Genomic DNA, 286892 nt, shown 5'->3' with positions numbered 1-286892 from the left:
GTCTGGGTATGTTTCGATACGATCAACACGACTGCTACGACTGACATCAATATATGATAAGACATAATAGTATCACCACCATTACTTCAAGATTAAAAGCACGATTTCAATCACAGCACGAATGGTAATAGTGGGAGCCTAGCATAAAAAGAGTATGCTGTAGCGCCGTAAGAAAGGGTAAATAAAAAATGTCATCGACGCGTTTGACTTGTTTTCCATTCACATTAACATGCACGTGTCAATATTCAAAGATGTTTAAATTGTGCTTTTATATGCGACATTTCTGAGAAACAGGAGACATACAGTTGAGGCGGAAATTGCAAATTTTTAAGTTATATTTTTAAAATTTATTAAAATAAAGCCTGAAAATAGATGGTATCCATAAACAGTCCTACCTTGTTAAAGAATAATCCTATTAATCCTATAACTCACTATTGCCAGCTGAGAAATTGGCAAAAATATCATTTTCCTCTTCATTTTCAAACTTTCAAACGTTTGAAAAAAGCTACTCCATGGTGGAGAATAGAAAACAAGGGAGGTAATTGGGAGGTAATTGTGTTATTTCCTGTGTAAATGAGTTTTAAGTGTGAGAATGACACCTATGATCGTATAATTGTGAGTTGACAAACTATTGAGCAAAAGACAAAGAATTTCCGCTTTAACTAACTTATAGATACATTACGTTAGATTCAGATAAAGAGCTGACCTTTCTTGCTATAATAATAATAGTTCAAAAATAGATAATCCAAAATAAATATATTGAAAATTTCATTCAAGTTACTTTTTCGCTGTTTGTAGTTTTGACAAGATGTGCGCATTGATTGTTTATTATCGTAACCAGGCCCGTAGCCAGCTTGCTGGCTGCGGAGGGGCAGTGAAGTTTTTAGGGGGTGGGGGCACATGGCATAGTCTACAGTAGGTATTTTAGAGCTATGGTCATCAATTTTTTTTCGGGGGGGGGGGGGGCAAAACATTTTTTCAGGGGGCTCCCCCCCCCTTGCCCCCCGCTGGCTACGAGCCATGGTATTGTATATTCGAGATTTATCGTGGCTTCTCCATTTTTAACTTAAAATCGCCGAACCATTTTAATCTAGTTAAAATCTCGAGCATCCGATGGCATCGAGGGTTGATTATGGGTTCTGACATGTTAATAATTATGTCTAATTAATAATTTATATAACATTTAAGACCCAAAGAATGCCCTGCAATAAGCAAATTTTGCTCTTGAATAAAGTATCTTTAATACTGATTTGTCAATATATAAAATGTTATAAATTCTCAACAGGCACAATCAACAGTATATTTGTATAAGCTTCAATGATCTAGAATAGATATCTGGGTTCTTTCTTTCTGATATCTTTTTGCCGCTAATGGATGCAGGGCAAGAGTTCCGATGGGACGAAAATCCGAGGTCCCGTGTACACATTGGCGTGCACGTAAAAGAACCCATGACAGTTGGAATTCGATATTAGAGTGGACCGTAGTGTCGCTGACAAGGCAAAATTTCCGTCATGCCCACCTTCATTAATATCCCGGTATCGGAGCAAAACACGTTATTTAAACCCCATGTCATTTTCATTGCCGGGAATGACATTTGGTCAATAGTTCAGAAACATATGCAGCGGGAATATAAATATCACAAACTGCTTAAATGTAACAAGTTACAAAGTGCACTTTTTATTCCGGTTTGCCATGTATGTTGTAGTATAATTCAGAGCCTTATAAATCTATGGTCAAAAATTTAATATCGAAAGGAACAGTCTAAGGGAGGCAACTCCTTTTTCAATGTCGTAAATATTTTCCAGAGAAATGGTCATGAACGATAAAGCGTTGGGGTTTTTTTTTGGTCAAACAGTTATCCTTTTTTGTGACATTGTTTACAATTTAAGAAATTGAAACTAAGTAAATATTGCTCTAGATATCGTTTCCCAGCTCTTTATCGACTACGGTACCTCAAATGGTGTCAGAATAAGAAATAAACAAAATTATAATATGGAGACATCGTACGTACGTAGACGTTAACAGTTAATCTGGGTACATTAATATTGACATGCTCTACTTGAAATCAACAAATAATTAACTACAATTCAGTTTTAACAATTTCTAGTCAGCGTAGAAGAATTAAAGGGAATTAAAAAGAAGTCTGGCAAAATATTTTACACGACACTTACAGTTACAGGTGAGGCTGGCTTGTTTGTATCGCTAGCAGATCTAGAGGATGACGAATGTTGTGAATTTCAATTCATTATATCTTTGTAAATACTGAATGGAATTTATCCACGCACAGTACGTTGATCCGGCTACTCTAGGGTTAGGGTTAGTAGTAGGATTAGTAGTAGTAGAAATCTTGTGAAATCGTGTATAAGTCAAAAGTAGCCGGGTCAACGTACTAGGCCTTTATCCATTTTTGGAGACTATCAATGACATAGAGCAGGCTACATGTTATCATGTATCCAGTTGGATTGCTCTTAAATTGATATAGGGCAATGGGCCTGCGAGATGACATTTGAACTACGGTAGCGCCACTACCAGAATTACCACCATATTGGAATGACATACACAGAGAAAATACATTCAGTTATTTCAAGCTGTAGAAGAAACCATCTCATCTGTTAATCAGACTACTAGGCCTTACCACCGTTTTGGCCTCGAACTACGCTCTAATCCTATATATGCACCTAAATGAGCAGAAATATTGTATCAGATCGAGCTTCTAATTTTATCAAATTTTCGGGTCTCCCACCAAACTTGACATTGTTTCCACTGGAATTACATGCCTGTCAAAAAACTTGTGAAACAATAGAGCAATCCAATGTTTAGTAGGCCTATTTATTTGTTCAACATACACATATCTTTTGTTCAAATCCTAGAATCACAATTTTATCCAGATTGTTTGAAATTATCACCCGTTATTTCGGACCATCTGCTACTCCTTAACCAACCTGATCACCATTCAAGTTATTCTATAAAGATACATTATGGGAGATTAGATAAAGAGCTGGCAGTTCTAGTTATAATAGTTAAAAACTTGATAATGTAAAGGGAATTTACTGAAAATTTCAATTTAGCCTCGATTGTCATTGTTACTGCTGTGATGATAATTAACAAAGTCTCGATTATCCATTTTTGCGGTTAATCATCAGTAGGCGTTGAACAGCAGATTGGATTCAAATCCAAGGATAATCTGAACCAAAATATTTTGGTACGATAATAAACAAAGTCTTGGTCATCCATTTTACGTTTAATTATCCATCATGAAATGTATTGAAATAAGTAAATATCACAGGCTAGCGATGCCATCTAGAGTAGATTATGGTCTTTTCATGTTAATAAATGTCTAATTAATAGTTTATATAACATTTTAGGCCTAAAGAAAGACCTGCAATAGGCAGATTTAGCTCTTGCATAATATATGTTTAATTAAATAATTTGTTTAACTATTTTATTTACAGGTATGATGAAATTCTGACCGAACTAATATATCATTCACTATTGACAGACATGATACACCCGGAATTTCGTATGGATTGAAACAATTTTATTAGTATGATGGCATCGTTATCTATTGAAATCCCATCAATTACGTCATCTGAAGTTGATGAGGTTTGTCCAGGACCTAATCTAGAATTCCCAAGACTTGAAGAAATGCCATCATATGAAGAATTCTTTACAAATTATCTGCTTCCCAACAGACCGTGTATATTTGGTTCAGCAGTAACATCCAAATGGCAGAGTAGGAAAGATTGGGTCAGCTCTGTTGATGGATCACCACATTTAGAGTTTTTTAAAGAGAACTTTGGTAAATATTACATTTTTAGAATTTAATTTGGTATTAAAGGTCACTGGAAAAGCTTCATAAATCTTTCAAATAATGCAAGTAATTATGTCAACATATCCTTTCCATAAGTATAACACGAACCCGAATGTCAACAGGTAAATTTCAACATTAGTAATTTCCACTGTTCTCCGTGAGTAGTCATAACTTTCTGTCAATAAACAATCCGTGACATCATTTTAGTCCTTCTGCTCATATTCTAGTCTATATTTCTATGGGGAGAAGGACTACAATGACGTCACAGATTGTTTATTGACGGTAAGTTACGACTACTCACGGAGAACGGCAGAAACTAACGTTGAAATTGTTACACAAGTTTACAACCACGGTGGCTCAATAAGTAAGATGTTGGCTCGCTAACCTGGATTTCCTGTGTTCGATATCAGTGTTGTTCGAGATAGTTCATCAGGATTTTCTGGTGTGGTTCCCCCATGTCATTGGCTAACCTTGTCTACACATTGTCGTGCACGTAAAAGAACCCATGGCAGTTGAAAATCCTTATATTAGGCTGTAGTGCCCTTGTTCCAGTAAAATTTCACTCACATCAAAACCATACTGTATGTCTTCATTAGCGTTATTCGAGCAGAACAGTAGGACGTTAAACCTCATTTCATTTCATTTCGTTACACAAATATTATAGAGAACACTAAAATTTTGCTTGTCTGCTCTTTTGAGGCCATAGAATAATGATTTTTATGAGTAGTCAGTAGACGATGGGTTATATATTCAATCTAGTTGGGGGTGTAAGATTGAACATACAATAATTCAATAACTCATTTCTTCTTGATATAATCTTATATTCTGTAACAATACTTAACAATAATAATATATACATATAATACTGACCCACAGGCTAGGTAACTTAATAAGGAACAGCATCTAAGAAATAACTTATCAGAGACCTGCCCTTCAGTATGTCCTCTGCCTGCGTATACTAGCGGATAACCTGGTACTCCCCGGGTTGTGCCCATAGCTCCGAAACTGGAAGTGTTAGGCGAACGCCACCTAGCCTATGTTACTCCCCGGTCACAGCTACCCCTATTCACCAAATTTCAGCTTCGGGACAGCTCTAGTATAGGTACCAACCCTGAACAGACAAACAAACAAACCACAGTGACAAATACTAGTATACATGATTAATGTTATATATTTAAACATATTATGCAAGAGCTAAATCTGCCAATTGTAGGTCTTTCTTTAGGCCTGAAACGTTATATAAACTTTTAATTAGACATTAATTAACCTATCCAGGCCATAATCAACTCTTGTTGTCAATACTAGCCTGCCATATTTTTTGGGGGATTATGATCCGATTTACTGCATAACTTTCATTCTCGATTTAACGATTAAGTGGATAATCAAGACTATGATTTTTGTTGTACCGACTTTATTAATGATGATTGAGGCTATAAAGAACTTTCGATCGCTTATTTCTCGGTTCATAGTGGATCAATTTGACTGAAATTTTCAGCAAATTGCCTTTACATTATCTAGTTTTTAACTATTATAGTGCGAAATGCCAACTCGTTATCTAATATCCCATAATGTATCTTTAAGGTGATATAACTGTACCTGTAGCCGATTGTGGAAAGGAAGAATTTTCATCACATCCTAAAGAAGACATGACTTTATCGGAGTATGTAGATTATCTAGTTCAATATAAACAAGATGGATACCCTGAACATGAACGATGTCTTTATTTAAAAGATTGGCATTTTATAAGGTAGGAATCCATACTAAACTTAAGCTGTCTGTCTATAACTATCCCCTCTTGAGAACAGACACTAAGCTAGTTGACCGACATTTTAATTCCTAAATTGTGAGAAGTATTTATTTTGCTTCCATTTAATAAAATAGAAAAGGTTTATTTAGTCTTTGTGAGTTGTACAGATGTGAAAATGCAGGGTTCCCTCGGTCCTTGAAAATCCTTGAATATCCTTAAATTCAAAATTTCATTTTCAAGGTCTTGAATATCCTTGAATTTCGCGGAAATAGGAAAATATCCTTGAATTTCAGTTGAGATCCTTAATTTTGTTTCAAATGTCTTCAATTCCTTTTAAATATGAGATTATAACGATAGTTGGTAATGTTTTGGTTATTTTTAAGATGAAAAATTGTAACTTTAGGCTAAAAAATCTCCTTGAAAATCCTTGAATTTGACGTATATTTATCCTTGAATATCCTTGAAAAAATGTTTGACGAAGCCGCGGGAACCCTGAAATGGAGTAAAAATGCATAACAGAATAGAATACTAATTGTTGGATATGGCAGCCATTCAGGGCAGAGATCTATTGTTGAAGTAGATAGTTCACTGTGTGTGGAATGTATAAATCCTCTCACACGGAAGTTTGAATTTATAATGAACAGGTCCGACGAAATCGGGGGGGGGGGGGAGATGTTTGTCTTTGGCTAGCTACAATCGCATCCCTCCTCCCCCCAATTTTGTTCAACTGAGTTGTATGAATGCTTTCATGTGGAATTCTGAACTAACAAATGCAATACATGGAGTTTATGGAATGAATCTGACATTAGGCTACATATAAAAAACACTTTTTCTCAGATGTAATGTTTATAGATTTTGAATGGTAAGGCTTTTCATAAATTTGCCAGGAAACAACATGAATGAAACTTGAAAGTCAAAACATGAAGTAATATTTATTCATCTCTATTACAAAAGAGTTATGAAAAGAATGTTAATGTCACTGAGAGATTTATACAGTTCTATAACTAAATATACTACATCAGACAATCCCTGCAAGTGAGTTATTGAAATGAAATTTACCATGTGTTAATTACGAATTGACCTAGTTTGTGTCAAGTGGACGTTAAGCTCCATTTCTCTCTCTCTTTGTACCAAATTGATAATTTATGTTTCACTGAATTAGGAATTTTTGGGGGGTTGGATGGCTGAATGGTTAGCGTGCGCGCGCTGTATCATAAAGTCTGTCATTGAGTCGACTGGCGTGGTTTCGAATCCCCGGTTCTACGTGACAAGGAGTAGGGTCGCCTGTCCAACCTCGTGGGTTTTCTCCGGGTCCTCCGGTTTCCTCCCACTGATAAAGACCCCTACGCGCAAGCGAATTATTAAAATAAAATTGAACCATATGTTAGTCCCGAAATTACCTAGTTTGTGTCCAGTGGAATTTAACCCCATTTCTTTCTCTCTTTGTCCCAAATTGATAATTTATGTTTCACTGAATTACTTTATTCATGATAATCCATTTTCCTTCCAGAGATTGTCCAGATTATCATGCTTACACAACTCCAGTTTATTTCTCGTCTGATTGGTTGAATGAATTCTGGGATATTCGAGAACGAATACACGATGACTATAGATTTGTTTATATTGGACCAAAAGGTTCTTGGTAAGGTAATGTCTTAACTGACACTGTTAAACATATATTATACAAGAACTAAATCTGCCTATTGTAGATCGTTCTTTAGGCCTGAAATGTTATCTAAATTATTAATTATTTATTTAATTTCATCTATTTTGGCTATATCAGATAATTTTATCCACAAGAATTTGAAAATGAGAAGAAATACATTTAACATTAAAAATTTTAGCTACGGTACATGACAAAGGAAGTATGAATGTTTTGGAGTATTTTACATGATAGAAGGCATAATGTTTAGGTTTGGATTCTCAGAATTCTGTGGGGGTTGGATGGACGAATGGTTAGCATGTGCGCACTGTATCATGCGTTCTGTCATTGAGTCAACTGGCGGGGTTTCGATTCCCCAATTGTACGTGACAAGGAGTAGGATCGCCTGTCCAACTTTGTGGGTTTTCTGCGGGTCCTCAGGTTTCCTCCCACAGCTAAAAACCTCTACGCGCATGTGAATTATTGAAATAAAATTGAACCATATGTTATTCCCGAACTCTCTCTCTCTCTCTCTCCTCTGCATGTCATGTGCTAGTCATCATTAGCCCAGTTGGTGCAGAAAATGTTAAACCCCATTTCATTCATTATTTCATCTATTTTGGCCATATCAGATGGAAGCATAAAGGTTTTTGAATATTTTACATGATAGACAGCAAAATGTTTAGGTCTGGATTCCCAGAATTTTGTAGTTGATGCACTTGAGTTTATATTTGATATTATTTCAGGACACCATTTCATGCTGATGTATTCCGATCTTACAGTTGGTCAGCTAATATATGTGGTCGGAAAAAATGGATTTTCTTCCCACCAGGTGAGTTGTGTCAAAATAACATAGAGGGGGAGCCACGGTGGCAAAATGGGTAAGACTCTGGCTTGCTAGCCTGGAGATCGCGGTGTTGGCCGAGTCTTCCAGTTTCCTCTCCCACTGATAATAAATGGAACTATATGGTAGTCCCTAAATGACCTGGTTTGTTTGGAGTCGTTGGATGGGACGAAAAACCAAGGTCCCGTGTACACATTGCCATGCACGTAAAAGATTCCTTGGCAGTTGGAATTTGATATAAGAGTAGGCCATAGAGCCACTGTCCGGGTACAATTTCCCATCCGAACAACTAGACAGCTGTTCTTGTCAGGCCCTCCGTCCTGCACCCGACACACGGTAGCATTCATGTTTTGAATAATATTTATAGATGGACCTGTTTCTGAAATAGGAGTATCTGGTTGCTTTATGCAGCATTAAAGACAATTTGAAATAAGAATATCTCAATGTTTCTTTTAAGGTGGGGATCACGGTGGCTAAGTGGGTAAGACGCTGGCTCGCTGGCCTGGAGATCCCTGCATTGGCCGAGATAGTTCATCCAGATTTTCCAGCGTGGTTCTCCCTTGTCAGTGATGCCGGATGGAGGGCTTGACAAGGACAGCTGTCTAGTCGTTCGGATGGTACGAAAAACCAAGGTCTCATGTACACATTGGTGCACACATAAAAGATCCCTTGACAGTTGGAATTCGATATAAGAGTAGGCCGTAGTACCGCTGTCCGTGCAAAATTTCCCTCATAGCACACTGTATGGCGTATGCCTGTCTTCATTAGCCCAGTTCGGAGCAGAACAGTCGGACGTTAACCCTATTTCATTTCATTTCTTTTAAGGCGAAGAGGAGAATTTGAAAGATAAATTTGGTAATTTAATGTATGATGTCAATGCAAATATTGATCCATCTCGATATCCAAAAGCAAACCAAGTTCACCAAAAGTTAGAAGTTATACAAGAATCAGGGGAGATAATCTTTGTGCCTAGTGGTTGGCACCATCAAGTTATAAATCTAGAGGATACAATTTCTATTAATCATAATTGGTTAAATGGTTGTAGTGTGAGGAGATGCTGGCAGTTTATTAAATCATCATTAGTAGATGTTGAAAGAGAGATTGATGATTGTAAAGACATGGAGAATTGGCATCAACAATGTCAGGTGAGAGTGAGAGAGAGAGAGAGGGAGGAGAGAGAGAGAGAGAAGAGAGAGAGAGAAGAGAGAGAGAAAAGAGAGAGAGTGAGAGGACCCAGAGAAAATCCACAAGGTTGGAAAGACAGCCCAAATCCTTGTCATGTACAAGTGAGGAATCAAATCCACGCCATTTGACTCGATGACAGAGCTTACGATCTAGCTTAAATCATTCATTCGGCCACAACACAAAGGGTCCCAACAAAACATAAAGATAGAGGAAGAAATGGGGTTTAACATCCACTTGACACAAACTAGGTCATTTCGGGACTAACATATTTCAATAATTCGCATGTGTGGTAGGGGTCTTTAGCAGGGGGACGAAACCGGAGGACCCGGAGAAAACCCACAAAGTTGGGCAGGCAACCGACACCACTTGACTCAATGACAGACCTTATGATCTAAAGCACCCATGTGACACCGTTCAGTTAACCAACTCCCCCACTGTCAGGTGAGACAGAAATGAAATGAAATGGGGTTTAACGACCTACTCTTCAGCACCAACCCCGGCTAATGAAAACTGGATGGCCTACGTCTGTCTTCATTCGTGTCTGTTTTCAGTAGCCGTGTTGGTGCAGAAAAGTAGGTCGTTAAACTCCATTTTAGAATAATCAGACCCCTTATACACAAGCAAATAATTGAAATAAAATTGAACCATATGTTAGTTCCAAAATGACCTAGTTTGTGTCGAGTGGACATTAAACACCATTTCTCTCTCTTTCTTTCTTTAGAACATATAAAACTTTAGAACTAGAACTAGTAAGCGTATTATGACCTTGTTTGTGGACATTAAACCCCATTTCTCTCTCTCTTTCTTTCTTTAAAACATTTAAATCTTAAGAACTAGTAAACATATTATGAAGTATTTTGTTTTTGATTTCAGATAATATTAAAAGCCAGTGGTGGTGTAGATTATACAGAATTCTATAAATTCATGTCAACCATCGCAAGACATAGAATTACAGCTATAGAAAACTGTATAGAAAATACAAATACAAAACAAACAGTAACAGATCGCACTATTTTACCGACTTGTGATACCTCCGCTAATAACGACTCCACAGATACAAAACAAACAGACACAGTTCTTCCCCCTAATAGTGCTAATAACTGTTCCACAGATTTGCAGTCACTAGATAAAAATAGTTCAAAAAATAATCAAGGATTTCAAATTTTAGATTTGTGCAAAACAGCAAAACCGTGTGAAAATAAAGTTTACGATAAACGTCATTGGAGATATTTAAATATTCATCATGGTGTTTTTGATTTACGGAGAGTTAAAGACATTTTGATTGACATGTCACAAGATTTTAATTTTCAACAGATCTGTAATAAAGAACTGAATTCAGATGAATTATTGACTGAGATAAGTTGTATTATAGATAAAGTCACTTAATTTCCTATAATTACAGACAAATAACAATAAGAATCGAGGGGGTGGATCAGTGATTCCTAACCAGTGTGCAGGGGCTCACAGGTGTGCCGCAAGATCTTCCTAGGTGTGCGGCAAAATTTTGAATGGCACACCAAGACAATGTGAAAAACCATGTGATCCCAATTGAGTATTGACTGGTGTCTACTGATAAATTCATAGCTGTGTTTTTCTTTATTTAGTTTGAGTCATTTTATGTGTCTATGACTAGTCTATGTCTACGGTTGTATGCCGTCTATGACTTACCATGCTTTTATTTTGCAAAGTTCAAATATTTTTTATATATATTTAGCCAGGTGTGCCGCTATTTTTTCATGTGTTTCAAAAAAGGTTGAGAACCACTGGGGTGGATGGTCGAGTCTAACACTCCCTTAAAAGAGTAGCAGCAGAGGCTGGACCGGCTGGTAGTTCTGTACGTGTGGCTGCTGAATCAAACGATGACACCAGTGAGAGAGCAGACAATAACAGATATTTAAAAATCCCTGAACAACAGAAGTACAAACCAGGGCCCTCAAATAGGCGGAGTCTGAAGGGGGGCATATGCACGGGGGTGACACTTCTTGGGGGGCAGCCAATTATTCTACTAGCCTCCTTGGAGACTGCAATAGCAGGGTTGGATGGCCGAATGGTTAGCATGTGTGCGCTATATCATATGGTCTGTCATTGAGTCAACTGGCGTGGTTTCGATTCCCCGGTTGTACATGACAAGGAGTAGGGTCGACTGTCCAACCTCGTGGGTTTTCTGCAGGTCCTCTAATTTCCTCCCACTGCTAAAGACCCCTACGTGCAAGCGAATTATTGAAATAAGATTGAACTGATGTTAGTCCCGAAATGTTACATGAAATGTCTTTTACCTGAAAGCATTATGAAGATGAAATGAAATGAAATGGAGTAGAAGTCCTACTATTATGGAGATCTGCATTTGTACTGCTGTTGATCAGGGATTTTTAAGTAATCTACTTTTTTACAGCTTTTAGTATCGTTAGAAATCTACTTTACAGCTTTCAGTATCATAAGAAATCTACTTTACAGCTTTCAGTATCGTAAGAAATCTACTTTACAGCTTTTAGTGTGTTGATGGTTAGTGCAATAAGACCCCCCAAAAAATAACTGTGTTTACAGTTATTTGACCTCCATAAATAGGTCGATCGGTAAACCAGTTTTTAATTATTATTTTTTTCCTAGTGTTTGTATAATCTATTTCCTAGCATTTCTAATTGAATTAAAGTGTTGGATTTTATCATGAGAAGAAATCACCTAGACCGAATTATAGCAATCTTATTAAAATACAGATCCTATTTCGTTTCGTTTTTAAAGTTCAAAATTTCGTTTTACTTGTCTTTACTACACTTGGATCTGGAAGAGTTGTTATTTAACTCGTGTTCTGAATGGTGTCAGGGATAAGTCAATGAAAGGTCTGTTACGGCGAGCTTTAGGCGTGTTTTGCACGGTACTGTGGGTAATCCACTAGTAACAATTGGTTAATCAAATGTCTGACATCATAAGGTCATAAGTCGGTCTTTTGACCCCTGACGTGACCTATCACTATAACTTGTCAGATCTTCATGTAGTGTAGGCCATCGAAAGTATAAAAAAACAAAACGAAATATAGATCTGTATTTTAATCAGATTGAGAACGAATTATACCAATCTGATTAAAATACAGATCTATATTTCGTTTTGTTTTTTTATACTTTCGATGGCCTCTACTACAATCAGCATTGATGTTTCTAGGAGGTTACCCATAGTTTTGTGCACCTCACGCCAAAAACTCGCCATAACAGACCCTTTGATTGGCTAATCCCTCACATCATTCAGATTGCATGTTATATAACAACTCTTCCAGATCCTATTGTAGTAAAGACAAGTAAAACGAAATTTTGAACTAGAAAAAAACGAAATGAAATAGGATCTGTGTTTTAATCAGATTAGAGTTATAGGGTCTAGGAAACAATTTTTCTGTAAATTACATGAATAAAAAATTATTTATTGTCATTATTTGTTGTATTATCTTTGAATATTAGTTACTATGGGTTAGGGTAGGGCCTACTGCTTGTAAATACCCATAGCCTGAATTCAAATATGGTATGAACAAGTCAGTCTGCCTTTATCTGCTAGATCACTTATTTACAATATAAGCTGGGGTTGGGTAGCTGAATGATTTAACACACACATGATTTAGATCATAAGGTCTGTCATTGAGTCAAGTGGCGTAGTTTCAATTCCATGTTTGTATGTGACAACCTCATGGGTTTTCTCTGGGTCATTCAGTTTTCTCACCCAGTTGAAGATCCCTACTCGTAAGCAAATTATTGAAATAAAATGGAACCAGAATGTTAGTCCCAAAATGAACTAGTTTGTTGAGTGGACCGTAAACCCTATATTTTCTTTCTCCCCCTCTTGATGATCCAACCTCAGGGGTTTTCTCTGGGTCCTCCGGTTTCCTCCCGCTGCTAAAGACCCCTATGCACAAGCGAATTATTGAAATAAAATTGAACCATGTGGTAGTCCCGAAATGACCTAGTTTGTGACGAGTCTAACAGATCGTAAGGTCTGTCAAGTTGCGTGGATTTGAGCCCACACGACGTACGTGACATGGAGTAAGGTCACATGGCCAGGCTTGTGGGTTTTCTCCGGGTCCACCGGCACTCACTGCGCAAGCGAATTATTGAAATAAGATTGAACCATATGTTCGTCCCAAAATGACCTAGTTTATGTTCAATGGACCTCTCTCTCTCTCTCTCTCTCTCCTCTCTCTCTTTCTCTCTCTCTTGATGAATTCACATCATGGAGACTACTGCGACTCTGGGTAGGAATAAGAGTTTAAATTCTGTAATTACACACTGATTAAACACTCAACAGAATCCCTAAGCTATTCCACTTTAAGACTAATGCAGTAAGCATATCAAAGACTAATCACACAGTTTATTACTAAGGATTAAACATACATTATGCAAGAGCTAAATCTATCTATTGCAGGTCTTTCTTTAGGCCTGAAATGTTATATAAATTATTAATTAGACATTAATTAACCTATCCTGGCCATAATCAACTCTCGGTGACATCGTTAGCCTGCGATTTTTACTGGATTTCAAGACATTTCATGATGGATAATTAAACGTAAAAATGGATGACCAAAACTTTGTTTATTATTGTACCAAAATATTTTGGTTCAGAGCGAAGCAATTTGACTGAAATTATTTTCAGTATATTCAATCTGTTTTCATTATCTATTTTTTAACTATTATAGTGAAAACTGTTAGCTCTATCTAAATCTTAATTAATGTCCCTTTAATAATGTTTACTGTTAAACTCTAGTTGGGACGAAACATCAAGGTTCCCATGTGCACGTAAAAGAACCTTTGACAGATGGGGATCATGTGGCTAAGTGGGTAAGACGCTGGCTCGCTAGCCTGGAGGTCGGGTGTTTGATCCCTGCATTGGCCGAGAAAGTTCATCCAGATTTTCCGGCGTGGTTCCACCTTGTCAGTGATGCAGGAGGGAGGGCCTGACAAGGACAGCTGTCTAGTCCTTCGGATGATATGAAAAACCGAGGTCCTTTGTTTACATTAGGATGCACGTAAAAGATCCCTTGACAGTTGGAATTCGATATAAGAGTAGGCGATAGTGCCGCTGCCTGGGCAAAATTTCCCTCACAGCACACTGCATGGCGCATGCCCGTCTTCATTATCCCAGCATAGGAGCAGAACAGTAGGACGTTAAACCCCATTTCATTTCATTTCCTTGACAGATGGAATTCAACATAAAGATAGGTTGTAGTGATGCTGCCCGGACAAAATATCCTTCATAGCACACTGCATGACTTAAGTCCCATACTGTATGGTGAATGCCCGTCTTTATTATCTAAGTTAGTAAACGAAACAACATAAAACTAATGATTGGTGGTGTAATGTTAAAGGGAAATAACTCTTCATGTCATAAATATTGCAAAAGCAATATTGCTGAAGAACTCCGTGATCATAATAATTATGTCGAATTCTTGGAGTTAAACCATTTTATTGAAATTATATCCAATTGGATAATATTTCAAATTCACTTATAAGCATGTCAGCTTAGGCCAGATGACAAAAATATTTGCAAAATGAAAGTAGGCCTGGTCAATAAAATGTATTGATTATATGACAAGAAAGTATTTAGGTTAAATAAATATTGTAATATATGGCCTATTGTAATATTAAACAATATAAAATCAACATGTGGTATTATACTAGGTTAATCGCTGTTTGCTATTTCTCTGAGATTTCCGCTGGTCAGACTAGGCCGTAGCAACATAGTCAAAAAGGGGATATCCTAGATAGAGAGAGGGAGAGAGAGAGAGGGGGAAGGAGAGAAAAATGGGGTTTAACGTCCACCCGACACAGGCTAGGTCATTTCGAGACTAACATATGGTTTAATTTTATTTCAATAATTCGCTTGCGCGTATGGTTCTCTAGCAGTGGGAGGAAACAGGAGGACCCGGAGAAAACCCACGAGGTTGTACAGGCATCCCTACGCCTTGTCAAGTACAACTGGGGATTCGAAACCACGCCAGTTGACAGGCCTCATGATTCAACGCGCACGTGCTAATCACCCCCCCCCCCCCCCGATAGCCTAGTTAGCCTAGTGGTCTAGAGGGTCGATTTTGAGCTCGAGCTGGCCTATAATACCCGGCTTGCGGTTATGATTTCGAACCTTGATGTGAGCGTATATATCTACTCCGGGTACTCAGGTTTCCACCCACAGGCAATACGTAGGCCTACCCCCTGCTCTAAGCTTAATAATACAATTAGTCAACTTATCTCGTTAAACACCGACGAAAGAAGAACCCAGCATTTCATCGCATACAAACAGTATCTAGTCGTTCTGATGGGTTTTAAAAAAAACGAGGTCCCTTATACACGTAAAAGACCCAATGGCACTGTAATTCGATATAAAGAGTGGGCCTTAATTGGTTCTGCTGTCTCCATAGCACACGGTATGGTGTATTCATGTTATATGTTTAGTGCTGTACTAAAACAGAAATTAAAGCCGTATTAAAATAATATGATACATGTTTTGTAAAACATACTGGTCAACAATTCAAAGTTATGTAATCCCCCCACCCCTACCCAAGAGCTGTTATGAACACCGCAGATATTGAAATGTGGAAGCAGCATTATCTTCATGTTGCAGGGGAAATTGGAAGATTTAATTCCTAAACGCTTGCAGCTATTTCTCACGTGGCAATAACAGACAAGGGTCAAGATGGGGTCATCAATTTAAATACAATCGTGTCTGCCAATGCTACAATTGGCAGCTACTGGCCCTGGGCCAATATTTTACAATGATCGTCACGATAGTCGATAGAATGATCAGACAAATCTGTAGTAGTCATGCAATATCAATCATAACAAGGCTTATTATAAATTCTACTATATTCTCCCTACTTTCTATGATTAACTTCTATTTATGTTTATGGATGTTTATTGTATATCACTTTGTTTATTGATGTTTATTGTATATCAATTTGTTTATGTTTATGGATGTTTATTGTGTAACATTTTATTTATTTTTATGGATGTTTATTGTGTATCACTTTGTTTTTTATGTTTATGGATGTTTATTGTGTATCACTTTGTTTATTGATGTTTATTGTGTATCACTTTGTTTATGTTTATGGATGTTTATTGTGTATCACTGTTTGTGTTTATTGGATATAGCTTTAAATATTTGATCTAAAAGGTTTAACAATTAACAGATTATTTGTGAAATTAAGAGAGAGAGAGAGAGAGAGAGAGAGAGAGAGAGAGAGAGACGTCCATTCAATACAAACTAGGTCATTTTGGGACGAACATATGGTTCAATCTTATTTCAATAATTCGCTTGCGCGTAGGGGTCTTAGAAGTGAGAGGACCCGCGAGGTTGGACAGACGACCGTACCCCTTGGCACGTACAAACAGAGAATCGAAACCACGACACTTTACTCAATGACAGACCTTAAGATCAAATCTCCCGCGTTAAACCGTTTTTTTGGGATTGAACCCCATTTCTGTCTCTATCTCTCTTTCTCTCTCCTATAAGATCGTTGATGATGAGTTGATTCAGATGACATCGGCTCCACGACTTTTATTTTTTCTGCTTTAACCCCCCCCCTCTCTCTCTCTCTCTCTCTCTCTCTCTCTCTCTCTCTCTCTCTTAGAATATGAAAATTTATTACAGAAAATAGTATTCGTCGGAAAGCAGATGAAGTGACGTATCGTCAATTTTTAGATTTTTTGATGTTAATGGTTTCGGGGAATTTTGGTGTTGCAGAATTCAAATTTGCCATGCTATATAATTCTCGTATTAATATGAAATGTATGTGTAATTAAAGTTAAATCGAATGTTCGTATCGATCGAACTTCACCAATTAACGTCACTCAATTAAATATAACCATTACCGTCTAAAATTTCTTGACTCCGAAAAACAAATTTAATTGATATTTAATAAGCTGTAATGGATTTTTGTGTGAAATATCCAATTAGCTATAACATTACAGCTCTAAAAAAAAATTCTGAAATTACGGTTTGCAAAACATTCAATATTTTATTCATATTTTTTGATATTGTAATGTATTTCGGTGATAGCAATTTTCTGTATTTTCCCAGAATAATGACGTTAAATATTTACGGTTTCGTAATGCCCAACATTTATTGCATAGTAATGGTTATATATAGTGTACAATGTACAGAAGCTCTTGAATCGTATTGATTTTTATATTGATTCATTTTAGAAGAGCGATGTAAATTATGTTGCTATTATTGGTATCTTCTTTTTTGTTATAAAATGCCTCCTTGAATATATCTCTGCAGACACATACTAAACTTTAGCTGTCTGTCTGCAGTTAGCTCCGCCTGAGAACAGACACTTAGTTAGTTGGCCGACATTTTAGGTATCGAAAACACTAAGTATACTTTGAGAATTGTGAGAAGTATGTATTCTGCACCCATTTAATAGAATTGTGTGTATGACAGATGTGAAACGGAGTAGAACCGCATAACAAAACAGTATACTAATTTTTGGATATGGCGGCCATTTACGGTATAGATCTATTCTCGAAGTATGAAGTAGACATGGTTCTCTGTGTGCCGAATGTTGCCGACTTGGATATTATGTGTAGGATAAAGCACGAGACCGGGGTTAAGCTGGGGAAATGAAATGAAATGGGGTTTAACGTCCTACTGTTCTGCTCCTAACCTGTGTTAATGAAGACGAGCATACGTCATACAGTGTGCTATGAGTGAAATTTTGCCCGGGCAGCGGCGCTACGGCCTACTCTTATATCGAATTCCAACTGCCAAGGGATCTTTTACGTGCACGCCAATGTGTACACTGGACCTCGGTTTTTCGTCCCATCCGAACGACTAGACAACTATCCTTGTCAGGTCCTCCATTCTGCATCACTGACAAGGGGAAACCACGCCGGAAAATGCTGGGGAAAGAAAAACTGAAGAAAATAGCCCGATAAAAAGAAAAACCGAGGTCGGGAGGCCGTGGTCTTTTCTGAAGTCTTTCTTCCCCAGCATAACCGAAGTCGAGGATTTTATCTTGCTTATAAACCGTCTATATTTACGTGTATGTAAAATGAGAATATCCCAGAATTCCCACAAGAAAAACCTTATATCATGTTTTCTTATGAAAAAAAAAACCTACCCTGGAAGAATAACCCACTATACAGGTTTAAATAATATAGAATATACCCCAAAGATCAAAGAGATTCACCGTTATAGGTTTATAAAGTGTTTTAAATGAGTATAATATTATCTAATTCATCGCCTTGATATTCGACCCAGTTAAAGTTCATGTCCATGCCGTGCAATTTAGCCACTGTTGTTCGTAAATCAGATACGGTCAATGCCAAAGGTCGCCTGGAGAACTAAATTGAAATTGATTTTGGCGCGACTATTAATGCTACTATAACGGTCATAATCCGCAATGGGTGAGAAGAAGAGTACACATTGCTTGTAGCCGTTGTTTGGTTTGGGTTTTTAATCGAAGCCAGATGCCCTGGACACGATCAAACGATTTTTAAATCAACACAATGCTTTGTATCCATCTTATCTTTCTGCATTTTAAATTTTTGGCGTTCTCTTTGATGATAACCTTTTGTTCTGTTGGCGATTCTGCTAAAACATTTGCACTTTTGGGATGTTTATTCCAGATCAGTTTCTAAGATAAAATATAAAACATGGAGGATATGGAATAGTCGTTATATTTCTTCATCAATAATAAAAAAAACAAACACGGGGCTGTGGAATTTAGCGATTGAGCACAATGAAAACACAACACAATTTTTATGGAAACACTCACTGGTTTCAGGGGCGGATCCAGGAATTTTTGCAGGAGGAAATTTGACAGTTGACAATGCATGATGCCATCATCGTCTCCAAATTACGTAGGCATACATACACACTGAGCTTTTTAAAGAGAAAAATGCAACACCCCGTTTGACGTCAAATTTTATTATGAATTAATGGATCACGTGTGTACCCCCAAACCCCCTCTGGATCCGTCCCTAGCACGACGTTTCGACAAGAGTTCTAATATAGTCATTATGTGCTTGATAACTAAGCGAACACGTGTCGACACGTCGCGCCACATGTGTTCAAATCAGTGATTGTTTTCCGTATAAATTTGTGTAGTGTTTTTTTATATATAGTTATATGACCAGGCCCGGGTTTCACAAAACATTCTCAGACTTAAGTTAAGTATTTACTTTTAATATAAAACTTTTTTGTTGTTTTAATGAATCAAATACATCAATAAGAAACTATGTGCAAAGTTTTGTGTTTTTGGATCAAAGATATTTCTCATAAACAGTGATTGAAAGTGAGGTAAATTCTTAACTTAAGCCTGATAATGCTTTGTGCCAGGAATTGAGAACAAACTCTCTCTCTCTCTCTCTCTCTCTCTCTGTCCGTCTCTCTCTCAGTGGCATTCAGTAATTGAACTGGAATGTAAAGGTCACAATTCTATGGAATACAATTACTGCTTATTACCGAGTGAAGTTTCGACTAAGCTTCTCTAGTCCCTTATCAAGCAATGTTAAAAAATATTGTTTCATCTTCAGTAATAAGCAGTAATTGAGACCTGTGCGATGATTCGCCTCTCCCAGCCAGAGGTAGGTAACATGTTGAGGTCAATGGTCAATATCTTATAGTTACCTGTGTTGAGACTAGACTAGACTAGTACCTATAGACAGTATATATAGACTTACTATAACACTTACCTGTGTTGAGACTAGGATTTACACCTGTAGGTATTGTTTACATCAATATATACGTATAGACGTTTACCTTGATAACATATATCACTTCACTGGTGGTATTTTAGACATTGGTTCTCTCTGTCCATATTGCTATACTCCCAAACTAAAAGCCATGATCGTAATTCCCGGGGCGAATCCAGGAATTTTTGCAGGAGGAGGATTGCCAGGTTCCTGAGACAGTGTATCTTGGGTGTGTATGGGGGGGGGGGGGCACGCCCGCCTCACCCACAACGCCTTGAAACGTTTTGGGAAATACATCTCTCTATCGTCTTTTTCACGTATATACATACACCCAGCAGGACAGCCCCCCCCTCCCCGAATCCGCCCCTGAATTCAAATTTCGCAAATTTATGTGGCGCACCATTACCCACAACAACAACCGAAGTGTAGGTTTAAAGCCTGTTAAAAGGTTGAAACTGGTGTCAAATAAATATTCAGATTCACGTCTTTTATAGTTCAAATTTCGCACATTTCTATGGCGAACCAAAACACCCACCACCAACTGAATGGATGGGGGAGTATAAGTTAAAAGCCTGTTAAAAAGGGTTAGGGTTAGGGTACTGTTTCTGTCCAAATTCCGTAAATGTTGATGTTGAATCCGCACCAGTGTGCCCCGCACTCGTCCCGAGAGTTACCCACACCCACCCCTATCACCATGGGAAACCCTGTGTACGTCTCTCGGTAGTACACCATGTACACTTACCAATTAAATGTAATGCGATAGAAAAAAACCCTGCAAATAACATAAATAACAGCCTAGAATATTTCTTCAACAAGAATTACGCAAGACTGTGTTATCTGTAAAGCAATGAAGGAATTCACATCTGGTTTATTAAGCCCAGTTCTACCATGCATGCAACTGGAACATATTTTTTACTGTAGTTTTCAACCGAGGCCACGTGTCTCAGATTTGATCAATAAATATTTCTCTAGTTGCCATCGCGTGTCTAGAAACACATTTCTTGCTGGCATGCTGTAAAACGATATTGTAAAAGTGTGTCAAGATAAAGGCCCTTGGTGAGAGACAATTTTACATTGCAACTTGGAAACACGATAGTTTAAAACACGCCAATTTACACGATTATGTTTGGTTTAAAGAAAAGATAAAAGGCCTATGGTGAGAGACAATTTTACATGGCGGATTTTTAAATTGACGAATTATCAACTTAGAAGTAAGATGGCTTAAAACACGCCATTTTACACGATATGTTTGGTTGAAATGAAATGAAAAGAAATGAAATGGGGTTTAACGTCCTACTGTTCTTCTCCTAAACTTGGCTATTGAAGACGAGCATACGCCATACAGTGTACTATGGGGGAATTTTTTGCCTGGTCAGCGGCACTACGGCCTACTCCTATATCGAATTCCAACTGCCAAGGAATCTTTTACATGCATTACAATATGAGACTTCGGTTGTTCGCCCCTGAATTTGAGAGAGAGAGAAATGGGGTTTAACGTCCACTCGACACAAACTAGGTCATTTCGGGACTAACATATGGTTTAATTTTATTTCAATAATTCGCTTGCGCGTTGGGGTCTTTAGCAGTGGGAGGAAACCGGAGGACAGGGAGAAAACCCACGAGGTTGGACAGGCGACCCTACTCCTTGTCACGTACAACCGGGGATTCGAAACCACGCCAGTCGACTCAATGACAGACTTTATGATATAGCGCGCACGCTAAAAATTCAGCCATCCAACCCCCCTGGAGGTAATAGATTTGCGACATTATACTTAGTCAAAGCTTAAAGATGCATTATGTAAGAGCTAAATTTATTCACATGTCAAGTCCATAATCAACCAGGCCCGTAACTAAGGGGGGGGGGGGGAGGGAGGGGACCCTTCTACAAAATGTTTCGCCCCCCCCCCCCCCCCCGTGAAACAATTGTCGACCATAAAAACAATAGATATACATTGTCCGTCAATTTTACAGCATCCCCTGAGAACACCCCCCCCCCCCCGTCGTTGCTCTGAGCTAGTTACGTCCCTGTAATCAACTCTCTAGAGCATCGGATGGTGGCAACGATAATCGTTACTACACCGTTCTTCAAACGGACATAACTCTTCGCAGAGTGAAGTAATTTGACTGACTTTTTCAACATATTCTCTTTTCATTATCAATTTTGTTAACCATTGGAGCGAGAATTGTCAGCAGCTCTTTATCTAAATCTTACATAATTCCCCTTTAGGGTTCACAGACAGTGTAGCCCGCGGTGTGTCTTTTCCTCAGTCAACCCGTGTCGCAATATTACACTTAATGAATGTCAGTCGTCATAAATCAACACTTTCAGTGATCAATAAATACTCTCTTCTCACGAAGTAACATTAGCTATAAAATAATTGGCCCCAAGTCTTCATCTACTTAAAATATTGGTAATTACGCCCCAGGGACAACTAATTCATCAATATAAATTGATCATATCTAACTTTGATGTTAAAGACAAATACTCCACACTATTTTAGAGGGTACCCTTTTAAAAAAATGTACTCGAATAATTTTATTTTATAAAATAAACATGCTAGAAGAGAGAGGGGGAGGGGAGAGAGCGAGAGAGGGGGGAGAGGGAGCAAGCCGGTGGACCTGGAGAAAACTCACAAGGATAGACAAGCGACCCTACTCCATGTCACGTACGTCGTGTAGGCTCAAAACAACACCACTTGACAGACCTTAAGATTTGTTAAATCATTCACACCCCACCGCCTTTAAAAGTTGCACTTGTATAAAAAAAATTGTTAGCTTCGTGAATCTCTCAAAACGGTAAGTGGTAGCATGTGTACTAAAAAGATTCAGCATACCCTGTCTTGTATACGACACTCGTCCATACTATCGGTACATAATTTCTGATTTAAAAGTATAGCGAAAATTATAGCATTGTGTTCTGTCTCGTGCACGATGCCTATCACTGCTTATAACTAAATTATCTCCATGTTATAGAAAATTTTTGAGCATTGTGCCCTGTCTCGTGTACGATGCCTATCACTATTTATAGCTAAATTATCTCCATGTTATAGAGAATTTTAGAGCATTTTGCCCTGTCCCGTGCACGATGCCTATTACGATTTGTAGCTTAATTATCCTTATATTATCCAGCTATATTGACTGTTAAAGGGACAATAACACTCTTGCTGGCTTGACAGCTCCAGAAAATAAAAAATAGCCTTATTCTAAGTACTAGATGTGTTAGTGTCCTACCTGTTGTGTAAATTAACCATTAAATCCTATTTTACTTGTCCAGAGGGTTCAAAAATATTTTTAAATCCAAGTCACATTTGAAAAGCTTTACGTTAGGCTTTTCAAATCATTTAGTTGAATTTTTCCAATTTTTTAAAGGTCACCGGAAAAGGTTCACAAATTTTTTAAATAAAGCAGGTAATTATGTCAACATATCCTTTCCATAAGTATAACACGAACCCGAATGCCAATATTACCCGCAACAGGTAAATTTCAACGTTAGCAATTTCCGCCATTCTCCGTGGGTAGTCGTAACTTTCCGTAAATGTGACGTCATTTTAGTCCTTCTGCTCATATTCTAGTCTATATTTCTATGTGCAAAAGGACTAACATGACGTCACGGATTGCTTATTGACGGAAAGTCCCGACTACCGACGGAGAACGGCGGAAATTACTAATGTTGAAATTTACCTGTTGCAGGTAATATTGACGTTCGGGCTCGGGTTATACTTATGGAAAGGATATGTTGACATAATTACTTGCATTATTTAAAAAAAATTTGATGCTTCTCCGGTGACCTTTAAATTAGGTGTGTTAAGATGACACAAAGTGTGTTTGTTGACCAGAATAACGATTGGGACATAATATTCAGTTACAAAAAGAGTGGTATTGAGCCTTTAAGGTAGGCTACATCACAAGGACAAAGACAAATAGCCTAGTATCGACCGTTGAATAATAGATAAATCAAGTATTTCATCTTTCAGTTGCACACTAGGATATGAAATAAACGCAATCTCTAGTTTCCATTCTGAGCCTTTCGTTTTTTAACGCATTGTTAGTTGAATGACACTAATGTGACATAATAGATTTGTGTTTCTTTAATCTTGACGTCACTGTGTAATAATTCACAGGCAGCCCATCATCCCCACGCTTTCTTCAACACTTTAGGCCATATTAGTTTGATTTTCTGTTCTTCGGAACACCTTTCAAAAAATGTCCTTATTTCTTCGGGGAAGGACCTGGTTGTGCAATACAGATTTATATTTCGTTTCGTTTCTTTTTGATACTTCTGATGGCCGCTACTACATGAAGATCTGACTCTAAAATGAGTAAAAGACACCACTTCTGATCTGACCAGTTTGTGTTACTTCGTCCAATGTAAAAAATAAAGCTCGTGTTATGATGTGACGTCACACCACGTAGACCTACACTGCACTCGGCAAACCTCAGCAGACCCTAGTACCCTACATCTAATCTCGGCTGCATGACGAATTCCCCCATTGAAACTACTTTCAAGTTCCCGGATTACAAAAGGCGTCGCCCATGAAGACGCCTGTGAAGAGTGTTTTATCATACGAAGTTTTCGATGTCTGAAGCTATTTTCAGTCAAGTTTATCCCCTTTTCTTCAAACAACGGACAACTTTGCAACGAAATATCTACACACTCTTCGAACGACGCAATTTTGAGAACTTCTTTCTACACGCGCCAAGTTTCCCTAATAAGTAAACAGGTAGCTGCATCGCAATTATATAGGAGTAGGTACATATCACTTACCGTCATACGGGGGGGGGGGGGTGAATGGCTGAATGGTTAGCGTGCGCACGCTGTATCATAAAGTCTGTCATTGAGTCGACTGGCGTGGTTTCGAATCACCGGTTGTACGTGGCAAGGATAAGGGTCGCCTGTCCAAACTCGTGGGTATTCTCCGGGTCCTCCGGTTTCCTCCCACTGCTAAAGATCCCTACGCGCAAGCGAATTATGTAAATAAAATTAAACCAAATATTAGTCCCGAAATGACCTAGTTTGTGTCGAGTGGACGTTAAACCCCATTTCTCTCTCTCTCTCTCTCATCGTCATACAGCCGAGGCTAGATAGGCTACCTGAGTCTGCCGAGGATTGCCAAGTGGGACATCCAGTACACATTTAAAAGAAGGCCTTCGCATTAACCCTGTGAAGCAGATTGTTCAATACCCCGAACAACAGAAAATCGCACTGGTGTGGCCTTAATATCGATTTTTGAATCTTTTTAAGACAGTCTCCGGTTTTATATCAAAGGAGGAAATCCCAGGAAATTATAACTTGTTTCTCTTTGCTGTATCATTGTTCAAATTGTAGACGACGTTGTCACGGAATTTAGATATAAACTATAAATATATAAATAATTAATATATGTAACTTGACATCTGTGTGGAATAGCTTTGTTTAACGTCCGCTTCCACCTAAATAATATCGCCGACAATAACAAATTATATATTGACGCATTATCAATGATGATTAACGCCAAATTAACGGATATTTGAATAAATATATAAATGATTCATATAAACTTCGCATTACATCGATTTTGTTCTCTCTCATTGCGACATTTTGTCGTGTTTAAACTTGGAAGTGGATGATTTAAGGCACGGAAGGATTGTTAGAGTTTATTACCTTTACACGCCAATTTTTTTAAAATGGTGTTGAAGCATGGCGTCGAGAGATTTTACTTTGTCTTATTTTACGGTTTTATTAAAAGAATAATTTCTATGCCCCGTTAGCTTTGCTGATGTTTTCAACTAATAAAGTGTAGGGGCCCATCCACAAGCTTACTGCTGACCTGCTATTTTACGGTTTTATTAAAGATACATTATGGGAGATTAGATAAAGAGCTGGTAGTTCTCACTATAAAGTTTTAAAAAAAGATAATGTAAAGGGACTTTGCTGAAAATTTCAATCAAATTGATCCACCCTGAACCGAGATTTTAGAGATTGAATCTTCGGCCTAGCCTCGATCATCATTACTAAAGTCGGTACGATTATCCATTTCATGATTAAATCATGAATGGAAGTCGAACAGCAAATCGGAAGCTAATCCAATAGACATCGCAGGCTAGCGATGTCATCGAAAGTTGATTATGGTCTGGATAAGTTAATTAATGTCTTATTAATAATTTAGATAACATTTCAGCCCTTAAGAAAGACCTGCAATAGACAGATTTAGTTCTTGCATAATGTATGTTTAATGTCTGTTCCTTGCTGATATATGATAGGTCTAATATCAAATAGGGGGGGTTGGATGGCCTAATGGTTAGCGCATGCGTTCTGTATCATAAGGTCTGTCATTGAGTCAACTGGCGTGGTTTCGAATCCCCGGCTGTACGTGACAAGGAGTAGGGTCGCCTGTCAAACCTCGTGGGTTTTCTCCGGGTCCTCCGGTTTCCTCCCACTGCTAAAGACCCCGTATACGCGCAAGCGAATTATTGAAATAAAATTAAACTATATGTTAGTCCCGAATTGACCTAGTTTGTGTTGAGTGGACGTTAAACTCCATCTCTCTCTCTCTCTCCCTCTCTCTCTCTCTCCCATAATGCATCTTTAAGAAATAAGAACATTACTTTTTAAGCGTTTGATTTACACCAAATATTATTATATCAGTTTTTGTGTGGAATACGTGCGTTCAATCGCCCTTCCGAACCATAATATCAAACAATTTCAATTTGTTTACCTTACGATTATAAAGTCTGGCATCTATTCCAAAGAAAATGATAGTTTATTTCTAATCAATATCGGTGCAATTTTATTTTTGCATACAGCCGAGATTGATCAATTTATCGCCAGAATTATTTGATAAACGATTTCTGCATGTTTTGAATCTTTCTATCTCGGGGAATTGATTATTAATAAGAAGCTATTTTTAGTTCTAGTAGACCAGGGGCCTGTTTCACGAAATTTTAACTAAGATAAAATCCAAATTTTAGTAATTTGATTGGATAATATTAGGTTGATTTTAGTGCTTAGCCAATTAAAATTGAATTATCTACTAAAATTTGGATTTTATCTTAAGTTCAGATTTCGAGAAACAGGACTCAGAGCGCATGTACGCTTCTGAACCCTTGATGTAAGAAATTGTAATGACATGAAATGAAATGGGGTCTAAAGAAAGATGGGACGAAAAACCGAGGTCTCCAGTACACATTGGCGTGCACGTAAAAGATCCCTTGACAGTTGGAATTCGATATGAGTAGGCCGTAGTGCCGCTGTCTGGGCAAACTTTCCCTCCTAGCACACTGTATGGCATGCCCGTCTTCATTAGCCCAGTTGCGAGCAGAACAGTAGGACGTTAAACCCCATTTCATTTCATTTCATTTCAAGTCGCTAACCTGTATATCAACCACAGCCTTCGACATTACAAACGCGACTTACTAGTCAATTTAAATCAACATTGATGTTGTTATCTTACCGTGAAAAGATAGGCTTCCAATATCCTATAATTGAAGACAAAATGACAATTTTAAAATTGGCCTACGAATTGCGGGCCAGAATGCTTTCGAGCGCTATTTGTAATGAGGCGACTCGATGAACGAGGCTAAACATACCCCACAGGAGAATACTAGCGGTGTAGACTGGAATAACCAGACGCCAAATACCCCCATTCAATTTGGACTCTTCGCGTATTTCGCCGAACATAACTGACTAGAAATTACAGTAAAAGCGGAAAAGATTGAATGTAAATCAGTTTATATACATTTTTGCCCCGACTGGGCTAATGAAGACAGACAAACGCCATTGTGTGTGCTATGAGGGAAATTTGGCTCAGACAGCGGCGCTACGGCCTAATTAATCGTATTTCGAATCTCAACTACCAAAGGACCATACGTACACAGGACCTCGACGTTTCGTCATATCCGAACGACTATACGATGTCCCTTGCCAAGAAACTGAGACAAAAATAAATTTAAAAAGCCTTTGCTCGTTCGTGGTATTCCAGATGGCAAAAAGCTGAAGAATTTTTAAAATGTTAGTCAACAATGATGATTCACTGGGTGTTATGATTTACCATGATTGTGGTACTGGAGCGGGTACTGTTTTTTTAATGGCAGAAGACTGGTGATAATATAAACAACTAAAGTAACGTTCTGCACCAATATAAAAACACTTGTTCTAGTTTTCAACAGGTAAAAGATTTTAAAGATGCAGTTTATGGACGATCGTACGATGAAAAAATACATGCCGCCATTGAGGAGATGACCACCGTCTAGACCCGTCTCAATCTGATTAAAACAAGGATCCTATTTCGTGTGTGTGTGTGTGGGGGGGGGGCTAAATGGTTAGCGTGTGCGCGCTGTATCATAAAGTCTGTCATTGAGTCAACTGGCGTGGTTTCGATTCCCCAGTTGTACGTGACAAGGAGTAGGGTCGCCTGTCCAACCTCGTGAGTTTTCTCCGGGTCCTCCGGTTTCCTCCCACTGCTAAAGACCCCTACGCGCAATTATTGAAATAAAATTAAACCATACGTTAGTCCCGAAATGACCTAGTTTGTGTCGAGTGGACGTTAAACCCCATTTCTCTCTCTCTATTTCGTGTCGTTTTGTATAGTTCAAAATTTCGTTTTACTTGTCTTTACTATACTAGGATCTGCATGAGTTATTATATTACCGGCATTTCGGTTGATGTTGTTAGGGATTAGCTAATGGAACGGTCTGTTACGGCAACTTCTTGGCGTGCCATGCACGGAACTGTGGGTAAACCACTAAGAACGTCAACACTGATTGATTAATCGTTGTCTGAAGCCGCTCGTACGACCCCTGACACGACCTTCAACTACAACTTGTCAGATCTTCATCGAGTGTTTATATAGATCTGTATTTTAATTAGATAAAACCGGTCTTTCTTGTAATCATTGTTTTGTTTTTCATTTTGAGTGAAGTCTGTATCATTTACAGGCCGGGAACTACACATGCTTCACAGCTGGTACCCGGATCCTTTCACTTTGTTTGCGTGTAATGCGGTCATCCTGCACTTACTCATGTTGCTAGATTAGTCAGAAATTACCGAACTTATAATAACGTTAATTCCCTTTACCACCGACACGTGAACAATAGCGTTGTCCAATCAGAGTCCGTGACACAAAACCACTCTAATGTCAATTATGACATTGAACGAACCTTGAACTTTGCAACTGGATTATCACAGGTAGACATTTTAGCTGGAAAGCGCGAGACTTGGTATTCGCGATGATATTTTCTATCGAGGAATCTGAGAAGTCTCCAGCCTCCTCAGTAGCCAATCGAAATTAGTGCCGAAATATGTAGGGTATTACGTGAAGGGTTTGATAAGATGCTATTTAAGATGACAATTGGAAATGACATGAAATGGGGTTTCACGTCCTACTGTTCTGCTCCGACTGGGCTAATGCTAGGTTCCCACTATTACGATTCTTGCTGCGATTGAAATCGTGGGTTTAATTGTGGAGAAATCGTGGTAATCCTATCAGATCTTATCATATATTGAGGCCAGTCGTAGTAATCCTGTTGATCGTATCGAAAAGTATCCAAACGTATTTGAAAGTACCAGATAGTCGACTCAATAGGGTAAATCCTATCGTAACGCATACCACGACAGAGGGAATCTCGCACAATAACAGCAGTACTCTTGGCGAACCAGCGTTTTACTCACTGAGTCACCGTGGCTCCTTTATATTATCAGTAACAAATGGTGCCAAATTTCTCCTTCCATCGCATCTTTAACTTAGCAGAACAGAATTTTTTTTTTTCTGTACTTCCCCCACCCCTTCACAACCTGTTTAAGTTATCTACTGACACACTTGAAATTAACTCTATTAATAGAATTTAGATGTTATCAAAGGCTTCCAGATCAGCTGTAACGGCAGTACATCAAGAAGATACGGTACCACAACACTATTTACTTACCGGCTTATGGTTATAGTTACAGACCTGGTAAAAACCTGCAATCGTAATCTTCAAACATTTGTGGCATTTGTTATATACATAAAGTGAAAGACATTACAATTAAAAATCAGGGTGTATCTTTGCATCCTTTACCGTGGAATAATATCCGATAGTATAAACAAAACCGTAAAGCTCAACTATATTATACAGGTAACAATTCTGCATATTCCTAAAGCAATGGCCCGAGAAATCCCTCTCTGTAATTAAACGAAACACTGCGAGGAGTATGTAATTCTGTGGAATACAATTACTGCTTATAACTGAATGAGCGTGCACGTAAAAGATCCCTTGACAGTTGGAATTCGATATAAGAGTAGGCCGTAGTGCCGCTGTCCGGGCAAAATTTCCCTCATAGTACACTGTATGGCGTATGCCCGTCTTCATTAGCCCAGTTCGGAGCAAAACAGTAGGACGTTAAACCCCATTTCATTTCATTTCATTTCATATAACTGAACGACGTTTCGACTGGTCAAGCGATGATTAAAAATATGAAAATATAACAAGACAATAATATACATGTACACAACCATAATTAGTTAATACTGACCAACCAGAGACACCCTTCTAATTACCCTGGAGGGAACCTGACTTAATTAAGGTGATGTCATTATAAAAGTTTTAATGCTAATAAAAACATCCAATACGGCATATATAGACCACTTTACCTGAAATTAACACATATTGATTAAACATACATTATGCAAGAGGTAAATCTGTCTATTGCAGGTCTTTCTTTAGGCCTGAAATGTTATATAAATTATTGATTAGACATTTATTAACATGAGAAGACCATAATCAACTCTCGATGCCTTCATGTGCGTCGGATTTTCACTGGATTTGAATCCGATCTGCAGCTCAATGCTCATTGATGATTATATACAAAAATGGATAATCGAGACTATGTTTTTATATTAAGTCTCTATCATTCAGAAAAATATTTTATGTTGAAGATTAGGAGGTGCTGTGTGACCGAGACTATCCCGACTTTAGTAATGATAATCGAGGCTATGCCTAATATTCAATCGCTAAAATATCGGTTCAGAGTGGATCAATTTGGCTGAAATTTTCAGCATACCCCCTTTACATTGTCTAGTTTTTAACTATTATAGTGAGAACTGCCAGTTCTTTATCTAATCTCCCATAATGCCCCTTAAATACAAGCACTTTGTTATGCATCTATCGTAGCAATGATCTCTGTGTTAAAATTAAATTGGGAATGTGTTTAACCAGTTCTATGTGATAATGGCTGACACCTTTAACTTTTAACTGACCCATTCATTCCTGGGTGTTTATGTCTACTTCCACCTAGGGTGATATCGCAGATAAAATTAATCCATGTCGAAAAAACCCGTGGAGCATTTGCTTTGTTTCTTGGTAAACTTTGACAGATAATATACTATAGGTATGCCGACACAAGCTGGTTTTTAATTGTAATGTTTATTAAAAAGCAATGGTTTCTTTTTAACCATTCTATTATCAATTAATCGTCTGGCGTATATATCTTAAGGCATCTATTTTTATAATTTTGTTCTAAAAGACACAAAGTGTTGTAATAAAAGTTTTCCCCTGATAAATAGAAAATTTTATGAGGTGTGATGTATAGTAAGATTAAGGCAATACTGCAGATAGGCGGTATCTCTAGGGAAATTAAATGAAATGGTACTACGGCCTACTCTTATATCGAATTCAAACTGCCTAGGATTCTTTTACGTGCACACTAATCTGTACACGGGACATGGGTTTTCCGTCCCATCCGAACGAATAGACGCTGCCCAGGATTAGACTGGCGATCCAATGTTTTGTCACGTACAAGCCGGGGATTGAAACTACGTCGCTTGACCCAACAGAGGGTAGGCGTAAAAGAAGAGTGGTCATAACGCGCGTAAAGGGAATCACGTGGCTAAGTGGGTAAGACGCTGGCTCGCTAGCCTGGGGGTCGGGTGTTCTATCCCTGCATTGGCCGAGGAAGTTCATCCAGATTTTCCGGCGTAGTTCCCCCTTGTCAGTGATGCAGGATGGAGGGCCTGACAAGGACAGCTGTCTAGTCCTTCGGATGAGACCAAAAACCAAGTTCCTGTGTATACATTGGAATGCACGTAAAAGACCCCTTGGCAGTTGGAATTCGATATAAGAGTAGCCGATAGTGCCGCTGCCCGGGCAAAATTTCACTCATAGCACACTGTATGGCGTATGCTCGTCTTCATTAGCCCAGTATAGGAGCAGAACAGTAGGACGTTAAACCCCATTTCTTTTCATTTCATAACGCACGTAAACGCTGGGGAGTTGCCCGGGTGCCACGAAAGCTTAACGCCCCTTCTTTGCTGAACTGAAAGGCATGTTTATTCATGTTTATTCATGTTTATTCATGTTTATATTTTTGAACCAGGAACTTGTCGCTAACCGCTTCTCATCTCGTTCTTGTTCTTGAGGTGAAGCTCTTCGAAAAAGCCTAAGGCTCCGTTAATTCAAGTCCAATCGACATGATAATTGGCATGCTTCTTCTTTGAACAATTCTGCATCGATTTTTGAATTGCATTCAACAACATGGTCAGTTCCTTGTCCATAGTACGACCTTATTCTTGTTATTCCTGTGAAGTGTTGTGTATGTAGGGACTCCAGTGCACTGTTTACCTAGGGGATCACGTGGCTAAGTGGGTAAGACGCTGGCTCGCTAGCCTTGAGGTCGGGTGTTCGATCCCTGCATTGGCCGAGAAAGTTCATCCAGATTTTCCGGGGTGGTTTCCCCTTGTCAGTGATGCAGCACGGAGGGCCTGACAAGGACAGCTGTCTGGTCCTTCGGATGATACGAAAAACCGAAGTCCCGTGTATACATTGGAATACACGTAAAAGATCCCTTGGCAGTTGGAATTCGATATAAGAGTAGGCGATAGTGCCGCTGCCCGGGCAAAATTTCCCTCATAGCACACTGTATGCCGTATGCTCGTTATCATTAGCCCAGCATAGGAGCAGAACAGTAGGACGTTGAACCCCATTTCATTTCATTTCATTTCTGCACTGTTTACCCGAGTGTCTATAATACTGTACAGCCCTACATAAAGGAATGTATAATTTATCAAGCGTGCAAGTATCATATGTGAAGCTGAATTATTGCCATTGTTCACACATATTATAGTTGATTGTGTAAAATATTAGTCATTTTGCATATAACAGAGTTCGATTGGTAGGCCACTCTAATTTGAGACACTCGGCAAATCTCAGATTCCGTTACGCTACATCTAGCCTCGGCTATGACGGTAAGTGATATGTACCTAGGCCTATACATTTGCGACGCTGTACCGGTTTACTTATTAGGAAAACTTGCCGCTTTTAGAAAGAAGTTCCCACAATTGCGTCGTTCGAAGAGTGTGTAGAATTTTCAGTGCAAACTTGTCATCGGATAAACTTGAGAGAAAAACAGCTTCAGACTTTGAAATCTTTGTATGATAAAACATTGTTTAAAGGCGTCGTCATGAGCAATGGCGTTGGTAATCCAGGAACTTGAAATTAGTTTTAATGGCGGACATACAGCCGAGGCTAGATGTAGGGTACTGGAATCTGCTGAGGTTTGCCGAGTGCAATTTGATATATGTATTTATACAAACGGAGTTCGAATGGTAGGCCACACCAATTTGATATATTCCTTTAAATGTAATGGAACATTAGGTCAAAACAAATTGATTATCTGTTATTCAGGAACACCTGTTAAAATTGTGATTTGTATTTCTTCAGGAAAAAGAATAATTTGAAAGCAAAAAGTCCATGTACTTTTTGCACTGTTCAATAACGTTTGGGAGATGCTAATTGTAGGCCGAGGTTCGGAGATTTCCGGAGTCCACCATGGCCGCTTAATGAGCATTTTGGGGAATAATAACCCGAACCCTAACCCTAATCCTTTTTAAAAGACTGAACATGGATCCAATTTACATTTTACCCCGGGAGCCACGGTGGCTAGGTGGTTAAGACGCTGACTCGCCAGCCTGGAGGTCGGGTGTTCGATCCCTGCATTGGCCGAGAAAGTTCATCTGGATTTTCCGACGTGGTTTCCCCTTGTCAGTGGTGCAGAACGGAGGGCCTGACAAGGACAGCTGTCTAGTCTTTCGGATGAGACGAAAAACCGAGGTCCAGTGTATACATTGGAATGCACATAAAAGATCCCTTGGCAGTTGGAATTCGATATAAGAGTAGGCGATAGTGCCGCTGCCCGGGCAAAATTTCCCTCATAGCACACTGTATGGCGTATGCCCGTCTTCATTAGCCCAGTATAGGAGCAGAACAGTAGGACGTTAAACCCCATTTCATTTCATTTCATTTACATTTTACCCCTCTTAAAAGGGTTGTTAGTATTCCATAAAATACCCATTTACATGTATATAAAGCGGCCATTGGGAACTCCGAAAATTCGCGAACCTCCCCAACCGGCTTACATTTAGCATTTCCCATAACTTTTAGTTCCAAATTTTAATTTTTTTTTTGATTTATCACAACCCCAAAGAACTGAAAAATAAATTGATTTAGCCTTACCCATACTAATAATATCCGAAACGGCAACTCTGTAACAGAAGACTATAATAAACCGAGGAGATGGTCTGTTAACTGGTAGTTATGCGAGGTGCTTAACCAGACGTGAGTTTGATTTAAGAGGTGTCAATGGTTAATCAGTCCACCTGGCACTTTCATAGTCTTCTAGTAGGAGAAAATAATCAATTACCTCACACCGTTTTATCTCCACTTCTTCTAATATATAAAGTGGGGTTGGATGGCTGAATAGTTTGCACGTGCGCGTTGTATTATATGGTCTGTCATTGAGTCAACTGGCGTGGTTTCGATTCCCCGGTTGTCTGTGACAAGTAGTAGGCTCGCCTGTCCAACCTCGTGCATTTTCTCCGGCTTTCCCCCACTGCTAAAGACCCCTACGCTCAAGCGAATTATTAAAATGAAATTGAACCATATGTTAGTCCCGAAATGACCTAGTTTGTGTCGAGTGGACCTTAACCTCCCCTCTCTCTCTCTCTCTCTTTCTCTCTCTCACTCTCATATATAAGTGTTAATGGAGATAAGGTGGCGCTTGTCTGCGATATCACTTCCGTGGAAGCGGACGTTAAATAAAGCTATTTCACACACACACAGTGGCTTAGTGAGCAAGATGGTGGCTCTCTAAACTGGAGGTAGCGTGTTCGATCCCTGTGTTGGCAGAGAAAGGTCATCAGGATTTTCCGACGTGGTTCTGCCTTGCCAGAATCCCCGGTTGTACGTGGCAAGGAGTAGGGTCGCCTGTCCAACCTCGTGGGTTTTCTCCGGGGCCTCCGGTTTCCTCCCACTGCTAAAGACCCCTACGCGCAAGCGAATTGTGTAAATAAAATTAAACCATATGTTAGTCCCGAAATGACCTAGTTTGTGTCGAGTGGACGTTAAACCCAATTTCTCTCTCTCTCTCTCTCTCTGCCTTGCCAGTGGTGCAGGAAAGAGGTCCTGGCAAGGGCCAACGTATAATCGTTCGCATGTGACGAAAAACCGAGGTCCCGTGTACACATTGTCGAAATAATAGTAGGTCGTAGCGCCGCTGCCCGGACAAAATTTCACTCATAGTTAACTAGCCCAGTCGAAGCAGAAAAAGTAGGAAGTTAAACCTCATTACATTTAATTTCTAAATTATAAAGCTCATTTAACACATTTTACGCACAGAAAACTATATACTATGAGAGTAGACCCCTGTCCTGCATGGTCGCCATATTATTCATTTTTTTCTTTACCTTCAAAAATTTCGCTCTTTTCAAATCCAATATAAGCCGCCTGAGCTTCGTGATAAAGATAACGATGATGATGATGATGATGAATTTAATTTCATAAATCGGGTCATGTGTTATTGATTTTTAAGATCTTATAATTCTACAGATTTCGTTACATTGTGTAATAAAAAAAAAGACCAAGAAGATGACATGAATGTCAGTGCGACTCTTCAACAAACGGGTTCCCCAATCTCGTTATTTATTCATTAAATTGTTTCCATGTATTGGTCGACCAGATACCAGTAAAAGAACAAATTACGCTCCATTCATTGATCTGTTTTCTGAAGTTGGCCATTGCACGGTGAACCTTGAAACACCGGACCTCAAGATCGAGCTCTGTTAATTCAAACCACATCAATATTGCGAATGGCAGGTTGAAGAATTACAAAGGCAGTTTGACTGACATGAGTTTAATTATTTTTTTCATCTTAACGTGTCCTTAAAGGGTTTCTGTATTCGTTACGTAGCGGAAAAGAATTAAAATTGGATCCGTTATGAATGGTTTTTGCTGCCCGCCTTCTCGTCTACAAGAAACTCTTCAAGCGTAATTTTGTACTTTTCATCGTTTACACTGTCACTCCATCGGAAAATTGATTTTCAAAAAACAAATTATACTTTTTTTGCCCTTATTTCGTGTGATAGCTTGTTTTGAAATTGTGCTACTTCGTATAGAATTGGGCAGTGAACAAGGGCGCTGGATTAACGACTAGAGCAGCCAAGACATTTTGTGCCAATCCTTCCATCTGTGCAAGGACATTAAATCAAATGAAATGAAAAGGCGTTTAACGTCCTACAGTGTGCTATGAGGGAATTTGTCAGGCCCCCCGTCCTGCACCACTGACAAGGGGAAACCACGCCGGAAAATCCTGATGAACTTTCTCGGCCAGTGCAGGGATCGAACCCGCGACCTGCAAGCTAGCGAATCAGCGTCTTACTCCTACGCGCAAGCGAATTATTGAAATAAAATTGAACCATGTTAGTCCCGAAATGACCTAGTTTGTGTCGAGTGAACGTTAAAACCATATAGCACACTGTATGGCGTATGCCCGTCTTCATTAACCCAGTCAGAGCAGAACAGTGGGACGTTAAACCCCATTTCATTCTATTATCACTGTTGGTGGAGAACAGTAGGACGTTAAACCCATCCCGGTTGGTGCAGAACAGTAGGGCGTTAAACCCCATTTCATTCCATTATCCCGGTTGGTGCAGAACAGTAGGACGTTAAACCCCATTTCATTCTATTATCACTGTTGGTGGAGAACAGTAGGACGTTAAACCCATCCCGGTTGGTGCAGAACAGTAGGACGTTAAACCCCATTTTATTGCATTATCCCGGTTGGTACAGTATTATATATTATCTACAGTAGTTCAACTACAGGAGTCTATCTAAACCTACTTTCCTGTTTAACATGTTTATCGTATTTATTATGTAAACTGATAGATACAGCAAAAAAAAATCACTAAATATAGAAAAAAACGTGTAAATATTGGCACCGTGCCCCGTCTGTTATTCTTAGCTTACTATTCTGGAGATTTTATCTCCTCGGTATCAACACTAATAGTTTATCTGATTACAGTTAAATCCTATTGCTATTTTATTGTTAATTCTCCGTACTGTTTATTATCTATAGAACCATACACTTGACGGCGATAGAATGTCAGATAGAAGTACTACTGCCATGAAACAACATTCTGTTGGTTCTTTGAAGCTATGTTTTAGCATTCTGCATACAGAGAACTAATTAATTTGAGAATAGATCTTTGACCTGAATGGCCGCCATACTCCAAAATTAGCATACTATTTTGTTCAATCTGATTAAAACACAGATCTATATTTCGTTTCGCTTTTTTTAAACTTTCGATGGCCTACACTACATGAAGTAGTAAAGACAAGTAAACCGAAATTTTGAACTATAAAAACGAAACGAAATAGGATCTGTGTTTTAACCAGATTGCTATTTTGTTATGCGGTTCTAATCCCAAGCTTGCATACGTGACAAGAAGTTGGGTCGCCTGTCTAACCTCGTGGGTTCTGGTTTCCTCCAACTGTAAAAGACTCCAATAGGGTTGAAATAAAGATATACGATGTGTTAGTCCCGAAATAACCTAGCTTGTGTTGAGTGGACGTTAAACTTCTCACCGGGTCCCCAGACACATCCTCCCACTGCTAAAGACCCATACACGCAATAAAAATTGAACATGTTTATAGCCCGAAATCACATGATCTCTCTCTCTCTCTCTCTCACTCTCTCTATCTCTCGTCTTCATTAGCTCAGTCGGAGCAGAACAGTAGGACGTTAAACCCCATTTCATCTCTCTCTCTCTCTCTCTCTCTCTCTCTCTGCCTACTAGTCTAGTGCACGACATCTGTCACTAAATAAAGCTTCGAGTAATTAACAAGTAATCGTTATTGCTGTCATTGATTTCTTCTGCCTGAAATAAAAAGATGTCCCTGGTTACTGATTTCTTTTCTGCCATATCATCCACGCTTCAACAAGAATCAGTGAAAATTGAATATTAATAATTAAGAGGGTTTATTAACCGCATGAAAACAGCTTTCCTTACAACAGAATCAAAAAAAATCGATGAACTTGAACTTTCAAGTAGAAGAATACACTGTCAAGGTTTTTGCATGGATTATCAAGTCATAAGTTGGTTGTTTTTGAGTAGATTATCAAGTACTCTTGAGATGATTATGAATGCTATTATGAGATTCTTCGTCTAGATACGAATTCCTATTCAAACATGGCCACTTCCATAGAGCATGTTTAATGGATTTGAAGCTACTTGTTGAACAGTGGATGTTAACGAAATGGCATACAATAATAAGAACAGGAGGCACTCGGCAAACCTCGGCAGATGTAGGGTACTGGAATCTGCCGAGGTTTGCCGAGTGAACAGGAGAACGACATAAACAATTACTCAGCATGCGCAAATGACTGGCATTCAATTGGAACTGTTTGCGCATTTCACCGAGCATATTTGATTAGAAAATACAATAAAAAATTAAAAACTGGATATGAATCACTTTTTATACACTCATATTACATTAATGTGTGCTTTTACAACCATTTTCGTCTAATTTAATTCAGGTTCCAAAGAATAAATCTATTTGCCGTAGCCTACAATGCCATCGATTAAAACATTTTTCTTCTCTCTAGAAGGTCAGCACTAAGCTTGTGGATGTACTCTATTTGTTGAAAACATCAGCAAAGCTAACGAGGCTTAGAAATTATTCTCTTAAACATACATTATGCAAGAGCTAAATCTGCCTATTGCAGGTCTTTCTTTAGGCCTGAAATGTTATCTAAATTATTAATTAGACATTAATTAACTTATCCAAACCATAATCAACTCTCGACGTCAACGCTAGTCTCGATATTTACTGGATTAGGATCCAATTTGTTACTCAACTTTCTTTCATGATTTAATCATGAATTGGATAATTGAGACTATGGGTTTTTTTTTATCGTACCGACTTTAGTAATGATGATCGGGGCTAGGCCGAAAATTCAATCGCTAAAATCTACTTGACTGAAATTTCAGCAAATTCTGGTTTTTAACTTTTCTGATGTCCAAAAGAAAGTTTACACACTAAAAGTATGACTAAGTTTTGTTTAGATTAAAAACATTTGATAAAGCATTACTGAGTTTGTATTGTCTCTTGCGTCCAAACTCAACCTTTCTAAGCAAAATAAAAATGTGAAACAAATTGACATTCTACCCAAATACCGTATACCATGGAAAAACAACTTTGGTTGATGCAGCACAAAATGCACTCTGGATACTTTCTTTTGGACATTAGTATATTATAGTGAGAACTGCCAGCTCTTTATCTAATCTCCCATAATGTATCTTTAATAAAACCGTAAAATACCAGGTCAGCAGTAAGCTTGTGGATAAACTTTATTAGTTTAAAAACATCAGCAAAGCTAACGGGGCATAGAAATTTATTCCCTTAATAAAACCGTAAAATAAGACTAGTAAAATCTCTCGACGCCATGCTTCAACACCATTTTAAAAAACATGGCGTGTAAAGGTAATAAACTCTAACAATCCTTCCGTGCCTTAAATCATCCACTTCCAAGTTTAAACACGACAAAATGTCGCAATGAGAGAGAACAAAATCGATGTAATGCGAAGTTTATATTCCCACAGGACGACTTTAAATTGATCCTGCGGCCAACATCAACACAAGCCAGTCTTAGTCTAGCTATATCCACTTGACTGGTTATTATTATGGTTATTACCCAACACACACCCCCTGGGGACACCACGCTTCTTACATCAAATAATTCAATGATCCGGAGTCATTTTCAGTTTTGCTGACTCGACCCAAGGCGACAATGTATGGGTTCTGCACATACCATAGCCAACATAATATTATATTTTATATAATATTCCGAGCACTGTGCAATACTTCGATTGCTGCTTACACAAGGGTGATATCACTGATAATTCCAGCTAGTCCAGAAATGATTCATCAAGCATGGTTAGTGATAAATGATAAGGCCAGCTGAATTTTTCGTCATAGGTCACGAGATGAAAACAGGACTAGCGTCAATCCCAACCCTAACCCTAACCCCGGACCTAGCCCCAATGCTTACCCTAACCCTAACCTACAATCTCGCCAACAATCACGTGTCCTAACCTTATTTACATCTCAACGACCATGACAAAATTTGAACTGGCCTTAACAAATAGATTTATCCGTCGAGCAGGGCATGCACAAAAGTTACTAGGACTATGCACATTTCCTCTGCTCTCTTACATATATGCTGTGGCTGGTTGGTTAAGACGCTGGCTCGCTAGCCTGGAGGTCGGGTGTTCGATCCCTGCATTGGCCGAGAAAGTTCATCTGGATTTTCCGACGTGGTTTCCCCTTGTCAGTGGTGCAGAACGGAAGGCCTGACAAGGACAGATGTCTAGTCCTTCGGATGAGACGAAAAACCGAGGTCCCGTGTATACATATGAATGCACGTAAAAGATCCCTTCGCAGTTGGAATTCGATATAAGAGTAGGCGATAGTGCCGCTGCCTGGGCAAAATTTCCCTCATAGCACACTGTATGGCAAATGCCCGTCTTCATTAGCCCAGTATAGGAGCAGAACAGTAGGACGTTAAACCCCATTTCATTTCATTTCATTTCTGTCCAACCTCGTGGGTTTTCTCTGGGTCCTACGGTTTCCTCCCACTGATAAAGACTCCTACACGCAAGCGAATTATTGAAATAAAATTAAACCATATGTTAGTCCCGAAATGACCTAGTTTGTGTCGAGTGGACGTTAAACCCCATTTCTCCCTCCCTACATGTTTAGGGTATATAAAACTGATTGAATATGGTTCAAGCTGTGTTTGTGTCAGACTTTTACCATGTGTACTAAATAATGTTCTATGTATTTTTGTTGATGTCTTTTTTATGGATTAATGTGTTGCGATTGTTGTAATTTTATATTAGTTGCAGCTCGCTTGGTTGAATTGTCGGGTCTTTTTTTGATATTAAAAAATATTAACACAAGTCGATTATGTAAACAAAGAACGAGGCTTACCGAGTGTTTATTCCTTTATTGACAAGTGTTGATATTTTTTTATATAAAAAATATAGAAGATTTTACATATACTATTCAAAAAAAGTAGGGGATATTTGATTTTGGGGGCATAATACTAAAATATGCAAATGACTACGAAAAAAGTCACTATAGAACCTAACAGAAGAAACATTTCCAGTTACATGTGACGCCCAAACGCACCAATAGCTACCGCATGGAATGCAGGTGATGCTTGGGATCATCATGGGGGTCCAACCCAAGATTTGCACGACTCTGACTTTGAATGTTACAGTCATTGTGGCATTGAATTCCAGCGTGGAAACATCAGTTTAATTGTTTTAGTGACCAGACAACAAATTTTGATATGCGTCGGCTTACCCAAAATGAAAGGTCACGTCCCCTTGGCATGCTACAGATCGGCACAACACAGGCGGTTGTGGCGCGGACGATGAATGTTTCTCAGTCTGTCATAAGCAGGCTATGGTCCAGATACCGTGATACACAATCTGTACAGGACAGACCACGCTCAGGTCGACCAAGGGCGACAACTCAAGCCCAGGATCGATTTATCCGTACCTTGGCCTTGAGAAATCAGATCAGCGCTCGTCTTCAAACAGACACTGGTGTGAGAGTGAGTGGCCAGACGATTCGGAATCGACTGCATAGGGGTCACCTTCGCGCCCGACGTCCTCGTGTGATCCCTTGTTTGAGAGATCATCACATTCAGGCAAGACGTCGTTGGTGTAGGGATCGTCAACACTGGGATAATCGACGCTGGAGCAATGTGATGTTTTCAGATGAGTCAAGGTTCACTGTTGATTTTTTGGACAGACGTAGGAGGGTGTGGCGTCGTCGAAACGAGCGCTTCCAAGACGTTAACGTCATCAGACATGATCGATTTGGGGGTGGTTCTGTTATGGTGTGGGGAGGCATCACTGTTGCTGGAAGAACGGCTTTACATGTTGTTGCAGGGCGTGGTACAGGCCAGTACTACCGGGACAACATCTTGGCAGTCCATGTTGTGCCGTTCGCACGACGTCATGGCCGCCGTTTCATCTTCCAGGATGACAACGCAAGATGTCACAGGTCCAGGATCGTTACAGGTTACCTCCAACAACAGAACATCACCACATTACCTTGGCCAGCACTGAGTCCCGACCTCTCCCCCATCGAGCATGTCTGGGACATGCTTGGACAGAGGTTACGTCAACGTCAACAACGTCCTGCCAATGTCCAAGAACTTGCTGCTGCGTTGCAACAGGAATGGGACAATCTGGACCAAAATGACCTTAGACGTCTCATTAGGAGTATGCCACGTCGGATCAATGCTTGTTTGGCAAACAGAGGAGGATTTACCCGTTACTGACTTGGTTGTGATGCTGTGGTAACTTTGCTGTTTGACCCCGGGTATCATTTTACCCTTATAATGGTCAGTCTGTGCCTTACTTAGTCTAACGAACATTTGGAATAAATCGATGAATGTGAACTTCATTTCATTTTGTCATTTGTTTCTTCGTCAGTTTCATTAGGTGACTTTAATAACACTTAAAAATCAAATATCCCCTACTTTTTTTGAATAGTATATTACACAACACTTTCTTACAGACAAATAAATAAATATAATTATTTGGTATAAATTTTATTGATGTAAATCGGTATCTCCTAGCTCAACAGAATATGAAAGTTATCACACAAGCGATATCTACTGTAGAGTGTGTTATTGGTGTCTTTTTCATTAAAATTTTTTTTTTGTTTTTTTTTGTTTTTTTTAGATTAGCTATATAAGGCATGTCCATAAAAAGTGCATGTGAATGTTTTTTACGGAGAGGGGAGCCACGGTGGCTAGGTGGTTAAGACGCTGGCTCGCTAACATGGAGGTCAGGTGTTCGATCCCTGCATTGGACCGAGAAACTTCACCCAGAGGACATGACAAGACACAACGTCTTCATTAGCCTGGTTACGAGCAGAACAGTAGGACGTTAAACCCATTTCATTCATGCACCCTGGCCACTCACCTTCGGGCCATGAGATCTTTGAAATGCCACTAATACACTGGAAGGTATAATTTTAACACTGTTAATTTTACTGTCTAAGGAATAGTGAGTAGCTGTTTAATTCTGTGATATTAGAATCAAGGGCGTTAGCCATCAACTGCCAAACCAGCAGGATGCGTTTAAAAATTTAAAAACAACCTTCTTAAACAGGAGTCTCATTTTATTTCCTATCATGTAAACTGCTTATCCCTTGCGGAAGAGGGGTTGGGAGGTCGAATGGTTTAACGCGTGCGCTTTACATCATAAGGTCTGTCCACTTTCATGGTTTTCTCCGGGCCCCTCGACTTCCTCCCACTGCTAAAGCACCGTACGCGCAATAAATGAAATGAAATGGAGTTTAACGTCCTACTGTTCTGCTCCTAAACTGGGGTAATGAAGACGGGCATACGCCATACTGTGTGCTATGATTGAAATTTTGCCCGGGCAACGGCGCTATGGCCTACTCTTATATCGAATTCCAACTGCCAAGGGATCTTTAACATGCACGCCAATATGTACACGAGACCAAAATTGAACCAGTTTATAGTCCGGAACACATAATCTCTCTCTCTCTCTCTCTCTCTCTCTCTCTCTAACTCTGTTATATATACCCTCGAGGAAGAGTGAAATTTACAATCGAAGTTAATTATAATCTTTGATCAAATAATAGAGAAAAATGTAGGTCATAGCTTTTATACAAATAAGTAAATATATATAAATATGTATAAGTTGTCTAAAGGTGGTATGTACATGTATATATGATTTACATCAGTTAGTAGAGGATTGTATTCCGTTAATATAACAGTACAACTTGTCTTAACCAGTCCAACCTCGTGGGTTTTCTCTGGGTCCTCTGGTTTCCCCCACTGCTAAAGACCCCTCAAAGAATTATTGAAATAAAATTGAACCATGTATTAGTCCCGAAATGACCTTGTTTGTGTCGAGTGGACGTTACCCCCCCCCCCCTCTCTCTCTCTCTCTCTCTCTCTCCTTGTTCTTCACTAGAAAACGAAGTCTATGATGAATGGGGTTTAACCTCCAGTCGTTAGTTATTCGACACAAATAGGTCATTTCGGGTTTAACATGGTTCTATTTTATTTCAATAATTCACTTGTGCGAAGGGATCTTTAACTGTGAGAGGAAACCGGAGGATTCGGAGAGGTTGGACAGGCGAACCTAGGCTTGTCACGTACAAGTGGGGCCCGAAACCACGCTTGTTAACCCAATCATCTAAATCGCAGATGGCGTTGATGTTTGAACTTAATAACTGTCATTATGATAATATATTCCAAATTTTATCAAAGTCCATTATGTAGAAGAAAAACTATTGCGTTTTAAAGCAACAGAAATACGGATCGCAATAGACTCATTAAATATGCATGGATAACGTTGGTGTTAGACACGTGACTGTGATGATTCAAATTTTGATCAAATCCACTGAAAATTTCGTGAAAGGTGGTAACAACTCTTCCGTTTAAGCGTATAGAGCATTTCCTTCCTTATAGATCACCGGAAAAGCTTCAAAGTTTTTATTAAATAATTCAAGTAATTATGTGAACATATCCTTACCATAAGTATAACACAAACGTTAGTAATTTCCGCAACGTTCTCTGTGAGCAGTCGTAACTTCCGGCAATAAACAATCCGTGGCGTCATTTTAGTCCTTCTGCTCTTTTTCTAGTCTATAGTTGTATGAGCAGAAGGACTAAAAATTTATGAAGCTTTTCCGGTGGAAATATATAGCACATCAATCCAATGCTTCATACTCCTTCATTGCTAAATCTATTTGTTAAGGTCGGCTCAATATTTGTCAAGGTCGTTGAGATGTAAATAAGGTTAGGGCACGTGACTGTTGGTGAGACTGTAGGTTTGGGTTAGGGTAAGCATTGGGGCTAGGTCCAGGGTTAGGGTTGGGTTTAGCGCTAGTCCTATTTACATCTTATGACCTATGACGAAAAATTGAGCTGGCCTTATCATTTAGCACTACTCCTCATTCGTGACTAGGTACGTCTTATTTTATTATTAAACAAATTATATCCTCTCTTTGAGTTATAGCAAAAATAGATCGCTGCCTCAAGGTAAACTCATGAACGAATGGAATGTTTTCCAGTTCGCTAGAACGACAATAGCCTTTGAAAAATTCCTAATTACTACACCTATTGACCTATCCCTTTAAATAACCTTCGGTCTTTTAAACTGGAGACAAAGAGCTCAGTGAAGCGATCAGTTGCAGAAATTGATTATTATGCCTGGTAATAAGAGGCTATCAGTGTCATTGTTTACCCAGTCATGGCAACTCCATTAAATTCATTCCCGTAATTAAAGGAGATTTCAAGCAGAAAAAATAAACACGTGGAAGTCATGTCATCTGAATCAACACATTATCAGCAATCTTGTACGAGAGACCAGAGAGAGAGAGAGAGAGAGAGAGAGAGAGAGTAACGTTCAATTTCATTTCAATTAAATTTTGTTTAACGATGTCATGGTTTAACGTCCTACTGTTCTGCATCGACTGGGCTAATGAAGACTGGCATACGCCATACAGTGTGATATGCGGTAAATTTGACCCGGACAGCGGCACTACGGTTTACTCTTATAACGAATTCCAACTTAAACGGGATCTTTTACCTACAAGCCACTGTGTACTCGGGACCTCAGTGAAAGACTAGACACTGTCCTTGCCAGGCCCTTCGTCCTGTGCCACTAACAAGGGAAAGCTACCCGGAAAATCTCGATCTCCTTTCTCGACCAACACCAGGATCGAACCCGAGATTTCCAGGTTATCGAGACAGCGTCGAAAGCAGTGATTCTCAGTGAGCCACGGCACACAGGTGTCCTGCAAGATCTACCTAAGTATGCCGCGAAATTTTGAACGGCACACTAAGAAAATGCGAAAAACCACGTGATTTTTTTATATATATATTTAACCAGTTGTGCCGCAGTTGTTGCATGTGTTCCAAGATGTGCCGCTGGCAACAAAAGGCTAACAACCACTGATCTAAAGCCTAGCTCACTATTGCGGGGGCGGGCAGTCTACGGGGGGTCGGGTGGAGGTAGTAAACTCGTGCGTGAGACTTACGCGCCACTTGCGTATTATGTTCGCCGCCGTAGGAGATCACAGACTGGCTGTGTAGAGATTTTGGTCCCGTACATACAACATTTTCACTCAGTTAATTGTGACTGGTCTGCGAACTACCAACCCTTGTGTGCCAAAACATGCACGGCGGACTGTGAGCCACTAATGGAAAGACCAATGTTAACGTATCTATATAAATGTATGTAAACATCTCAACAATTTATTAACCTATGACCTTGTTGTATGGCCAATGATGTACAACACCACCTATAAAAACATACACAGCCGTCAAATCTTGCCATATGGACAACAGATCCGATATAACTGACCCATGTAGAATCAGTTGAGTGATATATGTCCAAGGGTTGTGTTGATACATAAATTATGTTCACGGTAATTAGGTGTTGATGGTTTAATTGGTGCAACTGGGTGTGAAACTTAATGACGTTGTTGGAGGAAATCTGGGGTGCAGGGGTGGAGGCTCTAACAAAAATAAAACAACGTCTAGTCCTTCGGGTGGAGCCAAAAACCGACGTCCTTGATATTTAGAGCTTTCAAGTTCCTGGATTACAAATGGCGTCGCCCATGAAGACGTCTAGTGTTTTATCATACCATGGAGCTTATAATGCATTATAAAGTCCATGATCATACAAAGCTTTCAATGTTTGAAGCTGTTTTTCTTTCAAGTTGATCCGATTTTCTTTAAACAATAGTCAGGAGCAGAACAGTGGGACGTTAAACCCCATTTCATTTTCATTTTTTTTTTCTTTAAACAAAAAAAAAATTGCAATGAAAACTCTACACACTCTTCGAACGACGCAATTTTGAGAAGTTACTTCTAGAAGCCGCAAGTTTTCCTGTTAAGTAAACCGGTAGCTGCATCGCAATTGTATAGGTGTGGGTACATATCATTTACCGTCATAGAGCCGAGGCTAGATAGGGTACCTGAGTCTGCCGAGGTTTGCCGAGTGTTCAAAGCCCAACCCCAAACGGTTCATTTATCCACAGCTGTGTGAATCCGATACGGTAATCTATCTATATATATATTTGTGACTGTCGTTTGTCTGTCTGTCTGTCTGTTCGCGGTTGGCGGCTACACTAGGTCTGCCCCGAGTCTAAAATTTGGGGTATAGAGGTAGCTCGGACCGGGGAGTAACATAGGCCAGGTGGCGTTAGTCTACCACTTCCGGTTTCGGAGTTATGACCCCTCGAGCGAAGCCGGTCTGTTCGGGGTTGGCGGCTACACTAGGTTTGCCCCGTGTCTGAAATTTGGGGTATAGGGGTAGTTCGAACCGGGGAGTAACATAGGTCAGGTGGCGTTAGTCTACCACTTCCGGTTTCGGAGTTATGCCCCCCCCCCGGGCGAAGTCTTCTGTTCGGGGTTGGCGGCTACGCTAGGTCCGCCCCGAGTCTGAAATTTGGGGTATAGGGGTTGCTCGGACCGGGGAGTAACATAGGCCTGGTGGCGTTAGTCTACCACATCCGGTTTCGGAGTTATGACCCCTGAGCGAAGCCGGTCTGTTCGGGGTTGGCGGCTACACAAGGTCTGCCCCGAGTCCGAAATTTGGGGTATAGGGGTAGCACGGACCGGGGAGTAACACAGGCTAGGTGGCGTTAGTCTACCACTTCCTGTTTCGGAGTTATGACCCCCGAGCGAAGTCTGTCTGTTCGGGTTTGGCGGGTACACTAGGTCTGCCCCGAGTCTGAAATTTGGGGTATAGGGGTAGCTCGGACCGGGGAGTAACATAGGCCAGGTGGCGTTAGTCCACCACTTCCAGTTTCGGAGTTATGATCCCCGAGCGATGCCGGGTATCCTGCTAGTACTAAAATAAAACCAGACCGACACAGAAAGATATTTTACACGAACTATTCATTTCAAAAACAGTTTTAATGATTTGGGTTTATAAATTATTCGGCTAGGCCACACCAATTTGATGGAAAAAAACAACCACTTGAATCACACGAAAGAGTTGTTATATAACCCGCGTTCTGGTTGATTTACGGGATTAGCCAATGAAATTGACTGTTGTGGTGAGTTCTTGGCGTGCGGTGCATGGAACTGTGGGTAGACATTCCCTAGCGAAGACCAAGAAAAAGTTCTACTTTCCCAATACCCATCAACGCTGCAGATTGGTTAATAAATGTTTGATGTCATAGGGTCAAAAACCTCTCATGTGACCCCTGACGCGACCTCCCACTACGGCCATCGAAAGTATTCTAAACGAAACGAAATATAGATCTGTATTTTAATCAGATTGATGTCTTGTTTAAAAATTTTGAAAAATTCAAAATTTAGATCTAAAAGCTTTTGAACAGTGCAACCAAGTGCTTTTGGTTTTTTAATTAATCTTTTTCCTAAGAAAATAAGAAGCAAAATTTTAGAGGGCATTCACGAAGAACAGAAAATAAAAATGGCGTGGCCTTAATAGAAGAAATAAAATATGAAACAAAAGCTACAACCAGAAGAAAACAAAATAAAGTTTACATTTTAATCAAACTGTAAAAGAAATGTTATTGTAGTTTTATATACTGTAGTACAATAAACTTGCATAACATTGTAAATTGCCCAACGATAACTCGCTCAAGGAGATTCTTAAAAAATACACAAAAAACGTCCGTGAATGAAATGAGACGGTCTTAAAATCTGGATTGTCTCTGGCAGAAAATGGTAGATGTTTAACGTCCACTCGACACAATAATTCGCTTATTGACCCGGAGAAAACCCACGAGGTTGAACAGGCGACCCTACTCCTTGTCACATACAGCCGGGGAATCGAAACCACGCCAGTTGACTCAATGATAGGCCTCATTATACAGCGCGCGCATGCGCTAACCATTCGGTCACGCCCCCCCCCCCCACACACACACTCATATTACGTTAAAGGAACTAAAACGCTATTCTTTGGCAACTAGAAATGGACACAAATGTAATGTAATATGAATGTAAAGAAACTGATTTACATTCAATCGTTTCTGTTTTTACTGTAATTTCTAATCAGTTATGTTCGGCGAAATACGCGAAGAGTCCGAATTGAATGGCAGACTTTGGAGTCTGGTTATTCCAGTCTACACCGGTAGTATTCTTCAGTGGAACATGTTTAGCCTCGTTCATCGAGTCGCCTCATTACGAAAGGCGTACGAACGCATTCTAGCACGCGATTCGTGTGTAAATTTTAAAATTTTCATTTTATCTTTAATGACAGCTGTCTAGTCGTTGGGATGGGACGAAAACCCGAGGTCCCGTGTACACATTGGCGTGCACGTAAAAGATCCCTTGTCAGTTAGAATTCGATATAAGAGTAGGCCATAGTGCCGCTGCCCGGGCAAAATGTCCCTCATAGCACATTGTATGGCGGATGCCGGAGGAAAACAATAGGACGTTAAACCCATTTCATTTCATTTTCATTTTGTCTTAAATATTGGATATCAGAAGGTCACCTTTTCACGCTAAGATAACAACATCAACGTTGGTTTAAATTGCCCAATAAGTCGCGTTTGCAATGTCGAGGACAGTGGACGATATTGAGTTAGCGACTTTCCTCCTTTATAATAATTGCTTTTCGACCCATTTTCGTTGATTTTAAGGTTTCAAAGAATAGTACTATACGCCCTTTAAATTTCATTACGAAATAATATGTAATTTGGCACTGTCAATGTTTATAATCTATACAAAGGTTCTCCACAAAATAAACGATTGAATGTTTTACAAATGCCAATATCCACCATGTGTCGAGATAACATCGAGATAAACAGATTACTCCACGGCGCAGTGTGTTGTTCGTCGTCTTCAGCAATAACCCAAATATAAACGTAAAATGGCAGATGAGTCTAATAATATTGAAGTTAGTGCAAATGAAATTGAATGTTTGCATTAACTGTAACCGTCAGTTGTTCAGTTTGATTGTTTTTGTAAATGTCACGATCACATATTTATCGTGATAGGCTCTGATTACAAATATTATTGTTTATCTGTCAGGACGGCTTGGCTCTGTACTACTCGACTAGGTCATTTCGGGACTAACATATGGTTCAATTTTATTTCAATAATTCGCAAGCGCGTAGGGGTCTATAACAGTGGGAGAAAAGAAACCCTTTCTGATGATGAACAAATTGTAGTTATATTAACGGTATAAAAAACTGATGTAAATCATATAATCTATATGCACACCAACTGTGGACAACTTATACATATTTTTTGTATAAAAGTTATGACCTACATATTTCTCTATTATTTGGTCAAAGATTATAATTAACTTCGATTTTAAATTTCACTCTTCCTCGAGGGCATATGCAATCGGATTAAACCACAGATCCTATTTCGTTTCGTTTTTATAGTTCAAAATTTCGTTTTACTTGTCTTAACTACACGTAATGTAGGCCATCGAAAGTATAAAAAATTATGTGATCTCGGGACTATAAACTTGTTGCATTTTTATTGCGCGTATGGGTCTTTAACAGTGGGAGGAAGCCTGGGAACACGGTGGAAACCCACGAAATTGGACAGACCTTATTCGGCCACCCAACCACACTCTTTTGCAAGGGATAAGCAGGAAATGAAATGGGCTAATACATTGATTTAAATTGACAATAAGTCGTATTTGCAATGTCGAAGACTGTGGATGATATTGAGTTAGAGACTTGTATACTTTAACTTCCTACTTTTCTGTACCAACCGGGATTATGAAGACGGATATACGCGGGACCTATTTTTCGCACCATCGGAAAGACTAGACGCTGTTGTTTCCTACACCACTGACATGGGAAGAACAGGCTGGAAAATCATGGACAATTATCTTGTTAAACGCAGGAATCCTAGGCATCCTAATTAGTGAGTCTTACTCCCTGAGCCCCTGTGGCTCCCGTCTCATTTGGTGGCCGGATGGTTTGCATGTGCGCGCTGTATCATAAGGTCTGTCATTGAGTCAACTGGCGTGGTTTCGATTCCCCGGGTGTACGTGACAAGGAATATGGTTGCCTGTCCAATCTCGTGGGTTTTCTCCGGGTCCTCGGATTCCCCCCCCCCCCACTGCTAAAGACCCCTACGCGCAAGCGAGTTATTGAAATAAAATTAAACCATATGTTAGTCCCGAAATGACCTAATTGGTGTCGAGTGGACGTTAAACTCCATTTCACTCTCTCCCATCTCATTTGAAAGTCTTCATTGTAAAGGTCTTGAGTTGAACTGATATAAATCAGTTAGTTGTTTGATAAACACCAGAGATGGTGATAAGATCGTTTTAAAACATTGTTTCTCTGTGCGAGACGTCTTGCATCTCTCCAGCAGTAAGGGCACACCAATTGGATTATCTGTTCTTCGGGAACAATTGTACTTAATTTCAAATCTGATTAAAACACAAATCCTATTTCGTTTCGTTTTTTATAGTTCAAAATTTCGTTTTACTTGTCTTTACTACACTAGGATCTGGAACAGTTGTTATAACAAGCGTTCTGGATGATTTGAGGGATTAGCCAATGAAACGGGCTGTTACTGCGAGTTTTTGGCGTGAGGTGCACGGAGTGTTGGTAACCCACAGAAACAGCAATGATAATTGGTTAATCAAATGTCTGACGTCGAATGACCTCTGACGCGACCTGCCACTACAACTGGTCAGATCTTCATGTAGTAGAGTCCATCGAAAGTATAAAAAACGAAACGAAATATAGATCAGGGGCTTGTTTCACGAAATTTTAACTAAAACAAAATCAAAATTTTAGTAATTTGATTGGATAATATTAGATTGATTTTAGTGCGTAGCCCAGTGGTTCTCAACCTTTTTTTTGCCAACGGCACACTTTGGAACACATAAAAAAAATAGCTGCACGCCTGGCTAAATATATATAAAAAAATTGCAAAATCAAAACATGGAAAGTCCTAGACGGCATACAACCGTAGACATAGACTAGTCATAGAAACATAGAATGACTCAAACTAAATAAAGAAAAACACAGCTATAAACTTATCAGTAGACACCAGTGAATACTCTATTGGGATCACATGGTTTTTCGCATTTTCTTAAGTGTGCCGTTCAAAATTTTGCGGCACACTTAGGAAGATCTTGCGGCACATCTGTGTGCCGCGGCACACTGGTTGAGAATCACTGGCTTAGCGAATCAAAATTGAAGTATCTACTAAAATGTGGATTTTATCTTTAGTTAAGATTTCGAGAAACAGGGCCCTGTGTTTTAATCAGATAGCTTAATTTTCTTCTTATTTCTCCAGGAAAGGGGTTAATTTTAAAACTAAAAGTACTTGGTCGTGCATTCGGTCACTGTGACGTCACTGGCGTCTGAGGGGATTAAGAGTGTTATCGATTGGCAAAGTCGTTTTTACAGGAGGTCTCTTTTTGCGACTTTGAGTGAAGATAGTCGAATTAATTTTAATCAGATTGGTGTAAACTTGCCGTTAAGTGGATATAGTAACCATTGGCTATACGTACCGAAAAGTAATGTCGTCCACCTTATGTGCCCTTTAAACAAAACATCTTTTATGTGATTCAAATGGCTATTTATTTATCAAGATCACAAAGAATAGAAAATTTAATCGGTATGGCCTAAAACATTATTGTTTCTCGACGAGACGTCTTGGGTCCCTCCAGCAGTAACCAAAGTTCTATAATTGCCCAATTGAAATCCGTCTATAAATGGCTTGTCGAAACGATTCCATATGTCGATAGAGGGCATATCTAAACATATTGATGTTAGTTTGGTCGACAGTTGAAAAGATATGGGGGTTATAAAAACATGTAAATTTGAACCTATAGTTGTATATGGTGCACGTGAATGTAGTTGATATTGTTGTCAAGGGTGATGGAGTACATTCATCATTCTTATTGATAGCACCTGTCAATCATAATCAACAACTTGTCATAATAATTACTATCATATAGGTCAATTAATATGGCGCCATGATTCTGGACATTTTTAGAATTCATCAGAAATTCTTCTAATGGCTCGCTAATCTGGAGGTCCCTGCATTGGCCAAGAAAGTTCATCGGTATTTTCCGGCGTGGTTCCTCCTTGTCAGTGGTGCAGGACCGAGGGTCTGGCAAGTAACAACGTATAGTCGTTCGGATGGGACAAAAACTAAGGTCCCGTGTACACATTGGGGTGCACGTTAAAGATCCCTTGGCAGTTGAAATTCGATATAAGTGTAGGCCGTATAGCGCCGCTGTTCGGGCCAAATTTTCCTCATAGCACACTGTATGGCGTATGCCCGTCTTCGTTAGCCCATTTCGGAGCAGAAAGTAGGACGTTAAACCCCATTTCATTTCATTTTATTTCATTTCTAGAAATCAGGAAGTGGTGATTTTATCAAAATTAATGTTGTTCATTGTTAGGAAATGAAATGTAATGGGATTTACATTTCTGCACCGACTGGGCTAATGAAGGTCGGAATTTTGCCCGGGCAATGACCCTGCGGCCTACTCTTATTTTGAGTTCCAACTGCCATGGGATATTTTACGTGCACCAGTATGCACAAAGGACCTTACAGTGGTTTCCCCGTGTCAGTGGTGCATGATGGAGTGCCTCACAGGGAACAGTTAGTACGAAAACCCGAGGGCCGGGGTCTTGTGTACACATCGACGTACACGTAAAAGTGGCCTTGGCAGTTAGATTTCGATATAAGAGTATGCCGTATTGTTGCTGTCCGGGCAAAATATCCCGCATAGCACACTGTATGACGTATGCCCGTCTTTTAGCCCAGTCGGTGTAGAAAAGTAGATGTTAAACTCTATTTCATTTCAATTCACCACAGTGATTTAAGATATGGAAAATAAATTAGGTATAAAAATAGAAAGTTAGAATTTGTTGATTAAATAGTAAAATGATTTATATATATTTATATACAGCTAAATATAAAAGAGCGTGATAACCCCCGTGACCTCTACGTTATTTATATAACGAAAGCGATAAAATGGCAACATATTCCAGATAAAGGACTTTTAGATTGTTTTCACTGGAACTGATGCTGGCTGTATTGTTACAACTCTACATATATCACGTACACTTGTACAGTCAATACACGCCATTCTAAACACACAGATAACTAACTATCTACTTTGAGTATGGATCTCTGTTCTGAAGGCCCGCCATATTGAAAAAATCGCGCACCAAATCATGCGGCTCTAATCCGTTTTATACACACAAAGTCTAAATATACATTTTGGTCCAGAAACTGGTCGCTAACCGCTACTCATCTTGTTCTTGGGGTGACGCTTTTCGAAAAAGCCTAAGGCTCCGTCAATTCGACATGAAAATTGCCATTCCACATCGATTTGGTAAATTAGATTTTTGAATTTCGTCCAACAACATGGTCAGACTCAGACTCTCCCAAATTCTTAAACCTAATCCACGACCTAGCCCCACGCCTTACACTAACCCTAACCGTCAATCCTCGACAACAATCACATGCCCTAACCCTGTTTGGATCTCGTAACTTTGGGGAAAATATGCGTTTGTCCTTTTCAAATAGATCTAGACCTAGTTTCATGACTGTTCCTAAGCGAAGCCGATTGTAAAGAGACAGTGTAAGCTTCGTATGGGGTATAAGCCTGTCTGATTTATACTAATTCTTTAGGTGGTCTGATAAGACAGGCACGTTTATAGTAAATACCATGATACAGAGACACTCGTAGAACAAAAGGACCATTTTCCTGTAAATCAACGGAACTGAATGGGGTCAATGTCGAAGATAAACATCAATGGATGCGGATAAAAGGCGGTAAACTGATGCCAAAACAAAACGTTAAGAACAACATTAAAAGCCTGGAATTGATTCGTTTAGTATTAGATATCACATATCTTGAAAAGTTCTGAATAAAAACAAAATCCAAGGCGACGTGTTCTTCACGGGATCATATAACGTCAGACGATCTGGTATGTAGTGGGGAGTTATTTCAACCGCGGATGTGAGAAAATAAAGTTCCCACATTATTACCATAAACATTAGCTGTCTGGAATTGATTAGATATTAGATATTTTTTATAACACGACGATAGAAAATGAAAATAGATTGTGTTTGGAATTGATTCTACTTGTATTAGATATCATATATTTATTTTTATAAATCGACGATAGAAAATGAAAGTAGATTATGTTTGGGGTTGATTTGACTTGTATTAAATATTATATATTTTTATAACACAGTGAATGGAAATGAAAGTAGATTATGTTTGGGGTTGATTTGACTTGTATTAGATATCATATATTTTTTATAACACGGTGAAATGGAAATGACATTAGATTCACATGTTTGAAAATAATTTAAATTTCGGTGTCAAGGTTTGGGATGGATTATGTTCATATTTTCGTCTAAAATCAGCCCTCTTAGATACAGACGTAAACCAGACATCGTTGGTGATGTGAACCATATTAAGCGCATAAACTGTTGTTAATTAAAGCTTTTAGAAAAGTGGTCATATAGACCTGTTCCGCAATCCCTTTCAATAAAATATTGTTTAAGAAAAAATGTTAAATCTAGTCTAAGCTTGTTTTAGGTCTTGGAATCTCCGGGTAATGGCCATATTGTTTACATTCTTAGAGGTGGGTGCAGGAGATCCATTGCCGTGGTGGTGTGGGGACCAGGGTCAGACTGGGTGACGAAGGCCCCCGAACCTTACCCCTTAAGAGGTCCACGCTCTAAGGTTTTTCTGAGGGTCTTATACTCAGTCCACCCATGGTGGGCATTGAAAAGTAGAATTAATCGGATGGGGGGATGGGGGGGGGTACCCTTTCAGAAATCGATTTTGTATATTAAGTACTAGGTACCCATTCGTTCACCCACACTAAATTTTACCCAGACCGCTGTCCTGCGGATTACTCATATTTCTATTTTTCAACTGTCGGGGGATCTTTCGCGGGCTGCTAGTGTGTATACGGGACCTTGGTTTTTCGTCCCAACCGAACAACTGCGCGCTACATCATGCACCGGTGACATTGGAAAACCAAGCAAGGAAAGCCACATTACGATCACTTCAGGCCAGTGGTGTATAAGGGACCTCGGTTTTTGCCCATCTGCGCGCTACATCATGCACCGGTGACAAGGGAAAACCAAGCAGAGAAAGTCACACTACGATCACTCCCAGCTTGTGGAGATAAACGTAGCAAAACAGACCCTGCTAAGTGCTAAACATAGAACAGGTCTACACAATGTCAGTCAGTTTTATTGATAATTCTGCCATGCGGCTACAATTATATTTCACAAATACATGAAATCCACCCTGCTTTACAAACCCAATTAGAAGTAAAACCGTTCTCTTAAAAACAAGAAAAGTATATCTATACCACATTTTTTCAATTACTTGTTCTCGTATAAGACGCATTTGTTCCTTTTATTCACGCAACGAGCCTTTTCTTTGTTTTTCTAATGAAATGGATCTGAGAAATCGTGGTGTTATTTACTGGCGGCTATTTTAGTTTGAATTATTACAGGTTTTACTGGTTAATCTGCGCCAGTCTTATCACAGTTAAACAGAATGCCTCTTGTCAAAACATATGCTACTCTACTACATGCCTGCGTTCTCTACATGGATGGGTAATCTTTACATCTATAATATGTGTTCTATAACACTTGTCTATGATTTACAACTTTCACTGAAACATGTGGGCTATTGGAAGAGAGAGAGAGAGAGAGAGGGGGGGTTAATGTACACTCGACACAAATTAGGTCATTTCGCGACTACCATATAGTTCAATTTCATTTCAATAATTCGCTATCGCGTATAGGGGTCTTTAGCAGTGGGGGGAAACCTGAGGACCCGGTGAAAACCCACGGGGTTGGACAGGTGACCCTACTCATTGTCACGTACAAGCGGGGAATCGAAACCATGCCACTTGACTCAATGACAGACCTTGTGATCAAACGCACACACGTTAATCATTCGGCCATCCAACCCCCTGATTCAAATAAGATGTAGAAACCCCATTATCCTCGCAAAACTCTACTTCTAAGCATTGTATACATATCCACCACCTATACAAGTTGAAAACACCATTTTTAAACGATAAGGTTTAACGTCCATTCGACACACACCAGACTAACATATGGTTCAGTTGGATTGCGCGTAGGTGTATGTTGCAGTATGAGGAACCCAGAGGACCCGGTGAAAACCCACGCGGTTTCACAGGCGACCCTACTCCTTGTCACGTGCAACCTGAGAGAGAGAGAGAGAGTAGGATAATATTACTGTGTCAGTTTTTACATCTTACATATGTTATAATAATAATATAATAATACTGACCTTTACATACTCACACTAGTCTACAGGATAATGTCTACATCATACAAATCAACATTTTTATATGTCTGGTGGGTAAAGAAGGAATCAGATTTTTATACGATTAGGTCTAAATATTAAAGTCAACTGCAGATTTCGTCAAGATCATTTCGGGACTAACATATGGTTTAATTTTATTTCAATAATTAGCTTGCGCGTAGGGGTCTTAAGCAGTGGGAGGAAACCGGAGGACCCGGTCGAAAACCCACGAGGTTGGACAGGCGATCCTACTCCTTGTCACGTAAAATCGGGGATTCGAAACCACGCCAGTTGTCTCAATAACAGGCCTTATGATCAGCACGCACGTGCTAACCATTCGGCCATCCAACCCCCCAAAAAATTAAATTCTAAAACAATTTTTTAAATTATCAAGGAAAAAAGGTTATTATCTGAATAGAAAATATTTCCTATTTAGTGTGAATAGACACATGAAATGGGGTTTAACGGAAAATGGGAAGAAGCCGCAAATACTGCCCTGGGCCCTTATTCACGGAAACTTAAACTAAGTTACAACCGAAATTTTGAGAAATACTGCAACTTCATTGGATATATGCAAATTGATTTTACTGGTCAGCCAATCGAATTGCAGTATTTCTTAAAATTTCAATTGTATCTTAGTTTAAGTTTTCGTGAATAAGGGCCCTGACCAGTTTGTATTACTACGCCCAATGGCGTCTAACGTAGAACTATATGGGATGTGACCTTGGAGGTCGGTCATATTGTACAGTGGTTAAAGAAGGCTTTCGCATTACCGCTATGAAACAGTTTGATATTATATATTATGCTGATCTTTGTCATAGGTATTATTTGATTCATAAAATGGGAAATCTCGAAAAAAAATTGGGACCAACAGCATACTCATAGTATCCTTTTCATACCAATGGCGGATCTGACCTGATAATTAATGTCGGAAACATGAATTGATTTAATACTATAATAATATCCTTACATGGCTACAGAAATGTCGTCGATTTAAACCCAACAAATTTCTTTTTTCATGAATTCAAAGGCGCCTTATACAAGACTAATGAATCCACATTTCCTTCATGCCCAAAAAGTTGTTGAGAGAACCATTACGTGGTTTGATAATTCGATGAATTTTGATTATCCAATTTCCTGTAATTACATCATCATGGTTTCATCTAATCATGTCTATGAATTCTGGCTTCAGAACAGGAAGTAAAATTGATTCCAACATTTTTTTATAATTTGTGTGTTATTTTTTAAATCCTACATTTATTTCATAATTGGATAATCAAATCATACTGATCGCTATCTTGGATGTTGTTTATATTCGATCATCCAGTTTTTTACTTTACAATAACTCTTGAGCAAAGATGGCATTTCAGAGGCTAAATCAGAGGCTAAATCTATTTGTTAAGGCCAGCTCAATTTTTGTCAAGGTCGTTGAGATGTAAATAAGGCTAGGGCACGTGATTGTTGGCGAGATACATGAATCACCCATTCCAAAAAAAGGGCGTGTCAATGTTGCATTGTGGGAGATCGGTGAGCAAACTTACTCGTAGGCCGCCATTACTTTGCATTGGATTTCTCTGACCAAATTTCGAAAAACGCCGATTTTACGTTAATTGTAGTGATGGGGGATATTTCATATGATGTGATAGAAACACAGATGGTTGATGCACGTAAAGAATACCTCAGAAAGCACATTTTGAAGTATACAGATCGCAAAAAGGTAAAATTAAAACTTCAAAACAAACAGCTGTCAAAACTTAACCATACAGCAAGACTAATAATAGTAATTAATTTTAAAATATATAAATGAATAATACTGAACGTAATAAACATGTTTTTTTATTAAGCATTCTTAATGTACCCTGTGCTATTTATTTCTATGCAACACTGTACACTCATAGTTTGAGTATTGACCTGCTAAAAGTGACAGCGATCAACTGATTGATAGGAAGGCTGTTTGTTTTGAAGTTTTCATTTTACCTTTTTGCGATCTGTATACTTCAGAATGTGCTTTCTGGTGTATTCTTTACGTGCATCAACCATCTGTGTCTCTATCACACCATATGAAAAATCTCCCATCACTAAAATTAACGTAAAATCGGCGTTTTTCAAAATTTGGTCAGAGAAATTCAATGCAAAGTAATGCCGGCCTACGAGTGAGTTTGCTTTCCGATCTCCCACAATGCAACAGCGACACGTCCTTTTTTTGGAATGGGTGATTCATGTATTGTGGGATAGGGTTACGGTAAGCATTGGAGCTAGGTCCGGGGTTAGGGTTAGGGTTGGGATTAGTGCTAGCCCTGCTTACATCTCGTGACCTATGACGAAACATTGAGCTGTCCTTATCATTAACCCTGAAACAGCTAGGGCCGGTTGTAGAAAGTGCGGGGCTCAATTTGGGAGGCCCGAAGTTACAGGATATGAATACATTGCAGGATATGAATAACTTTAACTAGTCCTATATTCATTCATTATCTCCAGTATTAGATCAGGTGACATATCGCCCGAAACTAACAATCAAGGAAGGTTTGTGAGTTTTTCCCTGTCTCGTCACGACTATATTTACGATTGAGACAGGAAACAATGAATTTAGACCGATGGGTAGTAATGTGTCACTTTTATTACAATAATACGAAAATAAACATGACGCCCTTCATTGTATTTAGATACGATAAGAAATCATAAACACAGAAAAGCACTAACAAATCTAAGAATAAGCGCACATAAATTGATAATGGAAACAGGGAAATATTTAAAATTCGATGTAAACAATCGTTTGTGTATTTTATGCCAAGAGGTAGAAGACGAAATTCATGTTATAACAAATTGTAAGATATGAGGAAAAAAAGAACTGTTCAGATTAATTTTATTTCGTGAACCAAATTTTATAAACTGAATGGTTTACATCAATTTAAACATACTAATGATGAATAAAAATGTTTAGGAGCTTTTGTATATAATTCGTTCATGTCTTTGTAAAGTTGTGTATCTTTGTATAATTATGTACATTTATGTATCCTTTGTTTCGTGTATATTTCTATTATGTTTTTAGTTGCATATGCACATAATGTATTAAGTTGGGGGTTTTTTTATATGCAATTAAGTGTAGGCCGTATAGCGCCGCTGTTCGGGCCAAATTTTCCTCATAGCACACTGTATGGCGTATGCCCGTCTTCGTTAGCCCATTTCGGAGCAGAAAGTAGGACGTTAAACCCCATTTCATTTCATTTTATTTCATTTCTAGAAATCAGGAAGTGGTGATTTTATCAAAATTAATGTTGTTCATTGTTAGGAAATGAAATGTAATGGGATTTACATTTCTGCACCGACTGGGCTAATGAAGGTCGGAATTTTGCCCGGGCAATGACCCTGCGGCCTACTCTTATTTTGAGTTCCAACTGCCATGGGATATTTTACGTGCACCAGTATGCACAAAGGACCTTACAGTGGTTTCCCCGTGTCAGTGGTGCATGATGGAGTGCCTCACAGGGAACAGTTAGTACGAAAACCCGAGGGCCGGGGTCTTGTGTACACATCGACGTACACGTAAAACTGGCCTTGGCAGTTAGATTTCGATATAAGAGTATGCCATAGTGTTGCTGTCCGGGCAAAATATCCCGCATAGCACACTGTATGACGTATGCCCGTCTTTTAGCCCAGTCGGTGTAGAAAAGTAGATGTTAAACTCTATTTCATTTCAATTCACCACGGTGATTTAAGATATGGAAAATAAATTAGGTATAAAAATAGAAAGTTAGAATTTGTTGATTAAATAGTAAAATGATTTATATATATTTATATACAGCTAAATATAAAAGAGCGTGATAACCCCCGTGACCTCTACGTTATTTATATAACGAAAACGATAAAATGGCAACATATTCCAGATAAAGGACTTTTAGATTGTTTTCACTGGAACTGATGCTGGCTGTATTGTTACAACTCTACATATATCACGTACACTTGTACAGTCAATACACGCCATTCTAAACACACAGAGAACTAACTATCTACTTTGAGTATGGATCTCTGTCCAGAAGGCCATATTTAAAAAATCCGCTCATAGATAAATTATGCGTCTCTAATCCGTTTTATACACACAAATACTAAATAAACAATTTTGGACCAGGAACTGGTGGCTAACTTCGAAAAAGCCTAAGGCTTCGTCAATTCAAGTCCAATCAACAAGGATTTTTGAATTTCGTCCAACAACATGGTCCGACTCTCCCAAATTCTTAAACCTAATCCACGACCTAGCCCTACGCCTTACACTAACCCTAACCCACAATCCTCGACAACAATCATGGGCCCTACCTAACCCTGTTTACATCTCGTGACCTTGGGGAAAATATGCGTTTGTCCTTGTCAAATAGATCTAGCCCTAGCTTCACGACTGTTTCCAAGCGAAGCCAATTGGACACAGATCACCAAATATTCCTACGCCGTCACCCCCTACGCCGTCACCCACGAAGCAAGGGCCAAAGCTATTTTTAGTCTTCCTCTCCCTTTTCCTTTTTCCCCCTTTTGCATGGCGATTTTAGTTGACTTTTTGGTGTAGAATCGAGGAAAAGGGTTTGAAAATACATTTTCTGCCAGGTTTTGGTGAATATTCATAATTTTGATGCGGAAGGATACAAGAGTTGAGAGGTTGGTTAGGTTGAAATGTAAGGCCTGAAATTGCATGTTTACTTGTCTCTACTTCCAGCTTGTGTATCTCAAGTTTTTCATGAAGAACCTCATACGTGCTTTTGGGCAAGTGGTTGCCACATGTTGCTCCATCTGTGGTAGAAAGCGTTCTACCTAACGAAAATTTGGGAAAAAGTTAGAGCCGGTCTAAGATTCGAGAATTAACATTGGAGTCAATGGGGAAATCTTTAGTGATCTGTGTCCATTTGTAAAGAGACTGCGTAAGCTTCGTATGGGGTATAAGCCTGTCTGATTTATACTAATTCTTTAGGTGGTCTGATAAGACAGGCACGTTTATAGTAAATACCATGATACAGAGACACTCGTAGAACAAAAGAACCATTTTCCTGTAAATCAACGGAACTGAATGGGGTCAATGTCGAAGATAAACATCAATGGATGCGGATAAAAGGCGGTAAACTGATGCCAAAACAAAACGTTAAGAACAACATTAAAAGCCTGGGATTGATTCGTTTAGTATTAGATATCACATATCTTGAAAAGTTCTGAATAAAAACAAAATCCAAGGCGACGTGTTCTTCACGGGATCATATAACGTCAGACGATCTGGTGGTATATAGTGGGGAGTTATTTCAACCGCGGATGTGAGAAAATAAAGTTCCCACATTATTACCATAAACATTCTGTCTGGAATTGATTAGATATTAGATATTTTTTATAACACGACGATAGAAAATGAAAATAGATTGTGTTTGGAATTGATTCTACTTGTATTAGATATCATATATTTATTTTTATAAATCGACGATAGAAAATGAAAGTAGATTATGTTTGGGGTTGATTTGACTTGTATTAAATATTATATATTTTTATAACACAGTGAATGGAAATGAAAGTAGATTATGTTTGGAGTTGATTTGACTTGTATTAGATATCATATATTTTTTATAACACGGTGAAATGGAAATGACATTAGATTCACATGTTTGAAAATAATTTAAATTTCGGTGTCAGGGTTTATGATGGATTATGTTCATATTTTCGTCTAAAATCAGCCCTCTTAGATACAGACGTAAACCAGACATCGTTGGTGATGTGAACCATATTAAGCGCATAAACTGTTGTTTATTAAAGCTTTTAGAAAAGTGGTCCTATAGACTTGTTCCTCAATCCCTTTCAATAAAATATTGTTTAAAAAAAAATGTTAAATCTAGTCTAAGCTTGTTTTAGGTCTTGGAATCTCCGGGTAATGGCCATATTGTTTACATTCTTAGAGGTGGGTGCAGGAGATCCATTGCCGTGGTGGTGTGGGGACCAGGGTCAGACTGGGTGACGAAGGCCCCCGAACCTTACCCCTTAAGAGGTCCACGCTCTAAGGTTTTTCTGAGGGTCTTAAACTCAGTCCATCCATGGTGGGCATTGAAAAGTAAAATTAATCGGATGGGGGGTGGGGGGGGGGGGGGGGTTACCCTTTCAGAAATCGATTTTGTATATTAAGTACTAGGTACCCATTACTTCACCCACACTAAATTTTACCTAGACCGCTGTCCTGCGGATTACTCATATTTCTATTTTTCAACTGTCGGGGGATCTTTCTCGGGCTGCTAGTGGTGTATACGGGACTTTGGTTTTTCGTCCCAAACGAACATCTGCGTGCTACATCATGCACCGGTGACATGGGAAAACCAAGCAGGGAAAGCCACACTACAATCACTTCAGGCCAGTGTGTATAAGAGACCTCGGTATTTGTGCCATCCGAACAACTGCGCGCTACATCGTGCATCGGTGACAAGGGAAAACCAAGCAGAGAAAGTCCCACTACGATCACTCCCAGCTTGTGGAGATAAACATAGCAAAGCAAACCGGGAGCCACGATGGCTAGGTGTGTAAGGCGCTGGCTCGCTAGCCTGGAGGTCGGGTGTTCGATCCCTGCATTGGCAGAGAAAGTTCATCCAGATTTTCCGACGTGGTTTCCCCTTGTCAGTGATGCAGGACGGAGGGCCTGACAAGGACAGCTGTCTAGTCCTTCGGATGATATGAAAAACCGAGCCCCGTGTAAACATGGGAATGTACGTAAAAAATCCCTTGGCAGTTGGAATTCGATATAAGAGTAGGCGATAGTGCCGCTGCCCGGGCAAAATGTCCCTCATAGCACACTGTATGGCGTATGCCCGTCTTCATTAGCCCAGTATAGGAGCAGAACAGTAGGACGTTAAACCCCAATTTCATTTCATTTCATTTCATTTTTGCAAAGCAAACCCTGCTAAACATAGAACGGGTCTACACAATATCAGTCAGTTTTATTGATAATTCTGCCATGAGGCTACAATTATATTTCACAAATACACGAAATCCACCCTGCTTCACAAACCCAATTAAAAGTAAAACCGTTCTCTTAAAAACAAGAAAAGTATATCTATACCACATTTTTTCAATTACTTGTTCTCGTATAAGACGCATTTGTTCCTTTTATTCACGCAACGAGCCTTTTCTTTGTTTTTCTAATGAAATGGATCTGAGAAATCGTGGTGTTATTTACTGGCGGCTATTTTAGTTTGAATTATTACAGGTTTTACTGGTTAATCTGCGCCAGTCTTATCACAGTTAAACAGAATGCCTCTTGTCAAAACATATGCTACTCTACTACATGCCTGCGTTCTATACATGGATGGGTAATCTTTACATCTATAATATGTGTTCTATAACACTTGTCTATGATTTACAACTTTCACTGAAACATGTGGGCTATTCGAAGAGAGAGAGAGAGGGGGGGGGTAATGTACACTCGACACAAATTAGATCATTTCGCGACTAACATATAGTTCAATTTCATTTCAATAATTCGCTAGCGCGTATAGGGGTCTTTAGCAGTGGGAGAAAACCGAGCAACAGGTGAAAACCCACAGGGTTGGACAGGCGACCCTTCTCTTTGTCACGTACAAGCGGGGAATCGAAACCATGCCACGTGACTCAATGACCGACCTCGTGATCAAACGCACACACGTTAATCATTCGGCCATCCAACCCCCTGAATTCAAATAAGATGTAGAAACCCCATTGTCTTGACAAATCTCTACTTCTAAGCATTGTATACATATCCACGACCTACAAGTTGAAAACACCATTTTTCAACGATTGGGTTTAACGTCCATTCGAAACACCCTAGGGCCCTAAGTTACAACCAAAATTTTAAGAAATACTGCAACTTCATTGGATATATGCAAATTGATTTTACTGGTCAGCCAATCGAATTGCAGTATTTCTTAAAATTTCGATTGTATCTTAGTTTAAGTTTTCGTGAATAAGGGCCCAGGTCATTTTGGAATTAACATGGTTCAACTGGATTGCGCGAAGGTGTCTATTGCAGTGGGAGGAATCCAGAGGACTCAGAGAAAATCCACGTGATTTCACAGGCGATCCTACTGCTTGTCACGTGCAACCTGGAAATCGAGACCACGCCACTTGACGCAATGACAGACCTTATGATCTAAACCCCACACATTAAATCATTTGGCCACCCAACCACCTTTAGGTTATTTATCTCATAATGATTGAATGAGAAGTATATAAACGGGAGGAGAGAGTGAGAGAGGGGGAGAGAGAGAGAGAGGGAGAGAGAGAGAGGAGGGAGTAGGATAATATTACTATGTCAGTATTTACCTCTTACATTTGTTATAATAATAATATAATAATACTGACACTAGTCTACAGGAGAGAGAGGGAGAGAGAGCGAAAGAGAAAGAGAGAGAGATTATTTACATACGTTATAATAATAATATAATAGTACTGACCTTTACATACTCACACTAGTCTACAGGATAATGTCTTCATCATACAAATCAACAAAGAAGGAATCAGGTTTGTATGTGGTTAGGTCTAAATATTAAGGCCAACTGCAGATTTCCTCAAGGTCGCGAGATGTAAAGGGAGTTAGAGCATGTGATTATTGACGAGATTGTGGGTTTTGGTTATGGCTAGCCCTGTTTACATCTTGTGACCTTTGACTAAATCTGCAGTTGGCCTTTATATTTAGATCTAACCATTTATTAAATTCTAAAACAATTTTTTAAATTATCAAGAAAAAAAAGGTATCAGCTGAATAGAAAATATTTCCTATTTAGTGTGAATAGATACATGAAATGGGGTTTAACAGAAAATGGGTAGAAGCCGCAAATTCTGCCCTGACCAGTTTGTATTACTACGCCCAATGACGTCTAACGTAGAACTATATGGGATGTGACCTTGGAGGTCAATCATCTTGTACAGTGATTAAAGAAAGCTTTCGCATTACCGCTATGAAACAGTTTGATATGCTGATATCTGTCATAGGTATATTTGATTCACAAAATGGGAAATCCCGAAAAAATTGGGACCAGCATTATACACATAGTATCCTTTTCAAACGAACGGCGGATCTGACCTGATAATTAATGTCGGAAACATGAATTTATTTAATACTATAATAATAACCTTACATGGTTACAGAAATGTCGTCGATTTAAACCCAACAAATTTCTTTTTTCATGAATTCAAAGGCGCCTCATACAAGACTAATGAATCCACATTTCCTTCATGCCCATAAAGTTGTTGAAAGAACCATTACGTGGTTTGATAATTCGATGAATTTTGATTATCCAATTTCCTGTAATTATATCATCATGGTTTCATCTAATCATGTCTGTGAATTCTGGCTTCAGAACAGGAAGTAAAATTGATTCCAACATTTTTTTATAATTTCGTGTGTTATTTTTTAAATCCTACATTTATTCCATAATTGGATAATCAAATCATACTGATCGCCATCTTGGATGTTGTTTATATTCGATCATCCAGTTTTTTACTTTACAATAACTCTTGAGCAAAGATGGCATTTCATGTTCACGTAGCTAAATCAGAGGCTAAATCTATTTGTTAAGGCCAGCTCAATTTTTGTCAAGGTCGTTGAGATGTAAATAAGGCTAGGGCACGTGATTGTTGGCGAGATACATGAATCACCCATTCCAAAAAAAAGGGCGTGTCAATGTTGTATTGTAGGAGATCGGTGAGCAAACTTACTCGTAGGCCGCCATTACTTTGCATTGGATTTCTCTGACCAAATTTCGAAAAACGCCGATTTTACGTTAATTGTAGTGATGGGGGATATTTCATATTATGTGATAGAGACACAGATGGTAAATCCACGTAAAGAATACCTCAGAAAGCACATTTTGAAGTATACAGATCGCAAAAAGGTAAAATTAAAACTTCAAAACAAACATCTGTCAAAACTTAACCATACAGCAAGACTAATAATAGTAATTAATTTTAAAATATATAAATGAATAATACTGAACGTAATAAACATGTTTTTTATTAAGCATTCTTAATGTACCCTGTGCTATTTATTTCTATGCAACACTGTACACTCACAGTTTGCGTATTGACCTGCTAAAAGTGACAGCGATCAGCTGATTGATAGGAAGGTTAAGTTTTGACAGCTGTTTGTTTTGGAGTTTTCATTTTACCTTTTTGCGATCTGTATACTTCAGAATGTGCTTTCTGGTGTATTCTTTACGTGCATCAACCATCTGTGTCTCTATCACATCATATGAAAAATCTCCCATCACTAAAATTAACGTAAAATCGGCGTTTTTCAAAATTTGGTCAGAGAAATTCAATGCAAAGTAATGCCGGCCTACGAGTGAGTTTGCTTTCCGATCTCCCACAATGCAACAGCGACACGTCCTTTTTTTGGAATGGGTGATTCATGTATTGTGGGATAGGGTTACGGTAAGCATTGGAGCTAGGTCCGGGGTTAGGGTTGGGATTAGTGCTAGCCCTGCTTACATCTCGTTACCTATGACGAAAAATTGAGCTGGCCTTATCATTTAGCAATAACCCCTACTTATCACGAACAGGGACGGTTGTAGGAAAATGCGGGGCTCAATTTGGGAGGCCCGAAGTTACAGGATATGAATAACTTTAACTGGGCCTATATTCATTCATTCTCTCAAGTATTAATTCAGGTGACATATCGCCCGAAACTAACAATCAAGGAAGGTTTGTGAGTTTTTCCCTGTCTCGTCACGACTATATTTACGATTGAGACAGGAAACAATGAATTTAGACCGATGGGTAGTAATGTGTCACTTTTATTACAATAATACGAAAATAAACATGACGCCCTTCATTGTATTTAGATACGATAAGAAATCATAAACACAGAAAAGCACTAACAAATCTAAGAATAAGCGCACATAAATTGATAATGGAAACAGGGAGATATTTAAAATTCGATGTAAACAATCGTTTGTGTATTTTATGCCAAGAGGTAGAAGACGAAATTCATGTTATAACAAATTGTAAGATATGAGGAAAAAAAGAACTGTTCAGATTAATTTTATTTCGTGAACCAAATTTTATAAACTGAATGATTTACATCAATTTAAACATACTGATGATGAATAAAAATGTAGAAATTTTAAAGTGTTTAGGAGCTTTTGTATATAATTCGTTCATGTATTTGTAAAGTTGTGTATCTTTGTATAATTATGTACATTTATGTATCCTTTGTTTCGTGTATATTTCTATTATGTTTTTAGTTGTATATACACATAATGTATTAAGTTGGGGGGGGTTTATATGCAATAAAGTTTTTTTCTTTCTTGGGGATCACGGTGGCTAAGTGGGTAAGACGCTGGCTCGCTAGCCTGGAGGTCGGGTGTTCGATCCCTGCATTGGCCTAGAAAGTTCATCCAGTTTTTCCGGCGTGATTTCCCCCTTGTCAGTGGTGCAGGACGGAGGGCCTGACAAGAACAGCTGTCTAGTTCGGATGAGACGAAAAACCAAGGACCTGTGTATACATTAGTGTGCACGTAAAAGATCCCCTGACAGTTTGAATTCGATATAAGAGTAGCCAATAGTGCCGCTGCCGGGCAAAATTTACCCCATAGCACACTCTATGACGTATGCCCGTCCTCGTTAGCCCAGTTCGAAGCAGAACAGTAGGACGTTAAACCCTATTTCATTTCATTTCTTTCTTTCTTTATATGGCCAGTAGAGGTGGTGGTTTACACGGCCGATTCCAAAAGTTCATAAATCTATCTTCTTCGGGGGTTATATGCATTAATTAACAAAAACCGGGATTTATTTGTTTTATGAAAGCATTAAATTTGAGATACAAGAAACTGTTTTTTGAAGATGATGGTAGAATCATATTCATTGCAGGTTAGATTTTAAAAGACCGATAGAAGAAACTGACAGTTTTAAAAGTCCAAAGATGATTTTCAAAAATTTGGTAAATCTATCTTACTCGACATCAATCTTTTTTTTCCTGTGTGCATTAACAAAAACTTTATTTTCTTTTATGAAAGTATTAAATTTAAGATAAAAAAACTTGTTTTTTATGATGATGGTAGAAATATAACCATATCCAGCTAAGATTGAAATTGAAACCAGCTTTCTAAATGATACTACAGATCTTCTAGATGTCATCAGTGATATATAATCTAAAACCTCTCTACATCTGCATTTAAAGTAGACAGAACACGAAACAAATTTGACAATTTGCTTAAAGCCTCGTGCGGTGCATCATAAGGTCTGTGATTGACTCAACTGCCGCAGTTCCGATTCCCCGATTGTACGTGACAAGGAGTAGGATCGCCTGTCCAACCTCGTGGGTTATCTCCGTGTCCCCCAGTTTCCTCCCACTGCTAAAGACCCCTACGCGCAAGCGAATTATTGAAATAAAATTGAACCATATGTTAGTCCGGAAATGACCTATAGTTTGTGTCGAGTGGACGTTAAACATCATCTCTCTCTCTCTCTCTCTCTCTCTCTCTCTCTTAAAGCCCCGTTTACATTACAAAAAGTTTAAGTGTGCCAGGAACGGGTTCGTTAACGGCACTGATGATTTTAGTAGTGTAAACGGGTCAAACATAACCGTGCCAATCTGGACTACTGAAATACGGTTAGATCGATTTCACATGCACACCTGCAGATTTCGTAAAAAGGGCTAGCGCTAACCCTAACCCTACCGCAAGCCATAGCCCTAAGCCTTACCCTTACCCTGCCCCACAATCCTCAGCAGCAATCACGTGACCTAACCATGTTTACACCTCGTAACCATGGGTAAATTTGCAGGTACGCATGTGGCATAGACCTAACCTTCTCCGGTTATATCTTCATCGTGTAAACACTATCCAGTCTCAAATTTAATCTTATGAAAATTGGTATTAACCAACTGAAACGGGAAGATATACAATTAAATATTAAAGATGGTTGAAATTCCAAAATTCTTACAATCTTACAACAATTATTTTGTCAAATTCTGATAAACAGGGTATCTGGGAAGATATCGAGTTAATATTCACTATTCTCTATTACTGTCACTTTAAACATACATTATGCAAGAGGTAAATCTGCCTATTGCAGGTCTTTCTTTGGGCCTGAAATGTTATCTAAATTATTAATTAGACATTCATTAATTGATCCATACCATAATCAACTCTCGATGGCGTCAGATTTCTCCAATATTAAATAGATTAGAGCAGGTCCGCCATATTTTGATTCAAGCTAAAAATGGAGGAGCGAGACTTAGCTTCAACAACCAGTACGGTGGTTGAAGTTATTGCACATGTCTTGTCAAACCTTCAAACAAAGGCTAACATCTTCGCTCGCAATAGAGTAATTTGAATACAATTTTCAAATTATTCATTTTACATTATCAATTTTCGAACTGTTATAGCAAGAATGGCTAGCTCTTTATCTAAATCTTACATAATGTATCTTTAAGCTTTTCTTCCTGGGCTAATATTCATAAACTCGTCATATTTAGATTTATCTCGAATCAAGAAACAAATCATGTATAAGTGGCTTTATAATAACTTCATGGCACGTTCTTATCACATGATATACGTTCGTTAAGACACGCTCTCGATAAATAGAACGAAACTGATATTTTAGCATTTATGAAACTGGTCGAACTGTCTGCGTATAAAAAGACAATACCAATAGCTCCGTTCGTCTTAATGACTTGATGTACAGGGACCTGTTTCACGAAATTGTAGCAAAAGATAAAATCCAAATTTTAGTAGATACTTAAATTTGATTGGCTAAGCACTAAAATCAATCTTATATTATCCAATTAAATTACTAAAATTTGGATTTTATCTTAGTTAAAATTTCGTGAAACAGGCTCCTGGTCGAACTGATCGTGTAGAGACAATATCAATAGCTCCGTTCAGCCTTCGTCTTAATAACTTGATGTACAGGTCTCAGTAGTAAATAACTGACCGTGTATCCATTTTTCTTCAAAGGTTTTTCTGGACCATATTGACCGGTGCAGTTTCTGGGGGATATATTTCACGTCTGCTTATAATCTTCCCGCGTTAACGATCAAAGTAAACCTCCCTTGGTACCAGTATATCGTTACTGAGTCAGACGAACTGTCAGTACCGATCATTTCATTTGGGATTCCATCTAGATACGCGATTCAGTTGTACCTTGGAGCAGAAGACACATTCAGAGAAAATGCTTATTCGAATAATTTATGTCTGCTTTATTTGCGTAGAAGAATCGCGATGCCATCTTCTTACATGGACGGTTTCAGTTTTACCTTTGAGTCGGTTTCTAATAATATCATATAAGCGAATTATTGAAATAAAATTGAACCATGTTAGTCCCGAAATGGCCTAGTTTGTGTCGAGTGTGCGTTAAACTAACCTCTCTCTCTCTCTCTCTCTCTCTCTCTCTCTCACGGGGAGTTGGATGGCCGAATGGTTAGCACGTGCGTGCTGTATCATAAGGCCTGTCATTGAGTTAACTGGCGTGGCTTCGAATCCCCGGTTATACGTGACAAGGAGTAGGGTCGCCTGTCCAACCTCTTGGGTTTTCTCCGGGTCTTCCGGTTTCCTCCCACTGCTAAAGACCCCTACGCGCAAGCGAATTATTGAAATAAAATTGAACCATGTGTTAGTCCCGAAGTGACCTAGTTTGTGTTGAGTGGACGTTAAACCCCATTTCTCTCTCTCTCTCTCCCTCTCTCTCTCTCTCTCTCACACACACACACACACACACACTCTCTCTTACTAAATGTCATTGTACTTGATAACGATAAGAGGATACGTGTCGAAACGCTGTGCTTATATAATAAAACCTCTGATTGTTTTTCCATAATACTGTACGGGCAAAATTTCCCTCATAGCACACTGTATGGCGTATGCCCGTCTTCATTAGCCCAGTTCGGAGCAGAACAGTAGGACGTTAAACCCCATTTCATTTTTTTCCATAATAATTGTGTTCTGTTAATGTGTTTCTCAATGGCTAAATGGCACTAAAAGACTATATTATTTTAACAAGAACTCTTGGGTTTCTCTTATTAATAGTTTAACAAACATGAAAAGAGTGCATGCGATCTAAAAAATCCTTTGGTACAAACACAGACGAACTTAGAACCATTGTCTTGAATCTGGCGCTGGGCGATCTCGGTAAACTTCATCCATTGATGCGAAGATAGACATGCTGCCAAAACTTAGTATCAATGTATTGATTCTGCAATTAAGGGGCGATGTTCAGGAATCTGATCAGGGGAGGGTCCGGGATGGAGACCATGTCAGGTTTGAAGTGAGGTCTGGTGATTACTCAAGATTTTTTTTTATAAAATCTTAAGTTCTGAGACTATAGTCCTAGGGCCTGTTTCACGAAATTTTAACTAAGATAAAATCCAAATTTTAGTAATTTGATTGGATAATATTAGATTGATTTTAGTGCTTAGCCAATCAAAATTGAAGTATCTACTAAAATTTGGATTTCATCTTTAGTTAAAATTTCGAAAAACAGGGCCCTGCTCATTTAGGTGCACGCGTGTACTGGATTAAGGGGATGTCCTAACGACAACACCCCACCCTCTCTTGACACGCACTTGCTTTAAAATTTCACTGTAAATATCAATTTGATTGTTAGCAATTTATATAAAATTACTAAATTATACATCAAAAGTTATGGGATCACGAAACGGATATCATAATCATAATCAAAATAAAAACGCTCCTTGTTACTGTTCAAAATGACCGATCCTTCATTATTGTTCCTGACAGTCAAAGAGTCTAGGTGGTATGTTGACATAATGATCCAGACAAAAAGACATAATCGTGGGCTGTAAATGTCTTTATCGTTAAAGTATTTAAAGATAGTCTGACACTCGTTATCTTAAAAACCGTCTGATATAGAAAGAGAGAGAGAGAGAAATGGGGTTTAACGTCCACTCGACCCAAAATAGGTAATTTCGGGACTAACATATGGTTTAATTTTAATTCAATAATTCGCTTGCGCGTAGGGGTCTTTAGCAGTGGGAGGAAACCGGAGGACCCGGAGAAAACCCACGAGGTTGGACAGGCGACCCTACTCCTTGTCACGTACAACCGGAGATTCGAAACCACGCCAGTCGACTCAATGACAGACTTTATGATACAGCGCGCGCACGCTAACCATTTAGCCATCCACCCCCCCCCCCGTCTGATATAGGAGGGATGTAGTGTCACTGGGGCGCGGGGACGTCCGAGGGGCAAGGTGGTGGTTGGGAGCAGGTTAAGAAGATAGTCCGACACTCGTTATCTTATAAACCGTCTGATATTATAGGAAGGGATGGGGTGTCTCCGGGGGCACAGGGACGTCCGGTCCGAGGGGCAAGGCGGTGGTGGGAGGGGAGGGGGGGCAGGTTATGTTCTCCCATCCTAGGTTCCCCGGTTAGTGCTAAATGATAAGGCCAGCTCCATTTTTCGTCATAGGTCACGAGATGTAGATAGGACTAGCGCTAATCACAACCCTATTCCTAACCCTGGACCTAGCCCCAAAGCTTACCCTAAGCCTAACCTACAATCTCGCCAACAATCACGTGCCTATACCTTATTTGCATCTCAACGACCTTGACAAAAATTGAGCTGACCTTAACAAATAGATTTAACCCTGGTTCTCCCGACGAGAAACGTTTTGAAATTCTGGTGCAGAAACGATGAAATCTGACGTTTTCTGATCAGAACCATCTGGGTCCTGAGAGGCCTGTAAAGTGCTGAAATACATTTTAGAGAACATTCCAAGAAATTAAAGGCTGAAGGCCAATTTGCTTTGATAGCCCCATTGTTCCGGCGTCCATGGGTGTCTTTAGGACCAGGGAGAACAGTGTTCCAGAAAGATTTTAAAGGAGAAGTCGACGTTTTTAAACGGTCTCCTAAAAACTTCATTTATTAAGCTTTCAAACCAAAGAACGTGGTGTCCATAAATAGACTATATTATACCCGGTTTGAAGGTTTCAGGAGAAAACATTGAACCGTTTGGAATTTATCATAGAGTTTATTCATCTGACTTACTTATTTCAATGGTAAACAAAAAGGTTTTTAGGAAATTTTTGAAACAAAATGAAATGGGGTTTAACGTCCTTTTTCTGCATCGGCTAATGAAGACGGGTTATGTCATACAGTGTGTTATAAAGGATATTTTACCCAGACAGTGACAAATACATTATATATATATAGATTATAGCAGTCATACTTTTGTCTTAAATTTTATGACAACAATGATAACATAGGGGAATATTTAATCTTTTTTCTGGATGTCATTTAAAGAATAAAAAAAATATATTCAAATAGATGTTAACTCTCTCTCTCTCTCTCTTTCTCTCTCTCATTTAATGATACATTCTCTCATCGATTTTGTTATAAACTATCATGTAAACTACATGTTTGCTTGTGATTGATCAGTCGTGTAAATACTGAATAGTTCATCTTTTAACCATTTCTTCTCTAGATAATCGTATATATTGATCTACTATATCTATCGAGTTCTGGTTAGTAAGACGAGGACCGAGGATTCACAAATATAATAAGACAATATAATGAATTATAGACTGCATGACCAGTGGATTGACTGCACTTGACCGCTAGGTTAAGCAAACTGTCATAACCATCAATATTACATTATAATCACTACTGGACATCCGTGACCATTGCTGGAAGCAAAGGAAAGAAATCGAATTGTGGTCAAATCACCTATAATTATTGTAAGCCTTATCGTACAGTCTGTTCTTATCGTGTTCGAGCCACGGTGGGTCAGTGAGTATGACGCTGGCTAGCTAACCTCGGAGTCTCGGGTTCGCTCTTGGTTTTCGCCTAGAAAGTTCCCCTGAGGTTTCTGGTATGGTTTTCCAATGTCTGTGGTACAGGACGGAGAGCCCGATAAGCATAGAGTCTAGTCTTTCGGATGGGGCTAAAAAAGACGAGGTCCCATATACGCATTTCAAAAATAGTCAGTCGTAGCTTCATTTCCGAGCATAATGCCCCTCATAGCACACAATATGTTCGTGGCCGAGAAAGTTCATCGGGATATTCCGACGTGGTTTCCCTTTGTCAGTGGTGCAGGAAGGGGGCCTGACAAGAAGTGAAATGAAATGGGGTTTAACGTCCTACTGTTCTGCTCCGACTGGGATAATGAAGACGGGGGTCTGACAAGGACAGATGTCTAGTCGCTCGGATGGGACGAAAACCCGAGGCCCCATGTATACATTGGCGTTCACGCAAAAGATCCTTTGGCAGTTGGAATTCGATATAAAAGTAGGCCATAGTGACACTGCCGAGCACAATCTCCCTCATAGCACACTATATAGGCTATGCCCGTCTTCATTATCCAAGTCGGAGCAGAACAGTAGGACGTTAAACTCCATTTCATTCCAGCACAGTTATTACCCCTTTGGACCTAGGAATGGACACAAATGGGTAGCAACGCATATAATAATGTAATATTAATTTATATAATCTGATTATAGCGAAGAGTCCGAATTGAATGGCAGTCTTTGGCGTCTGGTTATTCCAGTCTAAACCGATGGTATTCTCCTACATGGGGATATCTTTAACCTCGCTCAACAGTTGCTTCATACAAATGGCACACTGGCTCGCGATTCGTCTGCCAATTTTAAAATTTTCATTTTGTCTTCAATATTGGATATCAGAAGCCAAACTTCACCAATGATGATTTCAAATGACAAATAAGCCGTGTTTGCAATGTCGAAGACTGGATAATATTGAGTTGGTGACTTGCCTCCTTTACGAAGTTCACTTACCCCACAACTCCGATCATTTTGAGACATAATATTATATTTGCGAATACAGTGAAACTAATTTCGCCCAGACAATATTTGCGTGAATTACTTTTAGAATTCCAATGGTAGGGTAATCTTTATCTTGTTATGGTATCAACGAGACGCACATTCTTTGCCAATTCCGCAGACTTGAAATCATTTCTATGGTGGCCATTGTTGACGAATGGTTGCCACAGTTTTCGTACCGGCATCTAGGATAAAACGAAAGGCGGACTAATTATTGTTAGTTTTATTTCCATCAAGAAATCAGTCTAGACCAATAATGATAAGTGGTTTGTCTACGATCTAATTTTACGGTCAATATAACAATATATTCACACCAATGTGATAATGATAATACGATGCCAACGATCAAACAGAGAGAAATGAAATGAAATGAAATGCGGTTTAACGTCCTACTGTTCTGCTCAGCCTGGGCTAATGAAGACGGGCATACGCCATACAGTGTGTTATGAGGGAAATTTTGCCCGGGCAGCGACACTATCGCCTACTCTTATATCGAATTCCAACTGCCAGGGGATCTTTTACGTGCATTCCAATATATACACGGGACCTCCGGTTTTCGTCTCATCCGAAGAGAGAGAGAGAGAAATGGGGTTTAACGTCCACTCGACACAAACTAGGTCATTTCGGGACTAACATATGGTTTAATTTTATTTACATAATTCGCTTGCGCGTAGGGGTCTTTAGCAGTGGGAGGAAACCGGAGGCCCCGGAGAAAACCCACGAGGTTGAGCAGGCGACCCTACTCCTTGCCACGTACAACCGGGGATTCGAAACCACGCCAGTCGACTCAATGACAGACTTTATGATACAGCGCGCGCACGCTAACCATTGCGCCCCCCCCCCCCTCCAGAGAGAGAGAGAGAGAGAGAGGGGGGGCGGTAAAGTCCACTCGACACACAAACTAAGTCATTTGGGTCTAACATAGAGAGAAAGAGAGGGGGGGCGGTAACGTCCACTCGACACACACAAAGTAAGTCATTTCGGGACTAACATATCGTTCAATTTTATTTATTTAGCAGTGGGGGCGGAGCGGATGACCTGGGGAAACCCCACGAGATTGGACATGCGACTCTCTCTCTCTCTCTCTCTCTCTCTCTTTCTTTCTCTTTCTTTTACGTGTAGAAAAGCCCCTTTAACATAAAAAAACTGGGGCTATAACCGCTACATGTAAAAGAAAACAATTGTTGAATATTAAAGATACATTTTATCAGACTTGAAGTTATTATTTACTGTTATAAAACCGTCCATTATTTTTCTGTCAATAGCTCTCTGAAGTGACATAAACAGCACTATTAACATGTGACAGTTATTTATAGTCAATAAATAGACTTGAGGATATAGATAGGTAATTAAAAAATATATATGTAATCATATTACCTGTCCTATGACTCATGTTTTCAGGTTGAATTAAAAGGCGTATAAAGAAAGCAGAATTAGCTTGTTTACTATTTACGGATAATTAAAAAATATCTGTGTAATCCTCTAACAATACTACATGAATTGCTATCACTCAAATGCTTGGCTGAATGATTTAACAGATGGTAAATCTGTCATTGATGCGTGGCTTCTATTTCCTCGCTTTTGGGAGTGGGTGGGCGAATGGTTAGCGGGTGCGCGTTTTATCATAAGGTCTGTCATTGAGTCGTGGTTTGGAATTCCCGGTTGTACGTGACTAGGAGTAGGGTCGTCTGTCCAACCTCGTGGGTTTTCTCCGGGTCCTCCGGTTTCCTCCCACTGCTCAAGCGAATTATTGAAATAAAATTGAACCATATATTAGTCCCGAAATGACCTAGATTGTATCGAGTGGACGTTAACCCACCCCCCCCCCCCCCTCTCTCTCTATCTATCTCTCCCGCTTGCGCTTGTACTGACAAGAAATATGGTCGCCTGTCAAACCCGTTTTCCTCCAAACTGCTAAAGGACCCTACGCACAAGCGAAATATTGAAATAAATTAGAACCATATGTTATATCCGAAATGACCTAGTATATGTCGAGTAGAGGTTAAAGCCACCCCCCACCCTCTCTCTTTAACTCTCTTTCCCCAAACCCAACCCATCTCTCTCCGTCTCTTTCTCTTTCTCCATCCCTCTCTCTGATTCATGTTCAAGACATGTGGGTTGAATTAAAGGGCTTATAAAGAAAATAAAATTAGCTTGTTTTATATCATGCATGACATAAAAACATTCTATTTACAAAATTTGTACATTTAAAAAAATTCAGCCCAATGGGGGTCGGCTTTATAAATGTATTAATATGTTAGGAAAAAAATTATAATAATTTGAAAGAGCGTTTAGATGCCTTATTTGGAAAGATCAGTTTCACATCTCGTTAAAATATAGAATACTGTAATGGGTGGGGGGATATAATTCGCGCTTTTATTCATTCGTCCCTTTATTAATTCCTTCCTTATTTTACTGTCCAGTGTGATTTCAATAGATTTCTTTTGCTCCTACAGCTAAAAGACTCTACTTGTAAGCGAATTATTGAAATAAAATTGAACTATATTTAGTCTCGAAATGACTATGTTTGTGTCGGTTACAGGACGGAGGGTCTGACAAGTACAGCTGTCTAGTCGTTCGGAGGTCCAGTGTACATATTGGCGTGCATGTAAAAGATCCCTTGACAATCGATAAGAGTAGGCCGTAGTGCCGCTGTCCGGGCAAAATTTCCCTCACAACACACTGTATGGCGGCGTATGCCCGTCTTCATTAGCCCAGTTCGGAGCAGAACAGTAGGACGTTAAACCCCATTTCATTTCATTTCATTTCAGTTTGTGGATGTTAAACCGGGATCACGTGGCTAAGTGTGTATAAGACGCTGGCTCACTCGCCTGGAGGTCGGGTGTTCGATCCCTACATTGCCCGAGAAAGTTCATCCAGATTTTCCGGCATGGTTTCCCCTTGTCAGTGGTGCAGGACGGAGGGCCTGACAAGGACAGCTGTCTAGTCGTTCGGATGGGACGAAAAACCGAGGTCCCGTGTACAAATTGGCGTGCACGTAAAAGATCCCTCGGCAGTTGGAATTCGATATAAGAGTAGGCCGTAGCGCCGCTGCCCGGGCAAAATTTCCCTCATAGATGGCGTATGCCCGTCTTCATTAGCCCAGTTTAGGAGCAAAAAAAGTAGGACGTTAAACCCCATTTCATTCATTTCGGATGTTAAACCCCATTTCCCTATATATTATAAATATATATATCGATAGGCCCTAACAAACGGTGGACAGCCGACTCATAATAGTTTTAATTGTATGATATATATTTCTTTTTTCTTTTTTTTTTCATGTATTTTATTGTTACCTACACGTTTGTTAATTGTATAAATTTAATCCTTAGATACTAGGCTTCTTTAAATGTTGGATTGCACGCGCATTCAAGGTTCTAGGTTTTATCCATAGATTTATTCTATAAACATTTATAACTCTATGGTTTTATCCCGTTTCCACTATCTGTAGAATGTTTTCAAGTCTGACGTATAGTCTGATGACTTATTGTATGCCAGCTTGATTTCAGCGTTATACATAGTCTCGGTCACTCAGAACCTCCTAGCTTTCAACGTACGAAGGATATTTGTCTGAATGATAGAGACTACGTAGTACACTGTCACAGGAAGTCGGCCATGTTTCTTTGTTAGAAAATGGTCGGTTAGAGGCACAATACTGGATCTTCAATGAGTTACTTTCTATTTTTCACTCGGCAAGCGGCTGCAGATTTCACTCGGCCAACTTCGGTTACTCCTCTACACCAAACCATGTTTCCAAACAGAATTATCTTTCCGTGACCCGCAAATTATATTTTTAACTGGTTTGCTTTTGGCGCAATATTCTGATGTTTAGGCTAACACTGTTTTTAACGGCGTCAGCTTCTTATATTTATTGGGCTACAAACACTAAACAGTTGTCTTTTATTTTCTGAGGAGATTTTCTGACCTGGGTAATGTAAATGAAGTTTGTTACTTTATAGTAGGCTAGTATTTGACTAAAACTGCATAAATCAAATCTTAATCATTCATAGATGTACCGATTGTAAATAATTTTTTTTGCTGACGAAGTCTTTTCTAACTTTTGGGGTAAGACTACTAAGTAGCCTACATTGAAATTAGTGCTAGTACAGTAGAAGTGGTCTTGGCGTCGGGTAATCGATATGAAAACAAGTCTACATTATAATTAGGCCTAGATATCTACCTAGTCCGACTTCATTTCAAGCATTTTATTTATACCCCTTAAGTTGTAGTAGTGACAGTTTAACTACAAGTAAGTGCAACCAACAGGGGGTCACAGTATCGTGACTCGTGGACTTGTCAGGAGTATAACTTGAGCCTGAGAATGATCAATGAGATACACACAAATGGATAAGTCTGATAATCAGTTAATAAATCAGATGTAACTTGTAAATAAAGGCACTGTATGACAGTGTATGTAGGCCTACATATGATATATATTCTAAATACTAATAAATAGGCCTAGTAGTATTGTTTTATTAATATTACCTATTTATTAATTAATAGGGTTTCAGGTCAAACTCAAAGTTTCAAATGATCAAAACGCTCTATATACCAGTCAATGCGTGGGATGGCACCAAAATAAGTGCTTTTCTGTCATATTTGAGTGACGTCATGAGTCATAAGCGGTATTTTCCCTTCAGAATCGCTATACTGGCTAGGCTCTATATAGTACCAATTTTAAAACTGAATGAAATCCGCACGTTATTGTCAGCTAAGATTTATTAAAATCATAATTATATATTATAGATCTAATTTCAAATATTATACTTAACTAATAGAATCAATTAAGCTTTTACTATCTAATATGGTCGAAGCTCAGGTCCTAAAAAACGCCTTTAATTTATGGTTTCTGTTATTCTTAAATAGATATTGTTAGGGACCTCATGCTGGAGGTTCGGTCGCATGATCATTTAATGTTCGAATTCTATACAAAATTGTAAAGTCTGAAGTTAGTATCAATGTAATTTGCTTATCTGGTCAACAAAGGTCCATTTACATTGATTTTGATGGAAAATTAGATCTGAATTACATATTACATATTTAAAGTTTATATTTCTTGATTATAAAGGTAGAATTTGAAATTATTTTTTCAGTGTTTTAAATGGGTTGGTTTTTTTTTTTGATGGCTTTGACCATTAAATTGAAAAAAATCAATGAAATGGACCTTTGTTGTGGTGTGGATAGGCTTGGGTGTAGGGGTGCCGGGAGCCCAAGTAGTGTCGTTAAAAAAGTATTAACATTAGTGTTACTTTACTCTTATTTTATGAAAGTTTTTTTCGCAAGTTGATTTCCTTTATTTTTTTAATGTAGAATGGTAATGAACTGCTTTTTTCCTTTTCTTTGCTTTATTTGTTCCGTTTGAATTTGATTTATCTGTTTAGTTTTTGATTGTTTAATTATTGTTTTTGTTAATTAAGTTGATTCTTTTATACTTTGTTTTTATTTTTATACGTCCGTCGTCCACAATTTCTTGTGAACGCTCTAGAGACTAAAGTTAATATCTGATATTTACTGCCAGAGTTATAGCCCTTGATCACTTTGATAAATCTTGTGAACGCTCTAGAGGCTAAAGTTAATATCCAATGGACTCCAAATTGTTACACAGTGTGTAAGGTCATGAGACGAAGAAGCCTAATGATTTTCAGCGATATCCGATAATTACTACCAGAGTTATGGCCCTTGATCACTTTGAAAAATCTTGTGAACACTCTAGAGGCTAAATTTAAAATCCAATTGACTTTAAATTTATACACAGTGTTTAAGGTCATGAGACAAGACGCCTATTGATTTTCAGCGAGATCTGATGATTACTGCAAGAGTTATGGCATTGATATGTGAGAGACATCAGTTTAAAGTCGATTCTGGTTATTATAATCTAATGTATGAACTTTGTGTTGATTTTACCAGCCTGTAATTGTGGTATCATAATTAATTGTGATTTTAACATTTTTTTTAGTTAACTATATTAAATGAATTCCAAATGTACGTGTTGGCGAGGGGGTACATTAATAATTATATGTTTTTGTAGTACATGTTCCTTGTTTTATAATAAAACTACGCCCTTTCATTTTTCAGAAGAAAAGTATAGAAAATATTTCCAATTATCTATCTTGAGGTAAATCAGTTTATTATTTTCATTAACAGTTCTTATTTTTGTAAATTTTTATGTAAATCAACTACTTGTCATTGGAGTGCATCTCAAAATTCACTTTCCTTATCTACATAAAGTTTATGTAATAAGTTATAGTGTGTAAATTTGAAGTAAGTTCATATGTTTTTTTATTAATTATTTACAGATCACAGAGATTGAATGCTGCAGGTCTTGTGTTTAGTGTATAGACTAATTGGTGGATGTTATTAACATTAACCTTTTAGCAAAGGTTAGCTTGATGATGTTACTGACTTTGCAGTGTAGTGGAAGATGTTAACCTAACTTTGGTAGACAACAAGCCTAACCCTGAAGTCAACGATGTACAATATGTCAGTGTCACTGTTCCACTACCAAACGTAACGCGAATATAAACAATACTTACGGGTACATGTATTTACTTTGATTGAAATGAGGTCAACTTAAAAATTTGTGTAGATGTGTTATTTGTTGTAACAGTTATATCCATAAAAGTTATATCCATAAAATGTAAATTGTATTTTCTCTATATTAGTATAACAGATTAAACGAAATAAGATTATTTCACTCATGACTCGTAGTCACCCACCATCGTAGAAGTGTCAACATATCGAGAACACGCATTCATGAACCATGATTAGTTGGGACAAATTAATAATGAGGAATACTGTTTTCAAAGGCCTTAAGACAGGAAAGTGGTTATTGGTCACAACATTCATGTGTCACTGCAGGGGAGGGGGTGGAGTCAAATGATAATGCATTCGTGTTGGATAATAAGGTCTGTCATTTAGTGAAGAGGCTTAGCTTCGTTTCCAAGAGTAGGGTCGACTGCATTCCCACTGTTAAGATTTCGAGAAACAGGGCCCAGATTCTCACATCAGATACTTGAACCACAGAAAAGGTTACCTTTCAGAAAATTGGCTCTGTAGCCTAAAACTGAATCACCTATATCTCGGTTCAGAGCAAAGCAATCTGACTGAAATTTCAGCATTTTCTGTTTCTATTATTTATTGTTGAACTATTATAGCGAGAACTGTCAGCTCTTATCTAATCTTACCCAATGGCGCCAATGCCCCTTTAAAATGCCCCTTATAAATCTAGTTTAAAATCCAAATATTTGTCTAAACTTTAGACAGACCTTATGATCTACTAGTATTCTCCAGTTGGTCAATTTCACTGCAAGTCAGTCAAAACGGCCAAACATGACTGGCGAAAATAAGACAAATAAGGTTGGAAGTACCTTCAAAACAAACCATGGCACTTGAATCAATGACAGACCTTATGATCTAAAGCATACATCAGACCACTCAACCACACAACTGGTAAAGACTTTAGACAAATATTTGGATTTTAAATTAGAAACAAAACCATACTGTTGAAGATGTAATTGAGAAAAGACATTAGACTAGCACTTATATTTATTAGCAAAAAAAAGCCAACAATTTGATTGGTTTTAGTGCTTAGCCAATCAAAATTGAAATTTCTACTAAAATTTGGATTTGATCTTAGTTAAAATTTCCCTACTTTTAAGTTCTGGTAAAATGTCCTTATGTGTCGGAAGTTCTGATTTGTCGACTAAACGAAAGCGACCAGACTGTCCACCGTTGGCTTTGAGAAATGCGACAATTTTGATCGGTGACATACTTTGCGTTACAATGGTGTACATCTGATTTCTAGTGGAATGATTTATAAAGCGAACTGGAACGGGGAGGTTATACAGTAAGCCGTTAATCTGGCGTGTGATATGATGAGGGAAAGCAGGTCCAAACAGTAGATCTTTTAGCATTTTAACTTTAATGAATTCGTCTAGTCGTGCCTGGGCAGCTTTTAAAATAAATCTATCAGCATGACGGTAATGTGGTTTTCTAGGATATTTCTTCTTAGCCTGTGAATCTGTTACTTCTTCCTTCATTTCAACATCTGTGTCACTGGTCTCAGTTTCTGAATCAGTTCCCTCAGCTGTAGTAGCTGTAACGTTTTCTCCTGCATCCTCGGCAGCTTTCTTCAACACCTCCGCTTCTTTAAGCAACGTATCAAAACTGACAGATTCTATCGCTTGATCAGGTTTAGTGTAAGCAGAAACCTGGAATGAAAAACGATTTACTAAGACATGATATCTAGGTTAACTTTAAATAATGGCATTCATCAATTAAAGGTCAAATCTGTGCCTAGCCAGGAAGGCATTTTTATGTGCAATACAAGAGCAGAACGAAAACCAAGGTGGCTCAGTACATGAGGTGCCAGCTCTGTGGATAAGCCATCGGCTCAGGGGTTAAGCCACCAGCTCAGTTGGTAAGACAATGTCTCAGTGGGTAAAGACCCACCTCTGTGGGTAAACCGCTGGCTCGGTGGGTTCTGACTCGGTGTGTAGGACACTGGCTCATTGATAAGAATCTGTTTTTAATCTGGCCAATGAAGTTCCTCAGATTCAAGGACATATCTTATGATCTAAAGGGCATGCATTAGACCACTAGACCAGCCCACCCATATATCAATCTTCTGGTGTTGTCACAGGATAACCCTGCTCAAGGGACAGGAACGTTGCTTCAGTGAAAGGGTGTAGAAATGCAATGCTTGGCTAAATTGGTTTTTATACGCCCACACTGAAATGTGGACGTATATTGCCGTCGCCACCGTCCGTCCGTCTGTCGGTACGTCCGTCGGTCCGTCCGTCCATCGTCCACAATTTCTTGTGAACGCTCTAACGCCAAAAGTTATCATCCAATTGTTTTAAAATTGATATATGTTGTTTTCATTAGTGAGATGAAGAAGCCTATTTAATTTCAATAACTTCTGTTTATTACGTCTAGAGTTATGGCCCTTGTTTCACTTTGTTGAACCTTGTGAACGCTCTAATGCCAAAAGTTAACATACGATCTTTGTGAAATTTATATGCAATATTTATGTTAGTGAAACGAAGAAGCCTATTGAATTTCAACAATTTCTGTTTATTACGTCTAGAGTTATGGCCCTTGTTTCACTTTATTGAACCTTGTGAACGCTCTAACTCCAAAAGTTATCATCCGATCTTTCTGAAATTTACATGCATTATTTAAATTAGTGAAACGAAGAAGCCTATTGAATTTCAGCAATTTCCGTTTATTACGTCTAGAGTTATGGCCCTTGTTTCATGTTATTGAACCTTGTGAACGCTCAAACGAGAAAAGTTATCAACCGATCTGTATGAAATTTATATGCATCATTTAAATTAGTAAAACAAAGAAGCCTATTGAATTTCAGCAATTTCCGTTAATCATCTAGAGTTATGGCCCTTGTTTCACTTTGTTGAATCTTGTGAATGCTCTAATGACAACAGTTATCATCCGATCTGTTTGAAATTGATATGCATGATTTAAATTAGTGAAACGAAGAATCCTATTGAAGTTCAGCAATTTCCTTTAATTACGCCATGAGTTATGGCCCTTGTTTCACTTTGTTGTACCTTGTGGTTGCTTTAACGACAAAAGTTATTATACGATCTGTATGAAATTTAAAGGTATCGTTTAAATTAGTAAAACGAACAAGCCTATTGAGTTTCAGCAAATTTCTGTTAATTACATCTAGAGTTATGGCCCTTGTTTCACATTGTTGAATCTTGTGAACGCTTGAACGACAAAAGTTATCACCCAATCTGTATGAAATTCATATGCATCATTTAAATTAGTGAAATGAAGAAGCCTATTGAATGTCAGCAATTTCTGTCAATTACTTCTAGAGTTATGGCCCTTGTTCTACTTTGTTGAATCTTGTGAACGTTCGAACGACAAAAGTTATCATCCGATCTGTATGAAATTGATATGTATTATTTGAATTAGTAAAACGAAAAAGTCTGTCGAATTTCAATAATTTCTGTAGATTACTTCCTGAGTTACAGCCCTTATTTTAGTTTTTAGAACCTTGTGAACCCTCAAACGACGAAAATTATAATGTCATCTGTATGAAGTTGTCTATTAAATGCCCCCTAATTACCTACAAAAGAACAAATATACAACAACTCTTGTCGACCGCTCGGACGATTTAGCTGCTGTGGGCGTATGTTTAGTTGCCTGGCAACCTATCTTTATATAATGTAGGCCCTATTTAGCTCAGGAATCCATAGCCCTAAAGCTAATTCAAGTATTCAATAGAATAACTTACCTCTATGACTGGTTGTGTTTCGTAGAGCTTAAACAAGATATCAGCTGCTGCAAAATTTCTAGAGCCTATCTTACTAAGAGACACTGCAGGTTCGGTTCCAACATCTTCCTTCTGTATCTTCATCTGACATCTTAAAGTAAAAAAAGAGAGAAATGGGGATTAACACTCACACAAAACAAACCAACATTTTTGGACTGACACCCAGGAGGTTTGACTCAATGAAAGATCTTATGAGCTTGGACCACTCAACCACCCCTAAAAACAAAAGAAGAGTAACAAGCAAACTGAACATTTCAAAATTTTGATCAATGGGACAAGACTAGATCTTAAAGCTACAATTTCATATTTGTTAAGTTATATTTTTAAAATTTATTAAAATAAAGCCTTAAAATAGATGGTATCCATACACAGTCCTACCTTGTTAAAGAATAATCCTATTAATCCTATAATTCACTATTGCCAGCTGCGAAATTGGCAAAATTATCATTTTCGAATTCCAACATTTGAAGATAGCTAATGCATGGAGGCAATAGGAAAACAAGGGAGGTAATTGTGTTATTATTTCCTGTGTCAATGATTTTTAAGGGTGGGAAATAATGCCCATAGTCGTATAATAGTGAGTTGATAACCTATTGAGCAAAAGACATAGAAATAATTATGTTTTGACTTTCATAGAAAATATGAAATTCTGGCTTGAAGGCTAAGGCCAGGAAACACAGCCTAAGTCTTACAGTTAAGGCCGGAAGACGCAAGACTACAGTAGGTCTTAAGAGATTCAAGACTAGGTCTTAAGAGACACAAGACTAGGCCTTACAGTTGAGGCCAGAAGATACAAGACTAAGCCTTACAGTTGAGACCGGAAGACACAAGACTAGGCCTTAAGATTATGGCCGGGAGACCAGACTAGGCCTTAAGGCAACTTACCTGAATACACGATCATCATTGTCAAAAAACTCCCATTCCAACAACATATTGTTGACAAAACATGAATGTTGTAAAATATAGAAACCTTGAACTTTACGATCTACTATCCAACTGACGTCCTCAAAGACAACGATATCCTTGGCTGGTAGTGTTGATATAGGTTTTCGGGTCCATTGTAAGCGATGAAGATTCAAACAGTTATCTTCCAAAATGCAGTTGCCCTTGACACGAAAGTCGATAACATCTGTTGCTGCTTGGTCGTGTGGTTGAAGTTTACTGTGTTGGGGGAGGATGAACTCGGGGTCACAGTTCGTGAAACCTATCGGGCTTTAGAGTAAGCGTCTGCTTGGGCATCTGTTCGGTTCTCTGCTTCACCAATCATGATGAGATGACCAGCTAGATAGAGGTTACAGAAAATTTTCTCCTTTTCTATTTCTGTGTTCATGCTACGACGGTATAGACAAATGGGCGTCAATTTTACATCGTTGAAAATTCCATCCAAGACAGTAATGATGGATGCAGGATGCGTGGCACTGCTAAGTTCGTTCATTTTGACAAACTGTTCACGGAGATCAAATGCCCTAGGATTTGGTGCTGCCTTTACCAAAGTGCTCTGAACCTGTGCTTCTGCTTCTGTTATGACAGACTGTTCGACACCATCTAAGATGTTGCCATGTTCAACATTCATGGTGGTCAGTCGTTCAACCACCATATTATAACACAATGACTTAGCAGTTTTTTTGGAAACTGAAACACCTGCACCTTGTAGTATGTTGTCAATAAAGTACATTCCCTTATGATAAACTTTCCCTGATTCAGCTTTACAACTCTCTACATCATATCGACAACGGACTCGACATTTAGCCACAGAGGCCGCCAACTCCATTTTGCTGACTGAATTGGTTGAAGCATATTTAGGATTGGTTAGAATATCTTGGATCTGTTTCAAAATAGATGGTGGGGGTAACTCTGCAATTGTTTCTTTCTCCATCTTAGCAACGGTCGAGTTAAAATTCTCCAGTTTCTCCTTGATAACTTTTGGGGTCATATCATCCTGGTTCAAAATTTCAGTGACAGGAAGGGTACGATAAAGTTCCACCGCCTTCTTGAAACATGACAGTTTGATTTCTTTCTTGTTGATGCCGATAGCTCTGGCTAGGAACACACCACCCAGATTAAGTCGGCCAGTGAAAAAGGATCCGTTCTTTCCTTGTACCATGCCATCGATCAAAAAATCTGGTCAAATTCCAACTTTACAACTCATCAGAGAATTCTCAAACAACTAAAATGAAATAAAATAGGATTTAATGGGAAAGAGAGGAAAATGGGCTTTATTGTTCACTCGACACTAGGTCATTTCGGGACTAACATATAGTTCATTTTATTTCATTAGGGGTCTTTAGCAGTGGAAGGAAACCCTGAGGACATGGAGAAAACGCACGAGGTTGAACAGACGACCCTACTCCTTGTCACGTACAAGCGGGTAATGACGCATTAACGCTTCGACCACCCAAACTCGCCCAACTGGTCTTATGTAGATGGGCAAATAAAAGAATTTTATACGTAATACATGCTTGAATAAAAATAAAAATAAAAATAAAGCAGAATCTGTGTTTTTAATGAGATTATTGTGAAAAATATTAAACATGCATTATGCAAGAGCTAAACCTGTCAATTTCAGGTCTTTCTTTAGGCCTGAAATCTTATCTAAATTATTAATTAGACATTAATTAACTTATCCAGACCATAATAAACTCCCGATGTCAAGGCTAGCCTTCGATGTCGACTGGATTACAATTCTATATGCTGCTATCGCTCATTGATAATTAAATCACAACAATAGACAATCGAGACTATTAGTTTCGAGGCTAGGCGAAACTTTCATCCGCTTAGTTTTCGGTTCATAGTGGACCAATTTGACTGACATTTTCAGCAAATTCCCTTTACATTATGTAGTTTTTAACTATTATAGTGAGAACTGCTAACTCGTTATCTTATCTCCATCTCCCATAATGTATCTTTAATAAATAAAACCTCACCATAATTTCATTGATTACTTTTTTTTCACTTCGTAAAAACATTGAAAGTCGTCGAATTTTTTCTGCTAGCGGCAATTTTGTGGCATCGATTGGTTCTGGGTTGGGTGTTTTGTGTACAGCGGCAGCAGGCAGACCTTTGTTATCAATGGGGCGTGTCTGGCAGCCTGGTAATGTTTCCCATTTCTTCTCTGTAAATAAACCATTAAAAAATGTAGTTTGTTAAAGCTGCATTTAGTAACTGTATTGAATAAACCATGACTAATATACCGGTGTATTAAATACAAGTTTTTTCACAGTTCATTTCTGACGACGTCTTGAAAAGTGTTCTCTTGTATTTATCAAGCCACAAACAAAATAAACTTCTAAATAACTTGTATTCTGAATATTGTTTAGTGCCCAGGTTCACTTTGCTCATTTCTGTTGATCAGCGGCTGGGGAGGGGGGGGGGGAATAGGTTTTACATTTAGATTCAGAACGAACATGATTCTTCTACAGCCATCCTTTTTACAGTGGTTACAACTTAAACATACAGGTTTCAAGTTTAACTGACTACCATGACTAGAGAATAGAATAACGTGATTTATCAACGAATTAACAGAATTTTAAAACAAAATTAAAAGCTTTTGAGCAGTAGTACAGGTAAAAATTATGTGTGTCAAAAAGATAAGCACCACCGTTTAAAATGAGGTCTGTTTGATATTTAACCATCAACAATAAATTCAGATGGTTTTTATTTGGAACCATGTAATATCCATCACAAAATACTTCCAGCATAAGTCTTGCCACTCCAAGAAGAATAGTATCAGGTTCCTTTGGTACCATGGTACTAATCAAACAAGAGGTGTTGAGGACGTGATCCAAGTGAGAGAGGGGGGGGGGGTTGGATGGCTGAATGGTTAGCTGTATCATAAAGTCTGTCATTGAGTCAACTGGCGTGGTTTCGAATCCCCGGTTGTACGTGACAAGGAGTAGGGTCGCCTGTCCAACCTCGTGGGTTTCCTCCGGGTCCTCCGGTTTCCTCCCACAGCTAAAGATCCCTACGCGCAAGCGAATTATGGAAATAAAATTGAACCATATGTTAGTCGAGTGGACGTTAAACCCCATTTCTCTCTCTCTCTCCAAGTGAGAGAGGGATACACATGACGATGGTTATCACTACGTCTCTTGTCTGTAATCCTCATCCTTTTCCTGACCAGATCATCTAATGGACTCCTATATTTTTCGAAATCCTCAATTAAAAAATATCTATTACTTAAATGACCAAATATTCCTGTCTTGTTTTACTTTAAGGTGGTCCTTAACCTTTTGTCAGTTGTATTTATTTTTATAACTTACTTGCACCACCGGCACTGTTTGCGGGAGTTTCAACACCTCCTATAGAATTCAACTCATTGTTAAAAATATAATTTGCGGGTCACGGAAAGATAACTCTGTTTGGAAACATGGTTTGGTGTAGAGGAGTAACCGAAGTTGGCCGAGTGAAATCTGCAGCCGGTTGCCGAGTGAAAAATAGAAAGTAACTCATTGAAGATCCAGTATTGTGCCGGTTAGAGATCAGGGCATAGAATTCAAGTAAACATCTATTTAACGATGGCTCTTCCAAGTTTTAGAAATATTGCATCATCGCCACAGATCGGCAGTAAAGCCAGGTGTTCTGTTCCATCGGAAACAAAGGGGAGTAGTCCATTTGTACAGTCTAGTCATGGTCATCCCAACTTCCATCCCGTTAAAATGGGTTCTAGACGAGATCGAGATAGTGGTATTCCTAAACCACCAAAACCACCGGACAAGCCACTCATGCCATACATGAGGTATAGTCGCAAGGTTTGGGAAGGAGTGAAAGCTGCAAATCCTGATCTTAAACTATGGGAAATAGGAAAAATAATCGGTGGGATGTGGAGAGATTTATCTGAAATTGATAAACAAGAATTTATTGAAGAATATGAATCGGAAAAATCGCAGTATAATGAAGCCATGAAGGCTTACCATAATTCTCCCGCTTATCAAGCTTGGGTCTCCGCTAAGAGTAAAGCTGCGGCAGAAGCAGCCATCGAAGAAGAGGAAAGGACGTCTGAAAGATCTGCTGAAAGACAAAGAAACTCGGCTAAGTCGAAATTGGAAATGCCTAGAATTAGTATACAGCCTGCTGAAGATGAGGATGAAACTGATGACGGATTTTCTGTAAAACACATAGCTCATTGTCGTTACACTAGAAATCATCGTTTGATAAATGATATATTTAGTGAAAGTGTTGTGCCAGATGTGCGTACTGTCGTAACGACAGGTAGAATGAGCGTATTAAAAAGACAGGTACAATCACTGACAATGCATCAGAAAAAATTGGAAGCAGAACTTCAGACTATCGAGGAGCGCCATGATGCAAAGAAGCGAAAGTTTATGGAATCAAGTCACCAGTTTCATGACGATTTAAAGAAGCTGTGTGATAGTAAACCTCAGATAAGTGAAGATATGTTGAATGGTATGGTAACTAAGGCTAAAGAAGACATTAAAAATAGACAGACTCAAATGGCGCAACAACAAGAGGAAGAAAGAAAAAAAGTAGACGAGAAAAGCAAAAAAGAAGAGGACGGACAAAAGGATGGAGATAATAAATCTAATGAAGATGAACGAATAGAAGAAATTCCCATGGAAACTGACCAAAATGTTGGACAAATTCATGCAGCAGATAAAGTAGAAAGCGTAGAACCAGATTCCAGTATGCCGTCTTTAAAGGAACTTCATGAAGAAAGTATGCCGGCACCAGATACAACCACTGATATTCCTTCTGAACAAAGTATGAATAATGATGATAAAACAGAAAGTAGAGTACACAGTTCAACAGAAGAAAACGAGGAAGTGGATGCTTCTAAAAAACATGAACAAAAAGAGACCCTTGTTAAAGAAGCGACATCATCAAGTGACAGCGACACTAAACAAGCAGAAACAAACAGTGGAGGAAATGAAAAAAGCTGAAATCAAAATCTCGTCATATTAACTATTAATATGGAACACCTTTACAAGAAAAAGAACATCCTTCTTGGTCGAACATTTGAGTGCTCTTAAAGTAGCTAAGTCTCTAACTCAGTATCATATCATCCAAATGTTTCGACATCGAAAACACAAATTGTTTGTCAAGTTAAATCAACATTGATGTTGTGATCTTACTGGGAAAAGATGGGCTTCTGATATCCAATATTTAAGACAAAATAAACATTTTATCATTGGTACACAAATCGTGTACCATAATGTGTTTCAGCGCCATTTGTAACAAGGGACTCAAAGAACAAGGCTAGACATGGCAAACGGTGACATCATATTCTTATCTGGAGAGCATGCACAATAACCAGACGCTAGAGAATGCCATTAAATTGAGACTTCAGACGTATTTCGCCGAACATAACTGATTAGAAATTATAGTAAAAACAGAAACGATTGAATGTAAATCAGTTTATATACGGTACATTCATATTACATTATTATATGCGTTGCTACCCATTTATGTCCATTTCTAGGTCCCATGTTATGTATTAGCGATTTAGCTCCTTTAAATGTATTGCAACCATAATTGTACTGATTGTTGTTTGGTCATTAGAGATAGGGAGGTTAATAGTGTTTATTATTATATGTTAATTACCACGATTGAGAGTATCAGCACTGAATATTCACTAGGCCAATACAATTACTGAAAGGGATGACATTGGTGCAGGTTAATTAGCTCGCAATATTAACCTTTTTTCCTTTGCCAATTAAATTCTAGAACATTGTTTTGAAGTAATAGAAAAATAATGAAAGGTATTTGAAGTATATCTGGATAAAAATATTTCCTATTTAGTGTAAATGGGTATATAAAATGAGTAAAAGGCACCATTCTGCCCGAAACAGTCTATGCTACTACACTATGTCATGTTAACAAATGATGCATCATTGAGCCAGTGATCGAGGTCGTATTTGATATGATGTAACATGTAGAAGGTGTACTTGAACTTATAAAGATCAGTCATTTTATACAGAGTTGGAAGTATGCTTTCGGAATATTGTACTTGTCTAATTGTGGTATAATTCTTGTATTTACTGTAATTAATGTAAGGTATAAAGATATCTTAAACTACCATTTCAGATGGATTCCCTGGTTGTATGTGACAGGGAGTAGGGTCGTCTGTCCACTGTCCAGTCTTGTGGGTTTCCTCTGGGTCCTGCGATTTCCTCCCACTGCTAAAGACCCCTAAGCGCAATCAAATTATTGAAATAAAGTTGAACCATGTGTTAGTCCCAAAATGACCTAGTTTGTGTCGAGTGGAGACTAAACCTCATCTCTCTCTCAGAGGGCCTGGTAAGGGACAACATATAGTCATTCGTATTAGACGGAATATCAAGGTCCTGTGTATACATTGGCGTGCACGTAAAAGATCCCTTTGCAGTCAGAAGTCGATAAAAGAGTAGGTAGTATTGCTTCTTTCCAGGCAAAATGTCCATCATAGCACATTGTGCAGCATATGCCTGCCTTCATTAGCTCAGTCCAAGTAGGGCATTAAACCCCATTTCATTTTATTTTCATTTTGATCCGAGTCGTATAATCATAATCATTTTGATCCGAGTCGTATAATCATGATTCTAGCAACACACAAGCATGGAATTACATAATAAAAGTAATCCATTATCACCACATTTTCATATTTTTATTTTGCTTTATTAGAAATAAATATCATTTCTCTTTCAAAAAAAAAAAAGGACAGTCATGATATTTTTTGTTTTCTGATATTAAACAGTTTAAAAGATAATTCCTGTGTATATTTATTACTGACAATACTTCAATCATTTTGGGACTTTGAATATTTTTCCTCGTCAAAACATCGCTTAGTATTAAACTCGGTAATTGTGTGTCCATAAAATTGTACCTTCGTGTTAATATGTTCAATTACTAATTGCCAATCAAAGAAGATATTTTTCCTGTGGTCAACATCAAATTGCTAAAGTGTTTTTTTATACTGTACGAACTACAAGGCGCCTTTCCTTGCAAAACCCTCCATTCAGCACCACTGACAAGGGAAACCAGAAAGGAAAATCCTGATGACATTTTTTGACCAACACCGAGATTTAACCCTGACCCCTGGTTAGTGTGTGTGTTGGGTGGGGGGGGGTCGAATGGTGTGCACGTTGCATCACAAAGTCTGTCATTGTGTCAACTGGGGTGCTTTCATTCCCCGGTTGTACATGACAAGGATTAGAGTCATCTGTCCAACCTCGTCGGTTTTCTCTGGGTCCTCCAGTTTCCCCTACTGGTAAAGATCCCTACGAGCTAGCGAATTATTGAAATGAAATTGAACCCTATGTTAGTTCCGAAATTACCTAGGTTGTGTCGTGTAGATTTAAGCCCCATCTCTCTCTCTCTCACCTTGAGTTTGGAAAGTTAGATTTCATGGGCATCAATTCATTAGACCTTTTAATATTTTATGTCAGTTAATATTTGGAATTTATCGCCAACAGCCCCCATACTAGTTCTCCCCATTGCTATGGAACAGGGTCATTTGTTGGGGTTTGCGTGGGGGGTGTTGACGACTCAAGTAGCGTGTTTTAGTATGCACATTGGTGAGAGCTTCTTTTGTTACCTTTCAATAAGGGGATCCACATACTAAACTTAGGCTGTCTATCTCAGTAGAAATATATGGGTACGGGACAACTTGTTCCCAGACAATATGTCCCTGGATAATTCATACCCTTGGACTATCCATCCCCTAGGACTATTCGTCCCCTATGAAGGTCAAATGGAGGAAGAAATTAGTAGTCCCCCCTCTTCTTGCCTGAAGACTACTTATTAAGTATATCAACAATCTAATTAAAACACAGGTCCTATTTCGTTTCGTTTTTTATAGTTCAAAATTTCGTTTTACTTGTCGTTATCATTGACATGTTCTGAATGATGTGAGCTATTAGCCAACGGTCTGTTACGGCGAGCTTTAGGCATGTTTTGAATGGAACTGTGGGCAATCCACTAGTAACATCAATGCTGATTGGTTAATCAAATGTCTGACGTCATAGGGTCAAAAGCTGCTCGTATGACTTCTGACACGACCTATAGTTAGAACAGGTCAGATCTTCTCGTAGTGTAGTCCATCAAAAGTATAAAAAAAATAAACGAAACGAAATATAGATCTGTATTTTAATCAGATTGGTATATCAACAGATAATTCTAAAGAAATTGAAGAAGTTGAAACTAACATTGTTTTATCATGCACAATAATGCATATTGATTTTAGTCAAGTTCAGGACTGACACTGAACAATACCAATAGTGAAGGGATAAATGGATGTAAAACTAACATCAAAACTGAGATTTAGGATAAATAGTAAAGATTAATTCAGTTTGGAACTACCACCATTGTTGTCCAGGGACAAATTGTCCTAGGGGACAGATAGGCAAGGGACGAACTGTTCCGGGACGAGTTGCCCTAGGGGACTAATAGTCCAGGGACAATTTCTTCTGGGGTACAAGCTGTCTGCCGATGAATTGTCCGGAGACTAATTGTCCTAGAGCCTTCAGAGAAAACTATATAAAGCTTAGAGCGTCGCCAAGTCTAAATCTCGCAATAGTGTTACTTCAGACAATGTGTACTTACTTATTCTGGAAGGCTTGATACCATTTCTCTTTTATTCAGCAAGAGCTGTGGAAGACCTACTCTGAATTCTTTACCGGAGATAAGTTTCTTGAATGATATTGTTGGTGATACAATGTAACTGTAGAAAGAATTGATCTAGTTTTTGTTGGGTGAAGGTTATACCCCATTTCTCTTTGTAGACTGCCGGGTTGGGTGGCCAAATGGTTAACTCTCTCTCTCTCTCTCTCTCTCTCTCTCTCTCTCTCCTGTAGACTAGTGTGAGTATGTAAAGGTCAGTATTATTATATTATTATTATAACATATGTAAGATGTAAATACTATAAGTAAGAAGGAAATATTCGCACAGTTTGGTATAAACACTATAGTATATCATCCTACACTTATATCTTTCATCTTCTTTCTGGGGTCACGGTGACTAAGTGGGTAAGACGCTGGCTCGCTAGCTTGGAGGTCGGGTGTTCGATCCTTGCATTGGCCGAGAAAGTTCATCCAGATTTTCCGACGTGATTCCCTCTTGTCAGTAAAGGACGGAGGGCCTGACAAGGACAGCTGTCTAGTCCTTCGGATGAAACGAAAAACCGAGGTCCCGTGTATACATTGGAATGCACGTAAAAGATCCCTTGGAATTCGATATAAGAGTAGGCGATAGTGCCGCTGCCCGGGCAAAATTTCCCTCATAGCACACTGTATGGCGTATGCCTGTCTTCTTCATTAGCCCAGTATAGGAGCAGAACAGTAGGACGTTAAATCCCATTTCATTTCATTTCATATTAAGCACTGTGTAGTATATACAGAGTGATAGATAGATACGTCAAGAAAGAAATATGGCTACCTATTTATATATATAATTAACTCTAAATATAGAAACTAGTACCATAACATCAATCAACAGTTCGGTATATTTATCTCATATAGGCTATACATTCAATAAGTACTTGAGGCTCCGCGCATTAACCAAGAGATTTCGGCTTCAACCCCCATGTTGACCAAGGAAGTTCCTCGGGTCTTTCCCCGCTAGATCTATTTCTTAAGACCAAGTCAAGATTTCGTTAAGGTCGCTGAGATGTAAATAAGGTTATGACACGTTGTTGGCAAGATTGAAAGTTAGAGTAAGCGCAAGGGCTAGGTCCAGGGTTAGGGTTGGAATTTGCGCTAGCTCTGTTTATATCTCATGACCTTTGACCTAAGTTGAAGTTGGTCTTATGAAATAGATGTAACCGCTCTCCATTTCCGTTCGTGCGTTCCTGGAGTTTTCCAATCTAGTTTCGACCTATAAGTGGTGAAAGGAAGTGTCTCGTTGATCGGAAGGGACTTTAAAACATCTACCTTTTGTAGAACTTTACACCACCCCCCCCCCCCCCAGACAGTTGGAAATTGAAACAAGACTAAGCGCCGCTGTCCGTCCCCACTGCCCAAGCACGCGACATAATGCTCGTCTTCTGTTCATTAGCCCACTTGGTACCACTGAAGTTTTTAGGGGGGGGCACAGTCTACAGTAGGTATTTTAGAGCTATGGTCGGGCAACTTTGTTTTCGGAGGGAGGGGGGCATTTTTTCAGGGGGCATTCCCCCCCCCCCCTTGCCCCCCGCTGGCTACGGGCCTGCTTGGCACAGAACAGCAAGGCGTTAAACCTCATTCAATCAGAATATTGTGACGTGCCCTAGATCAAATTATATTATATTATTGTCCAGTCAAATAAAAACCTATAGCATTTTGATTCTGTTAGTTGACCTTTCATCATCTTTCATAACAGTTCAAGTACAATTACAAAAGACATCCACATGAATAAACGAAGTGTTTTGTTTAGTTATTTCCGGTCTCTGTACTGAAATGTAAATACAATATTTACACGATATTATTAAAGGAAGACGTATTCAGTTGAAATGAAATGAAATGGGGTTTAACGTCCTACTTGTCTCCCGTCTTCATTAGCCCGGTCGGAGGAAAACAGTGGGACGTTAAAAAAAGACGGGCGGTACGCTATGTAGCAGTGTGCTGTGGCTTCCTCTTGTCTTATATCGAATTCTTTTACGTGCACGCCAACGTGAACAAGGGATCACCGAATGACTAGAAAGTATGCAGCTGAATTAAACGTTAAAATGCCATACATATAATAACATGTACATGTTTGTAACACACTGATAATTTATATGGACACAATTAATCCATTTCTTGATTTCTGGATAAAACTTTATCTTGGTTTGTGTCTGTTGTTCGGTCGATGATGTGTTTAAAGGTCGCATGGCTCTATTTTTTTGGAACCTTGAAATAGACATAGAGGGTTCTAAAAGCACATAGTAAAGATACATTATGGGAGATTAGATAAAGAGCTGCCAGTTCTCAATATAATAGTTAACAATATATAATGTAAAGGGAATTTGTTGAAAATTTCAGTCAAATTGGTTCACTCTGAACCGAGATTTTACCGATTTTGAATTTTCGGCCTAGTCTAGATCATCATTACTTAAGTCAGTACAATAAAAAACATAGTCTCGATTTTCCATTTCATGATTAAATTATGAATGGAAGTCGAACAGGAAATCGGAACCTAATCCAATAAACATCGCAGGCTAGCGATGACATCGAGAGTTGATTGTGGTCTGGATAGGTTATTTAATGTCTAATTAATAATTTAGAAAACATTTCAGGGCTAAAGAAAGACCTGCAATAGACAGATTTAGCTCTTGCATAATGTATGTTTAACAAAGTATTACTAAACAGTAAATTAAGCTTTAAGGTAACAAAACTGACAAGAACAAAAAACAGAACTCACTTTTTGTGAGAATCTATATTGTTGTTCTTAGTGTTTAGCGTCCGCTTCCACTGAAGGTGATATCGCAGAAAAGTTCGTTCGTTCGTTCGTTTCTAAAGTTTTGCGACCACTTCCACCATAGGTGATATCGTAGACAAGCAGAAAAGTTGTCTTATTTTCATTTTCATTATCTTAGCGCACGCCGGAGTACCCGGAGTAAACCCACCGGCTGAGAAGGCGCCCCTATCTTCACGCCACATACACTCACACCAGGGATCGAAACCACAACCGAAAGCCAGAGGTTGCCCAACCCGGCTGTGAGAATTTAAGCCTCTTAACTTTATTTGTAGTTATACCATTCAAATCCAAGTCAGCATGTTGTCTTAACGGGTTGTGGGAGTTGAAAATAACGTGTTTTTCATCAAGCAATTAGCGAGGATTTTCCACTGGGAAAACAAACGAGTTGCTAATTAACTAATTGTCTTGGGTTAGAAAGTTGTTAAACAAACAACAGGGTGAAAATATTTTAGATAAGGGCTAATTGCTGAAAGATTCAATTATCTATACCCAAGATTTACGACACTATGGGGGTATAAGACGTGCGAATGCATCTTTTCTGTCATGGAAGCGTAAGATAAAGATTTAACTATTTTAGGTTTGACGATAACTTAATATATAGGCCTTTGGCTGTTGTTAAATCCAATTCAGTTTATTGAATAAATTATTGTTTAAACTAATAAATAGGCCTTCGTTTTCCAAAAATATGGAACACTAGCAGGATACCCGGCTTCGCTCGGGGGTCATAACTCCGAAACCGGAAGTGGTAGACTAACGCCACCTGGCCTATGTTACTCCCCGGTCCGAGCTACCCCTATACCCCAAATTTCATACTCGGGGCAGACCTAGTGTAGCCGCCAACCCCGAACAGACCGGCTTCGCTCGGGGGTCATAACTCCGAAACCGAAAGTGGTAGACTAACGCCACCTGGCCTATGTTACTCCCTGGTCAGAGCTACCCCTACTTTCAAACTCGGGACAGCCCTATTGTAGCAGCCAACCCCGAACAGACCGGCTTCGCTCGGGGGTCATAATCCCGAAACCGGAAGTGGTAGACTAACGCTACCTGGCCTATGTTACTCCCCGGTCCGAGCTACCCCTATACCCGAAATTTCAGACTCGGGGCAGATGTAGCCGCCAACCCCGAACAGCCAGACTTCGCTCGGGGTCATAACTCCCAAACCGGAAGTGGTAGACTAATGCCACCTGGCCTATGTTACTCCCGGATCCGAGTTACCCCTATAACCCAAGTTTCAGACTCGGGGCAGACCTAGTGTAGCCGCCAACCCCGAACAGATCGGCTTCGTTCGGGGGTCATAACTCCAAAACCGGAAGTGGTAGAGTAACGCCACCTGGCCTATGTTACTCACCGGTCCGAGCTACCCCTATACCCCAAATTTCAGACTCGGGGCAGACCTAGTGTAGCCGCCAACCCCGAACAGACAGACAGACAGACAGACAAACGACAGTCACAAATATTAGTATAGATAGATAGATAAATGGTTTCTTTTCTTAATCTGTGTGTATTTTAAAAAAGTTTTTTTAAGGTGACTCTGGTCAGAGTGTTCCCAATGCACCTAGGCATTGAAGCGTTAAATATTCTCAAGAAATAGGCCTTCGTTTTGGAAAAAAATATGGAACAAAAATGGTTTCCTTTCATAATCTGTGTGTATATTTTAAAAAGATCCACACGTCACGCACCAAATCGTATTTTGAACATAATCGCAAATCGGTAAAAACAATTATTTTTCTTAAAAGAAAATATGCCTTCATTTTGCAAATAAATATAGCCTAGAACAAAAATTGTTTCACTTAACAATAATTGTGGGAGAAGCTAATTGAAGGCCGGTGGGGAGGCTCGTTAATTTCCGGCGTCGACAATGGCCGCTTTACATATAAATGAATATTTTGGGGAATACTATAACCCTTTTTAGAAAACAGTTTACATTTTACCACTCTTAAAAGGGTTAGGGTTAGTATTCCCCCAAATACTCATTTATATAAAGCGGCCATTGTGAACTCCGGAAAAAATCCCGAACCTCCCCAACCGGCCTACAATTAGCATTCCCCAATAATTGTGGATTGTAGAGGTGTACCCACCAAAAATTTATTAAGACCAAATAATACTTCGGCCATAAACTAAAGAAAATTGGTGAGTTTTATACGTTTCAGGAATTGAGTTAATCACGATTTGAATTTTGTATCTGACCTCAAAAGATGGACGAGATTTCGAGAAGCTGAATATTAAATAAATGAAATGAAATGGGATTGGGACGATTGGGTTTAAAACAAGTCTATGAAAACGCTGACAAATATTATAGAAGCACTTAGACGTGACACGACAATCACAAGAGGACGATCACTTGAATTGATTTGTATTCCGTTATGACATTCATTTTGATTTGCCTGCTCATGGTCTTTCTGTAAAATCAATATATTTCTGTCAATAATGTCTGGAATTAGTGGGTCGTGAACTCTTTAGGACATTCTATTCCATTTTAATGTGATAATTGGAAATTATATGAAGATGAAAATGTCCTTTCAAAGTCTAAATGAATATTTGGTATAACCTGAAATTATATTGCGAACCTAACTTTAAATCTGTCATTTGAATAAATAAATAATTAAAATAATAAAACACGTTGTACGGGCTAAATAAAACGACATTAGGCGCCAAGCAATGTGCCATATCGAATTCCAACAGTTACTGTCAAGGTTGTTTTACGTCATTGAGTCAAGTGGCGTGGTTTCGATTCCCCAGTTGTACGCGAAGAGGAGAAGGGTCGCCTGTCCAACCTCGTGGGTTTTCTCCTGTTTCCTCCCACTGTTTACGTAAGACCCTACGCGCAAGCGAATTATTGAAATAAAATTGAACAATATTTTAGTCCTGAAATGACCTGGTTTGTGTCGAGTGAACGTTAACCGCCCCCCCTCTCTCTCTCTCTCTCTTTCTCTCTCTCTCTCGCTCTCTCTGTACAGGTGACCTCGGTGTTCTCCCGGTCGGAACTACTATACGTTGTCCCTTGAAATAAAATGAAATGGGTTTAACTTCCTACTTTTCTGCACCAACTGGGCTACTGAAGACGGACACGAAAGAAGGCAAGTCAGAAAGAAATGAAGGAGTAAATAAATTAGACTTAGGGATTGTCTTTGCTAATATAATATGCCTTTGATTTCTTTTCATTGACTTTGATCAGGCTTGAAATTTTAATTACACGTGCTCTGGTTGAACGCGCCTGAAATTATTATCATTGAAAGTGTTGAAAAAGTCACACGATATTTCTATCATCACATTTCAATAGTTAATTTACAATATGAGAAATAAATCATCCTCAAATTAGTATATTGATAATAAGATAGAATTCAATTTCACAGTTTTCCTCCATTAAATACAATGGCGGGTTCAGTGGGTAACCATGACGACAGGGGACCGGAGATGACTGGAGGAAATAATTTAAGAAGAATGGGGAATTATCGCAGTGTCACCTTTACATTAAGAAGATCTAATTGAGCCCCTTCGTCCCCTGCACAAATATCATCCAGTTTAAGAGCAGACGTGCAATTACTGGCCTTTGATCTACTTGTGGGGAAATTATGGAGGAAGTAATAGATTTAAGTGTTATTTCCGACAGACTTATTACTTCTGTCACATATGGCATATTAAAGTCGCCATTATTGTTTAAATTAAATATCGTAATCTTGATTATTTAAATTCCAGAATGTTTCCTAGGCAGATTAAGAATTATTATTTCAAAGATCAAGAATGACGCGTGTGGATTCAACAGTTGTTTTTTTATTATTAAATTCCAGTCCTGAAATTATTTGGGGAATATTTTAAATTATAGAATTTGCATTCTCATTCTCGTTCTGTCTGTCTTATATTTTGGGTTGAAACTATGCCATTTAGAGACAAAATAAGATATGGGTAAACGCGGTTAGGTCTATTTGATAAGGCCAACTTCAAGTTTGGTCAAAGGTCACCAGATGTAAACAGGGCTAGCACTAATCCTAACCCTAACCCTGGACATAGCCCTAATGCTTAGCTTAAACCTAATCTACAATCTCGCCAACAAATCACGTGCCCTAACCTTATTTACATCTAAGCGACCTTGACGAAAACTGAGCTGACCTTAACAGATAAATTTAGCCACATACGCCCGTCATGCGATCGCACATTGGGACTAATCGATGTGACATACTAAACTTAGGCTGTCTGTCTACAGTTAGCTCCGCTTGAGAACAGACACTAAGCTAGCTGACCGGCATTTTAAGTCCTAAATTGACGATTTTAGTCGAAAACACAAAGTAAACTTCAAGAATTTTGTGAAGGATTTATTCTGCTTCCATTTAATACAATTAAAAAAAATTATTAAGTCTTTGCGTGTATGACTGATGTGAAAAAGAGTAGAATCTATTTACAAAAAAAGTATACTATTTTTTAGATATGGCGGCCATTTAGGGCAGAGATCTATTCTCGAAGTATGATGTAGATGGATCCCTGTGTGCAGAATGCCGACGTGAATGTAAAGAGTCGTTTGACGCGACTGATAGACCTACATAATTTCTCCAGAGGCACTTCAATTTAACCATACGCAGGGACTTGAATCATATTTTAGATATCAGACACTTCAACTACTTATCACTTATATCAAATTTTGTTTAAAGGGACAATAACACTCTTGCTGGCTTCACAGCTCCAGAAAATAAAAAAACAGTCTTATTCTAAGTACTAGATGTGTTAGTGTCCTACCTGTTGTGTAAATTATCCATTAAATCCTATTTTACTTGTCCAGAGGGTTCAAAAATATTTTTAAATCCAAGTAACATTTGAAAAGCTTTACATCAGGCTTTTGAAATCATTTAGTTGAATTTTTCCAATTTTATAAATTAGGTATGTTAAGATGAAATTTGTATCATCAATTAAATTGGAATATTGTAAAATAGTACAATTTGTTGACCAGAATAAAGATTGGCACATATTATTCAGTTACAACAAGAGTGGTATTGAGCCTTTAATATTTTGACGGTTATTTAAAGCTGTAAGTGACATAGTGAAGTGGATATCACTTGCACGTAATTTTACTACTTGTCCTTAGGGAGCATGTGTATTTGGTTATGGGGCGTGGGAGCCGCAGTGGCTTGGCGAGTTTTACTCACAAACCAAGTGGTCCGGGGTTCGTTCCTATTGTTGGTCGAGAAAATTCCCCTGGTTCCCAACCTGGTTATAACGCATTGTCAGTGACGCAGGACGTATATAGTCGTTCGGATATCGTGGCCAAAGAACCCTTGACTGGAATCCCCCCCACAAAAAACGCAGGACGTCAAGCCCCTTTCTTTGCATTTGGTTATGAAATGTATACATTAAATTTGTAGAGCTAGGGGCGGGTGGGGGGGGGGCATAGCGTTTGATCCGTTAATACAAACTATTCTTATTAAATTCAGTATTATAAATAACTTTACGCTTTTAATCGTTAAATAGACCCATCCGAACCGGAAGATGGTATCACCAGTCCACCCATCAATCCTATAATTTGCATTATTTGTTCCTTAGCACCCCCCCCCCCCCCTTTACTCTATTTTGACGGGCCGACTTGTAATAACATCAAAAATAGCAGGGGGGGGGGGTTGGATGGCCGAATGGTTAGCGTGTGCGCGCTGCATCATAAGGTCTGCCATTGAGTCAACTGGCGTGGTTTCGATTCCCCGGTTGTGCGTGACAAGGAGTTCGGTCGCCTGTCCAACCTCGTGGGTTTTCTCCGGGTCCTCCGGTTTCCCCTAAGCTCAAGCGAATTATTGTAATAAAATTAAACCATATGTTAGTCCCGAAATGACCTAGTTTGTGTCGAGTGGACGTGCAAGCAAATTGTTAAAATCTCTCTGGTCAGTACAAGAAAACCCAACCAAGTTAGATAATGATCAATACAAGAAAACACAACCAAGCTAGATGATGGCCAATACAAGAAAACTATTAAATTGTTCATAGACAATAAATCAATTGATGGTGAAATTAAGTAGAAAGTGTAGAGAGATATATAGGTTGTTGTAATCAAAGTGTAGGTCATCAACTCTATATATAACGACCAGCAGCCACGGTGGTTATGTGGGTAAGACGCTAGTCGTTCGGGTGGAACGAAAAACCGAGGTCCCGTGTATACATTGGTGTGCACGTAAAAGATCCCTTGGCAGTTGGAATTCGATATAACAGTAGGCCATAGTGCCATAGTGCCGCACAAAATTTCCACACTGGCGTAGGCCCGTCTTCATTAGTCCAGTCTGAGCAGAACAGTATAGCCCCCCCCCCCCCTCTCTCTCATTTAAAACAGTTAGTCATTAGTACCTATAAAATTTATAAACTGGAGGCTTGGTGTAAATTTGTGAACAACATAACCTGGTTACCATGACACACTTTTTATAGGGATTACTAACAGTTGTTATATCTTTTTGTCACCCGAGTCTGTCGGTTCTAACTTTTCTTGTGGATACTGTTCAAAAGTCAAATTGGCAGTTGGAATTGGACATAAGAGTAAGCCATAATGCCGCTGCCCTGGCAAAATTTCCCTCGTTTCATTTTGTTTTTCAAATTGCCCAATATGCGAAGTTTAATTATCATAATCAAAATTTTTAAGAGAAAGGACAACAAAGAGGCAAATGGAAAACCATTGTTTTCAAATTTTTGGGCGATTAATTAATTGTCAAATTTTTGGGCGATTAATTAATTTTCAAATTTTGGGACGATTAATTTTCAGATTTTTGAGCAATTAATTTTCAAATTCATTAGGATTGAGGCAGTCACTTTGTTTGAACATGATGTAAGCTCTTTGTGTATGTGTCAAAATAAATTTGATAATTTTCTATACGCGACATAATAATCGAGACTATAGTGAGAATGACTTTGCGTTGTTACTTGATGACAGGAAATTTTTACCTGGGGACAAATGACATACCTGTGTTGTGACTCATATTAAAGTTATTAGGTTCGTCGGGTTCCTATCCCGATTTAAGTGGATGGCTAGTTCATAATCTATTCATCTCTATCGCGACATATTTATAAATACTTTAGGTTTTATAGCCATTATTTATAACCATCTTAGCTTATCATGAGTGTTATATACGGTGTATTTATTTCTCTTTCTGTCAAACTGAAAACAGAAAACACCCATTGTTGATATCAGAAAATATTAATCTTTTTTTTTTAAAAATAATAACATGAAATACTTGATATTATAAACACGGCAAGTAGTAGAGTTTATATGTTGTATTTATTAATCTTTCTGTCAAGCTGAATCTAGAAACACCCATTGTTGACATCAGAAAATATTAACCTGGAATAAATACTTGATATTATATTCACGACAAGTAGAAGAATCTTTTACTGTGTGAATTACTGATTCCTTAGAGTTTATATGATGTATATATTTCTCTTTCTGTCAAACTGAATCTAGAAACGCCCATTGTTCACATCAGAAAATATTAATCTTTTTTTTAAAAAAAAAAAATAATAACATGAAATACTTGATATTCTAAACATAAGTACAGGGTGACCTTACTGTGTGAGCTACTGATTCGTTGGTGTAAAATATATGGTGTATTCATATTTTTTTTCTGTCAAGCTGAATCTAGAAACACCCATTGTTGACATAAGAAAATATTAATCTTTTTTTAAAAATTAACATGACACAAATACTTGATATTATAATCACGGCAAGTAGAAGAATCTTACTTTGTGTAGTACTGTTTCGTTTTCTTTCTGCCAAACTGAATCTATAAATACACATAGTTGACATCAGAAAATATTAATCCTTTTTTTTAAAAAAAAAAAATTAACACGAAATAAATACGGCAAGTATTAGAAAATGCCAATCAGTTTATTTTTAAAAAACTAACATGGTATAAATACTTGATATTCTAAACATAGTAAGTAATGCTCAGAAAAATGGCTACCAGTATCGGACAAATTAAAACCTGGATGGATTCAAATCGCTTGAAACTAATGCAGATAAAACCGAAGTTATCCTTTTTGGCTCCAAAACTCGATTATCGGACTTGTCAAATTTAAAATTCGACATGGGAGATGTGGAATTTCCCCCAACATCAGAGGTAAAGAATTTAGGCGTTTTTTTGAAACAACAAGATTCAGCTTCAGCTGCAACATAACCCCAGCTCTCCAAACCCTTCATTGGTTACCAGTCAGTGCCAGGATAGACTTTAAAGTACTCTGCCTAACATATCAGTGTGTCAGTGGAGAGGCTCCTGACCACCTCTGCAAATAATTTCAACGGTATATTCCAAAAAGACAGTAATATTGCGTTCAGAAAATCTCAATCAGCTAGTGGTACCAAAGTGGAAACTTGCTACCTTTGGACAAAGAGCGTTTGCTGTTGCTGTCGCTGAAAGATGGAATGCACTTCCAGTTGAACTCCGTTTTGTGACTTCTTTATCAACCTTCAAATCTCGATTAAAAACTCATCTTTTCAAAACACACTACAGAAATTGACAAAAAAAACAAACCCCCCAAAAAAACAAAACATAGAGTCAAAAGACTTTCGTATAGTTGTATGCGCTATGAGCACGATTTGTGGATTTGGCGCTATATAAATGGACATATTATTAATGCGAATCTTAAAGGTACAATATGTTAAGAACTAACCCTGTCTATTGAAGGTCTTTATTTTCGCTTCAAACATTATTTAAATTATTATTAAGATATTTATTCACATGACAAGCCTATAATCAACCCCGAGAGATATTTAAAATATATTCAGTTTTCATTATCTATTTTTAAACACTTATAGCAAGAACGGTCAGCTCTTAGTATAAATCTTACATACTGTTTCTTTTAAAAAAAACAAACGAACATGATATCCGCGACATATTGCTTACTGAACGCAATTTTGTTTGCTCCCTTCAGAACAAGTCATATAATCTCTGTCCCATCTTGTTCACTTCTTATCCGTGCTGTTGTTGTTCAACAGGTTTAACGTCCGCTTCAACCGAAGGTGATATCACAGACAAGTCTTAATTTTAGTTGGGGTCTTTCATGTAAGAGGTAATTAAAGGAGCATCATGGGAGATTAGAGTTAACAGTTCCCACTATAATAGTTAACAAATAGATAACGCTAAGAGAATATGCTGAAAATTTCAGTCAAATAGCTTTTGAATTTGAGGCTAGACTCGATCATCATTAATAAAGTCGGTAAGATAAAAAAAACAACAAAGTCTTGATTATCCAGTTTTACGTTTAATCACCAACCACAAAATCTGTTCAAATCGGCTAAATACCGCAGGCTATCGATGGCACCGAGAGTTGATTATGGTCTGGATAAGTTAATTAATGTCTAATTGATAATTTTGGTAACATTTCAGGCCTAAAGAAAGACCTGCAATAGGCAGATTTGGCTCTTGCATAATGTATGTTTAAATGGACGTTTATTATCAAGGGTAGGGGGTAAGAATGGCCTAGTACGAGGCTTGAAGATAGGGCGCCGTCTCGACCTTGTGCTTTACTCCGGGTACTTCGGTCTCCTCCCATACGAAAGACCCATTGCGCGTGCGCTAAGCATAAAAAATAAGATAACTTGTCTGCGATATCACCATCGGAGGAAGCGGACGTTAAACACTATTAGAAGAAGAAGAAGAAGAAGAATGGTGGGGTTTAATTATATGTACACATTTCGATGTAAATTTAATGGTATTGTATTTTAAATGTATGTAAACTTTGGTCTATTTAAAATTAACCTATACAAATTCACCAACTTTATACACCCTATTTCTTAGAAACACATGAATCACGGATTCGAATTTACGTAAACTAATTGATAAAGCTTAAAGATGCATTATGTAAGAGCTAAATCTGCCTATTGCAGATTTTTCCTTTGGCCTTAAATTTTATATAAATCATTAAACATACATTATGCAAGAGTTAAATCTGCCTATTGCAGGTATATCTTTAGGCCTGAAATGTTTTCTAAATTATTAATTAGACATTAATTAACTGATCCAGGCCATAATCAACTCTCGATCGGATTTCTCCAATATTAAATAGATTGGAACAGTTCAGCCATATTTTGATTTAATCTAAAAATGGAGGAGCGAGACTTAGCTTCGAACAACTAGAACGGTGGTTGAAATTATTGCACACGTCTTTTCAAACCTTCAAAGGCTAATATCTTCGCTGGCAATAGAGTAATTTGAATGAAATTATCAAATTATTCATTTTTCATTATCTATTTTCGAACTATTATAGAAAGAATGGTTAGCTCTTTATCTAAATCTTACATAATGTATCTTTAATTAGACATTTATTTGAGCCTATAACCAACTCTCTCTCTCTCACACCACCGGGTGATTTTGATTTTCAACCGATTTAAACACGATGGACTTTGTTTATTGCCGTAACAACTATAGCAATGACAAACAAGACTACACCGTTTATTGCCGTAACAACGATAGCAATGACAAACGAGGCTACACTGTTCTTCAAACGACAATGACTCCGCCCAGAATGAAGCAATTTGACTGAAATTTTCAACATATTCCCTTGTTATTATCTATTTTTTAAACTATTATTGCTAGAACTGTCAGCTCTTTATCCCCACCTTACATAATGCTTCTTTACTTTCCATGTAGAATGGCGCATGATTTCCTCTTTCTTTTATGACAAAATAATATTAGTAATGAACTGGTATTTTATTGGTATTACCAATGTTGGTGTATAATATTACCTTCCTTATATAATATACAATATACCCCAAGATCACAAAGAAGTCGGGGGGGGGGGCATGATCCTGAAGTAACGACTGCGAGTTTTACAACATCTGGCCGTTGCTTGTTTACTTCACAATTCCCGAACTTATAGCTATGTCATCTTCAGAAACGTGGGCAGTAGCGTCCAATCAGAGGTTGTGACATCGCGACCTCCGCGGAAAACTTGACATTGAATGAACCTTGAACTTTACAACTCGATTGTCACGCCTCTGGTCCCAGGTAGACATATTAGCTTGAAAGCGCGAGACTTGGTATTCGCGACGATCGAGGAATCTGATAGGCTCACACAGGGCTTGTACCCAATCGAAATTAGTGCCGACATTTGTAGGGTATTGCGTGAAGGCCTTGATAAGATGTACGTAGTTAAAGCGAAATCAAGCCTTCTATTGAAGATGGGGGAGGAGCGGGGGCGTTGTATCATAAGGTCTGTCATTGAGTCAACTGGCGTGGTTTCGATTCCCCGGTTGTACGTGACAAGGAGTAGGGTCGCCTGTCCAACCTCGTGGGGTTTTTTGCCGAGTCCTCCGGTTTCCTCCCACTGCTAAAGACCCTGCTAAAGCGAGTTAATGAAATTAAATTGAACCATATGTTAGTTCCGAAATGACATCGTTTGTGTCGAGTGGACGTTAAACCCCATTTCTCTCTTTGTTACAAGGAAGTCGAAAGACTAACATATTTTCTAATTACAATAATACCAAAATGAATCCATATTATTATCAATTTTCTAGAAAACGTACTTTCAAAATATCCATTTAAACACTAAACACTTGAAAGACAGATCACATATGACTCAAACTACAGAAAAAAATTACTAAAAAATACAAAAACCACAAAGAACACCCTCTAGCAAAATAAAACAAAAAAAACTATAGAAGATTGAAAATGGTCTGATAACCCTGAACTTCATTAGAAGAAAAAAAAATATCTTTGAAAATGATATTTAAAAAAAAAAATTGGCTGCATTATCTGATTCAAGGCTTTGCAGAACTGTGAAGCCATGTGGTGGGAACAAGCCTGGAAGCTATATGATTAGAAATGAAGGGAAATGAGTAGAGTAACATGTGGAAGTAAAGGATTTTCTTCAACAAACTAACATTGATTTATTGCTTCATCTAATCCTAATTAAAGTGTAACACCACCAAACTCTATAATAAAGATTAACAATAGTTTTTGCAATGTTTATAATAAAGATTAACAATAGTTTTTGCAATGTTGATAACTTCAAAGAGAAAAGAAATTGAAAGGGATTGGGGTTTAACGTCCTGGATTGCTGTCTTCATGTAAACGGCCTTAGTCATACATTGCGCTACAAGGGAAGTTTTGCATCAGACAGCGGCGTCATAATCTGCTCTTATTCCGAATTCCAACTGACTGACTAGACACTGTTCCTTGTAAGGGGTATAAATCACGCAGAATATACTGATGAACTTTCTTGGGCAACAACGGAATCGAAGACGCAACCGCCATAACATTTTTACAATCTTGATAACTTCAAAGAGTCCGTGAATATAAATGAAGGAATACTATGCAAAGTAGATAAACTCTGACTATTTTCGCGATGTATAGGAGAACGCTAGATCGGAGACTGTCTAGCACATCTGACGTCATATGTGGAGTGTGGGTTAGGGTTAGAGGGGAGGGGGCAGCTGGGACACGTGTCCAGGGGCCCAGGGCTTAGAGGGGCCAGAAGTTATTGCCGAGTAATGTTTTAAATTGCTGGTATAAATTAATGAACTAAATACACTGTTACTTGTTTGTAAAGTAGACGTAAACCGGTGACTTCCCAATGTAGGCAGGATTACGATCGGATTCTGTCAGTCCACTTTGGTGAATTGGTGAATTAAAAATTATAAGCCCCCTGTTCCGTTTGAAGCTCTCGTTAGCTAATTGGGGCCTAGTCTTGGCTTGTAGAACGGTACAATAATGGTGAGCATACCAGTCTTGAACGCTCTAGGCAGGCTGAATAGTTTATGTGATGAAAAATAAAAAATATTTTTTGATATTTTGGCGTCTGATGGTCAGGATTTCTGATTTTCAATTTGTTTGCTTGTTTAAAATTTCCTTCCAAAATTGTGTATTCTGATTATTACTACATCAGTAAAACTAAAACGTATATCATGTCCAACCTCGTGGGTTTTCTCCGGGTCCTCCGGTTTCCTCCCACTGCTAAAGACCCCTACGCACAGGCAAATTATTGAAATAAAATTAAACCATATAATAGTCCCGAAATGACCTAGTTTGTGTCGAGTGGACGTTAAACCCCATTTCTCTCTCTCATGTCATATGTTGTGTCAAATCTCGGTTTCTGTGTATTAGCGAAGTGGTCTTCAGCTACCCCAGATATACGCCAAAATGACGCTTTCAAAAATGTTCGAGCCCGGCGGGGGAGGGGGAGAGAGAAAGAGAGATGGGGTTTAACGTCCACTCGACACAAACTAGGTCATTTCGGGACTAACATTTGGTTTAATTTTATTTCAATAATTCACTTGCGCGTAGAGTGGGGGGGGGGAATACAGAACAATACCGCCCCCACCCCACACCCAGCTCAGTTGTTTGTCCCTGTCGCGGGTAATTGTTAGGATTGCAGATTTCGTCAAGGTCTCGAGGTATAAACAGGAATACAAAATGCTTTCAATTCTACGCTCTGTTTTATTTGACAAATACAAACTGAACATTCGCGTGAATTTGTCGAATTGTTAAATCGATGATAACTTCGATAAAATGGCCATTACTTCACATGTTTATAATAGCAACCAGCTGCTATAGACCTCCCCCTGGTTTCTACCAGGATTCTGTAATACCACCCGTACCAATATCATTACAGCCTCGAACGGGTTGTCGGTTACCTCCCTGTAGGCTGATTTATTTTATTGCAATTAGTTTAGACGGGGATTAGGACAGGGGCATGGTGACCCATGCTTTTACATGAGAAACAAGATCCAGTCCAGGTTTTCCAAAAAACAATGTTTAAATTTGTGTGTGGTGGGGGGGGGGAGGGGAGGCTGTGGAGAGAGAGAGAGAGAGAGAGTTTAACGTTCACTAGGTCATTTCAGGACTAACATATGGTTTAATTTTATTTCAATAATTCGCTTGCGCGTAGGAGTCTTTAGCAGCAGTAGGAGGAAACCGGAGGACCCGGAGAAAACCCACGAGGTTGGACACGTACAACCAAGGTTTCGAAACCACGCCAGTTGACTCAATGACAGACTTTATGATACAGCGCGCATACGCTAACCATTCAGCCATCCAACCCCCTAAGCTGTGAGCAACATGCTAGAGTCGATTTGTAGCATATCTGACCCACGGTAGGCCTATATTATTGATACTGCTTTAAAAGTATTATGATTCTGATTATAATGTTGAAAACGGCATTGAAACCGCGTGATTTTTGCCATTTGCGGGGGAGGGGGGGGCAAAAACTTATCCCCTGGATTAGGACAATTTATAGAAATTATGAACATTTTTCAGCCCCCTCCCCATTGCGCCCCGCTGGCTACGGGCCTGTGAGAGAGAGAGAGAGAGAGAGAGAGAGAGAGAGATAAGTGAAGCGCCATTATAGTTAATTATATATGTTACAAGTCCCTGTAGGTTACAGGTCCCTTCGTTCATTGTTAGTTCTCGTGATACGAGACATCCGGGTTATCTATTATGTTATTGTAATGGTGGCACGTCAATTAAAGTTATCAACAGTTGTCGCTGTCTGTGTTTGTCCCTGTAGTACTCCCCACTAAACTGTCGTGGTGGCTGATTGTGGATTTATTCCTTACGTCTCCGTGAACTGCAGGACTCGGCAAACAAGAAATATCATTCAACAGGCAGGTTACAGTGTACTGTAAATAGATTTCTGTTGGCTCGCGTAGAAGCGCGCCATATAATTTTTATTTTTAAGACGAACCCCCATCAATTTATCAATCAATGGCTTCAACTCGCGCCCCAAAGCAGCGTGTTTTGACAAAAGATGAAACTATCACCTCGTTCGAGGCCTGGAAACAGAACCTTACATACATTTTATCTCTAGATGACAACTTCGCCCCATTCTTCGCTCCCGATATTGTATGGTCTAAGAAAAGCAGGGATAACCCAAATCGAGGCTTTACCGACGAACGTGGGAAGACTGCAGCACAAAAGGTGGTTTTTTTAGAGCTCATGTTGGGTCAAATCGCCAATTTTTGCCCGGTGATAGCCCGCAACACCATTATTCACAAGTCTGTGAGTATAAGCTCTGTTTGGCAATCAATCCGTGCTCACTATGGATTTCAGAATAGTGGGGCACAGTTCCTTGACATCTGTGATATGAAACTAGAAATGGATGAAAAACCAGAAGACTTATTTCAGAGGCTGATCGCCTTCGTTGATGACAATCTATTAACTGTCGGATGCGGTCTTACACACTATGGAACTCAAGTTACCGAGGAGGAAATGTCTCCATCCTTAGAAAATCTGATAACAGTATTATGGCTTCGTTTAATCCACCCCGGTTTGCCCAAGCTCGTTAAGCAACGGTATGGAATCCAATTACGTACATGTACTATCGCGTCACTTAAACCAGAGATATCAATGGCCTTGTCATCCCTTTTAGAAGAGGTGGAAACTGCTGAAGAGGTTCGTTGCATGCGTATGGGTTCCCGACCACCGTTTCGCCCAGACTCCAGACTGCATAACCCCCCGCCAAGGCCCAGGCCACAAACCTTAAAGCCACAACGTGTTACAAAAAGATCGCCTGCAATGTGTCCTCTATGCTTACAATCCAACCGAGGTTCCCTGACCATTACCTCAGTCTATGTCCATATTTGCCCGAGAGCGACAGAAAGTTTATGTCACGAGCCAGGCAGGTTATCGTCGATTCTGACGATGATGAGAACACTGATATCATTTCAGATGCCAATAATGCTGATACGCCAACTTTGTCGGTTTCATCACGAAGAGTCCAAGTCGATCAGTCTCCCTATCTTGATGCATTCTACGACCACCATGCCATCCGCATAACCGTCGACTCTGGTTCCGAAACGAATATGATAAGTCATCCTCTCGCTCTCCAGTTGGGCATTCCTGTTACTAAAAGTACACAATACGCTACTCAGGCTGATGGCCGAACATTGTTAAACGTTGTCGGAGAAACTCGCTTTGAGTTGACAAGAGACGATCATATCTTATCATTCACCGCATTAGTCGTGTCCTCTATGGATGTGGAACTACTTGGAGGAACCCCTTTCATGTCTGTCAACGATGTAGCCGTGCGACCTTCCAAGCAACACGTACTTATTGGTGGCCATATTTATCCATACGGTTCCTCTTCTCCAAAGTCAAGTCCATCGGTACGACGCACTCAAGCTTCTGTTTTAAGATCGAATACTGCTACCACTATTTGGCCTGGTAAATTCATAGAAGTAGATGTCCCAGCTGAACTCGACAACATCGACACAGTGGCCGTAGAACCCCGGCTAGATCTCTCTCCCCATCAGACCGAAGCATTATGGCCTGCTCCGTCCGTCTTACGACCGATAGGCGGAAAGTTACGTATACCTAACTCTACTGATTTACCAATCATCGTTCGCAGAAACAGCCACTTTTCTCAGGTGCTACCTGTGTATAACCCCCTGGTATCACCGAATTCAGCCAATGACATACACACACTGACCACATCCATGCCCAATCCGCCCTCATCTGCTGTTACGCTTGATCCGGATGAAATACTGTCACCTCTTGTTCACAAGCAGTTTCGCACCCTACTACGACAATACGACTCTGTTTTCAGCACAACACCCAAGGGCTATAACGGTGCATTTGGTCACTTCACCGCAAAAGTCAATATGGGTCCAGTCCTTCCACCCCAACGAAAAGGGCGTGTCCCCCAGTATGCTAAAGATAAGCTAGATGAACTACAATCCAAATTTGATGAGCTTGAGAGCATCGGAGTCTTCCGGAAACCCGAGGACCTGGATATGGTAGTCGAATACTTAAATCCGTCATTTTTGATCAAAAAGCCCAATGGTACATACAGACTGGTGACTGCGTTTGGCGAAGTCGGCAAGTATGCTAAACCACAACCATCCCTGATGCCAGATATCGATTCAACCTTACGGTCAATTGCCAGTTGGACTTACATAATTGCTACAGACTTGTCAAATGCCTTTTACCAAATTCCCTTATCCGCGGATTCTATGAAGTTTTGCGGCGTCGCTACCCCATTTAAGGGTATCCGGGTATATACTAGGTGTGCCATGGGTATGCCGGGCTCAGAGACAGCGTTAGAAGAGTTAATGTGCCGTGTGCTGGGAGATTTGATACAACAGGGATTTGTCGCCAAAATTGCCGATGATTTGTACTGTGGGGGGAATACTCCTGAAGAACTCCTAAAGAACTGGCAGGCTGTTCTCAATGCCTTACACACAGCCTCTCTCAACTTAAAGGCCTCTAAAACAATCATCGCACCGAGAAAAACTACCATTCTTGGATGGACCTGGTGTCAGGGATCTTTAACTGCAAACCCTCACAGAATCGCCACCCTATCGACGTGTGCAATCCCTAAGACTATTAAAGACTTGCGAGCCTTTATAGGTGCATACAAGTTCCTCTCACGTGTACTTCCGCAGTGTGCTAAATATTTGAGTCCACTCGATAGCCTAGTGGGAGGAGGAGCTCAGTCTAAAGATATAATCGTCTGGACGGATGACACGACTGCTTCATTCCACCTGGCACAGGCATATTTAAAAGATGCGAAGTCTATCACTTTACCAAGACCCAACGATCAGTTATGGATAGTCACAGATGGGGCAGTCAGAAGCTTTGGATTGGCCTCCACATTATACCTTATTAGAAACGACAAACTACAATTAGCTGGTTTCTACAGCGCGAAGCTCCCTGAACGAAAACATGGATGGAGTCCCTGTGAGATCGAAGCTTTATCTATTGCGGCATCCATCAAACACTTTGCTCCTTATATCATTCAGTCTGGTCACGTAGCTCAAATTCTTACCGACAGTAAGCCTTGTGTTGAGGCTTATTCCAAGTTACAAAGGGGTGAATACTCTACTAGTCCAAGAGTGACCACATTTCTATCCATTGCCAGTCGATATCAAGTTTTCATTCGCCACCTAGCCGGCAAGGTCAACATTCCGTCAGATTTTGGAAGTCGAAATGCTCCAGATTGTGAAGATATGAGTTGTCAAGTGTGCTCATTCATATCGGTTACCATGGACTCTGTTGTTCGTGCCGTGTCTGTGAAAGATATTATGAATGGATCGGTCAGGCTGCCATTTGTTAATCGCTCCATGTGGCGCCAGGCTCAGCAAGATTGTAAGGACCTGCGTCGAGTGCATGCCCACCTTGCACAGGGCACTCGACCATCAAAGAAATCTACCAATATTCATGACGTCAAACGGTACCTCAATACCGTCTCCATCGCATTAGACGGAACCCTAGTCGTTCAAAAGTCTGACCCTTTAGCTGTGACTCGAGACTTAATCGTCATCCCAAGGGACCTGATACTAGGTCTACTCACTGCGTTACACATTCGTTTGGATCACCCCTCAAGCTACCAAACACGTCTTATCGTTCGTAGATATTTCTACGCATTGGATTTAGATCAAGCCGTGGACGCTGTATCTAGAAACTGTCAACAATGTGCAGCTCTTCGCAAAATACCATCTTCTATTATTCAACAAACTAGCGAACCCCCACCTAAAGCTGTTGGAACCTATTTCGCCGCAGATGTTTTATGTCGCGCCAAACAGAAAATTCTCGTACTCCGTGAATGTGTTACCTCCAAAACTTCTGCGACCCTAGTTCCGGATGAAAAGCACCAAACTATCCGGGACGCCCTTCTCCAATTGTGCATTGAGATGGTACCAGTTGAAGGCTGTAGTATTATACGCTGTGACCCAGGCCCCTGTTTTCAAGCTATAGTTAATGACCGCTTACTGAACCAACATGGTGTTTATGTCGAACTTGGCCGAACAAAGAACATAAATAAAAACCCTGTAGCTGAACACGCCATCCAAGAAATCGAGGATGAGATCCTCCGACAGGACCCTTCAGGATCCCCCATCACCCCAGTTTTATTAAGCTGTGTCATTGCGCGCGTTAATTCTCGTCTTCGGGCCAGTGGTTTGTCGGCTAGGGAAATGTGGTGCAAGCGGGATCAAATCACCAATGAGCAGTTACTCATCGATGACAGTAATCTCATACATGCTCAACAAGTGCGACGTCACCAAAATCATCCTTACAGTGAACGGTCAAAAAACCCTCTTGGCAAGTCTGGTCCTCCACAGAACGTCCGTATTGGGGATTTAGTTTATTTATTTTGTGATCGTGATAAAAACAGGGCACGTGACAAATATATTGTCTCGGGTGTTCAGAACGGCTTTCTACAACTTCATAAGCTGAGGAACTCTCAAATCCGCTCGAAGACATACTCCGTCCATCCTACAGAGGTTTACAAGGTAAATATTTCCCCCACAGCTTGCTCCGTTGCTTCAGATGATAGCGAAGATGATACGGTCATCATTCCTTCTGTATTGACCACACCACTCGACCCGACTGCATCAGCTCAACTACCCGACCGTGGCGAGGCAGAAGCATCAAGCAGTTCGTCAGAATCTGATCTTATCGATGATACCCTGAACATCCAGACCCTGTCAAATACAGCAACAAGTGTTTCTTCTAACATACCAGGATTACCACGAAATCGTACACGCCAGTTGCCTAAAAAACTAATAGACTATGTTCTTTATTAAGACTTTTAAGTGTTTTCATGTCTAAAAGTTATTTTTAATTCCATAAATTGTTCTACAAGAAAAGGAAAAAAAGGGTCGCGCCATTATAGTTAATTATATATGTTACAAGTCCCTGTAGGTTACAGGTCCCTTCGTTCATTGTTAGTTCTCGTGATACGAGACATCCGGGTTATCTATTATGTTATTGTAATGGTGGCACGTCAATTAAAGTTATCAACAGTTGTCGCTGTCTGTGTTTGTCCCTGTAGTACTCCCCACTAAACTGTCGAAGGATAATATACTATAGTGTTTATATCAAACTGTGCGAATATTTCCTTCTTACTTATAGTATTTACATCTTACATATGTTATAATATAATAACTGACCTTTCAATATACATACTCACACTAGTCTACAGGAGAGAGAGAGAGAGAGAGAGAGTAACGACTGATACACTACACACTATATTGATTACAACAACCTATCCACCATACTTAATTTCATCATCAACTGACTTATTGCCTACCATATAATGAAAAATAGACCAATTTAATATTTGCTTGTATTGCCCAGTTAACACTTTAACGTGTGCGTTCTTAAGTGCAAATGTGGACATTTGTGAAGTGCCATAAAAATAAATGGGTTAGTTCGAAGACACGTGCAATAAACACTATTTATATCATACTATTAGCTCTCACCGTCTGCAGCCAGACGTACAGATAAACATGGCAATGTTTCCTTGTTTTTGGTTCCTGATGCAGCCGATAGAAGAACCACGTAGCTGCTCTAAACTGACGGAGAGAAGCGATTTATCAGATTTATCCTCGTCTGCATGGACCGGAATAGGGTTCGTTGCAGTTATTTTGTGCTTCGTAAAATAGTCTAGATAAACTCGGCATATCTGCACGGTGAAATGGTTCATTAGGATGAAAAACAGAACATTCACACAGTTAAATGTTATAAATTGGCATAACAGCAAAGTTTAGGGTTGATACAGTCTGATAAAAACGCGGGTCCTATTTCGATTCGTTTTTATAGTTCAAAATTTCGTTTTACTGGTCTTCACTCCATGTAGTAGATGCTATCGCAAAAAAACAAACAAATATAGAGCTGTAGGCTACTTGAATCGGATTTTGATTGATATAAACAATGTATCAGCTAAATGTGTGTATAAGATATGCGCACGTGTTTACACGTGTAGCTTACAGATACTAGGATAGTTCGTCTGTGTTCACATTTTGCATTGTGGAGTCCAGGGTAGAGCCAACTTCCATCCATTAAAGAAATGAAATGAAATGGGGTTCAACGTCCTACTGTTCTGCTCCGAACTGGGCTAATGAAGACGGGCATACGCCATACAGTGTGCTATGAGGGGAATTTTGCCCGGACAGCGGTACTACAGCCTACTCTTATATCGATTTCCAACTGTCAAGGGATATTTTATGTACACGCCAATGTGTAGACGGGACCTCGGTTTTCCGTCCCATCCGAACGACCCTCCGTCGTGCATCACTGACGAGGAGGAACCACGCCGCACGCCGGAAAATCTGGATGAACTTTCTCGGCCAATGCAGGGATCGAGCCAGCGTCTTACCCACTTAGCCACCGTGACCCCCCCCCCCCCCCCCATCCATTAAAGAAATGGAAATCAAGGAGAAACGCGATTAAGGGTCTTGGTCTTCCATCTCTTAAAATCGCGCAAAAGTAACCATATTACATGGTCCTTTTCGGTTGAATTCTTGTTAGTGTCGGTGGAATACAAAGAATATCCCATTTATCATCTCGCTTCTCTCGTCGCATGTACGTAATTGTATATGTCGCATGTATCATAATACAAATTACTGAAAAAAGCTAATAAATATTTTTATAAAAATTCAAATGAAAAATTGGCTGACAAATATGGAACCCAGAGTGAGTACTGAGCACTGTATACGTATGTTCGGCTCTCTTCTAAAATACAAACAACAATGGCTGAAAACGGTCCTTTTCGGTTGAATTCTTGCTAGTCTCCGTGGAATACAAAGAATATCCCTTTTATCACCACGCTTCTGTCGTCGGTGTATATAAGATATGGAAAGTCCCTCACCCCACCCCCATTCACTTTGCCCGTCCAAATATTCTTGAACCGTGCTTGTCGCATGTACCATAACCACTCCTTTACGCATGTGTAGATAGATCGGTAGTTCAGACTTTTATGCCCAGACCGTGGCTTATAATATGTAATTTTGCTAACGTATTCAAATTGAGACATTAATGGAATGACGACAAGGGAAATTGTCTGTAGGAAATTAACCATCCTTCAATTGTATGAATGTACATCCCTTTGGACTGCTGAATTAGATGATTGACTATTTTAAAATTTACATACGTTCATTAATTAGAATTATTAACTCGTTATCTAGCTGTTACAGTAAGGGTTATAGTTCACTTCCCTTCTGGATTGACCACATCAGAGAATACCACACTGGCCCCCTGGGTGGATGGATAACGCAATAACATTACCAAGATACCAAATGACAAATGAGGCTGGTCTAGGTTATATAAGACGATGATTGGCTCTGTGTATAGTATCCACCTAACGCACAACGTTATACATTCTAAAACTTCTTCCTTGTTCGTCGCAAGTAGACCGTGGGCTAGAGTTCTTGTCCGCTCTAAACCAGGCCAGGGGTGGCCAATCTTTTCATACCATGCGTTTATTTTGTTCACACACGAATTCAGACGAATTGTACCCATATCTACTTCTTGTAAAAATATGAAAAGTCCAGGGGAAGAACGATCTAAGTCACATTTTTGTCTTTTCGCATAATAGGCAAACAGACTTTTGGACGAGAATGCTTGACGCGAACATAACAACGAGTTTAATTACATCTTCAAATGATGTTTAACACGAATCATAATTACCAGTACAACAACTGACTTCCACTTTTCAGCCAAATTAAGGTAAAATAAATACGATAAATATTTGACCGGGAGGCCGTATCAGAAGGGCCTTGGTTCGATGTGACTCCGATCGTTTTTACCTGAAATTGATTGTTCCACAGAAAGCTTATACAATTTTTATTATATAATTGTACCCACATCTACTTCTTGTGAAAAAAATATGTTAGACCTACTATAAATAATTAGCATTTTTAAATATAAAAACAATGTCTGTCGGGTGCGGATCCAGGAATTTTTGCAGAGGGGGGGGGGGGTGCCCGGTACCTGAGACAATGTATCTTGAAGATTTTTGAGAAACACATGGTCTCTATCGTCACACCGTTTGACGTCAATTTTTATTATGAATTAATACGACAACATTGTGATTCAATTTCATTGATGCAAAGCATTAATTGTGATATCACATATGTCCATATCATTAACTAGCGCTTTGAATGCCCACCCATCCCATCACACCATCTGACGATAAAGGATAAAGCACACGGTCGACAGCCGTGACACTTTTCTTAAAAAAGTGTAGTCGTACAATTTTCTTATGTAGCTGCGCGGGGTGGGGGGACCCCCCCCCCCCCCCGCCCCTCTTCTAAATCTGTCCTGCTGATAAAGCCGAATGTAATCATTAAAATGTGAATGAAGATAATATTGGCTATATCTTTGAACTCGTTATTTTAACGGCGGCATTCTTACAGTGTTCTATTATCCAAGCTTATATATCTTGAGTCGTGAAAAAGTTGATATCAAGGGAATACGTCACACAATCCAATAATTGATCAGACATATGAATTATCTTTTTTTATTTTTTTTTTTTTTGTGTGTGTGTATTTCACGTCTCAGGCCATCTTATTTCTTTAGACAGTGTTATAGCCAGTATTTTGTTGACATTCATTGTTGGGTGGGATTGTGGATGTCGCCCTAGATTTGCCCCCACCCACACACACACGCTATTCTCAGCTTTTAGATCCGCTACTGTATAAGAATATTATAAAAGGAATTGAAATGGGGTTATGCCAGTCTTCATTAGCAAAGATCTCTTGGCAAATGGAATTCGATATAAGAGTAGGCCGTAGTGCCGCTGCCCGGGCAAAATTTCCCTCATAGCACACTGTATGGCGTATGCCCGTCTTCATTAGCCCAGTTTAGGAGCAGAACAGTAGGACGTTAAACCCCATTTCATTTGCATTAGCCCAGTGGGAGTGAACCCGAGTCTTTCTGGTTATGGAGCCAGCGGCGTACTCACTGAGCCACCACGGCTCCCAAGACTGGCATACTAAACTTAGGCTGTCTGTCTACAGTTAGCTCCGCTTGAGAACAGACACTAAGCTAGTTGACCGACATTTCAAGTCCTAAATCGACGATTTTAGTCGAAAACACAAAGTAAACTTCGAGAATTTTGTTAAGGATTTATTCTGCTTCTATTTAATACAATTGAAAAAGTTTATTTAGTCTTTGCGTGTATGACTGATGTGAAACGGAGTAGAACCTAATTACAAAAAAGTATACTAATTTTTAGATATGGCGGCCATTTAGGGCAGAGATCTATTCTCGAAGTATGAAGTAGATGGATCCCTGTGTGCAGAATGCCAAGACTGGGTCACGTTGATATAATAATTTAATATCATTATTTTGAACGCATAAATGTATGGTTTATAACGAACCAAAACATTATAATATTACGACATGATTCACATTGCTGCCGTACGTAGGCGAAAAGTGTTAGAAAGTATATATGTTTTGTGAAACAAGCTCAAGGCAAAAAGGAAACAATCCCCGATGCAATATGCTATTTGACATTTTTATATTTCATAAATTCTATACATATTCTGGTAAACGTTAATAATTAATGCCAGAATGCTATACGTGGAAAGAAATGAAATGAAATGGGGTTTAACGTCCTACTGTTCACTCCGGCTGATCTAATGAAGACGGGCATACGCCATACAGTGTGCAGAGAAATTTTGCCCGGACAGCGGCACTACGGCCTACTGTTATATCGAATTCCAGCTGCCAAGGGACCTTTTACGTGCACGCCAATGTGTACATGAGACCTCGTATTTTCGTACCATTCGAAGGACCTTGCGTTGTTCATTATCAAGCCCTTTGTCCTGCACCCTTGGCAAGGGTGGCGGGGGGGGGGGCTGGCACCCCGGTAAATCAGCAAATTGCCTTTACATTATCTACTTATTAACTATTATAGCGAGAACTGCCAACTCGTTATCGAATCTCCCATAATGTATCTTTAATTAATAGTTTATATAACATTTCAGGCCTAAAGAATGACCTGCAATAGGCAGATTTAGCTCTTACATAATGCCTGTTTAAAACGGTCCTGTATATATTTACAGCTAAAGTCTACAGAAAAAAATATGGCGAACTTCTGTTTTTTGAAAGCGAAGCAATATTGACAGCTGCCATTTTAGCCGCCAACTTGACATGACGCCGTCGAGACAAGCTATAGCCATTATTCAAATTCCCCACTCAGATTATTGACATTCTCCGGGGTCGGGGTTTTGCGACTCTAATTCTTGGGGGATTTCAAATATAAACAAAGGTCGACTCATTCCGACGGAGATTTAATCGGTTAAAAATATATCAAATATCCAACTCATTTCCTAATTCAGCAAATTGTCGGGATGCAATGTGGGAAAGTAAGAGAGAGAGAGAGAGAGAGGGGGAGAGAGAGAGAGAGAGAGATGGGTTCAACGTCCAGTCGTCAAAAGCTAGACCATTTTGGGACTAACATTTAGTTCAATTTTATTTCAATAATTTGCATCCGCTGGGGCCTTTAGCTATGTGGGGATTCGGGAGGACCCAGAGAAAATCCACGAGGTTGAAAGGCGACCCTCACGTACACGCGTTAGACCAAATCGCCATATCTTGGAGTAAATAGGGGAGATTTCAAGTGGATCATAATCATAATCATAAAACTTATTATCCATTAAAAGGGGGGGGGGGCTGAATGGTTAGCGTGGGTACTGTATCATAATGGCTGTCATTGCGTCAACTGGCTATTATCCATTAAAAGGGGGGTTGGTTGGCCGAATGGTTAGCGCGTGGGTGCTGTATCATAAGGTCTGTCATTGCATCAACTGGCTAGACCCAGATTTTACAAGGTACCCCATGATGAAAGTGGGTTTAAGCTTTTACAAATTAAACGCCAACATCTGAAGAAATGTTCCAAATAGCTTGCCTGAAGCATTCAGCTAAAATAGTGAACCATTTAGAAATAATCGCTTATAAGGTTTCACAAGATGGTTCGATATTTTAACCTGTTAATTCCAGGCAAGTTATTTGGGACATTTCTTCATATTTTGGCGTTTAGTGTGCTGTGGAGGAAATTTTGCCTGGACGGCTTTTTTTCAGTCTTTACTATTTTCAACAACCCTTTTTAATTGTACGAGCCACGGTGGCTGAATGAGTAAGACGCGGGCTCGCTAGCCATGAGGAGGTCGCGGTTTCACTCCGGTGTTTCCCGAGAAAGTTCTTCGGGGTTTTCCGGCGTGCTTTCCCCTTGTCAGTGGTGCAGGACGAAGGGCCTGACAAGGACAGCTGTCTAGTCGTTCGGATGTTACGAAAAACCGAGGTCCCGTTAACACATTGGCATGCACGTAAAAGATCCCTTGGCAGTTGGAATTCGATTTAAGAGTAGGCCGTAGTGCCGCTGTCCCGGTAAAATACCCCTCATAGCACACTGTATGGCATATGGCCGTCTTCATTAGCCCAGTCGGAGCAGAACAGTGGGACGTTAAACCCCATTTCATTTTTTATTTATTGTAAGCTAAAATATATTTGTGGATATTAAAATAAAGAGACTGGGTCAATAAAATGAGTCAGTGTCCTTCTTCCCGGTATCATGAAACTATGACAAGGCAATAAATCTATCTATCAACGGGTATTCGTCACAACAGGAAAATAAACATTCATTAGTTTCATATAGGTTGATCTCATACGAAACTTACCCTGTTTGCAGTCTACAATTGGTTCTCCTAAATGACCCGATATTTTAATTCCATAAATCCATCATTTTAGTCTAAAACAAGTCCACTCGACACAAACTAGGTCATTTCGGGACTAACATATGGTTCAATTTTATTTATATAACTCGCATGCGTGTAGGGGTCTTTTAGTAATGGGAGAAACCCAAGAGGTTGGACAGGCGACCCCACTCCTTGCCACGTATAGGCGGGGAAACGAAACCAATCCACTTGACTCAATGGCAGACCTTGTGATGGAACGCGCACGCGTTAACAATTCGGCCACCCAACCCCCCAAACGACGTAGAACCACATTACAAAACAGTATACTAATATTTGAATATGGCTGCCATTCAGTGCAGAGATCTCTTCTCAAAGTTGATATTTCTCTGTGCAGAATTGGTATTAAAAATCTGGGATCCAATTAATTCTGATTATAATGTTTCATAAAAATAATATATCCCGGAGATTTGCTGTAATGTAATGTAAATTGTATATTCCCTTTTGACTCTTTCCTTAGAAGTAATTTCAGAAATTGTTTTGACTCTTTCCTTAGAAGTAATTTCAGAAATTGTTTTCCGGTTTCAGAGTGTTTATCATGAACATCGCGTTATCTTGAACGACAAGTACTAGGGGAACCATTTTATGGTTAATGGCCTGTGCGACAAGAATCAGTGCGCAACTATGGTCTCCCAACTACTATCAGTAAATTAGCACAAACAAGCATACATGTCGCCATATCAATCGGACTATAACTCAATAACCAGAGTTGCTGCCACCATAATGTGTTTGGATTTGATTGACAGTTAAAGATGCGCAAAATCAATATTTGATATAATTGTCATTTTCACAAGGCGAGCGTATCTTAGACGCAATTATTTTAATATGCTGCATTTATGATGTATGTGACACTAATTCCTTCGGCTGCATCATAAAAATCGGAACAAAGGGATACTGTACTGCAATGTGTCTTAATAACCGAGTCTCCTTGCTACACAGTATTGAAATTTCATCAAGCTCGCATCTTGACATCTGATGCATCCATTATTAAAGGATTGGGCCTACCGTGTTCACTTTAAACCCAACAATGGAATGACTCACACCAATTTGTAATAATGTTTTTTTTTCTTGAGTACTGATTAAAATTAATATTACTTCAGGATCTCTGTGCTTGTAATAGAGTATTTATCGAGCTTTCATATTTGTACTTCCCTATTATTTTGATTGTGTATTGTTCATGGAGTAATTTCGATATGTTCTATTTTAAACAGAGCTGGATTAACCTTTAAACAAACTAAGAAAATGCTTAGGGCATCCACACTCCACACAATTTCTGCTTTGTTAAATGACAAATTGTTTAAAACAAACGATGAGAGAGAGAGGGAGAGGGAGAGAGAGAGGGAGAGAGAGCCCATGTGCAATAACTGAAATTCTCTATAGGGTTTATATTTATGAACAAAAGTAAAACTTATATTTTTTAAGACCTCCCCCACCAACATTTTGACGGATACCTATATTATGCTATATATTCTCTCGAATTAACAATGCAGTAATAATTTAATAGATGATTAAGAAGCGGTTAGAATATTTCCTCTGGGTGATCAGTAAAGTTTCGAATTTATTTTTATTCTTGATAACGATAAAAGATTATCCCAAACGCAGGTCCGTAACTAATCCCTGTGAAAAAATTGTCGACCATAAAAAAAAACTAGATTTACAGTGTCCGTCAATTTTACAGCACCCTTGAGAACACTTCCCGCCCCTCGTTGCTCTGAGCTAGTTACGACCCTGCCCAAACGTATTTCACATTTCCATGAGATATTGTTAACAATGAAATACCCAAACAAACGAAACATTATTTGAACGAATATTCAGCAGTTATATAATGACTACGAACAATAAGGAGATATACGTTTGAGTATTCTTCTTTATCAAAGAACAGGTAATAATGAATTGGATTCAACGTCCGAACAATAGATTATATAAATCTGAGAATGACAAAGAGCTTGGGAAGAATACAATACATTCACACGCTATAGTGTCGACACGACTTCTGTCAGGTCAACCCTGTAATATTATACATTTGTTATGAGACTTTCAAATTCAAAAAATTGGGTCATAATTTACCTGGCATATATAATGCCTTTGAATAAAGTCCTACGTGCAAGTATTTTATAATTCACGTTTACTAGCACACCTTGTTATTACCTATAATGATCGATTCTAAAAATATCGATGATTCATTATAATAAGTATTGGTTTGGTATACATTCACCAATATTATTCATAATAAATGACGTCGGTATTTATTCCATATCCGGTAAGTATCTGATTATGTAAATGAGGTTATTGCACAGGTGTTAAAATACAATTTACTACACAGAACTCTTATAATTTGTACAGAATCATGCACGGTGCCTTCATAGACACATGTAGGTCTACTTTTCACATGCGTCGCTTCGTTATTATTTCAGATCAGCTGCTGTAATCAGCCCTGCATTGTGAGACAATTCAAAATACAAATAAATGATTGTCAGCTTAAAGGTATGTGACAGAAAGGTGCGCATGTCATTCACTATCCACGCCTTGGCATTGGCTAACATCAACCTTCACTTTGGCTTCTCCTTCAATTGATAGCCCTCCCCGTTAAATGGATTATCTGAACACTCTAATCAATTAAATTCGATTTAGGATTTAATACACACCGAAAACATACCCATTGTTCTACATATTCGGTGTTGAAGGTATACAGGGTGTGCGATTCTTTGTGTAAGTCTAGATGTAATACGTATGTTACACCTAGGGAGGAGAACGGAATAGCCTTAATCATATCCCCATTGACGGTTGGAGTCGAGATAGAGGAAGCCGCGGTAAGAGAAAACCGGTTGTGAGTATATCGGGGAAGGGAGAAAAGTACTGTTTATTTCGTAATAAGGACACGAGAAGTTTGCGAAAACGTCTGACCGAAAGGGAAGTATTTACAAATTGGATATTTTAAACTAAACTAAAATTGCGGGGAACATAACCGAACAGTGTGTTGGAATCAACCGATTCTTAACTTGCTCGCAGCCTTTATCATCCAGTCTCAAGTGATCAGTTTGTTATTGTCAAGGAATTTACGGTTATATTACAAGAGAATAATATAAGTGGATACTGTGTGATAAAGTGGATACGCTATGCGGATTTAAAATGTCTGGAGGTTCCTAGCTAAAATTCTGTATTTTTAATTTTAATTTTGTTTATTATTTGAAAGGGTGACACGAGTGAAACTCGTCACGCTTACCTTGTCGAACGTCTTCAAAATGGCGACCAAGTGCAAATTAATGTCTCTATGTGTCCTTATTCTACATTCCATATCATATTATTGTGTTGTATCCAGTAATCAGCTTCATAACATAGATTCACTGGATGTTTTTGATATAAAATCTCCCATATTTTCACATAATATCAGACATGGTCGCCATAGATTAAAAAGAGATGTGACCACCAAACAAGTTGAAAGGTCCATCCTAGAAAATAAAACCAACCCGATTTTAGAACTCCGGGGAGATGTATCTAATCCGGAGTCTAGAATTTTTACCTTCGCGGATTCCTCTTTTAAGAATTTGTTCACGGTTGATTCTGAAGGCAACGTAGGAGTAGCAGCAAATCAGAAATTGGATTATGAAAACAGTGATATGAGAGAGGTTACACTGCGGGTCAATGCTACAAGTAGAACAGATTCAACAGGTGAGAAGAATGAACTTTTTTTTTTCTTTTTTTTTTTTTTTAATTAGAATCAATTTATGATACATAGCCCGTAAGTATGTTATATCCAGGTTATACTTGTGAGTGTTAGAGTCTCTATGCAGTCAGAGGGGGGTTAGATGGCCGAATGGTTAGAACATGCGCGTTGTATCATAGGTCTGTCATTGTTGTCAACTGGCGTAGTTTCGATTCCTCGGTTGTACGTGACAAGGAGTAGGGTTGCCTGTCCAACCTCGTGGGTTTCCTCCGGGTCCTCCGGTTTCCTCCCACTGTTAAAGACCCCTATGCACAATCGAATTATTGATATACAACTGAACCATGTTTTAGTCCCGAAATGACCTAGTTTGTGTCGAGTGGATGTTTAACCCCTTTTCTCTCCTATCTCTCTTTCTATAAATGTAGTTGAGTTTTGGCAACCCACCAATACGGTTGAGTTTGGAAGAGCCAAACCAACCTTGAATGTTCAAAATTTGTCAAATATCGATTTCCAGGAAGTTACGAAATCACTACAGTAAATTAAACATTTTGTTTTTTCAATATTAATATGTTCCAGCCCTTTTGACCAAGTTGGCTATTTTGACCAACGCAACTCTGAGTCATAATGTGTTAAATTTTTACAACCTAAGATAATACAGTTTAAAAGTGCTAGACATGTTTCACTCGGATCAAAAAAAAAAATTGCTCATTTCATTGGATTTTATGTGTTTATTTGTAGGCCTATCTTTGTTAAGAAAAAATTTAAACAAAATTTAGCAAATAAGCCAACTTCCACTTTTAATCCTTAAAAACAAATACTATCGTTTTTTTTATTTCTAGGCTATAGAGCTTGCCCAATTAGTACCGGTAATTGGTTGAAACCACTTGCATTCCGGGGGCCTGTTTCACGAAATTTTGACTAAGATAAAATCCAAATTTTAGTAATTTGATTGGATAATATTAGATTGATTTTCGTGCTTAGCCAATCAAAATTGAAGTATCTATTAAAATTGGATTTTATCTTTAGTTAAAATTTCACGAAACAGGGCCCTGAAACTTCGTCAAAACATACACATCAAAATATACATATAGGCCTACCAATGTTTTTATAGCTATATACTTTTATTCCTAATGTACAAGAACATATTCCCATTTCATTATCTATTTTTGAACTATTATACATCTACATGTATCTAGAACTGTCAGCTCTTTATCTAAATCTCACATAATGTACATGGTTAAAGGGACAATAACACTCTTGCTGGCTTGACAGCTCCAGAAAATAAAAAATAGCCTTATTCTACATGTAAGTACTAGATGTGTTAGTGTCCTACCTGTTGTGTAAATTATCCTTTAAATCCTATTTTACTTGTCCAGAGGGTTCAAAAATATTTTTAAATCCAAGTCACATTTGAAAAGCTTTACGTCAGGCTTTTCAAATTATTTAGTTGAATTTTTCCAATTTTTTTAAATTAGGTGTGTTAAGATGAAATTTGTATCATCAATTAATTGGAATATTGTAAAATAGTACAATTTGTTGACCAGAATAAAGATTGGGACATATTATTCAGTTACAACAAGAGTGGTATTGAGCCTTTAAGATATAGCCATTCTAACATAACCTATTGTACAGCTCAACAAAAGCTGCAATATGATTTATATCATTGCCAATTGTAAACAGGTGCACTTCACTAAATGCCATATACCCCTACACCATGTGTGTTGGTGGAACTAGAATTCTGTAAACTTCAGAAGTTCAGGTTAATTCCACTGATTCAAGATACACTGTACGGTATCTGGAAGACTACAGCAGTGCACTTGTTTTTAGAAATACCGTACAGCAGTCAAGCCAGCAACATGAGCACTTCCCGTTCTTTAAATGCTATACATGTACATGTGTTTTGCTCTTTAAACTGCTTTGTTCAGGTTGATTCTACCAATTCAAGGTACTCTGTACCCGGGAAGATCTGAAAAAAAAACAACAGTGTTCAGTGTTGATATTGTGCCTAATAACATGTATTCATGCTATGCCCAATTCAAAATCCCTTTAAGGGTTTCAAGCAAATTCAAGGGCAGATCAAAAGAGTGTGGGTATGAGGTCTCTTTGTTCAAACTCTGTCCCTAGAAAAATCACGAAGATGTTGTTGAGAAAGAATGTTGGTTTGTCATAAAGTAATTAAATGAAATGGGGTTTTAAAGTCCTACTGTTCTGCTCCAACTGGGCTAATGAAGACGGGCATACACCAGAATTCCAACTGCTAAGTGGTCTTTTATGTGCACGCCAATATGTACACAAGACCTCAGCTTTTCGTCTCATTCGAATGACTGTACATTGTCCCTTGACAAGGAGGAAAATACTTATGAACTTGTCAGAAAGTGCTATAGATACATGTACATAAATGCATCAAGTAGATTCTTTCATGAATAACGAAAACCAGGCCTAATGCATATTCAGTGTCTTGCACAATTTTTGAAGCATGACTTCATGACTAAGTAATGTTTTATACAATGAACATGTAGAATATCTTATTTGTCTGGCCGGCATTCTATAGAGTGCAGTAGACTACACAGTTACAGCTTCCATTTTAACTCTTTTTAAGTGGATCTTGGAGATAACAAAGAAGCCACGCTTATATTTTCATGTAAGAAAAAAATTGTGTTACGGTGCTAGTGTTACACCGTATCAATTTTCATGTCTATTAAGAAGGCACGAGCCAGTAGAAGTTCTGTTTATATCATCTTATAAACTCTGGTTAGTTTTTACCACAACTCAGCTGGCATTCAGATCAAATATCAGTCCTTAAGATTTATCCTATAACAAATTCTTCCTAGACAAATTTGTCATATTTAATTATTTATGTCAATTATTCGGATCAAATAACAGTCTTTAGATTTACTCTTTAATTATAACAAATTCTTCCGTAGTCAAATTTGTCATTTAAGTACTGCACTAGTATTTATGTCCGAGAGATTATTAATATAGGCAACATTGCATCAAATTCTTCCTTAGTAAAATTTGTCATATTTCATTATTTATGTCAGTGATTTGGATCAAATATCAGTCTTTAATATTTACTGGTTAATTATAACAAACTCTTCTTTAGTCAAATTTGTTAGATTTAAGTACATGTATTTACATGTATCCTACTGTATGTTAGAGAGATTACTAGTTAGGCAATATTGCAACAAATTTTTCCGTAGTCAAATTTGTCATATTTAAGTACCAATATTTATGTCAGAGAGATACTACATGTATTTAGACAACATTGCAACAAATTTGTTGTAGTTAGATTTGTCATATTTGATTATTGATGTCATATTGAAGTAGGCTACATGTATTTATAACTGTTACTCTTTGAAGGGAGATAAGATACTATTTGCCAGAGGTTTCAAAAACAATGTCCATGTAGTCAAATTGACTCAAATTTGTCAGTTTATGTCCTATAAATATACATTATAGGAGATTAGATAACAAGTTGGCAGTTCTCACTATAATAGTTAAAAACTAGATAATGTAAAGGCAATTTGCTGAATATTTCATTCAAATTGATCTACTATGAACCGAGAATTAAGCGATTGAAATTTCCACATAGCCTCATCATCATCATTACTAAAGTCAGTATGATAAACAGCGTAGTCTCGATTATCCATTTAATCATTAAATCGTGAATGAAAGTTATCCAGTTAAACGGCTCATAATCCACTACAGATCACAGGCATTTTGTTATGGTACATGTATTGTGCGGAAATTCTAACATTTGTCTGAATAGAAAAAATGTAGATATTTTCAAACGAATTCCTAGCCATGCTGTTGAATGATCATATATACATCATGTATTTGTACAGTACTAAAGATTATATGAATATGAGTAAACATTTAAAACTGAATTAAGTTACGCGTATATGAAAACAAACTGTCTGACACGAATACGAAAGTCCATACCTTTATTGATGTTCAGCTGTATTCATGTATGTACCTATACCTGCCTATTGAACAGAAATAGATGTAGGTAATTAGTCAGTATCAGATTATCTGACTCATATACATATATACCAGTACTTACACCATCATTATTAACCAGTAGCAGTTACATTTCTTGAAATGTTCGTTCGAGAAATTAAAATTTGCTGAAGTCAAGTACAAGAGTGAAGACTTTGTGTTGAGAAGAATAGCAGTGCTTATAGAAAAAGAAGAATCTTTATTGCATTAAAAAACCTTACCAGGTTATGTGATATACAAATAAGAATAATAGAAATATACATGAAACGAACAAAGGATACATACATGTACGTAATTATACAAAGATACACAACCTTATAAAGACATGAACGAATTGTATACAAATGCTCCTAAACATTTAAAAATTTCTACATTTTTATTCATCATCAGTATTTTAAATTGTTGTAAATCATTCAGTTTATAAAAATTTGGTTCACGAAATAAATTTAATCTGAACAGTTTTTTCTTTTATCACAATGTCTTTTGCAATTTGTTATAAAATGAATTTCGTTTTTTACCTCTTGGCATATAATACACAAACGATCATTTACGTCAAATTTTAATTGTAGCACAAATTAGAAATTTCCTTGATTCTGATTGGTCGAAAAGTGTGGTCGAATGGACAATAAACCCCCTCTAAATTATCAAGGCCAATTACTGCATATAAATATTATACTGTACTTTTTTTCATTTTTGTGCTCAATGATCTTCCTCAACTCAAATCTTTATTGGCAAATATCATCAAGGAATTCTGCACACATGACTATCACATCGTTTCCATTATCAATTTATGTGTGCTTATTCTTAGATTTGTTAGTGTTTTGTTTATGGGTTAACTACATGTAGTTCCAATTCTATGGTCTTAAAACATCAAATTCGAGAGCAAGAGTAACGCTTTATATGCTTTGTTTATGGGTTAGCTACATTTCCACAGTCTTAAAACATTAAATTTGATTATGGGACAAGAGCAAAACTTTATAAAATGCTTTGTTTATGTATTATCTACATTTCCACAGTTTTAAAACATTCAATTTGATTATGGGACAAGAGCAAAACTTTATAAAATGCTTTGTTTATGTGTTATCTACATTTCCAGTCTTAAAACATTAAATTTGATTATGGGACAAGAGCAAAACTTTATAAAATGCTTTGTTTATGTGTTATCTACATTTCCAGTCTTAAAACATTAAATTTGATTATGGGACAAGAGCAAAACTTTATAAAATGCTTTGTTTATGTGTTATCTACATTTCCAGTCTTAAGTTTATGCTTTGTTTATGGCCGTTCCTCATACATGTACCGCTCTTGTAGTATTTCTGTCTTACAACATTTTGGTGTAGCCTGGTGAAGACTTCAGACTTCTCATTACAAATGCCTTTACTGATTAACTCTATTCTACTGCAGACACATCTAATTTCATCTAGTTGCTTGGCCTGGTATGGTTTTACACACATGTGTCTTTCTTCAATCATTGATTTTAGTTGGTGATGTGATGGAAGATGGTCAGGTTTAGTTATTGATTGGGTTGTCTTGTCACAGATGGAACCACTATCATGACCATCACTGGTACTTTCTGGACATTAGAATGGTTTAGAGTGCTGACTATGGATAATGTTAAAAGAAAAAACATTAGCTGTTTAAAGCCTAATTTTATCCCCTTGACACAAATTGTGAAATTACTACCAGTACTTTTGAACTTGTCCCATTTACGAAATATAATCCTACATTTTAAATGGGTAGATACATTTACATATGGGACATGTTGTTTTCAATTTAGATCAATGTTTATGTTGGTTTATTTTTTTTTGGGGGGGGGGGGAGAGAGATAAAAATGGTACTGTACATGAAAGCTTTTAAAAGTGCTTAAGCTACACGTACATGATCTGTGAGGACTCAGAAGATATACGTACGGTAGTTAATAAAAAGTGAAGTTTTGGTATTTGTATGTGTATTTCATAATAAAGTAATTTATTTGTATAGTTATAATAAAAAATTGTGTAGTACACTAGTAAACCTAGTAAAAGATGTTATTTGAATAATTGTATATTGAGAATTTTGTAGTCAATCTGGTAAAAGATGTGATTTGAATAATTGTATATTGAGAATTGTGTAGTCAGCCTATAAAAGATGTGATTTGAGAATTGTGTATTAACACCTAGTTTTAAGTATATATTTATTTGATGGGAAGGGAAGTGTGTATTAACAGTTTGTGTACTAGAATGTGTATTACATTTAGTTAAGGTTTTACAGGTAGACCAAAATAATTTAAAATGTCTATTTATTATTGTTTGTATACCAACATGCCTGATAATTTCTATATTTATGGAATTGGGTTATTTGTACACCAAACGAATTTTGTTTGTGTTTTTAGATCACTAAATTCTACATGAAAATAGTGTTGGATTATTATAAATTTGTATCAGATGTGGCAAGAAATTATTCCTTTTGGCTAACAAAAAAGAATCACGATGAAGAATAGACTGTAAGGATTCCAAAATATCCTTAGAACCGAGATGGGGGGAAAGTCTTATATTTACATTAGTTGTGTATAGGATCAGCCAGTAACGGATAGAGGCCAAAACCGATAAGAATCTGTTACTAAAGTAACTACTGTACAACGTAGTGTTTGAGTAACATTATTGAATTCAATTTAAAATAAGGCTTTATGATTGCCATGTACGAGCTGGGCATCGAAACCACACCAGTTGATTCAATGCCAGACCTTATGATCTAAAGTGCATGCATTAGACCATTAAGCCACCCAATCCCCCTGACTTACATGTGACTATAATGAATTGACTGTGTAAAGTCTGTGATATATAGATCTAGCTCCTACATGTATAATGTACACATCACAGTGTACATGTCTGCCATTTTATATTGATCACAAGAGACACAGTTCGACCTTGATCTTACTTTGATCGGCCATTACACAATACTATAAATGAAATGAAATGGGGTTTATTGTTGACTTTTCTGCACGAACAGCAGCGCTACCACCTGCTCTTATTTTGAACTCCAACTTTTTAGGGCTCTTTCACATGTACATGTACATGTACGTGCACACCAATGTGTAGAAAGCACCTCAGGTTTTTTGTCCCATCCAAATGGCATCCTACTTTTCTGCACAACCAGTGGCACTTCAACCGACTCTTATTTTAAATTCCAACTGTCAAGGTTTTTTTTTTTGTCCCATCCAAATGATTGGACACTGTTCCTTGTTCCTCCATCCTGCACCACGTCAGAAAATCCTGAGGAACTTTCTCGGCCAACACAAGGAGGGATTACGGTGGCTAAGTGGGTAAGATGCTGGCTTGCTAGCCTGGAGGTCGGGTGTTCGATCCCTGCATTGGCCGAGAAAGTTCATTCAGATTTTCTGACGTGGTTTCCCCCTGTCAGTGATGCAGGATGGAGGGCCTGACAAGGACAGCTGTCTAGTCATTCGGATGGGACAAAAAACCGAGGTCCTGTGTACACATTGATGTGCACGTTAAAGATCCCTTGGCAGTTGGAATTCGATATAAGAGTAGGTCGTAGTGCCGCTGCCCGGGCAAAATTTCCCCCATAGCACACTGTATGGCGTATGCCCGTCTTCATTAGCCCAGCATAGGAGCAGAACAGTAGGACGTTAAACCCCATTTCATTTCATTTCATTTTGTTCCTCCGTCCTGTACCACGTCAGAAAATCCTGAGGAACTTTCTCGGCCAACTCCGGGAGCGAACCCGAGACTTATTGGTTAGCAAGCCAAGGTCTTACTCACTGGTTAGCAAGCCAGTGTCTTACTCACTGGTAGCAAGCCAGTGTCTTACTCACTGAGCCACTGTGGTGCCTGATTTAATTATACAATAGATACGTGTATGTGAAGCAGAGAGAACTTAATTTGACATATTTCTTTCACTATTAATATGATTATAAACAAATCCATTTAATGCAATCGGCTAATTACAAGATCCACAAATTTGTAATAAATAGCCATGTCTAGACTTTTGCCTTTTATTGAATTCATAGTTACCATTACGATAACCATTTCCCACTTACTTTCACTATCTACCAGATTAGTATCGCTGAAATTTATTGGTCTGGCTAAAAACTCAGTCATTTCAGGTCATTGGTCATGTAGGTTAGTGCTAAATGATAAGGCCAGCTCAGTTTTTCGTCATGGGTCACGTGATGTAAACATGGCTAGCGCTAATCAAATCCTAATCCTGGACTGGACCTAGCCCCAATACTTACTGTAACCCTAACCTACAATCTTGCCAACAATAATGTGACTTAACCTTATTTACATCTCAGCAACTTCGACAGCAACCTTGACAAAAATTGAGCTGGCCTTAACAAATAGATTTAGCCAATAATCCATGTTGTTTATAGATCCATGTAAGGCTAATAATTTAAATTATTAAATGTACATGTATCATGTGCTTGAAACCTTCTTTCATGCCCTTCATTGGGGAGGCGACATACAGGCATTATGCAAGAGCTAAATCTTTAGGCCTGAAATTACATATAAACTGTTAATTAGACAGAGATTAACTTATCAAGACCATTATCAACTCTAAAAGCCACCGAATGGCTGCAGATACATGTATAAGTAGTTTAAATACGTTTTATGGTCGATGCGGTTACCGTAAAAATATATACATATAATCGAGACTTGGTTTATTATTGTAACAAAGGTATTAATGACAATCGAGGCTAGGCTTTAGTTATATCACCGTTTTCTAGGCTCAGAGTTAAGTGATTTAACTAAAATTTCAGCATATTCTCTTTTCATTATCTATTTTTTAACTATAATAGCGAGAACTGTCAGCTCTTTATATAGTCTTACCTAATGCCACTTTAAATAAATCTATTTCACACACATTTAATGGAATTGGAATGCAAACTACAATATTATAAACAGTAAACTTATACTTATTTGGGCGAGGTTTCAAAGAGTATTCTCTCAACGTTATCAAGCTAATAGGTCGCCCAAATAAATAAGTAGCTGTTTTTCCATAAGTATGTGTTTTTGTGTATTGCTCTATCCAGTTACTAAAATATTATAATAGGAATACCCGACCAAAAAATGGCCCAATTCCATTTAGTATATACATGTACCTTTACAGAAATATGATGGATTGAACATTTCACAACATTCTACAGATCATCTACATGTGCTGATGATATAAATATGATGGATTGAACATTTCACAACATTCTACATCATCTACATGTACATCAGGTACATGTGCTAATGATATAAATAACCAGTACCAACTTCAGCCCAAAAAAACTTTTTATAGCCTAGAGAGCTTTTTAATCTGATTTTGGTTTCGATTTCTTAATTAAATATTAAATACTCAATTTAAGTACATCATAGAATATTTATAATTTATTGATAGATATTCGTAATCTAGAGGCTTTATGTAACTACATGTAGATAGAGCAATAAACTATTAACACACACTGACAGAAGAATAAATCACTTACAGTTCTAATTTATTTTGGGGGGGTTGGATGGCTGAATGGTTAGCGTGCGCGCGCTGTATCATAAAGTCTGTCATTGAGTCAACTGGCGTGGTTTCGAATCCCCGGTTGTACGTGACAAGGAGTAGGGTCGCCTGTCCAACCTCGTGGGTTTTCTCCGGGTCCTCCGGTTTCCTCCCACTGCTAAAGACCCCCACGCACAAGCGAATTAATGAAATAAAATTAACCATATGTTAGTCCCGAAATGACCTAGTTTGTGTTGAGTGGACGTTAAACTCCATTTCTCTCTCTCTCTCTCTCTAATTTATTTTGGTTTGGATTTCTTAATTAAATACTCAATTTAAGTACATCATAGAATATTTATAATTTCTTGATAGATATTCCTGTCTAGCGGCATTATTTACATGTAACTAGCTAGAGCAATAAACTATTAATACACACTTATGGAAGAATAAATTACTTAATTTAATTTGGCAAAGTTTCGAAAAGTATTCTCTCAACGTTTTCGAGCAAGTGCAAGAAGATTTAAAATTGGAACATGTGATTCTATTATTAGTTGTGTTTTTTAAAACAAAGAAAGAACCTTTAACCTTATTTCATTTTCGTTCTGTTTAAAACAAAGAACAAGCCAGCTACCTGTCGTAAAGTAGGCTAATCTGGGGAAAAAAGTGAAAAAAAGAAAAAAAAAAGTCGGCACTTGTGCCATATGGACAAAGTCAATAATTCGCCCAAACTTCACCTCACATGGAATTTACTGAATTTTCTTATTTTTGGTGTGTTTGTGTTTGTGTCCATACTGCGAAGGTCAAACTTAACCAAATCAGTTTGTTTAATTTCTGACAGGATCAACAGATGGCTAGGCGGTATTTTTACTGAACCGATTGTTGGCAATCAGTGGCATGCTTCATTCATATTCTGTCGATTGATAGGAACAGCAACAAACATGGACTAAGGCCAAACCAATCTAATTCTTGTTTCTTTGTGGTATTGGGGGTGGAACGACATGATGTGTATGGCCTGGCTTATTATTTTCATTCAGCCCTACTCATTCAGAAAACATGAGATCCTGGAAATATTTTGGGAAATTGAAATTAAAATTTTGATATTGCTTGCTTTCTCATCTCAGAATTGTTTAACATGTGTGTGCTTTGGATAATACATGTAAGGTCTGTCATTGAATCAAGTGGTTTCCTTTCAATTACCCACTTGTATGTGACAGTGTGTATGATCGTCTGTCCAACCTCATGGGTTTTCTCCAAGGTCCTCCGGTTTCCTCCCACAGCTAAAGCAAGTTTGTCCTAAAATGACCTAGTTTGAGTTACATATACACAGCTACATGTACTACATGTATGTCTTTTGTTTTCCCATAGAAAAACATGTGCATGTAGGAATCAAAGAACTCAAATTGCTGTGGCCTAACTTTAAATAAATAGACATCAATTTCAAATTAAAAACTTCAAATATTAAATTATTTTTGTCCCCTCAAAAAAAAAATAGAACATGAAGGCAGCAAACATTTAAAATTAGTGTGGCATTAAAATTGGTATGGTCTGACATTTTATTTTAATTTGAGTTTATGCATTGATGTATCAGGATTTTTTTGCCGTTGGTTTGGAATCTTTTTCATTGAATTGTGCAACTTGTTGAAGTCGCTGCCATATTTTGATAAATTATCCCCGAGCTAACTATTCTGAAATGCACTGTCGAGATTATTGTCATGCATATTGCAGAGTGTTTAAATCAATAATTCAATATGAATGAAGTTGTCCCTGGTGTAAAGATGTCAATTACTGTAGAGTAAGAAGGATGCGTCTGCTACTGACTGCTGTTATAGAGTAGTCTACCCATTGTGTCGATCATCTCGATAGCCATTATTCAAATCCCCCAGTTGTATCTTATACATTGACGTATCTGTCATTTAACTTCCTGGGGATGGATTTATAGAAATTTATCAACGGTTCAACTCCCTCTGTTGTACATGTATCTGATACATGTCGTATATTGTTCGTTTTGGTCATTTACACGTATTTACCAATATCTTCCTCAGACGCTCATACTAATCACCTACATGTACAAGAGCGTATCTTTTGTCAATAGGGGGAGGTTGGATGGCCTAACGGTTAATGCGTGTGCATTGATTCATACGGTTTGTCATTGAGTCAACTGGCGTGGTTTTGATTCTACAGATCGCATCTAAAATTTAAATGTTATCACTTTTTGCAATACTTTGGGTGCTATTGACAAAAAAACTCTCTTGTCTGGCCTTGTCACTAGTAAGGCCCTCCTCAGGACCTACATGTATTTGTAGAAATGTATAGTCCCTTTAACATGTTTATTGCTATACATGTGTATAGAAGAAGAAGAAACTTCACAAATTTCATAAAAAAAAAAACCTTATAACATTATGTGAATATGTTTACATGTACATGAATAATAAACTGTATAGGAAATAAACATATAAAGTTATAGGAAATAAAGATATTGTTAAAACAATATCATAAATGATAAAGTCTACAATGTACATGTTTTCAAATGTACATTTGTATGTAATCTAAAAGATCATTTAAATCGATGTCAAAATGGCTGCTGTTATAATAAACATTAATATAAACTGATTTTAATCTTACATAGAGTAATGGAATACAAACACCTTAAAATAGCTGAAACTGGCAATATTAAGTCGACCTGTTCAGACAGCCTAGTAAAGCTGATTTAAAAACAAAATTGCTTCTGGAAAACAGATGGTTTAATTTCACCGATTTTCATTCAGGGCATAAAGTTACGCTACAATGGCCAGCATTTTAAACCAGGTTAACTAAATAAAATGAAATGAAATGGGATTTAACGTCCTACTGTTCTGCTCCGAACTGGGCTAATGAAGACGAGCATACGCCATACAGTGTGCTGTGAGGGATATTTGCCTGAACAGTGGCACTATGGCCTACTCTTATATCAAATTCCAACTGTCAAGGGATCTTTTACGTGCATGCCAATGTGTACACAGGACCTCGGTTTTTCGTCCCATCCGAACGGCTAGACTGCCGTCCTTGTCAGGCCCTCTATCCTGCATCACTAAGACAATTAGAGCGTCAATATAGCCTAGTCGAGGTGTGGCCTGTCGACATCACAGACAATATTTGTATTAAACTGTCACTGTTGTTTAAATGAAGCAGGTTATCCTTTCGCTCCTTTGTTCAAAATGTCAATTTTATAATATTTTTAGCACATGACATTCACTGAATTAAATCAATTGAAGTAATTGAATTCATTTTATGAATTAATTATGAACATTCCTTTGTGTCGTTGACATTTGTTGAGAGAATTTTAAAAAAAGTTCAATCCGTGCTGTTTTAGGTGTACATATAACAAGAGCATCGCTAATGCTGCAATATACGTCCACATTCCACCTTTGATTGATATGGTACTTTTTAAAATGAAGAGAATGAAATATGAAATGGCTGTATTATGTTCAGAGGCAAAGAAGACTAGGCATCAAGTTTGTTTTGCCAAATTTACAGACAAAATACTAACAATAAAGTGGGTGTGACACTGCCCCAGGAGGTCGGGGCAAGCATCAAAATAAATAGTTGCTGTCTTTATGGTATAAGGAATAAATATGCAAAGTTCCCAGAATTGCAGCCTGTAGACGATAAATACAAAAACTGGGCGTGGCTCTGCCCATGGGGGTTGGATATGGAAACAATATATATAGGTACCATCCTGTTATTGAAATGACAACATCAATAGTTGCCGTCCTTAGGGTATAAGGAATAAGTATACCAAGTTCCAAGATAATCCATTCAGAACTGTGGCCTTTGAGCGTTAAAGGCAAAATCTATAGTTGATGCCCTTAGGCTATAAGGAATACATATGCCAAGTACCAAGTTGATCCATTCAGAATTCCGGCCTGTAAACGATAAACATAAAAATTGGGCGTGGCTCTGCGCCTGGGGGTCGTGACATGCAGTTGTCGTCCTTAGGCTATAAGGAATACATATCCCAAGTTCAAAGACAATCCATTAAGAATCGTGGCCTGTAGGCAACTCACAGAGACACAAAGAAAAAATGGGTGTGGCTCTGCCCCTGGGAAAAGGGAAAAGGAATAGGTATGCAAAGTTTCAAAAGGAAATATTAAGAATCGTGACCTGTAGGCGATACAAAAGGCACACAAATTCTGGGCGTGGCTCTGTCCCAGGGGGTCTGGCATGCACCAAAAATAATAGAGGTCAGCCTTACGGTATAAGGAATAAGTATAAGAAAGTTTTCAAGATGATCGATTAAGCATTGCAGGCTGTAAGTGACATACAGACACACAAAAACAAAATGGGCGTGGCTCTGTCGCTGGGGGCTGGGCATTCACCACAAACAATAGGGATGTTCCTTAGGATAAAAGGAGTAAGTATGCAAAGTTTCAAGGTGATACATTAAGAAATGTGGTCTGTAGATGACAAACAATGAATACAAAAAATGGGGGTGGCACTGCCACTGGGGGTAGGGCATGCACCAAAAACAATAGGGATCATCGTTAGGGTATAAGAAATTCATATGAAATTTTTTCAAGACAATCGATTAAGAATTGTGGCCTGTAGGCGACACACAGACACACAAAGAAAATGGGCGTGGCTCTGCCCCTGGGGCTTGGGCATGCACCCCAAACGATAGGGATGTTCCTTAGGGTACAAAGAATGTGTATGCAAAGTTTCGAGATTATTAGTTAAGAAATGTGGCCTGTAGACGACAAACAAACAAATACTAGAAATGGGCGTGGCTCTGCCCCGGGGGGTCGGGCATGCACCAAAAACAATAGGGATCTTCCTTGGGGTATAAGGAATAAGTATACCAAGTTTGAAGAAAATCCATGAAGAATTGCGCCCTGTAGGCGAACCACACACACACACACACACACACACACACACACACACACACATACATACATACACACACACACACACACAGACAGGGGCGACGGCATAATACGTTCACATTATGAATGTGGACGTATAAAAACGGGATGTTGTGTCAATATGAATTTATAAATGAGTAATAGTAGAAAATATAATGGCAAAAATAGAGAATAACATTAAATTGCTCTAATATAATTCACTTTGAAAGCCCAGCCTTTTCCTTTTAGTCTTAAATCATGCCATTGTAGCTCAGATAAGAAAATTGACATTTACAAGCGGAGCGGGACGTCAATTGAGGTGGTTTTATCTTGACTCAACCCAGTGCTATTCAGCATTTTATCACTGGATAATAATAGCTCACTTGTTTCCTTGTTATACCAGTATGTTTAGAATGTTTTATCCTTTAAATAATCCACACCGTTAGGCCACATCAATTTGAATGTCTGTTTTTCGGGATCAACCATTATAAATCCTGCCTCCAAATTCTTCAGGAAAGAAAACTAATTTAAAAACAAAAAGTACTTAGTAGCTCTTCTCAAAAGCCTTTAGTTCCAAATGTTTCAGGGGAGTTAGATGACCGAATGGTTAGCATGTGCGCGCTGTATCATAAGGTCTCAGTGAATTAACTGCCTTGGTTTTGATGTCCCGGTTGTACGTGACAAGGAATGGTGTTGTCTGTCCATCCTCATGAGTTTTCTCCGTGTCCTCCGGTTTCCTCCCCCTACGCCCAAACGAATTATTGAAATAAAATTGAACCGTATGTTAATTCCAAAATGAGCTAGTTTGTGTTGAGTGGGCGTTAAATCCATTTCTCTCTCTCTCTTTCTCTCCAAATATTCCAAGACCTTGAAGAACAAAAATTTAAATTACTTTGGCCTGTTAATGCTCTATTTTACTCTGAATTACATTCACAGCGAGAACTGAATTGATTTGCAGTATTTACCATCAACACTACCTTGTGTACAGTGTACATGCCAGAATTGTCAGGCCTATTAAAAAATATAAATTAAATATTTAAGTTAAATTATGAGGATACTGGAGACATCCTGGAATTTCCTTGAATAGAAATAATTCTTTTTTCTTATAAATGCAAAAAAAAAAGTTCTTCAGGATTTTCCGGCGTGGTTTTCCGTTGTCAGGGAGAGGGTTTTTATGTAGGCCAAGCCTGCTCCCCAATCCTATTCAGATACATGTAGCCTGAATAAAAAGATTGTTTAAAATAAAAAAAACATTAAATGTAGATGTACATTATATTTGTACATATATTTAATACCATTAAATTTACATGTATAATATACACTTCCTGTAAAGTGCTGTTGGTGAAATTTGCATACACATTTATGTTATCTGAAGATGAATACATAATCCTTTAATGTCATTTATCGATTGGAAACATTACAGAACTAACACAGTTATATGGGACAACAATCACTGGTTTATTATACACAAACACAACGTTTCGATAAGTATTTTCTTATCGTTATTAAGCACAAAGACATTTAATAGACTGGAAGGTCTGTATTGTTGAATGGTTGAGAGCGAGACATTAAGTAATATATTGTAACAACAAGAGGGCCGTAGGCCAGAGTGTTTTTACAATATATTACGAAATGTCTTAAGCTCAAGATCATTAAACAACTTATAACACAGACACAGTGAAATACGTCACGCGAGTCCAATATTTCATCTAGTATAAATAATGTACGATTGGCATGTTTCCCGTACGATTATTTGAAATAATGGTACACCAAGCAACATCAAAGGGTGACGTCACATCTGTATTTTAAATATATAATGTACAATATAAGCCTTACTTAATAACTAAATGTCATTGTGCTTGATAATGATAAGAAAATCCTCGTCGAAACGTCTTGCTTATGTATAATAAACCAGTGATTGATGTCACGTATAACTGTGTTGGTATGGCCTAATGATCTAGTATCATGCCTCGACCTCTAGCTTGCGGTTGTGATTTCGATCCCTGGTGTGAGCGTATGTGGCTTGGAGATGCCTTCTCAACCTTGTGGGTTTACCTCTGGTACTCCGATTTCCTCCCACAGGAAAGACCCCAGCATGTGCACAAAGATAATAATAAAAAAATAAAAAAATTGTCTGCAATATCACCTTTGGTGGAAGGGAAGTGGACGTTTTAAACACTTAAGTACATACATGATAAATACATAATTGAGTGTATTAAGGAATGTATGTTGTTGTATTAGATGATAGAGATACCTGTATAGTTGTAGTGTGTTTACTGACTGTACACACCTGTATAGTTGTAATATAGACACAGAGACAGGTGTTCAACACTCATCATAAACAGTAATATATTACTAATATTGATCATTTATTATCATCATGCTGCTGATTCTATTATCTGAGGTCCCGTGTACACATTGAAGTGCACATAAAAGAACTTTTGACAGTTAGAATTCAAAATAAGATTAGGCTGTAGTCCTGCTGCCTTGGCAAAATTTCCCTCTTAGCACATTGTATGGTGTCTGTACATGTATGTCTTCATTAGCCCAGTCGGTGCAGAAAAGTAGGACTTTAAACCCCATTTCATTTCATTTCTTATTGTTTGTCTATATATTTCTAAATTTACAGTGTAGGTAAGTTTTTTTTTATTGACATATCTTTAAGATAAGTTCTGACTACTTACCCGTTGAATGAAGACAATAGAATCTGTGATTACATGTACCTTTACATAGACCTGTTATAAGAATGTCACTTATCACCTTAAATACCCAACATATTTTCTTATCCTAGTTACACATTCCTTTTGAATGACTGGTAAGGTCAAGCCTATTTAATTTTTAGATAGTTGGGGATTGTAATAAACAACTTTTTCAATTCTAGTGTTCGATCCTTTGTTAAACATACATTATGCAAGAGCTAAATCTGCCTATTGCAGGTCTTTATTTAGGCCTGAAATGTTATCTAAACTATTAATTAGCCTAGACATTTATTAACTTATCCAGACATAATCAACTCTCGATGCCATCGCTAGTCTGACGCTAGGCCGAAAATTCAATTGCTAAATACTTGTTTCAGGGTGGATCAATTTGACCGAAATTTTCAGCAAATTCCCTTTACATTATCTAGTTTTTAACTATTATAGTGAGAACTACCAGCTCTTCATCTAATCTCCCATAATGTATCTTTAAAATTTTAATACTTGGAACCAAAAGCTCTTGAGAAGAGCAACTTAGTAATTAGTTTGTTTCTAGACATTTACATGTAAGTGTTCCCGAGGAACAGGTCAACTGGTAACAGGGTTTCGATTGCCTGGTTGTACGTGACAAGGAGTAGGATCATCTGTCCAATCTCGTGGGTTTTCTCTGGGTCCTCCGGTTTCCTCCCACTGCTAAAGACCCCTACGCGCAAATGAAGTATTGAAATAAAATTGAACCATATGTTAGTCCTGAAATCACCTGCTAAAGACCCCCATGCGAATGCGAATTATTGAAATAAAATTGAACCATATGTTAGTCCCGAAATCTCTCTCTCTCTCTCTCAATAACTTATGCTATTAACTACATGTAGCTTGTGGACTGAGTTTGAATAGCTAGAATATTTGGCAGATATAACAAAGTTTATTTATACACTACATAACAATGTAGAATGTAATTTGTGTCATACACCAAGCTTGTATTGATTTCTCTAGAATATTTGTTTCACATTCAAAATATACCGGTGATTATACATGTACATCACGGGCGGCGTGACCCATGATTTGTAGGAGGAATAAGATACTGTCACGGCCCCCAAAAAACAATATTTATTGGTGTGTGCGGGGTCAGGGGTTGGGGAGGTAGTCCCTCCCAGTGCCACTTGGTAATATTGGGTTGTGTGGAACATGCTAGAAACTATTCACATTCAAAATATACTGGTGGTTATACATCAGGGGTGTGGTGACCCATGATTTTGTATGAGGAATAAGATCCTGTCAGGGCCCCAAAAAACAATATTTATATTGGTGTGTGAGGGGGAAGGGGGGCCTCCCATTACCGCCGAGTAATATTGGGCTGTGTAGAACATGCTAGATTCGATTTGTAGCATATCTGAACCATGGTATATGTTTGACACTGGTTGAACATGATGATTATAATGTTGAAAACCGCATGATTTTTTGCCATTTGCACAGGGGCACAAAAATTCTAAACCATGACACAAAGCTTGTCATTGCATCCCCTGTTACTTAGCCCTTGTTATGCATGTAATCATTCAGATTTTATATGTAAATTCAGTATCTACATATATGTATACATGTACATGTATGTATCGAATAGGGCTGAAGTGATACGCTGTACCATGATAGAATACAATATCGTGTCCTAACCCAACGATACCAGTGAATCGTTTCAGGGCTAATATTGAATATCCACAATACCAATCAATATGATATATAACTTTTTATGAAATACAATATTAAATACAGGAGGACCACACTAAACACAAACAAATCCTACAAGATAAACCCCCCGGACAAACCTAGATACTGAATTTACAAACCTACATGTAGATACTGAAGTACAATATTAAATACAGGAGGACCACACTACACACAAACAAATCCTACAAGATAAACCTGCGGACATCAACACCACAAGAAATAAACAAAAAATATCAAATCAAGTGGTAATGGACCAGGGGGCCAGTCGTAAGCGTCCAGTGCACTGTACAGTCCAGGGTCTGTAATGATACAGACTTACATGTAATCTCAAAAAAAAAAAATGTCACATTTCCTGAATACTTTGTAGGTGTAAAAATATGATTTTTCCTAAAAACTTCCAATGTACATGCATTTGTAAACTGATGTCTTAATTGTATCTACATGTACACTTACATGTTGTATGATGGTATGGATTTCTTATGTTGACTTCAGTAGAGATTACATACATATATATACATTTAGTCATGTACGTCAAGTCTTGTAATTAATTTGACGATATCCAGAAGATATTGATGGAGATATTTAAAGTATTCTGTAATGTGTAAATTACATTGATATGGAACATGTAGTCGACAATGTAGATTTATATTATACATGTACAGTGATGCAATTCTGCTTCGACTGGGCTAATGAAGACGGGCATGCACCATACAGTGTGGTATGAGGGAAATTTGGCAAAGACGGCCACGCTGCAGCCTACTCTTATATTGAACTGCCAAGGGAAATTTACATGCATGCCAGTCATACAATCTATATCTAACAGTTCTTAATATCCATCATCGAATCTTCTCTTTCTCATATAAAAATCAGGTCTTATTTTTGTTTTGAATTTGTGCAAATTATGATATTGGCAGACCCAGGAAAAACACAACAGAAGAGGTAATATAGGCCTAGCCTGTTCCTCAATTCGTTTCTGTGAATAAAATATTGTTTATACAAAAAAAAACAATAGAAGTAAATGTATGACCTTTATGTCAATAAAACATTCATTCTTATAATTTAATAAAACTATAGCACAACCACGAATCATTCGAAATATATCTTAAATCTGCCTATTGCAGGACTTTCTTTTGTCCTCAAATAAATTATTGATTATCGTAGACAGTTAATCAACTTTTTAAACCATAATAAACAATCAACCCTAAATTGTCAAACTGTCATAAATTCCCTCAGAATAAAATAATGTGACTGAAATTTTCAATATATTCATTTTACATTATCTATTTTTGAACTATTATGGCAAGAACGGACAGCTCTTTATCTAAATCTTACATAATATATCTTAAATACATAAGAAAATATTACATGTAGTAACAATATTTGTTAAAGAGTCAGAATATTGATACAATAATTCCTTATTATTGTTAGACATTATCTCCTAGTGTATATTTATTTATTTAAGAATTCTATTCCTTTGTTGTTCAAATTTCTCTTGTTGATTGGATTCCCTGGTTTCATTTAAAAGTTAATCTCCAACTTCAATTAGAGGATTTAGATTGGGGATTTCTAATTTGTTCTTGATGACCCTGAAGTCACCCTGCGACAAATTATCAAGATTAATGGGAGAGAGTTTGGCTGTTACAGTATGTTGTGGTGAGGAAGCTTTGGATGAGGTCATTGTTGGACAGGTCATCACGCCAGCTGTCGTCTGCACTTTAATCAACCGGCCTGACAACTGGTCAACACAATTTAATGTGAAATCACCACTGTGGACAAGTTATTCATATTGATTCACATAACTACTTGACCTTCATGTACATGTCGGTTGTATGTGACAAGGAGTAGGGTCGCCTGTCCAACCTGGTGCGTTTTCTACATGTCCTTCGGTTTTCTCCCACTGCTAAAGACCCCTACGCGCAAGCGAATTATTGAAATAAAATTGGATCATGTGTTAGTCCCGAAAAGACCTAGTTTGTGTGGAGTGGACGTTAACCCCCCCCCCTCTCTCTCTCTCTCTCTCTCTCTCTCTTTCTCATATAACTAACTACTTGACCTTCATGCACATGTATTTAGTAGAATTGACAATCATGCATGTAGGCCGGTGGATCAAGGGAGAGTATTGCTATTGGGGATGAGAATTTATAAGACCAAGTTTTTCTAGAGCAGTTTTTTGCATAGATTTCGATTCTTGGTGGTGATCAGGTGGTTGAGGGGGCTTTGACTTGATATTTGGGGCGGGCAGGGGGGGGGGGGGGGAGAGGTTGTGCTACATGTACATGTATGTCCATCACTAGACTTTGTCCTCACCAAGTTGAACTCACTTAAACACAACATCCTTCATGTATTGAATTAATAAAACCCTGAAAGAACAGGGAATTACATTGGTTTGGCCTTTGTGTAATTTTCTATGGTCAGTGAAGAAATTGTGTGTTTTTGATTAAATTTCACGAATAATAAGCCTGCAACATAAATCAGTGGATTTGAACAGTTGTGTTTTTTATTACCATCCAAATATACATGTACATGAACATTTTCTTCACAAATGATTTAAGCATTAATGTCTTTAAAGGAGGCAGGTCTTTAACTCAACATCATCCAGTCTTTTACATTGACTTATTGATCAATATCATCCAGTGTCGTTGTATTACTGAGTGATATACAAGAATGAATTGACATAGGTATTTTAACTTTCTGCTCCGACTGGGTTAATGAAGATGGCATCATTCCGCTCCAACTGGGTTAATTAAGATGGCATACACCATACAGTGAGCTATAAATGAAAATATACACAGTGTTCTGGTATACATATTGAATTTATAATAATTACAGTAAATGATTCTTTCATGTTGGTTAATTGATTTGTACAATAATTTGACCGAGTGTTATACAATATATAGCTATAGATATACACGTATTTAACTTATAATAATTAACAGTAAAGGATTCTTTCATGTTAGTTAATTGATTTATACTACTTTCATCGCCAGTATGGTTTGTTACTCATACAGTAATAGTGGCTTTTAATTAAAGGGGAAATGGGTGGCCGAATGGTTAGCATGTGCGCGCTGTATCATAAGGTCTGTCATTGAGTCAACTGGCAGGGTTACGAATCCCCGGTTGTATGTGACAAGGAGTAGTGTCATCTGTCCAACCTCGTGGGTTTTCTCCAGGTCCTCCAGTTTCCTCCCACTGCTAAAGACCCCTATGCGGAAGCAAATTATTGAAATAGAATTGATCCATATGTTAGTCCCGATATGACCTACAATGTAGTTTGTGTCAAGTGAGTGGATGTTAAAGACCTACATGCAAGCAAATTATTGAAAGAAAACTGAACCATATGTTAGTCCCAAAATGACTTAGTTTGTGTCAAGTGAGTAGATGTCAAACCTCTCTCTCTCTCTCTCTCTCTCTCTCTCTCTCTAATATAGATCTATGGTTACAGGTTTGGTCCACCATACAATATTAGGTAGTGGCTTTTAATTGAAAAACCAATATTGCCATGTGTTGTTCAATCTCACTACAGTACAATGTATTCATCAATAGAGATTGACACGGGGTCAAGTTCTATTTAAAGATAATAAAACACCTACCTACAAGTACCTTGTTTTAATTTTTACTACAATTCTTCCATCAACATGTATTATTATTGTTCTCAATGAACTATAACAATGCTTTTGAACTTTGATCTGCTACCTGACCTTATGTTGTCCATGTGTTTTTAGTTTTTCCGAACCAAAGCAATATGTATTGTACATTATATGTGTACTAAGTATCCAACTAAAGTAGCGCTACTAACAGTACCTGATTTACAGGTATCTTTTAGCTTGGCAGGCTGAAACAGAGAGTCTCTCTTCAGGTAAATCTGGCACTGGCTACTAACCTTACCAGAATGAAAGTACCTGTCAAGCTAGCTTTAAGCTGCTTAAAGATGGGTTCCCAGAAAAGTATTTATCGGGTGGTTATTTCCAATAAAAGTATGGCAATTTTGGTATATATGGAAAGTAGAGATATCCAATCTTACTTGAAAAATACTGGATTCCCCAAAAAACACTCATGGAGCGTATACAGGACAAAAATGTAAGGGTTCCCCTAATCAACAGCCCGACGATTATGACCTTCTGCACGCAAGATGTCAAAGGTCACAAGCGAACATTGAACGCTTGATGTACAAGTTGATAAACTTTATGAAGAGTTAGACGTACAATACTTTCTGAGATAAAAATGACGGAAAAAGACGCCGGTAGTGGATAATCCGAGAATTTAATTAGGATTCGATATTTGTAATAAATAGTAAGCGATTAAAGATAACATCGTCTTATGTATGCAATGATTTCTCCTCTGACTCCCAAGACGTGACGTAAACATGACCTGGTTTGATCGAATTTTAATAGCAGGGCATCCCTTCGCAATTACAATGTTTGAGAAGGATTTGAAGCATAATTATGACAAATTAATTAGTTTGAATATGTTTTTGGTCCATATATACCATTAAATCACCCAGTTTGTACGCGGGAACCCATCTTTAAGCTCGAAGATAAAATGGGGTTTAACGTTCTACTGTTCTGCTCCTATACTGGGCTAATGAAGATAAGCATACGCCATACAGTGTGCTATGAGGGAAATTTTGCTCAGACAGCGGTGCTACAGTGTACTCTTACATCGAATTCTAACTGCCAAGGGATCTTTAACGATTTTAATCAGATGTCTACATGTATCATATATTAGATATACAGAGACTGCCCTTAAAGATACATTATGTATCATACATGTATATTACATGTATCATATATTAGATGTACAGAGACTGCCCTTAAAGGGACAATAACACTCTTGCTTCCTTGACAGCCCCAGAAAATAAATGATAGCCTTATTCTAAGTATTAGATGTTTAAGTGTCCTACCTGTTGTGTAAATTATCCATTACATCGCATTTTACTTGTCCAAAGGGTTCGAAAATATTTTTAAATCCAAGTCACATTTGAAAAGGTTTACATAAGGCTTTTCAAATCATTTAGTTGAATTTTTCCAATTTTTTAAATTATGTATTGTAAAATAGTGCAATTTGTTGACCAGAATAAAGATTGGGACATATTATTCAGTTACAACAAGAGTGGTATTGAGCCTTTAAAGAAGAAATTAATATAAGACTCTTTGGCTTTTATTCAATGTGGTTAAAATACAGATCTATATTACGTTTCATTTTTTTATACTTTCGATGGCCTCTATACTACACGAAGATCTGATCGTTTGTAGGGTCACATGAGCGCCTTTTGACCCTATGACCTCAGGCATTTGACTAACCAATCGGCGTTGATGTTTCTAGTGGTTTACCCACAGTTCCGTGTACTTTATGCCACAAACTCACCGTAACAGACTGTTTCATTGACTAATCCCTCACATCATCCAGAACATGGGTTATATAACAATTCCTCCAAATCCTTGTGTAGTAAAGACAAGTAAAACGAAATTTTGAACTATAAAAATCAAAACAAAATAGGACATGTGTTTTAACCCTTTTAGGTGCACGTTGTGAGAATTACATACATGTAGCATGTATCATGGGGTCCATATGGAACTCCAGTTATAGTTCAAAGCTTTTACGTACAGATATATTTGAATTAAAAGGCAGTAGATTGGGTTTTATTTGCATTCATATTTGACATCTGAAAAACACCTAAATTATTATCCAAAAACATTTTAGTGACATATGGAAAAGATTTAATAATTCTCACAAAATTGCTACTTTGTGTACTATATGTGACAAAGAGGTTAAATGACAATTCATGCTTGATACAAAAAACATTTATATTTTTGGAATTCATCAATTAATTTTTATACGTCCACATTCATAATGTGAACGTATTATGCCGTCGCCCCTGTCTGTGTGTGTGTGTGTGTGTGTGTATGTATGTGTGTGTGTGTGTGTGTCTGTGGTTCGCCTACAGGGCGCAATTCTTCATGGATTTTCTTCAAACTTGGTATACTTATTCCTTATACCCCAAGGAAGATCCCTATTGTTTTTGGTGCATGCCCGACCCCCCGGGGCAGAGCCACGCCCATTTCTAGTATTTGTTTGTTTGTCGTCTACAGGCCACATTTCTTAACTAATAATCTTGAAACTTTGCATACACATTCTTTGTACCCTAAGGAACATCCCTATCGTTTGGGGTGCATGCCCAACCCCCAGGGGCAGAGCCACGCCCATTTTCTTTTCGTGTGTCTTTGTGTCGCCTACAGGGCGCAATTCTTACTGGATTTTCTTCAAACTTGGTATACTTATTCCTTATACCCCAAGGAAGATCCCTATTGTTTTTGGTGCATGCCCGACCCCCAGGGGCAGAGCCACGCCCATTTCTAGTATTTGTTTGTTTGTCGTCTACAGGCCACATTTCTTAACTTATAATCTTGCATACACATTCTTTGTACCCTAAGGAACATCCCTATCGTTTGGGGTACATGCCCAACCCCCAGGGGCAGAGCCACGCCCATTTCCCATTTTCTTTTCGTGTGTCTTTGTGTCGCCTACAGGGCGCAATTCTTACTGGATTTTCTTCAAACTTGGTATACTTATTCCTTATACCCCAAGGAAGATCCCTATTGTTTTTGGTGCATGCTCGCCTCCCCGGGGCAGAGCCACGCCCATTTTTTGTATTTGTTTGTTTGTCGTCTACAGGCCACATTTCTTAATGTATCATCTTGAAACTTTGCATACTTATTCTTTGTACCCTAAGGAACATCCCTATCGTTTTGGGTGCATGCCCAACCCCCAGGGGCAAAGCCACGGCTATTTTCTTTTTTATGTCTGTGTGTCGCCTACAGGCCACAATTCTTAATCAATCGTCTTGAAATTTTTTCATATGAATTGCTTATACCCTAACGATGATCCCTATTGTTTTTTTTACCCCCAGGGGCAGAGCCACGCCCATTTTCTTTTCTTTTTCTGTCTGTGTGTCACCTACAGGCCACAATTCTTAATCGTCTTGAAAAAATTTCATATGAATTGCTTATACCCTAACGATGATCCCTATTGTTTTTGGTGCATGCCCGACCGCCAGGGGCATAGCCACGCCCATCCATTATATTTATTTATTTGTTTGTCATCTACAGATCGCATTTTTTTATCGTATCACCTTGAAACCTAGCATACATATTCCTTCTGTCCTAAGGAACATCCCTATTATTTGTGGTGAATACCCAACCCCCAGGGGCAGAGCTACGCCCATTTTCTTTTTTTATGTCTGTGTGTCACTTGCAGACCGCATTTCTTAATCGATCATCTTGAAAACTTTTTTATACTTATTCCTTATAGCCTAAGGCTACTATTTATACTTATTCCTTAATCCTAAGGCCGACCTCTATTATTATTTTTGGTGCATGCTCGACCCCTTGGGACAGAGCCACGCCTAATGTTTGTGTGTCTTGTGTTTTGCCTACAGACCGCAATTCTTAACAGATCCTTTTGAAACTTTGCATACCTATTCGAAACGCCATGCTTTTAGAATAAAGACATCGATTGTTTTAAAATAAAATTGTGTTCTGTTAATGTGAACGAAGTGTTAAACTGATAGCAGTCCTACAACCCAGTTTTATTTCACAGACCCTCAATGCAAACTGGACCATATCAAACAAAACAGGAATGTGGACGTATATTGCTGCGTTAGCGATGCTCTTGTTGGTATTTGTAACATGCAGACTCTAAAAAAGAGAATACACTGGCATATGCAATATGGTATCAGGCAGCAAACACATTAGCAAAATTTCTACTCCGAGTTATCAGTTAGGGGTCCAATTGGACCCCATGTTCTCTTCAAGCATTAGGCTTGATTTGCATGTAACGCAACTCTGCATGTGGGAAGCAGATGAATACCAATCTCTTTGCTACGTGTAAAAATGTATAGGGGACAAAGTCACTAAATTTCAGAAAGTTGTGCCCAGTAGTTACAAAACACATAAAATATGTGCATGGGGTCAAAAGAGACCCCACGTGCACTGACAAGGGTTAATCAGATTGGCTTTTATTTTGTATTGTTATAATACCCATTACAATACATGTATTTGGAGAATACATTTACATGTATTCCTGGTTTTAATACAATCTCCCGTCTTCATTAGCCCAGGTTAGGAGCAGAACAGAAGGACGTTAAACCCCATTTCATTTCATTTAATACAATCTTATATTTTAACATTCTTGTGTTTTCTACTTTCAGATGTCGTTATTATTACTGTTAAAATACGTCTACAGAATGTTAATGATGAAATTCCTGTTTTTAAAAATCAACCGAAACCATTCTTCGCTGTGGTTCCACAAGGTGCTAGACAAGATATTAAAGTTTATGAACTAGTTGCTGAAGATCCCGATGGCAATCGAGTATCGTATTCTCTTAATTCAGGTATGTGACAAACGTGGCTTTTGCGATACATCTTCCCTAAAACCTGGTTTGTCTTAGAATCCATGGTGGTTAAGTGGGTAAGACGCTGGCACGCTAGCCTGGAGGTCGCGTGTTCGATCCCTGCATTCGCCTAGAAAGTTCATATGGATTTTGATGTGGCTTCCCCTTATCAGTGGTGCAGGACGAGGACCTGGCTGTCTAGTCATTGGCGTACACGTAAAAGATCCCTTGACAATTGGAATTCGATATAAGAGTAGGCTGTAGTATCGCTGTCCTGGCAAAATTTCCCTCAGAGCACACTGTATGGCGTATGCCCTTCTTCATTAGCCCTATCTATACAGGAAAGTAGGATGTTTAACCCCATTTGATTTCCTTGATTTTTCTTCACACGGTTACACAACTGCAACAACCCTTGTTGACTACTAGGACGACTTAGCTGCTGTGGGTGTTTGTTTTGTTGCTTGGCAACCTATCTTTCTACACATTGTTACACAACTCTATCAATTCTATTTCAGGAGCAGAAAGCCGGTTTATTGTGAGAACAACTGCTACTTTTTCCGATAGGCTGAATCGTAATGTTATAGTTGGGGAAGTCCGGACCGTGGGATCTGGCACGTTTTCACGGCCAGATTACCAATTAGTGATTCAAGCAGTGGATACCACAGACACAACCCAGGCAGCCATAGCTACTGTTTTCGTTCGAGTCGGCACACGAAATCCACAGTTTTATGAAGATTCTTATACTGGTAAAATACCGGAACAAGGTGCTCCTAATCAACTGTAAGTTTCTGTTCATTGGGATTTTCCGGCGTATTTTCCGTTTGTCAGTGGTGCAGGACGGAGGGCTGTCTAGTTGTTTGGATGGGATAAAAAAAACAAGGCCCTGTGTACACATTGGCGTGCACGTAACAGAACCCTTGGCAGTTGGAATTCGATATAAGAGTAGGCCGTAGCACTGCTGTCCAGGCAAAATTTCCCTCATAGCACACTGTATGGCATACGTCTATCTAGATCAGCCCAGTCAGATTAGAACACTCCACCCACCCCAGCATGTGTTTTATCAAATGAACCAGCATGACCCTGTGAATGTTTTAGTCTTGGGCGAATTTGTGCCCTGGACGAAGCCGTTTATCCTGCTAGTACACTGTAATTAATAACTAAGTTGATGGATCTTAAATGCGGAGTCCAACCTCGTGGGTTTTCTCCGGTTTCGTCCCACTGCTAAAGACCACTACGTGCAAGCAAATTATAGAATAATGTGTAGTCCGGAAATGACCTAGTTTATGTTGAGTGGATGATAAACCTCATTTCTCTCTCCCTCTCTTAAATGCGGAACAAAATAAAGATCTTATTTTTATGAGATTGCAAAATCTGACGATGAGGCCTGAGTCTGAGTGTCTGGGACTACATACATCCTAAGGCAAGGGCACCCATCTTGAAGTGTCTGTGACAAAAGAAATAATAATTCTAAATCTATTTACCATAAATTATTCCAATAAGCATCATGTCTAATATTTGTACATTTTTCTTTTTTCAGATTGCAGAATCAACTCAAGATTCAAGCTATTTCCTTTCAAAACAAAACCATAACATACGAATTATTTAAAGGTGGTGTAAATAATACGGATCCGTCTCCATATTTCACCATTGACAGACAGACGGGTGAGATTAGAACTACCAGCACCCTAACAAGAAAAGATCTTGACTACGATATAGCAGAAAAGAGTCAAAGACCACCAAAATTTCCCCTAACTGTAAGGGCTACCGAAGCAGAAACAGGCCTTTTCAGTACTACTCCTGTAAGTTTATCGTTTTTTGGGTTTTTTTTTGTTAATATGAATTATCATCTAATTTAGTTTTCACGATGGTAGACATAACTGGAATAATGAAATGGGCTTTACAGGGCATCATTTTTGACAGGCATTTGCGCGCTCGCGCCCGCCTGCGCCTGTAATCTTGAAAACACAAGCGCGGGTTATAGCTCCTGCTAAAAATTCAGACAATTTCGACAGTTTTATCAAGGAAGTCGAGCCTGAAAAGTTAAATAAAATATTATTGTATCCGAAAATCGTGAAGAGTAGTTTTGTTATGGTATCGAGACATTTGGGTTGAAGATTATTAGCTTGGTTGTCAAGTCTCTCCATGACGTTTGCATTCACGAAAGATTATTATTTATTAGTGATAGTATTACATTAGTAATAAACGATTGATCGTTTATAAATTAAATGCTTTCCGTGTTACGACGTTAGTTTTGTAAGAGTTTTTGATTGTGAAATTTGAATAAATATAACGTTATGAATTTCTGTCGTGGTCATATAGAAAGCGTCTGGATAATCACGATATATATACATTCCTTTCGCGCCTTTGGCATTGAGCCAGAGATTTACTCGAACGTCCAAGGTAGTGTTTTCTGTTGTAAGCATAAGACCGGTAAATCGAGTACTTGACAACCAATGGCATGTTCAATGAGCGTATTCGTCTGCTAGAATTTATATACAATCAACAGAAATATTGACTAAAAAATGTCTCGACACTGAAATTGTGTACAACTACACACATTTAATAATTGGGATGTCAACTCTGTAATTGATTCTAATACCAAAACGGATTCACAAGGCCGCCAATTTGTAATTAATATTTGTTGCAAAATTTGTGCCCGGCACCACGAAAAAGTTTCACGTCCTCAGCACTTACGTCAGTTAATAGCTAATAAGTACTATTAAATAAATAAATCAATTGGATTTTTAACTGTTTTTTTTTTTCTACACCATGGATAGATGGTAAAAAAAAGCTCTTGCGAGCAAATTTGCGGGTGCGTTTTTATGTGCTCCCGGAAATTTAAGTGCAAGAGCTTTTTGTGACTCCTGCATGTTTTACAGAAATGATCCCCCATCTTTAACGTCCTACTTTTCTGCACCGACTGGGCTTATAAAGACGGGCGTACACCATACAGCTTATTCCTATTTCCATTCCAATTCTTCAGGGTTCTTTTATGTGCATGCCAATGTGTACACGTGACCTTAGTCTTTTTCGTCCTCTCCGAATGACTACACACTGTTCCTGTTCAGGCCCTCCGTCCTGCAACCACTGACAAGGGGGAGTCCACGTCAGAACTTTCTCGCCCAACGCAGGGATCGAACACAGAAGCTCCTGATTGGCAAGCCAGAATCTTATTCACTGAGCCACAGCGGCTCTCTAGATTAAACATGCATTATGCAAGAGCTAAATCTGCCTATTGCAGGTCTTTCTTTAGGCCTGAAATGTTATATAAACTATTAATTAGACATTAATTAACTTATCCAGACCATAGTCAAACCTCGTGGGTTTTGTTTGGGTCCTCCGGTTTCATCCTACTGCTAAAAGACCCTTACGCGCAAGCGAATTATGGAAATAAAATTGAACCATATGTTAGTCCGGAAATGACCTAGTTTGTGTCGAGTGGACGTTAAACCCCATTTCTCTCTCTCTCTCCCCACTTTAAATTTACCTGTCTTACTTTTTCAGTTGGTGATTGAATTAATCGATATTAACGATAATAAACCGATATTTGAATATTCAAGATATCAGAAAATTATTCCAGAAGACTTTAGAATTGGCAATTCTATTTTACAAGGTATGTATAACATTATTTATTTACTTTCTGGGAAGGGTGGGTGGGGCTTGGATGGCCGAATGGCTAATGCGTGCTTGTTGGATCAGAAGGTATGTTATTGAGTCAACTGGCGTGGTTTCAATTCCCCACTTGTACGTGACAGGGAGTAGGGTCGCCTGTCCAACCTCGTGGGTTTTCTCTGGGTCCTCCAGTTTCCCCACACTGCTAAAGATCCCTACGCACAACCAAAGAAGCCTTTTTATGTGTATAGATGGCAAAATGAAAAGAAATGGGGTTTATCATCCGCCTTTTCTGACTCTCTCTCTCTCATATAGAGCTAATGAAGATGGGCATACGCTAGACAGTTTATTATTGAAAAAATATTGAACAATATGATTGTCCCAAAATGACCTGTTTTTTTGTCATTACCCCCTCCCCTCTCCTCTTTCACCTCTCCCTACTTTTTATATTCGATGTGTATGATTTTGTTTTCAGTGAAAGCTGTTGATCAAGACTCTAGTACCAACTCTGAGCTGGTATATTCCGTTGATGATGGTAACTTTACTATAGAAACAGTCAATGATGTAGATCAAGGTTACATCGGTATCATCCGAGTCAAAGAGTAAGATTCATTATGTCACTTAGGCCAAGAAAAAAAAACAACCATGTTTACGGTTGCTTGCTGCCCCCCAAATAGAGTCTGTCGGCCGTTATATTTTTATTTGTCAATTTCTACCAAGAAAAAAAAAAACCTGTGTTTACGGTTTCTCAGCCCTCAAAAATCTTGTTGTTTGGTCTTTTGTTTTTTTTTTGGGGGGTTTTGTGGCCTTTCCTTCCTTTCAGTTTCACGTGCGTCCAGATATATCGGAAACAGAAATTAATATTATAGTCAAGGCTCCGCATGTGTTCACTACATCTGTCATGTATAATTGGAAACTGTAATTATCGAAAGCCAACAACAATATTGTTACTATTATAATAATTTTATTTGTATTACTATTATAATAATTTTATTTGTATTTCAGACGATTAGATTATGATCGTATCGTTGGTCACATGTACAGTTTTACAGTTGTTGCGTCTGATAAAGGTAGTCCCGTACAGACAGGTATAGCTAATGTACGTGTTGTTGTAACTAACGTAAACGATGAACCACCAGAGATAAAGATTGACGACTCCATTGTATTCAGTGTGAGAGAAGATGCCAACATTAACTACGTCGTAACTTTTATACAAGCTACTGACCTGGATGGTGATCGAGTCAGATTTTTCTTCTCACGTAAGTAATAAGCGAGAGAAAGAGAAAGAAATAGGTCTCAGCCTCCACTTCAATCTGATAAAAAGGAGCCACGGTGGCTAGGTGGTTAAGACGCTGGCTCGCTAGCCTGGAGGTCGGGTGTTCGATCCCTGCATTGGCCGAGAAAGTTCATCCAGATTTTCCGACGTGGTTTCCCCTTGTCAGTGGTGCAGAACGGAGGGCCTGACAAGGACAGCTGTCTAGTCTTTCGGATGAGACGAAAAACCGAGGTCCCGTGTATACGTTAGAATGCACGTAAAAGATCCCTTGGCAGTTGGAATTCGATATAAGAGTAGGCGATAGCACACTGTATGGCGTATGCCCGTCTTCATTAGCCCAGTATAGGAGCAGAACAGTAGGACGTTCAACCCCATTTCATTTCATTTCATTTCATTTCAATCTGATAAAAACACAGATCCTAATTTCGTTTCGTTTTTTATAGTTCAAAATTTCGTTTTACTTGCCTGTACTAGGATCTGGAAGAGTTGTTATATGTGGCGTGAGGTATTAGACACTGAAACCATCTGTTAAGGCGACTTTTTGGCGTGCCATGCACGGAACTGTGGGTAAACCACTAAAACGTCAACGCTGATTGATTAATCAATGTCTGATGTCATAGATAGGGTCAAAAGCCGCTCGTTCAACCCCTGATGAAGCCTTTCAGTAAAACTGGTCAGATCTTCAAGTAGTGTAGGCCATCAAATGTATAAAATAACGAAACGAAATATAGATCTGTGTTTTAATCAGACTGGAAGATGGACATACTTCATGATTGCGACAGCAGCACTACAGCCTGATCTAAAGAGGCCCCAATAAAGTGGAAATTAGTGCTGGCACGATATATTCTTCTCTTGTTGCTTCAGTAAGTAACCTGTCCCACTTAATTATCCATGTCGCACACAAACACCCTTAAAATGTTTGAACCTTATTTTGATCCACATTAAGACATTGCGTCTAACAACAGCTTACTTATAGCTATAGGTATCCCTGGCGAATACAAAGTTTTGAGAGGGAATTGAAGCAAATTTTTGATAGATTGGTTACTTTGAATATGTTTTTAGTCAAAATATATCATCAAATCACAAAGTTTGTACGCGGGAATGTATCTTTAAGATCTTGATATAAAATAATTTTCTTCGACAATCGACAGGACTTAAAATATCAATTATTCATTTATTCTGAGTAGGACGTTAAACCCTATTTCATTTATCCTGTTGTTTTCTTGGTCAATATTGACCTGGTTATGAATCGTGATAAAAAACGTATCGTAGAACCTGAATCGCAATACGTATCGTATCGAGGCTGTTGTGGCAATACCTATCACTAGTGGAAATGTATTACATATTTATATTAATCATATCCAACCTCGTGGGTTTTTTTCCGGGTTCTCCGGTTTCCTCCCACTGCTAAAGACCCCTATGTGAAAGCAAATTATTGAAATAAATTTGAACCATGTGTTAGTCCCAAAATGACCTAGTTTGTGTTGAGTGGCGTGGTTTCGATACCCCAGTTGTATGTGACAAGGAGTAGGGTCGGTTGTCCAACCTCGTGGGTTTTCACTGGTTTCCTCCCACTGCTGATGACCCCTATTGAATTATTGAAATAAAGTTGAACCATACATGTATGTTAGTCCCGAAATGACCTAGTTTGTGTCGAGTGGACAGTAAACCCCATTTCATATTGCGATGGTGAAACATTGGATGACTGTGTCTTCAAACCAGATCTGTTTTTTTATGACCTCCTTTGCAGTTGTGGTAACTCAATTTGTTTATTTTTTTCAGCTGATAGAGATGAATCAGGAATTTTCTCAATTAATCAAGACTCTGGCCTTATTCGTCTTATACGACCTGTTCCTCCAAATATTGATAAGTATGTTTTGAATATCACGGCTAAGGATGACGGAGCTTGCTGTGGAAGTACTATATCGTTGTCGAGTGAGGCGTATTTAGTAGTAGAAATCGTTGATGTAAATCAACATAAACCATCTTTCGTCGACTGTTCAGATTATAACGTTGCTTCTGTACTGGAACATCAACCCGTTGGTACAAAAGTTATAACGGTGAGTAGATTTTATTTAAGAACAATTCTAATACTGTATAATAAAAACAACTGTAATTAATACTGTATAACCAGAACAATTCTAATACTTTATAACATGAACAGTTGTAATACTGTATAACCAGAACAATTGTAATACTTTATAACATGAACAATTGTAATACTTTATAACATGAACAATTATGAACAATTTTAATAGTTAACCAGAACAGTTTTAATACTTTATAACAGGAAGAATTGTAATACTGTTAACCCGAAAAGCTGTAATAATGTATTACAAGAACAACTGTAATACTGTTAACAAGAACAATTGTAATACTGTATAACCAGAACAACTGTAATACTGTATAAATAGAACAATTGTAATACAGTTAACAAGAACAACTGTAATACTGTGTAATCAGGACAACTGCAATACTGTTAACAAGAACAATTGTAATACAGTTAACAAGAACAATGAGACCCTTTAGCACTTTTACCACCCAAAACTGTCTAAAACTAAGGTTCCCTCCAGTATCCCGATCAACTGTGAACTATTTAAGGACTGTATACCAGTTCTGTGATTTTGGCAGTTTAGGACGGGAGTCTCAGTGGCTAAGTGGGTAAGGCGCTGGCTATCTATCCTGGAGGTCGCGGGTTAATCTCATAGCACACTGTATGGCGTATGCCCGTCTTCCTTATCCCAGTCGGAGCAGAACAGAAAGACGTTAAAACCCATTTCATGTCATTTCAGTTTAAGGAGCAGTGGTTCAGGCAGATTCGAAAATTTGCTGCAAAACTCAATGTAGAAACGATAACGGTCAACCTGATTAGACACAGATCCTATTTCGTTTCATTTTTATAGTTCAAAATTCCATTTTACTTGTCTTTACTACACTTGGATCTGGAAGACTTGTTATTTACCTCGTGTTCTGCTTGAAATGAAGAGTCAACCAATCAAATGGTCTGTCGAATCGAGTGTTTGACCTTTTTGGCCCTGAACTGTGGGTAATCCACTAGTAACATCAATGCTGATTGGTTAATCAAATGTCTGACATCATAGGGTCATAAGTCGGCCTTTTGACCCCTGACGTGACCTATGGCTATAACTAGTCAGATCTTCAAGTAGTGTAGGCCATCGAAAGTATAAAAAACAAAATGAAATATAGATCTGTATTTTAATCAGATTGGATAACGGCAGAACAGAAAATCAAATTAGTATTGCCTTATGTTAATTGGATATTAATGTATTTATGACTTCATTATTTTTTTTTTTTTCAGGTTAAAGCCATAGATGAGGATCGAAATGAAAATGGACGAGTTACATACAGTATTTTACGGGGGCAAAATCAGTCACCACGTTTTAATATCAATGTGGACAATGGAACAGTTACGACTAACGTGGAGTTTGATCGAGAAACAACTCAATCATTTACTTTGACAGTAAAAGGCAACGATCAAGCCAATCCTTCTTTGGAAGGATACTGTACATTTACTGTAAACATCGGAGATATCAACGACAAATCACCAGTATTCGATCAACCCGAATATGCTGTGACTATTACAGAGGATTACCTGCCTGGACGTTCAGTAGCTAACGTACGTGCTGATGATGCAGACATTGGTGATAATGCAAAAGTAGAATATTTCCTGATATCGAATCCCGATGATATGTTTAAAATAGATCTGGAAGCTGGTATTATCTATCTTAACAAATCATTGACCGATGTAAGTACTAGGACTTTATTATTTCTTAATATTGTTGGTTGGGTGGCCAGATGGTTTAACGAGAGTTGATAAATTCTTTATTCTTGGTGGTTGGGTGGCCAGATGGTTTAACGACAGTCGATTAATTCTTTATTCTTGGTGGTTGGGTGGCCAGATGGTTTAACGACAGTTGATTAATTCTTTATTCTTGCTGGTTGGGTGGCCAGATGGTTTAACGACAGTTGATTAATTCTTTATTCTTGGTAGTTGGGTGGCCAGATGGTTTAACGACAGTTGAATAATTCTTTATCCTTTGTGGTTGGGTGGCCAGATGGTTTAACGACAGTTGATTAATTCTTTATTCTTGGTGGTTGGATGGCCGGATGGTTTAACGAGAGTTGATTAATTCTTTATTCTTGGTAGTTGGGTGGCCAGATGGTTTAACGAGAGTTGATTAATTCTGTATTCTTGGTGGTTGGGTGGTCAGATGGTTTGTTCAGTCACGATACGATACGCCTTGCAATTCAGGTGCTACGATACGATTCGTATCCTGATTCATAACCGGGTCAATATTTACCAAGAAATCAACAGGATAAATGATTAATTGATATTTTTAGTCCTGCGTATGTCGAAGATATAGAACTGTTTTACATGTATATCAGGATATAAGTGCAGGATGGAGGGTCTGCCAAGTCAAAATGTATAGTCATACAGATCGTACGAAAAACAAAGGTTCCGTGTACACATTGGCATGCATGTAACAGAACCCTGAACAGTTACACAGTCATTGTTTTTTTTAGTCGCCTTACTGTTCATTAAGGGGAGCTTTTTTCGCCTCTCCTCTAAAATACAAAAAACAACAACTGGTTATAATTCAAAATAAGGGTAGGCCATAGGGTGTACGGCCGTGTTCATTTGTCCAATCATTTCATTTAATTATTTATTAATGTCTTTCTGCTTTAATTTATTTACAGAAACTTTCGTATCCTCTGGTTGTCATGGCGAAGGATAAAGGAGTACCACCTTTAAACAAAACAGCAAATGTCGTTATCAAGGTTGCCGATATTACTAGCAAACCCCCGACATGGAACTCAAATGATTATTCAAGAACATATGATGTCAGTGAAACGGCGGGAAATGGATTTCAAGTGGCCGAATTTTCTGCTACATCAAATATTGATAATCCTAATCTTGTCTTTTCCTTAGTTAACAATGACGGTAATCCTACTACCATCCTGGAACCGTTTTCTATTGAATCAAGTGGTACCACTGTCAAATTACTCGTACACAGTTCACTGGATTATAATATCAAGGATTTGTATGAAGTTAGAATTCGGGTCACGGTAAGTTTATCACAAAAATATTTAAATTAAGTCTTGTCATGTAAAAAATTTACAATTGAAGAACTATGGTTCCTCATGAGTAATTCTCTGGCTTTCTAAACTGGAGCAATCTTTCACAGAGGATTACGAAAGTCTTCGAATATCTCTGTAAAAGATGACTACCTTCAACATGTGATGTCTCCTCACACGGCGTCAATCAATGGATCAATGGCGCGTGCATTGTTTACATAAGACGTTACTGGTTCGTGCGGAATAGAGTCTTTTACTCATTTTAATACCCATTTACACTCAATAGGAAATAATTTTTACCTACAAATACGTCAAACGTCTTTATTTTTTTTTCTAAGACATAAAAAAAATGTTTTAGAATTTAGTTTGTCGGAGGAAAAAAGTTAAAATCGCATCGATGTCATCCTTATCAGTGATTTTCGTGGACTAGCGAATATTCACTGTTGATCAGTGTGAACCTGGAGGTCTCGGATTGCCTCCCGAGTGTTCTTCTGGATTTTCCGGGGTGGTTTCCCCATGTCAGTGTCTAGTCCTTTGGATGATATGCAAAAAAAGAGATCCTGTGTACACACTGACCTACAGGTAAAAGAATCTGAATTTGAATTTGAAATAAGAGTAGGCTGTAGCACCACTGTCCGGGCAAATTTCCGTCAATAACTTACTGTATGGTGTATGACCGTCTTCATTAGCCCAGTTGGTACATAACAGTAGGACGTTAAACTCCATTTCATTTCATTTGTCATGAAACATTTTCTATGGCTTTGTTTTATATTCATGTACTGTATTGTTGGACCGCATAAATTAATAGAAAATTGTGGGGTTGGGTGGCCAAGTGGTTGAACGAGTGGATGTTAGATCATACAGTATTTCATTGAGTCTTGGGTTTTCCCCAATCTGATTAAAATACAGATCTATATTTCGTTGCATTTTTTTATACTTTCGATGGCCTACACTACATAGCGATAGGTCATGTCAGGGGTCAAAAGACCGACTTATGACCCTATGACGTCAGACATTTGATTAACCAATCAACATTGTTGTTACTAGTGGATTACCCACAGTTCCGTGAAAAACACGCCTAAAGCTCGCCGTAACAGACTGTTTCATTGGCTTATCCCTGACACCATTCAGAACAAGAGTTAAATAACAACTCTTCCAGATCCAAGTGTAGTAAAGACAAGTAAAACGAAATTTTGAACTATAAAAATGAAACGAAATAGGATCTGTGTTTTAACCAGATTGGGGTTTTCTCCTGATCTTCCGTTTTCCTCCCGCTGCTAAAGGCCTCTATGTGCAAGCCAATTAATATTGGAATAAAACTGAACCATGTGTTAGTCCCAAAATGACCTAGGTTGTGTCAAGTGGGTTTTAAACCCCATTTCTCTCTCACTCTCTATTACAAACTACTAAAGATACATTATGGGAGATTCGATAACGAGTTGGCAGTTCTCACTATAAAAAACTAGATAATGTAAAGGCAATTTGCTGAAAATTTCAGTCAAATTGATCCATAATGAACCAAGAACTAAGCGATTGAAATTTCCGCCTAGCCTCGATCATCATTACTAAAGTCAGTACGATAAACAGCATAATCTTGATTATCCATTAAATCGTTAAATCGTGAAGGAAAGTTATGCAGTAAATCAGCTCATAATCCACGAAAGATCACAGGCTAGCGATGCCATCTACAGTTGATTATTGTCTGGATAGGTTAATTAATGTCTAATTAATAATTTAGATAACATTTCAGGCCTAAAGAAAGACCTACAATAGACAGATTTAGCTCTTGCATAATGTATGTTTAAAGTTGCATATTTGTTTTTCTCTTCAGAATTTAAATCCTACGCCACGAAACAGTCATATTTCACCAAAAATAAGATTACTTGATAAAAACAATAAAGTACCATATTTTGTTGGAAGAGATCAAGCTATTACTATGTATCCTGGTAGTGTTGCTGAAAATATGGACCCTGGTCAAGTGGTCATTGATGTTAAAGCTTTTGATGATGACTCTTCTTCTCCTTATAATGATGTAAGTTTCACTGTTCTTGTATTCCATTGATATCTGTTCTTATACGTGGGGTTGGGTGGCCAAATGGTTATTATACGGTCTCTCATTGACTCAACTGGCGTGATTTCGATTCCCCGGTTGCAAGTGGCAAGGAGTAGGGTTGCCTGTCCATTCTCCGGGTCCTCCGGTATCTTCCTACTGCTAAAGACCCCTATGCGCATGCAAATTATTGAAATAAAATTGTACCAGGTGTTAGTCCCGAAATGATCTAGTTTGTGTATCGAGTGAAGTTAAACCCCATTTCTCTCTCTCTTAAGTACTATATTGGTGTGATTTTAGAATACATTCCATTCTTTTTATCTAGCCATGTCAAATTTATTTTCAGCTAACCTTTTCGTTGGAGCAAAAAGAAAATGTTTCAAATTTGTTCCGAATAACAAAGGTTGATCAAAATACGGCTCGAATTACCACAGCTGTTAGTTTTGATAGAGAGAAACAGCAGACGTATTTTCTTCAAGTGAATGTCGTAGATGGTGCCCCATCTGACATACCTAATCATACACCGCCTGGAACACCTAATAAAGGTTAGAATCTTTAGTCATTTCTTTAACTAAATGGGGTGGGGTTTGGGGCACAGTGACTCAGTGAGTAGGACGTTGGCTTGCTATCCTGGTGGACCCGTCGTTGGCTGAGAAAAGTTCATCAGGAATTTCTGGCATACCTAATCATGCACCCCCTGGAAGACCTAATAAGTGTTAGCATCTTTATTCATTTCTTTAACTAAAGGAGGGTGGGGTAGAGAAGTGGGAGGGGAGCAGGGTGGCTCAGTGAGTAGGACGTTGGGTTCGCCTCCTGGCGGTCCCATGTTTAATCTCGTCGTTGGCTAAGTAATGTTCATCACTAATTTCTGGCATACCTTATCATACACCCCCTGGTTGACCTAATAAAGGTTATCATCTTTGTTCATTTCTTTAACTAAAGAAGGGGGGGGCGCAAGGTGGCTCAGTTAGTTGGACGTTGGCTCGCTAACCTGGCAGTCCCATGTTCGATCCCGACATTGGCCGAGCAAAATCATAGGAATTTCTGGCATGGTTCCCCCTTATCGGTGGTGTGGGAAAGAGGGCCTAGCAATGAGACGACAAACTGAGGTTGGATGGTTAGCATGCACGCGTTTTATCATAAGGTCTATCATTGAGTCAACTGGCGTGGTTTCGATTCCCCAGTTGTATGTGACAAGGAGTAGGGTCGCCTGTCCAACCTCGTGGGTTTTCTCCGGGTCCTCCGGTTTCCTCTCACTGCTAAAGACCCCTACGCATAAGCAAATTACTGAAATAAAATAGAACTATGTTAGTCCCAAAATGACCTAGCTTGTTTCCAGTGGACTTAAACCCCCTCTCTCTCTCTCTCTCTCTCTTTCTCTCTCTCTCTCTCTCTCTCTCTCTCTGTGTTGACCAGTTTATAATACATGTATAATGTTTGTATGTTACAGCTAGCGCCATTGTTCAAGTTATTATCACAGATAGAAATGACAACAGTCCATTTTTTGAGCATGATTTATATAATGCTTCTGTTAAAGAAGATGCTGGCTTACAACATAGCATTATAATGGTTACAGCTCAAGATCCTGATACATGTAAGTATATGTCTAGTTGTTCGGATGGGACAAAAAAAAAACAAGGTCCAATGTATACATTGGCGTACACATAAAAGATTCCTTAGCAGTTGGAATTCAATATAAGAGTAGGCCATAGTGCTGCTGTCTGTGCAAAATTTCCCTCATAGCACACTGTATGGCGTATGCCTGTCTTCATTAACCCAGTTCGGAGCAGAACAGTAGGACGTTAAACCCCATTTCATTTCATTTCCTAATTTACATTCTTCACTAGAATATCAAATTTTTCACCGACTTAAGGGGTCATTATGTAAGATTTAGATAAAGAACTGACCATTCTCACTGTAATATTTCAAAAATAGATAATGCAAAATGAACATTTTGAAGATTTGCTTCAAATTACTTTATTTAGAGTGAAGTTATCAATGGTTGTAGTTTTGTTAATCAGAATTATTAGATACTAGAAGAATGCCCGGCTTCGCTCGGGGGTCATAACACCGAAACCGGAAGTGGTAGACTAACGCCACCTGGCCTATGTTACTCCCCGGTCCGAGCTACCCCTATACCCCAAATTTCAGACTCGGGGCAGACCTAGTGTAGCCGCCAACCCCGAACAGACAGACAGACAGACAAACAGACAGACAGAAAAACGACAGTCACAAATATTAGTATTAAGATATGTGAATTTATTTATCTTTCAGCTGATATATTGACCTACTCTATTAGTCAGGGGAATATTAGAAGTGCCTTTGGTGTCCAGTCTAAAAAAGGAATCATATATGTTGCTAGGCAACTAGATTTTGAAAATGGGGAAGAGGCAAGTTATTCTAATTTTTTAATTGAGTAATTAATTGCCAATTTGAAGAGATAAGCAATAATTTTTAGTTTTCACGATAACTGTGACTTCTTCTTAAAGGGTTTCGGCTCCTTTCTTGGGACCTTAAAATTGTCTTGTAGGATATGTGTTCTTTGTTCACTACAACTGGCACCCAAAACCATAGAATAGTTGTCTTGGGTGGAGGGTTGTCCTGGTGAGGCGGTGCAGTTGTCCAGAGGGAATTTGTTCAGGGGAAAGTTGTGCTGGGGGTGGGTGGGGTGTTGTCCTGCTCCCCCCCCCCCCCAACTGTAGTGTCTTTACTTTTCTTTTTATAATATATATTCATCTATTTTTACAATATATGTTCATCTATTAATACAATATATATTCATCTATTTTTAGTCCTTTGATCTGACTTTAGTGGCGAGCGATGGCCTTAATACCAGTCAAACCCGAGTTCATATCGATGTAGAAGATGTGAACGATAATAGACCACAGTTTTTAAATCAAACGTATACCATAGCTAATATAGTAGAGGAAGATACAACTATAACACCAAACAACAAACGATGGCTAACTACGGTATGTATTGTCAGATAGTGGTATATTGAGATTCATTGTGGTCTGAAACCTATTCTAAGTAGATATAAGTTATCTCCCTTGTGCTGTGGTTCGCCTGCCTTTTTTGAGAAATAAAGATAGAGATTGGAATTCTAACATGGTTGATTTTCACCTCACCCGCATGTTTAGTGTAACACCCCAGGGTCCAAAGAATCGAATATAACGGTATAGATTGTGTTCAAATTTCGCACGGTACCACAGATTCTAAACGAGCTGCCACTCCTGCTCAGCAACATCTCGTTGTAAATGACAACGATAAATTCCATCTGTAGAAATTTGTAGGTTTCATTTTGACGGTCTATTATATTAAACAAAGTTACTTTCCCTGAAAATCGCTGAAAAGTTCTGCAATAGTATTTTATTTTATATATGCTTTTTTGATAAAATAGAAATAAAAACGGATAAATTATGTTCTCCTGATTTTGATTGTTTCTGTGTGTTTGAGGTATATGTTTGTGATATGCGCTTAGAAACACTTCACGTGTAATGAAGCGCTATGTAAATCGAACAATAATAATAATAATAAATATTATTGAATAAGTAACAAAGGTACACAGTAGTTATAATGTTGTTACAATATGACGCGTTTGCGTTTATATAATTTATATCAGATTTGAGTCTAATAATTTTTGCACCTATGTAGGCCTACTCAAATTTATCACTTATCATGATATGATGCAGGAAAATTGTTGAAGTTGGGTCGTCATTGGTTTTAGAATTTGTAATTATATTGCGTCTTAATCTCAGGTTTCAGCTACAGATGCAGATAGAAATAGACCCAACAATATCCGATATTCCTTATTAGGATATGGAACGGATGGTGTTGGAAAATCCTTCGATATTAACCCAGAAACTGGAGAGTTATATTTATTATTGCCCCTTGATAGAGATTTACCAGACGGAAGGGCCGTTTATCAGTTTAATGTTCGAGCTATGGATGAACCTCAGAACCCAGATAGTGCTCAATATGGTTTTGCCTCGGTTCAAGTAAGGCCTTTGGATATTAACGATAATCAGCCGATCTTTCAAGAGGATATGTCCGGAACAGTTGCTGAACATTCTCAAAGAGGTAAGCCCATTACTAGCTATTATCAACGTAATCTGCATGGGGATCACGCTGGGTAAGACGCTGGCTCGGTAGCCTGGAGGTCGGGTGTTCAATCCCTACATTGGCTGAGATAGTTCATCCAGATTTTCTGGTGTGGTTCCCCCTTGTCATTGATGCAGGATGGAGGGCCTGACAAGGACATGTAAAGGGTTTCCTTGACAGTTGGAATTCAATATATGAGTAGGCCGTAGTGCAGCTGTCTGGACAAAATTTCCCTTATAGCACACTGTATAGTGTATGCCCGTCTTCATTAACCCAGTTCGGAGCAGAACAGTAGGACGTTAAACTCCATTTCATTTCATTTCTATTTTAAAATTCTCTTTAAAAAAAAAAAAATTGTGTTGACGGTTCTGTCATGGTGTCTTTTGTAATAAATTCTTTTATTTCTGTCTACAGGTTCGGTGGTTATGTCCGTCCTGGCTCGGGATTACGATTTTGGAGACAACGGAACTGTTGTATATGCAATATACACACCACAAGTTACCGATACTAATTCCAACATTTTTGCCGTCAATGCCGAGACTGGTTTAGTGACGACTAATACCGGACCAGAGGGCTTAGATCGCGAGACGCTAGCCGTATATTCAATTATCATGACAGCACACGACAAGGGACCTAATCCGGAAACTTCCACAACAACAGTTACTGTTACTCTAACTGATATTAATGACCAGGTTCCCGTCTTTCAACAAAAATATTACAATGTCACGATGTCGGAGGCTCAGGCAAGTGGGGAAATCGCTTTAGTACGTGCTACAGATAAAGACATTGGAGAGAATGCGAGATTGGAATATTCCTTGGCTCAACAGGATCGTACTTACTTCCAGGTGGTTGGCGTCAATAATGAAGGAAGTATTGTTGTCTATAAGGTAATTCCATTTTTAAACTGTTTATTTGGGAGGAGGGTGCATTTCATCATAACAGCTAGATCTATTTGACAAGGCCAAATACACATTTCCTCAAGGTCGCCTGTCCAACCTCGTGGGTTTTCTCGGGGTCCTCCGGTTTCCTCCCACTGCTAAAGACCCCTATGCGCAAGCAAATTATTGAAATAAAATTGAACCATGTGTTAGCCCCAAAATGACCTAGTTTGTGTCAAGCGGACGTTAAACACCATTGAAGGCAAGGCAATGATGGTCTTATGTGTGTGCATTACATCATAAAGCCTAGATCTATTTGACAAGGCCAAATGCATATTTCCTGAAGGTTACGAGATGTAAACAGGGTTAGGGCACATGATTACTGTTGAGGATTGCATGTTAGGGTTAGTGTAGGGCTAGTTCTGGGGTTTGGTAAGCGTTAGCCCTGTTTACATCTCGTGAACTTGAGTCAATTGTGCATTTGACCTTGTCATTGAGTCAACTGGTATCGTTTTGATTCTCCGGTTGTAGGTGACAAGGTCCAACCTCGTGTGTTTTCTCTGGGTCCTATGGTTTCCTCCCAATGCTAAAGACCCCTATGCACAAGCAAATTATTGAAATAAAATTGAACCATATACTTATCAAGCAGAGAACAGTGGTCGAAAAATCTCCAGAAATAAATGTCTAAGTAACTTGTATTCCATATCATTGTGCCATGTGTTATTCTCATTCACTTACTAAATGCCACTTTAACAATTTATTATTAAAAATTTGTGTTAATTTTTTGGCTAGTGAACCCTCCTAAAAATGCCGCTAGTAGTGAACTTAGTAACTCGCTTATAGTATCCCATATAATGTTCTCATTCACTAGCCCTATCAGAGCAGAATAGTAGGATATTTAATTTAATTTCATTTCACTCAGTTACTAAATTCCACTTTAACAATTTATTATTAGAGTCTTGTGTTAATTTTTTTTTGTAGAGAGTAGATTATGAAAACGTTAATGAGCGACAGTTTAACCTGACAGTAACGGTACAGGATAACGATCCTGCTCATACAGACACAGCTTACGTTCACGTTACTGTCGAAGATTTCAACGATAACGCGCCAGAATTTCAACCCAAGACAAAGTCGAAAACTGTCGACGAAAATGTCGCAATTGGTACGGTGTTGGAAACCTTTACTGCAACAGATGCCGATTCTGGAAGAAATGCAGAGTTTAAGTATGTGACCTATTTGGTATATTAATGTTATAATGGAAGACGTGATGCATCATAGGGGGTTGGGTGGAACGGAAAGTCTTATCATCAAGCCTCGTCTTCAATAGCCCGGGGGGGGGGGGGTGTGGATGGCTGAATGGTTAGCACGTGCGCTCTGTACCATAAAGTCTGTCATTGAGTCAACTGGGGTGGTTTCGAATCCCCGGTTGTACCTGACAAGGAGTAGGGTCGCCTGTCCAACCTCGTGGGATTTCTCCGGGTCCTCCGGTTTCCTCCCACTGCTAAAGACCCCTCAGAGCAAGCGAATTATTGAAATGAAATTAAACCATGTGTTAGTCCCGAAATGACCTAGTTTGTGTCGAGTGGACGTTAAACCCCATCTCTCTCTCTCTCTATCCCTCTCTCTCAATAGCCCAGTTCGGATCAGAACAGTAGGACATTAAACCCCATTTCGTTTCTATCATGAAGTCAAGTGGCATGGTTTAGATACCCAGCTTGTACGTGATATGGAGTAGGGTCGCTCGTTCAACCTTGTGGGGTTTTTCCGGTCCCTCTGGTTTCCTCCCATTCCTCAGGTTTCTTCGTCAGTGGTGCAGGACAGTTGTCTAGTCGTTCGGATTCGACGGAAAACCAAGGTCCCTTCTACACCTTTGACAGTTGGCATTCGATATAAGAGTAAGCCATAGCGCAGCTCTCCTGGCAAAATTATCCTACATGGCATATTAGACCAGTCATTGCAGAAAAGTAGGACATTATATCCCATTTTATTTGTAATGTTTGCATTGGCCGAGAAAGTTCATCTGGATTTTCCGACGTGGTTTCCCCTTGTCAGTGGTGCAGAACGGAGGGCCTGACAAGGACAGCTGTCTAGTCTTTTGAATGACACGTAAAAGATCCCTTGGCAGTTGGAATTTGATAGTAGGCGATAGTGCCGCTGCACGGTCAAAATTTCCCTCATAGCACACTGTATGGCATAATGCCTGTCTTCATTAGCCCAGTATAGGAGAAGAACAGTAGGACGTTAAACCCCATTTCATTTCATGTAATGTAATGTTTGTATTTCAGATATAGTATTGATTTAGCTACAGATAAACGAAGACAGTTTGCTATAGATGAATCAACTGGTGTTGTAACAGTACAACGTCCTCTAGATAGAGAAACTGTGGAAGTTCATTACATTAACATACTGGCTATTGATGAAGGTATATTTACATTCAATCTCTTGACGTTGAATCAATATATTCAATTATATCTTGGAGGAGGGCGAGTGTGGTCAAATGGTCTCCTATACATTAAATTATGGCTTGGAGGAGTGGGGGGGGTAAATTGTTTCCAAAAACGTTCAGTTGTGGCTCGGTGGATGTGGGGCGGGGAGCGCAAATGATCTTACCTGTGTCCTTTAGAACAAACTGTCATTAAATCAAGTGGTGTAGATTCAATTTTCTCAGGTACTTCGGTTTCCGGGGGGTTGGATGGCCGAATGGTTAGCACGTGCGTGCTGCATCATAAGGCCTGTCATTGAGTCAACTGGCATGGTTACGAATCCCAGGTTGTACGTGACAGGAGTAGGGTCGCCTGTCCAACCTTGTGGGTTTTCTCCGGGTCCTCAGGTTTCCTCCCACTGCTAAAGACCCCTATGCGCAAGCGAATTATTGAAATAAAATTAAACCATATGTTAGTCCCGAAATGACCTAGTTTGTGTCGAGTGGTCGTTAAACCCCATTTCTCTCTCTCTCTCCTCCAACTGCTATACAAAAGTGAATTATTGAACTAAAATTTAACGTATGTTATTCCTGAAATGACATAATTTGCATTACTGTATTTTCCTACAAGACCTGCTTTCATCGATTTTAATCAAGACATTGATAGCAATATTTCATACATTCAGACATTGATAGCAATATTTCGGACATTGATAGCAATATTTCGGACATTGATAGCAATATTTCGGACTTTGATAGCGATATTTCAGACCTTGATAGCGATATTTCAGACATTGATAGCAATATTTCAGACATTAAAATTTAAAAAAATATCCATGTATTAATTTATTATTATATTGTTTTTGCAGGTGATCCGAAATTAACAGGAACTGCCAGCTTTATCTTGACATTAAACGACATCAATGATAACTATCCTATCTTTAAAGAAGATTATCGGCCAGTTGTACCAGAAAATTCGAAAACTTTCCCTTCTTTGGTTATTAATCTCCAGGCTAAAGATTTAGATACTCCACAATTTGGTGCACCGTTTGGATTTGCTTCGGCAAAATGTACCGATGGCACGGAAGTATGTCCCTGTCCTGGAAAACCAACTTGTCAATTCTTTAGTTTAGAATTTGATCCGAGTAAGTTAATAGAAATCATTATGGAGCAAATTAGAGTTTTACAAATCAAAAAATAGATTCTCTTTCGAGATTGAAATTCAGTTTTTATTCTAAAGGAAGACCCATGACATTGATTATGGTCTTGATTGATAAGTTAATTAAAGTCTAATCAATAATTTAGATAAGATTTCAGGCCTAAAGAAAGACCTGCGACAGGCAGATTTAGCTCTTGCATAATGTATGTTTAAGCTACAGTAGTGAGAATTGTCAGCTTTTTTTTTAAAATCTAAATCTTACATTATGTATCTTTAAAACAGAAATTGTTTATTTACAGATGGAGATAATGGTGATGGTGAGGGTATAGTTAAAACTAAGGCCGAATTTGACCGTGAAAATGTCAAATATTATTATATGCCTGTTGTAATGTGGGATATGAGAGATTCTAACGATCCACGAGCTCAAACGGGTACCAATACATTAACCATTGAAATCGGGGACGAGAATGATAACAAACATGGACCAGGACATAAAGATATATTTGTCTATAATTATGAAGGTAAGACACACTTATGATTGGATAATTTAAACTGAATGCTGCCTTTTTATTGGCTAAAATTTGCTCTAGGAATTTAACCATGATCCAATGAAATGTGGGGTGGGGGTGGGGGGGTGAATGGTTAATGCACGTGTTGAATTAAAAGGTATGTCATTTAGTCTGGTGGCATGGTTTTGATTCCCCGTTTGTACGTGACAAATAAAGGATGGAAATAAAATTGAATAATATGTTAGTCTGATGCTGATAATGGCCTAGTTTTTGTCAAGTAGATGTTATACCCCCATTTCTCACGAGTATGAATGAAATGAGTATTCTGGTTTAATCTACTTGTCTACAAAGATCTCCTGACTATATGTTAGTCCCGAAATGACCTAGTTTGTGTTGAGTGGATGTTAAACCCCATCTCTCTCTCTCTGATTTAATTGTTTGTTTGTTTGTTAGGTAAATTTGGACCCTTAGATACATTGAGTCAAAGGTTTAGCCCCTTTAAATATATTGGACCGTTAGATATATTGAGTGAGAGTTTTAGAACCCTTTAAATACATTGGGCTGTTAGATATATTGAGTGAGAGGTTTAGCCCCTAGTTTAAATATATTGGGCTGTTAGATATATTGAATTAGAGGTTTAGCCCCTTTAAATATATTAGGTCATTAGATATATTGAATTAGAGGTTTAGCCCCTTTAAATATATTGGATCGTTAGATATATTGAGGGAGAGGTTAAACCCCTTTAAATATAATTATCCAAATTACTGATTAAATTGTTTGTTTATTTAACAGGTAAATTTGGACCGATAGATATTGGTAATGTTTACGCGACTGATCCTGATGATTGGGATGTTGTTGATAAAACTTTTACATTTTCCGAACCAGCTTATATGAAAGAATATTTCACGTAAGTATATAAATGTATATATAAAGTGGGGTTGCGGGTTGAATGGTGTCAGGCACGTGCTTTAGATCATAAAATCTGTCATTGAGTTTCCAAGGTTTCCCCCCTTGTCAGTGGTGCAGCTGTCTAGTTGTTTGGATGGGATGAAAATCTGTGGTCCTGTGTGCACATTGGCATGTATGTAAAAGATCTGATATAAGAGTAGGCCATAGTGCACTGTATGGCATTTGCTTGTCTTCATTAGCCCAGTTCGGACAGAACAGTAGGACGTTAAACCCTATTTCATTTTTGTCATAAAGTAAAGAAATAGGGTCACCTGTTCATCCTTGTGGGTTTCCTCAAACCAAATTGAACAGTATGTCTTAAGCCTGTAATGACACCAAGGTTGTGGATGTTTATCCCCATCTCCGGGTCCTCCGATTTCCTCTCACTGCAAAAGACCCCTACGTGGAAGCCAATTATTGAAATAAAATTGAACCATGTGTTCGTCCCATGGCTAATTGGGTAAGACACTGGCTCGCTAGCCTGGAGGTCGGGTGTTCGATCCCTGCATTGGCCGAGAAAGTTCATCCGGATTTTTCGGCGTGGTTTCCCCTTGTCAGTGATGCAGGACGGAGGGCCAGACAGACAAGGACAGCTGTCTACTCATTTGGATGGGACAAACAATCGAGGTCTCGTGTACACATTGGCGTGCACGTAAAAGATCCCTTGGCAGTTGGAATTCGATATAAGAGTAGGCCGCTGCCCGGGCAAAATTTCCCTCATAGCACACTGTATGGCGTATGCCCATCTTAATTAGTCCAGTTTAGGAGCATAACAGTAGGACGTTAAACCCCATTTCATTTCATTTTCATTTTTATTATTCCACTTTGTATAAATGTTTCAGTGTAAATGCAGAAGATGGCATGATAACAATGGCTAAAGGCGTACCTGTAGATAAAGACTACACATTCAGTGTTAATGTTTTTGATAGAATTTGGAATCTTAATGCAGTATCTACGGTAACTGTTACCGTGAAAAACTTATCAGAAGAAGCTGTACGTAAATCTGGTGCTATGAGACTCACAGGTATAATAATCTTTTAATCGGGGGGGGGGGGGGGGGGGGGGGTTGGATGGCCGAATGGTCTGTTCATGCGCGTTGTATCGCAGGTCTGTCATTGAGTCAACTAGCATGCTTTCAATGCCCCGGTTGTACATGATAAGGAATAGGGTCGCCTGTCAAACCTTGTGGGTTTTCTCTGGGTCCTCTGGTTTCCTTCCACTGCTAAAGACCCCTATGTGCAAGCAAATTAATTAAATTGAACCATGTGTTAGTACCGATGAAATGATCTAGTTTGTGTCCAATGGACCTCTCTCTCTCTCTCTCTCTCTCTCTCTCTCTCTCTCTCTCTCCTTACTGTCTATGAGTAGAAGAATCCCAGAATTTGTTCTCAGCGATACAGTTAGATTAAAGATTAAAAAAAATTATAACAATCTGATTAAAACACAGATCTCGTGTCGGTTTTTATAGTTCAAAATTTCGTTTACCTGTCTTTACTACACTAGGATCTGAAAGAGTTGTTATATAACATGCATTCTTGTTAATGTGAGGGATTAGCCAAAGAGTCTTGGCATACGATGTACGGATTTGTGGGTGAACCACTAGAAACGTCAACACTGGTTGATTAATCAATGTCTGACATCATAGAGTCAAAAGTCGCTCGTATGACCTCTTGATCCTTGTAATGTTCAGGTAATATTTTGTCTCTGTATTTAAGGTACAACTGCCGAAGAATTTATGGACAGAGAAAAGAAAGCAGGAGACATAACAGCATATCACGAAAGTAAGAGCGATAAATTCCGTCAGTTATTGGCCAGTAAAATCAGTGCACCTGTTGGTAATGTGGAAGTTATAAGCGTGATGAATAATGGAGAATATACCGATGTGAGATATACAGCTCACGGCTCACCTTATTATGATGCTAGTAAAACTGATAGTGTTGTTTATCTCAATAAGAAACAGGTAAGTGAGTCTATTTAATTAATGAGGTGGGGGAGTCGCGGTGGCTGGGTGTTTAAGACGCTGGCTCGCTAGCCTGGAGGTCGAGTGTTCGATCCCTGCATTGGCCGAGAAAGTTCATCCCGATTTTCCGATGTGGTTTCCCCTTGTCAGTGATGCAAAACGGAGGGCCTGACAAGGACAGCTGTCTAGTCCTTCGGATGATACGAAAAGCCGAGGTCCCGTGTATACATCGGAATGCACGTAAAAGATCCCTTGGCAGTTGGAATTCGATATAAAAGTAGGCGATAGTGCCGCTGCCCGGGCAAAATTTCCCTCAAAGCACACTGTATGGCATACGCCCGTCTTCATTAGCCCAGTATAGGAGCAGAACAGTAGGACGTTAAACCCCATTTCATTTCATTAAATTAATGAGGGGTTGGGTGGCTGAATGGTTAACGTGTGTGCATTGCATCATAAGGTCCATCATTGATGAAACAAGTGGCATGGTTTCGATTCTCTACTTAAACGTGACAAGGAGTTGGTCGCCTGTCCAACCGTGTGGGGTTTTTTTTCCAGGTAATCTGGTTTCCTCCCACTCCTAAAGACCCCAATGCTCAAACAAATTATTTAAAAAATAATTGATGTATGTGTTAGTCCTGAAATGACCTCATTTGTGTGGTGGATGTTAACACGCACACCCCTCCCCCCCCTCTCTCTCTCTCTCTCTCTCTCTCTCTGAATTCCTGAGAAGGATGGTTGAGATTTTTTTCAAGCCCGGTCTGCACTTGCCAGGACTGCCCCATTGTTCAGATGAATCCTTGACAGTAGTAAACCAAAAAAGAGTAGGAGGACTAGCGGCAGTCTGGCTTGTATTGCACACCTTGAAAAGAACATTATTGTGTGGATAAAATGTTAAACCTAATTTGAATATTATCATTTATGTGGAATATCAGTAAATAAAGACCTGTTGCTCGAAAGGCATCGTGGAATAAAAACTTTAGCTGCTACTACAGTCTTGTTGGTCTGTTGCTAGGGGATTTTATTTTGGTATTATTTTCGAAGAATTGCTTCCTTTTCGTTAATACGGTATCATGGAGGTCCACACTGACCACTACTGTTACTTTAGTAAGACATTTATTCGTCACAGTCTTGGAATTATATTATGTGGAATATTATATGTGAAATATTAAATTATGTGGAATATTATGTTACGGAAAATATTATTATAATATGTGAAATATTATATTATGTGAAATATTAAATTATGTGGAATATTAAATTATGTGGAATATTATGAGCCATTTTTATATAATTTTAGTTTGAAGATGAATTAGGAATAATGATAGCTATGGTACCTATTGATGAATGTAGAGATGAGAAATTCGAAGCTGGTTGTTATAATTACTTGAATATAACAGGAGGACCAGCCATGGTCAATACAAATAGTACCTCGTTCGTTGGCGTTGAGACGTATATTCAAGCTCTGGAAGGTTGTCGAGCCCTCGTGTTCCCCGATCCATACCAATGTTCACCAGATTATTGTTATAATGGAGGGGAATGTATCACAGATGATTGGAAGGGAATATCGTAAGTTTACTCTTTTTTGTTTGGGTGAGTGGTCAAACTCATGCACTTTAGATCATAAGGCCCATCAATTCACAGGTAGAGAAGGTTATCGAGCCCTCGTATTTCCAGGCCCGTACCATTGTTCGCCAGATTATTGTTATAATGGAGGTGAATGTATCACTGATGATTGGAAGGTAATATCATAAGTTTACTCATTTTTGGGTGGGTTTGAGGGGAGTGATCAAACTTATGCGCATTAGATCGTAAGGCCCGTCAATGCACAAGTAGATTATACTTCTCTTCTTACTGTACAGCCCAGTAGGCACTTATGTCTGATCCTAGGATCTATTCACTTGATTTGATATTCGTCATTTATTTCTTGCAATGTCCGCCTGTCCAACCTCGTGGGTTTTCTCCGGGTCAAGTGGAGTGGTTTTGATACACTCATTGTACGTGACCAGGAGAAGGGTCGCCTGTCCAACCTCGGTATCATCCCACTGTTACAGAACCCTACGAGCAAGGGAATAATTGAAATAAAATAAAACAATATGTTTACTCATTTTGGAAGCATATTTAATGTTACATACCCCACTGCTTAAGTTTATACAGATCACTATGGAATACAATTACTGCTTATTACTGAGCGACGTATTGACTAGGCTTTATAGAAGTCTAGTTGAAACGTCGATCAGTAATTGTATTCCATAGTGATCTGTATATTCCAGTTCAATTACTAAATACCATTGAAACAATTTATGCTTAAGTTTACTAATTTTCTAAAGTGATTTTGGTCCTTGAAGCCCTCTTAAGAAATTTTCATTAAGCATATATTTTGGGGCCTAATTGGATTAAATTCAATAAAAATCTGTGAAATTCTTCAACTTTTAAAAGTTTGATGTTCAATATTTTTCAGCTGTAAATGTCCAATAGGATACGATGGTCCACGATGTCAGGGTACACATCATGGTTTCGATGGGAATAGTTACGCCCTGTTTAAACCATTCGAACAATGTAAAGACAGTATAACTAGTATAGATATAATAACCCAACAAGAAGATGGACTAATCTTCTATAACGGACCAGATTCCGAACTCGGTCTTGACGAACCAACAGACTTCATATCTCTAGAATTAATCAAAGGTTATCCTCTTCTACGTATTGATCACGGTACTGGAGAATTACAGCTGCAGATAAACGGTAGAAACAAAGATGGCGCCGTCAGGTTACAAGCTTTGAATGATGGGAAATGGCATCATATTGATATTATTAGAGAAGGAAGGGTAAGTTTGTGATTTTTTATAGACACGATCAAGAGGGGTTTGGTGGCTGAATTTTTTAACGTGTGCTAATTTTAGATCACACTGTCATGGTTTCGATTCCTAGCTTGTAAGTGACAAAAAGTAGGGAGAAGGTCATGGTTTTCTCCAGTTCCTCTGATTGTGCGCTTTGCATCATAAGGTCATAAGGTCTTTCATTGAGTCACCTGGCGTGGTCTCGATTCCCAGCTTGTACGTGACAAGGAGTAGGGTCACCTGTCCAACCTCGTGTGTTTTCTCCAGTTCCTTTGATTGCCTCCCAATGCTAAAGAACCCAATGGGTAAGCGAAACATTGTAATAAAAATGTACTATATGTTAGTCCCAAAATGATCTAGTTTGTGTTGAGTGGACATTAAACTCTCTCCCTCTCTCTTTCTCTCTCTCTCTCTCTCTCTCTCTCTCTCTCTCTCTCTCTCTAACCCTCTTCTCCCCCTCTCTCTCTCTCTCTGGACATACTATACCAGACTAAATGACAAAAAATACACTTTCAGGCAAAACAGTAAAAAGCTCTTTTATTTGGGTCGATATATTCAAATTGTTGACATTTTTAATTTCCGCAGATAGACCCATTAACAAACATTTTTCCAGTTTGAATGAATTATGTTATTTTATTTTAAAAACTCTCTAATGCTCCATCTTTTATTTCAGAACGTTCAGTTAATTGTTGATAGATGTGAAGTTGTCGAGCGTAAAAATGAGATAGCGATTGATGATGAGGCTTGTCGTAAATTCGGTGAAACACCTAATGCCAATATGTTCCTGAATGTTAACACTATGTTGCAAATAGGAGGGCGTGCCCAAGCTAACCCTCAGTTTGAACCTGTGGGAATAACATCGTCAAAGTTCAACGGCTGTGTTAAAAATCTCCGACATAATGGACAGGTAAGGATATAAAAAATTATCTTGCATAGACTATAACACATACTTATGGAAAAACAGTTATTGATTTATTTAAGCGATGTTTCGAAGAGTATTCTCTCAATGTTTTCTTCGAAAATTGCTTGAAAACGTTGAGAGAATACTTTATTTATTGTTATAGTTTATTGCTCTATTCAGTTACTAAATGCCTCTAAAAGATCATTATCTTGCATGAATCCGGACACATTCGCGATTAGATTCTACTTCCACTATTATATATTGTAGTATATCATTTTATTGGTGATCCGTCTTCATTAGCCCTGTTTGGAGCAGAATAGTAGAACGCGAAACCTCATTTCATTTCGTTATTGGTGATGTTGGCAAGGACAGTGTCTATTTATTTGGATTCTACGGAAAACTAGGCTCCCATGTACACATGGTGTGCATGTAAAAGAACCCTTGACTGTTGGTATTCAAGATAAGAGTAGGTCGGGCAAAGTTTCCCTCATAGTACACTGCATTCGGTGCTGAAAATTAGGACGTTAAATCCCATTTCATATCATTGGTGCTGTGTTGAAAAAATGTGATTTTTTTTTATTTTTATTACAGATCTATAATTTACATATTGGCGGTACGCCTGGTTATCCATCTGGTGAGAACGGCTGTCGAAAGGAAGAAGATATCTGTGGACTTAACAGTATAACTGGACCCGTCTGTGGTGAAAATGGCATTTGCATATCGTCATGGACACCACCAGATAAAACCTGTATTTGTAAACCAGGGTTCTTCGGGGTCAAATGTCAGTCAGGTAAAAATAATTCACACATTCGATTACGATTTTATCCAATATTTTCAATAATACTCTAACAAATTTATAACACAATTGCTATGCAAACTGATTTCTGTATTGTAAATAGATTGATTTTGGTAAAGCATTAGGGTTGGTTAATTTCTCTATAGCAAATAGGCTGATTTCAGTATAAAAAATAGCTGATTTCATTATAGCCAATAGGCTGATTTCAGTATAGTAAATATGGTTGATTTCTGTATAGCCAATAGGCTGATTTAAGTATAGTAAACAGGCTGATTTCAGTATAGTAAACAGGCTGATTTCAGTGTAGTAAATAGGCAGATTTCTGTACAGTAAATAAACTGTTTTCAGTATAGTAAATAGACAGATTTCAATATAGAAAATAGACTTATTTCAGTATAGTGAATAGATTGATTTCAGTATAGCAAATAGGCTGATTTCTGTATAGTAAATAAGGGACTAGCTATCACTGTAAACCGGGTATCATTTAATTTTGTGTGTTTAGCACTAATTTCTTTCTCATTCATTCAATATCAAATGTTTGATTAAAAATACATACAAGTACAAATTTGATGATTTTAAATGAATTTTATCTATTTTTATACGTCCACATTCATAATGTGAACGTATTATGCCGTCGCCCCTGTCTGTGTGTGTGTGTGTGTGTATGTATGTATGTGTGTGTGTGTGTGTGTGTGTGTGTCTGTGGTTCGCCTACAGGGCGCAATTCTTCATGGATTTTCTTCAAACTTGGTATACTTATTCCTTATACCCCAAGGAAGATCCCTATTGTTTTTGGTGCATGCCCGACCCCCCGGGGCAGAGCCACGCCCATTTCTAGTATTTGTTTGTTTGTCGTCTACAGGCCACATTTCTTAACTAATAATCTTGAAACTTTGCATACACATTCTTTGTACCCTAAGGAACATCCCTATCGTTTGGGGTGCATGCCCAACCCCCAGGGGCAGAGCCACGCCCATTTTCTTTTCGTGTGTCTTTGTGTCGCCTACAGGGCGCAATTCTTACTGGATTTTCTTCAAACTTGGTATACTTATTCCTTATACCCCAAGGAAGATCCCTATTGTTTTTGGTGCATGCCCGACCCCCAGGGGCAGAGCCACGCCCATTTCTAGTTATTCTTTAAGTGGCATTTAGCGATCAGGGAACAAATTAACAGAACACAGTTTTTATGGGATACAATCACTAGTTTATTCTAAAAGCACGACGTTTCCACAAGTATTCTCTTATCGTTATCAATCAAGCAAAAAAAAACAAAAAAAAAACGTCATGCTTTTAGAATAAAGACATCGATTGTTTTAAAATAAAAATTGTGTTCTGTTAATGTGAACGAAATGTTATACTGATAGCAGTCCTACAACCCAGTTTTATTTCACAGACCCTCAATGCAAACTGGACCATATCAAACAAAACAGGAATGTGGACGTATATTGCTGCGTTAGCGATGCTCTTGTTAAACAAAGATTTGATTTTAAACGAATGTGAAAGAAATTAGTGCTAGATACACAAGATTAAATGATACCCGGTTTGCAGTGTATAACATAGGTGTAGTGCGCGTAACTTAAATTTTAAAAATTGATTAAATAGTTTGATTTCAACATAGGATGTATTATTTATATTATTTCAGAGGCCACCACTAAAGATTTAAGGATTAACAGTTATCTAATGTGGCAGCTCCATAATGCATTCTTCAATAATATAACACCATGGAAACTACAGAAACAGTTAATGTTCCGTACTAGAGACAGGAATGGTATTCTAATGACTGTTTCTACCACAGACAATTCAAAACATGTTACTCTTGAGGTTTGTACTTTTATATTTTTAATACATTGTTGAAATTGATTAAATTCTGTTCAAATTTATTATTGAATTCTGTTCAAATTTATTATTAAATTCTGTTTAGAATTAATTAAATTTGAAATATATTTATAAAATTCTATTTTTTATTTATTAGATTCTGTTTAAATCGGAATAAATTCTGTTTAAATTTGTTAAAATGTATTAAATTCTGTGAAAATTCTTTTGAAATGTATTAAATTTTCTTAAAATTGATTGCAATTTATTACTAAATTTCCTTAAAATGTATTATTATTCCTTAAATTAAAATGGCCAAATTCATGATATATTCTAACCTGGAACCAGAACAATTGGAGCTAAAAATATTTGAACAGTACAACCAAGTACCTTTTTACCTGTGTGACCTATGTATGAAGTAGGGTCGCCTGTCCAACCTCGTGGGTTTTCTCCGGGTCCTCCGGTTTTCCCCCACTGCTAAACCCCCCTATGCGCAAGCAGATTATTAAAATAAAAAATTAAACCATATGTTAGTCCCAAAATGACCTAGATTGTGTCAGTGGATGTCAAACTCTCCCTCTCTCTCTCTCTCTCTCTCTCTCTCTCTCTCTCTCTCACACAATTTATTCAGTGTTGTATAATTTTGTAGGTTTATGAAGGTAATGTTCGTGTCAAGTATGAAATGGGCAACAGTCAAAAAGAACAATTTTTAACAATAGAGAATACAACCGTAAGTGATGGGCGTTGGCATGTGATTGAGTTACAGCGATATGGTAAAATGTTTATATTGAAGTTGGATGAAGGAGAGGGTAGAAACTATAAATATACCATGGGAAAACCAGGCGACCATGAGGGTATTAATATAAAGAGATCAGTATTTGCTGGTGGAGATCTTACGTCTAATAATCAAGTCTATGGTGATCTAACAGATTGTAAGTATATTGGGTATTTTATTGGGGGGGTCACAGTGGGTAAGACGCTGGCTCGCTAGCCTGGAGGTCAGGTGTTCGATCCCTGCATTGGCCGAGAAAGTTCATTCAGATTTTCTGGTGTGGTTCCCCCTTGTCAGTGATGCAGCACGGAGGGCCTGACAAGGACAGTTGTCTAGTCGTTCGGATGGGACGAAAAACCGAGGTCCCGTGTACACATTGGTCTGCACGTAAAAGATCCTTTGACAGTTAGAATTCAATATAAGATTAGGCCGTAGTGCCGCTGTCCGGGCAAAATTTCCTTCATAGCCCAGTTCAGAGCAGAACAGTAGGACGTTAAACCCCATTTCATTTCATTTCGGTATTTTATTGATAGATTTAGAGGGGGGTTGGATGGCCGTATGGTTAGTGAATGCACGTTGTATCTTAAGGTCTGTAATTGAGACAAGTGGTGTGGTTTCGATTCCCTGCTTGTACGTGACAAAGAGTAGGGGGACCCGTTCAACCTTGTGGGTTTTCTCTGGGTCCTCCGGTTTCCTCCCACTGCTAAAGACCCCCTAAGCACAAGCAAATTACTGAAATAAAGTTGAACCATATGTTAGTCCCAAAATGACCTACTTTGTGTCGTGTTGATGTTAAACTCTCTCTCTCACTGTCTTAATAACCCCCAGCGGTTTTCAACAGGCTATTAAAGATCTTGAAAGCACTAATTTCTTGTGAAGTTACATTTCTAGCTTCAATATTTATGATACTGCCATTTTTTCTAGCCTGTATGCGAGATGTACGAATGGAAAATGGTTGGTTTCCTATGGATATGACAGACAATGATAAGAGTACCACAGCTGAATTAAAACGATCTGTACAAGTCAATAATGAATGTAAAAGAGAAGACTGCCTTGGTGTAACGTGTCCTGGTATGAAAATATGTTATCCATTGTGGGGAACTTATGAATGCAGGTAGGTACCATTTTATATACTTTATATAGAAGGTTTCCAGGTTCCATTCCGGTTGGTTGGCCGAATGGTTACCATCTGACCATTGTATCATTAGGTCTGCCATTGAGTCAACTGCCGTGATTTCGATTCCCTGGTTGTACGTGAGTGGGGTCACCCGGTCAACCTCATGGGTTTTCTCTGGGTCCTCCAGTTTCCTCCCACTACTAAACACACCTACGCGAATTATTGAAATAAAATTGAAGCATATGTTAGTCCCGAAATGACCTAGTTGGTGTCGAGAGGAGATTTAACCTCAATTTTCTTTCCCTCTCCCTCTCTCCTTGTCAATGATCTGTCTAATGTCTAATGATTCAGATGTTACAAATTGGTGTGCACATAAAAGACCCTTGACAGTTGTCAGTTATAAGATTAGGCTGTAATGCTGCTCCCCGGGTAAAATTTCCCTCATAACACGCTGCATAGTGTATGCCCATCTTCATTAGCCCAGTCAGAGCAGAACAGGACGTTGAACCCCATTTCATTCTGAGAACCAGCATATTATTTTTCAATCTGGCCTTATTGAAGTATTATTATTATTATTATTTTATTATTATTATTATTATTATGATTGTTATTATTATTATTATTATTATTACAGATGTCCTGATGGTTATAAAGATGTAGATGGTTTGTGTCAGGAGATAGATTTCTGTGAAGACAACGAATGTGTAACCGGAACCTGTGATTCTAAGATGGGCATGTGTAGATGTCCTCCAGGATGGACCGGTACTCTATGTAATGAGAGAGAACCGGAACCAGTTGTAGCTGGACTAACAACAGGAGCTATTGTTGCTATTGTTGTCTCAATATTTATAGCTTTAAGTAAGTATCCACTATTTGGGGGGGTGGGGGGAGTGCGCGCTGTATCATAAGGTCTGTCATTGAGTCAACTGCCGTGGTTTCGATTCCCTCGCTTGTATGTGACCAGCAGAGGGTCACATATATAACCTTTCAAGTTTTCTCAAAATCAGAGGTTTGGATGGCCGAATGGTTAGCATGTAGGCGCTGTATCATAAGGTCTGTCAGTGTCAGTGAGTCAACTCATGTGGTTTTGATTCCCCTGTTGTACGTGACAAGGAATTAGGTCCGTCTGTCCAACCTCGTGGATTTTCTCTGGGTCCTCCAGTTTCCTCCCACTGCGAAAGACCCCTATGGGCAAGCGAATTATTGAAATAAAATTGAACCATGTGTTAGTCCCAAATGTCCTAGTTTGTGTCGAGTGGATGTTAAACCCCATTTCTCTCTCACTCTATTAGCATGGGCGGTTGGGTTGCCGAATGGTTTAATACATGCACTTTAGATCATCAGGTCTGTCATTGAGTCAAATGCCATGGTGTCGATTCCCGTGCTTGTACACGACAAGGATAGGGTCACCTATCTACCCTTGTGAGTTTTCTCAGGGTCCTCTGGCTGTATTTTTTTATTTTTTTTTAAGTTCTTTGAAGTTATAATTTCATGATTTGTTTGTGAATTTTATGATATGAAATATGTTTTATATTTTGTAGTTGTTGCATTGGTTGTGATATTTTTGGTCCAGTTTTCTAAACGACCTAAAGACAGTGATAAATATATACTAGAAGTTGACCCTGATGATGATATAAGGGAAAATGTTATGAATTATGATGAAGAAGGAGCAGGTAAGATAAATTACTGTGTTTATAGGTTTCGTGGTCTCGTTTTCGCTTCCGGTATTGGCTGAGAAGGTTTTTGAGGATTTTCTTTCACTGTTTTCCATGTCGGTGGTGCAGGACAAGCATGTGTCAAGGACAGTGTCTAGTTCTTTGGATAGGACAAAAAAAAGGAGGATCCCATGTATATGTAGCTGTGTACATAAAAGAACCCTTGACAGTTGAAATTAGAGTAGATTGTAGTGGTATTCTCTATATGTGTATTTGCATGATGACGACTTGTGAAATTTTCTTGAAATGTTGCAGTGTAATTATTATTCTATAAAAAGTGTGTTATTTATTTGTTTATATTAAAATTAGTGACTTAATATATATTTTCTTTCTTTCGGTGAATACCATTCCCTCTTGCGTTATTTGACATATTACGTTATAGAAGTGAATGTATATTATGTTATAGAAGTGAATGTATATTATAAAAATGAATGTGTATTATGTTATAGAAGAGAATGTGTATTATGTTATAGAAGTGGATGTACATTATCATGATGTTTTATATTTTTACAGGTGAAGAAGATCATGATGCATTTGATATCAGTAGATTACAGAAACCCGATGAATCCATGTCAATGGGTAAATCTCCATTAACTGCTGCTCCACGTAGATATGTGCCCCATCTTGGACGTAAGTTACTTTCATTTTATCATAATTTGTTTGTGATCATTTAGAGCAGGTCCTCTCATAGCACATTGCATGTTCGTCTTCATTATCCAAATCGGTGTAGAAAAGTAGGACGTTAAACCCCATTTCATCTCATGTAAACTGCATGCGGTGCACATGGAATTTATAGCAAGGACAATTAATTCTGTTCTTGAGGGTATTATATTTACTTCCAACTTGGCTAAAGACCCCTACGTTCAAATTAATGAAATAAATTTGAACCAACCCAGTTTGGCTGGTTATTCATTTGAATGCCAGTGTTGAAATTTTTTGACAGTCCCCTATTAGCATAGAGATCCTCCCAAATAATTTGGAAGTGGTATCGGGTGTTAAAAGAGATAATTAAATACATTCCATGAAACATAAATTTTATTTTATTTTCTGTTACAGGTGCCCCAAGACCTGGTGAAGATCCCGACGTTGGTGGATTTATTGACGATCGTTTAGGTGATGCTGATGAGGATCCTAATGCTCCACCTGCAGACAGTGTTTGTGAATACGCTTACGAAGGTGGAGGAAGTGATGCAGGATCTCTGAGTTCTCTAAACACCACGTCTAGTGGTGGTGATCAGGACTATGACTATCTCAATGATTGGGGACCAAAGTTTGCTAAGTTAGCAGATATGTACGGTGCTGGACAGAATACTGATAGCAATGCCTAATCCAAGTCCATATTTTAAACGGTGATAGAATATATATATAATATAAGTGAAGAGAGAAAAAAGGAATAATATTTTATAACAATAATTTCTAATGATTCCTTGTGAATGTGTGTGATTCCAATATTCTATTCAATTCCATCGTTCGATATTCAAGTTATTTGAAATTAACTACAGTTTAATCAAGATTCTGGATTTGGATTGTGCTCAACTTTGAAAGCATAAATTGACATTTTGCTTGCAGCATCTGAGGCAGATGTCGGATATTTCTACATACATATCAGGGATCAGTGTGCTCAGCTATCCAAGTTGATAATCATTTACATGGAAACCAGCTTCAAACAGGATCAAAAATATCCCCTCTGCTATAGATTTGTATGTTGTTTAGATATATTTTGTAATAATAATAAATATAATTAATCGGAAATTAATTAACGTCATTTAATTAATATGGTTGTATATAGATATTTGAGATAACTATTAAATATTCAGTGTTGTGAAACTTTAGTAAGGCCACACTAATTTCCTTTTCAGTTTTTTGGGGTTTTGATAAATAAGATGTTTTAAATTTCAAACTTATGGGAAGGATGTTCTGTTTAAAATTTCAAAACTTAAAATTTTGGAATCCAAAGCTTTTGAATATTGCAACCAAGTACTTTTGGTTTTTAAATTAGTCTTTTTCCGGAAAAAGATAAAAGGCAAAATTTTAACAGGACGTTCCCAAAGAACAGAAAAACAAAATGGTGTGGCCTAGCCAGAATATAGTAATGTTTATTAATAATATTTAAATTGAGGAACCAACTGAATTTGGATGTCTCAAAAAGAACTAGCCAATCTTTTTTTTACTTATTTAATATAGAGTAGAGGAATTGGAAAATAATATGTAACTTTTTATTGTTCAGTAATTTTAAATTTGTTATTCCATAGTCGAGGAAAACACATAATTTTTGATAATGTATTCACAGTTTAAAGGCTCATTCTTCATAATTTACACTCTTTAAGAAGGGTGTTCATTTCATTCATTGCTACTAGTTAATTGTATTATATTCTATTTTTATATTAAATATATGGTGTACTCTTAAAGGGACAGTCAGGCAATGTAAATTATGGAATAAAATTAATTCAACTTAAAAATATGCAGATCAGTTTAAACTAGTTTGTTATTCTGTAAATTGAAAGTAAATTTTGGAGGAAATTTCTAATTTCATCTTTTAAAAGACATATTATCTTGCTTTAAAATACACACTCCATATTCACAAAAACCTGAACTAAAATAGCTTAACAATTTAGATCTTTTATTGGTCAAGAGCTCAAATGTTAACTCCCAAGAGCTCAAATTTTAACTCCAATCATTGCAAATTCTGTATCTTTAAAATATCTTAGTTCAAGTTTTTGTGAATAAGGCTCCTGAAGTTCAAAGAATGATCTGGAAGTGGAAAATCTGAGGAAATTGGACAAGTTTGTCAAACCAGGTCTTTTCATAAGGTTATAAAACGGAACTGTCCCTTCAAGGATACCGAAAGATAGTATAAGCATGACAACGTGACCAGTACATGACATATATCACTTAAAAACAACTAGATCATTTTAGTATAAAATTCTTGAATATTGTATGAACGCAAGTTTCACAATATGTATCTGATGCATATCTTTGAGAGTTTTGACGATTTTAATTGAAGTTTATTATGTGCTATATTTCTAATCATAAGTTTGGTTGAGATCATTTTAGTATAAAATTCTTAAATCTTGTTTAAAGCTTATAGTTAAATGTATCTGATACACTTCTTTTGCGAGTTTTAAGAATTTTATGTGCTATATTTGTAATCATAAGTTTGGCTTTCTATATACTTTGCTTCATTTTTTTTCTATTATTATTATATATAATATCCATATGTATATATAATCAAGATTCATGTTAATTTAAATGATTTCAAGTCTATGTCTTTGCCGCAGCAAGTTTATAAACAATTCCATTATTTAAACTTTTTGGACCAATCAAAAGACATCAGATGTCATTTCATATTCAAATTTTATTCATCTCACTTCCAAAAAAAAAGCATAATAACACCAAATATGGAGATGGTATGGTGGTAAGTGAAATAAATTATATATTTTTGGAGCCAATGAAAACCATTAACTTACCACTCTAAATAAAACCCTCTTAATCGGGAGTTTTGTTGGAGATGCCCATTTCTACAAATTAACAAAATTATGGAATGCTTTGACCAACAAACAACAAAATTATGGCAATAGAATAAAGACATTTTTTGTGGAAATAGTTAACCATATTATTGTTGAATTGAATGAAAAGGGTAGGAGAATATTTGATAAAACAGAGAGACCATGCTGCAGCCAAGACCGAGACATTAAAAATCCTAATATTTTGTAAATTATACTTGTAAATAAAGCATATAAATATTATACATATTATACATATTGTATGATATTGTTGTCGATTCAATTTTAATGGTTTACTATGTGAAGTTATATATATAGTGTTAGTGACGCGGTTTGACGTGATCTAGGTTTTTGTATGAAGAATTGATGACAAATCTGTGGAAAAGTTCTCATAAATTTATATACTTTTAAAAATACTGTAATTTATTCATTAGATGATCATATCATAAAGTTAATTAATAATAAAAACCAACATTGATCTGTTTATATTTAGTGAAGTATCTTTTGAAAAGATAAATATTAAATATGTTATTAAGGCCAAACCATTTTAATTTTCAGTTCTTCGAGGCCTTGATAAATAAATAGCCACTTCTAAAAATCACGGGAACGATGTTTTGTTTGAAATTTCAAAAATTAAAACTTTGGAAGTAAAAGCACAACCATGTACTTTTGATTTTAATTAGGCTTTTCCCTAAGAAATAAGAAGCAAGAGTGCCCCAAACAAAACATCTTTCAAGAGACTTTTTATTTATCAAGGCCTCGAAGACCAGAAAATTAAATTGGTGTGGCCTATAAAAGATTGTTTTAAACATTTGTTTCTAGAGACCAACTGTGATACAGAAACAAAGATTATATCTTATCCATCCTGTGAAAATATTACACATATCATTAATGCAACGACTAATAGATCTGATATCAGGTCTGGAAATAAAGGCTTTAGGAGTACGTGACAAAATATCGGGCACTAAATGATTCTCAGTAGTCTCATTCCGTTCCACTCCACTAACCCCAGGATTCATTCATGGGGGAGACATGTAATTTAATTCAAATGTGCTATTTTTATTGACCAATCAAAAATTTGTTAAATACAAAGTAGGTTTGCAAAGGGAAGTAACTCTCATCTTTTTGCAACAACAAGAATCAAGGGCAAATAATTTGAATATGTGAATACCCAATGGATGAACCAAGGGTATAATGGAATAGAACCTAGTGAGACCACTGGGTATACCGAGGATGTAATAAACTAGTTTTTGACTTTGTGTCAGATTTGTATTAATAATGTTAATAAAAGACAAATCGGTTCCGGACAAAATGACAGGCTCCTTAGATTTTGTGCTTGACTTTGTCAATGTTTAATAAAAAAAGACAAATCGGTGCCAGACAAAATGACAGGCTCCTTAGATTTTGTGTCGGACATTGTCAATGACAGAAAGTTACTTTATTTCCAGATCTGTTTGTAATATGAACTTACTGCCCAAAATAGGTACCGGTAATACTAAATTTACAGTTCCAATATGATTTCTGTTTCCAAGGTGATTAATAATTCAAATTAATGATATTGGTAAAATAACTGATGTTTTTCTAAATAAGATTTAGCAAAATTATAAACTAAAATAACTTAAGGGTGTGGTCTTTTCATTGGTTACAAGTATTAGCTGTTACCCAATAAAAAGGCTGCTTTCTTAAAATAGCAACGTTTATATTTTAGTGAATATCTTTATATTTTAGTGAATATCGCCCCCACCCCCATTTGTATGATATTGACAAATGCTCGGTAAAGAAATGATCAGTAAATAGAACTTCTGTTAACACGTGGAACGAATTCGAGACCTCCATGTTAGCGAGCCAGCATTTTATTTAATGCTCCTCCGCGGCTCCAGATCTTATAAGATTCAAAGCAGTGAAATCGAACTTCTGTTAATGTACGATTGTATGATTTTGCTAGAGACCTGTAAATTGTATATTTTCTACACTTTATGCTAAATGAAACCATCCACGGATAAATGAGATAAACTTTAATGGTTGTGAAATCAATATTTATAATCATTCATAATCAATCATATACAATCTTCATTTCCTGTCATTTTTTTCAAATTTTTTTTAATAAAACCATATAAATCAATAATGTGTTGATTTCTTGTCTTCAAGTGCCATGGTTTCGATTCCCCAGTTGTATGTGACGAGGAGTAGGGTCGCTTGATCAACCTCATGGGTTTTCACCGTTTCCTCCCGTTTCCTGCCACTGCTAAAGACCCCCTACGCTCAAGTGAATTCTTGAAATAAAATTGAACCAAGTTAGTCCCAAAATGACCTAGTTTGTATCAAGTTTGTTAAAACCTATCCCCATCTCTCTCTCCTCAGAGTGTTGAAAATCTCTTAATGTCTATATACATAAATATATATAAACAGTCCAAGATTTAGATGAAGATCATGCTCCTGAAGCAACGACCGCAAATGTTACATCATCTGGATGTTGCTAGACTGGTCTGCAATTCCCAAACTTATAGCTTCATTATCTCCCTTTACTGCAGACGTGAACAATAGCATCCAATCAGATATTGTGACACAAACACACTCAAATTAAACATGGGGACCTCCACGGAAACCTTGATATTGAACAAACCTTGAACTTTGCATCTCGATTATCACAGGTAGAGATTTTAGCAGGAAAGCGCATGACTTGGTATTCACGATGATCGAGGAATCTGATGGGCTCCCCAGCTGGGTCAATATCCAATCGAAATTAGTGCCGAAACATACGGGGTATTAAGTGAAGGGCTTGATAAGATGTACAGAGTTAAAGCAAGATCAAGCCTTCTATTGAAAATGGATGAAGACAGGCCCGAGGCTATTTTACTTGTGAAGCCCCTCCCGATTCTCCACCACTAGAGGAAGATGTGTTTTATTATGGGATAATGAGTCATATCACCCAAGGTTCAATTTGAATTTGAAGTAAAGTATGCAATATCATCATTGGTATGTTAGAGGATAACAATGACCTTTATGAATCTGAAGACTTTAAATCTGATGGTGGGATCAACAGATTATACCCACCACATTATAGCAAGACCCTTGTATATACTCTTCAAAAAAAAGGAGGGGATATTCAGAAACAATACAAAACTGTGGAAATGCACTGCTGTTTTTATACGCCCACATTTTCATGTGGACGTATATTGTCGTCCCCCTGTCCGTCCACAATTATTTGTGAACAGTCTACAGGTCACAATTTTTACCTGATTTCAATGAAACTTGAAATAGCGTAAAATATGGTATATCAAGGTTGTGACCCTATAGAGGTCACAATTTCTATCCGATTTTGTTGAAACTTGAAATATAAGTTTATAACCCAAAGATCTTGGTTCCTTTTGATATTCGCGCATATCGGACCGCAACTTCCTGAATTATGGCCCCTGATTGTTCGAAAAATCACGTTTTTAGCTTGTGGACCCTACTGAGGTCATAATTTTTATCCGATTTAAAAAGACGTATAATTATATCACCGTTACACCCTAAGGACGGCTAAGTTCGAATTTCGTGAAAATCGGCCCACAATGGACAGACAAAATGGCCGCCTCTCGTTCTCAAATTGCGTAAAAATATGGTATATCAAGGTTGTGGAGTGTGGACCCTATAGAGGTCACAACTTTTATCAGATTTTGTTGAAACTTGAAATGTAAGTTTAAAACCAAAGATCTCGGTTCCTTTTGATATTTGCGCATATCGAATTGTAATTTCCTGAATTATGGCCCTTGATTGTAGGAAAAATCACTTTCGTTTTAGCTTGTTTTCTATCCATCTCTCGAAAATGTGGGCGTATCCTGCCTGGCAGCCGCTGGTTATTAGGGGTAACCAGTGTATGTTAATAACAGGCCAATTGCCTACACATGAACATAAACAGTTCATATGGGCGGCTTATCTGACGGCCCCATTTCAATCGCAAAGAGATACACTGTCAAAAGTGAAAATTGACATTTTTGATTTTTGTCTTAATAATGCGTAATTGCTCCACCAATCCTCAGACATTCAGCGATTCGTAGTGGCATGCTCCTAATCAACCGTCCAATCATGATTTGGGGCAATCTGACCCAATCCTCTTGCAGTGCCACGGCCAATTCTTGCAGTGTCAGCTGACATTGACGTTGACGAACACGTCTCCCGATTAAATTAAACGTAACTAAAGCAAAGATACTCTAAACAGTAAATCTTATGCAAGAACCGATAGGAAAGCAAACATGGATAGATAAACCAGCACACAGCAGTTTTCATCAACCCTTCCTTGAAGTGTCAAATTTGACAATGAACTCCTCACATGTGTATGGTGCTATTGTGTGTGCAGCTCAGTGGTTCTGTTGGGGCGATAAGTTCTTCATCTGTGAACATACCCTCAAAGCATGTCAAGTGTCCATGACTATTTATCATATCACAACCTGCATAGATATTTGCATTTCAATATCCCCTACTTTTTTTGAAGAGTATATTATACAAAGAGGAAGGGGACCCTCTGGAATGCCATGATCTAACATAATTAGAACTAGGGTTTCCTGGCTAGGGTTTTCTCTGCCATGCTAAATAGCCAAACAGATGAGAATTACTGAAATAAAGAATTATTGTATATTTTCAGAGCTTTCCTCAGTAGTGTTGAATGTTCTTCCAAAACTACTGACCATTGTCACTGTCAGGCTTCCTACATACATTATATTTGCATATAACACAATGTCCTGTGAACACGTTGATGTATATGTGAAATGAAATGGGGTTTAACATCCTACTGTTGTGCTCTGACCATGCTAATTATTTCAGTAATTTGCTTGCGTGTTGAGGTCTTTAGCTGTTGGAAGAACCAAGAGAAAAACCATGAAGTTGGAGAGAGAGAGAGAGAAATGGGGTTTAACGCCCACTCAACACAAACTTGGTCATTTCGGGACTAACATACGGTTCAATTTTATTTTCATAATTCGCTTGCGCGTAGGGGTCTTTAGCAGTGGGAGGAAACCGGAGGACCCGGAGTAAACCCACGAAGTTGGACAGGCGACCCTACTCCTTGTCACATACAACCAGGGATTTGAAACCACGCCAGTTGACTCAATGACAGACTTTATGGTACAGCACGCACGTGCTAACCATTCAGCCATCCAACCCACCCCCCCCCCCCATGAAGTTGGACAGCCGACCCTACTCCTTGTTGGATACAACCGGGGAATCAAATCCACTCCATTTTTCTCAATGACAGACCACATGATCTAATGCACACGTGTTAAATCATTCGGCCACCCAACCCCCCTATACTGAATAATCAATAATAATTAAATAATCAATATAGTGGTTTTGAATATTTATTAGAAGACTACATAATTTTCATAAAAACATTCTTATAATTGTTTATCTCCCTTTTCATTTGCTGACTGGTTAACGTTACCCTGTTCTTTCGATGGTAAACGCCAATCAAGAGGTTTATCGTAGCCCATTAAATGTATATAGGCCTGTTTACTGAAAAACATACTCGGATCCATAAAGAGGGCAAAGCCCCGAACTTTGATGGTTGTGAATATTCCAGGAACATCGGGCACCTTCACATCTTCCACAGTAAATTTATGTTCTCTTTTTCGTAAAAAGAATGTGTGAGTCGTAGCAGTGAACTGTCCAGTGGTTTCATTGTAATAGACTGTAGTTACATACTTCTTGGCAACAAAATGAATCAACAAGGGTGTTAAAAATATAAAGAAATTCACAAATCCACCTACAGCTATTTTAGTTGCCAGAGTTGTACTGTCATTAAGTAAAATCAATGGTTGTAAGCCAAGTCCTATGAAACTAGTTGATAGAGAAAATAGTTTGACACGTTTAACCAATTTTGCAAGAGGTCCACTATATATCAATTGTCCCTTCTCTTGATCTTCGAATGGTAACCCACTTAATGGCTCTATTTCACCCTTTGTTTCAGTATTCATTTGCCTAATTGTTCGACAACACAAAATTGAATCTGTTTGTGACACTTTTAAGTTCCTTGAAAATGTAGTCAAGAGTCTTTTAGCGCCACAATTCCACATGATCTTTGCCGAAAGGAAAGACATACTGACCTGCAAAAGAAATGTATGTAAAATGATTTGTTGAGCAGTTACAATTCAGTCAAGATAACGATTATTTACCATTTTTGACAGACGTCTAATATGGTGGAAAACGGGGGTTAAGTGAGAAGGACACAATGACAAGCTTCGCGTCATGGTTTTGAGTTTTTTCACCCCCGCGCAAATGGCAAAAAATCATGCGCTTTTCAACATTATAATCATAATGCTTAACCAGTGTCAAACATATACCATGGGTCTGATATGCTATAAATCAACTCTAGCATGTTCGACACACCCCAATATTACCCGGCCGCACTGGGAGGGACATGCAAAATCCTGGGTCCCCACGCCCCTGCTGTAGAAACAATGGAAATGAAATGGGGTTTGACGTTCTACTGTTATGCTCCGACTGGGCTAATGAAGATGGGTAAACACCATACAGTGTGCCATGAGGGAAATTCCAACTGGGATCAAACCTTCTACCTCCAGGCTAGCGAGCCAGCATCTTACTCACTTAGCCATAGTGGAACAAGTGCATTGATGTCATGGAATGATTATGAAAATTCAGTATAACAATTTCCATATAATAAATCGGATATTACTTAGGGAGTTCAGAAACTTTTGGGGACACCCCCCGTAATCTTATATGTTTTCTTTTTATCAGCAACCTAAACACATTGCCTTTCATGCCTGCAATGACTAGGGGTAGCTCAGTGGATAATGCCTCCATGGTTTGCATTACTTACAGCCATCATATTAATCAGATTGTTGCATCATCTATTCTAAATGAAATGAGGTTTAAAAGCCTTTGCACAGACTCATGAGACTGGGCTAATGAAAACATGCATACACCGCTATACGGTGGGCTATGATGAGGGGAATTTGCCCGGAGAGCGACGCTACAACCTAATCTTACTCGTTTTTTCGTCCCATCCCAATGACTACTCACTGTCTCTTTACATGTCAACATCCAATGATTTTTCAAGATATTTCATGGATGAACGCATCGTACTTACGAGAAATTGCAGAATTATGGAATAAATATATAAATTTCTACAGCATTATCTTCAATGTTACGTGAAAAACTTTCTTTTCATCTTAACTTGTCAAACATGTTGGAGAACTCTTTTGTATGAAGGTCAGCATGGTCTATAAGTAACGTTTTACGATAGTCGTTATTAAAGTCTATTTCTCCAAGATTACTGTTACAAGTTGTAACTTTTCCATTTCTGAAATGATGCAATCAGAATAAAAAGATTCTATAATAATTTTTTGGGGTATCGTTGAAAATGACGGTGATAAAAGAAAATAATTGAACGACATCTTAACAAGATTTACCTCCCATAGATTGGTGATGTCCACAGAGCTATAGACAGGATACAGATCACTAAAGATTTCCCCATTGACTCCAATGTTAATTCTCGTATCTTAGACCGGCTCTAACTTTTTCCCAAATTTTCGTTGGGTAGAACGCTTTCTACCACAGATGGAGCAACATGTGGCAACCACTTGCCCATAAGCACGTATGAGGTTCTTCATGAAAAACTTGAGATACACAAGCTGGAAGTAGAGACAAGTAAACATGCAATTTCAGGCCCTACATTTCAACGTAACCAACCTCTCAACTCTTGTATCCTTCCGCATCAAAATTATGAATATTCACCAAAACCTGGCAGAAAATGTATTTTCAAACCCTTTTCCTCAATTCTACACCAAAAAGTCAACAAAAATCGCCATGCAAAAGGGGGAAAAAGGAAAAGGGAGAGGAAGACTAAAAATAGCTTTGGCCCTTAATATTTGGTGATCTGTGTCCATATATATATTATCCTATTTTTCTCACTAATCACATTGTAAATTAATGCACCTTGTATACATAACACGTTATTGTCTGCGATATCACCTCGGTGGAAGCGGACGTAAAATACAACTAACTACTACTACTGTCTCTCCTCTACTTAATTGAAAAAAGGTTAATAATAATATGGAAAAAAAAAATGTAGAAGATTGATAATGTTAGTCATTACTGCTTTTTAACACAATTAGATACCAACCCGCACTCCTGATTTATTTGAATCTGCTAGGAATGTAAATTTGGTACCCACTGCACAATTCAAGGATAGATCTGGTTTCTACTAGTTCTAGCCTATACTAATATTACTAATACATTGTAGGCTATGTATTTCGTTGGGCATTCTGATTCTCTTCTACTTTAGTTATTAAGAAATTGATTTAGAGTTGCCATGGAGTCGCACTACGGCCTACTCTTATTTCGAATGATACATGCACACAATAGCAAGGGCGTGGATTTGTCATAACTTTGGGGGGGGGGGGGCGGACGAACCAGGGAATCTGGAACATTTCATTACCAAACGAAATAAATAATTATGAACAGTTTACTGTACCAGTGTTATTTCGATGAAGGCTGTAACTAGGGGTAATATGATGACAATATGGAAAAATTGACTACCTACATCAAAGCTGCATAAATATTAATTGTTCATGAAGTTAAAGTAGCTAAGTCTCTAACTCAATATCATCCAAAATCTTCAACATTGAAAACACAAATTATTTGTCAATTTAAATCAACATTGATGCTGTGATCTTACTGGAAAAAGATGGGCTTCTGATATCCAATATTTAAGACAAAATAAACATTTTACCATTGGTACATGGGGTTTAACATCCACTCGACACAAACTAGGTCATTTTGAGACTAACATATGGTTAAATTTTATTTTAATAATTCGCTTGTGCGTTATGGTCTTTAGCAGTGGGAGGAAACCTGAGTACTCAGAGAAAACCCACAAGGTTGGACAGACGACCCTACTGATCAGCTTGTCACGTACAAGTTGGGAATGAAAATCATGCCACTTGACCAATGACAGACCTTAAAATCCAACGGGCACGGATTAAACCAGTTTAGGACCAACAAAGGATTCAGTTTTATTTCAATAATTGGCTTGTGCGTATGGGTCTTTAGCTGTTGGAGGAAAACCGAGGACCCAAAGAAAGCTCAGGAGGTTGGACAGATGACCCTACTCCTTATACTGGTATTAAAACACAGGGGACTCAAAGAAAGCTGAAGAGGTCTGACAGATGACCCTACTCCTTATAGAGGTAGTAAAACATTGGGGACCCAAAGAAAGCTCATTGGACAGATGACCCTACTCCTTATACTGGTATTAAAACACAGGGGACCCAAAGAAAGCTCATTGGACAGATGACCCTACTCCTTATAGTGGTATTAAAACAGAGGGGACCCAAAGAAAGCTCATTGGACAGATGACCCTACTCCTTATACTGGTATTAAAACAGAGGGGACCCAAAGGAAGCCCAGGAGGTTGGGTGACCCTACTCCTTACACTGGTAGTAAAACACAGAGGACCCAAAGAAAGCTCAGGAGGTTGGACAGATGACCCTACTCCTGACACTGGTATTAAAACACAGGGGACCCAAAGAAAGCCCAGGACAGATGACCATACTCCTTATACTGGTATTAAAACACAGGGGACCCAAAGAAAGCCCAGGACAGATGACCATACTCCTTATACTGGTATTAAAACACAGAAACAAGTTTTATTGAGACTTATTTTTATTGAGAATAATATTAAACTATTTCTAAGTATAAAAGTATATTAATATACAAGCTTTATGATACAAAGATTGAAACTAGACTATGATAAATAAAAACTAACATAGCCCCTGTCATCTTCAGATTGACATTATACAATGTTTTTAAATGACAGGATGAAAATAATTATATTTCTTAGTCAAACAAATGATTTGATAATTAGATAAACAAGAAATTAAAAGAGGCATTATTTCTGTCACCATGACAACAAATTAGCAGTGCCAGATTTACCTAGGATCAATATCTAGGTGTCCTCTGGCGAAGGTGTTTAATATTTTTGACACTGTCTTAAGACTGTCTTATACACACTGTAGTCTTAAACATCTCTCCCTCCGGCCAAGGTGTTTGATATTTTTGACACAGTAGTCTTAAATATCTCTTGTTGACACATGTCGGATTTAGTTGTCACGTCAAATCAAATCAAATCAAATCAAATCAAAAATATATTTTGACAATCACTGATGTTTGCTGTTAATTAATAATTATAGTGTCTCTTTCAATTAATCACTTGCCAGAAATTTATGATTTCGTTAAGATATTGATTTAAAATTAAAAGTAAGCTGACAATTTTAGGAGCTTGTGTTAATAATGGTAGTGTCTTTTTTAATTAATCACTTGACAAAAATTTATGATTTCATTAAGATATTGAATTTAAGATAAAATTAAAAGTAAGCTGACAAGGAGCTTGTGTTCATGATGATAGTGTCTCTTTCAATTAATTGCTTGCCAGAAATTTATGATCGTGTCAAGATATTGAATTTAAGATAAAATTAAAAGTAGGCTGACAAGGAGCTTATGTGTTCACTAAACTAAAATAACTATCTAAAAAACTTAATCATGTAATCCATGAATATATAAAAACATTTTATAATATGAATGAATACATAGTATAAATAATTTAAACAATTCAATTTGATATTGTAAAAAAAAAAAAAAAAAATAACACAAAGATATGCAGATCTGTTTTATGAACATTTTCATGACAAATCACAAAATGGTGGTTTTTATAAACTTTTACATAAATCAAAATATCAATGGACTAAAATTTGATGACAAGGAATTTAAAGCGATAGTTGCGCATTTTCTAAGAAAGTCTATATATTGCTTAATAGGTTGTTAAACATGGTTATAGAATTATAGAAACCATTCTAGCACTTAAAATAATAACAACTAGTAATTAATAACATATAACGCAATTAACACTGGAAAAAGCAAAATTACCTCCCTTGTTTTATATATATATATATATGCTCCTTTGAATTTGCAAAACTCATCAGTTGATGATTCAACTTGATAATGATATATTTACCTGTTTCTCAACTGACACTAGTGAATTATAGGATTAATGTGTTTTAAGGCTTTATTATAACATATTTTAAATATATATATGACTTCAAAAATGCAACTATCACTTTAAAGAAAACTATGGTGATACTGAGTATTAAATAATAAAAATCAAAGACATTTGTATCCATAAAATATTGAGTTGATTTGTATAATACATGTAGAGGATCGGAAGTCATCTACATGTAGAAATGTCGATCCTCCTCTTTTGAATCCAAGCCAGAAAGTGATCTACCATTGATATTAGATATAAGAGAGAGAGAAATGGGGTTTAACGCCCACTTGACACAAACTAGGTCATTTCGGGACTAACATATTGTTATAATTTTTTATTTCAATAATTTGCTTGCGCGTAGGGGTCTTTAGCAGTGGTAGGAAACCGGAAGACCCGGAGAAAACCCACGAGGTTGGACAGGCGACCCTACTATTTGTCACGTACAACCGGGGATTCGAAACCACGCCAGTTGACTCAATGACAGGCCTTATGAGATATTATTTATAAACAGTATTTTTAAGCAGTATTTCAATCTGATTAAAACACAGATCCTATTTCGTTCGTTTTTATAGTTCAAAATTTCGCTTTACTTGTCTTTACTACACTAGGATCTGGAAGAGTTGTTATATAACAGGCGTTCTACTTGATGTGAGGAATTAGCCAATGAAATGGTCTGTTACGGCAAGTTCTTAGCCTTTTTATGCACAGAACTGTGGGTAAACCACTTGAAAGATCAACGGTGATTGATTAATCAATGTCTGACATCATAGGGTCAAAAGCCGCTCGTTTGACCCCTGAAGTGAACTCCCACTATAACTTGTCAGATCTTCATTTAGTATAAAAAACGAAATGAAATATAGATCTGTATTTTAATCAGACTGGCATTATTTTTAAGATATAATACAGTACATTATTCTCAGAAAAGGATTGAGGAACAAGATAGGCCTATATTACCTCTCTCCTAACCTTATTAATTATATGTTAGTAAATAAATTTAAATCAATCTGAATATATTTCTGGCATGGAATAAGCCACAAAAAAATAGATCTTGTCTGCAATATTTAAATGACAACCAGCAGCCTTAAACAAAGGGACATCATTTTCTGGGACAAACTGATATCTAATCTAAAATAATGTACATAACTTATAATTGACAGATTAAATATAATATTACAATACTTATCTCTGATTGTAACCAGGGCCGTCTTAACGTACGTCTTAACGTATGAGCACGCTGGGGGAGAGATAGAGAAAATGGGGTTTAACGTTCACTCGACACAAACTAGATCATTTCGGGACTAACACATGGTTCAATTTTATTTCAATAATTCGCTTGCGCGTAGGGGTCTTTAGCAGTGAGAGGAAACCGGAGGGCATGCTGGGAAGTTGACCGAGGACCCCACGTGTATAGGGGCTTATCCTAATCTATGAATGTTGTGACTTGTTGTCAATAAATATTATACTATACCATACCAATATAATAAATACCATACTGCACTATCTATCGGTACACATGTTTTTTAATAACATTGATTTTATTGGAGCTATGAATACAATAAATCTATGTTTAATGTCACTGACCATTTTTAAACATACATTATGCAAGAGCTAAATCTGCCAATTGCAGGTCTTTCTTTAAGCCTGAAATGTTATCTAAATTATTAATTAGACATTAATCAACTCTCGATGTCATCGCTAGCCTGCGATATTTACTGAATTATAATCCGATTTGCTGCTCAAAACTCATTCATGATTAAATCAAAAAATGGATAATAGAGACTATGTTTTTTATTCTACCGACTTTAATAATCATGATCGAGGCTAGGCGCAAAATTCAATCGCTAAATTGTCAGTTCAGAGTGGATCAAATTGAAATTTTATGCCTTTACATTATCTAGTTTTTAACTATTCTAGTGAGAACTGCCAGCTCTTTATCTAATCTCCCATAATGTATCTTTAATAACATATATTTTATTGGAAGTACCAATACAATAAATCTGTTTAATTTTAGTGACCTTTTACATTTTTATTCCTGTGAGTGGTTGTATAGGTAAGGGCCCAAGTACACGGCTTTGCCCAGGGGCCTATATTGCTGTTAAGACGGCCCTGATTGTAACACGATTCAATGACATGTATATGAATTAAGGTCACTGTAGTATATACAGTGTTAATCATTGCTATGATACATGTATAAATTATTTATGATAATTTTTATTAACAACATGGGTAATTAAAATTTTATGATTCATTTGTAACATATCTACTAAAAAGACATGACTAATCTTTGGTAAAATATTTATTTCTACAGCTACAAATATACAGGCTCTAACCCTTGGAATATTATATCAATCATCCTTCCTCTTCAGGAATTGATACACAAGAGATATCGGTTAAAAGTTCATCTCTCACATAATATAATATGAAATCCTTATACGGCAATTAGTAATTGAACATATAATATACAAACACAAATTTATATGGAAAACAATCACTGGGTTTATTTCACACTATGTTTCAACAAGTTCCCCTTGTCGTTCAGTGATTGTTTTCCATATAAATTTGTGTTTTTATAATAATTTATCTTGAGTGATTTTGAAATTAAATGACATGGGGAAACAACCACGGAAAATCCATACCAGAGAAATTTTCTAAGCCAACCCCTGGAGTGATCCTGAGACCTCCTAGTTACCGAGCCAGCATCTTACTCACTAAGCCACTGTGGCTCCCTCGAGTGATTTTGAAATTAAATGACAAGGAGAAACAACCACGGAAAATTCAGAAAAACTTTCTCAGCCAACCCCTGGAGTGATCCTGAGAACTCCTTGTTACCGAACCAGAATCTTACTCACTAAGCCACTGTGGCTCCCTTGAGTAATTTTAGGTTAGGTAAGAAATATGTCGATCTTGAGTTCTAATAATAATGAATTTCTCAGGTAAACAATCAGCCCTGGATTGCTCCCCATATTGAATGAAAACATCATACAGTAACATGATCTTTTAGAGGCATTTAATAACTGGACAGAGCAATAAACTATAACATATACTTATGGAAGAACAATTACTGATTTATTTAGGCGACGTTTCGAAGAGTATTCTCTCAACGTTTTCAGGCAAGTACAGTAACAAATGTTTTTATTATTTATTAATAACTCCAATGTTAATTATACCAATTATTAGTGGTCTCACTAATCCTTCATATCGTGGGTGAAGTGTCAAAAGGGTGTATCTAAGAATTTCTAAAAATTAAGAAATGGAACCTTTTGCACTTCAAAATTTCCACAAATCCAGACACAACATTTGGACACATGATACCCAGGACAGTTCTAATTGGCGTAGAGATACATAAATGTGCATATTAATTCGGAGATTTTAAAAATGCAAAAAAGTGTATTTGACTAATTTGCTGCGATACACCCTTTTGACACTTCACCGATGATATGCACCTTGCCTTTGATCATGTTGTTTTCATGCCTTTGATCTTCTTGTTATTCTGCATGGTTTCATATTTGTTGTTAATGCTTGTCTATATATAATTGCCCTACACATTTGTAACTGTACTTGCTTGAAAACGTTGAGAGAATACTCTTCGAAACGTCGCCTAAATAAATCAGTAATTGTTCTTCCATAAGTATGTGTTATAGTTTAATACTGTAACATGTATCTTTAATTTTAATTTAAAACTATTACTGCCGAAATGTTTGTACGTGTAATATATATATCACAATGATGTAACTATTCGGACTAGAATGACATCTCACTGCAAACAAACACCTTTGTTTTATTTTTTTACAGGTACAAGCATTATGCAACTTAACAATTAAGCACATTTGAAAAAACAATATAGATGTACATGTATACATATTGAAATTTATCTCTGTCATCCTGTATAAATTTCGTAATTTATTTCTGCCTAAAAATTGTACAACACTTTATACAAAAAATTGTGCAAATGTGACAATTTAAAACTTCTATTAAATTGTTTGCATATAATAAGACCTATATACATGTAATAGTAAATATTTCAATAAAATTGTAAAAACCAGAAATTGTTAATGAAAAGATTTAAATGGAAAATAAATACAATTCTAGAAAAGAATATCGTTAAAATAGTATGCAAATTTAATAATGAATGAACATAGGTAATAAAAAAAATTTCCTATAAAGGGGAGAAAAAGGCACAAATGTATGTAATATTTGTACCCTATGTGTAGATAACATGATAAATTTAAAACAAATATTAAAAATATGAAAATATAGGATGAACTACCCAAATTTTGTTTTACAAAACAATACCCTACACTGTACATTACACTGCCCCAAAGGCAAACAGTTATTACATAGTACATGTATCATATCTTAAAGCAGTTGTTCTCAACCTTTTTTTGCCAACGGCACACCTTGGATCACATGAAAAAATATCAGCAGACCTGCCTAAATATATATGAAAATTATTTGAATTTGCAAAATAAAAACATGGTAAGTCTGATGGCACATAACCGTAGACATAGACTACTCATAGACATATAGAATGACTCAAACACGGCTATGAATACACATTTTCACATTTTCTTTGTGTGCCGTTCAAAGTTTTGCGACACATTTACAGGTGTGCCACGGCACACTGGTTGAGAATCACTGTCTTAAAGTCTTGTTGCATCATTTTAGCACAATAGGAATCCCTTGCAAACTATATTGTGAAAGCTGAATCTCTTAACAAGAATATTGGTCAAAAAATGAATTAATTTTTACTTATAGATTACTGAGCTTGTTCTGAAATTTAAAGCCTCAATGTATCATTTTAAGAATTATGAATCCCTTGAACTACAATACAGTGAGAGATGAATCTCTAATGGTAATATAGGAATATCTGTGAAATTTCATCGACCTACATGTATGCTGATTGCGATATTATAAGCCATTTTGTTGTATGGGAACATAATTGATAGGCCTGTTTTAAATCTGATTAAATCCAAGCCAGAAAATTATCTAGTGTTGGAATTTTGATTTTGTGTTTTTAATTAAATGTTAAATAATCAATCTGAGTACATACTAGCATGGATTAAGCCATGAGAAAATTAATATTTTAGCAAAAAATGGAAATGATGCAATATTACTTTAAATACACTACAAGTACATGTACATATGTAAATTCACTCCTATGATTGAAACCAGAGGGTATGTCTGTATACTCAGTTAGCCCTAAACCTATCCCACATTCCCCCTCTCTGCTCCTAAAAAAAACAACCCCTGTCTTTACGGTTACTTGGCCCCCCAAAATAGGGTCAGTCATTTGGAAAATCTTTTTATTTTTGTGGGTTTAATTACTGAGTAAAGTTCCTGAAAATAATACCAAAATTTCACTGTTGGAATTTGTTTAGAGATCAAGTTATATAGCGTGGAAATGAAAAAAATTTTAAGGTTTGCGATTTTGGCTCAAAATAATAGAATCGGCCAGGTTACAGTAAGCACTAGTATTTTTTTTTTATCTTTTGGGGGGGGGGGGAACTTTTAAGAAAATCTGACAAATGGGTTGAATATTCCAATTCTTGTTGCTTGATTTCATCAAATTTATTCACTGGATTTTTCTTACCTCTCCCAGTCTTTCCATGTTTATATGCATATCAACAAATGAATATTTTTTTATGAAATAGTTTTAAAAAAAACAAGTGATATATATAAAGTTAAACAGTTGGGGTTGGATATTCCAATTTTTGTTACTTGATTTCATCAAATTTATCCACTGGATTTTTCTTACCTCTCCCAGTCTTTCCATGTTTATATGCATATCAAAAAATGAAATAGTATTAAAAAAAACAAGTGATATATATATAGTTAAACAGTTGATTCTATACCAATGGTTTGCTGTGGAACACGACTACATGAGCTATACAATGAAGGCTGCGATGAATAGACGCTATCTACATCTCTTTGAGATATTGTCGGATACGACAAGCGGCTGGGATTGGTCACCATTGTCTGAAAGTAGTTACGGAACACAAAACTTCGATCCGATTCGTTAAGAGAACGAACTTCAGAATTTTCAAAAGGTTTGGGCTTTTTCTCAAAGTCAAGATGGCTGCTCTCTTGTTCTACTGGCACGCAAACTTTTCGAAGTTCTTCTTTCGTTTTGTCACGTCTCCACAAACAGATTGCAACGATCAGGAGAACGAGTGACACTATAATACACGGGATTACGATCGCTATTTGAGTCTTAACAGACAAAGAACTCCCCTTTGTCGTTGCCATGCATTCTTCAATATCCGAATTACTTAAACTCAGAACTGGTTTCTTGAAGAATGCCGCCGGCGTGGTACATCGAATATTTTTACAACTCTCGGAAAAACTCTCTAATGTCTGATCACAATAAATCATAATGGTACTTTGAGGTTCTTGAAGCCATTTCTTCAAAGGTTTGATATTACAGTCACAATGCCACGAGTTCTCTTGTATACGTAATGTCTGAAGATTATCCAATATCACAAATGATTTCTTCGGGATGTGTTGAAGGTTATTGTGTGATAAATCCAGAGATCGTAGCGATTCTAGATCACGTAAATGATCATCGTTAAGTTCTTTTAAACCACACGACGATAAATTCAAGGTATAAATTCTGTACAAACTACTAAAAACGGCGTTTGGTAAATTTTGTATGGGATTTCCTGCTAAATTTAAAGTTTCGATATAATTAGCAGTGGGCTGAAGAAAGTCATCTTCAATATCGTAAATAATATTATATGATAAGTCTAGTTCACGTACTTGTAGAGAATTAAATGTTTCACGCGTTAATTTATTGATTCGGTTCGTAGAGAGTTTCAACTTCTCTAAATTCATTCCAGAAAATTGGGAATCAATTAACGTCGTTATTTCATTATGTTCTAAATACAAATAACGGAGTGTTGTTAATTTTAGAAAGTCTGACGAGGAAGGGAGAGAACTTATTCGGTTGTCCCCTAGATTAAGTATGGAGATACCTTGAACTCTGTTGAATATATCACTATCAATGGACATCAAGTCGCAGTTTCTTAGACTCAGTTCGTCCAGTTGTCGAAGTCCCTCGAATATTTCACCGTTGATATTTTGAAGCTGATTCCCATCCAGTTTTAGGGTGACTAGATTTGATAAAGAATTAAAACAACCGGTTTTTAGATTATTTAACGAGTTCGCACTTAGATCTAAATATCGCAAACTCTTTAATGGCTGTAGCATAGATCCTAGATTACTTATCCTGTTATGGGAAAGATCTAATCTTTGCAACATCGGAAGTCCTGAAAAGGCATCACTGGCTACAGAATTGATATTGTTATCTGAAAGACTTATCTCTGACAGCGACGGCATGTCCGCAAACACATTGTTCTGAATATCTTCTATGGAACATTCCGTTAAAAATATTTTAGTTATCACAAAATCTTTGAGAATTGTAAAATCACCTCGTTGTAAGACTCGCTGATTTGTTAATTTCTTCATATGTAATTGATGAATGTCTTTCGTCACCGATTCTAATATTTCTTTCAGCGATCCTTCGCGGCAGAACGCTCGCTGTCCCCGTCCCGTCTGAGTACACTGACAACCAGTAGGACAAGCGCAAGTCATACGCACAATCCATATTGATAGAATCAGAAAGGACAGGGAAACTTTCTGAAATATCATCACCTTCGCAACCTGAAAGTATAAACAAAAACAAGGTTCTACAAAAAGTGAAACAAGGACCATAACTCTAGAAGTAATTAACAGAAATTGTTGAAATTAAGTAGGCTTCTTCGTCTCACTAATGCGGAGCCACGGTGGCTAGTTGGTTAAGACGCTGGCTCGCTAGCCTGGAGGTCGGGTGTTTGATCCCTGCATTGGCCGAGAAAGTTCATCTGGATTTTCCGATGTGGTTTCCCGTTGTCAGTGGTGCAGAACGGAGGGCGATGGCAATATACATTCACATATATATGTGGCTGCATAACAACTGAAAATATAAAAACATACAACTGAATGAAATATAATCTGACAGTTTAGTTTAATGTATAGTAAGTACATGTAATGGCTGGTATCAGGCACCTGACTATGAACACCTGATACCATTTCTCTTTAGTAAATATAATTACAAACAACTGAATGAATTATAATCAGTTTAGTTACATGTATCATAAGTAATTGCTCACTGTAACCCAGTGTATCTTGCACTAATTTCTTTCACATTCGTTTAATATCCAATCTTTGTTTAAAAATTTGTAAAACTTGTTTAAAATCACCATAAATCGTTTAATTTGTACTTGTGTCCAGATTAAAGCTGACCATTCAATTTTGATAAAGAGTGTCCAATTTACAAGTGTTTAATTTCTCAATCACTGTTAAAAAATAAACAACCCAATTGATTATTGGTGTATAATGATTAATTTTTGAACAGTGGTCAGGAAATTAAATACTTGTAAATTGGACACTCATTATCAAAATTAATCAGTCAGCTTTAAACTGGACACAAGTACAAATTAAACGATTTATGGTGATTTTAAACAGTTTTTACAAATTTTTAAACAAAGATCGGATATTAAACGAATGTGAAAGAAATTAATGCTAGATACACAAGATTAAATGATACCTAAGTTAAAGTGGCTGGTGCCATGCACCAGGTTATGTATCCTTACTCTTTCTAGAACAACCGATACCACTTCACAAAGATAACCTTTGGTGCACTTTTCTATAATAGTACATGATTTTGAGAGCAATTTCAGAGCACCTGATTTAAGATCTAACCAAGCCAAAACCCTTATACAGAAAATGACCCCCCCTCCCCCCGAAAAAAAATTTGCCGACCATAGCTCTAAAATACCTATTGTAGACTGTGCCCCCCACTAAAAACTTCACTGCCCCTCCGCAGCCAACAAGCAGGCTACGGACCTGGAACACAGAATGCAGGTAACCGTACAGATTCTGGTAGTTAGTCTGATTAGCAGTAAGAAGAAAAAAAAAACAATTACACAAGACAACACAATTTACGATCTAACCTCGCCAAAAACTTTATACAAACCGCAGGTAGTCGAGTTGAGTACAGATTCTGGTATTTAGCCTCATTAGCAGTAACAAGCCAAAAACAATTACACAAGATATACACAGACACCTCAACCTACCGATTTATATATATCAAGTAAAAGGATCTGGGGACTAGCCCCTAGGTGCCCACTGCGCTGTACAATAAAATGGGATTTAATATCCTACTGTTCTGCTCGTGAAGATGGTAACACTGCACTATAATCAGTCCCTGGACTGTAATATGTTTAATCAGTAATGTGCGGCACACAATATGATCACACATTTAGACAGTCACATGAAATACTTGCAGATGTCTTATTTTAAAATCAATAACATTCAACAGTAAACATATCTATGGCTGGAAAAATGAAACTCCTTCCTTTATCAACAATTAAATATAGGTTCTCCATCTGTTCAAATAATAATGTTAGCTAAATATATGTACATGTAACAATGCTGCCAACCTGAATCGCTGGTCTGATCTTCATGTAATACACGTTGACTTTCACTTAAGGTGATATTTAAAGACTTCCTTAAGGACATCAGCCAATATTTTATACAATAAAAATATCATTTTTGACATTGTGTCACCTTACACCCGTCACGTCATATGTCTTCAACCTAATTTTAGATGACTACACAAGTTTTACCCATAAAAAGTAATTCATAAGATATACACACTAAAATGAATTCCTTAAATGAAGATTTATGATTTAGAGTGTTTTTTTTCTTTTTTTTACAGAATATAATTTGCTAAAATGAATTCCTTAAATTAAGTTTAAAATGATTTATGATTTCGATAGCTGGGTTTTTTTTCTCAGAATATAAATGGCTAAAATAATTTTTAAATTAAGTTCCAAAAGATTTATAATTTATAGAGCTGTGTTTATTGACATTTATTGGATGAAACGCCCTGGGCGCGACGTCTATTTACGTAAGTACATGTAACTCAGTTTTTAAAAAAGACAATCGTCTATCGGCATCTATTCAATTTTCATCTGCAATCAACAAAATTTATATGCAATTTTTTGACAGTGAATAAATTTTAAAATTAATTTAAAAAAAAACAGTAAATAAATTCTTTTAGTACAAAATACGTCAATTCAAATTAAAACACGTGTGGAGAGTAGGAGTAGCTTAACCGTTATAATTAATGGTCTGCAATGATGTCTGCGTCAAATTAATTAGGTAGAAATATCAGGCCCGGGCCCTTATTCACAAAAACTTAAACTAGGATACAATCGAAATTTTAAGAAATACTGCAATTTGATTGGCTGACCAGTAAAATTAATTTGCATATATCCAATTTGCATATTGGTCAGCCAATCGGATTTCAGTATTTCTTAAAATTTCGATTGTATCTTAGTTTAAGTTTTCGTGAATAAGGGCCCTGGAAATAACAGTTTTAGATGTACTGGACAAAATGTCAGTCACTAATGAAATAGTACCTTATAATTTCAACTTAGTACCGGACATGTGTTAATAATATCAATAAAAAAGACAAATCATTGCCGGACAAAATGACAGGCACCAGAGGTTTTGTGCCTGACAAAACCTGAATCTGTGCCTGACAATTGCTGTGACAGGTGCCTTATTTCCAGGCTTGAGAAATATAAAAGATACATTATGTAAGATTTATATAAACAGCTGGCCATTCTTGTTATAATAGTTCAAAAATAAATAATGAAAAATGAACATATTGAAAATTTCAGCCAAATTACTTCATTCTGTGTTTTGACAAAATGTAGGCATACATTGTTTATTTTCATAGAATATTTATAAGTCTTGATTATCTATTTCTTTGCTTGATAAAGATGAGAGAAACCTCGTCGAAATGTCGCCAGAAATAAATCTTTCAGTAATTTGTTTTCCATATAATTGTGTCATGTGTTACCTACTTTATCATTTATCTCTTAAATGTCTGCAGTGTTCTATGGAAATCTCTCAGTCAGTATTAATGCTAAGTTTGCAGTTTTACATATGTTTGTATCTACTATAACATATATTTTTTTCATAATATTGTCACCTGACAAGCACTGATTCACTTCACATGGAATGACCCTTAATGCTTATTTACCTTCTATATTCTGTTCCAATTAAATTTTTCTGTCTATAAAATTTAAAAAAAAAAACATATATTTTTTTCATAATAATGTCACCTGACATGGAATAAATCAATCTTTATTTATTTTTCTAATACATAAAAAAAAAAATGTTCTAGAATTTAATTTGCAGAAGGAAAAAAGTTAATATTTGTGGCTCTTTAAGTCGCATCGATGTCATCCTTATCAGTGATTGTAGCGGCCTAGCGAATATTCACTGCTGATCAGTGTGGGAATGACCCTTAATGCTAATTTTAACTTCTATATTCTGTTCCAATTAAATTTTTCTGTCTATAAAATTTAAAAAAAAAACCCAACAAAACTTAAGTTCAATTTGACAGATTTATGTTTTAAAAGTGGTGTGTTATAAAAATGGAATCAAAGCCCAATATAGAAATATAACTGCATGAGTCATCAAAATATAATACAATTGGAACCTATGTGTACAAGAAACATACTCAAGTTTAATGCAGGATTGCGGACATCAACCCAAACTGTCATACTACCCTTGATATGTTAATATAGTACACATATAGATTATTCTGACATGCACGACGTATGCAATTATAAAAATATATCAAAAATAAAAAAATACACAGGGAAATAAAATGAAATGGGCTCCCTGGAAAAAATTACACTGTGTGTGTGTGTGTGTGTGAGAGAGAGAGAGAGAGAGAGCTTGCTTTAATCCATTCACACAAACCAGGTAATTTCTAGATTAACACATAGTTCAATTTTATTTCAATAATTTGATTGCGGGTAGGGGTCTTTAGCAGTGGGAGGAACCGAGGACGCGGAGAAAAAATCGAGAGAGAGATGGAGTTTAACATTTACTTAACACAAACTAGTCATTTTGGGACTAACACATGTTTCAATTTTATTTCAATAATTCGCTTGCACCTAGTGGTCTTTAGCAGTGGGAGGAAACCAGAGGACCTGGAGAAACCCCACAAGGATCGACAGGCGATCTTACTCCTTGTCATGTACAACCGGGGAATCGAAACCGCCCAATTACATGTACACTGGGGGTTTCAGATTATCATTAAGAACTTAAGGAATATAACACCCTTAAGTGCACAATATGCGCACATTAAATAGTCATTTATAAAGATGTTAACATAACAACATATAATTTGATACACCTCAGGTCATACAATTCTCTAACATTAAAATGAAATTGTTATAATAATAAAATATAATAGGCTTAGTTTCACAATGCACATGCACCAGTGAGTACATGTATATGACCTCTAGTTTGTAGTTTGTCAAGCTTGACTAGCAATTTTACACTACAGTAGGAAAATTACCAGAATTTTCCAGTTTTACAGCTACGCCTACGAAATGATTTAAAGGGGCATTATGTAAGATTTAGATAAAAATCGGACAGTTCTAGTTATAATAGTTAAAAACCAGATAATGGAAACAGAATATGCTAAATATTTCAGTCAAATTGCTTCACTCTGAACTGAGATATTAGTGATTAAATTTTACCGTTTAACAGCTTACCAAACGATTTGACTATAAAATAATATCTTTACATGTATTTTGATCACGTATTTGGGCGTTTTTCTCAACATAACTTGATATTTATGATAACGGTAATTATTAGGACATTATTGTTACATAAAAATATTCTTGAGTGTGTTACTGTTCAATTACTAAATGCCATTCAACGAAATGGGGTTTAATGTCCTATTGTTCTGCTCCGACTGGGCTAATGAAGATGGGCCACTCAAAGAACATCTCTATTTTTATCAAGTATTTGGCCATTTTTCTCAACATAACTTGACATTTATGGTAACAGTCATTCTTAGAACAATATTGAGGGGGATTGGATGGCCGATTAGGGTGTGCGCGTTGTATCACAAGGCCTGTCATTGAGTCAACTGACATGGTTTCGAATCCCTGGTTGTACATGACAAGGAGTAGGGTCGCCTGTCCAAACTCGGGGGTTTTCTCCGGGTCCTCCGGTTTCCTCCCACTACTAAAGACCCCTATGCGCAAGCGAATTATAGAAATAAAATTGAACCATGGGTTAGTCCCAAAATGACCTAGTTTGTGTCGAGTGGATGTTAAACCCCATTTCTTTCTCTCTCTCTAGAACAGTATTGTTACAAAAAGCTATATATCATAATCTCACAGTCTGTAAAAAGGCATTCCGATTTCAACACGTACTCTAACCAAACTCCAAATTGATTTTGTCACTGCACTTTCAACAATCATCAAATAAAAAAAAATCATTCTGTTGTAAGAAGCTATGGATTCGGACGACACCAACCTCTCTTAAATCACCGATTGTTGTTTACCTGTGGTTTCTGACAGATCACTTACATGTATCAGTTGTTAAGTGAAAAGACAATTACCTGAACGAACGGAAGACAGACAAGCAATCTTTACGTAAGTTTAGATAAATATATCCTCAAAAATCGTTATCACCATCGGTGTGAGTGGATGTACACATACACCCCAGGGCCGTCTTAAATAGTATCATAGCCCAGACAACCACTTATACCTGTATTAAAATCATCTTTAAATTTAGTATTTGAATGCGATATTAAAAACATTTGATTTTTTTGTTTTCAGCAACATATACTGGGCTGAAGAAGACAGGCATACGCCATACAGCGTGCTATCAGGGACTATCTGATCGGATAGCTGCACTACAATTTGATGCTATTACTTGTCAGGGATCTTTTATGTGCACGCCAATGTGTACACTGGGCCTTGGGTTTCCATCCCATCCCAACGACTAGACAGCTGTCCTTGTCAGGCCCTCTGTTCTGCACCACTGACAAAGGGAAACCATGTCAGAAAATCCTGATGAGCCAGTGTTTTACTCACTTAGCCACCGTGGCTCCAAATTTGGTTTAATGAAGACGGCCATAACACAACATACATTTCAAACCTTTTCATGATTCAGGTACCATTTTCATTCATCTTCATTAGCCCAGTTGGTGTAGAAGAGTAGGACTTTAAACCACATTTTGTTTTTTAATCATATAATTTTACCTATTTGCTAAATCCTATCAGATACATTTAAAAATAAGTGTACACAGTTTTAGAACCTTTTCCTTGATTCAGGTACCATAATCTTTTGTATCGATAAAATTTTACCTACTTGCTAATCTTGTCAGATTAAGACCCCACGACACGCACGACAGACGATCAGTGTTAAATTAGTGCTTATATCCACTTAATGCCGATAAGCTACTATCAGCAGACGTCAAAATACACAAGCTTACGTAGTTAACATTACAACAACAGAAGCTAGATTTTACTGTTGTCAAAGGATGGGATCAAGTTGTTAAAATGACCTTATCACGAAGCCACAAATTAAATAAGAATTGTGGATTTTTTTTCAATTTTTTTACACATGTTCATTAGTTGAATATATGCCCGAAAAAGATATATAAAGCTATAAATAGAATACACTTGTATTGTTCAATAGAAAAAGAGAAAAATATGATATTTTTATGCACTCCGGTATAAAGATATTATTAACGCTGTTTTGTGAATAGCATGAAGTTGGAGCATGACATGCACGCACTTGACGTATCCTTCAGCATATAGTGTCACTATATGTTTTTTTTTTATAAATTATTTATTTTTTTAACTTGTGATCTCCGAATAACAATCAATCTACAAGATTTGTGTATGTGTCAAAGATGTCATCATAATCTGAACATTTTCACGTATAAATTGATATGGGATGGGGGCGACAGACAGAATTTATTCTTGTCTGAAATGAAATTGGGTATAACGTCCTACTTTTTTGCATCAACTGGGCTAATGAAGACAGGTACATGTATATGCCACACAGTGTGCTATGAGGGAAATTTTGCCCCGACAGCAGCACAACAACCTACTCTTTATTTCTAATTCCAACTTTCAAGGGATCTTTTACGTGCATGCCAATGTGAACTTGGGATCTTGTACATGTACTTGTGTCCCGTCAGAACGATTTTGCGATGTCTCTTGCCAGACTGTCCGTCCATCCCGCTGCACCACTGACAAGGGGAAACCATGCCGTAAAAATATTCTTGTCAGTAGGAAGAAGACGTTATATAAAGCCTGTCATATTATTAGTGTTGAAGCAGATGCTAGGATTTTCTGGCGTGGTTTCCCCCTTGTCAGTGGTGCAGGACTGAGGGCCTGACAAGAGAGAGAGAGAAATGGGGTTTAACGTCCACTCGACACAACTAGGTCATTTCGGGACTAACATATGGTTTAATTTTATTTCAATAATTCGCTTTCGCGTAGAGGTCTTTAGCAGTGGGAGGAAACCGGAGTGCCCGGAGGAAACCCACGAGGTTGAGAAGGCGCCCCTATCTCCATGCCACATACGCTCACACCAGGGCTCGAAACCACAGCCGCAAGCCAGAGGTGACCGGCCAGCCAGAGGTCGAAGCGCGGCAGTCTAGACCACTAGGCCATCCCAACCCCCCAGGGCCTGACAAGGACAGCTATCTAATTGGAATTCAATAGTATGCTGTAGTACCGCTGTCTGAGCAAAATTTCCCTCATGGCACACTGTATGGCGTATGCCCGTCTTCATTATCCCAGTTGGAGCAGAACATAGGACGTTAACCCCCATTTCATTTTATTGTAGACGTTAAGGCCACACCAATTTGAATTTCTGTTGTTCGGGAACACCCACTGAAATTTTTGCTTCCGAATTTCTTCAGGAAAAAAAAATTACTTAGTTGCTCTTCTCAATAGCTTTTAGTTCAATAAACATATATACATGTACATGTTTTGAAATTTAACAAGAATTAAGTGGTTTATTTATTGAACAAGACCCTAAAGACCTAAAGATTAGGTGTCGAAAACCACCAGATATTACCAGACCCACTAACCTTTATCTATGTTCATTGTTGACCATGAACTTCTGTAATCAAATAATGTATTTTAACAGGTTAATCAAGTCTGACCATCTGATGGCCGAATTTTAGAGAGAGAGAGAAAGAGAGAGAGAAAGAAAGGTCCACATGACACAAACAAGAGGACCTGGAGAAAACCCACAAGGTGATTGGGCTTTAACACCACTTGACACAAACTAGGTCATTTTAGAGACTAACATACATGTACATGGTTCAATTTTAAATTAGTGGGAGGAAACCAGAGGACCCCGAAAAATTATACCGTATTGTGAAGGTTTATAATCTTTAGTAGGAATATCATCGAAAAAAAGGTTCAATTCAGTTCAGTATTTACAAAGTTATGATCAATTGAAATTTCATCGATCTATGCTGTTTTAGTTTAACTATACGGAATCATCTTTTATTCAATGTCCAATAATCAATTCGAGTACATATTTAGAATGTGCATGTATCAAACATACATTATACAAGAGCTAAATCTGCCTATTATATAAATTATTAATTAGACATTAATTAATGGATAATCAAGACTTTGTTTATTATCGTAAAAATGGTAGTAATGACAATCAAGGCTAGGCTATAATTGTATCATGCTAATATATGTATCTATGCTCAGAATGAAGTTATTTGTCTTAATTTTCCGAATATTCACTCTTCATTATCCATTTTTTAAACTATTATAGCAAGAACTGTCAGCTCTTTATCTAGTCTTGCATAATGCCGCTTTAATACAAACCATGGAAATTTGATTTTTTAACGAAAAGATGAACAACGCATCAATCAAGCCTTTAAGATGCAACCAGTTGTAGACACTGACATATACAGAATTTGTTATGCTTTATTCTATGATCAGTTCATTCTACAAAATCAATTGTACAAAATTAATAATAATAAGCAAATGGACGTATTCTACAAAATAAATTGTACGAAATAAATAACAAGCAAATAGACGGATTCTACAAAATCAATTGAACAAAATTAATAATATAACAAGCAAATAGACAGATTCTACAAAATCAATTGTACAAAATTAATAATAATAAGCAAACAGACGATACATGTAACATTAAAAGCTTTCATCCAAAATTGAATACCTAATTTGTACTTGATTGCATCGAAAGACGTCCCATGTGTTCAATAACCTTGTTCAAAACAAATAATGAGTACTCCACTAGTGTTTGAGTAGCTGTCTTGTCATGTTCGCCAAATTCAGGGGTTAAAAATAGGGGTCAAATTGACAGACATATTAACCCAGCATTGACCTTTTCATGGTTTTAGTGAACACAAAGGAAAAGCGTGTGGTCTTTACACTCTATCCACCTCAGATCACAAACTCACACATGTGTTATGTTGACGAAATATCGGTTATTGGCAGATTTAGAGCACTTCCTACCTGAGGAAATATTCTGTGGAATCACGAACATTCTAAAACTACGCAGTTTATTTTGCTAGAAATTGCGTCAGAAGACATTGTTTGACACAATTATGGGGTATTACATATTGCCAAGGGCAACAGGTACATGCAGACTTCCTTTCTTCTTTTCAAGTCTGGATAGTAAGCATGTGTCACAGACTTTGTCCAACACAAATTATCACACAAATACATGTATATATGTGTCTGATAAAGTCTGTAACAGGTGCCTGTATATGTCCTGGCTAGTATATATACATTATCTGATAATTTATACTGGACAAAGTCTGTGACAGGTGGATCATTTCCAGGCCAATTGCTTCTTTTAAATACAATAATTTGACGAGCATATTTTCCATATTAGTTACAGAGAAAGAAATGGGTTTTTAATGTCCACTCAACACAAACTAGGGACTAAAATATGATACATCTTTATGTCAATAATTCACTTGTGCATAAGGCTTGTACATGTAGTCATGGTTTTGATCCTTGTTGTGAATGTATGTGGCTTGAAGATAGGGTGCCTCCTCAACCTGCTGTGAGCGTATATGGCTTGGGTGCCTTCTCAGCCTCATGGGTTTACTCTGGAAACTCTGTTTTCTTCCCACAGTAAAGACAACTGCGCGTGTGCTATGTATAATAAAATAAGACAACTTGTCTGCCATATATCATCATCAGTGGCAGCAGACGGTAAAGACCACAAACAACAACAGGACATGTACATAGATAAATGAAGGGTGTGATATTAGTGCTGGAAAAATATTCAAACATTTACTTAAATCAACGATTTTTCAATTCTACTTCTCATAATCCCTTGCTGACTAACAACCAATTTTTTTCGTTATGCCATTGCAGTAGTCAGAAAGGTTGTGAGCCCATTTGAGGCGCGGACGGCAGAAGAGAGAGAGAGAGAGAGAGAGAGAGAGAGAGAGAGAGAGAGTTTAACATCCATGACACAAACTAGGTCATTTCGGGACTAACATATTGTTCAATTTTATTTCAATAATTCGCTTGCTCCTAGGGGTTGTTAGCAGTGGGAGGAAACCGGAGGACCCAGAGAAAACCCACAAGGTCGGATAAGCGACCCTACTCCTTGTCACGTACATCCAGGGAATCAAAACCATGCCAGTTGACTCAATGACAGCGCTAACCATTCGGCCATCCACCCACCCCCCCCCAAGTCAGATAGAAGTCATGAAACTACTTTAATAACCATCTGACTTATCGCTTGTGTACAAAGTGACCTAGGCCTACAGAAAATAATAACATAACAAATTTAATACCCCATTTCATTTGTCCTTGATATTACATGTATTAACCTATATAGAAAGTCAATATTTACAGTTCACCCATTGAAAACTGAATATATTATGTATTGATAACAAGCTTCCTGGCCTGGTATTAGCTTTCGTGTTGTAAAGAGGCTTCAAGATATTGGAGATCTTGACTGATACGTAAACATTAGTTCCTCCAATCTGATTAAAACACAGATCCTATTTTGTTTCGTTTTTTTTATAGTTCAAAATTTCGTTTTACTTTTCTTTACTACACTAGGATCTGGAGAGAGAGAGAGAGAGAGAGAGAGCGAGAGAGAGAGATGGGGTTTAACGTCCACTCGCCACAAACAAGGTCATTTTCGGGACTAACATATGGTTTAATTTTATTTCAATAATTCGCTTGCGCGTAGGGAAAAAGGAGGACCCGGAGAAAACCCACGAGGCTGGACAGGCGACCCTACTCCTTGTCATGTACAACCAGGGATTCGAAACCACGCCAGTTGACTCAATGACAGGCTTCATGATACAGCATGCACGTGCTAACCACTCAGCCATCCAACCCCCCTAGGATCTGGAAGAGTTGTTTTATAATCCGTGCTCTGGTTGATGTGAGGGATTAGCCAAAGAAACTGTCTGTTACGGCAAGTTCTTGGCTGATTGGTTTTTCTAATGTCATAGGGTCAAATGCTGCTCATATGACCCCTGACGCGACCTTTCACTACAACCGGTCAGATCTTCGAAAGTAAAAAAAAAATGAAACAAAATATAGATCTGTATTTCAATAAGATAATTGTCTTTAAACTAGATGTACATGTAAGAAAATCAACTGGATGACCAAGACAGTAGCTTCATTAGCATATTACATCACACAATCCATTATAGATAATGTTAGGTATTACCTGTCCCCGTAGATTAACCCTTGCCAGTTCTTTGATTTACTCTAATCTATCAACTTATCTTGTCTATTCCATTTAACCACACAAATTATCTGTTCTGATAAGCAGTTTCAATAGGTCACTAAACAATTAAACTCAGGTGTAAGGTCAAGTAATTCGGTCACCATGTTTTATGTAATAAAAAGTTTCAATAAATATACGGACCACTTACACATGTAGATGAGCCCCTATCTCAAATCAAACAATTAATCTTGAGTGTAGGGTCAAGTAATTGGCCCACCTTCGTTTATGTAATACAAACTACTATAGCGACTATTCACCCCTGTTAAGTGGCAGCAGATTGAATAATCACGTACCAATAAACCTAACCTCAAGTTGACAACTGAGAATTTACACATATAAACTCATGTCATGATAAAAGAGAATTTATCAATTAAGTGTTTGAATTAACCCTGACTATCTAGTACAAAATTATAAAAATGAAATACACTGTAATACAGTAATTTTGCATTTTTACTGAATCACCAAGTAATGTTTTATTATATACAAATTGAATAAACCTATTTATTATAAAATAATAAAAAGTTCAGTGTACTGTTTTAAACTTTTTTTTAAAATGCTGAACTTAATAATTTTAAACACGGTAAGACATACATGTACTGTTATGGACATCCTGCACCCTGGCACATATTGATAATCTACAGCAAAATAAAATAGATTTAGAACCAATGTAAGATGATGTTATATTTTAAGCCATACTTGTTTGTCGATTGAGCGATTGAGAAGGTGGTCTTTCACACAAATTTTGAGGTATTTAAAACATATAAATATGTATATTATTGTCACATGTATGCAAAATAAAACAGATTTAGAAATTCAAGTTCAGTGCACCATCTTAATGGTAGGCCAAACGGTGTTGGCAGGGAACTTTCGAGTTAGGTTTCCCCTTGTCAGTGCCACAAGACGGAGGGCCTGGCAAAGACAGCTGTCTAGTCGATCGGATGTACATGTTGGTGTGCATGTTAAAGAACCCTTGACAGTTGGAAATCGAAATTAACGCCACTGTCTGGGCAAAATTTCAGATATAGCACACTGTATATGACGTCTTCATTAGCCCCGTCAGTTCACAACATTAGGGCGTTAAACACCATTTCTTTTCTGTTTGGATATTATTAAGTTTAGGTGCTGAAGCCATAATACAGGAAATTAAACAACAACAATATTAAAGATACATTATGGGAGATTCGATAACGAGTTGGCAGCTCTCACTATTATAGTTAAAAACTAGATAATGTAAAGTCAATTTGCTGAAAATCTCAGTCAAATTGATTCAACAATATTAACATAATAAATTACAATTCAAGCAATTTTTTTTACATTAATTGATCCTATATTCATTTTTACAGGATACATTTAACTCAGCCAGTATATTACATAACTCGAAATATATAATTATTGCCACAGGACAGTCTTGTTTCGGTAATCTTGACAAAGTCTAGCAGTAATAAAGTTAGCAACCATTCAGACAAGAGACAAGATAATGATGTGTTTGATGTACTCACCAATTTCTGTGTTCTTCAAGATTATTGAATACAAATGTCAAGATTTACTACATGTGGTGGACCAGTGGTGGACCAGTGGTGGTCATTTTCCAAATGTGATAAATATTATCAACTGCTTCTGTTACATACTCTTATATAGTGTGTTAAGTGGGGGCAGATTTAGGAAGACACGAAGGGAGGGGCAGGGTAGTATAATATTCAGTTTGAAGCTGTGACTACATGTGTTTACATGTACATATGTACATGTAGGTCTTCTTAAATTAGGACCCAGTCCAAGGGAGGGGGGAGGGAGAGAGAGAGAGAGATTAACTTCCACTCGACATAAACTAGGTCATTTCGGGACTAACATATGGTTCAATTTTATTTCAATAATTTGCTTGTGCGTAGGGGTCTTTAGCATTACAGAAAATTGGGGGACCCAGAGAAAACCCATGAGGTTGGACAGACGACCCTATTCCTTGTCACGTACATGTACAACCAGGGAATTGAAGAAACCACGTCCGTTGACTCAATCACAGACCTTATGATACAACACACATGCGCTAACCATTTGGCCATCCAACCCCCAAACATAAATACTTATTATTAAATACAATATTATTACCAAAATGGAAATGTAAATTATGTTTTTAAAATATGAAATTCATATCAGTTATTCTAAATCATGTATTCTCAGCAGTTTCACGTAGGTTTTTTCATTATTTATTCAGATGTTTGAAACTAACTTTTTCCCACTTTATTAGTCAGTTGTTGCCAGAGTACATACATGTACAAATTAGACACTAGTATTAATATGGGTACTACATGTAAATCGCGCATTTACAGAATTTATATCAGAGATTTGCGTCAAAGAATTTTCGTTACAATAGCGAGTTTTCGCTGCAGCTACATATGCTGATGCATTGTGCGCCTGAGATTCTATTAAGAGGTCACACCTGTTAATTAAGCGTTCAGTCATGACATTTCTTATGAGTGGCTGCTGAATACAGATTCTGATGTACATGTTTTGCCCTAATGATTGGGTTTTGTAGGAAAATGCAGAGTACAAATTTTTCACTGTAAACCCCCATGTAGATCCGCCTCTGTTATACACATGTATGTTAACCGATACTGTTTATGCACAGCAGGTATGACCGCTAAGTATTTAATTTCGTTCAGTACATATATATTATTACAAATAAAATGAATTCTCATCAAAATATTACGCAAAAAAATAGAAACATAATACTTTTTATCACTACAAATTGTAAAGGTACAAATAAGCTAAATTTTTAAAAACTTTCTGTTTAGGTAAACAATTTTTTAAAACATACAAACATGTACGTACATTTATCTGTGTCAATAAATAGCCCGATTACGTAAAATCTTTCTCACAAAACATTGTTTCAAACTTGTGAATTAGTCAGAGTACATGTATCAGTATGAATAAATTGATCATTTAAAAAAAAAATTGTTTGAAAATACTTTTTATTTTTGCAAAATAATTTTTCAAATCCTGCATTATGCATACTTACATCAGTAACAATATGCCAGATATTTAAAGATATATTTTATGTAAGAGCTAAATCTACCTATTGCAGGTCTTTCTTTTGGCTTCGGGGGGTTGGATGGCCGAATGGTTAGCACCGGGCGCTGTATCATACGGTCTGTCATTGAGTCAACCGGCAGGGTTTCGTTTCCCCGGTTGAAAGTGACAAGATGTAGGGTCGCCTGTCTAACCCCATGGGTTTTCTCCGGGTCCTCTGGTTTCCTCCCACTGCTAAAAAGACCCCTAAGCGCAAGCGAATTATTGAAATAAAATTGAATCATGTGTTAGTCCCGAAATGACCTAGTTTGTGACGAGTGGACGTTAAACCCCATTTCTCTCTCTCTCTCTTTCTTTTGGTTTCAAATGTTATATAAACTACATGTATTATTGAGACATTTATTCACATGACAAGCCTTTAATCAACTCTCTAGACAATCACATGGCGGAGATTTTAAAGATGGGTTCCCAGAAAAGTATTTATCGGGTGGTTATTTCCAATAAAAGTATGGCAATTTTGATATATATGGAAAGTAGAGATATCCAATCTTACTAGAAAAATACCGGATTCCCCGAAAAACACTCATGGAGCGTATACAGGACAGCCCAACGATTAGGAATTTCTGCATGTGTGATGTCAAAGGTCACATGCGAACATTGAGCGCTTGATGTACAAGTTGATAAACTTTATGAAGAGTTAGACGTACAACACTTTCTAAGATAAAAATGACGGAAAAGACGCGGGTAGTGGATAATCCGAGAATTTAATTAGGATTCGATATTTGTAATAAATAGTAAGCGATTAAAGACAACATCGTCTTATGTATGCAATGAATTCTCCTCTGACTTTGATCGAATTTTTATAGCTGAGCATTCCTTGGCAATTACAATGTTTGAGAAGGATTTGAAGCAAAATTATGACAAATTAATTAGTTTGAATATTTTTTTAGTCCATATATACCATTAAATCACCCAGTTTGTACGTGGGAATGTATCTTTAACTGATTTAAACAGTTTATTGAATTAATATATTTACAGTTTTCCTCGTCCAGTTTTAGAGTCTAATAATAGATTTTATCTTACACGATTTTCTGTTTATTGAATTAATATATTTTTTTTATTGAATTAATATATTCTTTTTATTGAATTAATATATATTTTTTTTATATAATTTTTTTATTGCATTAATATATTTTTTTTATTGCATTAATATATTTTTTTTATTTATTATTATTTTTATTATTTTATCTTTAACCTTGCTTATGTGATCACTCTGGTTCACTCATACTCCCATAAATACACACTTCTCTTTATATTATTGTTTATCTATAGCTCAGGTTAATTGGTTTCCCATTAACAGTGTTAATACATTGATCTTTATAAATAATAGGATTTCCCTCCTTTTAATCCCTGTAAGATTTTCCACTGTGTGGGTTTAGTTGTTAATGGCCCCCTTAATCAAAGGTGTTAAGTTTTAATTGTATTTGATTTTTGTTTTGTTGCATATTCTGTATATATTTGCATACTATTCAAATACCTGTATCATTTGCTTAATAAAGACGAGAGTATCCTCGTAAAAACGTCGCTTAGTATTAAACTCAGTAATTGTGTATCCATAAAATTGTACCTTGTATTGATTAAAACACAGTTGCCAGTTAATGCCTTTATTTAAAAATGGCGAAGGGAGGCTACGTTTTGAATAGCAAGTATCATTGTTACGATAATAAACAACATATGCCACATATCTTGTCAAAACTTCAAATGGTGCTAACTTCGCTCAGAATAAAGTAATTTGAATGGAATCTTTTTGTAAACTATTATAGCAAGAATGACCAGATCTTTATCTAAATCTTATATAATGTATCTTTAAGTAGGGAAAGATTGACCATTTTTCAAAACTGTTATTTTACCATGAAAATATGGGCTCTTGATATCAAATATTTAAGACACAGTGGACAATTTTAAAAACAAATGAAATGAAATGAAATGAAATGGGGTTTAACGTCCTACTGTTCTGCTCCTATACTGGGCTAATGAAGACGGAAATTTAAAAACAGAGCATGCCACATCTACTCTATGCTCTCGAGCATTAGTGATAACAAGGCACCTGGATGAAAAATTCTTAACGTAGACTTGACTAAACTGACGCGAGTGACTGTCATTCAATTTGAACTCCACACTTATTTCGAGGAACAAAACTGATAAGAAATTATGATAAAAGTTTTAAAAAGTGAATCAGTGTACATGTATATACACTCATATTACATTAACATGTGCTTTTTGACCCATCCTCATCCATTTTAGGTTTCAAAAGAGAGAGAGAAATAGGGTTTAACGTCCACTTGACACAAACTAGATCATTTCGGGACTAACACATCATTCAATTTTATTTCAATTATTCGCTTGTGCGTAAGGTTCTTTAGCATTGGAAGGACACTGGAGGCCCCAGAGAAAACCCACGAGGTTGAACAGGCGACCCTACTCCTTGTCATGTACAACCGGGGAATCGAAACCACTGCAGTTGACTCAATGACAGACCTTATGATACAGTGCACATGTTCTAAACATTAGACCACCCAACCCCCCAGGTTTCAAAGAATAGAGATTTAGCTTTTTGTAAATATGAAAAGAATAATCATTAAAATTTGTTCCAAAAATATCTTCACCAACCCCCCAGGTTTGAAAGAAAAGAGATTTAGCTTTCTATAAGTATGAAAAGAATAATCATTAAAATTTGTTCCAAATACATCTTCTATTATAGCCTAACATGCTATTAACAACTGACATGCTCATATTAATGTCAGTAGATTCAATGATCTAACCGCAACAACTGACATGTACATATTAATGTCAATAGATTCAATGACCTATCCACGACACAATACTATGAGCAAACAAATCAACCTAAAATTAACCTGGATTTCAAACTTTCTTTATAATTCAACAAAGAATTATAACACATTTCTTCCATAAGAGTTGAACGACTTTAAAAGTTCAGTTGTAAAGGTGACATGTAAACAAATTTTTTTATTCAATGCTTTTTACAAGGAGTAAAGTTAAAACATTTTCACAGGGTCCATGATAATGATAGAATGGTGTTTACATGTAAATATGCAATTCACACAAAGTGGGGTGGGGGGGTCCCTTTTTTAATGGTTCATTGATGGTTTTTACAGGCACATGTATACTGTTAAAAAGGTATTAGGGGAAAGTACATGCAGGATGTTCAACCCTGTTATATCAGACTCATGAATATTAATTAGATTCGTATAGCGCACGTGCAGTGAGAGGACACCTCGGTCCTTGTGTATCTGTAGATCATAACTTTTATGTATGTAATCATGAAAGGCAGACGTACATGTGATAGCTAATAAAGAATATATAATTATAGTTAGCCTTCATTTAACATGTTATATGTCATTGCTTTATTATTATTGTTTGTACCAGTTAAAATGAAATGAAATGGGGTTTAACGTCCTACTGTTCTGCTCCGAATTGGGCTAATGAAGACGGGCATACACCATACAGTGTGCTATGAGGGAAATTTTGCCCGGACAGCGGCACTACGGCCTACTCTTATATCGAATTCTAACTGTCAAGGGATCTTTTACGTGCACGCCAATGTGTACACAGGACCTCGGTTTTGGTCCCATCTGAACGACTAGACAGCTGTCCTTGTCAGGCCCTCCGTCCTGCATCACTGACAAGGGGGAACTACGCCAGAAAATCTGGATAAGGAAAGTAGGTTTTAGGAAGCTAAATCTTGTTCCGTCGTCTTTCATTGCTTTCTTCCATTATTGTTTGTATCAATGTATTATTACCTGTATGTATAGGTATGTGTTTTCTGTGTAATGTATGTGGTTTTGTTTAGATGTACGTCTACTTGCATGCATGATGCCCTTTATAGATATCTTGATGCAATAAACATCTTCAAGTTAAAAAGTTCTTTAATTATGCATTTCAAATGATGAGGAGGGGAGGAGAGTGGGGGCACTTGACACAAACTAGGTCATTTCAGGACTAACATCGTTCAATTTTATTTTAATAATTCGCTTATGACTGGGGGGTCTCTAGCAGTGGGAGGAAACCGGCGGACCAGGAGAAAACTCGAGAGGTCAGAAAGGCGACCCTACTCCTTGTCACATACAACCGTAGAATCGAAACCACACCAGTTGAATCAACTACAGACCATATGATACAACCATATGATACAACATCATTTTGAAGTTGTAAACAAACCCATTCGTTGTTCTGTTCGCGTCAAGCATTATTGTCCAAAAGTCTGTTTTGCCTTTTATGCGAAAAGATAAAAATGTGACTTAGATCGACCTTCCCCTGGACTCTTCACATTTCATTTATTATCTTATGTTACATACTGTATGTCCTTGTAATATAACTCATCATTCTTTTCATGTTATAGATAGAAATGTATTATCTTACACAAACAACAATGTTATTAACCCTTTATTATTAACCGGAGAACGTGAAGAAGACCATGCTCTTTGTCACGTACCGTACAAGCTGGAATTCAAAACAATGCCAGAACCCTCTAAATTTTATAAAACAATATTGTGATGTGATGTGCAATTCGTGGCATACTTCTTAAGCGGGGCTCATGTCGACTTTGCAACTCAAAAACCCATATCAATTACCCTATTAGTTGTTTATGTGTTAAAAGTTACGTTTCCAATTGAACAAATCACTTTGTATTGTAACAACATAGGTCTTATGGCTTCTTTTTTATAGGTAGCCCATTTCGGAGCAAAACGGTAGGACGTTAAACCCCATTTCATTTAATTTTTTTTTTAAAGGACTATAAATATTACCTTTTAGTTTGCTAATTTTATCATTTGTACTTGATAATGATAAGAGAATACTTGTTGAAACGTCGTGCTATATGTTTATAAACCAGTGATTGTATTCCATATAAATTATGTTGTGTTTTTTAATGTGCTCAATCACTAAATGCCACACAAGGATTATCAAGGTAATTATTTGCAATCAGCTGCAAGTGTGCTTATATCGATTATATCAGCAATTGAGGACAACTGAATTTGGAGCGCTTATGTCAATTCGGAACTGATAGCGATTACACTTAACACGTGACTGTTAATTTATTCATCACATGATCAACAAAATGGTGAATCACTGAGAAGAAGCACCCCAAAGGCATTGCCGGTCTAACCTCGTGGGTTTTCTCTGGGTCCTCCGGTTTCCTTCCACTGCGAAAGACACTTACATGCAAGCGAATTATTGAAATAAAATGAAACCACATGTTAGTCCCGAAATGACCTAGTTTGTGTCGAGTGGACGTCAAACCCCATTTCTCTCTCTCTCTCTCCCTTTCTCACAATGAACATAATATCTTAAATTAAATTTGTCTTTTTAGAATTATAAAATGGATTCACCAGCTCCTTGTATTGTCATGCCACAAGAAACTAAACCAGTTAATGCCTGGTCAACACCCAAATCACCATGGGGACAACAAAAGAAAGTTGAGACCTGTTCTCTTACCCATTTCTCTCTCTCTCTATAATAATTTTAGCTTTTAGCACAACTCGACTTAATGACGTATGCATGCCCAGAGCTCCACACCATGTTAATAGTTATTAGATGGAGATTGTTATGGGTATATTCATAGAAACAACCTATCATCAAAAGATCTTTCTTTAATAAATATTCATCTACATACATCATCCTAATTACAGAAATTAACTGTAATGTAATGCCTTCAAAATCTCAAAGATGAATTACGGATCAGTCATCTACATACCCCCTCCTAATTACAGAAGCTAACCATATTTCATGCCTTCAAGATCTCAAAGATGTATTACGGACCAATCATCTACATACCCCATCCTAATTACAAAAGCTAACCGTATTTCATGCCTTCAAAATCTTAAAGATGAAATACGGACCAATCATCTACATACCCCATCCTAATTACAGAAGCTAACCATATTTCATGCCTTCAAGATCTCAAAGATGTATTACGGACCAATCATCTACATACCCCATCCTAATTACAAAAGCTAACCGTATTTCATGCCTTCAAAATCTTAAAGATGAAATACGGACCAATCATCTACATACCCCATCCTAATTACAGAAACCAACCGTATTTCATGCCTTCAAAATCTTAAAGATGAAATACGGACAAATCATCTACATACCCCATCCTAATTACAGAAGCTAACCGTATTTCATGCCTTCAAAATCTTAAAGATGAAATACGGACAAATCATCTACATACCCCATCCTAATTACAGAAGCTAACCGTATTTCATGCCTTCAAGATCTCAAAGATGAATTACGGACCCATCTACATACTTATTTTGAATCAATCAAGCCTAGACATAAAGTACCTGTCACAGATTTTGTCAGACACAAATTATAATATATACGACGTATGTTGTGTAATAATTTTTGCCTGACAAAGTCTATGACAATTTCCTGATGTCCAGGCTTAAAGGATTAAAGGAGCTAAATCGCTAATATATGGGACCTACATGTAGATAATGTAATATGAATGTATATGAACCGATTTACATTCAATTGTGTCTGATTTTACTCTTATGTCAAATCAGTTATATTCGGCGAAAAAATGCCAGAAGTCTTAATCGAATGACAATTTCTAGCGTCTGGTTATTCCAGTCTACACTGATAGTACAATGTATTTATTCCGCATGCTCTTCCGATAAGAATATGACCTCACCGTTTGACATGACTTGTGGAATATGTCTAGTCTCGTTCTTCGAGTTCCTTGTTACAAATGGCGCTGAAACACATTATGGTACACATGGTAAAAGGTTTATTTTGTCTTAAATATTGGATATCAGAAATCCATCTTTTCCCGGTAAGATCACAACATCAATGTTGATTTAAATTGACAAATAATTTGTGTTTTCAATGTCAAAGATTTTGGATGATATTGAGTTAGAGACTTAGTTACTTTAAATAAAAATGCTGATTTAGCCTGAAAGACATTTTGTGACAACTGAAGACTGTAACCCTGGCTATATAAAAATGTCTTATCAATCTACAACAACCTTCATGGTTGAATAAACATGATAATCTAGTCTACTTATTTCAGTCTAGACTATATGTACATACAGGAGGGTTCGATAGCATACTTCTTACATGTAAATTTTCCTTTATTGATTTTATTTTCCAAGAAGTGAATTTCACGAAATCTGCCATTTTGTGTGTCTGCTAGAAGACAGATGGCCCAGGATGGCGCAGAGCTTCATTTGTTCTCCTACCTTCATCAAAATAACGGTTTGGCCGCATTCCATTGTAATCCTATACATATATCTACATGAGCAGAAATATTATCTCAGAGCTTCTGATTTTATCAGATTCTCGGTTAATCTCCCAGACTTGACTTTTTCGCCACCTTGGACCCCCCATGCTCAAATTCCTAAACATGCCACAAATATACATTTGTCAAGTTGTAATAAAAGGTTAGGTCTTTATATAGTCTGCATTAAATGTGGCAAGGTTAGACAGTATACAAAAACCATCGCCTCATCCTTAAAGATAAGGGTGGGGGTTGGATGGCTGGATGGTTAGCGTGTGCATGTTTATCATACGGTCTGTCATTGAGTCAACTGGCATGGTTTCGATTCCACGTTTGTATGTGACAAGGGCTAAGGTCACCTGTCCAACCTTGTGGGTTTTCTCTCTGGGTCCCTCCCACTACTAAAGACCCCGACGTGCAAGCAAATTATTGAAATAAAAATTAACCATGTTAGTCCCGAAATGACCCCTCTCTCTCTCACATTATTCAAGCTATAATAAAACCTATATGAAGGTTACGTATGTACTATTAAACAGTGTTATGGTAATATGGTTTCATCAGGTTGTCACATACATGTAATAAACTATCACCCACATTCACCAGTCATGGATGACCTGAATTAATCTCTAGTTAAAGGTGAAGTTGTACTTATTGACATTCTCATTGGTTTTCACTAATAACAAGTATGACAGCTACCCTTAGACATAAGTACACAAATCATTGGGCGGCGGTGACTCAGTTACGTTAATAAAATCAACATCCATACGACAGTATTTAATTGAATTCTTAAGTCAGTATATAAACGCATATACATGTATGATAAATTACGATACATGTAAGATGTTTTTTGCATTAAAACGTCCATTAAGGACAGCATGTATACATGTATACACTTAGACATAGTCATATATATTTAATAATACATATACATATTATACATAGACAACACATACATTTATACAAACAGTATAGTACATGTATATCTAAGGGGTTTCATTTAGAGATGTAGTTGCCACCAAATTTGATTTAGATATCTTACCAAAAGCCAAAAACACATATAAAGCCACTGCCTTGGCTATCGATTTTGGCGGATTGAAGAGATTAATAAACTTGTAGAAAATCTCAGTATTTACTGAGAAGGCTGAGTATAACGTATTGATACAATAATTTGTGTGTATGGTACTCGCTAACCAGGAGGCCTCTGGTTCTCTTCCAGTGTTGGTCGAGAAAGTTCCTCAGAATTTTTCGGCACATGGTTTCCCCCTGTCAGTGGTGCTGGTCAAAGTGTCTAGTCATATGGATGGGACAATAATTTCCCTCATAACACACTGTACCATCAATAGCCCAGTCAGTGCAGAAAAGTAGGACGTTAAACTCCATTTCCTTTACTTTAATTTCCCATTACAAGGAGACTTACATGTACATCAAGTACATACAACATACATGTACATGTACATACATGTACAATAGAAATATTATAAACCATAATTCTTGCAGAAATGCATATAGGCCTTTTTGGAGAAATTTCATACACCTGAATGCGTATTCATTTGATCAATCCTTCTATTATTATAAGTCTATTCACGAGTTTTCAAGGATATTTCTATTATTGAAATATATATATATATATAGAGAGAGGGGGGGGTCTCTATCAGTGGGAGGAAACAGAAGGACCCGAAGAAAACCCACGAGGTTGGAGAGGCGACCCTTCTCCTTGTCATGTACAACCATAGAATCGAAACCATGGCAGTTGACTCAATGACAAACCTTATGATACAATATGCACCCGCTAGCCATTTGTCCATCCAATCCCCCAAGTTTATAAAGACTTTTTGATGAGTCAAATAAGGAAATAAACTAAAAGAATACTCTTATTGAGATACAAGTAGGTCAAACATGTGGTATATATTTCCCCAGGAATAAATCAATTCTCAATGGCTCCACAATGGCTGGGATTTCCACTTTTTCTCAGAAAAGGATAGATCTACATGTACATGTATATGTATTAAATGGGGACCCTTAAACAGCAGGGCTTGGGTTATTTATTTATTTTTTTTAACAATCTTTATTTGATCAATATTTACATATTATAAATGAAATGAAATGAAATGGAATTAAACGTCCTACTGTTCTGCTCCTATACTGGGCTAATAGAGACGGGCAAACGCCATACAGTGTGCTATGAGGGAAATTTTGCCCGGGCAACGGCACCATCGCCTACTCTTATATCGAATTCTAACTGCCAGGGGATCTTTTACGTGCATTCTAATATATAAACGGGACCTCGGTTTTTCGTTCCAACCGAACGACTAGACAGCTGTCCTTGTCAGGCCCTCCGTCCTGCATCACTGACATGGGGAAACCACGCCGGAAAATCTGGATGAACTTTCTCGGCCAATGCAGGGATCGAACACCCGACCTCCAGGCTAGCGAGGCAGCGTCTTACCCACTTAGCCACGTGATCCCCTACATATTATAAAGAGAGAGAGAGAGAAATGGGGTTTGACGTCCACTCGACACAAACTACGTCATTTTGGGACTAACATATGGTTTAATTTTATTTACATAATTCGCTTGCGCGTAGGGGTCTTTAGCAGTGGGAGGAAACCGGAGGACCCGGAGAAAACCCACGAGGTTGGACAGGCGACCCTACTCCTTGCCACGTACAACCGGGGATTCGAAACCACGCCAGTCGACTCAATGACAGACTTTATGATACAGCGTGCGCACGCTAACCATTCAGCCATCCACCACCCCCCCCTACATATTATAAAGATACAATATATAATTATGGGATCTGAAAACAAGCCAGAGTTTTTTTATAAATTCTTCTCCCGTAATAAATTATTTACAGACATATACATGTAGATACATCACGAATTACACACAGTTATAAATTACAAAAGCAAAACGTATTTATTCTCACTTGATGAAAATGCACAAAATACTTAATATACAGAGGTTAATGTGGTTAGCGTCATGATTATCTCATGTTGATAATGTGGTGATAGTGTGATGCAAACCTCGAGCTGTGGATAGTAGAAAGGGGACAGGAATGTCAAATCAAAAACCTTGAACAGGAAACGAAAGGCATGCGAACTGGGAAGGTTAGGGTAGAGGTGTTTGATGCATGTAGGAGAATAACTAATTTTCTATGGGAATATTGTAGAGAGAGAGAGAGAGTGAGAGAAATGGGGTTTATCATCCACTCGACACAATCTAGGTCATTTCGGGACTAACACATGGTTCAATTTTATTTCTATAATTCGCTTGCATGTAGGGGTCTTTAGCAGTGGGAGGAAACCGGAGGACCCGGAGAAAACCCACGAGGTTGGACAAGCTACCCTACTCATTGTCACGTACAACTGGGGATTCGAAACCATGCCAGTTGAATCAATGACAGACCTTATGATACAGGTTATCCAACACCCGGGGAATAGTGTACGTAACAAAATATTTATACACACACATATAAAGACAGACATTGTAAAAATAAAACAAAGCAACCATAGAGACAATCGTAAATCAAAATTGACAAAAATAGTATAATTTTACCTGCGGAGCCGAGAGTATGATTTAATGCAAATTTTTCCACAAAAATAATGAGGTCGTAACAAAGCTAGTTTGTTAGAGAAAGATCAGATGTCAGTCTGATTTATTTTTTCTGTCTACAATTTTCACAAATAATGTATAGACATAGATTATGGACGCGGGTATGTTTATTTTTGTGGCGTTATTAGTGCTAATTGATATGTAAACTACATGTATATAATTGTTATACTATACTTCATTAGACATAATAAACATGACCCGGTGGCTTTATTAGGCTCAATTACAACTCTTTTTATTTAGACAACAAAAGATCTTAAACACTTTTTTAATAGCTTAAGTTAATTATGGTAAATATAATACATCTTAGGAAGTGATTTACCACTAACATAATACTCTACATGTACTGCTGTATATGTAATACTGTACAACAAAAGATCTTAAACGCTTTTTTAATAGCTTAATTATGGTAAATATAATACATCTTAGGAAGTGATTTTAACATTAACATATACTGTACATAAATATTTACTTAGTGGCAATTAAAGGACAACTAGTAACAAAATAAACAAGAGGGTGGGGTGGGGTCGCCCTAATTTTATCTAAGTGGACACTTTAGGACTATATAATGTTTAATTGTTCCTGATATCTTTAATGTTAAATATTTCATTTGGCTGGAGAAAGAGAGAGAGAGAGATATGTAATTTTGGGACTAACATATGGTTCAATTTTATTTCAAAAGCAGTGGGAGGAAACCAGAGGACCAAGAGAAAACTCACAAGGTTGGACAGATGATCCTACTCCTTGTCACACATACAACTGGGAAATCGAAACCACGCCAGTTGACTCAATGACAGACCTTATCATACGCTAACCATTCAACCATCTACCCCCTAAAATTAAATACATGTAGAACCACCACATTGTTAAGACACTTTTGGACTTTAATTTAATGTTAAACAGCTCCTGATATCTTTTGATGTTAAACATTTCATTTGGCTGCAGGGAGTTATCTCCTTTGCATCAATAAAGTTTCTTGGTGCCCAAACATCTCGCCCTTTATTATTGTGTTAAATGGAGTTGGGGAAATTAAATTAAATGATCCTTAGAAGGTCCACCCACATACATGTACCTAATCCCACTTGCCACAAAATAATGTAAGGCCAAACCAGTTTGATTTTCTGTTGTTTAGGGTCTTCATACATGTAAATAAATAGCCACATAATTTCTGTTAAATGTAATTTGTTTAAAATTTTAAAACTTAAAAATTTGGAATAGAACTAAAAGCTTTTGAACAATGCGACCAAGTAATTTGGGATTTTAAATAATTTTTTTCCCTGAAGATACGAAGGAAAATTTTTACAGAAAAATTGAATTGGTGTGGCCTCATTCTATTCTGCAAATTGATCTCTCGTTAGATTGAACCTGAATCCTTTGGGATGAAAAGCAAATAGTTTAAAATATTTAACTTTAAAATAATGTAAGGCCAAACCAGTTTGATTTTCTGTTGTTTCAGGTCTTGATAAATAAATAGCCACATAATTTCTGTTTTGTTTAAAATCTCAAACCTTAAAAATTTGAAACTAAAAACTTTTGAACAATGCTACCAAGTAATTTGGGATTTTAAATAATTTTTTTCCCTGAAGAAATACGAAGGAAAATTTTTACAGGTATTCCTGAAAAACAGAAAAATCAAATTTCTGTTTTGTTTAAAATTTCAAAACTTAAAAATTTGGAACTAAAGCTACCAAGTAATTTGGGTTTTTAAAATAAGAATTTTTCCCGAAGAAATAAGAAGGAAAATTTTTACAGGTGTTCCTGAAAAACAGAAAAATCGAATTGGTGTGGCCTCATCCCCTCTTCTGCAAATTGATTTCTCGTTAGATTGAACCTGAATCCTTCGGGATGAAAAGCAAATAGTTTAAAATATTTAACTTTCTCAACTTGTTTTAAGAGCGTTTAGTCTACACGCCTACAACGTATAATATTTGACACACTACAGACATTAATGAATGAGCTAAGGTGACATGATGCCTCTACTGTGATCATGTACCTGTACCGTGTACCTTTAAGTTTCTAATTGATGTACAAGGAAGCAAAGCATTCATTTTTTGACAGGAATAAAATAAAAATGGAACAGTGTTTAACATCCTACTGTTCTGCTCAGAGTCATTTGGATGAGATAAAAAAAACACGGTCCTGTGACCTGTGAATACATTGGCATGCACGTAAAAGATCCATTGACAGTTGGGCTAATGAAGACAGGCATACACGCCATACAGTGTGCTATGAGGGAAATTTTTGCCTGGACAGCAGTGCTATGATCTACTCCTATAATTTGAATTCCACAGAACCTTGAATGGTTACCATGTACGCGCTGTATCATAAGGTCTGTCATTGAGTCACATACAACCAGGGAATCGAAACCACGCCAGTTGACTCAATGACAGACCTTATGATACAACGTGCATGTGCTTACCATTCAGCCATCCAACCCCCCTTCACAAAGTATACAGGTACAAATAATTTGGTCTGATTTCAGTTGGAAATTTTTTTTTATGATAAACTAATCTGAATAATGAATAATGTTTTTGAGAAAATTGATATGTAATCAAAGATACATTATGGGAGATTTGATAACGAGTTGGCAGTTCTCACTATAATAGTTAAAAACTAGATAATGTACATGTAAAGGCAATTTGCTGAAAATTTCATTCAAATTGATCCACTATGAACCGAAAACTAAGCGGTTGAAATTTCTGGCTAGCCTTGATCATCATTACTAATGTCAGTACAAAAAAACAGCATAGTCTCGATTATCCATTTAATCGTTAAATAGTTATGCAGTAAATCGGCTCATAATCCACTAAAGATCGCAGGCTAGCGATGCCTTCTAGAGTTGATTATGTTCTGGATAGGTTAGTTAATGTCTAATAGTTTAGATAACATTTCAGGCCTAAAGAAAGACCTGCAATAGACAGATTTAGCTCTTGCATAAAGCATGTTTAACACTAGAACAATGGTTTAATCTGAATAATGAACTGTTTTTGAGAAAATTGATATGTAATTAATGCTAAGAGAAATGGTTTAATCTGCTTAAGTAATAAAGCACTACTCATCCTTTTTAAGATGTGAATTATGGTTTATTTGTTGACACTGAAGTCAATTAGGTATATTTTATGCATTTATTTTTTCTCCAAAATAAACCACATAATAGAATACTTTTAGGGGGGAGGCGGACCATATCTTTCATTATAAAAGAAGGGGTTTTATCTGACCAAAATAAACCCACATAATAGAATACTTTTAGTGGGGAGGCAGACCATATCTTTCATTATAAAAGAAGGGGTTTTATCTGACCAAATATCTATTAGCAGTTTTTTTTCCAATATTCTAGATACTTATTTCAGGTACAGCATAAAACAGTTTATTTGTCTTCAAAAATAACTTCATATTTATTTGCCCAATGCTCAAAGATAAACACTTAACACATATGCACAAAATCTGGCATGTTTGATTGCTATGGCGTTTTGCTTTGTTTCAGTACAAAAAAAAATTAAATATTTGTTTTACTAGAAATCAATATACCTGTATCTACTTACATGCAAAAGCTAAATATTTTGATCATTTTCTAAAAGACGAATGCATTATGATTATGTGAATATTCGGTAGCTGACAGTGGCTGGGAAGATGACTTCCAAAACAAATAAAATTTCAGAATAGAGAAAGGGTCCATATTCACTGATTGATGATTGCGAGCCATCTGGTCAAGTTACACGTACATGTAGGTTCAACCTTTTTTGCAAAAATGATACCCCCCCCCCCCTACCTAACCCTTTAAATCAACCTGTACGCCTATGAATATGTTTTAATATTTAAATATACAAGTGTAATTTTGTCAGAGTGAATTATCCTAATATCAATTTCAATATCAACATATTGATTATAATATATAGATGTCAGGTTGTGTATGACTTACAGCCAAATGATCAACAAAACTTATATGAATCAGTATTTAAATTGGATTTTCAAATTGAACAAAATCCACAACAAATGCATAAATGAAAGGTGTTATGGATCATTGACACATACATACATATACCTATAGTGACTCTTGGTCTGTATGACTTAATAGTAATTGCAGCAAAGTGATCAACAAAATTTATATGAATCAGTATTTTAAAATGGATTTTCCAATTTAAAATACAACAAATGTATAGGCTAGCCTTCAACAGTAGAAAGGTGCGAAGAATTATTGACGCATACATACCTAGTGACCCTGGAGAAATATTTCCTGTATTCCAACATTCAATTGGGCCTAATAATTTGATTGATCAGTTATCCACAAGTCTTGATTTTCAGACCATGTGGCTTCTCTTGCAACTGCAATGTTTTATGTGAATTACTCAAGCATCTGTAACATGTCACACCAACTTGAATTTCAGCCATTCAATTGGCCTTGTCCACAAGAGTTCACTACAGTTACACAGGTGTGTCAATAATTATTGACCAATTAAAGCGCTTTTAACCGTTTTTATGGTTAAAACAACAGTATTATTTCACAATAAAATAAACAGTCCATAGAAATCACAAATCTAATATTATATCATCAACAGTTACCAAATTGGTGTCTTTTCATTTGTCCGGGTGCATCATTAATAGTGATCAAAAATTTTCTCATATAACATTAACCCGCGCAAGCAGATCGAATGACCTAAAAATAACTCGTCACCGTTCACCGCCCACTTCGCCTCGTGGGTATCTCAACTAGGCAAGCATAATACGGCAAAACAATAAATTTTTACGTACGCTCCCATCATCGTATTAAAATTGATCTGTCTAAATACAATTTCAAATAATAGAAATTAATTTTGTATATATTAGATAAATTGCTCAACTTTTATTTATTTCAACAGCTACTAAAACACCCGGTGAGATAAATGAACTATTCCAGGTAAACAGAATACCTGTGTAACGACAATGGTGACGTCACAACAACTTGATCTGGCAATCCCATGCAAACAATTTAGCAGACAGTCGAGTTTGCCCCACGCATTTTCCTTTTCCCCCAAAGCTTTAAATAATCAACCGTTAAATAGTTTTATTTAGCTCCCCTAGAAACGGAAAATCGTGTCGCATTAATTTCATTAATTTCAGGTAAGAAATGCGCTGACATCCAGCAGCAATCCAGCAGTAGCAAATTATTTTCAATTAAAGGGAAGCAACTCTAAATTAAAGTGCCCTGCCCTGGATGTTGTTTTTCCGAATTGACCTCTACCTCTATATTTCATTTCTGCAATTCTCGACAGTTTAGAATTATTCTGCATAATATAGATGCTATGTTTGATTAGAAATAGTTACCAGGTAGTCCAAAGAGGCGTAGTTCTACTGCAGATGTAAGATTTGTGAGTTTTATACTTTGAATATTGATGCAGGATCCGACTCCTGTCCATCTTATCGAGAGTATTGACTATTAACTTATTATTATTAAAGATACATTATGGGAGATTTTTATAGAGAGTTGGCCATTCTTGCTATATTAACAGTTCAAAAGTAGATGATGAAAGAAGAATATATTGAAAATTTCAGTCAAATTACTTTATTCTGAACATAGTTATCATCGTCGTAATATTTGACTAGAAATGGTAGTGAAATGTGCCTTCACCTTGGCCGATCGTTTGATTGACAGGCGTTAACTCCACCTACATATCTCGATTATCAAGTAAAGTTTTCAGTGGCATGCGGAAACGCTCTACAGCGGCCTCGCTAAGTACACTCTATCATTTAGCCTCGATCTAACTGACGTATTCTCATCAGGGTGCGCCATATTTGAATTTATCAATGAGTGAAATCCTATTTAAATCCGAGCTGTAGCCGAGCCATCTGTGGGTCTACAGAGTTGATTTTGGGCTTGTTGTTTAAATAAAGATCTAATTTATAATTTCTATAACATCTGAAGCCTAAATTAAGACTTGCAATAATCAGATTTTGCTCTTGCATAATGTATGTTTAAGACTATAATTACACTTCCAGTTCCAGTTAGGGCTAGGCACCAACTGGGCCAGATAAGAAACGTCATCTCTCGACCCAGCGTGCCTCAAGATAAGAGAGGGTACCGGTACTATATAGTTTCACTTTGCAAAGCACTAGGTGAATCAGATAGTACTTCAATTCAAAGCAAAACAGTCAATTTTTTCTTCAAAACGATTGATTATTGTTACCGGTGACTATTTATTACATTTCTGTCACATCCTATGCAATTAAACATATAATTCTACCTGACATGGATATGTTGGACAAATTTTTCACGCCTCGCACAGATAGCAATCTAAAATCTCAGTTCAGAGTGGATCAATTTGACTGAAATTTTCAGCAAATTCCAGTTACATTATCTAGTTTTTAACTATTTTTTTTTAGTGAGAACTGACAGCTCTTTATCTAATCTTCCATAATGTATCTTTAAACAAACAGTTGGCAGATTTTTTGATATTTTATCTCGTAGCCAAAACCAGGTAAGTCAAGACAAACATACGCCTTGCAGTGTGCCTGGTAGGCTTTACTGAATTCCAACTGTCCAGGTCAAAGAGGGTTCTTTATTTAATGTATGATTGACATGCCAAAAAACCTTGTTTTCTCTAAATCCACCATTAGTTCAACTCGAGCCCTATTAGCAAGTGTTCGCGGGTATTAAAAAAAATTGAACCTTATGTTTGTCCTGAAATGACCTAGTTTGTGTTGAGTGGACGTTAAACCTAAATTCTCTCACTGTTTCTGTAGATAAAGCCAGAATTAAAATGTAACTGATTTGTGGTTCAACTGTCAATTTAGTAAACCAAAAACTTGTGCGTAACTGAAAACAAAAATTTCATCAAGTCGTATTTGCCTAATCTGTGATCAAAATAGCACATGTAACCGATCATTACATTTGCGTAACTTAAAACAAACATTTCATCAAATAGTGATTGCCTAATCCATGATTGAAATAGCACATGTATAAGGTAAATCCATTTCATAACTTTATTTTGACCAAAGTCCTAAACCAACCTATCTTTCAATTTTCAAAATTCTTGCATATATATAAGGAATACATTTTCAGGATTATATTTTCATAGAATCTACTATTATTTTATTAGAGCAATTAATAAATTCGTTAATTGAATCTAATTGGTGATATAATCCTTTTATTATGTTAAACCTGTATAATCATGTCATGACACTGATTGTCATTATTGCAAGTCAGCAAGACATGTAGGCCACACCAAATTGATTATTGCAAGTCAGCAATACAAGTAAGGCCACACCAAGTTGATTATTGCAAGTCAGCAATACGTGTAAGGCCACAACAATTTGATTTTCTGTGCTTCGGGAACACCTGTAAACAATCTCCTTCTTCTTTCTTCAGGAAAAAGACCATTTAAAAACCAAAAGTACTTGGTTGTGTAATTAAAAAGCTTTTGCTTCCAAATTTTTAAAATTTTAAACAAAACATCTGTCACATGATTCAAGTGGCTATTTGTTTATCAAGACCACAAAGAACTGAAAAATAAAATGATATGGCCTAAGATTAGGAACAGGGGAGATACTTAATTTACATTAAGGAAGACAATTTGTATTTTGTCTTATCATGTTCAGACATGTTCAAATTTTCAAACAATTTTTTATGTTTATCTAACTAACTTACTGAAGTTTATATCTTAATCCGAATAAACACTCCTGTAAGAAATTACGAAATACTTATTGATGTTGTGTAATTTATTTCATATTATCTTTCTGATATACCATCAAGTTCCTCTTGCCTTATCTTTATAGGTTTTGATTGCTAGGAAAAGCTACTAAGTCTATGTACTAACACCAGACAGTATTATAGATCAATTTATTACCATCAACATGGAGAAGGCACGCCATGTTGAAGATGTTCATCGTAATTCTAAAGTTGATCAGGAACCATTCTTCCCACTTGTTATTATACAATTTGCATCCAGCACCAAGCAAGCGGCAATAACATGGTTGATAGCGAAGCTACAAGCGTCAAGAAACGAAGGGGGTGCAGAATTAACTGTTCAGACTATGGTCATGCCACACAGTGATGTAAGTATCAATTTTTTTGGTTTTGTTGTTTATTTACTTATTTCTTTAATATATCCAAGGAATTGGATGGCCGAATGGTTAGCACATGCGCTTTGTATCATAAGGTCTGTCATTGAGTCAACTGCCGTGGTTTTGATTCTACAGGTGTATGTGACAAGGAGTAGGGTCGCCTATCCAACCTTGTGGGTTTTCTCCAGTTCCTCCGGTTTCCTCCCACTGCTAAATGGAGCAAATTTTAGTCCCAAAATGACCTAGTTTATGTCAAGTGGACATTAAACCCCATTTCTTTCTCTCTCTGTCTCACTCTCTTTCTCGCAATTTGTATCAGTATTTTAGATGATAAATGGAATTATGTTTTATATATATATTAGAACTAATTTGGGGGCCCCTTTAATATTGGGCCCCCTTCCTGCAGCCCTCCCCTTGATCCATCCCTGGTTGTAGTAGTAAAAATATATAAACAAACAATTTGTTGATGAAATAAGAAATTATTGCAGGAAACTAATAAAGAAGACGATAACAGTATGGTAAGATGCATGAACCATTCCCTCTTTTTAAATAGGCCAATAAAAAAAATACCTGAATTTACTGTTACTTGGATCCCCAAAATAGGGTTTTTTCGTTCAGAATTTTTATTTTTTTTTTTTTGTGAAGTTTAGTTACCGATTGTATTACCTATTAGTAGGTGTCACAGCTCCATTGCTTGCATTGGAAGAAAGTCCTTTTTTCCCGATATATTTCGGAGTTGCTAGGGAAATCGGTGTAATTGTTACAAAAATGTGAATATTGAAACATAATTAGCCTTAAAGTTGTATTACATGAATTTACATCTAAATTCTTGATAGTTTTAATGTGAAATGAAATTTAGCATCACAAACAACACCAAAAATGACGTTTTCAAAGCTTTGAAAAAGCTTTCTTCCATGAAAAGTCAAAAATCGCTACTTTAAGCCTCCATAATAAAAAAAAAATTCATCTGATTTTGAATCTGTAAAAAGTTTTGTGAGAAGAATGATGAGATCTACTTGAAAAGCTAATAAAATCAAATGTATAATCATAATCTCAAAATCACCTTTTCCACCTATTTCTAGCTCAATTTCTGATGACGGTTCTTGAAAATAATAATGAAATGTCAGTGTTGGAATTTATGGACAGAAAACCACGCCAAGACTGAGTTAAATGGCCTGGAAATTGAGAGAAAATGTTAAGGATCAAAGATTTTAAATTAAAATAAATATAAGTGGGTCGAGTAACCACAAACACAGGTATTTTGTTGTTGTGGCCTTATTATAGTAGGATAGAATTGACTGGTGAATGGTTTTTGTCAAGTGTTTTTAAAACCTCTGCACATGGTTATAATACACTAAATGAAAATAATGGTATTAATTAATAACATTGAACTGTATGAATAACATTCAACTGTGTGAATAACATTCACTGCAACGTTTCAACGAGGGTAGTCTCATTACTGGATACTGGTTAGAATAACCACATTGAAACGTTGCATAACAATGGTGAGAATACCCTCATTGAAACGTTTATCCATAAAGTTGTCTGTTATTATATAAAATACCTTTAAAAAGATTTATTTTAATTGTTTTACATTTCTAGAGCACATTACGTTAGGATGTTATCACATATAATACGGTTTTTATGTACACAATAAAAATTTTTTTAAAGTTTTTATCCTAACTTGTAAACTGACTTACAGTCAAATTCTACTTTCTTTTTTATCCACAAAAACTTTACTTTGTTTTGTTTTTGTTAAGATTCTTACTTTAACACTTTATACAGCGGGGATTGGGTAGTTGTGTTGTCTAGTGGCCTAACGTGGGCATATTAGATGATAAGGTCTGTCATTGAGTTAAATGGTGTGGTTTCGATTCCCCCACTTGATTGAAATAAGTTTGAACCATATGTTGGTCCCAAAATGACTTGGTTTGTGTCAACGTTAAACCTCTATTAAAACTTATGCAGATAGACTGATCCTACTAAGGATATGTGTGTTTTATTGTTAATATAGTACGTACCATGTTCCCATTTGTTGTTTTCTGACATGATTGACAGATCTTTAGTATTTACATTCAGCAAAGTAAATAAGTATTTTGTGTGATTTCAATGCATGCTTAACAGAATGTTGACATTGTTCGTACAAGTTGTATTTTTAATTGATACTTTGAGTACATTTATTATAAAACAAAAAATTATACTGAATAATACATTCTAAATATATATCTCGAAGATTGACATAGTAAAAACTCAAAAAAAAGCCCGGATAAGGTCATCTTCAATAGAAGGCTTGATCTCGCTTTAACTACGTACATCTTATCACAGCCTTCATGTAATACCCTGAATATTTCGGCACTAATTTCGATAGGGCATTCACCCAGTTTTGAGAGCCTATCAGATTCCTCTATCATCGCGAATTCCAAGCCTCACGCTTTCCAGCTAAAATGTCTACCTGTGATAATCAAGTTCCAGATTAAAAGGTTCCATGGAGGTCGCTAGGTCACTACCTCTGATTGGACGCTACTGTTCACGTGTCTGCAGATAACGTAGCTATAAGTTCGTGAATTGTAAAGTAATCTAGCAAAGTTCAGATGTTGTAAAACTTGCAGTCGTTGCTTCAGGAACATGGAATAAAGTTTTAAAAATCATTTCATATTAGGGACATACGTCCACCATGATAAGGTAGATCATGATGTGCTGCATCTGGCAAGGGTGGATTCAGCCCCTTTACTGGTAGGGCCTACAAAATAGAATTGACAGCTAATCATGACAATATTGAATCTATGAACCAGTCGTGCATGAATTATGAAATTTTGCATGTTGTTGTTGTATTTACTGTTTGATATTTATTTATTACTTTGCGGGAACCATGGTGGCTAAGTGGGTAAGCCGCTGGCTCGCTAGCTTGGAGATCGTGTGTTTGATCCCTGCATTGACCGAGAAAGTTCATCAGGATTTTCCGATGCGGTTTCTGTTTAAATGGTTAGCAGTGATATTTATTTATTTGGATTAAATCTCTGATCGTTATTGCAGGGATTTTTAATCCCTTATAAAAGCCCAGTCTCTAAATGGAATATTAGTCCAAAGATGATAATATTCTGTTCAATATTCTAGCACTATTCGATCTTTAAGCTTCATGTTGCCTTCTCTTCCGTGACTGAAACTATATAACTACAGTTTAGGTTCTTTTTCTATCTTTTATTGTATGAAAGCTTGTAGCATAAGTCACAAATCTTCTTCGTTCTCAAATGAGTAAATGGCTGATATGACAGGTGGTGTGAGTTCTACCCAATGCTATTCCCCCACACTATTTTATAGTGCCCATACCCCAATTGGTTTACGTCATAAACTGACCTCAGTCCTAGATTCCAAATATGGAATATACATACCCCATAGCTTGCACCCTTGTAGGGACTTATTACTAAATTTGGTCAACAGACGCATTCCATGAAGATGACACTTGACAAATGTGTTAATTAACTTTTAGTTCAATTCATGTATCATAATATCACAGATTTCCGTTGTTTCATGTGCTGTTTTGCTTGACTATGAATCTATAAATAACTTTTGGTCAAGGCCATAATATTATTACACTTCTAAAGATGTAAAAATTTGTTTACATTCTTCATTCTCTGCAGATGATAGAAATGGGATATGGTCGAAATAATGGACATATTGGACGTGTCCGGCATATACATGTGAAACGACATCCATGGTGCCACCTATAATCATCGCTGAAATCTTTTTAATTTAGGAGGGTTGTATCATAAGGTCTTTCATTGAGTCAACTGGTGTGGTTTTAGATTCCCTGGTTGTACGTGACAAGGAGTAGGGTCGCCTGTCCAACCTCGTGGGTTTTCTCCGGATCCTTTGGTTTCCTCCCACTACTAAAGACCACTAGGCGCAAGCGAATTATTGAAATAAAATTGAACCATATGTTAGTCCCGAAATTGGTGTCGAGTGGACGTTAAACCCTATTTCTCTCTATCTATTTTGAATGTTAATCTGAGTATATTTTAGCGTGGACTAAGCGATGAGAAATTAGATATTTTTCACGGTAACACAAATACAGGAAATATGCAATATACACTTCTCCAAGCTTTACAATAATTAAACATATTTACATTAGTGAAGTATTGCCTGTCAGTATCTGATTTTTTTCCTCGTCTGAATAAATTTAGAGAGAGTATGCATTTTTTTTGGAAGAGTTTTTTCTTGTGGAGATTTTGAATTCTAAATGAACTAAATAAACACTAAACATCAAAAAGTAAACAGGTTTGTTTAAAGTTGTTGAAACATTATCCGTGTGGAATATAAACGGAAACAGATTATAGATTTATAAAAAAAAGGTTGTTTATTTAGTAGTAGATGAATTATTGACTGTATTTAAAGGAGATAGTTCCCCTGTTTCTAATTTTAACAAATGAAATGACGTCTAACGTCCTACCGGTACTTTTCTGCTCCATCTGGGCTAATGTAGATGAGCATAGGGAAATTTTGCCCCGACAACGGCACTACAGTCTACCATTATTTGAAATTCCAACTGTCAAGAGTTATTTTATATGCCCGTCAATGTTGACCTCGGTTTTATGTTCAGTCTGAATGATTAGACCCTGTCCTTTCAGGCCCTCTGTCCTCCACCTGACAAGGTGAAACCAGGCTGGAAAATCCTCGGGACCCCTTTAGTGAGCTAGCATCATACTTACTGAGCCACAATGGCTATCAAGATAAATAGATGATAATTACAGCTGTTCAAATGAAGTAAGAACGTCCAGCCCAGCTCTTCATCTAAATCTTACATAATGCATCTTTAATATAGATAGCAAGAAAGGCTAGACCAGCTCTTCATATAAATCTTACATAATGCATCTTTAATATAGATAGCAAGAAAGGCTAGACCAGCTCTTCATATAAATCTTACATAATGCATCTTTAATATAGATAGTAAGAACGTCCAGCCCAGCTGTTCATCTCAATCTTACATAATGCATCTTTAATTGAATATGGTTTTGATTACAGGGTTTCAGCAACCATCACTCCATTCTTATCATTCAGTTAAAAAATTTCATAACCAAATTTTGTATGGCCACATTTAAATGTGTTCTTGCATAGTCGTCACCTTTTATCCGTCAGACATTTACGAAGCGCTGCTGTTCAGGCAAAATTTCATTAGCCCAGTCGGAGCAGAACAGTAGGATGTTAAACCTCATTTCATTTCATTTTATGAACTTATTAATAAGACAGGGGGTTGGATGGCCGAATGGTTACCACGTGTGCGCTGTATCATAAGTGTCATTGAGTCAACTGGCATGGTTTCGATTCCCCGGTTGTACGTGACAAGGAGAGAGGGTCGCCTGTCGGACCTTGTGGGTTTTCTCTGGGTTCTTCGGTTTCCTCCCACTGCAAGCAAATTGTTGAAATAAAATTGAACCGTGTGTTAGTCCCGATATGACCTAGTTTGTGTTGAGTGGAGTTAACTCTCTCTCTCCCCCTCTCTCTTACTTAATAAGACAAATCTTACAAGTACATTATCATATTGTAAATTACTTACCAGTGGGTAAATTGTTAGCGCCACCTTGATTACCATCTTTAACTTTAGGAAACTGCTGATTTACTTACCAGTACATAATAAATTAATGCCATGTCAGGGTTTTCTTCCTCAAGAAAAAATTACATAGCTTGTAGTAGCTTTTTGATTGCATGGTGGATAAAATTAAAGCCAACCGACTCACCCAAGTAATCTATGCTGCATGACGAAGAGAAGCCCCTTTATTCCACTGTAAATAATGAAACATGTGGTGAAATGGAATATCACTCTATATGTTGGTCACGGTGTGTTTGCTTGTCTACGTACAGCAGGTTTTTTTTGTGGTGATTTGTACTGCGAGATCCGGGGGAGGTGTTCAGGAATTTGAGCAACAGAGGCTTCAAGATGGACACAACGTCAAGTTTGGTGTGTGAGGTCTGGGGGATTACTCGAGAATTTGATAAAATCAGAATCTCTGAAACTCTGAGAAGATTTCTGCTCGTGTAGATGCATACATGTATAAGATTAGAGTACTAAATACGGACCCCCCATGCTGGAGTTTAGCAATTTTTTATCTCTCCTACGTTCATTGAAAAAACGTTGAACAAACAAAACATGCGAATCATTGCCGCCATTTTGGTTTCATTGCACTCTAATCTTCTACTCGTGTATCTACCTAATTGAGCAGAAATCTTGTCTCAGAGCTTCTGATTATATAACATTCCCGGGGAATTCTCTCACCAAAACTTGACGTTGTCTCCACCTTGGACACCACCCCCACTCAAATTCCTGGAAACGATCCTTCTGTTTACCTAAAATTTATTAAAAATATATGATGTTCCATAGAACAACACAAGTAAATAGGTCCATGGTGCATCTTTATTTAAAATATTTAATTATAGAAATAAAAATATAAATGGTCAATAAAATTAAAACTTATGTATTATTTGTATTGGTACTTCCAACAAAATCAATGATTAAATATTTGTAGTTTAGTATGATATAGTATTTATTGGTATAGCAGTATAGTATTTATTGATGGCAAGTCACAACATATATAGATAAGCATAAGGCCCTCTATCTGTGGGGCCCCAGAGCACCTGTCCAGCGTGCCCATGAATTAAAGATGGCCCTGGTTACATTCAGTTACAATGTTTAAAACATTAAAAAACAGCAATGATTAATCAACACATTGTTAGCATGGGGGTCGCTGGTCTCAACGGGGCTCTGGCCAGCTTGCCCATGCTTTAAGCCGGCTCTGTATATATTTAAATCAGTTTTAACCATGTTTTGTTAATTTTAGGAAACCATGTTATATATTGGTGCCAGTACAAATCGTTTATTATTAGCCGCTGAGATGATGGAAATGAAAAAACTTCACGCAGATGGTCGTATGAGAGAAGTTGTTATACATGATTTACAGTCATTTCAAGGTTCAGGTACGGACTCTACGGCATTCAAGTTTAATGTGCATGCTTTAGATCATAAGGTCTGTCATTGAGTCAAGTGGCGTAGTTTCCTCCCACTGCTAAAGTCTGCGACACATAAGTGAATTATTGAAATAAAATTGAACCATTGCATTTTAAAGATTTTTATGTACTAATATGTGCCAGGTTTTCATAGCTTCAGGCAGGTCTAGTGATTTAACGCGTGCACGTGAAATCATAACATATGTCACTGAGTCAAGTGGCATGGTTTTGATTCCCCACTTGTACGTGACAAGGAGCCCTCCAGTTTCTGCTAAAGACCCCAACATTGCAAGATAATATTTGAAATAACGTTGAAGTTCAACGGTTGAACCATGTTAGTCCCAAAATGACCTAGTTTGTGTCAAGTGTTTTTTTAGCCCTATTTCTCTCCACTGCATTTTATAAATTTATTCAATAGGACAGAAAAGTATTTCGGGTGGGGGTGGGGTGTATGTGGATGGCCAAATGGTTAGCGTGTAGGCGTTGTATCATGAGGTCTGTCATTGAGTAAACTGCTGTGGTTTTGATTCCTCGGTTTTACGTGACAAGGAGTATCGTTGCCTGTCCAACCTCGTGGGTTTTCTCCGGCTCTTCTGGTTTCCTCCCACTGCTAAAGACCCCTACACGCACACGAATTATTAAAATAATATTGAGCCATATGTTAGTCACGAAATGACCTAGTGTGTATCGAGTGGATGTTAAACTCCATTTCTCTCTTTCTATTTCAGATGATCTTTCCACGTTCTTTACTAAGGGTGAAAAACAGAAGATATTATTACATGAGATCGAAGGTGTGAGAGCGGAACCACTGGATACAAATATACCCGGTTATGAACAAATAAGACTTTATCCGGGAAAATCTATTTGTAAGTTTTCTTTTGTTAAATTTAATTATATTTTAATGATATTCTTCCGGTATTGTTTTAGTTTTAATTTGTTATTTTTTCACTCCATTCTGTCTATACTGTTTTGTTTTAGTTTTAATTTGTTATATTTTCACGGTGTTCTATCTGTATTGTTTGCTTATAATCGTATATTTTCTTTTGTACAAGCACCATAGATCAGTCAATCTGATTAAAACACAGATCCTATTTCGTTTCATTTTTTATAGTTCAAAATTACTTGTCTTTACTACACTAGGATCTAGAAAAGTTGTTATATAAACCATGTTCTGGTTGATGTGAGGGATTAGTTAATGAAACGGTCTGTTACGGCGAGTTCTTGGCGTGCGATGGACAGAACTATGGGTAAACCACTAGAAACATCAAGTGTCATCACGGTTTCATTAATCCATGTCAAAAGCCACTCGTACGGACCTTGACATGACCTTCCAGTACAACTGGTCAGATCTTCATGTAGTGTAGGCCATCCAAAGTATAAAAGAACGAAACGAAATATAGATCTGTATTTTAATCAGATTGTATAGATTCAGGGTTCCCGCGGTCCTTGAAAATCCTTGAATATCCCTAAATTTAAAATTTTATTTTCAAGGTCTTGAATATCCTTGAATTTCGCGGAAATAGGAAAGTATCCTTGAATTTCAGTTGAGATCCTTAATTTTGTTTCAAATGTTTTCAATTCCTTTTAAATATGAGATGATAACAATAGTTGGTAATGTTTGGGTTATTTTTAAGATGAAAAATTGTAACTTTAGGCTAAAAAATGTCCTTGAAAATCCTTGAATTTGACGTATATGTATCCTTGAATATCCTTGAGAAAATGTTTGACGAAGCCGCGGGAACCCTGAGATTTGCCTTAAATGAATTATTATTTATTGTAAGTTTTTTATTAGTATAAAACAAAATTAATTGGTACTAAATTCTTCATATTTATAAATTTGAATATTTTGGATAAATATTTTAAGAAAACCTTGTGAGAGATGTTTTGTTTGTTTCAAAACCTAATAATTTTAAGACATGAGCTTTTGTAAATTTGAGTAATACTTATATATTGATGTCAATTTTTTTTTTTTTTCAGTAAAAAAGTATTTAAGTCGTGGTTTAGTTTTACAGTTTTATCCTTTACATGATGAGGAAGAAATCAAGAGATTAGGTGATGAATGGTATCAATATAAAAAGGTCTTCAGTGAACAACCTCTGGGTAATAAATATATCTCTTCTTATATATTTAATTCAAGTGTCATTGCCTTATTTAGGGGATACTCGAGGAATTCCCGCCCAGCCGTCTCTTCCCCGCGAAGCCACGCATCGGCCGTCCCGATCATCTGTGCTCCACCCAGCTCTGGACTAAGGAAGACGTCCGGGGCCAGCGCTTCGAGTCGTCCTGGTACGCTCCCCCCGTACCATTCCTCTCGATTCCTGGCTCTCCGGCGAAACCGAAAGCAACGTCACCAAGTCGGCCAGACCACCCTTCAGAAAAGAGCATTTCGGAATTAAATTCTCTCAATTTCAAAAACAATGTCAGTCAAGTGAAAGTGAGAATTTTGGAGTACAACGCATGTGCTGACTGCATAAACAGATATCTTAATTAGTCTTGACAACTGAAACATAAAATATGTCACGTTTTTACTTACCTCAGCTGTTGGGACTGGCAGAACTGTGACAGGGTTGAATTCCATATCATTTAATTGTAATTATGTCAATTCAAGACGTTCCCAACTGACAATTGAGCACCTCCATAATGTTATAGAATCACTTGCCAACTACAATATTGAGAAAAAAAAACAGAACAAAAAACCCCCACATACTTATGGAAATCAAGCTACTAATATATTTAAAGTGACCTTTGAAGTGTATTATCTAACGTTATCAAGCTAATACAGCAGTACAGATATGAGGCAAATATATAGACAAACTATAACAACATAACTGAAACCATACATGATAATATTGTGATAGATGAATCTCTAATATGAATATCAGTTGAAAAATGGTTCAATGGTTTATTTACAAAGATATGTTGAATTGAAATTTTATCGATCTATGGTGCTCGTTATGTTAATAATATTAGTGTTGATTAGTTTGTGACAAATTTTATATTTTAGCGAAAAATGCAAATGACACATCATTACTTTAAACATGCATGATACAAGAGCTAAATCTGCCTATTGCAGGTCTTTCTTTAGACCTAAAATGTTACCTAAATTATTAATTAGTTATTAATTAATTTATCCTGACCATAATCAACTCTAGATGTCAACACTAGCCTGCAATATTTACTGGATTTGAATACATTTTGTTATGGATGATTTAACATCAAAATGGATAATCAAGACTTTGTTGTTTATTGTAACAACTTTAGTAATGATGATTGAGGCTTGGCCTAAAATTCAGTTGCTAATATCTTGGTTCAGATTGGCGCAATTTGACTCAAATTTTCAGCATATTCTCTTTCCATTTTATATTTTTTAACTATTATAGCGCGAACAGTCAACAGTTATCAAATCTCCCATTATACCCCTTTAATAGGGAAGCTAGATAGGGGATAATGACTTCCCTTATAAACTTGTCTCATTTCACAGAAGAATATCACATCCCATAGGGGTGGATAATTATTTATTTATTTTTTTTAGAAATTTAAATTTCTCGATAGAAACCTCCTCTCTCATTTCAATTCAATTAATAGTGGAACTAAATTGACGATAATTATTTCCTTTTTCTTGAAATTATTTGTTAATTTATTTGTGAGGTGAGTCAGGTGACTAAATTACTCTGTCACCATCTTCACTGAAAGGATTGACTCTCGAGTCACCAGTTTTCCACCCTGATTGTATATCAATGTTTTTCTTTGTTCCATTCATTGTATATATATCTTCATTGTACTATGGTTGTCATTGTTTGCTTGATAAAGACGGGAGAACCCTCATCGAAGTGTCGCTGAAATTAATTCTTCAAGTAACTTGTATTCCATGTATTAGATGACCATTTTGTTTGAAATTTAACATTTTTAGGGTTAAATAAAGGTCAAAACTGACACAGCCTGTATCATAGATATTTAATGTGAAGATCTGTTAATTGAATCTTTTATAAACCTGAGATATGATCTTTTCAATTAAGGTCATCAATGGCTATCAGAAATACGATACAGCTTTTAAAGCTGTTCAATCTAAATACATAAAATAGAATAAATTACAGAAACTATACAATAAATAAGCTATAAACTGCAACAATTCACAGAACAAGTGTTTATGTATTTTGTTTAATGTTTTGAAAGAAATTATAGAAAATTTGTTTTAGTTCTGAATATAAAGATAATTCTTCTTCAGATCTTTAATATGATAGGCATTGCAGGATAGCTGCACAACAAAACACAAACAGAATAAACAATACAGAAATGCAACAGGTACAGTGGTATTAGATGCACATTGCAGGGGAAGACATTACAGTAATACAACAGGACAGTAAAATTGGGTACACATTGCAAAAATTGCAACAACAAAAAACGTAGCTTTGTTAGACATAGTAGGATAACTGCACAACAAAACACAGACAAAACAAACAATACAGAAATGCAACAGGACATTAGAATTAGATACACATTGTAGGAGAAGACAATACAGTAATACAACAGGGGCATTAGCAAACAGTACAGGAACATAGCGTAAAAACTGCTTATTGAACAATTTATGATAAAATGTATCTAAAAGTGAAAATAATTTTTTTCGCTATTTCAGATAAAATTCGTAATTATTTTGGCGAAAAAATTGCCATATATTTTGCCTTCTTGGGAATCTACACTGTAGCATGATTCCCGCCAGCATTGATAGGAATAATTTATCAAAAATTGAAAATAATTTTTTTTCGCTATTTCAGATAAAATTCGTAATTATTTTGGAGAGAAGATTGCCATATATTTTGCCTTCTTGGGAATCTACACTGTAGCGTTATTCCCACCAGCATTGATTGGAATAATCTATCTGGTTACGTTCTGGAAGAGCGTGTACAGGGAAGCCATTTTTGCCGTTTTCAATTTAATCTGGTCTACATTATTACTGGAAGCATGGAAACGCTATTCATCCGAACTCAGCTATAAATGGGGAACATTGAACTCTTCTTCTGCTTCAAAGATTGATGAACCAAGAGCTGATTATAGCGGAGATTTGGGACGCAATCCTGTCACTGGTAACCCCGAACCAGTTTACCCAAAATGGAAGCGATCGTGTCGGTTTTATTTAGTCAGTGTCCCTATTATAAGCATCTGTTTGATTGTGGCATTTATTGTTATGTTATTGTATTTCTGGATGCAAGCTTGGGCAGACAGCGTTTATCATTCTAGCGGAGAAAGATGGCTGTATTTAACGATTCTGTATACTCCTACGATTGTGTATTCTGTGGCTATTTTTATAATGAATACAGTTTATAGAATGATTGCTAAAGAATTGAATGATTTTGGTAAGTTTTTGCATTTTATTTTAGAATTATATTTTATAAATATTCTGTAATATTTAGGGCTGTCATATATCTATATATTGCAATATGATTGTCCGCGATTCCACGATATACTGTATTGATACATTTTTGCAGTATCAATATTTTTCTACTTTTATTTTATATTCAGATGTTAGCTAGACTGTTTATAAAGACTTCGTAATCAGTCATATTATTTAGATTTTGCAGTAAACAATAAGTCTGCAAAGACATATAAAAAGAAATGTGTATTCACATAATTCAGTCATATTATAGGCTTTGCAGTATCGGTAAACAATAAAACTATTAAAAAAAACTGTGCTTTGTGATAAACCCTGACTTTATCAAAGTATTACATACTGCAATATATTGCAATACTTTTTGTCAAGTATCGCAGTATATTGCAATACGATTTTTGGTCGCAATACACAGCCCTAGTAATATTGGAAAGAAGTTAGTAAAATGATTTATAAAGATTTAGAAGGATTTACTTTTCATTAATAAGTATTAAATGGAGTAGGAGAAATACTGTTTGCTCTGTAAATAAAAATTAGGAGCATCCAGTTCGGTAAATATAATTCAGTCGTATTTTGTTATCAATATCAGTATACTCTGGTTTCAATATTGTTTTCTTTATGTTACAGAAAATCATCGGTTGGAATCATCTCATGAAAATCACTTTATTTTAAAACTTGTTCTGGTAAATATATTACACTAGTTCTTCACTTTGATTTGGAAAAAGTTAAATATATTAACGCAGAGTTATATTTTACTATCGGGACTGACAATATTGACAATGATATATTTTTCTTATTAACCCATGAGCACTTGGTATATGTAAATAATGACTACCCTAATTTCTTGAAGAAAATTAGAGAAAAGTTATATTTTAAAAATACCGGTACATCCCTGGACAGATGGAAACATTCTGAAACACAGCTGTTCCTTAGACTGCATCAAACAGCCAGAGATATGTGAATAGTTTTTCATATTATAGGACCATTTTGGGTGATGCTAATTATAGGCCAGTGTGGAGGTTCAGGAATTTCTGATGATTGCCGAATCCATTCCCAAAAATGAGTATTTTGGGGGAATACCAACCCTAACCCTTTTTAAAAGACTGAACTTGGATCCAATTTACCTTTTACCCCTCTTAAAATGGTTAGGGTTAGTATTCCACAAAATACTCATCTATAGATCGTCCATTGTGGACTCAACTTCGGTCCAATTTACCACCGGAAATTCCTGAACCTCCCAACCAACCTACAATTAACAATTTCCGGCCAATTTCGTTCTTTTATTTATTCCTTTTCAGTTTGATTTTGTCAATTGCTTTATGTCCCTGTTTTATGTAGCTTTCTATCTTCAAGACAGAACTCTTCTTAGAAGTGTAAGTATTTAAATTTATATCCAATAGCAGATTTGACTTAGTTCTTTCAAACACCTGTACAAATTTTTCGGAAAAAAGACTTACTTATGTATTTAAAAACCAAAAGTACTTGATTTTGCTCTTCAAAAGCAGTTATTTATTTATCAACCCCTAAGATCAGAAAATCAAATCGATTTTGCCTAATTGTAAGTTATTAATGCAATAAAATTTTTATCAGAATTATGTGCCTGCTGAGAAGCATTTTCTTACCGTAATAAGATGATGCTTATACATTATGGGACAAATATGATATTATCATTTAATGGGTGGCGAGGGGGGTGAATGGTCTCTAACACATGTGCTTTAGATCATAAGGTCTATCATTGAGTCAAGTGAAATGGTTTTGAGCCCATGTTTGTACGTGACAAGGAGTGTCAAACGCTGTGGGTTTTCTCAGGGTCCTCTGGTTTCCCCCCACTACTATGTGAGGTATTGAATTAAAATTGAAACATAATATGTTAGTCCCCAAGATGATCTAGTTGTGCTGAGTGTATGTTAAAATCAATGGGGTTTTTTTTTCAGCATTTAGCTTGTTTACTGATAACATCACAATTAATTGGTCAAGTTCAGGAAGCTATGGTGCCATATTTCTTCTTTAAACGGCGGGAGACGCAACTAGCTCACGCTATGAAGAAAAGTGAAAATTTAAAACAGCTAGATGATCGAGCTGAAATAGATAAAGCGATACAAAAACAAGCCGTTTTGGAGGGTACTATGTCCGTGTATGAGGTAAAATTTAATTTATTAAAGATACATTATGGCAGATTAGATAAAGAGCTGGCAGTTCTCACTATAATAGTTAAAAACTAGATAATTTAAAGGGAATTTGCTGAAAATTTCAGTCAAATTGATTCACTCTGATCCGAGTTTACTAAATTCGGTACCAGTTGGTACAGAAAAGCAGAAAGTTAGACCCAATTTCATTTCATTTTTTCATGAAATCAATTTGAAACTTTGCTTTTTTCTTGGTTTGTGATGTTCAGAAATATTAATTATATTTGTAGGGAACAATGGACGATTATCTGGAATTGTTTCTCCAGTTTGGATATGTTTTCCTGTTTTCCTCAGCTTTTCCTCTGGCAGCATTATGGGCATTATTAAACAATGTGACAGAGATAAGAACTGATGCCTTTAAAATGTGTCGAGTATATCAACGTCCTTTCTGTGAATCAGCTTCTAATATTGGTGCCTGGCAGGTAAATTGGTTACACCTTGCTAAATATATACATGAAAAATATTTTAATTTTGCAAAATAGAAACATGGCAAGTCAAACTTGAATACAACCATAGACAGAGACTAGTCATAGACACATAGAATGACTCCAATTAAATAAAGAAAAACACAGCTATGAACTTATCAGTAGACACCAATGAATACTCAATTAGAATCACGTGGTTATCACATTTTCTTAGTGTGCCGTTCAAAATTTCGCGGCACACTTAGGAAGATCTGGTTGAGAATCACTTTACATGAGCTTTATACATTTTACAGGGGGTTTTGGGTGGTCTAGAGATTTAACACCGGTCCGTCATTGATTCAACTACCGTGGTTTCGATTCCCCACTTGTACGTGACAAGGAATAGGGTGGCCTGTCCAACCTCGTGGGTTTTCTCCGGGTTCTCTTGTTTCCTCCCACTGCTATAGAACCCCCTACATGCAAGCGAATAATTGAAATAGAATTGAAACATATGTTAATCCCGAAATGACCCAGTTTGTGTCGAGTGGACATTAAACTCCATCTCTCTCTTTGCTTGTGTGGGGGGGGGGGGGGGCTGGATGGCCGAATTGTTAGCACATGCGCGCTGTATTATAAGGTCTGTAATTGAGTCAACTGGCGCGGTTTCGAATCCCCGGTTGTACATGACAATGAATAGGGTCGCCTGTCCAGCCTCGTGGGGTTTTTCCGGGTCCTCTTGCTCCCTCCACTGCTAAAGACCCCTATGCGCAAGCTAATGATTGAAATAAAATTGAAACATATGTTAGTCCCCAAATGACCCAATTTGTGTCAGACATTAAACTCCATCTCTCTCTCTCTCTCTGCTTGTACGTGATGACCTCATTGGTTTTCTTCAGGTTCTCAGGTTTCCTCCCACTGCAAGCAAATTATTGGAATATGTTAGTCCCAAAATGACCTAGTTTATGTCAAGTGGAAGTTAAACTCCATTTCTCTCTCTTCCCCTGCTTCAAACATTAGATTATGTTTGTTACCTTTGCTAAGAATTATATTTATAAATATTGTAACCAGGTATTTATAATTATTGTAAACAGGTATTTATAATTATTGTAACCAGGTATTTATAATTATTGTAACCAGGTATTTATTATTATTGTAACCAGGTAGCGTTTGAAGTTATTGGATTGATATCTGTTATAACCAATACAGCTTTAATTGGTATGGATCCGACAGTACAGAAATTACTACCATCAGACATGTCAGCTGTTAATATAGTCTTAATCTTTGTCATAGTGGAGGTCAGTTCTTCAAATATATTTTGGTAAATCCGGGTCTTGTTCAGGAATTTGAGCCGCGGTGGATTCAATGTGGAGACATCAAGTTTGGTGTGTGAGGTTTGATGGGGTTGCCCGAGAATTTTGATAAAATCAGAAGCTCTGAGACATTATTTTTCCTCATTTAGGTACACCGTTTTCATTAGCCCAGTTGGAGCATACATGTATAGGATTGGAGTGGAGTGAGGCCAAAACTCTGGCAATGCTTGGACGTTATTTCAGTCAATGTAGGAAAAAAAATATAGTAAATATTGAATTATATTGTAAAAATGATATCTTCAGATCAGTTACGAAACTATCAAACCGTTTTGCAAATCTCAAGTTATCTGATTTCTTTTTTTGAAGTTAAAATAACTGAGCATGAAACTCCATCATTTTTCAACTTTAACTCAATTAAACAGGCGTTATGCAAGAGTTAAATCTGCCTATTGCAGGTCTTCCATTAGCCTTAAATGTTATCTAAATTATTAATTAAATATTAATTAATTTACAAAGACCATAATCAACTCTCGATGCCATCTGATGGCTCCATTATTAAGTAGATTTAAATATGTTTTGCGGATGATGATTTACCGTTAAAATGAATAATCAAGACCTTGTTTATTATCATAACAACAGTATAAATGACAATTGAGGATACACTGTAATCGTATTGCCGATAACTCAGCTCAGAGTGAAGTAATTTAACTGAAATTGTCAACATATTTCCTTTCCATTATCTATGTTTATTCAAGCCAATTGGTAAAATAACGAATCAGCCACTATGGTATCGTAAATAATCAATCTACTTTTGGCTAAATTACAATAGGTTAATTATTACTTGTTTTTTAATAAGACAATCAAATTGCTTGTCGGCTACAACAACAGTCATACCATAGTGAGAATCGGCCATATGTGGTTAATAATCCGAGTAATTAGCACATTTAACGGCGATTTTGATAATCCGCTAAAATAAACAAAACAAGCTTGCCGATTATTCATAATAGTAATAGGTTCAGTAAAATAAGCCACGTGGCCATTGAAGACGGCCTCGGCATGGTTTCCAAATTTCATATATTAAAATAATAACTGGATAATACATTGATGAATTCACTGACCAGTTGTTAGGTTAAATTTAAATCTTCTTTGAATATAATCCCCTGATAGAACATCGAATACAAGGAGAGAGAAACAGTGGATATTTTCCCGACAGAATCTTGATTGCCAAATTCTAATGACACGTGACATATCGGTTGGAATTATATCAATAAACCAGTTCTAAATAGCGTTTACCTTTATGATTTTTTATTTTATACACTACTGACAGAGGTTTAATTTTAAAAATATTATTGAAGGCTATATCATAGTTGTACAGAATTTTATTTTATAGCAATTTCTGTTCTGGTTGTCACGTGATCATTGTGCCGTTTGTCTATCATTGACGAATGAATAAAAACTTTTGCAAGTTACGTGATGGACAAAAGACTACAATTATGTTATGAAGAAATGCCACGGCGCCGTATCAGCTTAATTTGGCTACGGCATTTTCTGATTCTGGCGATAAACAATAAACACAATTTTGTTTTTAGTCAGTATTATTAAGATTCAAAAGATTCGCGAAAATTGTATATATGAGAATCCTCTTAGATTCTCGCAAAAAATGACGAATTTCTAGCCCTGAGCTCTTTATCTAATCTTACCAAATGCCCCTTAAATATTTATCTCAATAAAATAATTTTGTGTTGTTTTTTTAGCATGCAGTTCTAGCTATTAAAGGGGCTGTGGCCTATTTTATACCAGATATGCCTAAATGGGTACAAATTGAACTGGCCAGGGAAGATTACCAATCTAAACAAGCCTTACAAAAAGAGGTAGGAACTTTTTGACCTACATGGAATGAAATGGAATGGGGTTTAAAATCTTGTCATGACTCTAGTTAGACTATTTTGAGACTAACATATGGTAATTTTTATGGTTATGTATGTATGTACCACAAGGTGGGGCGGGGGGGGGGGGGGGGGGGGGGGGGGGTCTGGACTGTGCCTTTTCCATCTACTATTATGAAATCCAACTGCCATGTTTAAGAAAAACTTGTTGTTCTTAGTGTTTAACGTCTGCTTCAACCGAAGGTGATATCGCAGACAAATTGTCTTATTTTTGTTCTCTTACGCACGCGCAGGGGGGGGGGGGGGGGGGGTCTGGACTGTGCCTTTTCCATCTACTATTATGAAATCCAACTGCCATGTTTAAGAAAAACTTGTTGTTCTTAGTGTTTAACGTCTGCTTCAACCGAAGGTGATATCGCAGACAAATTGTCTTATTTTTGTTCTCTTACGCACGCGCAGGGGGCTTTTCTGTGGGAGGAAACCGGAGTACCTGGAGTAAACCCATGTGGCCGAGAAGGCGCCCCTGTCTCCAAACCACATACGCTCATGTGACAAGGAGTAGGGTCGCCTGTCCAACCTCGTGGGTTTTCTCTGGGTCCTCCGGTTTCCTCCCACTGCTAAAGACCCCTACGCGCAAGCGAATTAATGAAATAAAATTCACCATATGTTAGTCCCGAAATGACCTAGTTTGTGTCGAGTGGACACATACGCTCACCCAATATGCTGTTGTTTTCCATCTACTATTTTGAAATACAACTGCTATGTTTAATAAAAACTACTGTGTCTGTGATTAAATGGTGCCCTTGACCTTTATAAGACAACCAATTAATGTCTGGATAATCTAAAGTATTAAAGAAATTTTGAAATGAAACATGGTTTAGCATCCTAATTCTCTGCAGTCTGCACAGACTGTGAGGGGAATTTTGCCTAGACAGCGGTGCTATGGCCTACTCTTATTTCAATTCCAACTGGCAAGGATTCTGTTGGGTGCACGACAATGTGTAGGCTATACAGGTCCTCAGCTTTTGTATCATCCAAATGACTAGACATTGTTCCTTTTAGATCTAGAGTCGTCCAACCAGCACATTTCTGTAGATCTAGAGTCGCCCAACCAGCACATTTCTGTAGATCTAGAGTCTCCGAATCAGCACATTTCTGTAGATCTAGAGTCGCCCAATCAGCACATTTCTGTACAGAGATGTAGTGGAGTAAACAACCCAAAATTGAAACGAAACAATATATTAAAATTTTTGTATATAACAAATAATTCTGTTTTAAAATTATTTGGTATTGTATATAACAAATAATTCTGTTTTAAAATTATTTGGTATTTACTGATATTCGTACATATTTCAGCGACTGTCAGCAGCAAACAGAAAAAGGCAAGAGCTACATGAAATTTCCAGACCAAGGATGTCTTCTAGATCCACGGAGATATAACAACTATAATACACGTGTATTTATGAAAGTCAAGGGTAGATTGCAATAAACATTTGAAATCATTGAGGTCAAGTCAGACGTGGATCCATGATAAATTTAGGGGGTTCAGTCTTTGAATTAGTTTAAAATGGCATCTGCATTTTTTTCTAAATTTTCTGGGTGTGGCCACCCAAACCCCTGTCATTGGCACTTCACATTTGGAGCTGGTTAATTGTCACTACAACATGTCAAAAATATATTGTTTCAATGGCATTCAGTAACTGCTTATTATTGCTCGATAACGACTAGAGAAGCCTAGTTGAAACGTCGCTAATAATAAGCAATAATTGTATTCCATAGAATTGTGACCTGTATATTGCAGTTCAATATTGAAATCTGTAATTTCTGGACCCCTCCCTTACTGAAAATCTGGATCCGACCCTGCAAGTGAAAGAACACTGCTCAATAACATCTCAGGCAACATTATTAGTATATAGTATAGAAAATGTTAGATATTTTATGGAGAATTTTGTATGGATATAGAATGTAGTAGATTTTTTATTTCCTGGGTAAAAGACTTCTTTCACAAGATTAAAGATACATTATGTAAGATTTAGATAAAGAGCTGACCATTCTTGCTATAATAGCTCAAAAATAGATAATGTAAAATGAAAATTTCATTCAAATTACTTCATTCTGAGTCAAGTTATCACTGTTTGTAGTTTTGACAAGATGTGTGCATAGTGGTAACCAGGTCACTGGTATATTCGAGACTTAACCTCGCTTTCCCTTTTTTAAATTGAATTTTTAAATTGCGAACTGTTCTAATCTAGTTAAAATCTTGAATATCCGATGCCAACGAGAGTCGATTATGGTCTTGTCATGTTGAAAAAATGTCTAATTAATAGTTTATATAACATTTCAGACCTAAAGAAAGACCTACAATAGGCAGATTTAGCTTTTTCATAATGTATATTTAATATTGTGTATTTTTTACATGTAACTTCTGGAAATTAATCATTTACCAAATTTTAATCATATCAGATTAAATTTAATGTACTTCATCTTCTGCATAATTCAGTAACTATTTCCAGAAGAGTTATAACTTATATTCCCTGTTTAGCATAATAAACCTTCCATACTCTTTTTTGTACCCACGTATGTGCCTTTTATTAAATATCTCTGCAGCTTCTCTTGTTTCTTAACCGTTTCTATAGCAACAGATGACATCAGTTAACTGATGAGTAGTATAAAATGTTTGGAAGCCATAATAATTTATGTCCAATTTCCTGTTTTCATTTTATTATTATAAAATTAAATGGCAATTTATTCTGTATTTGATAAGAAATTCAGTATTAATATTGTATTATTCAGCCTATATTGGAAATTTCCTTCTGAATAAATGCTGGTAATTTCATTTTTTGTGGGAAAACATTTTCTTTGACTGTTACGTAATTACAAGGCCATACAAAAAAAATATTTGTGTTCTCAGACAATCCTTCCGAAAATCTGATGCGAGGGCAAGGTTTTTATTTTTGTTTGTTTATTTTGTCAGTGGATCACATTTTAAGACACTGATCATTTATCTCATGTTGTTTAAGGAAATGAATGATTATCCAGTATCATTTACTCTAGTTGTTTAATAGTCTCTATCATCCAGACAAATATTCTATGAATATACGTTGAAGACTAGGGGGTTCTGGGTGACCGAGACTAGTTGTTTAAAGGATGTATGATTATCCAGTATCATTTATCACCTGTTGTTTATAGGATGTTTGATTATCCAGTATCATTTATCTTCTGTTGTTTATAGAATGAATGATTACTCAGTATCATTTATGATGGTCAATAACATTTATCAAGGTTGCGTATTTGATAAATGAACCTATGGTACACTTCAAATTTGCTTCCTGTAGATTAGGTAGGGGAATATATTTGAAGCATGAGGTAATTAATGAGATTGTTTTTTATTTCTTAAATTAAAAACAGATAATGCGACCCTTTTTAAGTGGTGCGAGAGTATTATGAGAACCACAATATTTTTTTTTGTCTGGCCTGATGTTAGAATTTTTATAAGTAGGATACATGTATTCTCAACCAAATTGTTATAAGTAGGATATTTTCCACCAGATATTTAAGTAATTACAATGTGAGTATTGTTATAAATATGGTATTCTCTATCACATTATTATAAGTAGGATATTCTCTACCAGATGTTTAGGTAATTACAATGTGATTATTGTTATAAATATGGTATTCTCCATCAAATTGTTATAAGTAGGGTATTCTCTACCAGATATTATGTAATTACAATGTGAGAATTGTTATAAATATGGTATTCTCCGCCTTTTATAAGTAGGATATTCTCAACCAAATGTTATGTCATTACAATGTGAGTATTGTTATAAATAGGGTATTCTCTACCAAATTGTTATAAGTAGGATATTTTCTACCAAATGTTTATATAATTACAATGTGGGTATTGTTATAAATATGGTATAAGTAGGATATTCTCCACCAGATGTTAAGTAATTACAATCCATGAGTATTGTTATAAATAATGTATTCTCTACCAAATTGTTATAAGTAGGATATTTTCCACCAGTTATTTATGTAATTACAATGTGAGTATTGTTATAGATATGGTATTCTCCACCTGTTATAAGTAGGGTATTTTCCACCAGCTATTTATATAATAACAATGTGAGTATTGTTATAAATAGGATATTCTCTACCAAATTGTTATAAGTATGATATTCTCCAACAGATGTTTACGTAATTACAATGTGAGTATTTTTATAAATAGGGTATTCTCCACCTATTATAAGTAGGATATTTTCCACCAGATATTTAAGTAATTACTATCTGAGTATTGTTATGAATATGGTATAAGTATGATATTTTTCACCAGATATTTAAGTAATTACAATGTGAGTATTGTTATAAATATAGTATTCTCTACCAAATTGTTATAAGTAGGATATTCTCTACCAGATATTTACATAATTACATTGTGGTTATTGTTATAAATATAGTATTCTCCATCAAACTGTTATGTAATTACAATCCATGAGTATTTTTATAAATAGGGTATTCTCCATCAAACTTTTGAATATTGGAAATAAACCAGTGTACATTGTGTAACTTTTTCTGTTTTTCATGGGTTATCCTTAAGAAGCAGATCATTCGTGATTTTTATTTTTTTGATTTGTTTCCATTGTCATGAATGTGTCTGTTTCTTAGAATAGTAAATAAATAATTGTTTTAAAACCAAAATCATTTTGTACATTATAAGAATTAAATGTTTACATGTATTTAGTTGCATGCTTATGTAAACAAGTCAAGTAACGCAGTTTAATTAATTACTGTATGTGTTATAACATGGTTTAGTTAGGTTGCCATGGTGTCTTGTCTGCAATAAGCCTCAGAAGCTGATCCCCACAAACGAACCCACTTGCCATCATAGATGACACATAAATGTAGACTAGATACTATATGTAGTTTATAGAAGTCGTAACAGTTTGATGCACAGTTGATTCTGTGAAACTTTATTTAGTCAATTGTCATCTAAGTCTCTGAATAATTTCAATTAGTTAGTTTAATGAAAGTGTAAAATAAAAGTTATTTAAATTCCAGAAATTGTAAAATAGAAGTTATTTAAATTCCAGGCACATGAATAATTTCACTTACCGTAGTTTGAATAAATTATGAAATAGCAGTTACTTAAATTTCAGGCACTATATGAATTTCACTTAGTTTGATGAAATTGTGATATAGAAGTTATTTAAAGTCCCGATGCACCATTTTAAGCAATAGCAATCACTTGCAAAATACACTTGCAAATAGGAATATCAGTCAAAAAATGGTTAAATTCCATTCAGTAGTTACAAAGATGTGGAATTGGAAATTTAATCGAAATATTCTGCTCACAATGTAATAATTAAGCCTGTCATTTTGTTGTCCGCGAATATTTATAAGTAGACTTTTTTAAAATCCAAGCCGTGAAATTATCTAGCGTAAATATTTTGATTTCTTAATTAAATGTTAAACAGTCTATCAGTACATTTTAGCCTGTATTAAATTGTGACAAATTTGATATTTTAGTGAAAAATGCATATGACACATCGATATTTTAAATTCAGTAGTCTGGATGTATAACCTTATTTATGCTATTTTTGTGTATAGAAAATAGATATGTAATATTTATTATATATATATATTAGTTGATAGATTTGTGTGGAGGGTCAATTATTAATTATGTATTTTACAGCTATTTATGTTTTAGTATCAGATTTATATCTTATTGATATTTAGCCGATCAGGTAGGCCTGATGTATTAGTATGTTATTCAGATGAAGGGCAGGAGGACTGCACTATACACAACACGAAACTAAAAAGACAAACTACACAGACATAGCCAGAAAAAAAACCCTCAAATTTTCAAATCAAGTGAATGGATCCGGAGGCGGTCGTAAGCGTCCGTAGATTATTCATATGTACACATTTAACAATTGCGCGACATATTTATTTTTCGCATTAATAGTTCAATTTGGTTTGCCACTAGCAGTCTCTGCAAGATGATTTGCTCCATTCATGTTGAAGATGGTTTTGTGGGTTTTTGGTTCTAAACAAAATTTCAGGGGAAATCAATGCAATTTGCAGATATATGTACTTGCATTTTGTTTCATGACGATAACCACATGTTGTCACAAGTAGGCTACTTACATTTGTTATACTCAAATATCTTTTAATTTGATTTAACTCTGATCTACGCATTTGAGATAACTAAATCTATTAATTCTTCAACAGGCAATTTGATTGACAAAAATATTGATTTTGTTCAAATTAGGCCAGGCCAATTACACCAATTTGATTTTCTGTACTTAATAACATCAATCTCTTTCAAAGGAGGATTACAGAATTCTTCTAATATTTCTGTAAAAGATGACTGCCTTCAACATGTGACGTCACACCACGCAGCATCAGTCATTGGATGAATGGCATGTGCATTGTTTACATAAGACGTTACTGGTTCGGGCAGAATGGTGCCTTTTACTCATTTTAATATCCATTTACACTAAATAGAAAATATTTTTTACCTACAAATACTTCAAACATCTTTATTTATTTTTCTAATACATATAAAAAAAAATGTTTTAGAATTTAATTTGTTGGAGGAAAAAAGTTAATATTTGGGGCTCATTAAGTCGCATCAATGTCATCCTTATCAATGATTGTAGCGGCCTTGCAAATATTCACTGCTGATCAGTGTGCGGGAACATCTGTAAAAAATTTTCTTTCTTACTTTTTCCTGAAAAAGATTTGTTTGAAAACCAAATGGACTTGGTAGTTAAGTTCGAAATATTTACGTTTTGAAATTTTAAATAAAACATCTGTCACATGGTTCTAGTAGCTATTTATTTATCAAGACTCTGAAGAACAGAAAATATAAATTGGTCTGGCCTCAGTGTGCTTGTTATTGTTCAATCTGATTAAAACACAGATCCTATTTCGTTTCGTTTTTATAGTTCAAAATCTCTTTTTACATGTCTTTACTACACTTGGATCTGGAAGAATTGTTATCATTGACATGTTCTGGATGGTGTGAGGGATTAGCCAATGAAACGGTCTGTTACGGCGAGTTTTTGGCCTTTTTACACACAGAACTGTGGGTAAACCACTACAAACGTCAACGCTGATTGATTAATTAATGTCTGACGTCATAGGGTAAAAAGCCACTCGTTTGACCCTTGACGTGAACTCCCACTATAACTTGTCAAATCTTCATGTAGTGTAGGCCATCGAAAGTATAAAAAATGAAACGAGATATAGATCTATATTTTAATCAAATTGTGTTATTATTAAGAAAAACCTCTTTACTGGATTTTTTTATCTGTTGAATTATTTTTAAATATCTTTGCAACAAAGCCAATTTTAAATGTATATTTGTGATTTATTAGTATTTAACTGTTAGTATTTCTTATGATTGTTATAAAAGCTGAAATTAATATACAAATCAGATGTTTTATTTATTTTGTGTTAATATTTTTAAAATCTTTAATATTCAAATATAATAATTTTGTATCCTTTTGTTCAATTTATGCAACTATTTTTGTTTGTTCAATTTATGCAACTATTTTTATTTGTTCAACTACCTGCTGTATTATTGAATTGTTAAATCATTAAAGGGGTATTATGGGAGATTAGATAAAGAGCTGGCAGTTCTCACTTTAATAGTTAAAAACTAGATAATGTAAAGGGAATTTGCTGAAAATTTCAGTCAAATTGATCCACTCTGAAGCGAGACATTAGCTTTTAAATTTCAGGCCTAGCCTCGATCATCATGGTTTTTCTTAATTTTTTAAATACCGGTAGTCGAAATACATGTATCTTTTAAAGATCTTGCCACTTTTCAGGAATTATAACCTCCATTCGATTTAACATAATGATAATTATATGTGATCGCATTACTAAATGCTGCCATTTTTATGTGCTCATATATTGATGTCACCTCTGTTAGTTCAGCAATACGCCTGTCGTTCACATTTCTTGTCAGAAGATAATTAGCTACTAATATACCAAAAATCTTTTGGAATTGACATGGGTTGTCTATCTTGTTGAAGTGAAGATAATTAGCTACTAATATACCAAAAATCTTTTGGAATTGACATGGGTTGTCTATCTTGTTGAAGTGAAGAACTCTGATTTTTAACATTTTTGATAATCACTACCAGAGTTGTGCCCCTTTGTTACTTCATAGTCTGGAAATATGACTCCATCTTTCAGAAATTTATATTGATAGTCAATCAGCTTTGTATGAAAGAATCCTATTGATTTTCAACAATGTTCTACTATTCTCTTTTTTCGCAAAAATTTGTTAGCACCTACATCAGTGGTTCTCAACCAGTGTGCCGTGGCACGCAGGTGTGCCGCGAGATCTTCCTAAGTGTGCCGCGAAAGTTTGCACAGCAAACTAAGAAAATGTGGAAAACCATGTTAACCTAATTGAGCATTCCCTAGAGTTCCTGGCTGTGTTTTTTTAATATTTAGTTTGAGTCATTCTATGTGTCTATTACTAGGTCTGTATCTACGGTTGTATGCCATCTGACTTATCATCATTTTATTTTGCAAAATTCAAATTTTTTTTCATATATATTTAGCGAGATGTGCCGCTATTTTTTTATGCGTCCCAAAGTGTGCTGTTGGAAAAAAAAGGTTGAGAACCACTGAACTTTATGTTAGTCTTTATAATGATCTGATGTTTTTTAAATTTTGCGAGTAGTTTAATTACTTTAATATCTCTTAAAATACAGATGCGACGTCATCCTTTGATGTTGGCGTACCATTATTTCCAATAATGTACGGGCAACTTGCCAGTCTAACATTATCTATACTAGATGAAATATTGGACTCGCGTGACGTATGTCATTGAAAAGCATGTGGGGGATAGTGTCTGTATTTTAAGTGGTTTAATGGTCTCGAGCTAAAGACATTGCGTAATATATTGAAACAACACTCGGCTAACACCTCGTGCAGTATCAATATATTACTTAATGTCTCGCTCTCGACCATTAAACAATACATAATGGCTTAGACGACTTAACGCTGGGGCATGATATTTCTGATGGGCATGAATCGTAAACCAAATATCTTTGTTTTCTTACTTTTTTATCTTTGAACAATGTTATTCTGTGTTTTTTTTCAATTTTTATTAACAGATTTATTATAGGCATAAAAATATATAACTTTTTGTGCGGCTGTAATGAATAAATATTGTGGACGGTAGTATTCTTTTGTTACATTTAATTGTGTTTATTCTGTTTGTAATAAAACCTAATATTTAAAAAACGTTTAATACCTGTAGTAGTTTGTTTTTTTAAATGCTTATAGTTCATAGGCCGGGGGAAGGGTCTGTGCGGGTAACAAAATGAAATAAAATGGGGGTTTAACATCCTACTGTTCTGCTTCATATGGGATAATGAAGATGGCATGCAGTGTGCTATGAGGAAATTTTGCCTGGACAGCGGCTATATGTATGGCCTACCTGTATTTCAAATTCCAACTGTCAAGGGGTCTTTTACATGTATGGGGGGTTGGATGGCCGAATGGTTAGCACGCGCGCGCTGTATCATAAGGCATGTCATTGAGTCAACTTGCGTGGTTTCGAATCCTCGGTTGTATGTGACAAGTAGGGTTGCCTGTCCAACCTCTTGGGTTTTCTCCGGGTCCTCAGGTTTCCTCCCACTGCTAAAAGACCCCTTCGAGCAAGCGAATTATTGAAATAAAATTAAACCATAAGTTAGTCCCAAAATGACCTAGTCTGGGTCGAGTGGATGTTAAACTCCATTTTTCTTTCTCTTTTACATGTAGGCCTACACAGGACCTTCGATTTTCGTCCCATCCAAATGACTATGTTTTCCCTTGCCAGGCCCTCCATCCTGCACCGCTGACAAGGGGAAACCACACTGAGAAATCCCAGTTGAACTTTCTCAGTGAATTAACAGTGTGATTGAATGCGGGACCTCCAGGTTAGCGAGCCAATGTCTTACTCACTGTACCACTGCTCCCATTTCTAAATTTAAACTAATTAAATTGGAAATTGTGGGGATATCAAATAGCATTCTGCAATATATAAAATTTCAAGTTATTTATTTTATAGAGACCAAATGACTAGGCCTATCTTGGTTTATTTGCTAGGCCTACGGGACAGCTATAGCTATAGGTACTGTATAACTTGGGGGATGACACGTCTGCACAGATTTAATAAAATGATTTGCAAATTTGGTTGATACAGAAACAAAAATTCATAATTTTCTTTCTGTCTTGATGAATTTTTTTTTTTAAATAAGCCCCCTGTAGTAAAGGACATAGAATCAAGCCACTCGTTTTGTCGTTTCTGCCGGTGTACTGCTCCGAGTGACTAGAAAACTAAGTCTAAATTTCGTCTGCTTGACTAATGATCGAGACTACCTTTGCACCGGAAGTTGAAGTTCTGCCATGTAAACAAGAAGTAAAAGTGTAACGTGGAGAGTTTATTTATGTATTTTTACATACTTTTGAGATATTTTAGAACTTCATTCTTGGCAGCATCAAACTAGATCAGAATGGTAAGTTCTTGAATTCATGCAACTTCTAGCATTAAATTTCAGTACATGTAAAATGCAATAATCTCTCAAATTCTTATACGCCTGGCTAGACATGATTCATATACATTGACATTCCGCCCGGTTCATAAAAATTAAAATTTATGACAGACTCATTCCAAAGTTAAATATGTATAATTAAGATTCCCAGTTCGCGTGCTATTCATTATAAGTCAAGTAATAACCTGATTTTGCCAAATTATTTAATTGATTAAAGTTAAAAACAATAATAAATCACCGATAGGGTGGTAGGAGGGTGGTAGGTATATAATTATTAACTACCCTGATTATATAGCCTTACGGTACTGCTAATGATTATTATAGTTATTTATATCATTAATTTCAGGATTATTCAAAGTTTCTTGATGATAATTTTGATGCTAAAGAATGGGTAAATGCAGCTTTTAAGTCTCACAAAGATGGAGCAGTTTCAAAGGATGTAAGTGTAGCTATGCATGGGCTGTCTAATAATATAATTTATGGTTTCTTCACCGAACCTCTTCAACAAGGCTTACCTAAGCTGTTCGTTCAGTAATTGTGAACACATCCTCGAGAGCTAATGATCAGCTTTTCCTTAAAATATAATGAGTTGCCAAGTGCTACGGGCAAACTGTAATCAAAACACCACTGACAGGCAGTGACTGCTTCTAACTGGCATGACGTACATGGCCTCACATGACAAATGATGTGACCAAATTGGCCTACCTCCTTATACCATTGCCATTATTAGCAGAAATATGCTGATACCAGTAATTAAAATGCAATGATAAGATGAACGATACTGGTTATTTATTGTTGATATTAATCTATGTTTTCAGCAATATGCCACAACACTGGTTATGAAGCTACAAATGTTTATTCAGGTAGGCCTTATAGTTGTCACGGGGGAGGTGATTGGTTAAATGCATGCACATTATATCACAAGATCTGTCATTGAGTCAAGTGGTGTGTGTAGGGTTGCCTGTCCCACCTCGTGGGCTTTCTCTGTGTGTTCAAGGTCTCCTCCCACTTCTAAAGACCTTACCGCCCAAGCGAATTATTGAAATAAAATTGAACCATATGTTAGCCCCGGATGACCTACTTTATTGGGTGGGTTAAAAACAACACTGTGGATAGAAAATGATAAATTAAATGTTGAATCATGAATTGAAATATGTCAACATTTTCTAACTCCTCTGGAGTGGTTGACCATTTACAAGATCTGTATGCGTGTTATTCTTTTGAAATTTGGGAGCCATGCTGGCTAGCTAACCTGGAGGTCACATGTTCGATCCCTGAACTGGCCGAGAGAGTTCATCAGTATTTTCTGGCTTAGTTCCACCTTGTTAGTGATTCAGGACAGAGGGCCTGCCAAGGGACAATGTATAGGCATTTGGATGGGACAAAAAATTGAGGTCCCGTGTACATACTGAAGTGCATGTAAAAGAACCCTCGGCCTTGATAGCTGGAATTCGATATTAGAGTAGGCCGTAGTGCTGCTGTCCAGGGAAAATTTTCCTCATAGCATACTGCATGGCGTATGCCCGTCTTCATTAGAAAAGTCGAAGAATAACAGTAGGACGTTAAACCACATTTCATTTCTTTCATTCCATTCTGTCCCTAAATGAATGGTAAATTCTTATTTATCACTGTTTTATTTGATAATTGTAGGAGGTGAATAACATTTTAGAAGAGGCCAGTCAACAAGCTCTACAGAATTTACCCAGGTATATAACACACAATTTTCTCAGTGTCATGACCATTGTGTGGGTACTATCCTTACAATGGTAATGTATTAAAAACTAAAAATTCCGACTGTCAGTTCATGTAAAAAGATATGTGGACAATTGGACTGCGAAAAGTGTGGGGATGAATTTTGCTGCTTATCATAACATTTTAAATGTAGCTACATGTATGTAAGGTTGAAATAATTATATTAGTTTCAAAATAACCTATTTGAAGTGTCAACAATACCTTACACCCAAATCCATTAACTCCTCTTTCCTTATTATCACCTCTTATTTAGGAATAGTTTCATCAATATATGTTATTCATAGTTAATGACTATATATTTTGAACTAGGATGTGACCCACCGCACAATGTTGCAATAATGTATATCGTATTGTTAAATATAAGCAGCATTTAGAAACTGAATAGAATAACACATGACACAATTATATGGGATTCAAGGTACTTAGAAGTTAACTTCTTGTGATGTTTGGACAAGGGTTCTCTTTTGTATTCCATGTAATTGTGTCATGTGTTATTGTATAATGTATTTTGAAACACTGAGCTTGGAGTTAAACTGAATCTTAGATTTCTTCAAGGTGAATAATATATAATATATATGGGTCAACTATTTGTTTAAACACTATTATGTACTGAACGTGACAAGGAATAGGGTCGCCTGCCCAACGTCGTGGGTTTTCTCTGGTTCCTCCGGTTTCCTAAAAGATCCTTACACGCAAGCGAATTGTTGAAATAAAATTGTACCATATGTTAGTCCTGAAATGACCTAGTCTGTGTCGAGTGGATGTATAATGTACTTTGAAAAACTGAGCTTTTTTCTAGGGGATAAATGTATATTATATATGGGTTATTAGTTTGGTTAAGAACGATTTACTTGATTTTCATTGTAGAGTTATGAGAGAATTAGATGCTGTAAGACAAGAAGCATCTTTATTACAAGATCAGATGAGAATGGTTAAACAAGATATTCAAAAGGTAAGGTAAATCTATTCTAAAGGGGGAGGGTGGTGGTTCAGTAAAACGATGGACACATTAGCCGAATCGTTCGGCCAAATCAATCGGGGACCCATTTTTATTCGGCTGAATGGTTAATTGGACACAATAGGCGAATCCTTCGCCTGATCCATCAGTCAATTGAATCACCTTTCACATCAAATGATTAAACATGGCGGCAGCTATGATTAAACATGGCGACAACTATGATAACACATGGCAGTGACTAGGATTACACATGGCGGCGACTAGGATTACACATGGCGGCGACTATGATAACACATGGCAGCGACTAGGATTAAACATGGCGACAACTATGATTACACATGGCGGCGACTATGATTACACATGGCGGCGACTAGGATTAAACATGGCAACAACTATGATTACACATGGTGTCGACTATGATTACACATGACGGCGACTATGATTACACATGGCAGCGACTAGGATTAAACATGGCGACAACTATGATTACACATGGCAGCGACTAGGATTAAACATGGCGGTGACAGTGGACACGCTAGGCGAATTTCAATGCTGATTGATTTGGCCAAATCATTCGGCTAGTGTGCCAACGCTTAAGTATGGTCTGATGTACCTGATAGCATGCACGTAAAAGAACCTGCTCTCCTGGCAAAATTTCCCTCATAGCGCATATACGGTGCAGAAGTGTATGGCGTTTAACCCCATTCCATATCATTTCATATTCTATTATTAAGGTATGAGACATGCAATGTTTAATATTGATTAAGTAAGCGAAGAAAACTTAATTATATACCATCAATGTCTTTCCATTTTCCATTGCTAATACCAGATATACTAATTATCATATTAATTGTAAGTTGAACAATGGTCAATGCCGGTTTTAGTAAAACTAGATATCATATTAATTGTAGGTTGAACAGAGTACAGCCCAGTCAATGCAGGTTTTATTAAAACTAGATGGTATTAAAGGTAGAATGAAAACAACAGCAGAGGCTCTTAAGGTAAACTTTTGAAAAGTTCAATACAGTAAATCTTGATAGTAAATAAATAATAATCATATAGCACTGGAATTGAAATAAAATTTAATCACATGTTAGTCCCGAAATTAGTGGACATTCAACTGATTTTTCTATATAAATGACCTTATATTTGTTTTCAGGAAGCTGATAATTGGACAACATTAAGTGCAGATGTGGAAGATGTTTTCCTTTCAGAAGATGTACAAGCTGTGAGTAATTTTAAACTTTTATTTGGAGGGGGATTATTAGTACTATAGTAGGACTCGTATACTAAAAACATACAAATAATCAAATACCTTGAAAATATATTAATATTAATGATTTAGTGTATATATATCTTAATATTACATATCCCAATATTTATTTTGTTAGGCCCTATATTAATGATTTAATTATATTACCTATACAAATATTTATTTTGTTATCATTATTTAATGTTTATATATCTACATATACAAATATATATTTTGTTATCATTTAATGTTTATATATCTTAATAATATTACATATACAAATATATATATTTTGTTATCATTATTTAATGTTAATATAAATATTACATATACAAATATATATTTTGTTATCATTTAATGTTTATATATCTTAATAATATTACATATACAAATATATATATTTTGTTATCATTATTTAATGTTAATATAAATATTACATATACAAATATATATTTTGTTATATTAATGATAAAATGTTTACTTATCTTGATATTTCATATACAAATTAAACATTTATACTTAAAATTCATCTTTTTTAGATCACTGCTAAACTGACAGGCATGCAACAAAGTCTTGTAAGTATTTTAATTTTTATTTGTTCACTATTTAAATATTAACTTGGGTTTTACATAATTGAACAGAGAAAATGAATTGCTTTGTGTTAGTCTGAAAATAATTGAAATGTTTTATCAATGTGGAATTAAAACCTCATATAACTGTTCGCTTAGTGGTTCAGTTAGTAAGATGCTGGCTCACTTACAAGGAGCTGTCAAGTTTGCTCCTGCAGTTGGCCGAGAAAGTTCATCAGGATTTTCTGGAACAGTTTCCCTTGTCAGTTTTGCAGGATGGATAACCTGGGAAGGATGGGATGGAAAACATTAAAACCTGATATCACTGTTCTCTTCTGACAGTAATAGTGTATAATCCTGGAGCAACGGTGGCTCAGTTAGTAAGATGCTGGTTCACTTACCAGTTTGCTCTTTGTGTTGGCCGAGAAAGTTTTTCGGAATATTCTGATGCAGTTCCCCTTGTCAGTGTTGCAGGACGGAGGTCCTGGCAAGGATGGGAAGGAAAACCAAGGTCCTGTGTGCACATTGACGTGCACGTAAAAGAACCCTTGACAGTTGGAATTCGATTCAAAAGTAGGCCATAGCGTTGCTGTCTGGGCAAATTTTCCTCATAGCACACTGTATGGCGTATGCTCTTCTTCATAAGCCCAGTCGGTGCAGAACAGTAGGACATTAAACCCCATTTCATTTCATTTCATTACACAATATAACTCTTCATTTTAACAGCAAATGTTGGTTGATACCCCAGATTATGCCGACCGATGTCAACATTTAGAGAAATTGAAGAATAGATTGGAAGCTATATTGAGTCCTCAGCTTATTTCAGCTTTTAATACACAGTCTTTGGGTAAGATATTCATATATCTAGTTGAACATACATAATTCACAGCGCTGTATCATAAGATCTGTCATTGGGTGAACTGGCGTGGTTTGTATGTTAGTTAATCCTGAAATCACCTAGTTTGTGTCAAGTGAACATTAAACTCTCTCTCTCTCTCTCTCTCTCTCTCTCTCTCTCCAATAAAGATGTTAGTTAATTAAATTATAGGGGGGTTGAATCAACTGGCGGGGTTTCGATTCCCCTAAAGACCCCTATGCGCAAGCGAATTATTGAAATAAATTTGAACCATGTGTTAGTCCCAAAATGACCTAGTTTGTGTCGAGTGGACGTTAAACCCTGTTTCTCTCTCTCTGTATTTTTAAGGCGTTCCTTTAGAAAGCTCTAATTTGTTTTTAATTATAGAATCTGCCCAGAAGTATACGAAGATGTTTAAGAATATAGAGAGACTACCACAGCTATATAAATATTATCATAAATGTCATAAGGTTTGTTATTTTGTTACAGATATTTTATAAACATACATTATGCAAGAGTTAAATCTTCCTATTGCGGGTCTTTCTTTAGGCCTGAAATGTTCTATAAGATTATATAAAGAGCTGACAGTTTTCGTTATAATAGTTAAAAACTAGATAATGCAATAGAATATACTGAAAATTTCAGTCAACCGAGATATTAGCAATTGAATTTTAGGCCTAGCTTCGATCATCATTACTAAAGTCTTGATTATCCATTTTGATGATAAATCATCCATCACAAAATCTATTCAAATCCAGTAAATATGGTATCGAGAGTTGATTATGGTCTGTTTAAGCTCTTGCATAATGCAATTTAAGTGGCATTTAGAGATTGGGAAACACATTAAACAGAACACAATTATTATGGGAAATCAATCACAGGTGTTATTATATAAACACAAGGTTTCGACAAGTATCTTCTTAAATGTTATCAAGCACAATGACATTTAGTAAACTTGATGTCAATATTAAGAGGTGAAGCCGTTTACAAAAACATTGTGCTTGTAGAATAAAACCAATGATTGTTTTCCATAAAAATTATGTTCTGTTAAATTGTTAATTTTACAATAATTGATATCAGGAAGTGATATTCATAAAACTTTTGCTTGTTGTCGTATCCTTTAGACTGTATAAACACTATTTTATTACAGGGTAAGATATTAGAAAGTTGTATAATTATTTGTATAAACACTATTTTATTACAGAGTAAGATATTAGAAAGTTGTATGATTATTTTATTACAGGGTAAGATATTAGAAAGTTGTATAATTATTTATTTAAACGATATTATATTACAGGGTAAGATATTAGAAAGTTGGAGAGATATAGTGGATAGTAAACAAGATGAGACAGCTATAGATTGGATGACAGAATTATATGATCATTTATTATCAACATGGCATTCACAGGTAATTCTTCCTATAATTCATCTCTTTAGTCTTTCATTCATTCCAGTGTCACTAGACAAACAATGTAATCAAATTTGTATTTTTTTTGTTAGTGTTAAAATATATGGTCGTGTTTATAATAGTTCTTGAATGTTTTCGTACAAATGTATTTTGAATTTTCTACAAACAAAATTTTACTATGAGATAACAAAACACCAAAGTTGTTAGAAAGTTCACTTTTTTCGACTACAACCTTTCCAGTTTTGTCTGAAGATTGCAAAACCATTGCAATGCACCCTTTCTTTAATTACAGGAGCCATTGTATATATAACAGCCTTGTCAACATACTTTCCAATTACAAATCGGCTATGAGAAATCTAGTGAATGGATATTTTCAGCATACTCCTTTTACATTATCTAGTTTTAACTATTATAGTGAGAACTGCCAGTTCTTTATCTAATCTTCCATAATGAATTAATGAATGTAATATATATTTTTGTAGATACGATGGTGTGGTCAGGTATTCAGTGATCCAGTACCTATTGTATGTGATTTGTTGACAGAATCATTAACGAGTATAGATCCATCGTTACCTGTTTGTATTGCTGGTTTACTATCATCTAGAGGTGATACATTAACTACACTTACAGAATTAAAACAGGTACTGACTGCTTCACCCTTTCATATTACAGGTTGTCATAATTAAAACGTCTAGAAGGGGGGTTGGGTTGCCGAATGGTTTGACATGCATACTTTAGATCATAAGGTCTGTCATGGAGTCAGGTGGTTTGGTGTTGATTCCCAGCTTGTACGTGACAAGGAGTAGGGTTACCTGTTCGACATTGTGCGTTTTCTCTGCGTCCTCCGGTTTCCTCTCACTGCTAAAGACTCCCAAGCACAAGCGAATTATTGAAATAAAAAAGAACCATGTGTTAGTCCCGAAATGACCTAGGTTGTGTCGAGTGGATGTTAAACCCCATTTCTTTTTCCCAATGTCAAAAGAATATAGCACTGTATTCCAATTTAATGTTCTGAAAGGGATATAACTCCTGAATGCCATAGTTGATCCATTTCACCATTTGTAGACTTTGTTTTTAAACCAGCATGGTTTAGATATTGGGAATTGATTATTTCTTGCTATGATTTAAAATTTATTGTTTTACTGTACCAGATAGATTTAACTCTGTGATATGGGGTGGGGAGGAGGGGAGCCAGGGTTGATCATCGAGAAAGTTGCTGGGGGAACAGCGTCTAGTCATTCAGATGGGATGAAAAACAAGGGTCCCCTTAAAAAACCCTGAACAAAATCTCCCCCATAGCACACTGCATGGTGTGTACACCTACCTTCATTAGACCAGTGAACTGTTCAAATAGATTAACACTTTGTAAATGAAATGACATGAAATGGGGATGAACTTTAACATCCAACTGTTCTGCTCTGACTGGGTATTGGAGACGGGCATATGCCAAGGGATCTTTAAGGTGCATACCAATGTGTACACAAGACCTCGGTTTTCCGTCTCTTCCAACCAACTAGACAGCTGTCCTTGTCAGACCCCCTGTCCTGCACCACTGACAAGGGGAAGCCACATCTTTCCCACTTAGCCACCGTGGCTCCCCTAACACTTTGTACTTTTGCCTCTGATTCCTTCATGTATTCTTCTAGCCTAAATCTTAACTGTCTGTTTTCAGATATCAGAAAGATTCGCAAAGAATATTGAAAATACCGTTGAAGCCCATATGAATGGTAAGTATATGTATATCTTTTTACTATGATGATGGCTATGTAGTAACATAAATATTTGTTACAAAAAGAATTATATTGATCTGAAATATGAACAAAAAAACATAAGACAGTTAAGTTCACAATCTGGTCCCAAGTTCACAAAGCATTCTCAAACTTAAGTTAAGAATTCACTCAACATTCAAAATCACTGTTTATGAGAAATATCTTTGATCCAGAAACACAAAACTCTGCATATAATCTCTTATTGATATATTTGATACATTAAAACAACAAACGTTTTATAAAGGGTATATTTTAGTTAAAATAAGGTGAATAATTTTGAGTAAATTCTTAACTTAAGGCTGATTAAAAAACTGATCCTATTTACCTGTGTGATGTGATGGATTAGCCAGTGGATTAGAACAGTAGGACGTTAAACCCCATTTCATTTCATTTTATCGTGTGGCATGCGGAATTGTGTTCAGAAATTTGCTAGAAAATAAAACAAAGAAAATTGTATTTCCGAATAACCACTTGGAATATTGACGCTGATTGGTTAAGTGAATGAATGACGTTTCAGGGTCAAAAGTCGCTCTTATTCTGACGCAACCTCCCACTGCAGTCTGTTAGATCTTCATGTAGTGAGGGCAATCAAAAACATTAAAAATAAAGCGAAATACATTGAAATGTATTTTAATCAGATTGTTAAATACATAAGTCCAACCTCATGGGTTTTCTCCGGGTCCTCCGGTTTCCTTAAACGGCTAAATTTAAAGACCCCTACACGCAAGCAAATTATTGAAATAGAATTGGACAATTTGTTATTCCTGAAATGTCCTAGTTTGTGTTGAGTGGATGTTAAACCCCATTCCTCTTTATCTCTTTTAAACACATAAAGTCATAAAAAAATTGGATTTTTTTTGTATATTTAACAGAGTCGTTGGAACATTCAAGAAGTTTAGAGAGATTGTTGTTGAACATATATTCTCCATATAGATCATATCTACTGAAATATACGACATTACAAGAGGTCGTCCTAATTAACGATCTAGATAACATTAAACTGGTGTGTAAACTCTTTTATTTCTCTACTAGAAGAATACCTGAGGGCTAAATTGGACCGGGGGCCAAATTTGCACGGGGCCCATATTTTTCCCGGCCAAAAGTCGCCCAGGACCCAATTTGCACAGGGTCCAAATTCGATAAGAAATTCGATGGCCTAAAGCATTCACAGAATCATGGTGGTTAATTTCATACCACATATGTGGGGGTGGATTCCCAGTTTGTACATGACAAGAAATCCAAAATAAATTACTGAAATAAAGTTGACCTAGGTTGTGTCCAGTGGAGGTTAAACTCTCTCTCTCTCTCTCTCTCTCTCTCTCTCTCTCTCTCTCTCTTATTTTGAATGGTTATTGATTTTCAGGATCATGAAGAGGTGATGGATACTGTTCAAATACTGGCTGAATCTGTCAACAAATTATTTACAGCTGCTAAACACGTATGTTTATCTCCTTATATCACCTTATATCACCCAATAACACATTCTACAGTAGATATCGCTTGTGTGATAACTTTCATAATCTATTGAGCGATATCTCCTTTACATGAATTTGATTGGTCAATTTAAAAGGAACTACTTTTTTTTATTTTCAAAGAATAATTCATTTTTTATTAAAAGTAACTTCTTGTTTACTAAAAAGTAACTATTTTAATTACACTGGGTCAATATAACAGACTTGCCATAATGTAATCAAGTTCTGTAAAAGTGAAATCTATAGTTAAGAATTATATTTATTTATTTTTGCGTGTAAGAACGGATTGGGTGATAAATAATATCTCCTACTCTTCTTTTTTGATTTTAAAAAAATGTTGGCACTCGTTGCCTCATTTTTTTTTTTACTTAATCGACTTGTGTTGATATTTTATGACTTTGATATTTTATGACTCGTAGGAGATTCTCTATATATCATGCTATCAAAATAGCATACAGAGCTTACAAAAGCTGGGAGCTGGGGTGGCTTAGTGAGTAAGACATTGGTTTGTTAACCTGGAGTTCCCGTGGTCAATCCCGGTGTTGTCCGAGAAAGTTCATCAGGATTTTCCCATGTCACTCCCCCTTGTTAATGATGCAGGATGGAGGGCCAACGTGGTTCCCACTTGTCAGTGGGGCAAGAGGGAGGGCCTGGCAAGGGACAGATAGTTGTTTGGATGGAACGAAGTACCTAGGTCCCGTGTACGCATTGGTGTACACGTAAAAGAACCCCTAGCAATTTGAATTCGATATAAGAGTAGGCCGTAGCGCCACTGTCTAGGCAAAATTTCCCTCATAGCAGGGAATTGAAACCCCATTTCATTTCATTTATCCGTCTTCATTAGCCCTGTCGGAGCAGAACAGTAGGACGTTAAACCCTATTTCATTTGTGTTTTATGTTTTTTTCATATTTTATTTTATCTGCAGGCAAATGATAGATGCCAGAAGTTGACAAATGGTTTTTGCTATGTTGGACTTCTTGATGCTTATAAAGTAAGATTTACATTAATACATTCAAACTTTAAATAAATGTTCTTTGTAAAGGTTATATTGAATTGTTTAATTTGCTGGATAAAGACATCATTTGGGGGTTGGGTGGTGCGTTTTAAATCATATTGAGTCAAGTGCTGTGGTTTTGAATCTCAGCTTGTACGTGACAAGGAGTAGGGTCGCCTGTCCAACCACATGGGGTTTCTCCGGGTCCTCCGGTTTCCTCCCACTGCTAAAGACCCCTACACACAAGCGAACTATAGAAATAAAAAATTGAACCATGTGTTAGTCCTGAAATGACCTAGTTTGTGTCGAGTGGACGTTAAACCCCATTTCTCTCTCTCTCTCTGGTGCATTTTAGATCGTAAGATCTGGCATTGAGTCAAGTGGCGTCATTTCAATCTCAGACTTGTACATGACAATTAATAGGGTTACTTATCCCACAGATAAAGACTCCTAATTAAACCATATGTTAGTCCCGAAATAACCTGTTTTATGTCGAGTGGACGTTTAACCTTATGTCTTAGATCATAAGGTCTGGCATTGAGTCAAGTGGCGTCGTTTCAATCTCAGACTTGTTCCTGACAATTAATAGGGTTACTTATCCCACAGCTAAAGACTCATAATTAAACCATATCTCAGACTTGTTCCTGACAATTAATAGGGTTACTTATCCCACAGCTAAAGACTCATAATTAAACCATATGTTAGTCTCGAAATAGCCTATTTTATGTCGAGCGGACGTAAAATATTATTTCTCTCGTGCTCTCGAAAGATCTCCAAGTA

At 37.2% G+C, this 286892-nt stretch overlaps 7 protein-coding genes and 1 long non-coding RNA gene across 12 annotated transcripts; 5 read left to right on the top strand and 3 right to left on the bottom strand.

Moving 5' to 3' along the window:
• The first annotated feature begins 1820 nt into the window (after nucleotides 1-1820).
• On the top strand, nucleotides 1821-11748 carry LOC126816529 (2-oxoglutarate and iron-dependent oxygenase JMJD4). Its single transcript, XM_056099396.1, has 7 exons — nucleotides 1821-2179; nucleotides 3453-3799; nucleotides 5393-5558; nucleotides 7069-7200; nucleotides 7947-8032; nucleotides 8870-9189; nucleotides 10103-11748. Exons 2-7 carry the CDS (start codon nucleotides 3547-3549, stop codon nucleotides 10613-10615), a joined length of 1470 nt encoding a protein of 489 aa, XP_055955371.1. The 5' UTR covers nucleotides 1821-2179; nucleotides 3453-3546; the 3' UTR covers nucleotides 10616-11748.
• A 68157-nt stretch (nucleotides 11749-79905) lies between these two features.
• Nucleotides 79906-94319, top strand: LOC126815027 (SWI/SNF-related matrix-associated actin-dependent regulator of chromatin subfamily E member 1). Its single transcript, XM_056099397.1, has 2 exons — nucleotides 79906-79961; nucleotides 91095-94319. The coding sequence occupies exon 2, from the start codon at nucleotides 91132-91134 to the stop codon at nucleotides 92512-92514; it is 1383 nt and encodes a 460-aa protein (XP_055955372.1). The 5' UTR covers nucleotides 79906-79961; nucleotides 91095-91131; the 3' UTR covers nucleotides 92515-94319.
• On the bottom strand, nucleotides 83842-91075 carry LOC126820528 (uncharacterized). 4 transcript variants are annotated; one of them, XR_008787445.1, is made up of 5 exons: nucleotides 90877-91075; nucleotides 89542-89729; nucleotides 87503-88784; nucleotides 86579-86708; nucleotides 83842-84524 (listed from the first exon to the last, which is right to left on the bottom strand). It is a non-coding gene; the product is annotated as an uncharacterized LOC126820528 (long non-coding RNA). The 4 variants fall into 4 exon arrangements; XR_008787447.1 differs by lacking the exon at nucleotides 90877-91075 and adding an exon at nucleotides 90614-90632; XR_008787446.1 differs by lacking the exon at nucleotides 90877-91075 and adding an exon at nucleotides 90213-90585.
• Nucleotides 94320-128177: 33858 nt separating the features above from the next.
• LOC126815014 (neural-cadherin) lies at nucleotides 128178-195827 on the top strand. Its single transcript, XM_050540527.2, has 35 exons — nucleotides 128178-129084; nucleotides 156055-156237; nucleotides 156753-157017; nucleotides 157775-158036; nucleotides 159742-159850; nucleotides 160325-160451; nucleotides 160855-161108; nucleotides 162908-163185; nucleotides 164445-164891; nucleotides 165845-166213; nucleotides 168054-168254; nucleotides 168619-168817; nucleotides 169723-169866; nucleotides 170547-170662; nucleotides 171065-171244; nucleotides 172031-172352; nucleotides 172788-173260; nucleotides 174233-174474; nucleotides 175537-175673; nucleotides 176543-176818; nucleotides 177132-177353; nucleotides 178134-178248; nucleotides 179132-179313; nucleotides 180005-180249; nucleotides 181547-181815; nucleotides 182708-183074; nucleotides 183760-183993; nucleotides 184579-184777; nucleotides 186426-186604; nucleotides 187245-187527; nucleotides 188292-188481; nucleotides 189119-189342; nucleotides 190026-190157; nucleotides 190713-190829; nucleotides 191256-195827. Exons 1-35 carry the CDS (start codon nucleotides 128658-128660, stop codon nucleotides 191525-191527), a joined length of 8241 nt encoding a protein of 2746 aa, XP_050396484.2. The 5' UTR covers nucleotides 128178-128657; the 3' UTR covers nucleotides 191528-195827.
• Nucleotides 195828-199025: 3198 nt separating this feature from the next.
• Nucleotides 199026-200972, bottom strand: LOC126815035 (transmembrane protein 70 homolog, mitochondrial). Its single transcript, XM_050540563.2, has 2 exons — nucleotides 200787-200972; nucleotides 199026-199782 (listed from the first exon to the last, which is right to left on the bottom strand). The coding sequence occupies exon 2, from the start codon at nucleotides 199774-199776 to the stop codon at nucleotides 199075-199077; it is 702 nt and encodes a 233-aa protein (XP_050396520.2). The 5' UTR covers nucleotides 199777-199782; nucleotides 200787-200972; the 3' UTR covers nucleotides 199026-199074.
• A 9263-nt stretch (nucleotides 200973-210235) lies between these two features.
• Nucleotides 210236-242963, bottom strand: LOC126815024 (leucine-rich repeat-containing protein 15). Of its 2 annotated transcripts, none has more exons than XM_050540542.2 (2): nucleotides 242528-242963; nucleotides 210236-212399 (listed from the first exon to the last, which is right to left on the bottom strand). In XM_050540542.2, the coding sequence occupies exon 2, from the start codon at nucleotides 212385-212387 to the stop codon at nucleotides 210573-210575; it is 1815 nt and encodes a 604-aa protein (XP_050396499.2). In that variant the 5' UTR covers nucleotides 212388-212399; nucleotides 242528-242963; the 3' UTR covers nucleotides 210236-210572. The 2 variants fall into 2 exon arrangements, with proteins under 2 accessions (XP_050396499.2, XP_050396500.2); XM_050540543.2 differs by lacking the exon at nucleotides 242528-242963 and adding an exon at nucleotides 218976-219077.
• Nucleotides 242964-243523: 560 nt separating this feature from the next.
• Nucleotides 243524-273793, top strand: LOC126815021 (anoctamin-10). Its single transcript, XM_056099686.1, has 14 exons — nucleotides 243524-243653; nucleotides 246067-246345; nucleotides 246843-246872; nucleotides 253185-253320; nucleotides 254079-254216; nucleotides 255328-255450; nucleotides 258123-258701; nucleotides 259361-259416; nucleotides 260032-260106; nucleotides 260668-260874; nucleotides 261150-261341; nucleotides 262484-262618; nucleotides 264388-264504; nucleotides 265876-273793. Exons 2-14 carry the CDS (start codon nucleotides 246145-246147, stop codon nucleotides 265957-265959), a joined length of 2073 nt encoding a protein of 690 aa, XP_055955661.1. The 5' UTR covers nucleotides 243524-243653; nucleotides 246067-246144; the 3' UTR covers nucleotides 265960-273793.
• Nucleotides 273794-274802: 1009 nt separating this feature from the next.
• LOC126815346 (conserved oligomeric Golgi complex subunit 7) lies at nucleotides 274803-283527 on the top strand. The gene is made up of 12 exons (XM_056099987.1): nucleotides 274803-275045; nucleotides 275428-275520; nucleotides 275900-275944; nucleotides 276732-276787; nucleotides 277701-277785; nucleotides 278703-278792; nucleotides 278951-279019; nucleotides 279583-279618; nucleotides 280339-280459; nucleotides 280856-280938; nucleotides 281619-281637; nucleotides 283523-283527. Exons 1-12 carry the CDS (start codon nucleotides 275043-275045, stop codon nucleotides 283525-283527), a joined length of 705 nt encoding a protein of 234 aa, XP_055955962.1. The 5' UTR covers nucleotides 274803-275042.
• Nucleotides 283528-286892: the final 3365 nt, after the last annotated feature.

The sequence above is a fragment of the Patella vulgata genome, chromosome 3, assembly GCF_932274485.2.
Source record: "Patella vulgata chromosome 3, xgPatVulg1.2, whole genome shotgun sequence".
NCBI classification, from domain to species: Eukaryota; Metazoa; Mollusca; class Gastropoda; family Patellidae; genus Patella; species Patella vulgata.
This window is presented reverse-complemented; position numbering and strand designations above follow the sequence as displayed.

What these genes read in the sequence shown, in the direction of transcription:
- LOC126816529 (XM_056099396.1), top strand. Translation starts at nt 3,547, where the DNA reads ATGATGGCATCGTTATCTATTGAAATCCCATCAATTACGTCATCTGAA. An exon ending in ATTGGACCAAAAGGTTCTTG is followed by an intron (nt 7,201 to 7,946) that starts GTAAGGTAATGT and finishes ATATTATTTCAG; the next exon opens with GACACCATTTCATGCTGATG. An exon ending in ATTGGCATCAACAATGTCAG is followed by an intron (nt 9,190 to 10,102) that starts GTGAGAGTGAGA and finishes TTTTGATTTCAG; the next exon opens with ATAATATTAAAAGCCAGTGG.
- LOC126815027 (XM_056099397.1), top strand. Translation starts at nt 91,132, where the DNA reads ATGGCTCTTCCAAGTTTTAGAAATATTGCATCATCGCCACAGATCGGC.
- LOC126815014 (XM_050540527.2), top strand. Translation starts at nt 128,658, where the DNA reads ATGGCGACCAAGTGCAAATTAATGTCTCTATGTGTCCTTATTCTACAT. An exon ending in GCCTTTTCAGTACTACTCCT is followed by an intron (nt 158,037 to 159,741) that starts GTAAGTTTATCG and finishes TTACTTTTTCAG; the next exon opens with TTGGTGATTGAATTAATCGA. An exon ending in GATGATTGGAAGGGAATATC is followed by an intron (nt 181,816 to 182,707) that starts GTAAGTTTACTC and finishes AATATTTTTCAG; the next exon opens with CTGTAAATGTCCAATAGGAT.
- LOC126815035 (XM_050540563.2), bottom strand. Translation starts at nt 199,776, where the DNA reads ATGTCTTTCCTTTCGGCAAAGATCATGTGGAATTGTGGCGCTAAAAGA.
- LOC126815024 (XM_050540542.2), bottom strand. Translation starts at nt 212,387, where the DNA reads ATGATATTTCAGAAAGTTTCCCTGTCCTTTCTGATTCTATCAATATGG.
- LOC126815021 (XM_056099686.1), top strand. Translation starts at nt 246,145, where the DNA reads ATGGAGAAGGCACGCCATGTTGAAGATGTTCATCGTAATTCTAAAGTT. An exon ending in AAGAAGACGATAACAGTATG is followed by an intron (nt 246,873 to 253,184) that starts GTAAGATGCATG and finishes TGTTAATTTTAG; the next exon opens with GAAACCATGTTATATATTGG. An exon ending in TAATCTTTGTCATAGTGGAG is followed by an intron (nt 262,619 to 264,387) that starts GTCAGTTCTTCA and finishes TTGTTTTTTTAG; the next exon opens with CATGCAGTTCTAGCTATTAA.
- LOC126815346 (XM_056099987.1), top strand. An exon ending in AGCTACAAATGTTTATTCAG is followed by an intron (nt 275,945 to 276,731) that starts GTAGGCCTTATA and finishes TGATAATTGTAG; the next exon opens with GAGGTGAATAACATTTTAGA. An exon ending in TTAAACAAGATATTCAAAAG is followed by an intron (nt 277,786 to 278,702) that starts GTAAGGTAAATC and finishes TATTAATTGTAG; the next exon opens with GTTGAACAGAGTACAGCCCA.